Source organism: Cygnus atratus, chromosome 10 (genome assembly GCF_013377495.2).
Source record: "Cygnus atratus isolate AKBS03 ecotype Queensland, Australia chromosome 10, CAtr_DNAZoo_HiC_assembly, whole genome shotgun sequence".
NCBI classification, from domain to species: domain Eukaryota; kingdom Metazoa; phylum Chordata; class Aves; order Anseriformes; family Anatidae; genus Cygnus; species Cygnus atratus.
Genome location: NC_066371.1, coordinates 15,607,583 through 15,830,440, shown reverse-complemented (window position 1 = coordinate 15,830,440; position 222,858 = coordinate 15,607,583). Strand labels below are relative to the sequence as shown.

Genomic DNA, 222,858 nt, shown 5'->3' with positions numbered 1-222,858 from the left:
CCACCAGTGTGCCATGTCGTCACCACTCCTGCTTGCTGCAAACCTTCTACAGCCAATAGTGCTCCACGCCACGCCACTGTCCTCCTGCTTAGCAGAGCCTGCATTGCCTCAGTTACACTACCTGCACAAAGGCCTCCTTTTCCAGGTGCCTTTACCTGTCTCTGAGTTTCCCATTTCTTTATTCGGGGCTCACTCTGGATGATGACATTCAGAGTTTCCTTTGCCTGCTGCTACACGCCCCCCCCGCCCCCGCCAGCACTCCAGCTGTTCCCTCACTTATGGCAAGCACTTCCAGACTACAGGAAGGGAAACCCACAGGTGCTGCTAAGCCGTTCCCTTCCTGGGGAAAGGGCTCAAACAGCTACGCAGAGGGAAGCAAATGAAAGCTCACCACACTGGCAACATCACACTTGAAGTTACATGAAGCTTTGTGCTCAAGGACTTGGTCAAGAAGTTACAAGGGAGCCTCCCCTCACAGAGAAGTCAGTTGAAGTTGTGGTAGTTCTCATGGACATTTAGCAAGCATTGTAACATTCAGCTTGGATTTCCCTTGCACCTCAATGGTTAGTCTGCAGCCTTCTCCTTTCCCCACTAGAAGGGGCTAAGAACACTGCAGAACAGAAGCCAGGGAGTTTTGTTACGGACAAGTTAAACATAACCCCCATTACCTGAAACAACTTAAACTCCACATATGAGGCACTGAACTAGACCAGTCCAGGAAAGATTCAGTATCATTTCCAAGCAAGATCTCTTTGCCTGGAAAGACAGCATTTCTCTTAACCTATGAAGGGCTGCTTTGGGAAGGATTGCAGTATCAAAGCATTGTGACAGCTCAGCACAGCACAGCTTACTTGAAACGCTCTTCATCCTTCAACAACCTGTTTTCAAACAGGGCAAGACAGAACTGGGTGCAGGCACTTGGAGAAGGCAATAGGAAGGTAAAGCAAGGCACCACCTCTCCCAGAGAGAAGTAGAAGCTTACAGCTTCAGGTCAGGAAAAGGAATAGCAAAGCTACAACAATACACAGGGTAATAACAGGAGGGTGTGAGAGCAGGAGAGAGTGCTTTGCCTACAAGAAGGAGAGCAGTATATTTAAGGAAACAGAAGTAATGAATTAAAGAACTAATGGAAGGCAACACTCTATTAGGAAAGGTCACACAGCTACTCCTGGCAGTCCTTGCAGCAGGGTGCCTAGCTAAATCAGGGCTCGTGCTGCTTAGCCACCCACTACAAGGGCTATGAGATCATCAGTAAACATGCCTACAGAGCACACAAAGAACAGTCATCCCGTAGACACAGGCGAAGCTGACCCTTTGGCTCCAGCACAGGTAGCTACATCACTGAATTACCTGCAAAAAGCTTTAGCAAATTCCCAGCTAGTCCTACAGAAACCTGAAAGGCACATAGCTTTCTTCTTTCGCTGCTTTACTAGTATGATACATACATAGTACAGAAATTAAGTATTAAGCAAACAAAATACAGGCTAGTAAAATGGCATTACCATATTCTTGTTTGCATACTTCCAAGCCCAGCCTGAGAAACTAAACCCCTCCATGTTCCCAGCTCTCTTCTTTTGAGCCCTCCTTCCCAGCCAGCTGGTTGCAGCAGGTGTAACAAGGTGAGCCAAATGATGTCCACCTGCACCACAGCCCCAAAATGCACTGACCCTTTCATTAGCTGTGGGGCAGAGAAAATGACATGATCCATGACCAGGATGAATGGGTTTCCACCACCACTTTTCTGCCAAAACCTCCTTTCCATTGCTCCAGAGAGCTTTCTCCTGGGGAATCAATTCTGACGGTGCTCCATACCAGGGATCTTCCTGCCTGTGATAACCCTGTCCTTGCACTGGGCTGTGAATGTCAGGGCCCTAATGAGCCTCAGTGGCCCTGATGAGCCTCACCTGGGGCCTCCACTCAAGTTTGGTTCTCCTGCTTGGGACACTGCCCTGTCCAGGGTTTGTTCCTCTTCCTGGGGCTGAGGTTGTTGGCCTCTGCCCTCAGTTTGTCCATGGTTTTCAATGGGACATGTGTGCAGGACAGCTACAGACCAACCAGGACCAATGAACCCTGTTTGAGCTCAGTGAACCCTTTCTGTTTCACTTGCTTCATAACTTAATCAATTTGTTGTCACAGATGGGGATGGCAAAAGGTGTTTTGGAGGGGGAGGAAGGATATGTGCCATTGAATGGCTAGTAATAAATGATTTCTCTCTTTTGTGTGGTGATGAAACAGGCAGAAGAACTATTGGCAGGTTATCAAGGCTTGGATAGACAGATTAGTTCATTTGTCACATTACTGCTGATAAGACTTACACTTGCTTCTTCATCCTGTAGACTCAGTTAGGGTTTACTTATTAATCTACAGCCATAAAATAAGATGGCCAACTTTTTTCTTTGTTTTTAGTATGTTCTCCACTCTCTTCTTTTTTTTCTTCGTGTGGGAGAAATTTTATTCATTAAAGCACCTGCAACCACTGCAGATCCTTTGATTTAAACAGCCCACGTGTAAGGATTAGTGTTAATTTCACCCTTTATTAGCACATGGTATATCCTCTTTAGGTTCATAATTCTGGGACAATCAATGAACCCTATGAGACTTGCTATGGTCGTACACATGACTGCTTGCTCAGGCAATGAGTTTTAATGCCACCAAGAGCTGTTCCTTTCCAGATTCCCCGCTGGCATCCAGCCACATCCCATCTGGAGCCATGCAGCCATTGCACACCAGTCAGCATGCAGAGCCCGCTGGACTCGAGGGGTTTCCCCAAGCCCTGTGCACGCTGCATTTGGAGCCCCTTACAACTAAGTGCAAGCCATAAAATCTGATTTGCACATACACTTTGCTGCAGCTCTCATGTTCTTCCCTGTTTTATTACCGGCAGATGCTAGTCATATTTCTTGTGATGCCAAAACTTCTTTCTAAAACACTGGTAGAGTTGAAGATGAAAGTAATCATATTAAGGGCGGAGACTGTGCTTAAAAATTACGATTCATTATGCTCTACCATCCCTGCATGCCCTGTCTTTGGGAAGGGATCTTCACAACACAGTTATTCCTACTTTCTCACTCAGTGTTTAAGTAGGAAAATTATGGAATTGTACGTGTGAAGAAGATAATCTCAAGGCTGCCTGTGTGCATAACTGCCCTGATGCATAAAACGGGATGCAATATTAATATGTTATTCTTTCCTCTGCATGGCTGGAGCCCAAGCAGGTGAAAGACCTTCCATGCTGGAATGCAACACAGCCTGCACACACAGGCCATGGGCAGGACGAAGGGAAGGACGATGAATTCAATAAAATGGGCAATCAGCTTGGAAAGCTGCTGCTTACAGATCAGAAAAGCAGCTGAGGTGACAATATTCATCTTAGAAGAAGCCTGGAACCGTACAGTGTTCCCTTTCAGATACTACCAAAGGATTATGAAACAGCAGATGGTTGTTTTGTATTTAATAGTCCAGGGACTGGGACGTGTAGCATGTGGGAGAGCAGGACTCGATCCTTCCTATTCCCTGTGTTCTGGTCGAAGAAGTAGCCCCTGAGATTTCCCCTCCCTCACCCTGTGCAATGACAGAGTACCCACATTTAAGGTGCTCAAATAAACCCTCTCTGACTTGGGCTTGGTCTCCTGAGCCACTTCCTTGGTTCTCTCTGCGCACCTTCCTCCTCTACGTGACACTGGTGAGAACAAAAGCGTGGAGTAAACTGAGCTCCACGCTTCAATACAGCTTAAGTTGCCGTCTGCACCCAGGTCTAGACCATGCAAAGGATGATTTTGCAAAAGATCACTGAAGTTAATTGGCATGAGGAGGGGGGAAGGTATTAGTAAAATTTTTATTTCAGTTTATTTCCAAGCATCCAAAATGACTGTGAAAAATAAATAAATAAATAAAAGGCAAATTAATCAGCAAAGCACCTGTGCTGCAGCCAAACTGCATACAGCCATGGTGGAGGATTGTTACAGATGGCTGAGCCTGGAAACACTGTGTAGCAACAAGAATTATGTAAAGCATTAGGAGAAAACTGAAGAAGAACCACAAAAGAGACAGAAGAAGCCAGTGTATGACTGGAACTGGAGCCACAGAGATTTAGAAATCGTCAGCCAAATAATGGGAGAGGTTTACCTGGACAAGCTTGCAGGAACCTGCCAAGGCTTCCACGGACACAGCAAACCCAGTGTGGAGTCAGCCCCAGCCATGGAGTCATAAATGGACAGGAGGGTGACAGCCCAGGTGACTCCATTGTACAGCTGCTTCTTCCACAGGGTTAAAAAGCAGCAGGTGGGGAAGGTTTTTCCCATTTATATGACTCCTGGAAGACCACAGGACCAAGGAGGTATTTCCAAATGCAGGTGCTCTGCTCTCAGCTCTGCTGTGAGGTGAGCTGGAGGCAGGGACTCTGCCTGGCTCTTTTCCAGGATGCCCCAGTGCTATCAAGAGATCTGTGTACCTCTCAGGGCTTTGCAGGAGAATTGCAAAGCCCTTCAGCTGTTTCAGGCTGGAGATGTATTCTACAGCTTGCATAAACTTGCCTTACTCAGTCATCTTTCATTTTCTTAGTCGTATTTAACTAGTCCTCTAACTAGAAACCTGACCCAGCCTGGCTGCCTTTCCGTGGGCTGATGAGCAGCTCCTCCTGTCCTGCTTTGAGGTCGAAACCTTTGTTTTTGAGGACACAAACTCTTTCAGTCTCCAATTCATATTCTGCAGACCCAAAGCCTCCTTCTTAATGCTCTCTCCTTTGGATCCAAAGCCGTTTTTGGTGTTCAAAGAATCATTCTCAGAGTGTAAGTCCCCATTTGAGAGTTTGGAACCTCATTTTGAGAAATTTTCTTTAAAAACTCCAAAAGCTCTTTTTTTTTTTTTCAGCTGTAGAGCATACTAATAGAGCCCAAAGACTCATTTTTTATAGACAAAAGACTAACTAGAGGAAAAGAGGCAGAAAAAATCAAGAGTCATTATTCTTCCTCCAAGAAAAACACTGGCTGTTCCTGGAGAGAGGAAAACCTCCTTTCAGGGATCTGAGAGGAGTGCTGAGATGCCGGGCTGGGAACTGCTGTCCCCTCCTTTCACTGCTCCTCCAGGAGATGCTCTGCTGGGCCTGCCCCACCGCAGGGCCCTGGGCACGCTGCCCTGTCTCTGCTCTGGTGTGGCCCCTTCCTGGCAGTGATACTTCCATCCGAGCCTCCAGCTGCACCAGGGCTCAGCACGAGGGAGTCGGGATGTGCACCACGGCTCAGTGCAGGGCATGGGGACATGCACCGTGGCTTGGTGCAGGGCATGGGGATGTGCACCATGACTCAGTGCAGGGGTCGAGGCCATGTCTCCCAGCCCCACCGAGGCAGCCCTGGGGCACGGCAGCGACCGGCTACTGCCCAGCCCTCTCCAGGCCTGTGGGGCTCTGACCTTGGCTGGCTGCCGGGTGCCCGCCCACACGCTCCCTCGCTGCCCTCCTCAGCAAGACCGGGGCAGAAAATACGGTGAAACGCTCGTGGCTGAGAGAAGGCCGGGCAGACGGCAGGATGCTTGCTGCCATGGGCAAAAGAGACTCGGCTCAGTGAAAAGCAGTGGAATTTGTGGCCATGTGAGAACGGCACAGTGAGAACTACAAGCACAAACTGCAAGCACCTTGCCGCGTAAGCCCACACCAGGGGCCAGGGAGCGTCTCCGGAACCGGGAGCAGGGCCTCTGGGGCGGGTCCCGTCCCAACGGACACAACGGACCTGGTTCCGTGCAGCTGCGACTGCTTGGAGTGCTACCGGGTGCTCCAGGTGCGAAGCAAAGGCACAAACCGCGGGCACCTTGCCACAGAAACCCAGCGCAGGAGCCAGGGCTGAGGAGCAGGTGGGTCAGCGCTGCCAGGGCTGCGCAGCGGGGCCGGCCCCGAGGGGCCTGGTTCGGCAGTGGGGCTGGGGGCAGCCCCGGGCAGGGGGACCTCCCTCCAGTACAGAGGATGGCGTCTGCAGGCCCCTGGGGACAGGACCCCCGCGGGGCTCTGGGGCCGCCCGCCCGAGGGCAAGAGGAGGGGTCCTGGGTGGGGGCCTGGGGCTGGCGGCAGCGGTGGCACTTTGTGGCATCCCTACCCCGCGACAGGAGCAGGAGCCACATTCACTCCTGACCGCTCCCTGCAGGATGTCAGGGAGACCCCCTGCTCCCCGCGAGCGGCCTGGCTGGAGGAGGCTGGGGCCTCCCCGGCCTCCAGGCCCCGGCCGCAGCCCTATGAGGAGAGTGAGGTGCAGCCACTGCAGGCGCCCTCTGGCTCAGGCGTGGGCCCTTCTGCCTCGGCCGCGCTGTGGCAGGAGGAAGAGGACGCCCTGAGCTTCATCCGCGCTTGCTGCAGCCGCAGACCCAAGGTACCGCTCGCCCTTTGTGCTGCGGCTGCTGGCCTCCTCCGGGCAGCCCCTGCCCCGGCTGTGCCTGCAGGGAGACTGCTGGGCTCCCCTGACCCGCTCGCTTGTCTCCCCCCTCCGCGGCTCAGCGAGAGGCGCAGAAGCTGAGGTTTCTGGCCTCCGTCTGCGACGCCTGCAGAGCCGCCGTCACGGACCACACCACCTGGGACGCGGTGTATTTCTGCCAGCTGGAGGTGGCGCAGAGCATCGAGGTGAGGGGACGCCCTGCCCCGCGGGGAGCACCCTCTGGCTGGGTGCTGGGCACGGCCCTTCCCGCTGCAGGGCTGCGGGGGCCACCGGGGAGCCCCAGGAGCCGGGAGGTGGCTCTGGTGGGGGCGCTGGGATGGGGCAGCCCTGTAGGCCAGCCCCTGTAGCCGCTCGCTGGCCAGGGGACACTGCCCTGGGCCATCGCGCTGTGCCCTCCAGGCGCTGCTGCAGGAGGAGCCCACCGATCGCCTGGACACGGAGGTGCGGCAGAAAGCCATGCTCGCCATCGCCGCCATGAGGTACCTGGGCCAGCGCGGGCTTGGCCGCCACGGTGGCCCCGGTCCCGGCCAGGGGCCCCGAGTGGGGCACAGGGTGCCGCACAGGGGGCGTTCCACACCTCTCCCCTCCTCCCCTTGCAGCAGAGCGGGGCTGCTGCCGCAGGACAGGAAGAACGGCCTCCTGCGCGCCTGCCTCTGCAGCGTCTTCCACCTCCCTGGCCACGAGGACAGGAGAGACATGGACACGTCTCTCTACTTCAAGGTATGCATGGGCTGGGCTCTTGGGACACCACTGCTCCGTGTTCAGGCGCCCCAACCCCTGTCCTCCTTGCAGACCGTGGAAGCCCTGGACAGCCTGCTGCAGGTGCTGGTGGGCAGCGCCGGCGCCTCCGGCCTCCTGGAGCTGCAGAACATCTTGAAGGTCTGGCTTTGGCAAAGGCTGGGCTTCGTGGGGTCACTTCCCCGCCGCAAAGAGGGTCCCACAAGCGGCCACCTCAGTGCCTGGTGCAGGCAGGGGTTACCACAGGGGAGAGCTGGCCCAGGGCTGGCCCTTGCAGGGTTGGAGGAGTAGTTGGGAACCAACGGGAAGGGAGCGGGGCCTGCAGCAGGACAGGGGCACGGCCACCCGCCTGGCCACCGCAGCGGGGGGACAGCTGGAAGGACCAGTGTCCCGTGCTGCGGGCACGCCAGCAGCTTTTCTCCCCCCAGCTCCTGCTGCCCTTCACCCAGCAGCAGCCGGAGGCCGTGGAGGAGAGGGCCATGGCGCGGATCGCCAGGCTGGCCGCCTTCATCAACACCTGCTCCTTGCCCCAGGTAGGGAGCCCCTGGTGCAGGCAGCCCTGGCGCCCCCGTCCTCGCTCCACGGCCGCGGCTCTCCCCATCTCCAGGCTTGCGCAGAGCCGGGGCTGGGGCTGGGGCCCTGCCGCCCCGCTCAGACGTGGTCCCGCGCTGCCTCTCTCCCCAGGTCTGCTCCTGCTTTGCAGAAGCCCTGGCATTCAGGCATCACTGCCCCAAGAAGCACCGCTTCGCCTTGCTGGGGAGGCTGGTGGGGAGCCTCCTCCTGTGCTGCACTTCCAAGAACGAGGGGACCAGCCACGAGGCAGCGGAGGCTGTGCGCCACCTCTACGCCTTCCTCAGGCAGCAAAGAAGTGAGAAGAGCCGCGTCGGGCTGGGTCCCTCCAGACACGGGCACGCCGGCACAGCCAGGCCAGCACCAGGCCGCCTGGGCCCCTCTCCTCAGCAGGAGAGACGCGAACCGAGCGAGCCCGGCTGCCTTTCCGCGGGCTGACGAGCCGTTCCCCTGCCCTGAGCGCGAGAGCCCGGGCCCTCCCTGGGAGCGCTGCCCCCAGCTCTGCTCTGGCATGCCCCCTTCCTGCCAGGGAGGCTTGTGCCCGAGCCCCCCGGCTGCCACTGCCAGGTCCCCAGGCCCCCCCGCTGACACTGTGTCCGCTTTTCTCCAGGCACGTGGCCATGGCAGCAGGATGCCGAGCAGCCGCAGCTCTGGGAGAGCTGGCGAGCTTGGCTGTCCTTACGGCTCTCAGAAGACGGCAACGCCAGCAGAATCTTCATGGTGAGAAGCGCCAGCCCTGAGCCCCGGAGGAGACCCCGGCCCTGCGACGTCAGGAAGAGGACCGGCGCTGTCCCCGACAAAGCCCGGTCCCCACGGGGCCCGCACGCGGCCGCACCCCAGCCGTCGCCCGGCCCAGCCCCTGCTCCCAGCTCTCCTGGGGCGCTGGGAGCAGCAGGGCTGAGCGGGGCCATCGCAGCCCTCGGGGTGACTGACGTGTTGTCCTTCCTCCCACAGATGTTTGTGAAGTACCTCCAGCTCTGCGAAAGGGTGGACATCTTCCTCACCGCCGTCAAGAGCATGAGAGCCCCGTGTCCTCTACAGCACCAAGCTGGCTGCCCACATGGTGGACGTGCTGGCGGCAGAGACCGACTTCCATGCGGGACAGGTGGGTACCCGCCAGCGGCCCGGCCACGGCTCCAGCCCTCGGGGCTCTGTTCCTGCTCTGGTGCCGGCCCCGTCTCACCCGTGTCCCACCTCCAGGTGCTGAACATCGTGTGGGCCATCTACAGAACCCTGCCGTCCGTCAGAGCCGCGCTGGCCCTTCAGAGCCTGGACAGGGCCCTGCTGGTGCTGGCCAGCAAGCACCCCAGGGAGACGGTTGCCAGCCTGCTGCAGTGCTCGCTGACCTGCACCAGGTACGGGGCCCAGCGCGTCTCATCCACCCCCCCCCCCACCACCAGCGAGGACAGCAGCCGGGCCGGGGGAGGCCCTGCTGACAGCCCGGGGGTCCCGCAGCGTCGCCGTCACCATGTGGAAGGCAATGGTGTCTGAGCCCCCAGCCACAGAGAGGGTGCTGCGGGAGCTGCTCCGCATCCTCATGAACCAGTCTGGGTGCAAGACATCCACCTCCACCGAGGACCACCCGCGCATCCTGGCCCTGGCCGTGAGTTCCTCGCTTGCCCATCCCCGATGGGCAGGGGCCCCGCTCCCCTCCCCTGACCCCTCCCAGCCATATCCGCACCCTGGGGGCACCCGGGCGCGCCCACGGGGCCAGCCTGGGGGCCTCCATCCTCCTCTGTCCCTCCCTGCCCACGCCTCTGGGTGCTTTCTGCAGGCAGCAAGGCCCCTCCACGAGATCCTCCTGCTGCCTACCACCTGGAGGAGGCGAAGGCCGTTTTCCCCCAGCTCTTCCTGGCCCTCCTCGTCCAAGTGTCCTTCACCACGGAGCTGACGCTGCAGGAGGTGCAGGTCTTCCGGCAGAAGCACCGGCAGGACCTGCTCACTCCCATCAGGTGCCACATCCCCGTCCCCTGCTGCTCAGAGGAACCCGGGGCTGGGGCTCCCGGCGTGACCCGGGCCCTTCTCTGCCCGCAGGTCCACGGTGCAGTCCCTGAAAGCGCTGCTCCGCAGCGTGGGCCTGGGGAGCCAGGTGCTGGCCATCGAGGCGCAGGGCGGCTGGGCCGCGCTTCTCAGCGCCGAGAGCCACCTCTGGGGCGTGCAGGTGGTGGCCAGGTGAGAGCCCCTCGTCGGCACCATCCCCTTCCTGGGGGGGTCCCTGGGTCTTGGAGAAAGTGCTGCCACAGCATGGGTGCCCGTGGCCGCTGGGGGTGGTGGCGAGAGCGCTGCAAAGCCAGGAGAGCTGTGCCAGCCCGGCTCGGGGCTGACGGCGCCTGCTTGCCATTTTCCCTGCCAGGGAAATGAAGGAGTTGCCTGGAAGCCTGCGTGCCAACCATCATCCGCCACCTGGCTGAGCTGCTCAGCACGGAGGACTCCTCCTGGGAGATGGTGGCCATGGTCTTCCTCAGCAAGGTGAGGCAGGGGCAGCAGGAGCAGCGAGCGTGGGGGCTCTGCACAAGCCCTGCTGCCTCGGGGCCAGGCTTGGCCGTGCCCTGGCATTCTTGCCGCGAGCTGGTGACCCAGCACTGCGCCCCACGTACTTTTCAGATGCTGGAGTGCACAGACCTCGGCAACGAGCTGGACTGCGTCGTGAGCCTCTTTGCCACCTACCTGCGGAGCCAGTGCCTGGGCATGCAGAGCCTGGTGCTCAGGGCGATCCTGGGGCTCACCGAGAGGCCGGACACGGTGAGCGGGGGCAGCTGGGAACGCCGCGAGCGCTGTGGGCCACGGCATGGGCTGGGCCGGCCGCGGGGCTGTAGCAGGGCTGCTTGTAGCTCAGCACCTTTCCGGTGCTGGCCGTCCATCCCCTCGCCCCCTGCTGTCCCCGGGCTGTGCCGGCCAGCCCTGCCTGCCAGCACCACACTGTCCTGCGGCGAGCCAGAACGGGGCTGCTCTGGGAGACGGTTTTTCGCCCACATCGCAGCCCCTGCTTTAAACAAAAGGAACTTTTATTTTCCCCCAGGCACGGCAAATGCTCGTTCTGCTGCCGTGTGTCATGAAGCTGCTGCAGCACGCAGACAGCACTGCCCGCGCCATGGCCATAGCCCGTGCTCAGGCACCATGCTGCAGCTCCTGGAGGGGAGGACGCTCAGCCTCACGGCTCTGGAGCTGGCCGGCAAGCTCCCATCGCTCTTTGACGACGTAAGGCTGCGTCCCCATGTCTGCGTCCCTGTGACACCCCACCGTGGGCTCTCCCTGCCCGGTTCCCAGCCCTGGCGCTGCGTGCCCTTGGGCAGACTTTCGGCAGGCCACAGCTTGCTCATTTTGGATCACTTTTGGGGGCCGTCCTCAAGGTGTGCCCTCTGCCTCTTGGCTCGGAGACTTTGCCCCCCTTTGTCGGTCGTGCTGGCCCTGCTTGCGGAGGGCTTGGAGCCACCGGGACTGATGTCCCCCTCTCCTCCTCCCCAGGAGTCAAGCGCAGTGCGGGTTCTCTCTGTTCGCACTCTTCCTCGACACGCTGGGCTTTGTGGAGAGCAGTGAAAAGAAGAAGATGCGAGAAGGGAGGTGTGCAGGAGCCTTCTCCCGCTGTCCTTCCACCTGCACGACCAGGACGAGAGCGTGGCCGAGGTGGGCATTTTGCTCCTCTGGGGAGGGCGATGCTGACTGCCTTGGGGGCCCCCGAGCACCAGGGGTGCTGCAGCTGCTGGCAGCGTCAGTCTCCACTGAGGCACCCTCCCTGCGGAGGGGCTGCGGGGGGAGGGGAGCAGGGTCTTCTGCCCAGGCTCTGGTGCCATCTCAGCTGTTCTGCAGGCCTCCCGCGAAGCCCTCCTTGGTGTCGCGCGGTTCCTGCGCTGGAGGCAGCTGGCGCACCTGGCCGAAGACGGTGCAGACCTGTAAGATCGGCGAGTGCCTGGTACGCGCAGTTCTGCACCCGGGGACGGGGACGGGGACGGGGCCGCCCTGCGCTGACCCGCGCCCTTCCCTCTCCAGTTGGCCAGGAGGAGGAGCGGAGCAGAGGAGTACCTGGGCCAGAGCCGCCCTACCTGCAGAGCCTGCAGGAGCCCCTGCGGCGGGAGGCCGTGAGGTTCATTGGTGAGCCGCGAGCCTGGGGGTCCCCCGTCCCTGTGCCTTCGTGCTGCGCCCCGGGGAGCAGCCGGGGGTCGCTGACAGGCCGTGTGTCCCCAGGGCTCGTGGGGAGGCACCTGGTGGATCAGCGCAGAACAAGAGCCAGTACATCTGCGAAGAGGTGAGCCAGGGAGGGGGATCGCAGGGCAGCCGCCAGGTGACGCGCCCGTCCCCTGCTCCCTCCTGGCTGGGGCGGAGAGCTGGGGGCAACGTCTGCGGGGGGCCGGGCGCTCTGGCGGGTACAGGGCCGTCACCTCGCCTCTCCTCCTCTGTTCTCTCAGTCCCTTCAAGGCTTGAGGCAAACCCCTGCGAGTCGGTCTCTTCGCTGGCAGTTCAGACAGTGCTGATCCTGCAAGCAGCAAGGCCGCGCTCGCGGTTCAGCTTTCGGCAGCTGTGCTCCAGGCTGCAGAAGGCGTGGAGGAGGCGACGCTCTTCCCCGGCAGGCAGCTGAGCGTGCTGGAAAGCTCCCGGCATCTCCTCCTGCCTGCGGCGCAGCCCCGCTCCCCGGGCACACTCCCCTTTTTTTTTTTCTTTTCCTTTTCTTTTTTTTCCTTTCTTTTTCCTCTTCTTTCCTTTTTTTTCCCTCCCTTTTTCCTTCTCTTTCTCCTTCCTTTCCTTCCCTTTTTCCTTTTCTCCTCCCTTCTTCCTCCTCCTTCTTCCTCCTCTTCCCTTCTCTTTCTTTTTCTTCTTCTTTCCTCTTTCTTTTCTTCTTTCCTTTCTTTCTTCTTTCTTTCCTCTTTCTTTCCCCCTCCCTTCCTTTCTTTTTTTCCTCTCCTTTTTTTCTTTTTTTCTTTTTCTTTCCCTTTTTCTTTTTTTTTTTTTCTTTTTTTTTTTTTTCTTTTTCTTCCTTTTTCCTTTCTTTTCTTTTCCTTCCTTTCCTTTTTCTTTTCTTTTCCTTTCCTCCTCTTTCTTCCTTTTCTTCCTTTTTCCTCTTCCCCTTTCCTTTTCTTTTTTTTTTCTTCTTCTTCTTTTCTTTTCCTTTTCTTCTCCTTCTTCCTTTCTCTTCTCCTCTTTTTCTTTTCTTTTCTTCTTTTTCTTTCTTCTTTCTTTTCTCTTCCCTTTCCTTTTTCCTTTTCTTTTCCCTTTTCCTTCCTTCTTTTTCTCTTTCCTTTTCTCTTTCTTCTTTTTTCTTTTCTTTCCTTTTTCTTTTCCTTTTCCTTTCTTTTCCTTCTTTCCTTTCTTCTTCTTTTCTTTTCTTCTTCTTTTCTTTCTTTTCCTTTTCTTCTTTCTTTTCCTCTTTTCCTTTTTCTTTTTTTCTTCTTTCTTCTTTTTCTTCTTTTTTTCCTCTTTTTCTTTTCTTTCTTCTTTCTTTTCTTTTTCTTCTTTCCTTTTCCTTTCTTCCTTCTTCTTCTTCCTCTTCTTTTTCTTCCTCTTCTTTTTCTCTTCCTTCTTCTTTCTTCTCTTCTTCTTCTTCTTTTCTTCTCTTCTTCTTCTTTTTTCCTTTCTTCTTCTTTTTTTCCTTCTTTTCTCCTTCTCCTTCTCCTTCTCCTTCTTCTTCTTTTTCTTCTTCTTTTTTCACCGTTTGCCCGGAGGAAGGATCTGCCCCTCTGACTCTGGCCAGCAGTGAGCGTCCTTTTCGGATGCTGCCAGGCTGCACGACGACAGCCAGGCGCTGTAGCACTGGGGACAGAGTCTCGAAGTGGGTTCCCTCCAGAGGCCACCTCTTCTGAATCAGAGCGGCCGAGAGCAGTTTCCCCCAGCAGCTCTTCAGCCCCATGAGGCCCCTTTTGAGCCAGCAAACCTGTGACCAGCTGCCAGCAGGGCCTTTGGGATGCTCTGGGCACACAGAAAAGACCCTTTCTGAGGAATCAAAGCCTCGTTTTTAGGGTTAAATGTCTCATTTCACCCTAGAACCCCTTCGCTTCAGGGCTAAGAACGTCTTTTGTGGATCCAAAACCTTTTAATCACCTTTTCTTTGCAGCTGAAAAGCATACAGGTATGGCACCAAGGCTCCTCTTTATAGAGCACAGCCTTGTCCTTAAGCACCCAGCTTTCAGGACATTTTCAGGACAAGAGAGCCTAGACTTGGGATCCAAAGCCAACTTTTTATCACCTACACCCTCTGTTTTTGGACCCAGGCTCTCATTTTTAGGGCCCAAAGCATTCTTTTTAGGCCTCAGCGTCACATATTAGGGCAGAAAAGCCTCTTCCTTGGGCTCCAAAGCCTTGTTTGAAAGGATAAACCCTCCTTTTTACTGGCTTTTTCTTGCTTACAGCCACACTCTTACGGACCAGGCTGACATTTTTGGGAACAAATGCCCTATTTTTAGGATCCGCAATTCTATTGTAAGATGCAACGTGGCCTTCTTAGATGGCAAAGCCTTATTAGAGAGGAACACCTCTGCTTTCAAATTCCCAAATCCTCATGCTAGGAGACGAGGCCTGAATTTTAGGGTCCAAAGTGTTCTTTTTCGAGTCCAAACACCCATCTGGAAGGAATAAAACATCACTTTAGGATCCAGACCCTGAGCTGCAGAGTCCAAAGGCCCAGGTTTCAGCTCCAAAGCCTGACCCTGGAGATACAAGACGCCCTCTCCTCCTCTTCATTGCCCATTGCCTCCCAGTATTTTAAGAGTCCAAAACCTCATTACCCCCACAGCACTTTGCCCTCCTGCCACACACTGGAGGGTGTGGGAGGTGCACCAGGACTATTGAATTTATTTGATATTGAAACCCTAACAAATTGTCACTAGCGGGAGAAACTGGAGCTGATGCAGCCAGCATGACTGCAAAAGCTGGCTATCGACAGGTTTATAAACTTCAGTGCAGAAGTGGAAAGGTTCTTGGCTCTTTTGGGAACACACTTATGTGTTGGTATGGTCCCAAGTATCAACTACCACAACTACCAAAAATGTATCACTACAAGTTGTCTCTGCTTTGTCTCGACTTGTATTTCCATTAGCTGGTTTATATCAGGTCAGTCAGATCTGGGTAGCTGTCAAAAATAAGCAAGGACAAACCTTAGCATCAATGTTCCCTGATGTAGCAAAAGACAAATTCAAAGGATGATGGCTTAAGATCATTGGGATCCAGCCCAGCACTGCACATCCCTCAGCTGAAATGTGCAAACAAGCCTACAGCTGATCTGACAGCAGGCCAGCAAGAAGACCACCTTCAGGAAAAGGCTCGTGATCTTCTTACTCTTATTTTTCCTCCACCTTGAAGTGATGGGCAGGCTACAGTCCCCAAAAAGGGATTCCCTTTTTGTATTACGCTGCTCCAGGCTTTGGACAGAGTATCCTTTGCTTGTTCCTGACCAACTCTGCCACACTGCAGCGTACAGTGTTTTAAGTTGGGTTAAACATCAGATACGGTCTCCCCTTGAGATTTCCTGAGGCTTACACACTTTCTGTTCCTAAAGAGAGAACAGATGGGCCTCCTGCAAACAGCAGTGGAGGTGAGCTGTTGGCAGGATGTCAAACGTGGCCTATCCAATTCATCCCCAGGATATGATTTGCAGAAAGCTCTGCTGCAGGATGCACTCAGCAAGAACCTTCCCCTCTCCCAAAATCAGGGCTCTGTCAACTGCGGGCTTCACATCTGTGTCAGACAAAGTGAAAATGCACGTGGATGTGCCAGACTGCAGGGGAGAGGGACCACCCCGGAGCTTGTACGTGCACTGGGACCAAGTCCCAGTCCTGGTGTTTTGCAGACTTCAGAGAAATGTCAGCGGCAGCTTTTTGGAAATAACACAAAAACCTCGGTGAATGTGGAGACTTTCCCCTACCCTCAGGACACTCACAGCTCACTGACCCAGTACGACCAACAGGCAGGCAGGGCCGGCCTTCTTCGTGGGACTACTCCAGGCGACTTCCCCTGCTGCCAGGGCCCTGGCACCCAGAGACCAGCAGACACCACCTTCTCACACCTTGAAAGAGCCTTCCGAAGCTGGATGTTTATTAGGGACAAATGGCAGCTCTCCCTCAGCAACCCAGCTGTGTTGCTCCTCTTGTGAGATCACCTCAGGTCACTGAATTATTATCAGGTTCAATCATCCACAACATAGAGGGGACGGAGGTGAATTTGACTTCAAATCCCAACGTAACAAGATACAGGCAACTGCACCTTTTCCAGTAGCAGCAGAACTACTTCTACACACACAGCTTCCATACGCCAGGTTAAATAAAACAAACCACCACCACGGGACCCTCTGTGATCAATATTGTATAGAGCTAGTTCTCTTAGAGACCTTCAGCACCCATCTTTCATCAGAGTGTGTTGCTGTAACATCAAGGCTGTCAGCAACAGGTGCCTAGAGAGCCCCAAAGTTACTTACCAGTGTAGTGGGTTTCCGTGGCAAGGTTTTGGTAGGGCGGGCTGCAGGGGTGGCCCCTGTGAGAAGCGTCCAGCAGCTGCCCCACGTCAGACAAGGGCCAGTTTCAGCTGGCTCCAAAGGGACCCACTGCTGCCCAGAGCCGAGCCAGTGGCGATGTTGTTTGCGCCTCTGTGAGAGCAGATTTAGGAAAGGGGGGAAAAAAAAAACCTACTGTGCAGTAGATCTGGGGGGAGCTGCCACCCGTGGGGGACCCGTGCTGGAGCAGTTTGCTCCTGGGGGATGGACCCCGCGGTACGGAGCCGTGTGGGAGCAGGTCTTGAAGAGCTGCTGCCTGTGGGCAGCCCCCGCGGGCTCAGTTCGGGCAGGACGGCATCCCGTGGGAGGGACCCCACGGGGAGCAGGGGCAGAGAGGGACCGTGAAATAGCAGCGCAGACGCAGTGTCAGGGACTGACCGCAGCCCCCATTTCCCCTTCCCCTGTGCCGCTTCGGGGGAGGAGGTGGAAGAGGGTGGATGGGGGGAGGTATTTTTAGTTTGCTTGTAGTTTCTCACTGCTCTAGCTTGTTAGTAATAGGTAATAAATTACATTAATCTCCCTATGCTGAGCCTGTTTTGCCCATGACAATAATTGTTGAGTGATGTCCCCGTCCTTATCTCAACCCTTGAGCCCTTTTCATCATATTTTCTCCCCCTTTCCCTTTGAGGAGGGGGAGTGAGAGAGCAGCTGTGGTGGAGCTCAGCTGCCCGGCTGAGTAAAACCACAACTAGAAGCTACAATTATTTCAGAATAACGCATGTTAAAACGTGCTTTGAATCATCGACTGCAACTTCCATGGCATGGAGCCTGAATTTAAACTTTGCATTTTCTCACTTTTCCGCTGGCACCAGAAAAATGGTGAAAAATTCAGTACTATCTCTGATTCCCAGACCTGGAGATCTGGGAATTGTTGACCCAAATGAGGACTGCTGATCACTCCCTCTGTGAGGTCTGGCTGCCTGTGTGACAGGTAGTGCTCACTACAAGCAGGGGCACAGCTCTCGCTGTGCAGACATTTCTCAAGTTAGGGCTGTGGCTCTGGCTTTAATGAAACTGCTCCATTCTGACAGCTTCGTAAGAGGCTTTGGACAAGCTTGCTCTCTGGTTCAGCCTCTGAGGCAAGGTCCTGGACTGGTCAGCTGGCACCAAGCAGAGCTGCAGGGCTACCTGAGCACTCAGCTCTCCCAGTGCAAAAGGATGCATACACAGCATGCTTTAATCTCCTGCTACATTAAATGTGTGGTGGGGAAAATGCACAAAAGAAAAAAAAAATCAGTCTCCTGATTTAGAATACATGAATCCATGCCAAAAAAAATTTAATGTGGGTGCCTAGGGCCTCATATCCAGAGAGCCCAAGGAAGGGCCACAGAGATGCTGAAGGCACTGAACATCTCTCCAGGGAGGACAGGCCGGGAGAGCTGGGACTAAGCCTGAAGAGGAGGCTCAGGGGGATCTCATCTGTGTCCCAAATCACCCGAGGGGAGGGTACGGGGAGGATGGAGCCAGGCTCTTGGCAGTGATGCCCAGGGACAGGGCGAGCGGCAGCGGGCACAAACCGGACCACAGGAGGTTCTCTCTGAACATCAGCACATGCTGGTGTACCGTGTGGGGGACGGAGCAGCGGCCCAGGCTGCCCGCAGAGGCCGTGAGTCCCTCTTCTTGGAGCCAGACAGCAGCCTCCTGAACGTGGTCCTGGGCAGCGTGCGCTGGGTGGCCCTGCTGGAGCAGGGGGAGCACCAGGTGGCCCCCGGGGGTCCCTGTTGGGCTCAGCCACTGTGATTTTGAGACAGACCAGCAGAATTCTCCATTCTATACAATAATCCAAGTGCTTTGAACATATCAAAGTTCTATCTACTCCAAGGCTGCACACTGCAGCAGCAGCTGAAGTATCATCCTGAGGACCAGGCTTCTCCACCCAGAAAATCCTCTCTCCCATTTAATTTTAGGCTGAAGAATCTTACGATGATTTAGGCAGAAGGGACTAGCTCACCCCACCCCACTTCACACACACGCATTCAAAGTGGGGCTAACTTCAAGTCCAATCAAGCTGTTCAGGGCCTCATCCAGACAAGTATCAATTATCTCCACGGACTCCATGCCAGCCCACCCACGAGCACATCCAGAATAGGCAGCACGTGAGTCATGGGTGGACTTTTGATGTGTGTGGGTCACAGCGCAACTGTCTTCCAAGAAGAGCTAGGTGCTTTCCCTCTACCTACCTTGTATGACAGCACCCCTGAGCAAAAGCACAACATCCCCACTCCTTGCTGTAAGCTCTGCTGGGCTGGTACAAAGCAGTTCTTTCTGCTAGAACTACACAGCAGAAGCAGCCAAACCTCCTGGATGTGCAGCCTGACCTGACAGGAAAGCACATGCAACCGGCTATGCAACAGCAAGGAAGCTTGGAGTTTTCTTACTCAAATGGCAGATAAAACAGGACTTCCCATGGACAGCAAAACCACGACTTTGGGAGAAAACACATATTGGGGTACAGCCAGCTGATGTCAGACCTGCCAGCCTTGATGATAAAAAGGGGAACACAGAGTTACTCAGGTATTCAGTAAAAACTGCTGACATTACATTATCACCACAAAAAGGTGAGCTTTCAAACTGAATAATGTACGGAGACATTTAAAGCCTGCTGGGAAGCAAGAAGACTTTTACTGACCCCAACCCCATGGTCTCCACAATAAAAATAAGAGCAGTGAGATAGCAGCTTTAGATGCCCCCTGAAGAACTGAGAAAAATGGAAGAGTGGTACAAAGGGAGGAGAGATTGCTTTCTCCTTGACACTTGCCTCCCAGAGGAGGAGACATACTTCTTCCTTGATGCTATCAAAGGGTGCTCTCGGTGCTACGGGCACGACACGGGTGAGCCTGCTGCCCCCAGCTAGCCCTTACAGCGTGCACAGGCGCAGGCTGAGTCACCCCGCAAACCCTCAGGATCACCAGCTTTTCCTCCGGACCCCAGCAGGAGCACAAAGCACCTCGGAGGCTGAGGCACACTGGCCGGATGCCTCACGGAGTCACCAGCAGCCAGGCCTGAGGCGCCGGGAGCGTCTCCCCTCTGCAAAGGGGAGGACCGAGGGCCCGGAGCCCGCGGGGCCGGAGGGGTGGGCAGGCAGGAGGGCGGACTCCGGACATCCCTTAGGGTGGCAGGCAGCCGCGCAGCAGCCGGTCCCGGGCAGGCAGAGAGCAGGCAGGGCAGGAGCACAGCGGTTTATTGGCAACACGAGCGGAGGAGGCGGCGGCGGGCCCGGTGCAGGCCGTGGGACGGCGGTGCTCCAGCGGCGGGGGGCCCGGGGCCGCCCCCGGCCTATGTCAGCGTCTCGCCCTTGGTGACCTGCCGGGAGAGGGAGCGCCTCAGGCGGGGCCCGCCCCGCGCCCGGCCCCGCCGCCCCCGGGCCCACCGCAAGGCTCACCCGCGCCTCGATGTACTCGATCCTGCGCTCCAGCGCCGTCAGCTTCTCGTTCAGGGTGGCCAGGCGGGAGCGGCACGACATGTCTGCGGGAGCGGCAGTGAGACGCACCGCGGCCCCCGCCCCGGCCCCCCGCCCCGGCCCCGCTCAGCCCAGCCCAGCCCAGCCCCCTCACCGAAGGAGTTGAGGAAGTCGGCGATCTTCTTGATGGAGCTGGTGATCACCTCGATGTACTCGCGGTTGGCCCAGTCCTGGTGGATCTCCCGCTGCACCGGGTCCTCCTGCACCGACATGGCCGCCGCCGCGCTCCGCCCGCCTCGGCCGTCTTCCCCGCCCCCCCGGTCCCTCCCCTTCCCCCTCCCCTTCCCCTTCCCCTTCCCCGCCCCGGCCGCCGCCCGGGGGTTGCGGAGCTCAGGAGGCAGGGCCGCGGCCGGGCCCCGCCGCCCCCCGCCCTTGCTCCTCCTCTTCCTCCTCCTCCTCCTGGTCGCTGCCGTCCGAGGCGCTCTCGCCCGCCGCGCCGCTGGGCTCCTGCGGGAGAGGCCGGCCTCAGAACCGGGGGGCGCTGGCAGCACAGCCAGGGCAGGGGGCACGGAGGCTCGCCCGCCGCGATGCCTTCGTGTGGGCGTTAAGTGGGGCACAGAGGATGCAGCCGAGAGGAAAGCAGGGCTCCAGCATCCCGCCATCCCCACCCGTACACCTCTAAGCGGGGGCAGGCGGCGGTGCCCACACAGCCGTACCTCAGCGGGACTTTCTGCAGAGTCCTCCTCAGAGTCCCTGGCTTCAGAAGCTTGAGACAAAATCTCTTCTCCCTAAATTTAACACAGGAGACCTGTGTTGAGCGTATGTGAAGTAGCAAAAGCGTGCTGGGATGGAATGGAAGAAGGCGTTTTGTTACTGTCTCAAATAAATAGGTTCTGGGTAAAAAGCAGGCTTTGTTCTGGCTGGCCTGCCTCTAGAGTGCAAGATGAAGAAAATGGCCAGAACGGGTTTCTGTTAATGTGCGGACAGCCATGCAGACACAAACAGGTGTTCAAGAGGGGTTACCTCCTCCTTTTGCAAGTTCTTAGCCCTGAGGAGAGGAAGGGTCCCCACACCCACTTGTTGGGAACAGGAAGAGCTGAACCCTTCAGTGTGAGAGGCACACTGTGAGAAAGGCCCCAGAGATGCAGGACCTTGAAAACTTGACGTAAAACGCTTCCTGCTGCGCTAGATAGGGCTGTAGTATGGCCACATTGAATGCACCCTTTCAACGCTACCCACACACCAAGGCAGAGTTACAGCTGTCGGGGTAAGGTGAGCACCATCCTTTCCGAGCTTATAATTGCCCCAAACAATTCTCACCTGAAGATCCCGATTTTTGAGGATGCCCACCCAGAATGCCTCCTGGCAGTGGTTGAATGCCAGCATTGCCTTTACTCGGTATACAAATTGTTCCAGTGACTTCTTCAACAAAGGCACATGGTTAGTCAGTCCAATATCTTGACGAATCTAAATACAAAACAGTTGAACAACATGGTTACAATTGATTCTTGCCTACATTTTCTGCCTGTAAAAATTAGGCAGTACAGACTCAGGCTGGGAGGAGAATTTCACTGGCAAATTATGTTCTGATGTTACTGGAAACTGGGCTAGTCCAAGCCACGGTTATACAGGTGGGAGGGATGGGACACAGTTCCTGCAGAGGTTGCCCAGACTATGTAATTTCTTAGCCAAATTCTTTCACATATAAAAATAAAATTCAGACAAGCATTTTGTCTAAAACAGCAAATAAGTCATTTCCAATAATCCAAGCAGCTGCATCCTCTCAGGGTGAGAACAGGAGGAGCCTCAGCTTTTCTCATAAACCTTACAGGCAGACCACTAACATCTCTACCAAGTCAGATGAATTCTGCTGACCCTTGGGAAATCTTTTGAGAATCCGCTTTTCATTTGCTCCGTCCTCTCAGCAACAGGCTGGTGTCACTTGCTCTTTCCTCCAAGAACAACACACAGCTCCTGACGGACAGATCTCACACTGCTGCCACCTTGCTCATGGCAGCCACAGCTTGCTTGCACACAAGTGTCTGAAAGACGCACTGCTGCTGGTGGCATGTGCAACTGATAATGTTTGGGTAAACCTGCCTCTCACGTGCAAGTTATTGGTGAAATATCAATCATCTATGTAGGTCAGCAATGGACAATTGCACAGATCCAATCCACAGCAAAAAGCAACACTACAAACTGCAGACCACCACACTACCTGCCTAGGAAGGGAAATAGCTGCTTGCTGATAGCCACAAACTGCAAACTAATCCCAAGGGAGTTTCACGTCAGGAAATTGCCAGATTCCCAAGTACAGAGAAGACAGAATGAGAAAGGTGTTGAATAAACCACTGTAATGACAATCTTTTCCTGCTTAGTGCCTGACATAGTTCCTTTACCTTAGCTACATGGAATGTATTTGCACTATCAACTCCAAAGCCAGCTTATGCAGACCAAAGCAGCACTGGCTTTTGGAGGACTAGGACAGTTGGAGCTGATGTAAGCAAAAATCAGGTGAGGAAGGACAGCTATGCCAAGTATTGTGTGAGATTTAGCTCCAGGTGAGCGTGCTTGTCTGAGCAGTCCCTTCCTGCTAGGCTTGGATCTAGAGCCATTGCTAAACCAGAGAACCTGCCAAGAGTCATAAACAATTACTTTGTGCATAAGTGTTTTCTTCATTCACGAGAATACTTTGGAAGCTTCTTGCTCTCATTAGCTGTAGTCTGAAATCAGATTAACTTTATTTCTTGGACGAGTTCAACATGTATGGGAAGAGGGGCACTGCCTTCCTTCATGTTCTGCCAGCAGGGAATAAGCAACTGAGTACCAACAGCAATCTGTTCTCTGGTCTGCGTAAGAGGCAGGAGCTAGCAATCGTCAGCATTAATCAGAACTTAATCAGGGAAGACCTCGCCAGTGACACTACCAACACCACAGTGCTCCCTGGGTCTTGGAACCCATCCAACCGCCTGCAAGCAGTTTGGAGACTTGACAAAGCACCATGTCCTTTGGAAAAATCTGTCCCCTTATGTCCAGCATTAGATATGCAAGCTGATGCAGAAGAGCAAATGCTAAATACCTCAGGTGAAGCTGATCGCTGCTGTCTGGTACAAGAAGTTCTTTAAAGACATTCATATTGAGGGAGTAGCAAATGTTAGATAACATCACATGTAAGTCAGTGAGCATCTACTAGTGTTGTATGAAAATGATATCACGACCGTTTCAACAAATGTTGGCATTAACTCCACACAGGTAATTTTCAGGTAATCCTCTTCATTCATTGCATACATTTATTTATTTGCCTAGAATCAGTCGCTGCCTTCTCCCTCTTGCCAAAATGATTTGGCACAGAGACCTGATCAGATTGCAGTGGATACAAGAACAATTGTAAAACAAAGGTGTTCACTAATCGCAGTTATTTGCTAAGAGGGACTGTGGGACACCACGCTTAGACATCCAGGTCAAGCGCAAAAGCAACCATCACAAGCTGCAGTGGTGTTATGCTGCTTTTGAGGTGAACCGAGACTTTAAAGTGGGCACAAGGAATTAAGTTTCAAGTGTCAGACTGGCTTTTTATCATTTCCAGGGTTTATGCTAGGTTCTAGTTCACCAGGCTGATTAGACAGGTTCTCCTCTATGCTGAGAGCTGCAATGGCACGTTCTGTTTTTCAGCAAGGCTTTTCTGCTCCTGATGCCAGCTCTGGATTACATTGCTAGCAAATCTAGCTTGGGGAGCACTGCTTCAACTACTTTGGAAAAGCTTCTTTCTCAGACATGTTCTTGGAGCTCTGAGGAGTCTGACACAAGTGAAATTCCTTTTTACTGCATTTTTCCCCTGTGATTCTCTCTTGTGCTAAGTACTGGATCTCCACACTGCAAGCAGGGTGCTAGTCGTCGTCTTCCTTCTTTCCTCCAGTCTCCTATAGAGAGAACTGCAGACTGGTTGGGTGTCACCATCTTACTCCTCTCCCTTTGCCCTATTCTTTAATATAAATATATAAAGCCAAAAAGGCACCTCAAGAGGATTTTGAGTACGGTTTTGCCTTGTCCATTCTTCTGACTCACAAGGCTGTTGATCTTTGCCAAGGCTTCTCTCCCATATTATCAGTCTAGCACTTGTACTTTACTCCAGGTCTCTAGGGTCTTAGCTTGTGTCCTCAGAAACATCCTCTTGCAGATGCCAACAACCAAAGATATCAAGAACCTGTCCTAAAAAATAGGGTACGCTAACCTGATCTGATATCCACCTCAGCCACTTCCAAATCAAATACTTCAACTCTAGGGCCACTAACTAAGGCTATTTCTCCTCCTCCCAGAGCTTTTGCTATAACTGATACTGCTGTAAGCCTGCAAGTAGAGCCTATCTGTGCCCTAGAAAAACAGTGAGAGGAAAATAATCAATTCTTATGACAGGAGTTTGTGCTGCAATTGGAAGTTATCTTACCTTGGAGTGGCCACACATGTGATGAAGTTGCCTGGTACTCAGCTGCAAGGTTTTCAGCAAACCCTGCACATCATCCTGCAATTAAAAAAAAAAAAAGTAGATCAGCAAATCCTGGTCAAAGGATTTTTCCATAAGGAAAACAAGAATAATGCGAGAGTCCCAGTAATCCTTTTAAAGATATGATGCAGAGATCATCAGATGAACGGGATAAACCACAGGAGACTTGCACCGTGCACATCGTCAAGTAACTGGTAATAGAAGTAGGATCACACATTATAAGCACTATCAGGCCAAGCAATTTGAAAACTGATTTTGAGTCAGACTTTGGAACCTAACAGTGAAAGTGGAGCAATTAAGATCAAGACCATCTTGTCACATCTTTGCTCAAGTACAACCTTCTTTATCAGGGGAACTGGAAGGAAAATACGTAACATACTGCTAGATTGTGATATTTGAAACACTTCCAACGTGAACTCTGGGCATCAATTCTCGCTACTAAGCAAATTATGAGGCACTTTCTATTGTGCAGTAGTAATGACTAGATATCTTTTTGATAACCTCATTCCACCAAACAGCCATGAGAACAGATCTCATATTTGCAACGGAAATGGGTTATCTATTAAAGAATCAGACAAGTTGTGAGACGGAGCCAAAGAACGAGTCTCACCAGCAAAGGAAGTTCATCTTGCAACAAAGGAAAGGGAATAAATGGACTGTTCTTGCTTATCACAGAGCACTGAGGTTGCTCAGTCCATCTGCACTCATGCATATTGTACTGCTCAAAACTGCAAGAATTTTTGCAAAAACACCCCCCCACTAGATCCCTAGACCCTACCAACACCAACTGCTCAACGTGAGCTTCCTTCTTTGAGGGACACCTTTGTGGTGGTAACTTTTGAAGGAGAAGGAGGTCGAGAGGGCTTCCTTTGCTAACAGTGAATCCATTCAGCTTTTCCAAGAGTTGGTGGCAAAGAGCTCACAAATAGCAATCTGTTTGCTAAGAGAGCATTGCACAGGCATGTAAGCAGGGCACAGCACAGCTGGAAACATCAGACACATTTGTCATGAAGCATTGCAAGTGTTGTGCCAACATTTGACCACAGGCAGGAATCATCTTGGAGCAAGTATCAGTCATGCTTCTCAACCAGTTCTAGATAGTTCTATCTCCAAAGTATTTACCCTATGTTTTTTAAAGCTGTGATCCAGGAGAGGCATGGCAAGCTTCAGAAATGCTTCTACAAAAAGACGTCCATACTATAAAAGAACAATAAATACATTAGAAGGCAAATTTAAATTCCTTTTCAAAGAACCATCATGAAGTCAGATAAGAGAGTAATACATTCTTTAAAGCTATCCTGGAGAGACTGTTCTTGCTTAGTAAAAGATTATGTTCATGTAAAAGCTGTACTGGAATATACAAGCTCAGTAAAGGGTCCCACTCTAGTCACTGCAAAGGTGGGCTCATACATGGTCTTGTACATGGTCTCATAATTGTACGCATCCCTGGTTTTATTCACTAGCAAACTGGTGATAAATCTAAGTAAAGAAAATGACAGAGTCACTACGTAAATCCTAGCCAGAAAAGGAAGAGTTGCAGGAGGACACACTGTCTCTCTGGGCTCCAAAGGAAACCTGCCTGCTGTGATGTCTCCTCTGATTTGAAGTACCCCAGGGAAAGGAGAGACAGAAAAGGGCTGAAGTCAGTAATGTCATTAGCAGCAAAGTCTTCGTGACTGAGCCATTCGAGGAGGATAACTGGAAGACAGCTAAGTGTATGAGAATAAGTTATATCCGCTTCTTCCAGAGAAATAAGTAACTACTCTTCTCCACTGGAAGCAGTGATTCAAGAAAGCTGGTATTTTAATAGCTCTCTTCAAATATTTTGAGTTCTTGCTTACCTTCAGGCAGATGTTGAGCACAGGCCTGCTGTCAAATACCTACGTGGGTAAGAGGAGAGCTAGATCAGTCTGCAAGTCTAAAGGCAACAACACAAGCACAGCAGCCAATTGCAAATAGCCCTCAGTTACATGCCATTCATTCACAGTGTGTGAAACCTGTTCTAAGGCACCATCCATTCTCAAATTTCAACAGAGACCACCATGTAAGTGCATGAAATGTAGCGGTTGTCAGACAGAAGTACTTTGCAGGATGGCTATTCAGTCATCTAAAGGGAGCAGGGAGGTATACATTTTGCAGATGGCACAAAATCATCCCTGTGAGTCTGAAATTATTGATAGTCTGGGAACTGAGAGACCCAGTCCAGCTGGTGGGCAAGTAACCACCTAACAGACAAAGCAAAACTAAAGCGTTCAAAATAATGTATTTTGGAGGAAATAATGAAGCTGTTATATTAATGGTGTCAGCCATGAAAAGGCAGCAGGTGTCACTGCACAGGTCACGCAGCTGTGGTCTAACAACAAAGAAACCAAATAGATGGTCTCAGCTCTCTTGTGGGCTTTCTTCTGGCATATTTTTGCATACGTATTTTTTGCCAGTGACCAATTCTATAACCAAATAATGAGCATTTTAACTGGCATAGCACACAGATGTCAGTAAAGGTTGAGAAGGTATTCTGGTGCTGCTATGGACTGCAAAAAACACAACTAGTTGAGTCAGCTCTACCCTTTATGCTCTCAGATGGCAGGTGCTGTGAGAGAATCTGGAGTGCAGGTAGGGCCCCAGTGAATGCTGTTGTACAGAAGAATCCAGCTCAATTCACCAGAACTCATAAGCTGTACTTGAAAAAGCTGAACTTGCTGATCATCATTGCAAATATGACAAAAGCAAACAGTAATGATCGATCTAGGCATACAGCAAAGTGCAGCTGTACTTGCTACCTTCTGCCCAAAACATGGTCGCAATCGCTGACACTGATTGTGCCAACTCAAAAACTGATGGAAGGGATTATTTCATCCAGTGGGGCTGGCCTCTGGAATTTATCACCACAGGGTGACATGAAACGTTGGCAGGGTTCAAAGGAAGCACACACTGGGTGTGAGTGAGAAGCTGAGGGCTATCAGATAAACACTGAATGGAAATTCTAGACAGGAATCCAAGCCTTCTGAGTTCAGAGTATTAGCCTGCCTCTAACTGAGTACAGCAGGAGAATGCCTCCTTCTGTCAGATGTTATTCCAGATCTACCTGTAAGGCTTCTTCCATCTGCCTCTTCCACAGCCAGCAGTGAACTCTGTCATACACAAGATATTGTACTAGATGATAGGGGGGTCATTCTGTACTTTGCCTGCACCACTGTACATCATCCTTCCCTTTTACAGACTTCTTATTTGTGACAACTATATTAGTAAGATGTGCAGACTGTAGAATTAGAAAGTACTAAAGAGAAAGCTAAATGGAAAACCTTGTACACAAATTATAATTGCCCTTAATTACCACTTCCAGGTTATTTCAATAGTAAATCATCCTTCACATCTTTCCCTTGTGCTCACGAACCTGGGTACATTGCTAGGAATCTGAAGGTAAAACCAGAAAAATATCCCAAATCATCATCGATCCTCACCTTGACCAAGTTAACAAGGATATGGAAATTCCGCACAGCAATGTTCCACTGCAGCAGTTTCTCCAGTTGTGTCTAATGGGATGCAAGGGGACCATAATTAGAACCTCCTGGAAACAATGTTAAGGCACATGAAAGACAAGGAGGTGATCCGAGACAGCCAGCACGGCTTCACCAAGGGCAAATCGTGCCTGACCAATCTGGTGGCCTTCTATGATGGAGTGACTGCATCAGTTGACAAGGGAAAACCAACCAATGTCATCTACCTGGGCTTCTGTAAGGCCTTTGACATGGTCCCACATCACATCCTGATCTCCAAACTAGAGAGAGAAGGTATTTAAGGGTGGACCGTTCAATGGATAAGGAATTGGCTTGAAGAACTGTACCCAAAGCATGGTTGTTTTTGAGAACAGATGGACAAAGCTTCCCCACAGGCAGATTTATCAGAGCAAAACCACTCAATGGCAACGCCAGCCTGATCAGTTCCCACATGCCTTAAAAAAGCTCAGAGTTAACACACTTCCTCGATCTTAGAGAAACTCTTGGTTGGAAAATAATTTTGTGCTGCCACACAGGTGTGCAGGCCAACTGGAAAGCTTTTTATTTTGCTGATTACTATCTGATTTCCAGTTATAGCTTCTAATGAATTTACTGTTTTTTACATGGTGCAAACCAAGAAAAAAAGGATGCTACTCCTGTGTATCAGTTTTGTATGATCAATGAGCCTCTCTGACTGCTTTTCACAGACCATGTTCAGCAGTAGATTCCTTTAAAAGCTGTACAACTTTATTATACTGTATAGTTTAACTTATGCCCTTTTCCCCTCAAAGATTCCATTGCATTTGTTTTCCTACCTCACTTGAGTCTGATGGTTTCCCAGCTGGGATGCTTTTCACTGAACTCTCTAGCTGAGCTATCATTACTCTGAAGAAAACTGGGAATGTCTGCCTGTGGAGTAAGCAAGAGCAAAATTAAAAGCCATCCCTGAGCATCTAGACAGACTTCTTGTCCCCAGAACAATGTGGAATACTTAAAGATTGCCCAGCTGAGCATTCTCCTTAGTAGCAAATCCCAGAAGACTGAGCCTAGGACTCATCAGCATGTCTCTCCATCAAAGATCTAAGAAGATTTTAGTTGTTCTGAAGTGCAGGAAATTCGGCCATCCCTAGGTAAGCCATGCTTCTTAATTCCTGTGCTGGTAGCAGGAACACCCTGAGTCCATGTACAGAGCTTTTGCAAACCACATACCAGCCCAGGACTGCTTAGAGCTGCCCCAGGTCTATGAAGGTGACTTTTAGAGTGCTTTATATCACAACAGTAGCAGCACGTAAAGAGGCAGCATACTTGATGATGGATGGCAGTTCATTCTCCAACTGAAACAGCTCACAAATAATAAAGTTAATATTGCGGCAATGCACAATGACATTCCACATCCATTTAAAGCTAACTATGCACTAACCTATTTTGGACTGCCAAAAAAAAAGTTTAGAAGTGCCCAGAGGTGTCCACGGCAGTACTAGCATGAAACCATAATAGACTATAAAATAATTGAATATAAAAAGTCATTGTGCACCTTGTGATATACAAAGCCTCTACTGATATAATTACCTGCTCAGTGTAGGATATGTAGAAGAACATCCATCTTTGGCAGAGTTGATCAGTTCAGGAACACCAACACTGGAGATTTCTTCTATAGCTTTCAAGATGTTATCTGTGTGCTCTAGGTAGACACTAAATCCAAAACAAGCTTAGTTCACCAGTAAATATTACACAGAATAACCCAGAAAATTCTTGAACTACCTGCAACACGTGGCCTAAAATTGTCAAGCTCACTTTTATGCCACTCTTATGTAGGAAATCCAAAGCAATAGTGACTGGTAGAGGTGCCTGAGGACTAGAGGAAAAGCATCACTCCTGCCTTCAAAAAGGACCCAGGGAACTACAGGGCTATGTATGTAATGTTAACCAAAGCTGGCCCCAGTACTGAGCCCTGGGGAAGACCACTTGTGACTGGCTGCCAGACAGATTTAACTCCATTCATAGCGACCCTTGGGACCTGGCCATCCAGCCAGTTGTTTTTTACCTAGTGAACAGTACAGCCGTCCAAGCCACCAGCAGCCAGTTTCTCGAGGAGAAGGCTGTGGGAAACAGTATCAACTGCTTTACTAAAGTTCAAGTAAACAAAGTCTGCAGCCTTTCCCACATCCACTAAATAGGTCATGCTCTCACAGAAGTAGATCAGGTTAGTCAGGCAGGACCTGCCTTTCATAAACCCATGCTGACTGGCTCTGATCACCGGTTTGTCCTGCATGTGCTGCGTGAGGGCACTCAGGATGATCTGTTCCATCACCTTCTCTGGCACCAGGGTCAGATCGACAGGCCTGCAGTTCCCCAGAGCCTCCTTGCTGCCCTTCTTGTAGACAGGCATCACGTTTGCTAATCTCCAGTCAACTGAGACCTCCCTGGATAGCTAGGGCTGCTGATAAATCATTAGAAGTGGCTTGGTGAGCACTCCTTCAGTACTCTTGGGTGGATCCCATATGGCCGCATAGATCTCTATGTGTTCAGGTGGTGTAGTAGGTGGCTAACCATTCCCCTTGGAATAATAAGGGCTTCATTCTGCTCCCTGCCTCTGCGTCCCAGCTCAGCGGGTTGAGTACCCTGGGAACAACTAGTCTTACTAATAAAGTCTGAGTCAAAGAAGGCATTAAAGTACCTCAGCCGTTTCCTCATCTCTCATCACTTTTTCTCCCTGCATCCAATATAGGATGGAGATTCTCCTTAGCCCTCCTTTTCTTGTTTATGCACTTATAAAAATATGTTTATTGTCTTTTACTGTAGTGGCCAAATTGAACTCTAGTTGGGCTTTGGCTCTTCTGATTTCCTCCCTGTAATAACCTCACAACAGCTCTGTAGCCCTCCTGAGTTGCTTGTCCCTTCTTCCAAAAGTTACAAACCCTCTTTCAGTCCTTGGCAGCCTGCTCTAAGGGGTACCTGTCAGAGCAGGGGAGTTGGAACAAAGTGACCTCCAAAAGTTCCTTCCAACCTTCACCATCTTTTGATTTGGTGATTATATTTCACCTAAGACTCAGTCCTGCTCTCCTTGACTTCAGTGAGAGCAGATTTGTGTTCACTTTTGTGAAAACAAAACCAGACATTTTAGTCCACATCCATATTTATACATGTATGCACACATATCTGTAATGTGTTGATGTACACTGACAAGCTATCGTCTAGCAAACATGAGGTCCAAGCATGCTTCTATGGCCAATGACTAACAGAATTCTTCTTACCACTCATTGTATCCTTAAAATATGAGGGTAATGACTGAGAGGAGTCATCTCTCTGCAACAACAGTAACGACTAGAAAAATTTCTATCGAGTGTTTCAGCATGCTCTTACAACGGCTTGAGTCTTACCAGAGCAGAGTATGCAGCGCACTGTTGAACTGGCTGCCCTTCTCTTGGTCCCCACTGGGTTTCACCCAGGACCGGCAGAGGAACTGCTTTGCCAGCAAAGCTGTAAAAGATAAGGAATAACTTACAGAAGAAATTGGACGTGTTTTGGTTCCCAAGAATCTAAAACAATTTCCTTCTTCCATAAAAAGGCCGTGTGTCCAAATGGCTTGTCAAAAGATCACAGCATCGCTACTCTTCATCAGGCCTGAACTTTAGTAAATCAGAAAGCACTTTCCCTAAGTGCAGTAAGGTCACAAGTTAAAAAAGAGTAGGTTTAAATTAAACTTTCTAATTTGAAAGAAATTCTTCACTATGAGGGTGGTGAGGCACTGGAACAGTTGTGGATGCTGCCATCCCTAGAAGTGTTCAAGGCAAGGTTGGACAGGCTTTGAGCAATCTGGCCCATGATGAGGGGTTGGAACTAAATGATCTTTAAGGTCCCTTACAACCCAAACTGTTCTATGGCCTATCACGATAACAAAATATCCATAGATCCAGTGTGTTCCTGGTCCAGAATACCTGCTCTCATCATAAGGCATCCATCTCCAGCTAATGTTAAGTGTTAGATCTTTGGTAGCTCCTACAGTGAGCCAACTATTTAAATATGGTGATATGCAACCCTTAGGGCACCCATTTCTAGAAATGGAATTCCAATAGCAAGTGACTTTTCTTTTTGGCTACAGCTCTGCAATAGTGAATATTAAAAGGTAAGTTTGAAGTTTACAGGTTTCATAAATCAAAAGCACTAACAAACCTGTTTTTTTCTTGCAGAAATATTTTAAAACAGGAAATTATTAGTTAAAATTTATTATTGCTTGACATGGTCAGCAGGCAGTTCTCTCAATGTGGGCCTGTTTAAAGCAGTAAAATCCCAAAGATGGGATTTATCATATCTCTCAAAGATGAGAACTTATCATTCTGAGTGGCTATGAGCATCTGAGAAAGACAAATTCTAGAGATGTCTCAGTACGACAAGGTACAGCTGAGAGCGCTGACTGTCATACACTGAAATAAAGAATTTCAAGTCGAGAGCAAGTGTTTTTCTTGTATATTACCTGCAAGCATGCCTATGCCTCATCTGCTTGAATGTTGTCCCTCCTACAAAGCTGGTCCTAATCCCTAAGAAGGGCGGTTCTATTGACTGAGAACATTTGTTGTATGGGGTTAACAACAGATAAGCATTCCCCTCTCCACCCTGAAGTAACAGCTCTATACGGACAGTTTATTTTAAAGGAAGTTACATCTGATTATGTCTGTGGTTAGCTCCATCATCAACAGTTAAACTGATACCAAAATTAAACAGCAGAAACTCTTAAAACTCTTAAAAGTTGTGAGGCTCTGATTTTAAAAACACCAACCAAAGGAGCTGGAGTCTGCCTTTCTGCACGTGACTGAGGCACAGTAAAACAAATATAAAACAGCTTCTAATACATTTACTTCAGTTCCTTTTATTAGTGGCTAGGACTGTTCACCCCGGTGAGACTAGGACTGTTCACCCCGGCTAGAGAGAGGAAAACTCTCCCCAAAAACATGCACTCCTGAGACAGAACCCAAGATTTACTGGCAAAGGACAGCATGAAAACTAATCTGGGAGAAGAGGTTCTTCACACATTACCCATTTTCTCTTTCTTCCAGCCAGCCATTGGTTTCTCAGAGATGGCAATCAGGAGCTGAGTGAGGATGAATGCACACTGGAAGCTGGGAACGCTCTGCTGGAAATTCAGTAGGTACTGGAAACTCTCGCTGGGGAATGACAGGAAAGAAAAAAGGTAAAGACAGTGTAAATAGGGTAATCTCCCATAAGCACATAAATAAAAGAGGAGTATTAGACCAGCTTAGATTCACAGTCTCCCTAGTCTAGCCTGGCATTTGTCTCTAGCAATATTCTCTTTGAAGAAGGGGTAGTCAACCTCTAGTAGAACAAAAGTCAATCACTGAGAAACTTTTCTCAGGCTCCAGTCACTTCAAGTTTAGCAACATCTTTATACACTGCTTTTGCCTCATGTCCCTACAGACATTTTAACTACCCAGAACCTACTCATTCCTTCTGTGAATCCTACTGATCTCCTAGTCTCAAATAGCTCACTTACAAATGAGATGCATAGACTGATGCACATCTTACAATCCTGTAGCAACATTTTATTAGCTTTGACTGCACTATCGTTCAACTAAATGCTAAATCCCCTGTTTAAAGGTGGTATCATCTATAAGAGCTCCCAAACACACATTTACCCATAATGCCCACAAAAAAAAACCTGCTTGAAATTCATCACTTTCAAAGCTTGGGAAATATTGATCCTACCTTATCAGCTCCTCAAGAAGAAGAAATTCCGTCTCTCCTGGCTTTAGCCTGTCTGCAACTACCTGGAGAGCTGACCTTAGCAAGTCAGCATTCTCATGCTGAGAAAAACCATTCCTGAGGACAGAAAAAAAATTCCAGTTTATCATCAGACTATAAAGAGGAGAGATATCAGATACAAAAGCATATCTGGGCATATGTTTGCAACAAGAAAAATAAAGAAGCTGATATGCAAGAAGAGCCCAGCAATATGAAAGTTATAGGGCACACACACAAAAAAAACCCACAATTTTAACAGCAAGCTTGGTTCGAATACACCATCTTTTTCCCTGCGACTGCCAGGGCAATGGAAGAGAGAAAGGAAAGTAGAAAATTCTGCTAAATATTAAAGAGAATATAACTTTAATAACTGAGCATTTAAAGTGCCAAAGTCACAGTTATTTGCGTTCTGCTACTGCCTTTCATACTCTTTTTACAGTTACTGATGTTTTTGAAGTACAACAAAGGTAAAGTGCTTTCTACATACAGATCTAAATTAGGATTCAAAAAAAAACTTCTATGATGGTATTCAGAATTATATTAGCAGATGCAGAGGTTAAATCCATACTGCACATGCATTGAGTTTGGTATTTATGAATCCAGTTCAAGTACATGAGCAGCATAGGCTTTTCGTTAATGAAACACACATTCATCCTATTCATTGACAAAAGAAAGTCTTTTATTGCTCAGGATTCAGGCAATGACAAATTAGCCTGAGACAAGGGGACTTAGGGGTAAGAAATTCCAAGATCCTTAGGCAGAATGAGAGTTGCACAGCCAGGTGTGAGAGTATGCCTGTTATGTTGGTCTTAAGCCGAAACCACACAGATTAACACACTGAATTCTGGCCAGTTCTATGCTTCAGACTTAACACACTGAATTCTGGCCAGTTCTATGCTTCAGACTACCCTGCATTCACTGTTAATCACCTACTGGTTTAGTTCAGGGTTGACAACAAAGGTTGACATAACTACGAAGTGTTTAAATGTCTCCAGTGTGTTGTGTGCATGTGTGCAGTGTGTTGTTCTGCATGACTAACAGGCCATGTGCTGGGTACAAACGCTTTAAGGGAAGGGAAGAAGAAAAGGAAGCAGTAAAGAGACCTTGTTTATTTATGCAATTATATACTCTTTTGCTTGAACTCACCAAGCAAATAGCAAGCGAAAAGTTAGTAGCAGCTGTTGGTAACAAGAGGACATCATCTGGTGCTCCTGGATGTTCACTCCTGGTTCGTCTACCACACCCTGATTTTGTGTAACTGCCTTTAATACAGAACAAATCATTCATTACATGCCATTCCAAGGAAAGACAACGACACAACAATCCATTTCTATAAATTCCATGTTTAAAAAAAAACAACAAAAAAAAAACCGCTCAAGACACCAAAACCACTCTCTTTTCCCCCACAAACAAAACCAAAAATACTTCGAGAGGCAACGAAACCTGATGATTTTTTTGAGTCAAAATTGCTGCCCACTGACCTGGAAGTAATTGTGCATGTTCTCCATGTGATTACACAGTGGCTTTAGTAGCTTGACTACACACACAGCAACTTCCTTAGGGGATCTCTGACGCAGGTGGGTAAAGCCAATATCCTTGTAGCCTCTTTCCTGCAGCAAACCCAAAAGTTTAAAGTCACTTCATCAGTCTTACTTGAGAATAATTTTGTGTGAGGTACTTGAGAATAACTTAGATTACTTTAGAGCAGTGCAATTCCTGATGTCATATACTCTGCCAGGAAGGGGCACTGAATAAAAAAAATGGCTTCTGCCGAACAACCAGCACCAACTCAGACAAGTGGATAACATTTGATGGAGAGAACAAAACTGATGTGACATCTAGGTCATCATGTTTTACTCAAACACTAAGAGAAGGCAGTCTCTGTACATGGGAATTAAGATAGGTAGAAAGAGAAAGAAGAGGAACACTGGTGTAGTGAATTTCTAATAGTTTAATGCAATGGGCCACATGCATTTACTTTCTTCCTGAAGTCATCAGCCAGGAAACCAAGGAGTCGCTACACTCAAGGTGCTGTTCTAAAGACTAAAAACAAACAAACAAACAACAAAAACAAACAAAAAAACAACAGAAAACTGAGTCCAACAGCTTCTGTCTGCCTAACCTGAGCTACGTCTTGTCCCCTTAGACAGAGAAGTGGTACAGAAATCTCTTTTGAAAGGACAAATGCTGCTCTGACACACAGTTGGGACATTTAGCTGTTAAGTGAAAATAATTCTGAAAAGCATTTATCCATTCAGGATAAGCGTGGAAGTCACTGACATGCTCTGCTTGGCACAGGCCTTGCACCATTAGCTACTGCTGTACATGCCTTTAAGAAGGGCACTCTCCTTGTGGAGCCTGGAGTCAGCACATGTTCCAGCTTCCAGCACAGGTCCTCCAGGAGGAAGTAGAGTTCAGCAGGCCCCAGCTGCACAATTTCACTAGCCTGTAATTACAAGGAAGGACAGTCAATTCCTGGACTCAGGACCTAGTTGTAGGTGCCCTGAAGCTCAGCTTCACCTCCTCCATTTCCACTTACAACTCCTGGCTTAGTTAACCTCAGCCAGTGACCAGTTTGGTAGATGCCAGGGTTTTGTCTCCCTCTTGCAGTTACGGGACATTGGTTCTGCTTACTCAAAGCATGAAGTGAACCTGGTGCTCTGGTGGAACAGGCACCAGTAACACCCAAGTACTGACAGAGAACCAATTTATGCATTGAAGTTCAAAATACCACTGGCATCCTAGGGATAAAAAGAGGTTTGAGTCCAAAGAATCACAAAAATCACCAACTGAGTAATAGCCAAGACGTAATTTGAAATACTGCCACATATGCCAGGAGATTTGTCACACAGTCTTCCAACTGTCCTGCACTCAGTACACACAGAGATAGCTGTCCGTGGAGCAGGCCAGGCCACACTCCAGCCTACTGTGCCCTTCTCATAGTTTATTAATCCTACTGTTGTACAACAAAATTAGACTCCAGGTGGACTCAGCCTGCCTATAAAGAGCATAATAAAATTTAGCATTTCTGCTTTCCATATCCATAGTAATGCAGTTTTATAGAAGCTCCCAGATGGTAAACAGGACCCTGTCCAGGGAGGGCACATCCATGACACTAATCCCACATTTGAGCCCAGTTTTCCGTCTAGAATCATAGGATATCCTGAGCTGGAGGGGACCCACAAGGAACATCGAGTCCAACTTCTGGCTCGACAAAGGACTACTTACAAATCAAACCACGTGCCTGAGAGCATTGTCCAAACACTTCTTGGACTCCAACAAGCTTGGTGCCATAACCACTTCCTTGGGGAGCCTGTTCCAGTGCTCAACTACCCTCTCAGTGAAGAATCTTTTCCTAACACCCAACCTGAACCTCCCCTTACACAGATTCATCTGCTGATAACTTGAGACATTTGGCTTTTGCAACGTGGACTGTAATGCCATAGGTTCTCTGTAATAGATAGGCCACCACATCCTGCAGCTGAGCAGTGTTCAGTATTAAAGCCTCTTGCTTTCTGTTAAATGCACACGTTACACTGTATCTTTTTCCCTTATATGCAATATTAAAATTACCTTTTTTTTTTAAAAAAAAATATTGTTGCTGTACTTCATGTCTAATATAGAAGGAAAGTCCTTTTTATCTCAGTGCCCTGAGGTACTTCATTTTCTTTGCAGACAGATTCTCTCCTGGTACCTAGCTCACAGACCTGGATCAATCTTCCACCCATTTCAATGGATCAGAAGGAAACAAGGCCTCAGAGAGAGGCAATACATAACACAAAGTCATACCTGGATGTTTTTGTGCTGCTCCACTCACCTCTGTATGCATCTCTGTGTCCAGGATAGACTTTGTCAGCAGCCCGCAGTGGAGTACAGTGAACACCTCCAGGTCTAGTTCTCGGAAGTAGGGGCGATAACTCTGCAGCTGTGCCAGAGGGTTCCCTGCCTCTCTCTCAGCAGCAGTCTGAAAAGTAAATGGCAGAATTCAGCTTGCAACCTGTAAAACTGTAAGACTTACTAGCTCAAATAATGCTGTTTCTTTTACACAGTCTTTTATATTTCATGCCAGGCTGAAACAAGACTAAGAAGAATTCACAGTAGCTAATACACAGATGGGCACGCAGAATCAGAATCATTTCCATTTTGTACCGTACAAGTCACTAAAAGCTTTCTGGAAAAAAAAATATCTAGGAAACCAGAACAATCCTTGCTATCGTCTTTCCATGAATCAATGGCCATCATGAAACTCATTCTGGACTTGGTAAAAGACAGTGTCCCATAAGCACCATAAAAGGGGAAGGCAAATGTTTTTGTCTTTGATAACTACCAGGACGGTAAGCCATGAGATGCTATCTTGCTTTTAATCATATCTATACATTCTTAGAGTTTCATTCCATGCAGCCCTGTCGTGTGACCCAATGTATGTTATATGTGGCTCACACCAGGATTTCTGTATTCTGTTGTCCTGGATAAGGCATGGCATCTATGGATTAGTCTGGGACCTGTACTCTGTTTAGCTAAGAAAGTTTAGTTATATTAATTCCCCAAACTATCTGAGACTTTGTTTATTTGTTGTAACATAAGTGACATTATTCATAGAATGGCTTGTCTTGGAAGGGACCTTAAAGATCATCTAACTCCAACCCCTCTGCCATAGGCAGAGACGCCACCCACTAGATCAGGTTGACCAAGGCCCCATCCAGCTTGGCCTCGAACACCTCCAGGGATGGGGCATCCACAGCTTCTCTGGGCAGCCTGTGCCAGTGCCTCACTACCATTACAGTGAAGAATTTCCTCCTAATGTCTAATCTAAATCCATCCTCTTTTAGTTTAAGACTATTCCCTCTTATCCTATCATTATCTAATCGAGTAAGAGTCCTTCTCTATCCTTTTTATAAGACCCCTTTAAGCATTAAAAGACCACAACGAGGTCTCTCCGAAGCCTTCTCTTCTCCAGGCTGAATGTGCCCAGCTCCCCCAGCCCCCTCTCCAGGAGAGGTGCTCAAGTCCTCTAATCATCCTTGGATGCAGCAGGGGTGAGGCCGCACAGGGGCAGAGCAGAGGGGCACAATCCCCTCCCTTCACCTGGTCACACCTCTTTTGATGCAGCCCAGGACGAGCACACGCTGCTGGCTCATGCTGAGCCTTGTGTCCACCAGAAACCCCAAGTCTCTCTCTGCAGGGTTGCCCTCTATTGCTCTCTTTATTATCAGACTTGACTCAGTTATCATACCTGTACAGAACCAGGGAGGTAGGAAAAACGTATTTGCTGCACAGAAATGGATAAAATAGGCTCTGAATAACATTTGTTAGTAACAGAGGTAGAAGTGGTGCCTTGTGGAATTCTTATAAGATCTCAGCACCTGGGATGCTGAGCCCAAAACCAGGCACGCTCCTCTGGCTTTGCTCCTTCAGCCAGCACAGACCTTGCATTCTCAACATGATGACAATACTTTAAGACCTTGCTTCAAAGAACAAGAAACATAATCCAACAATTCATTAGCTGATAGGTTTGGGAACTAGCTCTTAACATGGGATGAAAATGGATAATTTTTAATATGCCTTATGATGAATACATTGATCAAACACCTCAAAGAAAATATGAAAAATGAGCACGTGACTGAAGCAGACTGGAGACAGTGGGAAATATGATCCTTACAAGGGTCTGTATTTTCCAGATTTATCTCACAATTTCTGATCAGTCTAGAAATGGTAGTTGCCTGATTATTTTAGTAATTCAAAAATTTTGTTTCTTTTTCTAAGTCATTTTCATTTGTCTCCCTTTCTTGCAAGTCCCCAGGGGTATATTCCTACCTTCTCCAGCTCAGAGAGCTCATTATCAGGCTGGTTTCCCTCGGAGCTTTCATCTGCTTGAGAACGGTCTGCAAAGCTGGCTTTGCTGCCATCAGACTTTTTCTTCCTTCCTTAAAGAGAAAAGCAACTTTAGAAATAAAAGCTGCACCGTGCTCAACACTGTTGAGGCTATAAGGCAGGGAAATAGCTCAGGCTGTACTTTAATCAGCCCTAAGAAAGCATGGAATATACACAGGTTGCATGTCACCTGCAGCCAGGATCATAGTCAGAAAGAGAGTCAAAAGCATTTGGGGCTCTCCCTCCAGCCAGCTTCTATTTTATAAAATCAAAGTAAGACATTAAAGTAACTCTCACTTTTCTTACTGTACTTTAAAAATGTTATGCTGTGACTGCAAAAAAATGGTGGGTCATTATCTTTAAAAAAAAAAACTTGAACCAAAATTAGTGTTGCTGTTTCACTGAGAAAAACAGAGGACATGGAAAATGACAGTAAGACAAACAACTCCAGAAGGGGCTGGCAGGGACGCTATGCCAATAGTAGAGTAACTCGATGAATTCCTTGCAATGGGCTTCACTGCTGACAAAGGTGGGGAGACTCTCAAACCTGACACACTGTGTAGCATCTCGTGAGACCAAAGAAACTCCATTTCAAGTAATCCTAAACAACGTACTAGATCAAACAGACATCCAGTAAGTCACCAGGGCCAGGTAACATTCACACAAGGTCCAAAAGCAATTCAAGCGGAACACTTCAGAACTGCTGGCCACTGTGCCAAAGGACTGACAGCTTGCCAACAGAATTTCCATCAATGAAAAGAGATCTAAAGGGGATCTGGGGAATTCATTTCAATGAATTTTCAATAGTTATATGCTAAGCATAGCTTCCCCAAAAAAACAGACTATCCAGCAGCTGTTTGGAGTAGGATATTTTTACACCTCCATCTGCACTAGGAGTTGATTGGGTTAGATTTCAAGCTAGATAGGCCATACCAGAAATTCTGTGCTTTATGCATCACCCAAGCGCTACTGACTGCAGTGCAACTTGCCAATCAAACCCAACATCACATCTGCTTCCTTAAATGTTATAAACTTGTTACCATTTTTTTTTCTCATGGGACCAACACCGTTAACGGATGGTACTCCCTCCATGGCTTCAGAATCAAAAGTAGCTGGTGGTGGGACATAGCCAGGGGTTGCTGAAAGAGTCAAAATGCAGAACTTTGGTTAGTTCAGCTCCTGAATGAGAAAACAGAGGCAAGATGCATGTCTAGAGGAAGTACCCCGTTTCCCCATCCCTGTGAACATCCCTCTGCTCTTATGCTCAGGCACATTTAGCTCCGGTCAACCTTTTTGTATTGCCATGCTGCACCAGAATAACAGCTCTTGGCACTCCTCCAGAAAGGGAGAATAACAAGAGCTTGGCTGTCTTTGGACCTTGATGAATGTAAGTGAAGCGGAAAAGGGCTGCTCTAGCACATCTGAGCCCTTTCCTTGCTGTCCCTGTAGTTCTCTTGGTTCAATAGAAAGGTGTTGAAGAGGCTCTTTATTTAGAATTGATGTTGATCCACTGGTTTAAAAACGAAGCTTGTAATGGATAGCTTGTGGAAGGGTAGGTGGAAGGTGATAAAGTATTCTTTATTAAGGTTATCTGATTGAGGACCTTTTCAATGCAAAAATGAGTATAAGTAATAGGGGAAGCCCATAAACAAGGACAAACACAAACCTGGTAGACAAAGACCAGAAGTCTCCACTTCCCAATTGATGGTCAATAAGAAATTCCCATCAAAGCTATAAGGAGAGACAGCTGGACTTTGAAACTGATAAAACGGGATGAAAAAGAGGAACTCGAGGACTTGTGATATTCCAGGAGAGTAGGAGTGGTGGTGGAACTATGCAAACTGATGAAGGAATGTGCATGCAAGCAAAGGGGATGGGGAGGAATGAAGAGGGGAATAGATAGAAACAGGTATAAAAGGACTGGACATGAGTACAACATTGCCAATCAGTACATTTGCATGACTGAGCCCTTCACCTGACCCCCACAGTCTGTCCTATCTTCGTATTAAATCCTTTCTTAGCTTCATTTCAATGTAATCTCACTTCTCTTATCCTGTGAGTGCGTGCATGCAAAGGACAAAATGCAAACCACTGGCCAGACCTGTGTGAGTAAATGCTGGGCCGGCAACTAGAATCAGACTGGGCATTTAGGAGCCCTTGGCCTTTGGTGCCGGTATCTGGAGTGAGTGAAGGTCTCAACTTCAGTAGCTGCAGGGCCAATAGCTCTTGGAAGCATCTCGACAGGTCCCGTGGACTTTGTGGCCAGAGCACCAGCTACTGGGGTGAGCGGTGTGAGTGGATTTGGTGCCAGCAATTGCAGCAAGTGGGTCCTCACTGTCAGCTCCTGGTGTGGGTGGGGGTCTCGGCTACCAGCCACTGGGGCAGGAACAGCGTTTGTGTGTGCTGAGAACCAGATGTTAGAGGGCATCGGCATGAGTGGAGCAAGTGAGGGACTCAGCACCAGCAGCTGGAGCAGGACCACGGGTCACAGCCCACGTGCCTGGTGCTGGCTGCTGGGACAGAGCAGGGGCGAGCATTTGCATCTTCCCCCAAATTGGCATGCATTGGGGTGTGCGTCTGCAATTTCTTGTCCAACTTCAAAGACAGACTAGCCAGCAAGTAGGAGGCCCTGGGTCCAGGAAGGGCTATCAGCTGGGTGGATGGTCCATGCTGGGATTTGGCAGACCTACAAGCGTGAAGTGCTTGTGGGATGAGTATGTATCTGAGTGTGTGTGTCTGCCGGGTAGTAAGGAGCAGCAAGCTGGACTGGGTGGTTAGTAGGAGACCTGTGGAGCAGTTTATAGGGCCCAGAATCTGGGCAGGAGTATTAGACAGACAGAGGGGCTGTGCCAGTACTTGGGGATCCGCAAATGCATCTGTGCTTGTGACTCAAAAGTGTCTCAAGCAGCTGAAGAGCAAGAAGGGGACTCGGCTGTCTTTACTTATGTTTTATGTGAGTCCTATGCATAGGTGCTGTCTTAACTGTTGTCATCTGTCAGTTTCTGTGACTGTGCTCATTGGCCTGGGACAGGGACCACCAGGTTCCTGCACTGGGTTCCAGCTGCCAGACAGCAGGAATTCATGGGCCAGGTCAGCTGATGCTCGTAACAGGCCTCAACGGCTTGGTACAACCTGAATGCTGGAGAATCACACTGTATCTTTTGGAGAGAAGCTGGCTTCCTCCTCTATACTCAGGCAGATTCTTAGGTCACTGTAATAATGCAGCATATATTACCATACAATTCCTTCTTTGATGTTTAAACCAATACCTTTCACTTCACAGCTGGTGCAGGCCCAGAACATGCAAATGTTTTCATACGCACCTGCCAAGCATTTTCCTAGCACATTCTGCAGCTCTGTGATGTTCTGTATTCGAGTCAAAACCTTCCCCTTCATCTCAGCGTCCTGTTGCTGGCAGAAAGCATTTACAACCTAGAGACACAAAACAAACTCACTGTGAATTAGGGAGATCTGCATCCATTTTTACTTTTTCTTTTCTGAATAACATCCACAAGTCCCAAATAAGCACACAACAGTGAGCACAAGTGGCCTGAATGACCAAATCCAGACTGCATGAACAAAGCTCTTCAGAAGCCCATAAGAAAATGCAATCTGAAAAGCAACAGCACAGCAGCTACAGGTCGAGTTCTTAGCCAAGAAAGCAGAGTTGTTACTAGAATCAGGATAAAGCATAAATGGTAATGAAGAGAAGAAACGGAGAGATCACCAACACCTTGCTGGAGAACATTTCCAAGAGGCAAGACTCTTCCTCAACAATTGCACCCCTGAAGCCTGGGGTTTGTGTTTTTAAGTGCCGCTCCTCAGTTCCACTCCAAAACATGCAGACAAGGCTCTACTCACCTCACGAAACCAGTTGAGCGCATAGAAGAGAAGTGAGCACAGAAATTCCCGTTCCTGCTTGGAAAGAGAGTCTATCTTCCCTTCAACTTCCAGATCAGTCAGGTACAGGGGGCAACCTGAGACAGGGTAGGTAGAGAACACCTTGGACTGTGTTTGCTACCTATGCTTTGCTTTTTGCATGGACAATGACTCTTCTGAAAGCCTGTATTCTCGATTCCAATGACTATTTGGAGTAAACACCATCAGTCACTTCCCAGAGAAAGTGACTGTCTCCCCTGCCTCCCTTCCACTTGTGGGCAACAGAGCATCTCAGCCTCCATCATAAACTACACAACTCTTCCCACAGCTGCAGGAAGGCTTTGCAGATCTGGGACAGGAACAAGTCAGCCAGAGGGGCTCTGTAAAAGATTTACTTTCCATACCTAATAAGGCATCAATCTCCTCCAGGCTTCCATTGTTTTGCTCTCCAGTGTAGAGCCTGAGCAGTCGGAAAGAGGGTGATAGACATATTGGTGACACTACCCTGGGGAAAAGAAAAAAGAGAGAGAGAAATTAAGTGGGTCCTATGTTTTATATACCTCCAGAATGCTCATCACTTTCCTCTTGTGTCCTATGTCCTCCCCACGCCACCTTGCCTCTACCTTCTTCTATTTTGCTTCTCGAGAGTCATAGCAACACAAAGCAGAAATGCATCATATGGTTAATAAATACATCGGTGATCATCAATTTTCTGGGAAAACTTAAGGGCAGAAAACCTGCTGTACTGAACAAAAATGGGGTCAGATTTATTTCAGGCAGAAATCAAAGTCGAATAGTTCAGGAGGAACTACAAGAATTTGTGCAAAAGACAGCTGTGAGCACTAGAGAAACCTCCCTGAATGTTTTCTAGCATGCTACTGCTCACATTGTAAGTGAGGAAAATTAACACATTTTTTTCCCATCAATGCATATAAGGTAGCTATATTTCTTTTTATTTGGTATAAAGTAATCATGTATTTTTTAAGCACAAATACAATCTCAACAAAATCTTCTGACCCTAAATTATGCAAGACATAAAGCTGATCGTTAGAAAAAAAAAAAAAACAACTTTTATTATTTTTAACTTTGATGTCCCATTGTTTAATAAGATGTTTTATTTCCTGCATGCTTCCTGTTTTATTCTCTAAGGACAAAGCCTTTGTTTCTCATACAAATTTTACTTGTGGTGGCATGTTTGTGGTTTTGCTGTGAAGCAGAAGTCCATGTTGTCAAAGTGCAACTGAAGGGTGAGAACCAATTGTGTACTCTTGACACACACTAACTACTTGCTGACTCCCTTTGAGACTCAACGCTCAAAATATGAATTTTGCCCAAATGGATGGAGTTGCCTATCCATCTTGGTACGGCCTTCAATATCACAATGATGCTGGAATAAAGAGCTATGATTCTCAGATGATAGATGGGAAACAAGGTAGATGCAATATGACTTACTCAACATCACCTAAACAGTCTGAGCCAGAACAGACTGCCAGTTCCCCAGCACGTGCTTATGCCTCTAGACCTATCTGACCCATGTCTACCAGCAAGGGAAGGAAACGAACACTGGAAACTGGTAAATCTGATGTCCAGCTCCTAATCAAGCACTTGGGCAGGCAGGGCTGGACACGAAATGAAAATACAATTCCTTTAAATGTAGAATGATTGCAAAGGTAAGCGCCACAGTACCTCTTACTTGGGTTATTCATTCCATCAGTGACCCTGCCAAGCTCACTCTGTGACACCAAAGGTAAGAGGTTAATAGCAATTGCTCCCTGACTTTCATCTTCATCGAGATTATACAAGGACTTCACCGGGAACAAGAACGAACTGCAAGGAAAGGCAGACAAACTCAGTTAAAAGGATCACCACACTGACAAAGTTGTCAGTGACAGAAACGTTACAAATACTTAGCCTGTGCTCAGCATACCCGGTCACTGTGGGGCTGAGATCCACCACAAAGTCACTGGGAAAGTCCTCCACCAGACTCTTCCCAAACTCCTCCTGTTAAGAAAGGAAAAAGCTGCTCAACAAATGGGCTCAGCAAAGAAAGCTGAGACAGCAGCAGTGGAAAATGCAAAAGATAAGGCCAAGCAAAAACACCCTGGAACAATCACCGCAGTGAAACTACCGCCTGCAAGGAGAGCTAAAGCCTAACTTTAGAGAGACAGCCAGGAAACATTACCAAGCATGCACAATCAATTTCTTCCCTGCTCTTTCGATGTGGGCTCGTCTAACAGCTCCCCACTGCTGCAGAGAGGCAGAGCAGCTGGCTGGAAGGGCCATGGGAAGTTGCCTGTCCTGAGAACCCAAGGTCAGGATGAAATGGCTATAAAGAGCTGGCAACATTTTATTTCACATAATGTATCCCACATACTTCAGGTGCTTACATGGGTAGCAACAGTTAAGGGAGAAATAAGGCAACAGGTGTGACAGAGACCGGACAGACAATGAAAAGACCAAAAAATGTCTGCACAAATGTTGGAAGAACTGAGTCATCACCCTTGCTAGGAAAAGGGAGAAACTCTCCATCCTTTGCTTTTCCTCTGTGGAACCCTCAGCTGGATCTCATGAGAGTGGCTTTTCCAGCTCTAGGTGCAAGGCTGTTTAGGGTGACTGTCAGCAGCTCACAGTCCCCTGATCATCTTCCCCTGTTCTAAAACACAGTTCTGCTTCTCCACAAGAGCAAAGGTCTCTTTATGGCACCACGAACGATCAATTCCACAACAGCTTTCATGCTCTCCTGGGCCCCAGAATGATTTCCTAGTCCCCTGGCTGGCACAGCACACATGTAAAAACATCTCCAGCAAGAAGAAAGAGCATTGGCCTTCACAAACCTCTTCCTATTACCATAAATCTTCACTGTGGCTCCTACAAGTTCTTAGATATCAGACAGCCTTAGCTTTTTGACTAGAAGCCAATTTCAATACAAAGTTTAAGGTTCTTTCAAGTTCTACCTTTATCTAGGGATTTCAAAAGCCTACTCCAAAATGTCATTTCATTTCCTTTAAAAGGCTTCCCCTCCTCCTGCTGTTACATGAAAGTTCACATAAAGGAAGCTGTTAAAGCATAACGAGGAATTTACCACAATCAAAACAACAACAAAAAAAAACACAAGAAAACAAAAACAAACAAACAAAACCAGAAAGAGGTGAAAGGATTTTGTATCTCTTACAGGAACCTTAGGCATGCCTCAGACAAAAACAGTTCTCAGACTGGAGTGAAATCCTCAAAATGATTTTGTCCTGCTCATGTTTGAAAAACATCCTGCTTTTGAAGAATACATTTAAGTGATTAAATTCAAAAAACTCTGCAACATACCAGGAGCTGCAGGTCCAAATTTCCCTTCTGCTTCTCAATCAAATTGGCAAGTTCATCGTAGTAGAGTGCCAAGACTTCCGGTGTTTGCTCACAGCAGAAGCCTACAAGGTCCAGCAATGTAGAAAGCTGAAAGGAGAGAACAGTCTTCAGAATGTTTTTTTGTTGTTTGTTTTTTTTTAAAGGACAACTCAAACTTTTACCTTAACTCCTTCTTGTTTTTACATTAATTTACTCTGAGGTATATCCAAAGATTCAGCTCTAGGTTAACAGCCCGTGGTGACTGGTCTTACAGACATGCAGTTTTAAGAAGAAGCATGGGTCTTTCACGGAGCTGGGACTGTTCCACCACGGAATAACACAAAAGAGATTGTCCTGTTTCTTTCTTTTTTGTCTGAAATAATGTCTGGACAGAAGACTTTCACTAGATGGCTGTAGTACTGCTTGAATGCTTCTTAATACAGCCCTTCATTTCTCCAAAACCAATTTCAATAGATTTTGGCTCTGTAGTTGATACACAAGCCTCCCACGCCCAGTAAAGCTGACTGTCAGACACACATCCTGCTTTACCTAAGACTGCGTCTCCAGTCACATCTTCTTGCTGACCGTGTCCTCCCTCTCGCCCATACTGCCCCAGTATGCACCCATTCTTGGCACCCACCTGTCCATCACGCTCGAAGTTCGGCTCAGGTCTCTCCAATAAACCAGCATCTCCTTCATTTCTGAAAGCAATTGATAACCTTGCATTTGTTGCACAACATTTAAGAGATGGCAAAATCCATCACACACGTTAACTCTCTCCAGAAAATGAAGAATTATGCATGGAAAGAAGACATGCTTTGGACATCATTAGGAAAAAACCTGCTGCTGTTTGGCACCTTTGGGACAAGACTCAACGTCTTCTTCAAGGAAATGCTTTCTCTAACCTGAGACCTCTAGCCATCTCCTCTTCTGAAGGCCATGGAGCCTCTCCTTACATGAGCCTAATATCTGCAGCTGGACATTATGCCAGCTACTCAAATTCCTGCTGCTTATTTGCAGGGCTCAGAAGGGCAGTTTTTTCTCTGATAGAGGCTTTAGAGTCTGTCTTCTTCAATCAGTTTCTTAAGAAATCAGACAGGAAGTCAGTAAGGTACACAAAGATCCAATTACAAGGGTATTTCTCAAGTGGCAGCAGACAGATTTTCTCCAGGATCTTGGGTCAGAGTTGGAGAGGGAAGGAATTTCTCTGTAAGTCAAACAAACAACTTCCCTGGGGATTTAATCCTTTTTCTGAGGCACAAACCACGGTCCACCTGCTGGGGTCACCTGTGTGCATTTTACCCGGCAAATTCACTGCTACTGCAGGTTCCTTGATGCACTGTTGACTTTTTGCCTGCAGTCTGTATTTGAGGATTTTCTAAGCCTGTTCTTGAAATAACCATTTCAGCATCTCCTGCTTAGACTTAAACCAGTGCCTCTAAATTAGCAAGTCTGATGTCAGTGCTATGGGAGCAACCATAAGAAAGTCTGGTAACTCAGGGCCCAGAGCTAAGACAGGCTTTTCATGCAATAATCAGCAAAAGCATTCCATTAAGAAGTCATGCTTCCCAACACCACTCAAATATCTGTTTTCCAAGCCCTTTAATCTTTGTCACAGCTCTTACTGGGAGTTTGTCTTGTTTATCAATGCTAATTATAAATTATTTATATAGTACATTAGAGATTGTCACACCAATGCCCAGCACAGCAGTAATTTTTCTTCTTCCTTCTCCTTTAGATTTCCCTGTATTCAAACAGTGCACATTAAGCTATTCAACCTTAGCGCCAGATGCTGATCTGCAGTCAGTACACCACAGCGTTTTCTTTTTTCCAAGCACTAGATCTTGCTGGTGCTAGTCAAGGCCTCCATGAATACGCACTAACAAGAAATTCAGGATGCCTTCAAGATTTGCAGCGGAGATTTAAACAGGTTGCAACACCAAATGCCGCAATTTGCAGAAAAGATTTCTAAGTTATTGGATTTGACCAAGATGTGCATGAGCTAGAAGACAATTGCTCTCCCTCACCTTCTTTGTCCCACTCCAGGTTGTCTTAAAGCATGGTAAATTCACCTTTGTACATTTCTTCTCACCTTTTCAATGCCACACTGCCTATCATGGTAACGGCACCAATAATCCCCATTTGTTTGTGGTTGGGAACAGTGCTGGAGAGCCATTTCCTGATCACCATGTGCATATCATCCTAAAAAGACAGACACAGCCTATGTCACCACAGAGATACTTATGTGCATCATTCAGATCTATCAGCATCTTCACCTAATGTCATCTCCAAAGGCTGCACAGAAATGGTTTACTGGGATTGCAGTGTCGTAGGAGGAACGTACAGCCTGTAATTTCCTTTATTATGAGCATACTGGTCAAAACTCCAGGTAAGGCTGCAAAAAGGATTAATAGTGATTTGCTTTGGGTTTGCTCTAGTTACTATACTGAACGTGTCCAGATTTCATCTATAATTAATCGAAGAATATATATTGAAAAAAGAAAAAATAGATGGTCTTCACACACGTTGCAGCTGCATAGCTGCCCTCTGAAACACTGCCAGCTGCAGGAGGCTCAGGGATAGAGCAGTTCTTGGGGGAAGGTCCACAGAGAGTTCGAGGAAACAGCACACCAGACACCTGGGATTGAGGCATTCGTCCAGCCGCCTCCCTTGTCCCCTGGGAAAGCACGCCTGCACAGCTGTAAAGGCTTCTCTGCAGCAGCTCCATGACCACACAGCAGGTCTCAACACAGCATGCTCTATTTTAACAGTTGTGTCAAAGCAGCTGATCAACTGCACTTTCCCAAAACAGGCACGAACACCTTGGAAGAATTCTGGACTACTAATGATAGACTTAAGAGGTCTCCTGACAATGAAAGCACACAGAATCCCTGTTCTGACGAGGAGCACTCTCAGACTGGAACTGAGTATGGGAGACAACTCAGAAGCAGTTTCATAAAACCAGCAAAGATCTCACAGGCCACCAAAAAATTTTGTGCAATCAGAACAGCCCTGGTTGTCTTGATGCTTATTAACTGCCCCTGCTGGTTCTGCAAAGGAGGGGTTCGGCCCATACAGAGATGCTCAGTATGCAAAAGCTGTAGTCTTGAGACAGAGGAGATGAAGACTTAAGGTGCAACTTATGCAAAGAACCAGTGCCAACAAGATCAAACTGGTAGCAGAGAAACGGGGAGTCCATGGCTATGCCATCTTTTCTTGACCTTCACTTGGCAAGATGCCTCTGGAATGACCTGTGCAGCGCTGGTGCAAATGGGTCCAAATTCAGACAGAGGTACCTGACATCACCACTGTTATGCTGCAAGGGAGTCATACAAGGTATCCTCTGTAAAACGAATACGAACTTAGACAGAAGAGGGTTCACAGAATTGCAGAGTTGTAGGGGTTGGAAGGGACCTCGAGAGATCATCGAGTCCAACCCCCCCGCCAAAGCAGGTTCTTAAAAGGTTTGATAGCTTCTTTTGTGCCTCTTGTATAAACACATGAGGTATGAACATTAACCACCTGAATTAAGATGAGTGCCTTGGGGAAAGAAGCTGAACTGTGCTTTCTGAATGCTTCCAAATGAACGAGAAACAAAGCTTGAGAAAGAGGCTCCAAATTTACACTTCTGCACATCTTCAAGGTTCAGCTAGATAAAGCCACAGGCAACCTGATCTCATGCTGGCGACAGTCCCACTGGGAAGTTAGATCAGAGACTGACATCAGTCCCCTTCCACCAACATTTCTACCAACTCTACCTTTCTTAGATATGAGAGAAGAGGGCATTTCCAGGAAAGATACAGCCTCTGTATTTCCTTGCTATCATTGCTATACAGGATAGGAAAGACTGGAGCCGCGACCTAGTCTGCAACAGGTTGTGGAGAACACAGTCTTAAGCTGAAGGACATCTTGACACCAACTGCTGTTTATAAACGAGGCCACTATTTGTGCAATATAACCACTAGAATTTAGCCTAGCCAAAGGACCAAAGCACAGCTGAACTCCTTTTCGTTGTGTCCCTCCTTACCTGAATATAGCTTCCCTCCTGCCTCTGGCTGAATGCTAATGTGCTGAGAATGTAGAAAAGCTTCCGGATCTGGCACGGATTCAGTTTCTGTGTAGAGTCTAAAATGGTCTGTAAGAGAGAAGCCACAAACCAGCTCAGATATATCAAGAAGGCCTTTCCAGATTCCAGTCGCAGGGAAGCAGATTAACTTTGCCATTTTTGTACAGGTATGAAAAATCTACATTCAAATGAACTAAACATAAATGCAGAGCTATTGCTCTGGCCTTAAATATTACAGTCCACTCTATCAGAAGCTGCATGGGAAGAACAAGCTGGCTACTACAAGCATTTTGGGAGTGCTCCAATCCCATTAGCGACAGCTGTTTTAGCTTCTATTACATATTTCTTCACAGCGTTCAAAGTATTTGACACAATGAACATGATTTTTTTTTTGCTAATATTTCCAACACAAGCACTGTAATAGCCAAACCTTTAACAATTTAGGGGTAAGTCTTCTGTGCTGATTGGCATCCTCACCTATTTCTTCTTCTAGTGCTTCGGTGAAAATAGTCAAGCCATTTTCCAGAGCAATGCTGGCTTTTTTCTAACACTGACAAGACATTTTGCTAACATTATTTTTCTCCTAGAACTAGTCAACCTCGAGCAGGATTTAGAACCAGGTGTTGAATTTGACAAGGATGACAGCAGGATTATATAACTGCTTTTTGCCACCCCCAAGAAAATTCACCCAGTTTCAACATTAAAAAATAGCAATTAGGAGAGAAAATTTGTGCTAGGATCTGTACGTTCTCTCTGTGCAGGAGAGGCTCCAGCTCTGTGTGAAACATGCCAGGCATCTGCTGCTCTACAGATCTTTTTACAGGTAAATGGCTACTGTCTCAACCACCTAGGTGGTGCATGTCAAACGTGGCACGCTGCAGGTCCTTAGGGTCTAGCTAGAGCATTTATTAATGCCTTTCACATACAAGCTTTGGTAATGCATTGAAGATTGGCCCACAGAAACCATAATCTGTCACTAATCTGCCAGGACAAGAACATGCAAACAAGGTCAGGTGTGAGCAAGTGCTCCCCACCAGGTCAGGTGTGAGCAAGTGCTCCCCACCACACTTGGACACTTTCATCTGTGGTGATGTTAAGTTTAGGAACCCTGTAGTTTAGAGTACCTGAAAGGTACGGGGTATGTGCATTCCCCCACTACTTGTCCAAGGAAAGTATTGCTATGTGCTTGTCTTGCTGTTTTGCTCTCCACTCAATCTCCCCTTTTACTACCTCTGGAATTAGGCAACGGGGCAGGTCTGACCCCGCTTGTCATTCTTCTGAGTCAAGAACCCATCTTGTTTCCTCCCCATTGAATCCTTTCTTCTTTTCAGTTTTAGGACATAAATCTTTTCCCATCCTTGCCAGGAGTTTTGTTTGTTCAAACTAATTCTGTCAGTCCTTCAATGTGGCAGAAGAAGCAGTCCACAAATGAAACAGGTTTTTGCCAGGTATTTGGAAGAGCTGATGTTAACAAAGACAGACCCCCATATCATTTTTCACCTGCAATGTATGTGTTCTCCATTTACAGGTAACTTTTCTTCTTCTTCTTCTATCCCAACACAGATGTTCAAAGAAAAACAGTCCAATCTTTCAGCTCACCCTTCCATAACAGATTCCTTTTCATTCTGACCACTGCATTTCTCAGAACAGATAGCTTTACAAATATGGGTTGTTCCATTAAGGCTATTTCTGAGAAGTACTGACCCATTCTGGATTTGGGGCGAAGTACCGTAAGGGTCTTGAAATGTAGGATGCCCGCAGAAATAAACATACCTTCACAAAGGTGGCATAGCGCATCAGCAGGGATGTGTGCACAATCACCAAATCAGTGAGAACATCCAGAGCAATATCCAATTCTGCTTCGTTTCCACTGCACACGTGAGTCACCAAAGCACTCACAACCTCCTGTGGAAACACCCACCAGAGAAACCGCAATGAAATATCAGCAGAAAAATGTCTGTCCTGTTCTGCTCATATGAAATATATTGATCAAGTACAGATAGTAACCTTGAAACTCAACCATATTATTCCAACTCCCCTCTCAGTTTGCTTTTTAATTCCCACTATCCACAATACAGGCTCTTTCAGCCTGAGTTTTATTCAGTTCTAAAAGCTTCCATGACTTCATAAAGCTTTTCTTCACCAATCTTTTCCTGCCTGCTTGCTAACATTCCTGCAGCTTCTTCTGTTTGCTACTATCACATAAGATTAAGAAAAACCCATACAATTTTCATAGGCACACAGAATGTTGCACCTTACCCAGGAAGACATCACCTCTAACTACAGCATTTCCAGTGGCTCAACCCTCGTTACCAACAGCAGCTCAAAACAGATGTTTTTGTTTCAAAAATCTTTTTATTTGCCTTACTTCAACTGGCTTCTAGACATTGGTCTCTCTCCAACCCAATCTGCTGTCTGGGGCTCTGGGTCTTTCCTATGTCACTAATTGTCAATACAGCCATCCTCTTTTGAAATTTGTAATATCTCAAAATATTACTAAACTCCCTAACTTGCTGCAAACAGCACTGCATGTCTTCACATTTCAAGTTTTTCTCAGTAGCTTATTTTTTAAATTTGCAATACCGAGTAATACAGGTGCAATGTTGGAAACAGCCCTAATTATAAATAAACTGTGCCAAAAAAGTGCAAATACATTCAAAAGCTCGTGCAGAGCTGTTTTCAGACCCCAAACTTTCTGATGTAAGCACGGGTGTCGGAACTCATAAACGAAGTCTGGCCTGCAATTATTTCCGAATATGCAGGAGTCCAAGTTGGTCAGAGCTCTGAGGGGAAGCTGTGTAAACTTTTTCATCACAGTAAGTTCTCCAAGGAAAGTGTTTCAATACAAACTACAACAATGGCTTTTTTAAATAGAAGAGGCTCAAAGTGATTAAATAAGACAGAAGAGAAATAAGGATTTATGAACAAATCTCTTCTGTGACTCTGAGGTCCAGCCTTGGCTTTCAGGCTACAGCTCAGTCAACTTGTGTGCTTTCTGAATTGAAAAACAAACAAACAAACAAACAAACAACAACAAAAAACAACCAAAAGCACAGTCCCCTCTGCTCCACAAGTATTTTTCATTCTGTCACCTCTGAAGCCTGCCAGTTTGCTCCTGGCTCCTCTTAGGGCTTTCTGCGCTCAAGTCACTTGAGTAAGGCTCTGGTAGCTCCAAGACCATCACAGTGATCTTTTACTGCAATGGTTTTCCATCTTCTGCTTGGCTTACTCTACAGCCTAGACCTCTCTCAAAGGCTTCAAACTGCCTCAAATCCCCTCCCCTCTGAAGGACCAGGACATACGTTCCAGAACAAAGTGTGAACAAGCACAAATAAAACAAATGCTATCCATCACACTGTACCTGCTGGCAGTAAGAGTCAAAGACTGCAAAAGCTTGTTTGTACATGCAGCTGCCAAAGGAGACTATGGCTGGGTGTGCAGCATGCAGAAATGTCTGAGCAAGTACTAGGATTGAAGGGAAGAAGTCTCTGATAACCTGAAAAACAGAAATACAGACATCGTTAGACAGCAGATTGCTGCTGCATTTTCAACTCTCAGGTCTCTAAAGAGATGCTATAGCTCATCCCGAAAGCTTTGTCTAGTTTAGTAAGTGCTTTCCTGCCTTCTCTTGTTGTCCTGTCTAGCACAAATGAGCAACAAGAGCAGATGAGGCACACCAAAATGGGTTTCTCCAACCTTCTCCACACAAAGAATTTACGGATTGGTTAAGCCAATCTGCAAAGCTGCAGAGTTCTCAGCGGTATATCCCTTATCAGTGACAGCACAGAAGTCACTTTATACACCACTAAATAAAAGCCCCAGGACAGAAACGATACTGGCACCACTTTAACAGAAGGACTCTGCCACAGCAAGATTTTCAGAAAACTCTAAGTTACCTTTTAAACTTAGATAAATCATTCAAAGCCCCTCTAAACAAGCTCTTATTTACAAATGAAGGGGAAGGATGTTAAACGAAAATTGAATTCAAGTCACTTATATTCAGAATAGATGTTTTCACTTAAGGCATTAATAGTTTAATTTATTTTAAATTCACAACAGTGTTTTTCACCTGCTCCCCCACATCTACAAGAAGCACTGTATCAGTTTTTAGTTTTCTCTTCACTTTTGCAGATCTGTTCTCAGTTTTTCAGATCTTTCAGATCTGAAAACTCTTCTCAATTTTTCAGATATTTTCAGTTTTCTCATAGCATTATCCAAACATATGCCTATATATATATACACATATCTAGACCTAGAAAATACTGCACTCAAAAAACTGTGTATGTAAAGATAGGAACTTATAAAAGTACTGTGGGAGACAACAGCATGTCAGGAACATGCAGTAGAGATCTTGGGCTTAGACCACATAAAGGCTGAGAGGTTTTGCACCAAAATAAAGGAACTCTGATCTCTAAAATAACAAACAAAACCAGACCATTACAACAAAGGACATGTGCCTTGGAAGACTGATCGGTGACCAAAAGAAACCTCAGGAGTAAGCATACATAATGCAGTCCAGGGTTAAATCATCATCTGACAAGATATTTGACGGATAAAGGAGTAAAGGTGTCCCGGTGCAGAATCAGCACTGACCATTGAATGATTCTGGAAGGCATTCTGCATCAGCTGCTCTGGCATGCAGCCCAGCCGAATTTTGCTCCTCAGTACCCTCTCAGCTTGCTTCCTGTTCTTGGTGTTGGTAGAATGGATTAGCAGCAAAACTATCAGATCCAGAACCTTTTTGAGGAAATAAGCACCGATCATTATGCTGAAAAGATATGAAACAGTCCAGACAACTATGAAGTCAAAACTAAGAAGAAAATCAAGAGCTCAAAAAACTCCCAAGAGCCACAGCTATAGAAAACTCATCAGCCCCACAAGACAAATTCAAAGCAGGTTAATTCTGTTCCCTGACATTTAGAAGGGATGAACTAAGAGTTACAATGAAAATGGATGTCTGTTATAGTAGCAACAGGTCAAATACCAATAGAACCTCCCATGCAACATCATTTGCAGTTTCTGCTTCAGTTAGAAAAATCTCCCAGAATTTACTCAGAAGTATTACCTTATGGTCAGACACAGATGTGGTGTTCTCAATAGCCTAAGAGCAAAACACAAGAATGCTGTTACATTAAAGTACAATACTGTATTTCAAAACCATGAATGTTACTTGGAGTCAAATCAAAAAAGGCAGACACCAAAAGAAATACTGCTCACAGATTTCTCTTCTCTACAACAGGACAGCTATCAAAGCCAGCAAACTGGATCTTGCAAACAGCACAGAATCCAGAAGGCACTCAAAAAATGGGCATGAAAATTCAGCACGGACATTGTCAAAAGACGACAAACACACACACACAAACCTAAGGTACCGAGCAATCAAAGGCTGAGAACAAGTTTCATGGTTTACAACGAGCCACAATGCCAGCCAATACAGATATCCTGATAGATATTTTCAAGCACCTTAAAGCTTCATAAAATTCATTCTCAGCAGATGGGTAAACATTTTTGCTCTCTAGCTGACTGAAAAAAAGCTAAGACTTTTTCTTCAAAATTCTCTTGTGAACACGTAGAATCAGGTTTACTATGCACTTCAAGGTCTGGGGTCTATACAGTGGAGCCTAGTGGCCAGCTTGCAAGCACTGGGAAATCAGTAACTGAAGAAGGAAGCAGACTCCTAAAAAAGCACTCCTGATTTGGAACAAAATTAAATCTGTGTCGGTAAAATGATGGGCTAACATTTGTCTTTTGATGTCACATTTTTTTGATGTCACATTTGATTAGAAGAAAGCTCAGGCTCAACCTACAGGTTGAATTTTATCAGGAAACAAGGGCCAAAGCACACAACTTACCTTAATCCAAGCTTCAGAGACATCTTTCTGAAATCTTACAGCTAGCTTTATCACATCAAAAAGTAGCTTCACACAATTCTGGCTGGTGGTTACTTGGCTCGTGGAAGAACTGTAAATGATCAGAAAGACTCAGCCTCTGTAAATACTGTAGTAAAAGGAACAAGGCAGCTACCAGCAATGGCAGTTATGTAAAATTATGTTATGTAAAGTTATGTTATTCTCTGGAGGGAATGTTCTGGCGAGGACAGGGAGTTTCAGGAGAGGGTAGAAGTGGAGATCGCAGGACCAGTCTAAGACATACTGGAAGGAAGTTAAAACAGGTGAACTGGCAGCAATATCATCACTAACGGAGCCATGTACCCCATGTACGTGCCATGGATGCCACGACAGTCATTTCTCAAAAGGTACTATAAAAATGGCAGGGGAAGCTGGCTGGGCAAGGACTGACAAGTGTGTTGCACTAATACCAAGCAGGAAGGAATACGGGTGTCAGCACCTTTACTTAAGATAAATTAGGCTCATGCATGCCTCAGAGACCAGATAAAGAAGAGCTGAAGTCACCTTGTCCCATCTCACCTCTGCAGAATCACGTAAATATGCTCAAGTACCTGGTTTGAACTTGGCTTTTAAGCTTCTTCTGGGACCCTAGGATCTGAAGTGGCAGAACACATGATGACAGATCCAAGCTCTGACGAAGATCAGAAATCACCTGTAGAACACAAATCACTCTAATACATGAGGGAGAAACAGAAAAGGCTAAGGGAAAGAAAAAATCTCACAGAATAACCCTAGAATTACAAATCAAAACTCATATATTTGTTAAGATTCCTAAGCTTTTAGTTATGCTCAACTTTTCTTTTTAAACACTTAAAAAGTGAAAGCACTTCATTCTTCATCATCATGTTACAATGTAACGCATGCATGCATGCATGCAGAAAGCAGGAGAGGATTTCTTAACAGCTACTACATGAAATTCCCATCTATTTATGCTATAAGCTGCTGTGAATTAATTTTATCCTGTTTAGCAGCAGAGCAAGATATGAGACAGCCATAGAAATGCTGGGGCATGTGAATTCACCAGTTTGACTGTTGTCAAATAGTCAGTGCTGTGCTGTGGGTCAGCACAGACTCGGTTGCACGTTATAGGTATAACTGTTTTCAGTGCTTTCGCTGAAAGATTAGGGCAGATCACAATCCACATCTGCCTTAAGCTGAGGCTTCCTCAAAGGATGAAAAAAAAAAAAAGCATTGTTCAATAGTTCAGCAAGGCTGGCTTAACAAAACAAATGGTTTGTTTCAAAAAATATCCTGAGCATGTTTCCTTTGATAAAGTGACTCTCAAAACCAAAAGATTCTTACATGTGAAAATGAAAACAGCCCTCTAAACAGGAGAATCACTACTTTGGGAATGTTTCTAGAACAGTCTTTAGAGCAGAACTCAGTGGAGGAAACAAGAAAATTACCAAGTTGCAATCCCAGGTCTGTTGGATACTTCAGGATTTTAGAACCCTTAAAAGGTCTGTACAATGAAAATTCTTAGATAAAATTCAAAGGCTTAAAGTTGCCACAAACAGCTCTTCAGTTTAGGAGCTTAACTCAGCATAATTTCACTACTTTCAGTTCTTTAAAGTGTTCAACACTGAAAAATAAATAAATGCAAATTCTAAAACCAAATGAGAAAAATCTGCAACGGCCAGCAAAAAGGAGGAGGTTTCAATTCTCATGCCTGAAAGCATAACCAAATCCACGTCAAAGGACAGATAGTTTCTACATGTGCTTTCATCCTTGGCAATTTTAAAAATTGTACTTGAAAATATATTATAAAGCTTATAATATATTATAAAACTTATCGGTCTTTAGTACAGAGAAAATGCTGTACCTCTACTGCATTAGCAGCCTTGACGTTATGGAGGATGAATTTTACCACCACAGGCAAATCTTCCAGTTTTACAGAAGGTACAATGGTCATGGCAGACTGCTGCACCTGAGGGGAGAGCAATGCTGGATCACAGCTCTTAGACTCTGGTTCACAGATACACAGATTAAGTCGGTGGGAAGGGATCGTTTGAGGTTTCTCCTGCGGCCTTCTGCTCAGAGCAGGAATATTGCCAGTACTAGATCAGGCTGACCTTGACTTTGCTAGCTGAGTTTTGAAGATCTCCAGGGTTGGAGGACAACCTCCACCAGCTGCCCCTCACTGCCATCTCTTTACGTAGTTGCTGCAGACCCCAAACCATTTTCCAGACGTCCAACCTGAACCTCCCAGACTGTAATTTGTTGCCTCTGCCACTTAACGTATCACCTGGCACTGCCAAGCAGAGATTGGCTCCATCATTTTTAAATGGCTTTCAAAAGAAGAAAGCATGGAAGAATCTAGCACGTTACACAGCACTAGCCTTTGGGGACTACGAAAAGTAGTATTTAATGCACTCAAATGAACCAGTGTTATTCTATTCATTAGAATCCTGACTGAAAGCATAACAATCCAGCATATCCAGAAGACTCAAGGCACATGATCTCTTTTGCTTTGGCCAAGAAAAACTATGGTCATATGATGATGCAGTCACCAGCCTGCCTTTACTTAGAATACAGCAGTCTAGTCTGGTCACTGTACCTCAAAAAAAGAAATAGTGACAATAAGTGGGTTTAAGATGGGTGGTAAATGTTCACTGCAGCAAGGCAAAGTGCTTTTGCATTTTCTAAAACAGACTTGTCTGAAACTTTTGAATGGATACTGTAACAGCCAGAGTATGCTTGTCAACGAATCCCTCATGAATGTTTCCAAAGATATTTTTAGTTTCCAAGACTCCTTTCCAATTCCAGCTAGCTCAGAACTTTTGAAGGCCTACAGAAGTCATATATAGCAAAATATTTTGAATGACCAAACAGCTCTTGCTGTTATATCGCTCTGCAGGGGCTAGATTCTGTTTGACCATTCAGTAGAAGCACCTACCTCAGCAAGGAGTTCCGCATCAAGATCCAAACGAGAAAGAGCATCCAGAATCGGAACCGTCAGCCGTCTGCCCTCTTTTAGTAAGCAGCTGATATGCAAGAAAAAAGAAAATAAATTATCTTAAGAGAACCATGTAATGGGAACACAAAGTACAAGGAATAGGATGTAGCAGGGGTACAACCAGGGGTAGGCTGAAATAACAAACACCAGAGTGAAAAGATAATTAGCACTGGCATGAATGTAAGTGAACTGTGTAATGACCAGAACTAGAAACATGGATGTGTACAATTAAATATAGGCTAAGGCTACCAAAAAAAGAAATTATTGTGTAAAATGAATACACCATAAAAAAGACAGATATAAGGGCTAGCTTAATGCGATGCTCCCTGGGCGGATATCTACTGGTCTAAGGTCATCCTGTTCTTCGGGTCAGGAAAAATGCTTGAGAAAAGTATATAAAAGAGCTAGAAGGTTCTGCTTCACGAACAGGTTTATTTTGTTGTGTGTTGTGGTTTTTTAATTAATAAAAGCAATGCTGACCCTTATCGTGGCAGAATCCAAAACAAATCCAAAGATGCCGATAGTAATAACCAAGTGACTAATCACAGCAGAAGTAATGAGCGCTTAACTGGAATCTACCTGCGCTGTACCCATGTACTCAAGAATTTAATAATTATTTTTTTTTAGATAAAGACACTTCTGGAGCATTTAGACATCTCTTTAAGAGCATAACAGCACACATCCTAAGCCAGTGCTGGTTGTCCTTGAATGTTACCATTAAGAGAAACAACTATTGTGCTGCTTTAGTCACTCCTGATACAAACTACATTCACACATGATTTTTTTCTTCTGTTAAGAGCAAGAAAAAGGGAGGAGAGGGAAGAGGGGGGGGGGTGTGGAATCAGCTGTACCCAAGCTCTCTAGCAACTTCACTTTGCTGGGAATCCTCCAGGATCTCAGGTAAACTGGTGATAATATCATGCTGAATTGGTACAGGAGACACACTAAGCATCTGCATTAACTTCTTGACGAGATCCTACAGGAAAAGGAACACTCGTAAAGTGCATGTTCATTAGAATGGCAACAATACTACGCATGAAAGATCACTCAGGAAGTTATTTGCCTGGATTTATGCTAACTGTCCCTTAACTCATTGTCCCGTTGAAGCAGGGAATCATTGCATAGACTTTTAGGAAAAACAGCATTTTACAGGTAGGATATGACTATCTTGCTGAGCAAAGCAAACTGGGAAACCCAACAGCAAGCTTCCCAGAGTCAGGTCTTGATTCAGGTCATTCTGCAACTCTCCTTAGGAACAGCCCTCCAGGACAAAGTAACTCACAGAGACTGCTGACTTAGAAAGGGAAAGAAGGAAAGAACCATCAAAGCCAGAACAGAGAATTCATCCCCAGATGCTCGCAAGTATCCAGTACCTCATGTTAAAAGTAAACAGGAGGGGACTGTAACTTCTGTAACTTCCTGTTAGGGACTGCTTTAAAATGGAGTCACCCATGTGGATACATATGTACAGATACAAATTTATGAAAAAGGACACTTAGAACAAGACAAGAAGAAAATAAAATGGGATGTCCAAAAGTCACCGAATAAAAGAACACAAACAAGAATTAAATCCCATCTCCCCTTCAGGATGTGAATAAGGAAACATCTGTTCTCATTAGCATCAAAACTGATCTCATCCCACCTGAGAGGTGTTACAGAAGTTGACTGGAGAAACACGCAGGTGTTTGTGCCATCAGTACCCACCTGGCTGTCACGAAGACTATCAAGCCACTTAAACTGGTTGACAATGAGCCGGGGAAAATTTGTTCCAAATGTACCCACACTAAAAGAGCAGAAGTGAAACACGGGTTAGTCAGATCCACAGACAGACTCAAAGGTTTTGCTGCTGGTCAGCAAGACCATGAGATGCAATTCGTATTAGCCAGCTATCAAAACCACAGTGTGAAAATATCATTAACACCTCTGGAGCTTTTAGCACCATGAAGGAAGAACCCCACTTCTTACTTGCTGGACACACAAATCAGGGATACTGTCAGCATGTTTTAATACACTATCAGCAACACCCTAATTACAGCACAAAAACCAAAACATGCCATATGACCTCACTTCAGGTCTCCTGTTCTGCCATACGTGTGGCTACGCTACCTTAGCCTAAACCTCCTTTTGAGCCTGGTATCCTCATCCCCAGCTGCTGTTGGTATTAGATGCATTTGGACAAGTTTTGAGCACCAGAGGATGCACAGGGCCATCTTTTCTCAGAGTTTCCACTCAGCCTCCAACAATACACAGCTTAGTAAATTCCCAAGGCAGAAGGCTCTACACTCTGCAACACCGAAACTGCAAGGTAATTATACATTCAGGTATATAACTTAAGGTAATTAGGTATATTACCTAAGTTAATTATCTGAAAAAGTACTTCTGCTTAAGTTTGCTGCCTTGCATAGTTAGAAACATGGGTTAAACTTTCCTCAGCTACCTTTTCTAAATCCTTCTTGCTTTCACAGATTTTTATTATTTATTTATTTTTTTAAATCTTTCTTGCTTTCACTTGCTTTTCTGTCCTCTCTCTGCTTGTCAGGCAGGTAGAACTCTATTTTACTTACAATATTTTTCCCTACTTATATGGAAATTATTCTACTATATTTTCCTTTCTGGCACTTCTGAAAGGCTGCCACATTCAAAATGTGATTGTGCCATGCATTTACAGTGATGCGCCACTTTCCATTTTGTTCCCAATTCCTTTTCTAATATTGCTGTTCTGACTAATGCTGAGCATTAAACGTATACTCAAAATGAAAAAAAAAGAACTACCTATACAGGATGTCTTTCCCCAATGACAATACTGAGTTAGCCACTGTATTTACACAATCAGGATTATTTTCAGTCTGATTTTCTAAGAAAACAAGGCTCATAGAGATGCACTGAGGCATCCTCCCTCACCTGTAACTTCTGGTCACACTGGTCTATGTATTAATGAATTGGCTGTTCCAAACAGCACGGACAAACCCAAGTTGCCCCCACCCTTCCTACAGTAGGCTAATAAATTACATTTGCTCTGTCCAGGCATCAGTTGACATTAAACCTGTAGAGGTCTACGCTTTTATGTCAGATTTGGGTGAAATTGGCCGGCCAGTCCACGTGTGGGTACAGTTCAGCTTTAACGAATGCTCTTTCTTGTCCCATACTTGAACAAAAAACTTCTATTGCTCTTCACAATCAGTTTTAGATTAGATTATCTTGAAAATTTGTTACCATAGGCTGTTACTTCACTCTTCCCTTTTTCATTTACAAACATGCTGAACAACCCAGATCTCCAAGGGACTGTCCTAAAAACCTTCTTGTACTGCAAAATGGATTTCTTTCTACTTTTTTGTTTCCATTTTTAACTGGTCGTTAACGCATGGAAAAAAACTTCACTCTTCATACAGCTCGATAAGAAACAAGTGTAACAACATCCCTTCTGAAGTCAGTAAGAGTTTTTTAATAAAAAGGGTTCACAGCACAATTAACAGCTTATCATTTTTACAACCAAGATTCTTTAGAGCTCTTGAGTGAAAACAATTCAGTCCTTGTCACTGTTTGTGTTAAACCCTCCTCTAACAAGATTTCATTGAGGGACAGCTTCTCAGGCTCTGTACAGCATTTGTATCCTGCTCGATACTCAACGCTGAACAAATACCGTACAAGGAATAGCATCAGCTTCTTATCCCCTGACCTGCTCCACTAACTCTGCAGCAAGCTTTCTGCCTCCAGAGCAACTGAAAAAGAACTTAATTGTTCAAATCTCTCCTGTGCTGTGCCTCAAGATCTCCCAGTCTGCTGTGATGTTCTACATTCAAAAAAAAAAAAAAAAACAGCAAATACTTTTTCTGTTTTCCTTGTTTAAACAAGGACTGCATTTTTAAGAGGGTCTATTTGCATCTAACAGCCACTTAAAACACTGTCAGTCACTTTCATCCTTTTTAAATACTGGGACACTCTACTGAAATACTTCCAGAGTTTGCACCAGTAGCTAAAAAAACCATAATGAATCGTGAGGTATGCCTGTATTTAAGCTTCTATTAGCTTGTTTTCTGCTATGTGCATCTGCAATATAAAAGGCATGGTACCTCACAAATAATTTTACACATGTATGAATAAACAAACAAACAAACAACAACAAAGCAGTGCGGACATCCATTTATATATTTTTTAAAGTGTTTTTTTTTTTTTAGGTAGATCCTTTTAGGTAAGTTTGAAATTACGGTCGAAGTCAAACAGCTGGTAATCGTTCAAAAGAAGAAATTTCATTTCAAGTTAGAGGGAAAAGTCTATACTCACACATCAAAAAAGAATTCAGGGATCTTTTCCAACAACAGCGTTGTGACAGCAGGCTAGAAGGAAGGCAAAAAGACAACATTAGGATGATGATTTACTGCTTGTGCTGTGGCACTGCCATCAAAACTAACTTTTCACAAAAGCTGAAATACACAGGGAATAGAAGACTCAAAAGAACAAAGAAAAGCATTTCCTGTAAAAGAAATCTCTTCCCTGTTGCCAGAGAGGAGATGCACAGCCTGCAAGGTGAAAAGCACAGGGCAAGCTATACACGTAATTTAACAGAAGCAAACCATGTGGGCAGAACTTGCAGTTCCTCTGGGCCAAACTCTGTCAGACCCATCTGAGTTGTTTTTCACCACACAAGAATCTAAAGCATCAACTTTATTCAGATTTGAAAACTACCTACATGATCTCACCATTTCCCTTGCAAGTCTGATTCTTTTTTCCCCCCTTTAATCCTGGCCCAAATGCAATTCTAAAAAAAAAAAAAAGTATTTAAAATAAGAACTTTGAAAAAACATTTAATTATAAGAGGATTTAAATCCACAGCTGTTCTCAGGTTTCTCATGCCTTCGTGAGATATGTCACCTTCAGCTCCATATACGTGTTGATGCAACTTGTATCCAACTTAATAGAACTTGTTATCACCAGCAATGCTTTGCAAAAACAACTATTCACTATTTAACAACAACTACTAAGTACTATTTAAGTACCACCGCAGCACATTTTGCTTCACGTGTGTGGTTCTTTTATGGGAGACGAGTACCAGCTCCCAGGAAGGCAGGAGAACAGGAGCTTTGATTGCACTGTAGGGCGAAAGGAGTTGTCTTTGGAGCCACATATGGGAAAGGAAAAGACAGAAGGGGATGAAAAGAGAACCATGTCTTATTGCCTGGACATTTCTTGCACAAGGACAGTCTGTATGTTCACTTTCCCCTTCCTTGCCCCAGGACAAGGCAGAGGAAGAGAAGACGAGCAAATACCCGTTGTCCTTTTCCTCTTCCACAACTGCCATTAGCAGCTGCAGGAAGGGGAGATGACTGATACAAGAGGTGAGTGAACTGAGCTCAAGGAACAAGGAAATATTGGGAGGGCCTCTGTCCTTTCACATGGGTTGGTTCCTTGTAAGGCTTGTTCAGGGCTGCAATTTAATTATCGAAAAATTTGGGTTAGAAGGGAAATTTGGAGTTCTCTGGTCCGAATCTCTGCTTAAAACTCCATCATCATTAGATCACATTGCTCAGTGTCTCGTCCATTTTTAAACACCTCCAAGATTTAAGTACATTCTCCACAGTGGAAGTGGTTAAATTCTCTCAGAATGTCCCATCTTTAACTTGACTGTCATCTCTCATCCTGCCCCAGCCCACCTTTGAGAAGACTCTCTCTGTTTTCTCTACACCATGCAACTGGATAGCTGCAGATAGCCAAGACCTCCCCTAACTTTCTCAAGACTGAACAAGGAAAGTTCCCGCTGTCTCTTCTGACATGCCGTGTGCTGCAGGCCCTAAGCATCTTTGTGTCCCTCAAGAAACAAGAAATTATAAAATCGTTTAGGTTAGACAAGACCTCTAAGATCATCAATCTAACCATTAACCTAGCACCGCCAAGTCTACCACTAAAGCACGTCCCTGAGCACCACATCTACATGTCTTAAATAGGTGCCTCAACCGCTTCCCTGGGCAGCCTGTTCCCATGCCACACAACCCCTTCTGTGAAGAATTTTTTCCTAATATCCAACTTAAACCTCCCCTTGTGCAACTTGAGGCCATTTCTTCTTGTCCCACTGCTTCTTGCAAAGAGACTGACCCCCACCCTGCTACAACCTCCTCTGAGGTAGCTGGAGAGAGCAGTAAGGTCTCCCCGAGCCTCCTTTTCCCTGTGCTCCATAACTTCAGTTCCCTCAGTCGCTCCTCATAAGACTTGCTTTCTAGACCCTTCACCAGCTTTATTGCCCTTCTCTGGACATGTTCCAGCACTTCAATGTCTTTCTTGTAGTGAGGGGCCCGAAGCTGAACACAGCATTTGAGGTGCAGCCTCACCAGAGCAGAGCACAGGGGGATGATCACATCCCTGGCTCTGCTGGCTGCACTATTCCTGACCCAAGCCAGGGTGCCGTTGGCCTTCTTGGCCACTTGGGCACACTGCTGGCTCGTGTCCAGCAGGCTCTCAACCAATACCCACAGGGCCCTTTCCTCCAGGCAGCTTTCCAGCCACTCTGCCCCCAGCCTGGAGCATTGCACGGGGTTGTCGTGGCCCAAGCGCAGGACCCGGCCCTTGGCCTTGTGGAGGCTCATACAGTTGGCCTCGGCCCGTTGATAACAGATGTTCTTCCAGATGCAGCCTCCTCTGCCTCACCACCAGTTCTGCTCATCCTCTACTTACATAAACAAAAGGATCCCGAAATAAATCAACACCACTGTAAAGAGAAAACTAAGGTGTACATACCTGTAAGATATTAATTCCAAGAAGCAGTTTTATGAGGCTTTCACAATACGAGTGCACCAAAGTCCTGCAAGATGAGATTCCACAGTTGTAGTAAAAACAGGAGGAGAGCAAAGTAACTCTTTCCAGTACTTTTAAAAAACAAACAAAAAAAACAACACATACAATGACTTCCTTTATATACCAAAGGCAGCCCCCAAAACAGTACATAATACAGCAGGAGTGTTAGTAAATAGTCATGAGTAGACAACTGCAAGGAAATTACACTTCCAAGACTTCTAAGAGAATTCTTTTAGAAGTGAAATATGAAAATTAATGGCTAGGTTTTAACATCTTTCAATCCTAATTGTCTGTACTGGGTTTCCGTGGCAAGGTTTTGGTAGGGCGGGCTGCAGGGGTGGCCCCTGTGAGAAGCGTCCAGCAGCTGCCCCACGTCAGACAAGGGCCAGTTTCAGCTGGCTCCAAAGGGACCCACTGCTGCCCAGAGCCGAGCCAGCGGCGATGTTGTTTGCGCCTCTGTGAGAGCAGATTTAGGAAAGGGGGGAAAAAAAAAACCTACTGTGCAGTAGATCTGGGGGGAGCTGCCGCCCGTGGGGGACCCGTGCTGGAGCAGTTTGCTCCTGGGGGATGGACCCCGCGGTACGGAGCCGTGTGGGAGCAGGTCTTGAAGAGCTGCTGCCTGTGGGCAGCCCCCGCGGGCTCAGTTCGGGCAGGACGGCATCCCGTGGGAGGGACCCCACGGGGAGCAGGGGCAGAGAGGGACCGTGAAATAGCAGCGCAGACGCAGTGTCAGGGACTGACCGCAGCCCCCATTTCCCCTTCCCCTGTGCCGCTTCGGGGGAGGAGGTGGAAGAGGGTGGATGGGGGGAGGTATTTTTAGTTTGCTTGTAGTTTCTCACTGCTCTAGCTTGTTAGTAATAGGTAATAAATTACATTAATCTCCCTATGCTGAGCCTGTTTTGCCCATGACAATAATTGTTGAGTGATGTCCCCGTCCTTATCTCAACCCTTGAGCCCTTTTCATCATATTTTCTCCCCCTTTCCCTTTGAGGAGGGGGAGTGAGAGAGCAGCTGTGGTGGAGCTCAGCTGCCCGGCTGAGTAAAACCACCACACCATCTCGTATTTATATTTTCTGAGTGAGAACATAAAATATTTTAAAATATAGGAAAGCCTACGTGTTAAAAGAATTAAATAAATAAATAAATGACATTATATGCTGGTTGGAGATTCCCAGTGTCAAACCAAACTGGAGGTTTCAGCCACCTTTGCCCTGAAATCAGCAGCTGTGTAAGAGAGAAGACATTTTTCCATAGGTGTCCGAAAGGGGAAAACATTCAAACCAAAGAATGACAGGGTCTTTTGCATAAGACACAGGTCTTGTTACGTATCAGCTGGAGCTACAGCTTTTCCCTCCACTCCGCTCACTGTTGCACAACATTTAAGTAGAGACCGGCTCTGACTGAAAGGGAGAACAAAAAATGTATTTTCCCTGACCTTGACCCCTCGGTCCGTACAGGAGCACACGGCAAAAGGCAGTTCTTGAACTGGTTTCTGTCCCTGATGTGAGATTCCAATCCACTGATAAACTGCTTCACAACCTGCAAAGCAGAGAGAGATTATTCACTTCCTGAGAAGATGCCCTCATCAGCTGCTGGCTTTCAGGATGCATTTTGTGAGCAGACGATGAAAGCAGGAAAGAGGTTTCCTATCCAGCTGGCCAGGGAGCTAGAATTTGTCATAGAAGGAATGCTGGATAATCTATAGCCTCAACCAAAAGCAAACACTGGTTGGTTTACAGAATAATTCTAAAGCAACAGTCTCTCACTTCACCTTGATTTAACCTGGCTTTCCCCACCTCCCTGTTCAGCTGAGACAGCAACATTTAATGCGACGAGAACTGCATCCAAAAACATTTGCAGGATTCAAATCACTGGCCTCAGGACATTCATGCTGGGTTTGTTGCTGGAGAGGAGCACCAAATCTTGACAGTTTTAACACTGCCAGCTCCCACCTAACACAAGACCAAGCTTCCACTGGAAAAGTTAAGCAAGATACTGTGCTCTCTTAAGAGTCTTTGTTTATTGAATAACGTTGCCAGTGAATTACTTTGACAAGGCACGGGGCTGGAAATGCAGCAGTTGTGCTTTGAATTACGAAAAAACAATCTCAGAGCAAACACATCAAGGTTGGTAACAGAGGTACGTGCTGGTCATTACCTTGTACCTACCTGTTCAGAAGAACAATGAGACCAAAAGGCTGGGATGGTGACATTGAGAGAAATAGCAAGTTTTGCATGCTTCTGTACAAGACCAGCAGAGAAAGGCAGCTGCATCTGTGCCTTTTGCTACACAGTAAACAGTTTTAAATCTGGCTCCTGCCAAAACATTGTCAGCTACTTACACCTGGGTAAGACGGGTGCTTCTCTAGGGTCAGGCGGAGCTTCTTCTGGAAAGCCATCTGATCTACAGCTAAGGAGAAAGTTTAAAGAGAATAAAGAATCAGACGTATTTTAGCCATACAACACTGCACTAACAGCTACACTAGGTACAAGCTCTCAGGATCATCCACCGTCAGTTCTGCATTTGCTCTGTTGAGAATTCCAGCTAGCAAAAGCCCGAGTGGTATTACCTGCTGCGTGTGCTCTCTCCACTCTGGGCTGAGGGTGGCTAGTAGCACTAACAAGGCCTGATACACAAACTCCTACATTTTTTGGCAGTTCAAGACAAATCCATTCCAGACAGAATGAGGGGTCAAGAAGTGGAGGAAGAATCCCTAGGCTTTATTCTTCTGTCCTTAGGAGGCAACACGATCCTTGCCAAACGTGCAACCCAAAAATCCCCTTGCCTAACATAACACAGTAGCCATCTTCCAGCAAAATCAGTCCTGTAACCACAAAGTTCATTCATGTGACACAGCGTGTAATGTCACACAATACGGCAGGGTAGCGGCCCTGCCATCCTAAAGAAGCCTTCCTCTGCTCAAACCCACTGCAACAATGGAGGCAGTACAGCTTCACTGTCTCATAGAGGTGAAACATGGAAAACCCCATGAAGCAATTCAACTTTCTGCTTAGACCATGACTAGGGTGAAGCAGCTCCATCCAAACAGATGTTTCCTGCAGTGCCTCGTCTGAGCTAAAAGGTGTTCATGTTCCTGTTCCATCCATCTTGGTCTAACTAGCAAAAAAAGGTAAGACTGTAAACACAGATGCAGTCTCATCTTAGTCCATATACCTCCAATAATCTCTCAGAAGTCTTTTGACTTGACATGTATCCACTCAAAAAGCAGGCGTAATGAGTTTAAGAGATGTGCTCAGTTAGGCAGGAGCTGTGCAATTCAAGAAGCATGTAACAAACAAGAGCCCAGATGAAAGTTTCCTTGAACTTTCAAACAAGCTCGCCCAAGCATTTCTTACTCTGCAAGTAACAAGTGTCTTTACTTTGTAACAGTCATCTTTGCAGGCTTTAAGACACAAACAGAAAGAACAAGTGTTAAATCCATACCTATTTCATTCTGCCCTTCCCCAGCTTTCAGTGTAATTCCTGATGTTCTAAGGAGCTCTTCAAATACACCCTCACTCTCCAGTCCACCTTGGGCAGAGGCCTTTTCCTTATCAGAAGCCCGTGACTTCTTTGTTTCTGAGAAAACAAGACGAGCTACATCAAAGTATTGTGCAAAAGAGTAGCAGAGAACTTCCAGAAAAAGAACTAATTCAAAATTAACCTTCTAGTAAGAAATTACAGGAACACAGGAATACATTTATGGGACCAGACCAACAAAACAACACTGTGAGGCTCTATCTGACAGCAGGCGTCAGCTAACCCAAACACCAACGCAGAGATCCTATCAAACAGTTACCCCTGCAGCACGACACCACACGGGAACGTTTCCTAACCGCCACTTTTGGCAGTCCACAACCAAAGGCAGGAAGACATACTTTTGGTGCCATACTCCCAGGCGAGACATATTTGTTAACAAATTACAAACTGCACAATACTAGAATCATACTTCCCTCTGGCCTGGAAAGCGCAAATCTAATTTAGGTTCTTTCACTAAACTTGTCACTCAGGGATCCACCCACGTGCTAATGCAAAAAAGTATCTTCCCTCTAGCTATGTGGAGAGGTTATTTTGGTTTCAGAGGTATCATTTTTGATCAAATGTGATTAGTTTGCAAAAAGCCAAGGTGCTGAAGCTTCAGATGATTGACGTTGATCAAAGGTACAAGAACAGAGGGACTAATAAAAGATATGGCACTGCTTTTAGTGTTATTTTACTGCGATTCTGTTGGGAGGAAGGAGTTAAAAGTGGAAGATGATCAAGGGGGCTGGGATCAGAACTGAAGACCGGCAAGGAGGATTGTAAATACCTACAAATGACCTTGCAGCTGGGAATGTGTAAAGTCTGGGAGTAGTAATGTAGGAAAGCACATAAATTGTACCCGCTACTGTTTGTGCCCTGGGTATTTGGCAAGTAGCACATCTGTGTATAAGTAATAGAGGCGTTTGGTAGGCTTGGAGGCATCCTATCGGATGCGCTTGAGTTCCCAGCCTCGGTACAGAGAAGATCAAACAAGCACCGTGAGGATCGCAGCATGGTGGTAAAAACTGCGCCTGCGTGCACCCTTGATAAACAGGTGCCAGCTGGAGGCAGTGATCTAGCACGGCCTGAGCTCGGCGATGCCTGCATCCCTGCTCGTGTGCAGCTGCTGGATGTCGCTCCAGGAATCCCCTGGTTGGCGAGGTGATGGGAATTAATCTACCCTTTGCATTTTAGCCGTGTGCCTGTGGTTGTTCCTGCTGCCTGCCTGTACTGCGTCACACAGCTTCGTAAAACAATAGCACTTAAGATCAATAGTATAATTAACAATTAGCTACTGAGATTATCGAACTGCCATTATGGCCTGTCCTCTCTCCCTTGGAGCTGCTGCCACTACCAACGGGTTTCCAGTTCTTGTAAGATTATGCCTGAGCACCTACTTAGCAAGTCTGGTTTTGAGTTCTCTCCAGAAACATCAGGTTTTGACAATTTCCGTTTCGAAACCATGGTAACAAATCGTTTGTTGCCGCCTATAAGAAAGCGGGAAAAAAAGACAAGTGAGTAAAGGAGATATAGCTTTAATTCAGAAGAAAATGTGACTTTAATTCAATTTTTTTTTTTTATGCAACTCTGGAATGGATTAGCGGCTAGCGAAGCAAAATGCTCCGGAAATATGACTTTTCCAAAGGAAGGCAGATCCCCTGGCTGACCAGTCCCACGCCACGCTCTTCTGCTGTACAGGTTGGGATTTTAGAGCTTGCCATATTTAAATAGCAGGACACGGCGCTTTTTCCAAAATTCCTGAAAGAGGGTCCGCGTTTCCTCCAGACGCCGTACAAATTAAGCAGCTAGTTAAACCGAGGTCCCAAATTTAACGCAGCGATCTCAGCGCGCACCCAAAGGGCTGCGAGCTTAGCGTGCGCGAGCCCGGCCAGGTGAGGTGACCGCCGGCGGGCTTCCAGCCGCGCACAGCCGGGCGAGCAGCTCTGGGAGCGCCGCGCAGGCCGCCGGCGGGGCTTGGGAGGAACCACACAAAGCCCGGGTCACCTGCAAAAGGCTACGAAGGGGGGGAAATAGTTGGAAGCGAGGGCCCGCGCGGTGAGGAACCTGTCCCTCACTCACGGCAATTACGCAAAGTGCCTCGCGACACAGGGCGCCTCGCGACTCACGGGTACCTCGCGACACACGCGTACCTCGCGACACAGGGCACCTCGCGATTCACGGGACCTCACGACACACGGGACCTCGCGACACACGGGTACCTCGCGACACACGCGTACCTCGCGACACAGGGCACCTCGCGATTCACGGGACCTCGCGACACACGGGTACCTCGCGATTCACAGGACCTCGCGACACACGGGACCTCGCGACACAGGGCACCTCGCGATTCACGGGACCTCGCGACACACGGGTACCTCGCGATTCACAGGACCTCGCGACACACGCGTACCTCGCGACACAGGGCACCTCGCGATTCACGGGACCTCGCGACACACGGGTACCTCGCGATTCACAGGACCTCGCGACACACGCGTACCTCGCGACACAGGGCACCTCGCGATTCACGGGACCTCGCGACACACGGGTACCTCGCGACACACGGGACCTCGCGACACAGGGCACCTCGCGACACACGGGTACCTCGCGACACACGGGACCTCGCGACACAGGGCACCTCGCGATTCACGGGACCTCGCGACACACGGGTACCTCGCGATTCACAGGACCTCGCGACACACGGGTACCTCGCGACACACGGGACCTCGCGGTACCTCAGAGCAGCGCCGAGAGCTGGGGGGAGCGAGCGGCGGCCGCGGGCCCTGAGGCGCCTCACGGCTCGAGCTTCCCGCCAGCGGCGCGCGGCGACGTCCTTCCGGCGGGAGGCGGAAGCGGAAGCTGGGAGCGGAGCGGCGGCGGCCGGAGGCCGAGCGGGAGCCGGGAGGAGGCCGGGGCCGGGCCCGGTGCCGGGGCCGGGCCGCGATGAGCGAGCCCGAGCTGCTGCTGGACTCCAACATCCGGCTGTGGGTGGTGCTGCCCATCGTCTTCATCACCTTCTTCGTGGGGATGATCCGGCACTACGTCTCCATCCTGCTGCAGAGCGACAAGCGGCTCACGCAGGAGCAGGTGTCCGACAGGTCAGGGTCAGGGTCAGGGTCAGGGTCAGGGTCAGGGCCCGGCCCGGCCCGCCCCTCCCCTCCCTCACCACAGCTCTCTTTTGCAGCCAAGTCCTGATCCGGAGCAGGGTCCTGCGGGAAAACGGGAAGTACATCCCCAAGCAGGTACGGGGGCCAGGGGCAGCCTCGCGTCTCGCAGCGGGGCTCGGCCGCTCGTGTGCGCTCGGTTGCCGACAGATGGCTCGTACAGCGAAACCTGGGAGTCAGGCTGCGGGAACAGCAATGGCGGACGTGCCGGGATTGGTACTGAGCTAGCAGAGACTCTGCACAAAGTGCCAAAAGGTCTTTATTTGACGTAGATTCTTTTTAAGAGAATTCTTTCTTGGAAATATTTTGAGGCTGTCAGAGAGACAGAGCGAGTACTCAGAGCTGGTACTTCAGGGAGACATTAAAGAAGTAAAGAGCTTTAGGGCATCATTTAGTAAAATACCTGGGAAAAAAATTAATCAAATAGCTCATAATGTGTCTAAAGGAGCAAGAAATAACCTTGTCCTCCTTTCGTTTCTTACGGTGCTACTGGTGTCGGCTTTTTTTTTCTCCAGTCTTTCCTGACTCGGAAATACTACTTTAATAACCCAGAGGATGGATTCTTTAAGAAAACAAAAAGAAAGGTAGTGCCTCCTTCACCGATGACAGGTATGTTAAGGTACAAGGAATATAGCTGGGCAGAAAACGTGTAACTTGCTGCCAAGGTAGCAAGGTGAGCCTCCTTGGCAAAGAGCTCAGCGAATGTGAGGGTCGTGGTGGGAATGGGGGGCCGTGGGGGAGGGAGATCGCTCCCTTCAGCAGCAGTGCGTCGGGTCACTTCATGTCGTTTAACGGCACTACGCGCCTGCCTGCAGCATCTCACGGGACCACGACTGTCACAGCGCTGCTGGAAACGGGAAGTCCTGCATGTTCTCCTGTCTCCTGTTTGTTGGTTTTTTTTTGCACCAGCTCCAGCAGGACCTTCTCTGAACTGATATAGCTCATTAACATGGCCAAAAATGTAAAGAGCAAACCAGCCGCCTTGTTCATCGTCACTCTTCTAGCTAAATAGCCTTGCAGAGGGATCCATTAATTTCAGAGATACGGAGCAAGGGATGGGGTCACACACAGCAGGGAACACAAGACGCTTTCATCAGCAGCCACTGCTACACTGTGTGCTACTCTTGGTTGCCTTTAATGGGATACACTCCCACATTATGTTAAATCTCTTAATTACAGATCCTACCATGTTGACAGATATGATGAAAGGGAATGTAACCAACGTTCTGCCTATGATCCTCATTGGTGGTTGGATCAATATGACATTTTCAGGATTTGTCACAAGTAAGTGTGCGGTGCAGCACAGCCCGTGGGTCACAGCCCGTGGGTCTGGCCGCGGTGGGTGATGACCTCTTGGGTCCAGGCTCCATCAAAAACTTCCTCTGGGGTGGGAGCAGCTGGGTTTGTCTTTGCGGCACTGCTGCTGTTTGCTCTATGGAGTGCGTTGACTTGCTGGCCCCACAGTAAAGGACAGAAGGTTGTTTTCAGGGTGCCGGACGTGATTGCAAAGAAAACAGTCTGGCCTTCCAGTTGCTGTAAGGGATTTTCCTCTGAACATGGGCAGGCAGTCCGTTACTGTGTAATGCAGAGTATACAAAACAGAAATACTCCCTCAAATTCATAGTTCTGGTTTTTTATTTTTTCCTTACTATTTACGTGGTAGCTGTTCCCTTCAGAAAAGATATTCCCCTTAACAGCCACTGAAACAGCTGTGGGAGTTTGGCTGCCTGATCACGTTTTGAAAGACTCCATATTAAAGTCAATATTTGAATTACAGCCTGTCTGAAAGTATTTGTTATTGTATGCATTACCTTCAGACTCCATTAGATTCAATGAATGAAACATCTGTTGGCTTTGCAATTTGCTCTGCAATTACCTAGTGTTGCTTTGTGAAACTGGGCTTTTTTTTTTGTCCTGCAGCAAAGGTTCCGTTTCCTCTGACGCTGCGTTTTAAACCAATGTTACAGCAGGGAATTGAACTGCTCACTTTAGATGCATCCTGGTAAGCGTGTGTCCTCCACGGGCAAGGCTGAATGTTTATTTGGAGCACTGGGTGCATTACTAACCCCTGAGTAGCCTGTGCATGCTTCTGAAATAAGGTCACGAGCCACACGTCCCATGCACAGGCACCACTGAACTGAAATCAGACATCCTTATTCTGATTTCTCAGGGTGAGCTCTGCTTCCTGGTACTTCCTGAATGTGTTTGGACTCAGAAGCATTTATACGCTCATCCTGGGCCAAGATAATGGTAAGACAGTGTCATTTCTGTGAAAGAGCTGGCTTCTCCTTCCACTGGATGACTTGTGGGGGAGGTTGGGGAAGGATTTCAACATTTCCAACCAAAAAGCTCTTCAAAGCCTCTCTCACCTGTTTGAGATTACGCTCCACTGGCTAGGTCTGATACCACCTGCAGCAGTTACCCAGATCTTTTTGCACCAGCCCTTGGCTAACTGCTTGTAAACTTCCATGGTAATTAACTTATGCTTTTCTTCTCATCAACTTGGTGCGTGGAAACTTTGATGTTGTGTTTGTTTTTGTTTCTAGCAAGGATCGATTTTAAGGGAAGCTGCAATGATTGTTTCTTGTTAGATGCAAGGCAAGATGGTTATGGAGAATATAGAAGACCACATTTTCCTCTGTCTGTCTGCCTATTTTAAATAAATTTAGCTAAGATGTAAGCAATGGGGACAAAATATCTTGTGAGAAGCTGCACTAGCAAGTTAATGTTGGATTCCGGGGATTTGTGCAACCTTGTAGTCTTTAGGAAGAAGCCAGCCTGGTGGCACTATACCCCAAGCAGTTCTGTTTAAGTCAAATAAGAATGAACCTCTCACTTCTTTTTATAGCTGCAGATCAGTCTAGGGTGATGCAAGAACAAATGACAGGCGCAGCAATGGCCATGCCAGCAGATACCAACAAAGCATTTAAGGTACAGTATTTCCACCTGCATCTCTCTTTGCTGTGAATTTACAAGATTGCAGGCTATGCATAACTCCTCCTCTCCCCCTGTCAAGCAAGGGAATTGTTCTGGATTCCTGTTCCTAAAATTAGAGGTGACAACTGATGAGGTATATGGAAGTCTGACAGGGCTATAGTACCCTGAAGTAAACCTGATTAGACAATCATACCTGATGAGGCAGTCATTCCTGATTTAAAAAAACTCACGTGCCATCTTCTGCCTTTGCAGAAGATGACTTTTTCTTAGTTATTGTCTAATGTGTACAGAAAGTGCTGTCAACTACTTTAATACTAAGTGGCTTTTCTTCCTCTGCCTGTGTTTAATGTCAATGAAGACGGAATGGGAAGCTTTGGAATTGACTGATCATCAGTGGGCCTTAGAAGATGTAGAAGAAGAGCTCATGGCAAAAGACCTCCATTTTGAAGGCATGTTTAAGGAAGAACTACAGACCTCCATCTTCTGAATTTGAGAATATGCTGTTGGATCTTCTTGTAAAAGGCATTTGAAAAGAAACGTTATGTAAAACTGTATAACGTATTTTAGCAAAGCTGAGAATAAAAGAAACACACCACGTTCAGTACTGTGGTTACGTAACTGTCATTTGAGCCTCAGGCCCAAGTATGATATATTGGAGCCAAAATGTCGCAGGGTGGGTTTCTAGCTGTTGTCTTACTCTTCCTGGGCTACATATGCTTTAGGAAAAAAGCGAAATTTCTAATTCTAGTACAAAAACAACCAACTTAATTAAGGTATTGAAAATTTCTTGAGACTGAAAAAAACCTAGTACCTGTACTTCTGGATGTATCTGTTTAAATAGCTTTGTAGCCAGTTGTCTTTTGAACAAGACATCACATTAACAACTCAAACCTGACTGGTGTGTTATCTAACATCTTCAGTAGCAGCTTGAGGTTTCAGTTTTTTGAAGTGTTGGTTGTCCTTCCTATTTATAAAGAGGATACCTCTTTTCCTCTTACATCTCTTTTCCTCTTGCAATAATTGTGGTTTGATGCTTTCTCAGAAGAAAACAAAAGCATGAATAAGAATTTTTCAGAAAGAGGGCTTTTTTTTTTTCCCCCCTGCAGAGAGAGGGCAATAAAACAACTTCTAGATTATTGCTCTGACAATTAAGAGCTAACCTACAATTTATGAGCAGTAACTGTGACAGAGAAAGCTCTGGTCTTTGTACCTTGTATGACTGGCAGGCTAAGCATTACTTCTCTTTTGGTAAGAGCGAGTTCTGTACAACAATGTAGAACTGAAAAGAGATGTCCCCTTTACCACTGCTGGCTCTCACAGGGGCTTTTCTAGCACCTGTTGGTGGCTGCGCTACCCCCTCCACAGTGTGAGAGAAGAGGGAGTAGTCACTTTTGCCCCAAGATTTCCAGGTGCAATATAGGAAAACTGGTCAATTAATTAGGTTCATTTGCAGACATGTTAACTGTAATGGGCTAAATAGCCTACAAAGCACCTCTGAATCCAGCTGGCCTCTGAAAAAAAGCAGAGGCTTGGACTTTAAATTCAGGATGGAAAGCATACAACACACCGGCCTCCAAGCAAAACATCCCCTGGGTGTAGCAGGAGCCTGGCGAGCTGCTCACAGGGAGTCCCAGCAGCACCGTGTATGTCCCCCAAGCCCATGCTGAGCCCCTGGCACATCCCATAGCAGCCAGGAAGGGCTGCCTTGGGCAGGCGCTGCTGCCAGGACATTCACAGGGAAGAAGGCAGAAGAGAGCTGGGAAAAGGAATTGCAGATACCCACCCCTCACTCACCGTGCACCATGAGAGACACCTGGTCTCCACCGAAGCAGCTTCCTGGCTTTTTCACCGAGTACTGACCCACGCAGCCCCACGGGACAGCCAGGCCCTGCGACGAGCAGTGCCCCCTCAGGGACCCCAGGCTTCTCGCAGATCACACCAAGGTGGTGGTGGTGACCCCACGGCTGATGCCCACCAGGCAGGGGAAGCCAGTCTGCGATTACAGCCCACCCCTCTTACCTCTCTCCCTGAGCCGTCAGGACAAGAAGATCCTCCACACTTGCACGCAGCAAAGCATGGCACAGCCCACCTTCATCTCCGATCCAAGCCTGCACCAAGGTTCCCCAGTGCTGCAGAGTCCCATCAGCTTCCTTCTGCCCCGGTCAGCTTGCTGGTGGACACACTCGTGGTGGTCATACAGGCAACTTTTGGCTCCCCTTTCACTGCTTTTGTTCCTGGGCAGAATGGCTCCTCAGAGGGCTTTGAGGAGCAGAGACAGAGGAGGCACTTCTGTGCACACGTAGCAAACACACGGGCTGTTTTCCCATTTATTTCTTGTTTCCCAAGCACCTTTATAAGCACCTCACAACTGCCCACCGAGTCAGCCCCACAGTCCGCAGAGACCCTCGTGCCTGACACCAGCAGAAGGATGTACGAGCACACTGTGTGCCCTGTAGTCCCCGGTCCGGTTATTTACTGGGCTACGTGTGGAAAATAAACACGGATCTTGTTTTAAGTCTCCTACCTGATCACCTTTTTGAACTGGGAGGAACAAGGAGAAGCTGTTCCTGGCTCGTGTATTTCAGTGCCAGAATTGAGCACTGCAGGAGCTCCTCAGCTGTCTCTTCCCCAGGGTGAAGAGTACTGACCCGGGGAGATGTTTCTTAAGCAGAAGTTGCCATAACTCTGGCTGTTGTTTCTTCCCTTTTTATTTTGGCTTCTTTGATTTGGGATGAACAAAACAGGAGCTGAGCCAGGACTGAGACACATCCAATTTGCTGTTTTTAGCAAAATCATTTGCCCTCCTGTTAAGAGTCATAGCATTGAGACATTCTCTGCCTCAGAGATTTCTTTCCAGAACACTGCTGCTCCACTGGCAACACTAGTGTTTCAGGTCATTCCCCACTCCCCACCCCCGGTCTTTATTTTGTAACAGGGAATTTCATCTCATTTCATGCCTGCGGCATTCTCGCATGAGATTCCTGCAAGCCCATGCACTTATATAGAATACCTGAATACCTCCACATCAGAAAACTGCCAGTGTGCTCTCCCTTCTTCCCCAGTTCCTACTTAAATGTCAAAGGACACAGATCAGTACAGGGTTTTGCCACTGACCTCTGCTATTGCATAAAACTTAACCCTGTCCTCCACTTTCTGGTTTTGGACCATTTTTCTTCAAGGCGACCTCCCCATTGCATAGGAATTTGACCAGTCTATATTCCCTTTCTCACGGTTTTCCTTCCTCCCTCATTTCCCAAAACACTGCCCACCGCCCTGTTTCCCTGAAGAGAAACACGCAACCTCGCGTTCCTCTGGAGCCACAGATGGTCACAAGGAGTTTCATGCCGTGCTTTGACGGTCAGCATTTCACAGCGAAACTCAGGATCTGCTCTTCTACGTCAAGGTTCTTCTAACCCTCTCTGAGGCTCCAGGTAAGATCAAGCTCCTCAGCACCACACGAAGACTATAAACCTTCTTACTGGGGCTTTTGCTCTCACAATCACCCTCGATCCCCCAGACAATCCCCCAAGACTCCCTGAACGTGCACCCACACTAAAAAGAGTGCTAAACGCATACCAGCCTGTTGGGTTTAACTAGCTTCCTCAGTCTTTTCCAGCTGAACTTAGGGTACTTGCTCAGCATGCCTCCAAAGGAGGCTGCAGCGACTGCAGGACAACCATTCTAGCGATGCAGCCACAAGCCCGAAAGACAACACCCGCTACTGGAGAAAATGGTGATAAGGGCAGGGCACCCTGGTTCTGCAGAGGAAGAGGAATGATGATGAAGCCAGAACTGAGGCTGCCCAGTATCACAGAGAGGTCAGGACAGGCTTCGTTACGCCACCAGAGATGAGCGGCCCAGTGCTGCAGAGGGGAAAAGGCAACCTTTGAGTACCGACTCTTCGATGTACACAGCGGCGCGCTGTTCTCCTGAATCCCCCCTGGCAAAGCAGGGTGGGCTGCGCAGCCCCACACTACTTGCCATGGCCCAGCTGAAAGAGCTCCTGCGGCACCAGGCATCCCCACAAACCAGCAGCTGTTCAACCTGCGCTTCAGGTCACTTAACGAAAGCTGAAAAAACAACCAAACCCAGTTTCAGTGCAAACCACTCTTTAATTTTCCTCTTTGTACAATAGAGCCAGCCACTTACAAAGTGCTAGTCTAAAAAACAGGTCTGGTATTACAGAAGACACACACCAGCCTAAGCCCATCAGCTCAGAGTCAGAGAAGGTAAGAGCTGGGCCACTTTTTCTGCAGTACAACGGAGTCTGTTCAGCATCTGAGCATCAGATTTAGCCCCACTGACACATTTCTTAGTGTCAGCACAGGAAAGGAAGTAAAGAGGAGAACAAAGGCTATTTCAGATAGATCTTTCCGTTAAAAAGGTCTTTTAATCCCCTTTCCTCTCCCCCCCATTTTGGAATGCCCGCGTGACTTTCTTTCAGGGTAAAACTAACAAAAATGCTGATCAGAGTAATTCAGTGCAGTGCTACAGCTTAAAATTTGATTTTTGGATGCTCCCCTCAGTAACGAGGAAAGAACAGAAATAAAATATTAAGAGTTGTAAAAATCCCAAACAACCCAAAAAAACAGAACAGCAGAAGCAAATAAACAATTCTGAACTCTAAACTCAAATTTCAATGCTTTATAAGCAAAATTCTGCAGAACAGGATCATAATACTAATGTGACAGCTAGAGACAGGCCTCCCAGTCCTCCCTCCTCCTCTTACCAAGACATTCTCATGCCCTGGCTAAGGAGCCATAGGTGCTGCCCTCCCATCCCACTGCCTGGATCAGGACAAGACAGCAAGCAGCCAGCTGTGCTTTTGCACGGCTGCAGCGCAGAAGTCTAGGGACTGGCACATGACAACTTCCTATGGGGCTTGTTGCTGAGAGAAGCGGGAAGGGAGCTGAGCTGGTGTGCCCGGAGTTAAACGATGACTGCTGTTATGTTGACAGGACAGTTATGGCCAGCAGTGAAGCTGCAAGAACCGTGCGGAGAGGAGAGTGTGACTGCAGGAACACGTTTTGTTGGGGGGGGGTGGAGGGAACAAGCCCTTGCGAGGCAATAGTCTTTCTTAGCCTTTGGTTCTGCCAATGCACTTGGCTCCGAGAAGGAAAAAACCCTCCTGTGTGGTTCGCCACCTTGAGCTAGCACTTACCCTCAAAACCACAGATTCAGACTAGATTTTTCATGGGAAGATCAGTTCTCTGTTGAGGACTGACCCTATCTACGGTTCACCGGAGCCCTCACTCAAGAGCAAAACTGGACTCAATTCCTGCAAATAACAGAGACAGTTCGGGTAAAGGTGGAGCAGGAAGAGCATTTGCCAGTTATGTTGGAAGGATGGAGCAGAACAACTGAGCAGCTATGGCAAAGGGAAACTGTGGCCAGGACCTTTACACCTGCAGCCTCTCAGAAGATGTTAGGGTGGGTGACATCCAAGGGAAGAGGACAAATGCTGAAAGAACAATGCAAAAGAAAAGTCACGAGAAAAGGACAAAACCTCACACAATCCATTGCACTGGGCTAGCATCCTTACAGGCGACAGCTTTGGGACAGAGCTGAGCCTTACCAGAGTAAAAGCTCCAAGGAGACAAATGAGCTAAAAATAAAAAATAAAAGTGCTGCAACCACACAAACCATGGAGAAGTGGTGGAGGCAGAAAAGTCCTTAGAGCGGCCTAAAGGTGACATGAAGGATGTAGGAGATCGATTGAGAGGACAAGAAGTGGACAGCCTCACACGTGATATTTTCTCTAGTGAAGAATAGGAGCCAGAGGTCTAGGAGCCGTACCCTGCAGCCATTGTGCAGACAAGCCCACGCATGCACCAACCATGCGGCCAGGTACAACTTACTTCCAGTAAAATCACCCACATGGCAGGATTCGGTGTTCACATTTACAAGGCTGAGTCAAAACTGCCCAGAAGGTTCTGAAATGCATCAGCAGATGAAAGGATGCACGAAGGAGAAACTCTTGATGCTTGGCAAGGGAACCGAAGTACAACGGCAGAGATGGCAACAGGCAAGCCAGATGGATGTAGATTCGAACTGAGAGCTTCCAGAAAGGGTGCAAGCACCTCCTTGGCATGGGGCAGGGGGGCCTGGGGCATCAGCAACATCAGAGGATTTACAGGAAGCCCCCGTTACCAACTCAGAGAATCTTACCTGCCACTCCACGGGCCCCACAATATTCAGCTGTGACCTCCAATTCCTACTCTCCCCAACCCCAACTACAGCCCTCAGCCCGGCCCAACCCTGACCTCTGCCTCTAGCCACACAGCTCAGCCAGATTTTAAAAAAGAACTTTATCAAAGCTCCAATATATGTTATTTTTGGCCTCTAAATATACAAGTGTCAGCACCTATTCCTGACTCTCCAGTGCTATTCTGCAATCCCAAGCACTGAATCTTTCAGTGCTATGTTTTCTGCTCAAATCCTACAGAAGGAAGAAAAAATTTCAGATGCCTCAGACATAGCTTTAGAAGAGTGACCGCTAACACGGTGGGCGAGTGCTGGGCGGGGGGCGATTGCGACGCTTAGTTGGTATCCATGCCATCACACTCTTCTTGGGGAGGAGATGGAGCAATATGTTCTTCACTGTTTCGGCGCTGATAAAACAGCACATATGCAGCTTTTGTCTACCAAACAAAGAGGAAAAGAATCTGAAAGACTGAAGCAATCCATGTAGCTTAGCTAGAAATATAACACCCAAAGCAGGAACCACTTGCACTACAAACTCGGATTAGCCTCAGGCCAAGTACTCACCACTATTTGGTCTTCTGAAGCCACGGATACGCTGCTGTCATCAAAGTAGTACCACTTGTCATTCACTTTGTTCTTGGCATAGGCAGTGTCTGTTGGGAGGAGAGACTGCCACTCAGGTAGTGCCACCCAGCTGCACTGCGCCAGTGACATTCAAGACTCAAACCAGTCGTGCGAGACGGTCCAAGAACTAACTTTGGCAGTAGCTGCCCCACACCTCATTCACTAACACGGCTTCAAGAACATGCTAGGTCATCTAGTGAGTCTAGAGCTATGTCCTGCATGGGACTCAGCACTAGTAGTAAGCAATACCAGTAGTAAGCAGCACCATCTCTGTATGACTGTACTCCCTCCACCAGCTCTGAATGTAACTACGAAAATTCAAAGCCCAATCTTTTTTCTTTTGTGTGTGATGTGAGTTTTTACATGTACATATTTGGGACATTTAAAAGATGCAGGAGATAGAAAGTATGAGGTAGGCCCAGTCAGCATGGGTTCATGAAAGGCAAGTCCTGCCTGACCAACCTCATCTCGTTCTATGACCGGGTGACCCGCCTGGGGGACGAGGGAAAGGCTGTTGATGTAGTCTACCTAGACTTCAGCAAGGCCCTTGACATGGTCTCCCACAGCATTCTCCTGGAGAAGCTGGCAGCCCGTGGCTTGGACAGGTACACTTTGCTGGGTTAAAAAGTGGCTGGATGGCCAGGCCCAGAGAGTGGTGGTGAACAGAGTGAAATCCAGCTGGTGACCGGTCACCGGTGGTGTTCCCCAGGGGTCGGCGTTGGAGCCCGTCCTCTTTAATATCTTTACTGATGATTTGGATGAGGGAATTGAGTGCACTCTCAGTGAGTTTGCAGACAACACCAAATTGGGGGAAGTGTCGATCTGCCAGGGGGTAGGAAGGCCCCACAGAGGGACCTGGACAGGATGGGTTGATGGGCAGAGGGCAATGGGATGAGGTTCAACATGGCCTGGGGATGTTTAAGGAAAGGTCGTATGTGGTGCTTAAGGACATGGTTTAGTGGGTGACATTGGTGGTGAGGGATGTTTGGACCAGACAATCTTGGAGGTCTTGTCCAACCTTAATGATTCTGTGATTCTATAATTCTGTGAAGCACCGTGCATTTGTCTGTGGGCTTTTTTTTTTTTCTTTAAAGCCTGGAACAAAAGGGAAAAAATGTAAACCTGCTTTAAATTGCTATTGCAGCAAACAAGTCAGGAAAGCAAATGCAGAAAGGCACCAGACCCAGGTTCACGGCAAGGTATGTCCTCTGAACTGCATCCTTGGCCTACGTGCAACTATTCGTCATACCTTGTCTGACACCACTGAGGGAACCTGGCAAGCTCTTTCCTGGCTGGCTCAACTGCTCGCAACCTCTGCTCTGCAGCTGTAATGCTGTGCCCATGCTGGACGAGCAGCTACACTCTAGTTTGGTGCAGGGCAAGAAGCTGAGACTTGGAGTTGAACCGACAGCTTAAGCTGAAGACTCTGCCCCACCACTCTCCAGCAGGAAGCTCCTTTCCACAATGTTGTCATGTTCCAGCATTGAAAATAATGACGCCCCTCGTTAACTGGAAACACAGTTTGCACACTCTGTAACGACTACTAACCAGGGTCCTACAGTCATTAGATTCAGACCCAGGCAGCTGCAAACTACACAAACTAGCTGGCTGCTCAGCAAATCCTAACAGGAAGGAAGCTTCCTTTCAGTAAGATATTCATTTGCCTACAGAACACAAGTAAGTTTTGGACTAGACACCCTTGGGTGAGGGCTGCTGCAACTCTCCAGTGCACAGAGCCTCCCCTGGTCCCTCTGTCTCTATTTCCTTGTGTACAGAAAGTACAGAAAAGCAGTTACTTACAGTGGCCTACTCCCATGGCTCCATAGTGATTGGAAACTGCAATAAGGTCATAGACATACGAGCCTCTTCTTGGATCACAGACAAACTCAGACATGTTTAAACCCCTGGAAGGAAATCCAACAGTATCAGTATGCCGGTAACCCTGAAAACTTCCTGAAAACTAATGCCTGACACACCAGCGAAGCTCTGCTGGCAGTCAGCACTGGCTAGGGGTTGTGCTCTGCTGCTGACCAGCTAGATGTTACCAGTGTTACCAGAAACAGGAACCCTCTCACAAAGGGCAGGTCCTAGTGAATTCATCAGGTGCTGCCAAAAGACTGAGAGGGAAGTGCTGAACAAAAATCAGTTCAGAGCGTGTCCATGTGTAGGCATGAAAAGCGAGATGGAAGTAGTAAGGAGTATTGCCTCAGCATCTGGGCTGAGGCAATCCCAAGCACAAATACAGGCTGGGGCTTTGAGCAACCTACCTGGTGTTGCAGCAATCCCACGGTTTTAATCTTTTTTCAAAAGAAACAATACCTGGTAGTAACTGTAGTTCTCTGAGATGTGTGGAACTGACTAACGTTAAGATTAACGAAACCAAAAAAAGGTAATGCAGAGCTGATTCACATTCTGACTTTCTAGGAGTGTCTCTACCATGTAACATAACACACTTGCCCACCCTATCTGCCCAGGAGCAGAGCAACAGAAACAGGTAAACTGCTGATGTGTCCTGCACCTCGACTATTACCCGAGTTTCGCTCATGCCTGCTGCCTTGTATTTCAAACCCTAAGACAGAACTGTTCCAGTTACATTAGTAACAAGCCCACACAACAGTAATATCAGAAGTAGATTCCTCTTGACCAGCTTTTCACATGCAGACTAGCTCGAAGGAAGAATCCTACCTGATGGGGAATTCAACAACAGTGTCAAGTTTATCCCTCCAGTATCTGCTGTACGAGAAGCGTTTTAAATGAACTACCAAAATCTTGGGCAAAGACCACAAGTCAAACTTCTTTGTGGCCTGTTGGTGTTTCTTACAGTTAGGGCAGTACCTGAGGAAAGAGTACAAACAAGGAAATGAAAGGCTAAGGTAAACAAAAATCTTCTGTCCTTCTGTTAGAGGATACATCAATACTGCAGTTCAGCCTCTGACTTAGAGAAGACATTTTTGGCTTGTGGAATATGCAGGAGAATACAACTCCCTGGAGGTGTCAAAGCTACACATTGCTTTCACTTTGTAGGTAAAATGTCCAATTGCAAGCACATTAACTGAACATTGTTCAAAAACAAATAAAAGGTTTAAAGGTTCCGCTGCTGTTGTATTGTTTCCTGATGCAGCTCAAACAGGTAACAGGTACAAACGTCTAATAACCTGTAATTGGAAATTAGTAACAAACAAGAACCGACTACACTACAAGTTGTTTTCTTACACACCTAGCAAACAACTTCCAAAGATGTTCTGTATGCACATTAATCACATTTTGGTCACTTAGGGTGACCTAGGTACTGTACCTAATCCCTCAACTGGGGATTTTTCATAGAGTTAGGAGTGTTTCAGGACGAGTACAAGCTGAAAATAAAACAGTGAAGTAAAAAAACTAGCCACATGCTAGCTGTGAAGTAGCCACACACTTATACTGATATCACAACTGCTTCCTCTGATGCATCTGGAAGACAGATGTACGTTGGAGAATGAAAAATAGCCTAACCTCTATGTACCCAGTGTCTTTTTGTTTGTTTTAATACAGGCAGGAAACAAGTACTTTTCATTAACCCATGCTTGCAGCCTACTGAGTCAGTGACTGAACAAACACACAATAGACTTCTTCACACCAAGACAAAGAGACAGACCTAGGAAATTATCAGAATCCCGTGACAAATAACGTGAAATCAAGCAGTTACAGCATTTTATGGTAAATGTGACAGGCAGAAAGAGGGTCTTACCAAGGGTCATGTTCACCGAGCGTTTCCATAGTAGTAAAGAGCTCTATGCAGTCTCTGAGAGCTACCACAGCCTTCTTCTTCTGTGGTTGTAACAAACTTGAATGCTTTTCAAATGCCTAGTGAAAGAGATGCATGCTTTATTCAATTCCATGTAGGCTTTAATCCTTGACATCATGAAAATGAACACGACCACCTTCACTCTGCTGATGATTTCTGGACCTCTTCTCCACCTACACAATCAAGCTTCCAGCCACTCCTTTTCTGTGCTCTGAATAGTCCTTTTCACTTTTTCCACCTCGGGTATGATCCTCCCAGACTCCTCAACAAACTTAGAACTCCTCATACCTTAGCAGCAATAAAATAAGGCTGGCATTTACCAGAAGTAAATGTTTTCTCAGTAAAAAAATATGTTTACAAGGTATGAAAAGGACTGGAAACACCCAAAAGCAGATACAAGGAATGATGATGGTAGTTTTATGGACAGCTAGAACAAAAAGCAAATAAAATATCAATCTGCACAGCCTTATGACAATCAGACCATTAAACTTGTTCTCTGACAAAATTATGAAACCCCTAGTAAAGGATAGATAGCTCTGCAAACATATGGCATAGCTCAAGTATGCTGCAAGACATTCAGAATAATGAACAAATGTTAAAATCATTATGACATATGCTAAATGTATTCAAGTGATTGACAGAAACCAAATGATACTGGGGCAAAGAAGCTATCAAATCCTAGAGGAATAATCATGTTTGATACATACTTTCAAGTGAACCAGCTCTTGCTCTAAGCCATTCGATCGTTTAAGTATAGCCTCTTAACAAGAAGTTTAAACAAAATCTTTGCTGTTTTAAATGACAGAAAAACAAGTATTACCCTGATAATGCACCTGCATTTTTTTCCTGGCAATACCAGAGGGTGGTAAAACTCAGGCATTCTGGAATAAGTGAATGAAGTGCACTTCAACTTGCATTTGCATCCAGGTGATGATTTTAGGTATATGACATAAAACACTTGCAACGAACATACAGTTTCGCACACACAAGCAGAGTGTCTGGAATACAATCCTGGCTCTCTGCCCCTACCTTCTATGAAGACAGTGATACCAGATAAATGTACCTCTCAAGCTAACATGAGCATGGAATTGCATCTAAATGGAGTAACACCATTTCCTTTAATCCTGTCCCAAGAATTTATACTCCAATTTGGTATACCTATGAGCCCAAATATGACTTAGCTACTGCCTAGCACTGCACAATGCCTACACATGGAAGAGTTGCTTTGTGTGAGACACATTTAACAAACGGGGAGCTCTCTTCATAAGACAAAAACATATGTTCTTACTTCAAAGCTAAATTATTTTTGTTTTGGCAAGAGAGCAACAACAGATTGTTCTGTTACAAAGTGTGACTCAGCAGAACCAACAGAAAGAACACTGAGGTTTCTACCAGGCTCTATGCATTTGCTTTAGGTGTGGTTTTTTGTTGTTGTTGCTTTTTTGTTTTAATTTGAATGGATAATGAAATAAACTTGAAAAAAAATTAAAGTATCTACTTTTAGGAACACTAGTAGCAGATATCAGCAATAACAGATCTATAGGCCTTATCTCTGGAAGATTTTAAGCAAGCTTATCACATGCTGGTTACTCAATTTTTTTTATGAAGGGGACCACATCTACATTTCAGTGTTTACTGTAATCTATTTAAGCACCATGAAAGTTTACACACACAATATTTATGAAAAGAGCATACTACAACCTGTGCCTCCTGTTCATCAAAGAGTAGCCTCCGCGTATCAGAATCCCAGTCAATAGCAAGTGTAGAAAAAGCTACAAGAAATAAGAAAAATGTTTGTTGTAAATATGTTCACGAAAGGAGGAGGAAAAAGTATACCAAGTCAATAGTTACCATTCAATTTCAAAATCTTTCCCTCCACGATGGAGTTTATCTCAGAGGTCCCATACGAATTCACAAGGCTAAAAGTGAAATGCTGCTTCTTGCAAGGCTGCACGTCCCTTGTTGACTCAATCTGCATGCAACCATCAGAGTGGCATTCAATTTCTGTCAACTTTTCCTTGGCTTCCTGTCCGCCATCCTGATGGTCCATCTCTTCAATGTCACCTGGCAAAATTTAAAACAAACCAAATATTGAAGAGTTTCAGTGAAAAGTTTAGGTTGACACCTCACGTTGACAGCTGTTTACAGGAGCCTATCCACAATTGGCTTAAAATTTAATGAAAAAACACACACAAAAAGAAATCTGTGCTTCCTAACCACTGCATCTGAAGCTGTATTTTGTACTTTAGCAAACGTCAGGTAAAACACCGGGGTTTATATCCCAGTATCAGACATGACGAAGCCTGCTTCATTCACAGCAGGTTATCAAATCACACCATCTGATAGCACAACCTAATAAACATCACAAAAGACAACCAGCAAAGGTTGCAATTAGGTGTCTTCACAGAAGGGAAAGTGCAAGTCTCCAGGGAAGTTATTTCCATTCCTTGGTTAAAAATGGGCATGTTTTCTCCCCAAGTTAAATTTCCCATGTAACTTGTTCCGATTGTTATTCTCAGCATCACAAGCAAATACTTTCTAGAAGGGAAGGGAAGCATGTATTTCTCATCACCATTAAAAGTTTCCTTGTAAACATCTAACCTAGGCACAATATCCCATGATTCTAGGTCCAGGAATACAAAATACTGTTTTCATTGCATTTCTCCAAAACTTGTCTTCATAGGATCTAACAGGCCGGTTTTCATCACAAAGGGCACATTAAGAAAGGATTCTCCTCTAGAGGGAGGCACCCGAACACCTAATAGAGAACCAAGAACTTCACTAACACTGATCAGGACAGATGCACACCACCTTGTTCTCCACCTGTTGCTTGCTGACACCTGATCTCTCTAGGAAGGAAAATGGTCTACGGGAATCTTCACCACACCATGACGAAGTCCTATGCAACAGTGCAATTTCATCTTTGCGTAGAGCTAAAATCTATCTACTGGAGCTTAAGCCACTTACGCACAGCACAAACTAAATGCTGACAGAAGCTTTAAGCTGAAAAGCTTCCAACCAATTTTGAAAGACTTTACCTTCAGCCACACCACTGGAGCCATTGCAGGTTCCTTTGTCTGGACAGGGCGTAGAGTATTCTTCTGCCAAGGGGAGTTTCACGTAGCGACTGAACAGAGGTAATATTTTTATGACACAACCATAACGAAGCTGTACATCAGAACAACTGCACTCTCTCCACCACCAGTAATAACAGTCCCTGCCATCCAATTCCCCTCAGCAAACCAGCATCCACACACTGGGAGCTCTCAGAGTCAAACAAAAAATTCAGTAAGTTTATGTTTTCACTGCTTGTACCAAGTTTTACAGGTAGAAGTAACAAAAATAAGTCACAGTGACCCATCAAAGGGGATACAGGAGAGCCCTCAAAACATTTCCCAAGTTGTGCTCCTGATGTGTTTTGCAACACCAAGCAGGTAACTTCTGTTGGGACCACCACCGGTATCATCATCATCATCTCACAGCCCCCGCTTCTACAGAGCCCAGAAAACCAGGACCTTGAGATGCCCTCGTGGCCTCCAGACACTTACATAATCCAAGTGCTGGCTGGTATTCCACAAACAGATCAAGGAAGAAAAATTCCCACGAAAAAGGATTCAGTGATCTTATTGCAGTCTAACTCAATAAGGAAACCCTAGAATTCTGCACAGGTATAGACGTAGACGTGGCTTACCTGATCTGCTCCAAAACTACAACGTACAAGTGATCCACAGTGAGCTTGTGTTTCGGCACAGATATCAGCAGCGGCTGCCCAAACAGAACGGTGCCTGAAGTATTGCTGGATTGCCTCACTGTCTTTTCCCGAAAGTAAACGGAGAGAGTAACATACTCTGAGCCATCCTCACTTGGCTTGCAAACTTCGTATCTGTTTGAAAGACAGGTATTTCCACAAGTTATTTGTACTGCCGAGAAGCACTGCAGGTAGAACCAGTATTAACTCAGTCCAACAACAACTCTCTCCACCATGTTCTGCTGAGAAGGGCAAAAAGGGTTGTATTCCGTGCCTTCGTGCCAAAGATACGTTTCCTGAACACTTCCCACGGCCCACAATGGCACAGGATACGTACCTGCAATTTACTCTGCTGTCACCTTCCCTCTGCCTTTACCTCCTATATTTACATCCATATTGTCACTCGTGTCCCCAAACACTACTCTGACAACTAGATGTTGTTTCAACCAAACCACGGAATCGGTGAAAAATACTAACTGAACTTTTAAATCCCTGAAACAGTGTTTGTTCTGTCTAGAGACAGAAATCCTCTCAATACCTTGGGTCTTGCACTCCCCCAGCCTCTTGTACAGTTAATAGCCTGGGCTCACACCACCGACCAGCCAATGCTTCAGGAAACCAAGGGTTGGGAAACATTTGCTTTACAGAAAGATCCAAGGGCTGTAAACACAACAAAAACATTCTGGAAGAAACTGGTGGGGAACGTGAAACTTAAGGGCAGCCTTGGTTGCAGTGATCATGAAATGGGGGAGTTTTGTATTCAGAGGGCAGCAAAGAGGGAGCACAGCAAGCTCGCTACCCTGGACTTTGGGGGAACACTTTGGCCTCTTCAAGGGTCTGCTTGGCAGAATACCATGGGACAAAGCCCTGGAGGGAAGGGAAGCCCAAGAAAGCTGGTTGATATTCAAGGATCACCTCCTTCAAACTCAGGAGCAATGCATCCCAACAAAGAGGAAGCCAGGCAAAAACAGCAGGAGGCCTGCATGGATGAACAAGGAGCTCCTGGTGAAACTCCATCACAAAAAGAAAGCATGCAGACAGTGGAAGCAAGGACAGGCAATCTGGGAAGAATACAGAGACACTGTGTGAGCAGCCAGGGATCAGGTTAGGAAAGCTAAAGCCCAGACAGAATTGAATCTGGCCAGGGACATCAAGGGCAACAAGAGAGGCTTGTACAAGTACATCACTGATAAAGGAAGATTGATAAAGGGAAATTGTGGGCCCTCTCCGGAAGGGTTACCCAGGACTCAGAGAAGGCTGAGGTACTCAGTGACTTTTTGCCTCAGTCTTCATTGGCAAGTGCTCTAGCCACACAGCCCAGGGGGCAGAAGGCAAAGACAGGGGAACTGGAGAATGAAGAACCACTTCACCGTAGGAGAAGACCAGGTCTGAGACCATCTAAGGAACCTGAAAGTGCACAGGTCCATGGGACCCGATGAGACGCATCTGCAAGTCCTGAGGGAACTGGCGGATGTAGTTGCTAAGCCTCTCTCCGTCACATTTAAGAAGCTGTGGCAGTCCGGTGAAGTTCCCAGTGACTGGAAGAAGGGAAACAATCCCCATTTTAAAAAGGGAGAAAAGGAAGACCCAGGGAACTACAGGCCAGTCAGTCTCACCTCTGTGCCCGGCAAGATCATGGAGCAGATCCTCCTGGAAACTCTGCTAAGGTCCATGGAAAACAAGGAGGCGACTGGTGACAGCCAACAGGGCTTCACTAAGGGCAGATCGTGCCTGAAAAATCTGGTGGCCTTCTACCATGGGGTTACGGCATTCACAGATAAGGGAAGAGCAGCTGATGTGGCCGACCTGGTCTTGTACAAAGCATTTGACACTGTCCCCCATGACATCCTTGTCTCTGAACTGGAGAGATGTGGATTGGATGGATGGACCAGTCAGCAGATAAGGAACCGTCCGGATAGTTGCACTCAGAGAGTTGCAGTCAACAGCTCAATGTCCAAGTGGAAACCAGTGACAGAATTCCTCAGGGGCTGGAATTGGGAGCGGCAGTATTTAACACCTTGGCTGGGAGTATGTACGGTGAAATTGAGTGCGCCCTCAGCGAGTTTGCCAATGACACCAAGCTGTGAGGTGTGGTCAGCACACTGGAGGGAAGGGATGCCTTCCAGAGGGATCTGGATAGGCTCAAGAGGTGGGCCTGGGCGAAACTCATGAGGTTCAGCAAGGCCAAGTGCAAGAACCTGCATCTGGGCTGGGGCAGTGCCGAGCAGGAATACAGGCTGGGCAACAAGAGATAAAGAGCAGCCTTGCAGAGAAGAACTTGACAGTGCTGGTAGACAAAAACCTGAATACGAGCTAGCAATGTGCCCTTGCAGCTCAGAAAGCCAACCCTATCCTGAGCTGCACCAAAATCACCATGGCCAGCAGGGCAAGGGAGGGGATTGTCCCCCTCTGCTCTTGTGAGACCCCACCTGGAGCCCTGCGCTCAGCTCTGGGGCCCCCAGCACAAGGAGGACAGGGACATACTACAGTGAGTCCAGAGGAGGACCACAGAGACAGACAAGGGGCTGGAGCACCTCTCCTATGAAGACAGGCTGAGGGAGCTGGGGCTGTTCAGCCTGGAGAAGAGAAGGCCCCGGGGAGACCTCCCAGCAGCCTGCCCGTGCCTAACAGCAGCTACGGGAAAGCTGGGGAGGCACTCGTTGTCAGACGGTGTGGTGATAGGATAAGGAGTAATGGCTTTAAACTAAAAGAGGGTAGGTTTAGATGAGATACAAGGAAGAAATCCTTCACTCAGAGGGCGGTGAGGCCTTGGCCCAGGCTGCCCAGGGGAGCTGTGGGTGCCCCATCCCTGGCAGTGCCCAAGGCCAGGCTGGATGGGGCTGGGGGCAGCCTGGGCTAGAGGGAGGTGTCCCTGCCCATGGCAGGGTGGGTGGAATTAGATGATCTTTACAGTCCCTTCCAACCCAAATCATCCTGTGATTCTATGAAAACAAACGGTTCCAGAGAGCAGTGAGAAAACAGACACAGCTTGTGCTACTGGGTAAAACAGCACCATCAGATACTCGCTTTTATAAGTGTCAAAAAAACTACATGGCCCAACACTATTGCATTTTTCACCCCGATGTGTCTTCTGAGACTATTCATTAGAAAATATTTATGAGATCTCAGGAATGCCAAGTCATACTGCTCTTTAACTTGGTGAGTCACCTGTCCCAGGCTTATATTTCTTTTTTCATTAAAACTGAAAAGTTTTTTCAGAAAAGAAAAAAAATATTTCCTGAAAAGATGCCACTAAACATGACCACAATCACATATCTGGACATACCAACTCTCAACAGCTCTCTTACATCAGAGAAGCCACTTTCTTTCTCTCGAGAGCCAAGAAACAGATTTTTGCTCCTGTGTTCAGAAGACCCTTGCAGGGCAGGGAGTGGAACAATTTCAGAGTTGCAGTTCTACTTCATTCTATTAAGAAAAAAAGTCTTGATCCCAGCTTGAAGCCTGCCCTGAGTCTATGTATGTCAGTAGAAAGCATGAAGAAAAATACCCCTTCAGAGAGTTTCATCCCAGCCTCCAGGAGCACTAGCGATTAGCATAGCCCTCCAAGAGCAAGTGTGCATATGACAATCCAATGACAATGACTGCTGAGGTTTTCTACGCTATCGATGCTATTCAGTTAACCAACAGCACTGGATACAGTTTGCACCTTCTGAAGTTTCCTGAGAAACAGCACCACAAAGAGTTGAATTATTTTACTTAGTGCTGTTTAAATAACAGAAGACCATAATACTCAGAGTATCACCGATGATTAACTCCAGGTCCTATGAGACCCTTAGGCTGGTCTCCTACAAAACAGACCAGTACACAACATGCCCAAGATGTACACGTTCCTCAGCATTCTGGTGACTGCCTCTCACACCACCTACACTGCTGATTAAAGCAGCCCCCATTTACACTCCATCCTCACGCAGGTCCTGTACGAAATCCTGCCTCTGTGACGGAACAGATGGGAAACGATGAAAAGCTAAGTATTACCCACACACAGGCATCATCCACCACAAACAGCCAGCATGCTGTACCCTTACAACACTCCTCAAGAGAGCGTCTTGCAAACTTCTTACTAGAACATCCCAGCTTGGTTACTCGAGTGCCCCTCTACCTACTCCGCTGCAGAACGGCTGTTATTCTAGTATTAGAGGCAGATGTATCAGAATCAGGATCACTTTTTGAATCTCTTCGAGTACTTCAAAATCAATTAAAGAAATTAAGAAAATACTTTTTCCATATTTTAAGGAAGCCTACAGAGCTGATACAGGGAATTAGATGACAATGAACTGTACTTCTGTACCCTAGAACTCGATTGAAATAATAGAAGATAAAGATGACACTACACCAGATTACACAACATGGTTTTATAAACCAGCCATCTGCTCACCAGCTACCACACTGAACGTTCCCTTTATAACTCATGACAGCTGTTTACAGATGTTTTTCAGTGAAGCACCAGCAAACAGGGATGGCCTTGACCAGCCTTCAACCTTACAAAAGAGCACCAGGAAGCTTCAGGCTTGTGGTTACTATTCAGAAAGGAGGCACCGAGCAATGAAGTAGCTAACTTTTGATCCTTTGCAAATTAACATTAAGCAAGAGCACAGGAACATGAAAAACTACAGGAAAGACAAGGCAGGGCAATGTGAAAGGGCACTACAAGCAGAAGACAGTCTCAGCTAAATGCCAGGGTAATATATCTATCACAGATACCTATCTATCACATACCTACCCCCACACACTACAGTGTGTTATTCAAACATTCCCTCCAGAGCACTGGGATGTAACACTAAATACAGCTGGAAAACACTGCGTGGGTCACAGGTCAGTACATAGCAACAACCAAGAAAACAAGCATATTTTGTAAGTGAACAGAGAAGGGTAGAAAAAATGCTACTGAAGAAGCTGACAAACAGATCCACCCAAACAGGATTACCATTCCACATCAACCCGGACATGCTGCTGTGAAGTTACAGTATTTTCAGAAGTTGACAATAAGAATGAACAGAGGCCTAGAAAAAAAGACTGAGTGAAAACAGCACGTATTCTATCTCTTCTGGGAAATGGAGATACTCCCAATCTGTTTACTTTCTTTCATAACATGAGAATAAACACAATCGAGTGAACTAGGAGATATGAAACTGAAAGTAAAACATTTTTAGACAACAGGTAGATTGCCCTTTAGAAGTCTGTCACAGGATTTTACAAGTCGTGCAGAGGAGCAGGATTAAAAAGGATGAGGGTACTCTACCAGTAAGATTTTTCTAAAGGTTAAAGAACACAAACACATACTGGAAGGGATACAAACTCTTGTAAACAAGCAAACAACTGAGAACAAGCTTCCTAGATTAGCTTGCTACAGTCTCACGCATTTTAGATTTCACACAAAACTACTGGACTAGCTGGTTTGCTGACCTAACAGTGCAATAACTGTTCTAGCTCTTCACAGTAACAAACTCGACCTTTTCGCAGCCAATCATGGTTTTCAAGACCACCTGAACATAAAACACAGCCTATTGTAAGAGAAGGCAAAAAACACGGTACGTATGGCAAACCAAATATGTTTTATTAAACTATGCAGCTTTGATAGGTTAAAGGTGACCTGCAAATCAATTTGTGCAACTTTCATCCGTGTAAGCAATACATGTTGCATTATATGCTCCATTAGCCAGGCTAAGAGAACAGGGAGATCTGGTTTATCAATCGAAACATTTTTCTTCTTAGGTCTTAGGAACTAAGAAGAAATACTAAGAACTGTGCCCATAGAGCAGTGGGCCATGGAGTCTGCTTTCCAGTAGCACTTACCTGACCCCTTGTAGGCCGGCTCCGAGCTCCAGCGGGATCCCTGGGTGATGTGATATCACCAGCATGGTGCATGCGGGGTGTTACATTGGAGCGGGAGCCGGAGGTCCTAGTGGGGCTGCACTTCATGGAACCTAAGAAAAAGAAATAGTAAGCGTTTTGGTTATGTGCTGAATGCTGCTCTCTGCTTAGCCTGGAGAATGAGAGCATTCAGCACAAACACTGAAATGATTTTGTCAAATTGATTTGCAGACCACCTTTTCATGAGTGACTTTCTGGTCATTTGCCACAGAACTCCCTGTCCTCTCACAGTACCACCATGACTGCAGACAAACGTTTACAATGCTGCAATAAGTGGGCTAGTCCCACTGTTCTTTGGCTGCACAGCTCCATGTGTCATGCCAGCAACCTTCCTTATATCAAACCCCTCTATTTCAGCAAGTACCTTACCTCTTCTCTGATGCTAAATATTAATAACTCTGCCATCAGGACTATACTACGTTTCCAAGCCTATCACGAAGAGAAAGAGATGAGTACAAGGCCCTGTGATAGAATGGGCTTGGAGAATTCTAGTCCCAAATCCCTCTCCACTGGAGAACAAAAAAACCAACATTGTTGTCCTCTTGTGTAAATGGAGTCAGATTCATTTTGGAATGCTTATCACTTTGGAAGTCCAGTAGCAATTCATTTTTCTTTTTTTTTTTTTTTTTTTAGAGGTTTTACTATCAGAGAGCATAACAGGTAATATACCATGAGAATCAATAAAACAGAAACATCAGCTGAAAGGAAAAATACATCTTAGCCATCCAGTATCAATTAAAAAAAATTACTGTCCATTCAGCTTAAACTCCAAATGGAGTCCAAGGGCACTCTTCTTCCTCCTCCCAACACTTTAGCAGAACATGAAAATTCATAGTGCAAGTCTCAAAACAGCCCATGTGCACTGCAAAGTCACAGAAAGTTGACGACCTCCCTATCTTGAGTGAAAACAGGAAAAAATACAGCTTTGTGACCACTAAAATCACTTTTAAAAGGTGCAAGTTCAATATTCTGTACATCCCATGTACTGCATATTTCACAAATATTGTTTCAACAGTGCAGTCCAGACTAAAATGCCTGTGCCAACAGGCCTCTTCCTTTGTCAAGCCAACTTTAAGTAAAACAGAGTACATCCCAGCTACGACACTGTTCCTGCTCCATGCTCTGCAGGTTCCTGCTCAGTGATATTTTTAAGCAAAACATTTCAAGGAAAGACATTCTGCTCAGTAACCACCTAACAGAGGGACCTAAATTCAAAGGTAAGTCATAGCAGACGCTGGTGCCAAAAGCAAGACACCAAAAATTCTAACAGTAGTACTGTCATTTTTTATTTTTAAAAATGAAACTAGCAAACAAACAGTGTCGGGGCACAGACCTACGGTACTAGATGTTTGAACTAAGATTAGAGTGTTAGATTTGGAACTGAATTTTGAACTGAGATGTGTGTTGCCCGCTGGCTAGCGCACTATACTCAAGAATCAGAAGTCTGTCGAAGCAACAGGGATATCGTTTTCACATGCAAGCTCTGGTTTGCCTACTGCTTTCAGTGAAACAAACCTGGAGAAAATACTGCCAGAGACTGACCATTTACACTGAAACTTCACAGTCCTGAGTCAACTTAAGAGTGGTAGTTAACAGCCTCAATTTCTATACCAAGGTATTTGTAAGAAGTAATTCCATGAAATCATTCTCCAGCTAGGAAAGAACAGCCTTGCTCCTTCTGCTCAGCTGACGGCAGCTTGTCTTCTCCTGCACAAGCCCAGCAGGAACAGATGTAAAATACAAACCCAGCAAAATCAAAGTGAAAGACCTTCTGCTGGACTCTGTCTGGCAACCTCTTCAGATGGAGACAAGGAGAGGAAGGCACGAGACAAACCCACTTTGGATGCAGCTTCTTGTGAAATCGGAGCCTTGGGGCCCCACAGCTCCCAGTTACTGCATACTCGTCCTTTGCGTTCTTTGCTTACGTTCTAGCAAACAACCACAGACAGTTACTAACACCACCTTGTTTTGCTTTTTTCAGTGGAAGGGAGGAGTACTTTTCAAATGAGGAAAATATTACACAATTAAAAAAGATTATTCAAACTCTGGTGGGAGGCAGGGAAGGGTGCTGCCTTCAGTTTATCACAGCTTTTCTCATAATTCCCTTGGCATGGAGATAAGGAAGGAACAAATGAAGAGACCTGTGAGAACACCCAGCAAAATACTTAAGAAAAAAAATACACAAAGGACCCACTGATCAGTTTGCAATTTTTAAATATAAGTTTCTGAAATGTACATCTAAGAACCTATTTCTGAACATGCTGTACTGATTAAACTCTATTTTGAATTGCTTGGTTACTTGCACTTTGTTTTCTTGCCAGTGAAAGGAACTTTCCATCTAACTTCAATGACTTCAAACATAGTGATGAGATGTACACGTTACAATTTGCCAACAAGGAAGTCTTGCCACTGGACGTTAGTCGAAAACAAGAACAGATAGTCAGCACATAAAAGGGACAAGGAGGTGCAGGGATCAGTGAAACATCAATTCAGAAAGAGGTTGAGTATCTGTGACAGTGAATATCACAAATTTAAGTACAGTAGACTTTTTGATTCTAGAAAATATCCTTAATGTAAACCACAAACAAGTCCATGGTCCTCAACAGTCATATCCTGGATTGCATATACCACCCTAGGTTAACATTTAGTACCTAAAAACACACGATGTAAAAGATACCAGGATTATCAGATCTCTCTCTAGTTGATTTTTCCCCAAATGAAAGCTAATGTACTTCTCACTCAGGTTTGCTGAACTGCAGGCACAATGTCCTAAGATGGTGCAGATTTCCCATTTGATTTGTAACAGAAGTTATTAATGTTAAAAATCTCATATTTTCTGTTACTCTTGTTATTACATGAGGAACTTCAGTGATTCTTAGGAAACTCTTAGGAAAAATAGTGTTTTCAAAACATGGTAGACAAACAGCTTAACAGAGTTTTTCTTCCTTGCATATAAATCAATTGTTATCTCCTCAGGCCAGTTTGACACTACAGAACGCTTTCTTAGAAGTTTATTTTGTGGTAATATACTCTTGTAAATGTACTGCTAAAAAGCACTTGATGGGTTAGCATGATTGGTTGAATAGTGATCTTTTAATTGTGGATTTTAGGTGAAACTGCTGCAGTTGTAAAAACATTACACCTACTTTCTAATAGAAGGCAGCTGCTCCCCTTATTAATCAACGCAAAGATAGTTTTCTTTCAGGAACAGAAGAGATACATTATACAGTGTAGACAGGATATACACCCAACTACATCGCCACTCAGCCCAAGAGAATCTTTTCCAAGCTAAAGGTTTTGTGGACTACGAAGATGCACAGAGCCATGCTTCAAGTCCTAAGATGCAAAAGTCTTTGCATCACTTCTCTGAAGAGCTAGCCTTAATTTAAGCCCAAAGAACAAAATACTTTTACTGGGCACTCAAGTCTTCTTCACTGACTTGAGAGAAATAAACTATTTCTCAGCTATAGGTAATTTCAATTACATACTTCTGATTTCAAGTGTAAAAAGTTTGCTCTTTACAGGTGGAAGAACTGAAAGACTTGAGATATTTGGAAATATTTCTCATTCCCCCGTTTAATAAACAGCAAGATGTTTGCATATAATGAAAGCAGGTAAATAAATTGCTAGATATCAGAAAACCTTGAGGTTATCAGCAGCAATCTGAACATAGGCCACCTGATGTCTCACTCATTAGTGAAGCATCACGCAGCACCTTCAGGAAGGCTGTAAACACTTTGCAGTCCCTGTTGATAACTTCTACCAGAAGCGTATCACTAGGACTACAGACTGAGGAGCAGCTGGGAAGTATTTGTTTAATCACACCCTGTCCCACTCTCGGGCCATTTCCCCATCTGTACCAGCACAGCGATGCACAGAGCAACACAGCACACTGGACAGGGACCTGACCCGTATCCTGATCTAGCTCATCCTCTAGTTCCACAGTTCTGCCAGCACAACTAAGGCAAATGAATGCTGAGTGCTACCCAACCAGCACATGGGGTACAAGCTATTTTCTTGCTTAGAACATAACATGCAGGAAATTTTAGGAACGCTAAACCAACGAGCCTAGAAGGAACAAAGTAACCCAACAACACAAGAGGAATAAATGGGGCCGCTTGTGTGCTGGTTTTGGAGAAGAGGCCCACAAAGAAAATTCACATTTCAGTGCCAGAGTCCAACCCCAAGAAGAACAGTAGTGACAGGTACAAGTCAGCTGCATGTGCTTCTGATCTAAAAAAAGCAAGCAGGTAACCCATGGAAGTCCCAGAAGTGAAGGAAAATGCCAAAGGGTCGCCAGTATGTCAGCTGGAAGTGCCAGGGCAGGTTCTACAAAAGAGTCCTCTAGCTGGTATTAAATCATCCTTTCTGCAAGAAGCAGGAGGAAGAAATGCAACTCCATGGCTATGAGTAAATTTCTCAATGGAAAATATGTTTTGAAGCCAGTAGGATAAAAATATTCACATTACTTTGGAAGCGATTCACATTTTGGTAACAATGTACCAAGTCCAAGCAGAGAAGATTAGCTCTCCAAAAGCAACTCAGATCATACTCATAGCCCTTAAGTTTACGATTTAGAAAGCTTCAACTTATACATGACAGTTTCAACTTGCTGAAGAGCTCTTATTCAGAGATTTTCAGGGATTCCTCAGGACACGAGCTACATGTAAAGAAAAAATAAAAACGTTTCCTAAAGAAAAACTAAAGAAGATCTTAGTTTCTTAACACAAAAGATATTAAAAATACACAGCACATACATTAAAAAGGTCACCTTCAGCATGTTCTTAGTGTCATCACTTTGGAAGAGCTCAATGAAAAAAATAAATGTATCTATTCTTAATTTCAACTGAATCCTTTCTGTGACAATTTTCAAAGATTCAAAGTTCCTGCCAGTGCCACTACATTCCCACCACCTTCACACCTCAAGTTCTACAAGGCAGTAATAGCAGAAGGGTAAAAATCACTAAAGAATCACTTGGAACTGCAGATCAGAAATCGCACGTTGAAGACCTACTTTGATTGTTCCCCATCACCACCCTGTAAGGATCTTACCACAGAACTGATGTACCGTCACTCTCTCATGTATCCTTAATTAAGTGATTATATGAAGAGTTTTGCATGTTATGAACAAGTGCTTCTCTGTCATGTTTTGGTACTTCCTTTCAGTAAAAAGGCTGGGTTTTAGTACACAATTTTACATTACTTTTTCTTGGTGGTATCATCCCTTCAAGTAGTTCTGCTGCACAACTTTCTCCTAATTCCCACTCCGGTGCCTGCCTGGCTGCTTGTTTTGCCCCATAGTGCAGCAGACATCTTAAGAGGGTTACGTGGAAAAATAGGATTAGCAAAGTTTCCTCCTGCTGCCTCTCCCCTTTCTTGTAGTGTTATTTTTAGCCCAGGTCAGTTCACTGCTGTGACTCACACGCAGCATGACCTCATTTACTGTTACGCCTGCACAGAAGGAAACGGTCACTGCAAAGAACGGGGCTGCAGTTGAGCTCGTGCTTCCTCAGCAACCCAGGAGCAGAGCTAATGAAGACATTAGTTTTCTGTGGGGGACTATGCAACAGATTACTCACATAAGAAAATTCTTTTGTTGCAATTACCAAGTTCCTCAAAGTTACAGAAACAATCCCAAGGGGCAGCTGGGAGATTCTCCGTGCTGGACTTCGGAAAGAGCACTGTAACATTACATTTGTGTTTTCTACATTGTATGAGCTTTGGAGAAAGGCTCGATTGCAACCTAATGCCTTACAGTATCGTAACAAAATGGATTTCACAGACACCAAATGTCCTTCCAAGGCACCCTAACCAGCCTCACCTTCAGCTGTCATTGCAGAAACCAACCGGTACGACAAGGACTTCCAGAAACAATCAGCCACTCCTTCTCAGCAGCGGTCACAGCGGATGGCACAACAGAACAGCACCGAGCAGAATGTCACCGCACTCCACTCGGTGCAAGGTACACGTTGTGCCAGAGTATGTTAGTGCAGGGCTTCAGACCAGCAGAATTTTTTAGAAACAGCATTGTTGCTCTGGAATACTCTCAAGTGAGAAAGACAGGACTTCTTATGAAGGTCTGAATTGGACCTCACAAGCTCCAGGTTCAGCTACTAGCCCCCAGAGTCTGTTTTACATTTCTCATGCACTATTTTCCATTGCTCAGCTGCAGCAGAGGAACACTACTTTTGCTCTCCTCCCAGATAGCTAAGTCATCTCATTCACCACATGTATACCAAACAACAAGCACAACCAAATCCTCAGCTTCACTGGAGTCACTTGTAACCCCTGAGGGGAGTCTACACGGTCCTCTGCAGTCAGACACAAAAAACTGAGTAAGCACCAGTCAGGAGTCTATCAAAAACTCCAGTCACAGTTAGCTGGGTGCTGTAACAACTGCATCGGTGTTATGAGAGGCACAGTGCAACAGCTTAGACTTGATGCTATTCTAACATCACTTCCAAGGCTTTGAACTGATTTGGAGCATGAAGTTAGAAGCTTGAGGCACAAAAGTAGGAGCCATGTGGAAAGGGTCTACACGAAGGCTTAGGTTTTGAGAAAAACGAAAGGTTCAGGTCTTATATTCTGAAACTGAAGCAAATGTTCTGTAACATTCTTTGCATCATGGCATCTTCCCACTTTACTCACACAAAGATGTCGTCTTTTGGCATGATATGATTTAAACCTTCATCCATTTGGAAGATTTTGTGGAATCGATGATTATACACGTCTGTCACCACCATCTAGAACAGCAAGTGATATTTGCAAAGAGATTATAATAAATATTTACATAAACTTAGGCAAACTAAATTCAAGCAACAGTTTATTCATTCTTGTTGTGATTTTTCAGCATATCTATTATCAGTACTCTGCTTTCTATAAAAGCACCAGCAGCTAATCAGCTGTATTCATTAAGATGGATCAGAAAAACAAAGCAAGCAACAGATTGATTTTACAGAGGTATCAGGGAGATGCAGTTCCTACAGCTGCTAATCAGGCTGGTAGAAACAACAGCACAAATCTCAACATCAGAGTGACAACAGGCTATGATTTTAAGCAGAGATCACTCACATCTGTAATTAACTGACATAAAATGAAGTGCTACGCTAGCATCCTGAAAACATTCCCCATCACCTATGAAATCATTCACTTTATGAAAACCTCACCTGATCCCTTTGTTACCAAAAGGATGTCCAACAGGAGGTGGACCCAAAACAGACTGAGCATCTCACATTACTAAGAAACTACACTGTCAGAAATGCTGGAGTGAATAGAATACACAGACATTTAATGATTTATTTTATTTTACAGTTAAAAACTGCATTCAAACTTCTAATGGAATAATGACAGAAACATATGACTACGCTTATTAGCCATTTAAAAGCTAACTAAGACACCAAAATGCTTCGAGGAAAAAAAAAAACGTTTATCAAAATCACTATGTTAGAATTTTTCCTTACATTTTCTGCAGGAACCCCAGAAATTTTGGAGAGTGATTCACACAGATCTGAGATGGCCCCCATCATTGGCACCACGACCCGGTACTAGAAACAAAGATAACATCATGCTTACACAACGCAAAATAAACCCATGTAAGGCAGAGGGCAAGACAATGGATACAAAACTTCAAATTTGTAGGAGTTCTGCTGAAGTTAAGGTCACAGACACACACATTAAGGTTTTCTGGATTTCAGCTCTACCTTACAAAGCCAGGATTTGGAGGCAACAAAAGAGCCTTAAACAGCTGGCCTCCTGCTTTGGTAAGGCTTAATTGTAGCATAACACACACACACAAAAATACAAAAAAAGCACACATGACAACCTGCTGAGTAGATAACCCTGCTGGGTTATTTTATGTATTTAGAAAAAAAAATCCTATAGCCATTCTTCCCTGATCTTGAAAAGCAGGATGGCAAACTCGTGTGTACTGCATATGAGAATGGATCTCCCTGAGCAGATCAGATGACTCAAGCTTGCAGTTGACTGGAAACATCATCTGCACCAAGTGTAGCTTACTTCTTTTAAAAGCTCTGTTCTGGACAAACTCAGAGCTCACCCAGCATAGGACACACGGGGCGCTACACCGCACTGGGTCTGGCGAGGATGTAGTTAATCTTCCTCATAGCAGCCTACGTGATGCCATGCTTTGAATTGGTGGCTAAAACAATGCTGATATCACACTAACGTTTTAGCCACTGCTGAGCAGTGTCAAGGCTGTCTCTTTCTCCCCGCTCTGCCCTCGCAGCAGATAGGCTGGGAGTGGGCAAGAAGCCAGGAGGGGACGCAGCCAGGACAGTTGTCCCAAACCGGCCAAAGGGCTATTCCACACTTACAACCTGATGCTCAGCAAAAATAATTGCGTTAGAGACAGAAGGGGTGATTTGGGCAATGGCTCGCTTGTGGGAGGTGGTGAGTGATCTCCTTTGTGTTATTTGTGTCATCATCCCCACTTCCCCTTCATCTATTAAACTGTGCTTTTGTTCTTCCTGTTCTTCTCCCTTCCCATTCAGGGGAGGGTGTGGGGAGTGAGGTGCTGTGTGGGTGCTTGGCTGCTGGCCAGGGTCTGTACACCACATGCATGGAGCTACAAAAAGTAAGAGTGGCACAATTCAAGAAACCCTTCACCCTGTACAGCAGAAATATCTCGCCAGTCTGTAGGGAAGTGCCCTACCTCAGATGCTAAACTTTGGATAATCCACTGAGTCTGCTTTCAGTGCTCTGAACACTTCTCCGAAGACAGATACATGACCTTCTATAATGGCTAGCTGATGTTGTGCAAGCAGAAACGTGCATGAATGCCAAGATTTGGGTGCACCAGAATGCAGACACCTACAGCTTGATTTAGCAGGGCATCTTTTCTTCATCAAGGAACCGGTACTGTATGTTTTAGAGAAGGACTCAAAGGCACGGTAGTAGTTATAGACAGGCACACATTTAGAGAATCACGTGGAATACACTTGCCTTGACTAAAAGGAACTATGTATCATTATTATTCACTGGGATCTTCTCAGTTGTACTGTGTGCATATTCAACTGTGGCCGTAACAGGCTCTCAGTTCACTTTCTCCTAGCACAACCCATACGGTGTCACACACCAGAGGTGAGAGGTAGTGGTGCGTACCTCTGGCTTCTCAACTGGGAGATCACAAAACGCAAATAACTGCTTACAGGGAGACTGCAGGTGGGATGTGGAACAGGCACACGGCCAATTCGTCTAGAAGAGCTCCAATTACTGAAAGTTCAGTTTATCTTGATTCAAAGTAGAATTTATCCTTTCAACCTCTATGCCACCAGTAATCTTGCTCAGCTTCTCAATGAATCCCCCCTCTGTTCTTTCCCTTTATAAAGCCTTGGTGACAAGTGCAGCCGTCCTTGATTTCACAGTCGTACAAAAAGCAGGACGAAAATTCGTTGCTAATTCAGCCTACTGCATCTACCAACCCCCTCCCTGCCAGAATAACAGTGTATATACAAATCACAAATTTTAATGCACAACACATGCAAATATTGAAGGTTACTTCAGGTATGTGTGCGCTCACCAATAGGCCTATTTGAAAAAAAGGAGAAAAAACTTTAGTCTGGAAATGAGCAGGCTTTAAAAGCAATCAAGTCATTCTCCTCTCTTTTTTTGCAAAAGGGATTGGTTTTTTTTTTTTCAATTGTTTGAAACTGCAAGGCCTTACTCATTTAGAGTCAGAGAAGTTTCACCTGTACATTTTCCCAGGTACATTTTATATGAGGTAAACATGACGATGTAAACATATAACTGCCTTCAAAGAACAGCTTATCACACAGATGACCTCATCACAAGAAAAATTAAGCCACTTTCAGCTGACCCATGACCTTGGTCTCATGAATCGAGTTTTTAGAAAGCCTTTTGATTTCACACATTTAAATCCCGGTTTTCACAATTAAAAAAGGCCATCCCTCCTGACTCGAAGGCAGGCAGTGTCTTTTAGCTTACTTGAAATGTCTCAACTTTAAAGCTTAAGAGAAAGAGACTAAGATTAAAAAGAAATGCACGTTACTCATGCCTCACCTGGACAGGTCTGCGCTGTGGGTCTGCGTATACCAGGGTAACTTCCATGAGACGATCTCTCCTCAAAGGCAGTGGAAGGGTTAGGTAACAGAAGGGATCAAAGGTCACAGAAACTTTAGAGCACTTGGGACAAACAAGTGTAGATTTGAAGAGACCATGAAAAATATCCACAATGATAGAATCATTCCTCAGCCTATGGTTCTCCCAGGCCTCTTTTGCTACCACCTGTAAAAATAAAATCTTTCTCAACGACACTTCCAAGGCTCTGCAAGCACAGGGATCAAAGAAAATTCAGAAAGTTAATGCTGACAGATATACAGAGAAATTTCACAGACAGGGGGGTGGGGGGGCCTACCCTCTTTCCAGCCTAACGCACACGGATTTTTCTCAGTGAAACTAAGGCCTTGTGTTAAATCAAGTGTAATTCATCTGTTATAGCCAACTCACTTGGCCAGGTTTGCTTTGACGCAAGCAAAGCCAGAAGCATGAATGGAAGCAAGTGGACAGCGACAGGGTTACACGCTGCTCCTCAGAACAGAAAGCTGCTAGCTCTACTTTACCCCAGGAGGAATGGATTGATGTCCCCTGCTTTTAAAGGCAGCTGTGGTTACAGCTTCCAAGAAAATAGAGTTTTTCTTCGTGGAAGGGTCTATTACTTGACAATAGAGTATAAAAGACGACAAATTAAAACCCCTTGAAGACTTTCACAATACAACTTAAAAATTCCTCATGTAAGGACAACAAGTAACTAGCGTTTGTCTATTCGATGTGATTAGAGGCTCATCTTAATATAAGATTTTTAGGTTCCGGTACAATACTGTATTTTTTTATAGCGCATCTTCACTTTATCAAATGAAGTAAGTGCCACACACACCCCCTCCACAGTTACTGCCAGTAACCAGGATGCTGAGATGAGAACAGAGGAATTAGCTCCAGTAATTGCAGCAATACGGAAACACGGCAGAAACATTTGTGCACCTCCTACACCAAGAGAAATGGAAGTACCTAAATAAAATGAAGGCATGCTGGGCATCCTCTTCATCCCAAAACTATCACCATTTCTTGGAGGGAAAAAAAAGACTAAATATACTTCTTGTGTTGTTGCTACATGCACTGCATTACGCATGAAAAGGCAAAAAACATTATACTATTGCCAGTTAAGAGGAAAAAAACAAATATTTACAGACTTCCCAAAAATAATTGCTTTACCTGGCTTTTAACAGCTCCTAAAGCCTTACCCCACCCTAACAATACATTTACTCTGGACTCTGCATTTCTCAGTATGCTGCAGCCGTTTGTACCAGGGCAAGAGTTAAAAGCCTGATCAGGAGAATGTAATTTCACTTAAGGAAAGACATGGCACTACTGTGTGCCTCATTTTAATGTGAGCACGGTGTTTGGCAACTTCAGAGAAACAAAGAGGTGTTTGCGGAATGCTCGTGTACCTGTGTTGACAGAAGATAGAGAAAAAGGCAGATAGAAAAAATGAACATGAGATTTTTCAGGACTTTGTCAGGAAAATGGCATAAGAGACTAGTTTTCTGTATTTATGTAGCGTGGGTAACTGGAGCCCAACAGTGTAAAGTTGCTTTTACATCAGCGGACCCACTTCCACAACACCAGAAAGGAGGAAAAATCAAGTCAAGCCTCTGCAGGAGAGGCAGGTAGCTCACCAAATGTTACGTGATCAAGATCCACAGCAGTACCAAGTTACAGTGAATCAACTGCGCATAAAACTAAGTTCTCTCTTTGCTTTGCCTGGTGATTTCAAACACCCTGTTCAACCCAGGTTGACAGCTGATGGCTTACATTCACCTAGAGGCTGCAAGGGAGCACACCTGAGAAGTACGGCCTCTAAGTTCATTTTGCCTGGCATGCTGCTGTCTACCAGAACACCGCTTACAACCCGGTGCCCAGGACACTTATCCAGACACTTTCTTGAGAACCACCTGGGCAACTCCACTTAAGAAAATCCTCAGTTCCACCCAACGCCACATGCAAATAGGACCACTTGCACAGTAAGCATTTCCCTTAAATCGATGCAAAAGCTGCCGCCCAAACTACCTGGAGGAAACTACAGGGAGGAAGACAGTGGGCCTGAGTAGTCAAGAGACAACATTATGGTAATAACTGCAATCTTACATTTAGCTAACTGTTATGTCACAAGATCAATTTCCTTCCTTTTCACTGCAGAACTGTATCCGAATGGTACGGTGAGCACATCTTCCTGTCTGTCAGGAAGGACACTGATGTTCTGCTATAACACAGAGCAACAGCTATGTGCTGCAAGGTGTCATGAAGAACCGTATGGGCCACAAAGCATGGCATTCTCCCCTCCCAGCCACACTAGTAGGGAAGGTGTTTGTGCAGTCTGCGGACAGGAAGGCCAGCAAGCGTCACAAAACCCAGTTACGCTCCCTCAGAAGCACTGGATGCCCTATGCTCAAGTAAAGGGCACCATACCGAATCAGGTCTGCCATTAGCATCCTTCAGCTCCAAGTAGGGCTTCTTCTTCACTCTATTCAAATCCTCATGCAAACCATCCAGAAGAAAAGCCAACAGCTCCTGGGAATCTTGTTGCTGGTATCCTGAAAACTGAGGAGCAAACCGGCCAACCTGTGTCTGAAACATGACGCAAGAGTTAGAGGGGGGGGAATATAAGCTGTGTGTAAAACAAAGTGGAATAAAAACACGTCCTAGCTTTTGCAGAAATCAACCCTATGCTACCTTACATTAGTAGCAGACCCCAGTGAGCTGGATGCTAACAGAACAGAGGGTGCCAAGATAATATTCCAAACTATTTTCTACTTTATCCCCCAATGCTTGAGAGAGAAGAATGCATTTAGTGCTGTAACACTGGAAATCTAGACCATAGATGTTAATTTAGAACCTGCAAACAACCAGCACACAAAACTTACCTGCCTGATGCATTTTTTACTTTTAATTTCTTACAGAAGCCTACAGCTCCCACAATGCAGACTTGCTATACGACAGTAGCTTGAAGAAGCTGGACTTCAAGATTGGAAATACTTGCAGAAGATGCTTGTGAGCTAACACAATTGGCTTAGAATTAAGATTGAAATCAGTAGTCACCAGTAGACTATAGCTATTCTTTAAAAATTAAAAAAAGAGCTATGAAGCTCTAAGACATAACAGCCTGGGCAGCAAAAGCCAGGAACAGCACACCCAAATACATCCTCTGCTTCTTCACGCAGCACAACACTGCCCTTTAGTGTTCCTGCTTCCAAAAACAACAGCTTTTCCTGTGGCATCCCTTTCAACAACTAGCTGAAGGAGCGGTCTGTCCAAGTGCCCATCAGAAGTTTTCTCATGAACACACGGCATCCAACGTGCTTCCAGAGTTACGCTTAGAGCATTTTAACCACTCAAGATGACAACTGCAACAGAGCCCAGACTGAAGGGCTGAGACAAACACTGTCATTTATCTGCAACAATATTAGAAAGTCACAAGCAATACTGCTCTATGAAGTAAAAAGTAATGCTTATTCCAGTCTTAAATAAGAACAACCTACATTAAGACACTTTTACTGATGTCCGCTACTGTTCAGAGGATATATGCAGAATCAGAAGTTTACAGAACAACTTTAATAGCGGTAGATGTTGTGCGACTACCTCCAAGTCACGGATATTAAGGAACATCTTGTTGATGCATAACGACCTACAGCCCTACAGAGGACAATTTCTGTAGTCCATAAGACTTTTGCTCAAGGTCACAAAAGCATTTACCCTCAACTTCGAGACAGTACTACGCAAAACCTGAACAGCAACAGGGTGTACATTTACATTAAGATCAGCTCATTGTTTATTTTGTGCATTCAGGACATTATTCTTTCTCAGATTACTAAAATTGCACTTACAAACTCTTAATGTAGCTTGGATGCTTTCATTACGTCGTCGTGCAGTGCAGCATCTTCACATTATATTTAGAACAAAAGACTTTTTTTTCTTATGGGGGGAGTGTATACAACTGCTACATTCCAGTATTTTAGCTGAAAGCAGCTCTTTATGATGAAACATTAGGAACACTGAACCAATAAATAACGTGGCAGACACGGAAATGTATTTTACTTTCTACTTTATAAATTCCAGTTTTTAGATTTATAACTTGTACACCTCTTCTCACTACTTAAAATCACAGCTGGCAATTCACATTACCTTGCCTTGGTTTGTAGCAAAGATCATGTTGATACATCCAAAAACAACTCTCAGGTTAGAAGGTCATTTACTAAGTAAGGCACTTAACATTAAAAACAGTAGCCAATTCCAGGTTATGACATTACTCACTGACTTAAGTTCCTTCCCTCTATCCTGAAAAGCAGTTAATTAAAACATGAAATAACACTGAAGCAGTTCTGTTGTTACTGCTTTCAGGACACCAGAATTTGTGGAAGGCATGTGACCTTGTCTCTTCTGTCAAAGACTTATGCTACAAGAACACATAGTACTTACTTTAAACATACGTGGGGCCACGTGAGACTGTCTCCCAGACCAAATCTGTTTAATGAGCTCTGCATAGGCTTCTGCAATTTCTCCTCTCATCCCCAGGGGATTGTTCTGATTTATTTCAGCTTCGTATTTATCTTCCAGGAAATAGTCAGTCAGAGGAGGGGTATTGCTCAGACACTGAAGAAGTATTAAGGAAATGAATTTACTGCACAGGACAATAAATCTGCATGACAATGAAATAACAAACCCAACTTTCACATCTGAACATGTACTAAGTTATTAACAGATCAGTGAAACAGAGTTTGAGTACATACTTAGAAAAAAAAATCCAAAATCTATGAGGAGGGTGGGATACTGTAATCATTGCAACTCAGAACATTGCTGAAATAAGGAAGTAACCACACAACAGACCACGGCATTCAAAAGACTCATTTCTGAAATGCAGTTTCTCTTTGCAGATGCCTCACTGACTTCTCCGCTATACAGTGTTTGCCCACAAGTATAAGCCTTCTTTTTGGAAGAGTTTCTCCCAGTTCATCTAGCATAAGGCATATAAGGCTCAAGGCTCACTGGCCTGTAGCTCCCTGGTTCATCTTCAGAAATTTCTTCAAAACTAACATCATATTTGTCACCTTCTGCTCCTTTGGTGTGGAGTAATTTTATGCATGTATATAATACTACTGTAATTAATAGTTCAGCAAAGCAAATAGCTAGCAATCTTCTGGAAAAACAAACAAAAAAAATTTTCAGAAGAAAGCTATCTGCTCTTGCTGTTACATTCCTCCACATTTTGTTAATTTGTTCAGTAACTTCCACTGACGCTTCAATTTGAGAACATCTCAGTGTAACGCTGAAGTCCGACGCAACACTCACCACATCTGCAACAGACCCCAGAACTGTGTGCAATGGCCAGCATACTCATCTCACTAATGCTGCACACATTAAAACATTTTCCATGTCAGACCCTTTTTGCCTAAGCACTTTTTTTCTCATTCTAGTAGTGGTCTCTTCACTGAACCCTGTCAGAACAATTTCTTTCCACAGATTGTGACTCACAATTTCTGTGGGACTGTTCTTGTATTTAATTCTGAAGAGTGCTTCTCTCGTTTTTTACCTGTAATGCAGAATTCATGAAGCAGGTATTCCCAAGGTTACTGAGTCCACAAAGTCCAGGTTGTGACAGGGAAGCAGAGTCCTCGCAGTTGTAAGAGTTGCAGACAAATCCAGAACCTCTGAAAGAAAGAAAACACAATGAGTTACCCGGTCTCAATAATGTTGAAGACTCACACCAAATATGAGATAAAAATTGTTTAATGAAAGGCAGCAGCCTGCATGTTTCTGCTGCTTCAACACTGGATAACATTGGATATCAGGATCATGAGCTATACATGCTACCTTTGGAAACATTAATCACTACAGTCTATTATTAATTTATGCTTCATAAAACCTTAATTTCCTCTGTCTGCAAGTACACAGCACGCTATCCTAATGCGGCAAATCTAGTGTAAGAATCCATACGATGTATTGTAACAGCTAGCAACAAAATTTCAGTCTTTACCTGGAAAGGCTGCTAACACACTGGCAGGTGGAGAGAAGAATATAATCCTTTCCCTCGTATCCTCAATCCCCTCAAAATGGGGCTAAACCCTAGCAGTCAGTAACTATAAAACACGTACTGCTTTACCAAGTGAGCAGGGAACTGCAGAACCTAGTTGCCTCAAAAGCAAGGTTTGGTGACAGGTACACAAGAGAAGCAGAACTCCTCACAGGGCACCATTACACTCCTTTTCTATACAAGCAAGGATGCACAAGAGAATTCACACAAGGGACGAAGAAACAAAAGAACATTCCTGCTCTTACCCCCTGCCCAGGTGGGAGCTGTTCAGTCCATAGGAGTTACTGCTATCACCATTAGTAATGACAGAAGTGGCAGACACTGAGGAATAAGAACTTGCTGATGATTTTGAAGAGGTAGTAAAGTTTCTGCTAGTTGCAGTGCTTGATCTGGGAGAAAGGAAAAAGAAGTAGAAACAGTGCTACTACTTTTGTCTCCCCCCACACCACCTCCCACAAAACTCCAAGGACTTGCCACTTTACAGTTAGTCCCTCCACACAGACTTTACTGCTTTGATCTGTGTGATCACGTTTCCAAACACTTGTCTGGAACAGAAACATCAGAGAAAAGTATCAGAAGCAGGAGTAGCAATTCTTGCTTAAACCAAAATCTGGGTCCCTGACTGAAACAAGAATGTAATTCAGATGGCACAAGCGACAGGACAGCAAGATTTACGTTTACTCATAAACCACCATGAAACAAACAAAAATCCCAGTCTTAAGGCCACAAAACACTCGCCCCACATTAAACACCACAAAATAAGTCCTCCTCTACTTAAAACCCAGACCACCCACTCAAACAGAACAGTAATTAGCAAGAACTAGGGTGCTAGGGTGAGCATAAAGCATTTTGTTACTGAACCTAGTTGATACAAGCTCACCCCCTGGGTGCAAGGCACACCACCAGAGCAACATGCAGAGCACAGAGCAACCCTCAGCACACCGAAGGCTGGAGATACTGGAAGGGATGCACGAAACAAAGCTGTTTAGGAAGGCCTCAAAAAGGACCTCTGCTGTACAGGCCTACCTCAGAAATGAGAGGCAGTCCTCTCTCAGGAGACTGTCTGAACACCAGGAGCCTTTTTATCTGGGGAACAAACTCCCCCGGGGCCTCCAGACGCTGGATTCAGGCACTCTCTTATGCAGAGGTCAATGTATAAAACCAGAGGGAGGCAGTGGAATGATGACAACTATGAGGAACGTAGAGGTTTCTAGATGTGGCCACCATAAAAACCACCCAGGAATCTTCTGGTAGTTGCAGTTAGCAAATACTACAAGATGTCTAAACTAAACTTAGGAAATGACAGAGGGAATCTGGGCTGTGGCAATTTGGGCTGACAGAGAGGAGTTTTGGATTCCCTGAGCTGCTGAATATAAAAACGGAGGCATTGGTCAGCCTCACTTACCTGGTAGAAAACTGTTGGACTTTGGAAATGGGGGTAGAGGGAGGCTAAACAATGCTAAACAACAAAATCCCAGAGAGAAAACAGAAAAAGCTTAGATAGAAAAGTTCATAACTTTCAATCTATCCAGTTGAGTCCCAGACTAATCCACACAACTCCTCTCCCTGTCCAGAAAAGGACGGGAACACCATGTTAATAGAGACCTACAAGGCTCTAAAAATCAACAATGTTCTGTCACAGACAGCTTCAGCTCCACAAAAAGCAAAACCACAAGGATCAGAATAGTTTCTTTAAGCCTGAGTAATTTCTCTGTAGCAAGAGCTAACTGGGAAACCTTCATCCTCCCCATTTTTACCTAACCAAACACACGGAATTGACTGCAGAAAGGCCCAGGACACAACACCCCACACAGCAGTGCTAATTTAGGCACCCAAAACACAACAAGAAATGATGCCCTCGAGGTCTGACTCGTTCTTAAGGTGGCTCTGAGTCTCAAAGGATACAGACTAAACTCACATCTTCATACTCAGATGCTACTAAGAAAAAAGGACTGTGAAACCTTGGCAGAGCAAAAACAGAAAGACAACAAGCTGCAAGGGCCAAGAGGAGACAGAACAGCTGGAGGCCTTGCAAGTTTGGAAATAAAACATCAGCAAAAGAAATACAGACGGGCATAAGTTAAAACAGAAGCTTCCTGCTGAAAACGCTTGATGTGAGCCAGCAACGTGCTCTTGCAGCCCAGAAGGCCAACTGTACCCTGGGCTGCACCAGCAGCAGCGTGGCCAGCAGCATGAGGGAGGGGATTGTGCCCCTCTGCTCTGCTCTTGGGAGACCCCACCTGGAGCCCCGCATTCAGCTCTGGGGCCCCCAGTATAAGGAGGACAGTTAGAGCAAGTCCAGAAGAGGGTCACGAGGATGATCAGAGGGCCACAGCATGTCTCGTATGAGGAGAGACTGAGAATAAAACAGCTGAGCTGGCAAGGACCTCCAAAGATCATCTAGTCCAACTGCTTGGCCTCTTCAAGGCTAACCAAAAGGCAGAACACGTCAATGAGGGCATTAACCAAATGTCTCCTAACACCGACAGGCATGAGGCATCAACACCCTCACAGTAAATACATTTTTCCCAATGCGTGAACCCTCCCCGGGTACGGCTTTGTACTGGGGTTGTTTAGCCTAGAGAAGAGGAGGCTCCAGGGAGACCTTCCAGCAGCCTTCCAGTATCTAAAGAGAAAGCTGGAGAGGGTCTCTATCAGGGCAAGGGGTAACGGCTTTCAACTAAAAGAGGGTAGGTTTAGATTAGACACCAGGAAGAAATTCTTTACTGTGAAGGTGACGAGGCCTCGGCCCAGGCTGCCCAGAGGAGCTGGGGCTGCCCCAGCCCTGGCAGTGCCCCAGGCCAGGCTGGATGAGGCTGGGGGCAGCCTGGGCTGGTGGGAGGTGTTGTGCCTGTGGCAGAGGGTTGGAGTTCGACAGTCTTTGAGGTCCCTTCCAACCCAAACCATTCTGTAATTCTTTGATCTCACATCATGGTTTTAAAGTGGTTTTATTCAACCCAACAGATTACAGATAAACCGTTCAGATCATCAGTAACCTCTGAAGTCACAACAAACTTGCATTTCATTTTGCAGCATTGAGTATCCGGCTTCAGCTTCTTCTAGACATTGGTTTGTGCTCATCTCCATCTGCTACCTGTAGAGTTCCTCATTTAATTTCCATTTCTCGTACACCGCAGAAGCTTTTAAGCGTTCAAATAACCTTTTAATTTTCTCACTGGTATAATACTAACTTTTAAGTAGGCCAGTACAAATACCATCTACTATTCTTCAGCAGTTCACTCGACTACTTCTGAAACCTCATTAAGCTACTTCTCAGATTTCTCAACCTAAAGGCACACAATCATTCCACATGCCCTTTATCAGTGTGCCGGTGTGTTATGAAAAGAAAATCTGATTCACACTCAGAATTTCCCTACTGGACCACCGAGGTTGTTTTCTTTTGGCCTCAGGGCTGCTACAGGAGCTTACTTCCCAGAGGCTGACCCAGGACTGGAATCATGTTCCCACAGAGTCCAGCAAGTACTCAGGGCTCCCATTCTTGATCCCCAAACACACAACTTCACATCTCGCAGTAGTGATGCACACTGCCCCTACTCTACCAATTAGAGACAGACATTCCGAGACTTAGCACACAACCTTTCAAAAATGCATAGAAACGGCAAGGGAAGAGAAATCTGGAGACCAGCAGTATAAATCTGCCATCTTTATCTAGTATAGAAACTGCGAGGCCTTGTGGTTGATCAGCACAAAAGCTGCTAAGATGAATTATTGGAAAAAAAAAAGCTGTAGAAGACTTTCAAGTGGTTGGAAGACATAAGAAAAGTATTCTAACTGAGCTAAGGTTACCTTCAGAGCACACAGTAAAATGAGTCCTTTTTCTATAAACTAGGAATAGGAAAAAAAAAAACAAAAATACTTTGACAAAATAAACGTCAAAGGAAGAAAAGATGGAACTTGTATTTAATTGGAAAAGCAGGGACCAGAATGAATTTCCATTTAGACAGCTCTTATATGCAAAAGCTTCTTCAACAGATCTCACATTCTCAGTGCTGCTCACAGCACAGCATTTGCGGCAAGCACTCACATAGCAAGAAGTAGAGACCTGCCCACAACATCTTTAGCCCAGTTGCTGAAGGGTTATCCTGAAGTCACCAGCACACAAGGGAATAGGATCAGTTTCAAATCTGAAAGTACATTTAACAAGGCATTAGGTACCTACAAAATGCCTATCAGAGGTCTTCAATTGTACAAGAACTTCGGGGGTGTATTATCACTGACTGGTGCATCACGTTGAACAGATGCCTAAATCAAGACAGAGCAACTGAAGAAAAAACGCCACGTGTTCTACGAAGAGCGAACTAAGAGACATCTCCTCGACGTTTTTACTGGAGAGCGTCCTAGAAAGACAGAAGTGCCCTGAGTGCACAGTGCTATCAGTAAACGGAAGAACAGGAGAATTCATTCCCTCTTCTGAAAAGCAATTTCAAACTACGGCAAGGAGAAATCACTCTGGTCCTTCAGGAACAGCACATTAACAAACAGCAGTAGCCAGGCGCACTCCGAATATAACCCCCATGGAATGCTACGGAGTTGAAAAGCCTTTTTTTCCTGTTAAAGGCCAGTCCACTTGATGGCCGGGGATATCAAACACGTGGAAAAGAGACAGAGTCTCTGACAAGAAACAAGTGGTGTGGAAAAAGCCTTGTGGCAGGAAACCCCCCCCACCTCACAGCCCCCTTCTGAACGTGTGCTCGGCAAGCAGTGAGTGATGGACCCCCCAGCTCCCCAAGGCCTCCTCGGGCACACGGGCAACAGAGGAGACGTTTGCAACTCCTCCACTGGCACCTGAGAGCTCTACAGCCCACGTGGCTTATGGCATCAGAGTTCTAAACGCTGAAGAGCTTTCTCATAAGCTTTTAATATTAGTGATGCGGCCCAAGGAAAAAAGCAGGGCAAAAGAGTGACTGTGAAGGAACGTCAGACACAAAGCGCTGGGGACGGCACCCGTTCCCCCACAGAGCCTGGGGCAGGTGGTAGAAGAGGCTGGGGGAGGAGAGAAGGTGGCTGCAGCTTACTTTTAGTTTCCTCACTGCTCTAGGCTATTAGTTTATTACTAATACCTGCTGTTAATCTCCTCACGCTGAATCTGTTTTGCCCGCGATGGTAATTGGTGAGCCATCTCCCCGACCTTATCTCAACCCTTGAGCCCTTTTCCATCATATTTTCTCCCCCAGTTCCTTAGAGAAGGTTTGAGACCACCATACCTACCACAAACTGCCTCTCCAGTGGGCAGGATTAGACACAACTCCTTGGGGCTACAAGCTCTGTACCGTCCCTGTGGCTACTCTCCTTCCCTTCCTCTCACCAGCTCTGTTTGGTTCCATTGCTCAGGATCACCCACAAATCTTGTATGTGTAAGTAGCCTGTTATTTTGTGACAAACTGAAGTCTTAAATACACAACATTGATTTAATGTAACATGTATATGCACACACAAGCCTCAAAGAGGAAGACAAACCACATCCCAGCCCTGTGCTCCAGGTTAGCCACTCTTGCCAGCCGGTAAGAACAGTTAAAAATGCTGGCAATGTTTCGTTGTAGCTTCATAAGCTACTCTTAAGAACATAATGAAAAAAATTAAAAATTCTCAATAAAATATGAAAAGTAGCCAGAGAATATTCAAACATCAAATAAATTACAGATCAGAGTAATAACTATTTATACACTTATATCAAGACATGCCAAAAAAGGGAAGGAAAACAAATAAACTTCAGAAATGATTATGACTGATGTCAAGAGAAAGCACAGAGCAATTATAAATGGATTAATAAGGAGTAACACAAATGATTCAGGAAAGGCATTAAATCTAGCTTACTTGCTAAGAATATATTAAATAACAAAAATACAGCTTCAATATTTCTTTTTAAATATCTGAGAAAATAGGCTAAAAGTTGTGTGAAGTAACTTCTGTGAAGAACAGCAGGAAAAAAAAAAAGTAACTTATACACATGACCCAGCCTAGCCTACCACCCAGCCCCAACACCTGCGGGGAGTGAAGGCATGTAACAGGGGAACCATCAAAATGCAGGAGAAAAACTCCCCAGACCAACAACACCTGTTCAACACAAAGATCTAGCAAGACGACTGCCGTACAGTATTAGTAGTTTAAAGATATAAAACGACATGGAAGGCATTAAGGAAAATACTTCGTGTCCATCAACACCTTTGTTATCTGTCTATGCAAGAGCAAGAAGTTCTCAACTTCTTCCTCCTTCTGTTTCAAACGGAGAAAAAAATTTAAAGCCCAGACTTTGTCCCAAGTTGTCTTACACAGCACAGCCACCTTTGGCGTAGGACTGCACAGTATTAGTCCTGTAGGGCTTGTCATAACAGACATTAAGACATACTGTTCTCTTCAGAGACTGCCCGTGCCCTGGCCACATGGAAATCTTTGATTAGCGCTGCGTGCACCGAGCAGCACACACCAGCCTCAGTCCCACAGAGAAGGGGCAGGCCAGCTGCTTCTTTCTCTCTGTCTTTCCAAGAGGGTTTCTGAGCAAACTGTTAATATACATTTAACCCACAAGACTAAATAAGAGCACAAAAGCCGGAGAGCAGAACCTACTAAACCAACTCACCCAAGTGTATAAGGAAGACATCATGTGGAACATACACGCATGGTTAAACAGAGATGAGGGGAAAGTAAATAGTTAGCCCAGACAAAGGAACAGATAATCCTGTACGTAGGAATGATGTAATTCTTTCAGCTATCATTATCAGCATCACGTCCAACAACGTCACAAGTTCAATGTTATAATAAGCACTTCTTTATTCCTGCATCATTAGAAAATATTAATCTACATCCTGCTAGCCATTTTTATTTAAATACCACTAGACGTAAGTTAAAAGTCTTTACAGCTAGATGTAAGTTAAAAGTCTTTACGGCTAGCTACTAAAATAAACCCTGAGGCCTGGGAGCACTACTGGGCTGAAGCTTTGCTTCAAGTGGAAACAAAAACTTATGATCTGGTCTGTGCACAGCCGCCTCTCTAATACCAGCTGTCAGCCAGTACTCGATTATGCATGTGACGTGACTATTTACATGCCTTTCACATCGTATTCCTATAGGAAGGTCATAGTGATCCTGTGGACATTCTCCTAATCCATTTCTCCAGCACTGCATTTCAAAGGAACGGAATCATTTCAAAACTGGTTTTATTGTGACAGTCCCGTCTTGACCCCAGTCTTTAAATTGAACTCCAGGAAGATCTTAATAAGATCCATTGGCAGCAGGTTCCATAAGGTAACTGCATTGTATAGAAAAGCATCTCCTTTATCGAGTCTGATGGCCTCATCTTCATTGGATTTTACCTTCTGTAGTGTAACAGTGGATAACAGCAGTTCCTCACCATTGCATAGAACTTACTACGTACATACAATATTTCAATCACACTCGCATCTTACTCATCTCTTCTCTAGAGATTAGATAGAAGATCTGTGTCAATACTTACAGGTTTCTAATTGTTGGTGGTTTTTTTTGGCTGAGGGGAAGCTGCATGTTTGTCACACTGTTTCTATGCGCTCTTTAAGGGGGAACTACCAGAACTCAGAGCATTCACACTACTGGCAGCTTTGGAAATATATGCCAAGATCCTTTTTTTCTTCTACAGCAGTAAAATATAGATTTTTCACTATGCAGTCTGCAGAGTTAGCTTTTTAAGTAGACTAGCTCAACATAAATAGCACTTCTGTCTCCTAAACAGTGCAGAAACCTAAGCTATTTAATCCTTACATAACCTATTTGAAATGGGCTTTCGGATAGAAGACTGCTGCTAAAACAAGAAACCAGCTGTAGAACAACTGAAGGATGCTTATATTCAAGATTTTACATCCTCCAAAATATCCAAAACAAAGAAATCCACAATAACCAGTGATAACTAGGCTTTCATGTGACATGAAGACACAGTGACTAAAACCAAGTAAACAAGCTGGACAAAATAGTGGAAGTCATCAGAATATGCTTACTTTGCCAGGAAATGCTGTCTAGGCCAGGTGTCATCTTCATTTTTCACTTCTATTAGAACAATCTGAAAGAGAGTTCAGGTAATAAAAAAAACCAAACAACTGAAAATCTGCTATGCATTTTGCAAAATCACTAACAAATCACATTCTCAGTATTTCTTCAATGTACGTGACAGGGAAAGAAAATAGCACATGAGAATCTAAGAAACTGTAAACTCAGAGATAAAGCATTGCTCAGGAAAACATACTGCAAACTGCAGAGCACTTTTAGTGTACACTGCCATCCTTTACTGTGAGCATGGGGGGGGGAAATGCTCCTTACCTGCCCATGATACAGGCCCGCATCTTGCACAGTGCTATCCAGCTTGCTGAGCTGCTCAAAAGTGTTACTCATATACCTGTTCCATAACCTAGTTTCCTTCTCAGCTGGGATGTTAAATAGTTTTCTCATTTCTTTCTCAATAGTGGCTGTTCAGGAAGAAAAAACACCAAAATTCCTAAAACATGAGTACTTTTGGGGAAAAAAAAAGCCAGCCTTCTAGCAAGGACGTACAGCATCGATTGGTCAAGATCTTTTGAGTAGGAAATGCACCATGGAAGTTACAATTGCTCATGTAACTTCTCCAGTATTTAGTCTGAAAGAAAGAAATGCAGTTATTTCAGTCGTGCATTTGCATATCAGGCCCTCCATTCGATAATGTGCAGAAAACCCACTGAGAAGCTTCTGCCCAAAGGCCAACTTTTGTGGAACAGTCATGATTTGAAAACATGGGCTCAAGAAGTAATTGTTTTCAGTTACCACCAGCAAATTGGAAGAAGCATCTTTACAGACACATATGATAGCTGACATTCAGCATTTTTACAGGTGAAAGTACAGGAATGATACACAGAGGCCACACTTCAGGAAGAACAGAAGCATAGGATACGCCATTAAGAAAACATCTAAATATTCACATACAAAGAAGGAGTCATGTAAGAACCAAAGAGAGAACTGCTTTACACAAGTGACGTGGATGTTTCTCAAGAACACAGACCAGTAAGCAACGCATTCCTCAAAGCTTTTAACAACACATCTCTGCACTGCATGCAGTCACTGTGGCTAAAAGAAACTTCAGGGTGTTTCTAGTCCAACCACTCAAAGCTGAGTTAACACTGCATTCAGACCAGGCTGCTTGGGACTTATCCAACCAGGTCTTCCAAGCTGGTAGGGAAGGAGGTTCCCCCTCTGGGCCCTGTTCAAATGTCCAGCTGTCCTGACAGGGAAAACTTTTTCATTATATCCAACTGCAGTCTCTCACGTTTCAAATGATGACTGTCTGCCGTTTTCTTGCTTTGTGTATCAGTAACAAGCCTGACTCCATATCCTCAGTGACCTCCTCACAGGTACTGCGAGGCTGCTAAGAGGTCCCCCAAAGCCTTCTCTTCTCCAGGCTAAACACAGCTCCTTCAGCCTCTTCTCACACGTCACATGCTCCAACCACAACCATCTTTTTGGTACCCACTAGACTTGTTCTAATTTATCAACACCTTTCTTGCTCTGAAGGGTACAAAACGTCTCTTGATGGAGTATCAGAACGCAGCTTAGTGCATCAGAGAGCTACTTACCGACGGTATCCGCTTTGCTGAAGTGGCAGCTGATTACGTTGTCAGGATCACTGCTCTCACACAGCTTCAGTTCAAGAAGATAAACTTCAACTTTACAGTGCTTCACAAACAGACCGTATTCTACTACCTCCAAACAGAAGGAAGATGCGACAGACAAAGCACAAACAAGAAAGTGAGAATCGTAACGCTCTGTAAACTACACTTCTTTAAGTGTTTTTAAAAAGTTAAAAAGTTTTTAAAAGTACTTCTTACCCTGAGACCCGTTTTCAGCTAACTGATGCACTAAGCCATTAAGTCTACAAAATTGATGCACTTACTTCATTTCCTGCCTCTACACTAAGGACAACTCCACCAGTACTATTATTTAACTTTACATGCTTATATACAAGTGATTTGCTTTTAAGCTTGCTATTAATTTAAATACTATACTCACTTCCTCATATTCTCTTATTGATGAGGAAAACTACATACAGCACAATCCTGAAGTCTCTTCCAACACTCCATGCAAGAGTAATATTTCATTTATAAAATGAATAAAAGCCAAGTTTTAGTCTATTTAAGACTGTACAGGAAAAACACATGGTTTCCCAAGCCTTAAACTACTAATTCCATATCGATTTGAAAAGAGACACTGAAAAGTTTGCCCTATTAAAAAAAAAGGGTAATTTTTTTTTTTTTTATTTGCACAGAGCTTTGCAGTTGTAAAGCCTATGAAACTGAGATCATATTTCATTTAACCAGCAGGTATAAAAAGTAAGGTTTTTCATGTGACATCAGACTAGCTACAATCTACATCCATGATCCATATCTTTCTCATTTTACAGAAGGTAAAAAAAGAAATAAACAACACTTGGTCAGGTTTTGGAAAGAAAGGAAGAATCAAGACTAAGACTTATTGTAAGAATTTGGCAAAACTATGCTTCCCTTTTCTGAGCTTTTATCGGGTAACGTAAGATATGAAAGGCTGTTTTTTTACAAAAAGATCTTCAGTATTTTACTGTTACAACAGGAACAGAAAGTAAAAGTCAGGAAACTAGGCTGTTTAAAAAAAAATGCAAAGGAACCCATTCACAAGTTCTCAGTTTCTTTTTAGAAGAAATTTTAGTATACGGGACTTCTTGGTCTCCAGGATTCTTGACTTAGAAACAAGTGAGAACTGCATTCAGAAATGGAGGAACTCTTTCCAAGGGAAAGTTTCTGACCAGATTACTGTGTCTATTCATAGAATCACAAAATGGTTTGGGTTGGAAGGAACAAAGACCATACAGTTCCAACCCCCTGCCATGGGCAGGGACACCTCCCTCCAAGCCCAGGCTGCCCCCAGCCCCATCCAGCCTGGCCTTGGGCACTGCCAGGGATGGGGCAGCCACAGCTCCTCTGGGCAGCCTGGGCCAGGGCCTCACCGCCCTCAGTGAAGAATTTCTTCATGACATCTAATCTAAATCCACACTCTTTTAGTTGAAAGCCATTACCCCTCCTGGTTCTATCACTACACTCCATGAGGGCCCCTTTGGATACTGGAAGGACAGATGAAAGTCTCTAATCACCTGCAGATGTCTTTTAAAAAGTCTCTCATCAGCTAGCTTGCTCTCTCTGCAAAGTTTGCCAAAGTAAAATTTGAGTCATCCCATTAGACACCGTTGTTCTCAGAGTGCTGTCCAAGTGCTGAGGAAGCACGCTGGTACAGACATTCAAGCTCGCTGCTCTACGTTTTGTACATCAATACACTCTGCATTGGATCTTTTATGGAAACTGTCCCAAAAACACGGTTTGGAATTCTGAAATGAAATGAACCACAAACAAATCTAATCTTCCCGTACTTGTCATCAGACACACAGCAATGGAAGAAATCCCAATTTGCAAAATTAGGAAGATGCTTGAAAAATAATTACTTTCAAAATCTTACTCTTACAGATACTCTGACGCATAAATTATAGTTGACCTAGTTTTAGGAAAAGGATTAGAGCACTCAAGGGTCACAAGTGCTTTACTTCCAATGCCATCTAGAAAACTCTCACCAGATACCAGCCAGGTTACGCTCAGGTGCGGTACTGTGGCTTGCATGCTCCACTGACGTTTCAATTTTTATTTTCTGTAATCTGTAGAATTTGATATCCCTCAAAATTATTATTCCGCTATATTTTAAGGTGGTTTCTTTTAGACTGCAAAATCTACTTCAACTAGCAAATTAATGACATAGCCCGAAACTCTCGCAACAATTCAAGACTTTAAAATGCACGTATTTTTAACTGGACCATGATAACTCAGCATCACTTGTCTGTAAAACAACACCATCTCTAAGCTCTAGCAGTCAATAATTATAGTGTTGAAAACTTGCATCCGATACCCCATGAAAAGGAGATTCATACGCTTAAACCTGTCACCTAATCATTTCCCCAATAGATTCCAAACTTGCTGCTCAAATTTTTCAGAAAAAAAATAAAACATCTAACAATACGCCAGGTTTTGTAAAAGTGATAGGTCTGTCAATGAAAGAAAATCTTCCTTACTCATGAAGGCAGCGATCATTTATAGTATTAGTTTTTTCTCTGTATATATTTTTGAATCCAAAATTAAGTATTTCTATTTAAAAATACATCTTCATACGGTATAATTCATTTCCACCTGCCTCCTCCTGCTTCTAGGGAGTTTACACTGTTCTACCACAGCAGAGCAAACGTGGGGTTACCTGGTAAACCTCGGAAAGGAGGAGCTGAGATCATTTACACTTTTTGAAGAAGTCAGAATTTCCTACTACGTAGAATTTCTGACCCACACGGAATGACAACATGCCAGCATCACTGATCAGCACTGTGTGTGTCTGCAAGAGAGGGATCTTATTTCCTTTTTCCATTCTGGTGCCACCCTTTCCTATACCTTGCTTACCTTCAAGCAGGCCTTACTGTAGCACAACGCTACTTAAACACATGCAATACTGATTTTGCACATTATATCAACACCACTTGCTTGGTGTAGCAATTAGTCTTTATGAACCCCACAAAATGGCACTGCCAGTTACTTAAGCCAGTACAAAAGGCTCAGACTAAAATAAGAACAAAACTCCTTTTACCTGTAATCAACTGTCTGAAAGATTTCAAGAGAACAATTAGTGAATTGGACTTTTCAGGACAGCTTACATACTTATGATTGCATTCATGACTACTTGCAAAACAAAAACAAGAGCACGTTGCAAGCTTATAGAAAACCACAAGTATGTCTCTTTTCTTCCCATTTTAGAGTATCAAAGTTTCTGAAAACAAGAACCACCTTAAACTCCAGAGGAAGTCCCCAAGCCACCTGCATTAAAAGGAAGTTTATTCCAATGCCTCGCTCTGTCCCAAAAACCTGACAAGCTTGACTAGAAACTTGCACTCTTCAGTAAACTCATGTTCTTCAGTAAAGAAAACTACTCCATGCAACTACACCGCTCCAATCATTAATGTAAAAAGGTAACTAGAACAAGGTTAATGGCTCTCACCCCACATAACCCATCAACAGTGCATATTCAGGTGTTTTAATAGTAATGCTGTAGAGTCATGTTTTTCAGACAAGAAAGACTTGATGTTATTCTCTCCAGAGTGGTTGAGCATCCTCTTAACTCATGTCGAGCAAAATGACCACCACCTAAGCTTTGTAAAGATACAAAAAGCGTGATGAATAGAACACGTCCCACCCATGCTTACTTTTCTCACAATAGGCTGCTGTCCATCTATGCAGCCATACCACGCTACCAATTTATTCCAGGCTTCAGTGGGAACCAGCACGTAGTCTAGCTCGTCGATGAGGTGTTCCTTTAAGCTCTGCGTCTCTGCATCTGAAAGGGAAACGTAAGAAAGCCGGGAGTAAAACAGAATTCTTGTCTCTCTAGAGAGAGAAACAGAATCCTTCCCTCTCAGCAGCTGCCGCAATCCTGAGAACCACCCGTGAGCGTGCAGAGGCCCCGGCAGCCTCCTTGCCCAGCGGGGCAGGCCGGCTGCTCGTGCCCGCTCGGCCACCGGCGGAGCGCCCCGGCCCGGCCCGGCCGGAGCAGCCCCGGGCCCCGCGGCGCCACTCACCGCTGAAGAGCCCCGAGTTGTCCACGGGCCCGGGGAAAAGGCTCGGGTCGCCCACGCCGAACATGTCCCAGCTGTCGAAGCCCACGAACTTCTTCCACTGCTTAAACCAGCAGATGTCCACCAGGTACCTGCAACGCACGGCGCAACCCCCTCAGCGGCGGCCCGGCCCGGCCCTGCCCTGCCCTGCCCTGCCCGCTCCCGCAGGCCGCGCGGCCCCGGGGGGACGGGAGAGCAGGGGAGGACGCAGGCGGCCCGGCCGCACTCACCAGGCCTCCCCCGGCCGCAGCGCCGTGGCCAGCAGCGCCCGCAGCTCTGCCCGCTGCACCGCCGTGTCCGGCCGCGCCCCGCCGCCCTCGGCCGCCGCCATCTTGGTGCGCTCGCCCCGCCGCTGCCGGTCGGCGGCCCGCGTGCGCATGCGCGCTGGGGGGAGGCCGCAACGCTCAGCCCCGCCTCCGCGCGACCTCCGCGGGGGTGGGGCGGGGCGGGGCGGGGGGTCCGCCATCTTGTCCCGCTGCTTTGTTGGGGTGGGGGGGGTGGCTGTGGCGTTACCGGCCCTGCTGGCAGGGCTGTGTCTGAGGTGTCACAGGCTGTGTGCGGCTTTTCTGTCCGTGCTGTAGTGCCCGGTGACCCTACGGGGCGCTGGCAGTTGGCAGGTGCACGGAGCTCTTGGGCTGGGTTGCAGGAGAGTCTCTGCTGGCTGCCTGGAGGCAGGGAGTGTCCTGACAGGGCTGGGGCAGGAAGCTTAATTTCATATTTCATAGAATTGCAGAATATCCCGAGTTGGAAGGGACCCATAAGGGTCATCGAGTCCGACTCCTGGCACCGCACAGGTCTACCCCAAAATTCAGACCATGTGTCTAAGTGCACAGTCCAAATGCCTCCTGAACTCAGACAGGCTTGGTGCAGTGACTACATCCCTGGGGAGCCTGTTCCAGTGTGCGACCACCCTCTCAGTGAAGAACCTCGTCCTGATGTCCAGCCATATTTAATGAGGGACAGATATCCTCAATGCTGTTTTCACCTGTCGTGCTTGTTTTCTCCTTGAGCTGTCTTTTTCGAGCCCTCTACTCAGGGTGCTGGCTAGTGAAGGGGATTTCACATTGGAAGGGGAAGAAAAGAGAGAACAGATCTGAGTAATGGGCTGTGGAGCTCTCAGGAGCTGTGAAAGTGTCTCTGGAAACAACCTCTTGGGAAGAGATTTGGGCATTTGTCGTTATTGTAGCGTGTCCCAGTGGGGAAGCTTTGTGTTGTTTATGGAGCATGGACTTGAGGAGTGGGAAAAGCGGGGAGGATTCAGGTGATGATTCAGAAGCTTAAAAACCTGCCTTAAAATGAAATGCTAAGGAAATCCTTTCTCCTCGCAGAGAAGGCAGCAGGGTCGATGTGAATATCCGCACGGAGGAGTGTGCTTCTGGCACGGTGCCTCCCGCAGCACAGTGGTGTGGGCAGCTCTGCAGGTGGGCTCTGCCTCTCCTCAGCCAGGTCTGGCCATGCTGCACCCACCAGGGGGAAGCTGTTGGTTTTGTGACAGCTGTGAAAGCCTGTTCAGTTAATATTGAAAAAGATGACAATTTCCTCCTTCCAGCAAGAGCAGATTTCTGTTACTTCTGTTTTTCTCAAAGGGCAGTGCCCCTTTGGTTTTTCAAGAACCCGATACACCCTGTTAGGACAAGGTTGGGCGTGTTTTTAAAATGAGTCAGCTATTCTGAGGTAATGCTTACATGGCTGACCTCACTCTGCTAATGAATTACCTACTCCTAATACAAAGCCTGGTAAAGAAAACAATCTCATTCATAGCTTTCTGATTCAGAACTAGAAATGACATTATTGCAGTTTCACAGTAGATATGGGGGCTATGTCTTCTCTTGTCTCTTTTGAGTGCTTTCTTTTCATCCATTTAGCTTCCTGTCCTTACTTGTCTCCAGCTGAAAGCTAAACGGCTGTTCAACTGCCAGAGAGGTACCAACAGGAACAAAAACTGTTCTTTTCAAGCACCACCCAGTTTGAGCTCAGCATTTCCTACCTGCCTTGCTATGGCAGTGATCACAACCAGTCTGTCTTAAAGTTCCTGTATGCTCATCCGGAGGAGAAAGGAATTATAAATAACTGGGAACTTTTAACAGGCAGAGAAAGGTCTTATGCTCCACTTGATGGCATTTCTGTTGTATAAACATTTCAGACCACCACAGTTCCTCAATCATGGCTTCAGCACATGCCTTCGGGCTCGGTGTGCAGAGCATTAGGAAACCCCAGAGAGGGAGATAGGAGCAGGAAGGGAAAATTTTCTTTGCAGCTAGTTAACACTTCTGACAGGCTTATATCCAAACCTGTTAAAAGGTTTAAATAAGTTGATGGCAGCTATCAACAGCTTAGAAAGGGGGCGAGGGGGATCATGAGGTGTGTGGGGAGGAGGGCAAAATACATTCTCTAGAAAGGTGGGAAGGATGGCACTGATACATAGAGGAATGAAAAACCTGGGTGAATGCTAACAGAAGAAGTAGCTGTTTGCAGATAAGTGTTGAAGTAGAAAGGTGTAGGAGTGTAGATATCAGACAGATACGGAAAGGGCAATGTCTTCAGGCCATGGAAAGTATGCTACAGTAGTATTTATTCTAAGGTGTCCTACTGAGTCAGTCTGTTTCTCTCTTAAATTACAGAAATAGAACTGGACTGAGAGCTCCCTTTTGGCAGGGCTGCCCTGGGACCAGCAGCAGGTGTTACAGTCTGTTCTGCTGTGAGGCTCAGCATGGGCCACAGGCTGGTACGGAGATGGCAGAGCACATGAGGTGTCCCTGCAAAGGCTCCTGTTCAAACGTCTTGAATCTGGTGAGCCAAGATGAAGGAAATGCCACAGTTCATGTTGAATACGATTTTAAAATACAGTGCAATGAGTAGCAGTTCCTGCTGCCTGTGAGCTGCTGTACTCTCAGCGTATTTCAACATCCTGTGTTAATTAGGGAAGTAGATTTACTGCAAAATTAATACACCAAATCAAGCAGCTTCAGCCCCAAAGCTGAAATAGTTACTGAAAACATCCTGTTTTTCCACAAAGCTGTACTGGAAGTTAAGAAATAGCCCAGTGAGGATTGTGCAATCTGAGTTCAAATCTTGATTACTCACAGGCAGAAGTAAGCAGGGTGGAGCTGGCTATAGGTTTTGCTGTAATGCGTCAAGCCCAGCACTAGTCAACCCAGCAAGGGCCTTGAATGTACTTGCACTAACAATGTAGGCAGTAAATTAAGGAGGTAAGAAGCTATGGACAGGAGAATAATTTAAAAAAAAAAAAAAAAAAAGCAAAGTTTATTTATTTAAACAGTGTGTAAATGATAAAGCTTAAAAGTGTTGTGCCTTCCCTTCAAAAGCTTGAGTTTCTAGTTTGGGTTTGTACCTCTCAGTTCAGCACTGGGTTTATACCCAGTGCTACAAGGCCTTGTGAGGAGTAACTTGTACTGAAAATGTGCTCACAGAGATGTTTAAGGAGTGAAAATTTACCTGCAGAAGGACCTGTCTGACTGCCCAATACGATGGCAGATAGAATTTGACACAGGTTCATAGTTTCCAGGAGAAAACCAATGCTAATTTCAGCCATTCAGCAGCAAACTGTTGTAAACCCTACATCACTGCTCATGAACAACACATCAGGATTGTCACAACTACGTGAAATATGTCAGCTTGGTGCCCATCATGAGTCAAAAACACGTCAGGAAAGGAATAAAAACAAGAAGAAAACATTGCCTGAACCCTGGCTCACCCATACTTTGCATGTTGCATTCAATTCTTTGCCCAAAGGTCAGCAATGACAATCTGAGGTAAAACACAGTTTCTGCAGGAGAAGCAGTCTGATATTCTCCACTGGAAATGAAAGAACCAGTCCTCTGCGTAATTCCCAGCATTGCAAGGTGATGTGGGCCGAATGCCGGACTGGGCAAATGTGCAGAAAGCCCAACACGTGTTGGACTACCTCCAGGACAAAATGTGACAGCCACAAGAGATAGCTGGGCCGAAAGGAGGCAGAGGTGCTGTGGATGCTGCTGTGGTTCTGACTCTCCCCAGGGCTTCTGCTGGTGCAGGACAAATAATAAGACAGGCCTTGGGCAAAGGCTGCTCCTCCCCATGCCCCTTGCCAGTGTGGGCACAGCAAGCAGTACAAACCACTCGGTTGCTCATCTGCCTTAACATTTATTAACCTGTCACGGACTGTTACTGGTATCTGTGCTGAGGGTCAGCCAATCTAAATTCATTCCTTGGCTGCCTGCCTCCATGCCTCTCCTAAGCAAGCCTCAAGGTCCACTAAGCTGTTTTGCAAGGTATCTGTTCTGTGCCAGGCTCCTGTTCTGCCACCCTTGTTTTGCACAGGGTGAGATACGACACTGATTCAGTTTGCAAAAATTGCAAACTGTTTCCCCATCCTGCTGGGCTCTGTTTGTGTTCAAATTGTGCCTGCATGGTTTGAGTCAGGCCTGCAAGCACCAACAGGACCTGACAAGTGTGTAACGCAGCAGCCATGTTTAGCCCAACTCATCCAGATTTACCAAGCAGTAGCCTTAAAGAAAGCACTTTTTTTTTTTGTTCGTTTTATTTTGTTTTTAATCAGAGAATCACAGTAAGCCACTGAGACTCACAGGCTGCTTTCCCTAGCATACTTTTCCAAACATTCACATGCAACTTTTAAAACATCAGGTACACTTCAAGGATTTGGAAGATGCACCATCACAAGCAAAACTTGCAAGGACATTGGAATTTCTGTCAGGGTAACAGCCCCTTCCTAGCAAAGCAGGCACGAGCTGAGGGAGCTGAACAGGCAGCAGGGCTGGCAGGGCAGCAGATCCTGAAGAGCTCCGCTTTATTCATGAGCATCCTTCGGGACTTTCTGAAGCAGCAGCTCGATGTCATCCTGGATCTTGATGGTTTCGAAGTGCCGGCTGTAGCGCTTGAAGGGCACGCCGTCGGGAGCGATGAGGAACTTCTCAAAGTTCCAGGAGACGTCGTTGCGGCACACGGGGGACCAGATGATGTACTGCGGGTTGGTCATCAGCGCGGAGGGGTCGTCGTGCGGGAAGGGCAGTGCCTCCTTCAGGAAGGTGAAGAGCGGGTGCGCGTCCTTCCCGTTCACCTCGCACTTCTCGAACATGGTGAAGTTGGGCTTGTACCCGTTGCCGGGACGCACGTGCTCCAGCGAGCGCAGGATCTCCTCGTTGGTGGCATTCTCCTAAGGAGACGGAGCCCCCCCCGCACCCGCACCGTCAGGCCCCATCCAGGCCCCGCGGCCCCAGCTCCCTGACCCCCGCCCCGCTCCCGGGCCCCCCCGCCCCGGTACCTGGTGCCCGAACTGGTTGCAGGGGAAGCCGAGGACGAGCAGCCCGCGGGGCCCGAAGCGCCGCTGCAGCTCGCTGAGCTGCAGGAAGTCGCGGGTGGTGGTGCCTCAGAGCGACGCCACGTTCACCACCAGCAGCACCTTGCCCCGCAGCGAGCCGAGCGACAGCGGCTCCGCCGCGCCCAGCGGCCGCGCCGAGATCCCCGCCAGCCCCTCAGCCGCCATGGCTCCTCACCGACCGACAGCCCGACCGACGGCCCCACGGCCCGCCCCGGCCCGCCCCGGCCCGCCCCGCCCCGCCGGGCGGCCCCGGCCCTCCCGGAGCCCGGCGGGGCGCGGTCCGCGGCCTCGTGGCGTCCGGAGCCCCGCGGGGCGCTGCGGAGCCCTCCGGGCAGCCCTGCCGCGGAGCTGCCGCCTTCGGGGCCCCGAGGTGCCGGGCGGAGGCCGAGAGGGCCCGCAGGTCCAGGCCTCGGGCCCCTTTTGCAATTTTTCTGCGTCTTTAAGGCGAGCGATTCCTCCGCTCGCTTCAGCCGTTGCTTTTTCTCGTCCCTGTCTTTTCCATGCATTTTCTCGGCCTGGTTTAGGCAGATGTGAACCACGCAGCAGCAGCTGTGCTTTTCAAGGATTTGTGCTGGCCCTGGGTGGGCTCCGTGGCTGTGGCCTGTACCCACTGCAGGCTGTGTGGCCCGACTGCTCCTCTGTGGGTGTTAGTGCTGAAATCTTGCCCTCACGCAGATTAATGTTTATAGTGTAGGCCCTTGTTCCACGTAAGGGGTTCAAACATGGTGTCAGGGACACAGAGAGGGTGGGCCCGGTGGCTCGGTCCCTGTGATGAGCTGCCCCTGGAGTCCCTGAGATGGATTACCAGGGACCACGGGGCCGCACAGCTCGGCAAGGACCAGAAGCAGGGATGTTGGCTTCCACAGCGCTCCCGAGAGAAAGATGGGAACCCCTGCCCAGGATGGGCATCTCCCTCCCATGGTGGGAGCTCCGCTCGGTGCTCCCATCCTGAGCTCTTCATTCACAGGAGCTTCAAGGGCAGACGGCTGCTTATCGGCATGGCCCTGAGCCAGGGCAGCCTGGGCCCCGAGCACCGGGGGGCTTGCTATTTTCTCACTGCCTTTCATGCTGGGTTATTAGGGACTCATCCCAAAATGCCAGCTGTCACTAGCTGCCACCACATGACATTGCATCTCCGATCCAGGTTCCTCAGGGTCTTGCTTTCGGCTACTCTTGGCATCTGTCCCAGCGGCTGGGAACTGAAGTAGTTCCCGGCTGTAGGGAGTTTTAGGGACTTGCATGATTATCCTGCACCTTCAGGGACTTGTGGTCTTTGCAATGTGTTGCAGCACTGATAGCAGAAGCCATGACAACTGTTCTGAGATCAGGAAGTCCTGAGATCAGATCAGCCAGCAAATGTCTGATGGGGTGAGCAGAGACACATGACCCATGTTTCTGAGCAAATGACAGTTACAGCCTATGCAAGATTCATTGTCCTCCTCTTGGACACAGCAAGCCACCGTGGCTTGAAGAGGAATTTCTCTTCAGGGTTTGTTGCTTGCTCAGACTGGCACCTTCACTCCTTAGTCTGGACTTGGGGATTTCATCTGGAGTAGGGAGTTTATTTCTGGGGCCCCGCTTTTCTAAAGGGCTTTCCCTTCCTTCGTGGGCAAATTTTAAGGAAACTAACCAGGTAATTTGAACTTCCTTTTTGGCCCTGAGCTAAGCCCTGTGCCTAGGCACATGCTGTGGAGCCAGCTGAACTTGGATCCAGAGAAGTGACAGGAGCTCTCTGGGGACAGGATGGGCTCCAGAGACCCCTTTTGAGATGTCTGACAAGTTATAACTCTCCTATCAAATCAGAAAGCAGATTAGTGCTGCTTAACAGCAACAACAGTGAGTAATCACGTAGGCCACGAAAAACCTTCCTGCCTCCCACTTCTGCCTTCGCCTTGCTCTTGGTATGGGACTCTCTCCCCATGCCGGGAACTCCTCGCTCAGGCAGGGGCTGGCACTTCACCCTCAGCTTTTCCCCCACGGCTACGCTGCCCCTTTCAGACCTCCTTGCCTGGCTCAGAGCAGCAAGCTTTCCTTCTCTAATTCTGTTTTGGCCATCCATGTCCTCGGTTCACCTGGAGCAAAGGCAGCTGACAGAGGTGACAGATTTGATTTGAACCCAAAGGCCAGGATGCCAGCCCTCAAAAGCAGGAAGGTTGAGGGCTGATAAATTCACACCCTGCAGCCGTGAGCACGTTTCTGCTTCAATGCCAGTGGTCCAGGGAACAAGGAAAGGAGCTAGAAGTTCAGGCCACGAATGGGAGGCACTGACTGACCAACACATCTGAACTCGGAGAAAGGCAGACAAGGCCTGGCAACCTAAGAGCAGCTGGCAGACAAGACAGAAGCAAGATGAGGGGACAGTTCTGGAGGCGGGAGCTTAGATTAAGATCAGGATAACAAATTAATCACTTCTGGGTGGAAGTGCATCAGCAAATGCATAACTCATGAGCTGAAGGGCATGCAGATCTTACTCAAAACCCCTGTGGCTAAAGAGCTGCTTCGTAACCGTGACCATTGTGTACTGCAACCCATCGACTCTGCAGGACTGGAAAAAAAAACCACATTTTTTTCTCAACTGACTTTAAAAACAAAACAAACAAAAAACAATTACAACAACAACAACAACAACAACAACAAATAAAAAGAAACACCCCCAAAAAAGGAACTGCACAGGAATGAGTAAGCTTAACAGCAGAGAATGAAATCCCCTCAGACGACCCAGCCGCTGGGGACTTCCTGCTTTGTTCAGCTGCGCCACCCCAGAGCAGGCGAGGAAGGGGCACCACAGGAGGAAGAGGGGAAGGGTGGGGCAGGTGCCACCGCTGGGGTGTCCGTGCCTGCAGAGGGACAAGGACTGCAGACACAGGGCACTCCCAAGACCCCAGGTTAGGTCCACTTTTTGCTGCAGGAAAACGAATCAGGAACATTGTCCAAAATAGTGTTATCATGGATTCCCCCCCGCCTTCCCCCAGCAGTCCCCGCACTGTCGCAGCGTGTAAAGGCACCGCTCACAGAAATGGCAGGTTACATGGCACACGCAGTGCCACGCACATCACACGCCTGCCACAGCGCAGCACTTGGGCTCTGAGTGCAGATCAGCACTCAGCATACCATCATCACCTGCCTCTACAGCAACAGTTGCCTTCGTGTCCCTTGTTCCTACGTGCCCCCCCCCCCCAGTCTATTCCGGTGCTCAAGACCAAATTCAACTCAACTGATGGAGACCTTCATCTGGTTTGAACATCTCAAGAAGCTTCCAGGCAGCATTTGGCTAGACTCCTGGGGAAGCTTTGCCACACACCAAAGGAGCCAGGCAGGGTGAGGGTTTGCACCTCTGGTCTCCGCTGTGCTTGGAACCACTGTAGGCAGCACATGGCCATCACTTACCAACAAAAAAATATTAAAGCACTTGCAACTGCTCAGTGAATCCTATCACAGCTGCATCAAAAATGGTATTTCTGGTTCAAGTTGTCAGACACTGGGCCAAAAACACAGTGAGGAATACAGACACCAGGATACAGGGAGCTTAGAAAACTGCCTTTATTCTATTAGTTGTTGGAAAAATGAAAATACAGAAAGAGTTTAGTTGGCTGCAGAACAGCAAGAAGTTCACAGGTTAGGAGTCTGATCACTACATGGTAACCAAACTTACACAAAAAGTTTCATTTTTTTAGTTTTGAAACTGGGTCCAGCAATGAACTTAAGGCAACTGAACAGTTCAGAAGCTTTGAGTGTGAGCAGGCTGTCTTTTCTCTATGGTATGTCACGGAAAAAACTCCTCCTGGGTATGCAGACCACTCAAATGGGTCAGACTCTTACAAATGAACAGGGGAAGAGGATCAGCTGCTTTCCATCTTACTTTATTTTTTCAAATACAGTTTCTTAAAAAACCCAGAACACCTTAATGCAGAGGTTACAAGTAACAGTATTAGGAAATCCAATTATACAAAAAATACTACATCTAAGCTGGGGTAAATAGATTTATTTTTGGTAACATACATTTAAACTGGCACTAATTACACAGTAACTAAAAGGTAACTAACATGAAACCACAGAACCCTCACTTGTCCTTAGCTGAATGGGACTTGGTCATTTCAGAGTGATCACATTTTTAAACTAATGTTTTAAATCACTGAGCCATGAAAATCAGATCTTCCTAAATGTGATAGCACTGAAGCTACACTTGATTCCACATACAGCCATGTAACTGTTGTACTCAATTAGAATAGGACGTTAGTTATAAAGTAGTTACAGACCAATCCTCTGTGTTGACAGCTTTTTCTCTTTCTAGAGAGAAGACAGAAGATAGAGAATTGTCTTCAGTTAGCGCCTGACATATCCTGTGAGTGCAGAAAAGGTTGGTTAGAGGAATGTTGAGGTTAACCTTGGGTGCACAGATGAATTTGATGCAGATTGTTATAAAAATCATGGTTGGCTTCTAAATACTGGTAGCAAGATGACTCGATTTTTAAATCTCTTAAGTAAATTATAGATAATGAAAAAGGCCAGTAATCATACACTAAGATTAATAAACAGCACTTCAAAATTACTCAAGTGCAGGGTGCTGCTTTGGCCATCTTCCTCTGGCCACACTTTATAAGAGAAGGCACCCAGACTTTTTCTTGCCACGCCGGGCTTGCAAAGCAGCTCTAGTGGCCATTTCAAAAACCTCCCTCACACCGTCTTTGGTCTTTGCCGAACACTCCATATACCCAAATGCACCAATGCGGTTTGCCATATCTCTTCCTTCTTCAGGTTTGACAGGCTCCTGGAACAACACAGAAGCAATTGGTGAAAAGTCCAAAGCCACACCGAACGTCCCCAGTCTATTCTTTCCCGCCCAGCTTCCCAACAAACACGAAGATATTTCTAGATTAAATACACACAATTAGTTGGTCAATTAATAGCTAGTCGCCCCTCTGAGATTAATACTTTAAAAATAATACAGGCAGATTTAAAATAATATTTGCTTATATTCTCAAGATGCTGCATATAATTCTCAGCCTGGATTACAGACTGCGTGCATACTAGCACATCACACCAGTGCTTGAGGACGTGATAGATTTTCTAATGCTTCTGAGCTTAAAGAGCACAAGTCTGCTTATTTAAAACTAAACGTTTATGCATCTTTTTGCCATAATTGTAACAAAAGCCTATGAAGAAATCCTAAAATTGATGCCTCAGTCTGTCTAAAAAGAAATATGATGCAACAGGAGCAAAAATTCCGGGGCTGAGCAGAGTACCTGTAGGCCTACACCCAACCTGGGAGCTTCAGACACTATCTGAAAATAAAACCAAGTGATATGCTCGAGTGAGCTACAGCATCTGTGATTAATTCCTTCAAAACAGGTACCAATTAAACTGTTTCCTTATACAACCTGAAAAATAAAGATTAATTGAAGCACGCGTGCATCTGATGTACTGACTCTCTGAATCAAGTCATTTCTACCTCACAAATCCAGCTCTCCAGAATGGAGCAGCTGACTGTTAGTAACCCAACAGCTCCTAAGAAGGCAGTTTGCATTGCTTGGAATGAAAAAATAATCTTTTTTTTTTTTTTTTTTTAAATCACCCATATGAAAAACAAACACTCAGTTACAGGTAATGAATACTTTCTGGTTCCTGTCACAAATATGCGTTCATTGTGCAGCCCATAGGAAGCTGGCAGCAAGCTGCTGATGCCCATTTACTGTTCTGGGTACAAATGACACACACTTCATTTCCTGTTAAGACACTCAGAAAGGAACCTGCCTGCTTCATTTTGGCCAGCTCTCGTCTTGTGTGCTCGTCATTCCTCAGGTCCTTCTTGTTTCCTACCAAGATGATAGGCACGTTGGGGCAGAAATGCTTCACCTCTGGGGTCCACTTTTCTGGGATGTTTTCTGAAAAAATGAATACAAGTGTGACTGTAACTAAAACCCAGTTCTGGGGCTAGTTTTCCTTTAAAGCTTCTATCTGCTGATTGATTTTAACTTACTAACACACAGCGATACAGTTTTCTATTCTTAATGTAGGGTGCAAATAGACTTGTTCTAGTATCACCAGAAAGTCAAGCCTATCTATGGTTCATTTTAAGGCTGAAGGATACCTAACATTTTGGTTTCTCTATCTGTCTCAGTAACTACCTTACAAGGGTGAGCATAAGGTATTTCAAAGAACATACTGTAGAATTCTGAACTAAGGAGTTATGGAATATTGTGCTTCAAGAGAAACATTTTATTTTATCTCCAGAAGCTAAAGATGGGCACAACCCCGAAGCATAATTTTTTACAGCAATTCTTCCTTTCAAAAAGCAAGATCAAACCATCGCTCCAAACTCTCCCATTCGCTGTACCAGAAACACCACTCTACAGACTAATTACAGATGCACAGAAACAAAGACTGTGCGCAAGTCATTTGTAGATTTACCATTTCTCCTTATCTGCAGCAAATGAATTTATGCTCACATACAAGCAACTTTTGTCTCCTACAACTTTCCTTCATGACTTTTATTTTAACAGACCTGCAAATGGAAGACTGGAGGGTGGTTTGCAAAGGAAAACCTTGACAAATTCTGTAATAGCAGGAAGAGTTGAGCAGTCCAAAACATTAGACTTTGCTTTCAGAAGCTCTCAGACACCTCAGATTCAGCAGTGGATATATTATACCTGCAGGTTACACAACTCCCTTTTAACTTCATGAAATGCCATTCAGCTTTTGAAGAGACTAAACTATTATGGCATCATTTTCTTGCCCGAAAGAACAACTTAGACAAGCATTTTGAAGCTAGTTTTTGCACTTCAGCCAAAACAGCAAGCAGTTGTGCACCTGGAGTGCTCACCTCTAGGTGTTTCACAGCTCAAGTGCTGCCTGGCAGTTCACTGCTCCCAGTGCACAGGCACTCTGCTACTGGTGAGCAGGGAGGACAGGAAAGGAAGAGTAGCTGAGATCAGACTTGGCTTAACGAAACCACTCACTAGAGCTCAGCAAGCCACCCTGTTTTCACGGCAGGCAGGCAGCTCTCCAGCTGCTGGGGGTAGCACATGCAATGGGAGCGAACACGGACCAAACCTTGGCCTTAACAGCCACACCAAGCACGACTACAGCTCCACTGTCAACCCAGCCTTGAGTTGTTTTAGAGAGAGACCAAGACCATGAAAGATGTCTTTAAACATGGAATCAGGTGGAAGCGATCAAGAGAGCAATCAGGACTTTCCAGATGTCAAGCTGGCATTGATTTTCCTAAAAAGGCACTCTTTCACACCTACCTGTTCAGTGGCTGCTACCTTTCAGAGGCAAGGCAACAAATCAGACTGAACAGCCATCAGGCATTATCCCAGTCAGACTGTAATGCCACTGGGACATCTTAAGGAATATTTTGTTTGCTTATGTGCTCAAGCCTTCTGTAAATTGTGGCAGGAGCGGTATTTTTCAGCCATAATACACTGAGGGTGTTCAGGACTAATCCTTCCATTAACTGCACTGTGTTTCATGCCTCCTTTCTGTCTCATTCTTGCTTCTTCCCAAGACAACTCTGGGAGGAAGGGTTTATCCATAAGATAGATCAGAAGTGTAGGAAAGATGCACCTCTAAGGACAGCTTGCAGTGATCAGGATTGCCCTGGGAGTAGAAAACTCTGAAGGATTCAACGGTTTAATACATTTGGGAGAGAATCTGTATGCCATTTATGAGCGCCGTTTGAAATAATTTGCCACCTTTCATTAATACACAAAGCAGACAGGTTTCTCAGTTTTACTGCTTTGGAACTGCCTCCTCACCCAATGTACGGGCATAATTTTGACCAGTGACAAACAAGTGAAAGTCAGTTGCTGTACAAAAGGGTCTTGCCAAAGCACATCTGGTCAGTCTTTCTCTGAAGATCAACCTTACCATTATCAGCATTCTAGCAAGATACCTCACAAACAGACACTAACGAACAAATCCCACTGGTGAGTGAATTTTTACAGAAATTCACTTATTTAAGAAAGTGCTACCACAAAGCACGTGGTTAGGAGACTACACTGGATGGAGTAATTACCATTTTAATGGGACAGAAATCAAAGTTCCAGAGGTTTTTTTTTTTTGAACCTTAGAAATAGAAGCATCTCTACTTCCTTCTCCTTACCCTCTTCAAAAACATCTTTTTAAGATCAAACACATAGATTCCCATGCATCAGTTTTATAAACCAATCAGTGAGCATTTTAGTCGTGGACTCCACACAGAAGAAGTGCCCACCTAATAAACAAACAGAGGTCTGAAATGTGTTTCTGGAGCTCAGAAATCTTATATCAAGCAGCTCTTTTCTCCATCACAAGCAGATGCCAGCCAAGGGAAAGCAGACTAGAGTGTAAATCTTAAGCCTCTGTGATCATTTCCACTAGTGAGACAGCCACTCCCTTAGGTGCCAACCCCTCTCCAGGATGGTTCTAGTCCACGTTTCTTCCCCACCAAGCCAAGAAAGAAAATCTAGTATATTTGGAACCTAATAATTTGCAGTGTTTGAAACCGATCTCTCTTTTGAATATAAATGAAAAAAAAAAAAAAGAAAAGACGGGTAAGGAATGAAAACACAAGCATTCTCATTTATGTACAAAGTTACTCCATTTTCCTGGATATAGTGTGATCTCGAGTGTTTAAGAACCTGTAATTTTCAAGGAGAAATAAAAAAAAATTTAAAAAATCAAAATGCCACTCAGTGTTGTTGAAGAATACAGGTTCCTTTAAGGCCTTAATTTCTGAAAACCATACATTGAAACCAGTATGAATTTTGAAGTTAGTGATGTTCTCAATCATTACAGCATGTGAAAATATATTTTACAGAATGATTTCCCAGGGCAATACAGCAACAGAGCAACAATTCTCACTCAATTATTGATATACTTACCTAAACTATCAGGACTATCAATTGAAAAACACATAAGTATAACATCGGTATCTGGATAAGAAAGTGGTCTAAGTCGATCATAGTCTTCTTGTCCTGCTGTATCCCACAAAGCCAACTCAACCTGCAGAAGAAAGACAAAGGCAGTTAGCCAGATCACCAGGGAAGGTTTGATTCATAAGCTAGTAATCCAAGCAAAGTGGATAAAGTATTTCAGTCAACACCACTCAAAAGGAGGGGAACATAAGACAAAATGCTTTGACAAGAGAACTATGAGAAACTTCCCATTTTGTAGCTCCAAAAATCAACTTATTGTAGCCTTTTTCCTTTTTTTTTTTTTTAATATTCATGCCTACTGTCAGTTCTCTGAAAGGATGTAAAAGCTACCAACAGAACACCAAGACAGAGGAATTAAAGGGAATCAGCTGCAAAGGGCTGAGAATCTGTTTGATAAGCATTCCAGAAACAGCAGTTTTCAATGAAAGAGGACTAAGCATATGCTATTGAGGATTATTCATGTTTTCAATTGGTTTACAGCTGGAACCTGTAGTGACTAAGAAATGTCAAGGTAATACTTATTTGTGCACAAATTCATTAAAACTCCATCACAGCAGAAATTTAAACATGTAATTTGCTTCAAAATAAAAGTGATTTCTATGTAAAGTTTCTTGTTACTAAGAACTGAAGTTGGCTAACACTCTCAATATTTATACTTGTGTTAGAACTAGAGGAGAACACCCCAACAGGATTGTTTAAAAAGTTTAGAAGATATAGCCAATATTTAAACAAGGAAATTTACTCTTGCTTGAGATTCTCTGATCTGTCTGTAACAGAGTGGGTCCCTTCTTGTTTAAGCTCTTATGTTAGAAAAACTCCAGAAAAAAGTCCACAGCAGCTCAGACAAAGGCAGACGGACAGAACTGGAACTGAAATGGGAACGTGAATGGGCAATGTAAATGTCTGGTTGTATTTTGAAGATACAAAGCCTTATTTGCATACTTGTAAGGAAATTTCTGACTGAAATATAGAAGAATTACTCCTTAGAGTAATCTCTGCATTCACATCTGTCAACGTGAATTTTGTAGCAAATGTTCATACTTTTTACAGAGACATCTGCTGTGGGTTCTCTCACACAACATTTGTATCAGCCCCTTTGTACCATCCAAAGAAACACATCCTGCAGCACCACTACGAGTCTTCACGTGGCTTCTGAATGTTTCTGGTAGTGCTCTTCTAAGAAGACAGTAGGCAAGCTACTCTCAAACAGGACAGTCCTAAGCGGTACTCTCTTACAAACTTTTGTAATCAAGTTTTCAGACAAAGTGCTTGGATAAAATATGTCATCTAGTTATGAAAAATTCAGCTGACATTTCCACAACAGAAAATGCACTGCTCAAGCAGCTCATGCAATTTTTATCTAGGTACTGGCTGCACAGAGCCAACAGGGCATGGCTCTCTGTTCAAACCATTTAGAGATGCAGAGATTCAGGCAGAAGGGAATGAGGCAATTTAACTAGGTGAAAAGAGATAGAAATGGATATCATACATATTTTAAACAACAGTCCTCAGAGTCCAACAAACTGTAGAAATTGTAATTCTGCAGGAAAACATGTTCTTATGTTAGCTTAAAAGGATTTTTTTTTTAACCTGTTCATATCATGAGAGAGAAAAGCTCTTTTCAGACTTGGATAGCATAAACTGTAATGCCACGATTAACTGGACTGTGACAGTAGGAAATCAATTTTAAAATAAAGCACAAAAATGGCTCAAAAAGTTTTTGCTCAAATCAGAATCGAAAATGAGCATATGAATCTGTCACTGCATCTGAACTAGAACTGACTGAAAGATTTTCTGACTGTGCCTGAACCTACAGCAAAAAAACATGTCAGAGTGAGACGAGGAAGCTCGGCACCACCAGCACCACGACCTGCCACATGCTCGACATGAGGACCCGGGGCATGGAGGTGAGCTGCATGGTAACAAAACAAGACTAATGCCATGCCTGCCTAAGTGGTTTTGAAAATAGTTGGGCTTTCAAGGTACAAAGTTGCTGCTTCACATGCTTCCAGAGTACCCTTGAAAGTGACAGTTTTACATATCACACACTCCCCTTGTGTGACACAAATGCAAAGGCAAGCTATTTGGCTTTCAGACAGCAACTTTCAGATGGCTGATTCTTGGATCAGGGATTTGGCACGTTTGTTTGTTTGGCAAACAGAAGGACTCAGAGGTCACATAGATTAAAAACCAATTTTCAAAATATTTAAAATGAGATGTTATAACATTTCATTTACAAAAGAACAAACTGAAAATGAAGCTCAGTGAGCTGCATGCTTGGTACACTTGGCTGCTAAGAAGTGCATTCCTTCAGACAAGCGGAACAAACGATGAAGATGTACAACTACAAAAATGAAATCCCTTTGAAGCGTGCCAGTCATCTGTTCTAAAGAGGATTCTGCATGTTGCCAGGAGCAGGTATGAAAAAAGACTTACTCCAGGGACTTGTTTTTGTCATCACGATACCAGGTCCCAATCAAAACAGGGACTCTGCTACGCAATTCCAAAGGCCCAGTGTCCTCAGCATGTAGGCACATCTTTGGAATATCCACTCCCATATACTGCAATGTTTTCCTTGGTAGAACTGTATGGTTTTTAGAGTCTCTAATTGTAAAAGGTTAGAAATACGTTGTTAAACAGACATTGGATACGTGCAGGTTCTAGACAGGTCAGTATTTTTGTCCACAGGAACATGCTAAATATTTAAAAATAAATTTACATCTTGAGTACTAAGCATGCATACTGACCACTTATTAAAGAATTGTGGCGATCTCCATGCCATTCTGAATAAATGCGAGTTCATTTTGACTATTACAAGAGAGTACACATACCTGTTTTCCATCCACTTCGATATCTGCTACATAATTTTCAAAGACGGTGGGAACATACACTTCAGGGAACTGGTCTTTGCTAAATACAATCAGCAGACAGGTCTTTCCACAGGCACCATCACCCACTATAACCAGCTTTTTTCGAATGGCTGCCATGGCTGAAAAACAAGACAACAACTTATTAATTCTTCCATTACAGCTTTTAACTGAGATGCTAATAATTAACAATCATTAAGTTTCTAATCAATAGGAGCTTTTAAATTGCATCTATCTGCCCAGTAGAGAGAAACATATCTGGAATCATGCGAGTTCAAATTTCCATCCTTTTAAGAAAAATATTCTCCAGGATGTGTCAACACACTGGTAAGCCACTAGGCTTAAAAGCAATAGAAGGGAGGGAGATCAGTATGTTTTAGCATTTCTTTGCCTATTCTGTCTTTTAAGACAGGAACCTCCACTGAAAGTAAGTGAGCGAGCAATACTGCCCGCGAACACATTCTGAAAAGTGTCTTTTAGATGATCCAGTAAGAGACGCTTCAGCTCAAGGGAAGTAACATTTTCTCATCACGCTGAGTTGTCCTAACTGTAAAGTGCCAGCAGCTTTCTGTGAGTCACTTGGACTGGGGAGCTCTCTGCTGCCACGTCAGAGCACTCGCGGAAGGACCTCGAGGTAACCAGCTTGTTCCTCAAATTACAACCACCACGCTGCAAAGCGTTTTGGAAGTACACAGCTCAGTCCTCAACCCGCTTTGCTGGGCATCGCCATTACTGGGTCACTGGAGCCTGCCACCAGCAAGGGCTGCGGTGGCTAACGGCTCGGGGGACGCAGGGGGAGACGTGCCAGCAGTGCTCCTCGCAGCTCTCGGCGGCAGTACCAGACCGCGCTGGTGTTGGTGACACAGAAGGCAGCCCGAACAGTGAGCTGGCAAAGTTTGTTAATGATACAACATCAGTCCAGGCAGTTCACTATAAAGACACTTCTAATGATGCACACAAAGAGAAGAATTGTCCCAACTTCGAGAGCACAAAACAAGGGGCTCTGAGCTGCCTATGACGTTGCATAGGCAAGATCTTGGGTCAAGTATCAAGTTCCTGGAAACATCAGGAACTGCTCTGGTAGCACTCAAAAGAACTAAATGAAATTTAGTTGGGGCTGCCCCATCCCTGGCAGTGCCCAAGGCCAGGCTGGATGGGGCTTTGGGTAGCCCGGGCTGGCAGGAGGGGTCCCTGCCTGTGGCAGAGGGCTGGAATTAGATGATCCTTAAAGGTCCCTTCCAACCCAAACTACTCTATTGCTCTGTGAAATGGCAGGAACTGCTAGGAAAGCAACAGAGTAACTTTCGTCTTCGGTCTCAAAAGCTGGAAAAAGTTCAAACAAAAGCTAGAGTCAGGGTGAGACTGAATATGATGGTATTGGATTTGCCAAACATCTACAAAGGCACAGGTGGCCCAAGCAGCACGGAGAGGGATTCACTGTTCATCCCCACTTCCCATAAATGCAGAGGGGGACACAAAGACAGTAAAAAAGGGTTCAAGCCCACTGGAAGGCAGCAGTTGAGTGACCAGGGGAACTCCAGCAAGAAGATGCTGTGGACATAAGAAATTTACGCAGACCTAAAGGAGACCAGACAGGTATGTGGGAGAAACTTCCTGTACAGGTTAAAGAATGCAGAAACCACACCTGGCTTAGAAAATCCCCACAGTAGAAAGTATTTTGAGGCTGAGAGAGTACTTCATAGCACTATATATGTACTTGCTCTTTTTTTTTTCTCTCTGGACACTCTCCAACAGTTTCACGTCCTTTTTGTACTGTGGTGCCCAGAACTGCACACAGTGCTCGAGGTGAGGCCGCACAGCGCAGAGCAGAGCGGGACAATCACTTCCCTCGACCGACTGGCGGTGCCGTGCTTGGTGCGCCCCAGGATGCGGTTGGCCCTCCTGGCTGCCAGGGCACACTGCTGGCTCATATTCAGCTTGCTGTCAACCACAACCCCCAGATCCCTCTCTGCGGGGCTGCTCTCCAGCGTCTCGTCGCCCAGTCTGTACGTATAGCCGGGGTTGCCCCGTCCCAGGTGCAGGACCCGGCACTTGCTCTTGTTAAACTTCATGTGGCTGGTGATCACCCAGATCTCTCTGCAAGGCCTTTCCACCCTCAGCTGAGTCCACAACTCCTCCAAGTTTGGTGTCGTCGGCAAATTTGCTCAAAACACCTTCTAGTCCTACGTCCAAATCGTTTATAAAAACATTGAAGAGGACTGGCCCTAAAATGGAGCCTTGGGGGATCCCACCGGCGATGGTCCACCAGCCTGATGTGGCCCCATTTACCACAACCCTTTGAGCCCGTCAGCCAATTGCTCACCCGTCGTGTGATGTTTTTGTTTAGCTGTATGCTGGACATTTTGTCCAGCAGGATCCTATGGGAAACCGTGTCAAAAGCTTTACTGAAGCTTCATGAGTGAATTCATTTAACGAAGCTTCACGACAATGGAGCAAACAGCAAAGCCATCGTAAAATTGACCACCACCCCAGAGGGAACACCCTTGTGAGTTAACTTTTGCCATGACAATCCCAGTACGAAGCTCTGAAGGTGACTTGGTGCTGCTGGCGAGGGAGAAGGGCTTGAGGAAGCACATGAGAGAAGAGCACAGCAAAAACGTTCTCTCCTTTCCACCTCTTCTCTTGCTTTAAGAAATTAAGGCAGTGAAAAGGTAAAACTAACCACCTAAAAGCAACCTTTAGTACGATGTGGCTAAGAAGCAGTGGCTATTACAGAGATCTGTATTTCTCTGCGTGCAAGCTGAGAAGGACCATTTCAGCCATCAAGCAGCAAGGGCTCAAGGACTTCTAAAGCACAGCTTCATCGGACACATAACTGCTCAAGTAATCCAAATCTCTCTCTAAAATGGGCTTCATTCACCTTGTGAATACATATGTACACACATCTACCTTAGGGGCTTGGGGTTATTTTTTTACATTTGTGGAAGGTTTAAAATGATGCACACTTCAAAAAAAAATACCTTTCAGTGGTTTTAAATGTTTTTGAATACTTTTTAGCAATGGTAATATTTGATTTTACAGAACTGGAGATCATCTGTTCTCTCTACCAAGTCACAACTGACTACTTAAAAGTCCTATCTGCTGTCGGCTGTGCAATATGCCCTTCAAAACTGTAAGGCTGAGTCCTACAAAACCTCTGAAGCTACCTGCTCCACTACATTCACTATGAGAAAACTTCCCCTAATGCCTATCCTCAGCCTTCGTAGTGTAATATAAGCCCATTACTGTTTATCCTATTTGACATGGGCATGGCCTTTATGAGGAAAGGCTGAGGGAGCTGGGTCTCTTTAGCTTGGAGGAGACTGAGGGGTGACCTTATTAATGTTTATAAATGTGTAAAGGTGAGTGTCAGGAGGATGGAGCCAGGCTCTTCTCGGTGACACCCAATGACAGGACAAGGGGCAGTGGGTGCAAGCTGGAACATAGGACGTTCCGCTTAAATGAGACAAAACTTTTTTACAGTGAGGGTGACAGAGCACTGGAACAGGCTGCCCAGGGGGTTGTGGAGTCTCCATCCCTGGAGACATTCAAAGCCTGCATGGATGCCATCCTGTGTGATGTGATTTAGGCGTTCCTGCTCCGGCAGGGGGATTGGACTAGATGATTTTTCAAGGTCCCTTCCAATCCCTCACATTCTGTGACTCTGTGTGACAGTACAACAGCCCATTCCCTTTCCCTAGTGTATTTGAGAATATGCAACTTTATTTAATCTTCTCTTCAGGCAAAATCATTTCAGTTAATTCAAGACTCCTTTGAAGCCATACTTTCTAAACTTTTGTGTGGATCCCTCCTGGACACAGTCCATTGACACACATTTACCAGAGCATGAAGGCCAAAAAACAGTACTTCACCTAGGGCTCTACCAACGTTAACTAGAGCTGAGGGATTACTTTGGTGATCTTCCAGACTATACTGTTGTTTACACATCACAATGGATGTCTGCGTCTTTCCCCCCTTCCCAAAGACAACACCGCTGATACATGCAGCTTCCAATTCTCGCTAAGTCCCAGATCTTTTCCATTAGCACTGCTACGTAGTAAGTCACCCTGCAGTCACAGCTCAGTAGTCTCATGTCATGCTTTTATTTATCCTTCTTGATTAATGGTTTATTCCATCTCCGAGTTCTAGCCCCATCTTCCATCTGAATTACAGACTTTCTCAGACGCAAGTTTCATCATCACGATCCCCAGATAAGCATCCAGACCACTGAAGAAACCGTAACAAAGCCAAAGTTGGTGGGTGGCAGAACAGGATAACCTGCTCCTCGTCAGTGATTTCTGCTTCTCCCTTCTGTACTCATGTCTGGGGTCCTGCCCCCTTCTCACTGGCATTACCTGCAATAGGCAGCTGACCTTCTTGGCCTCGTCTATGGACAGCCTTCTTTTTCTGTGGGGTATCACATCAGCTCTTAACTTCCTCTAAATACTTATGTCACTCTGGATTTTTTCTAAACGTTCCTTGTCACTTGAATCTCACTTTACATTTTGGCCTTCTGGGTTTTTTCTTCACATACATATGCCTAAGGTCTACAAGAAAACTGCAATTCAGTAAAAAAAAAAAATTCAATACAAAACCAAAGCAAACAAAAACCACTTTGAAATTTGCAGATTCTTAGGAGCATCTTTTTCATCAGAAAAGCTCATCATGAAAACTCTTCCTGCCAGAGCCTTTCCTGAGGTCTGTGGGCATTATTTGCACGCAGTGTGGAAGACCACCCTCCCACACGAGCTGCCATTCAGCTACTTCCTTCCAGCTGCTCAGGATCCACCCCAGGAGGACCCCCCCTGCTCACAGACTCTCTGTGCAGGACTGTCACCAGCGTATCTCACACTCACTGAGCAGTCTCACTCATTTAATCCACTGGATATTTGGGTAATTACGACCCCCTAATCGCCAACTTCTGGAGGGTCCTGCTACATGCTCAGAAGGAGCCTCAAGCGCCTTATTGTATTTTGGTGGCCTACGGTGTCCTCATCTTTTTTACTTTAGCTTCACCTTCCAGAGACTTACAACAGAAGAATTTCCTCAGCGTAATGTCCTGGGAACAAAAGTGTTGTGTAAAATTAAATTAAGGGATGTAAAGATCACCATTTATATCCTTGCCTCCAAAGCCCTAGGAGTTGCCTCTGGTTTGCTTAGCCCGCTCCTGGCATTCTCTCTCATGTTCCTGCACACGCTGCACAGGCTGAGGCGAGTTTGTGTACGGACCTCAACAAATTTTCAGAAGCGCTGGGTGGATAAATACGCCCCAGGACGTCACATCTGATCACCAAACAGACACCACCATCAGCCTCGGAAGGAAGTCACCAAACATCACAACCACTTGTTTCTTCCCAACATTACAGCTTTGCGGTACTTGAAGTTTCTGCTCTACTGGGGAGGTTGAACTGCTGCTGCCAGAGCAATATACTTCACTTATATTCAACACACGGACGTTCAAAGGTGGAAGGAACACTGTTCTTGAGCCTGCACCAACTTTCTTCCTGTGAGAGATTCATCATCGTGTCTGTATTACTGAAAGTCTCTACGTGTCTGACAGTTGTTCTAGGGATGCTGCATGTCCAGAAAAAAACATTTTTGCTCTCCAATGTCAGTAGATATCTGGCCGTGACAACAGTATACCGCAATTCATGAAAAATTGAGACAGCTGTTTTCTACTTCATCACTCCTTTATTTGCATTAGCATATTCACAGTAATAATTTCTTAATTTGGAGGAATAGCTTCTTTGAGTTTATTATTTTAAGTTAAAATAAATACATTACCGTTCAGTGGGTAGCTAAACGGGACTGTCAGCTCTGGCAAATACTCAGAAGAACATCCTTATAGCATAACTGAGAAAAACCTGATTGCTTACAGCGTGGCTACATCTTAGTGGTACGTGTCACAAGGACAACACTAACAGCGTTCACTGCAGCTGGGTCTTTCTGCTACATTTTGACATTCTCTAGTTTTTGTAGTCAAGTATTCCGAAGCCTGAAAACACATCAGTTTGAACCAGCAGTATGGTTTGACAGAAATCAACAGGTATTTTTCTAGCCTAAAATGTTTTAAGATGTACTCAAGTTACATGCAAGTTAATTTTTGCTGCAGTACAGCCTGTGACCAGCACGCACTTAGATTCAGAGGTAAAAAGCCGTGTCTAAAGTTCAGAAGAGGACCCTACACATAGCCCAAGCCACCAGAATCTCACTATAACTGAACACAAGTATTACACATTCATCCTTTTACACAATGCATAGAGCAGGGAGAGAGCAGTAAATCCAGAAAGCCGCAGGAACAACATTGCTGGAGATGCTCACAGAGCAATCAGCAAGAAATATTCAATCCCAAGCAGTGCAATAGAACAGCTGCAGTCATCTTCTAGGGGCATCCGTGCCATCTTCTGTAGCAAGACACCAGATCTGCAATTTTTCCACCTGGTAAATGAAGCAGTCCTCCCACCCCTGCATTTATAGGGTTCTTAAAACCAGCTGGTCCGCTAGACTCAAAGTGGAAACTCTCACAACATGACACAAGTGACTCATTTGAATGGAAGAGATGCAGTGATGACATTTCCTCAAACCTAGGCCAGTGCCTTCCACAGGTATTACAAGAGCTTCAGACGGTTTGCTCAATCCCCCTACCATCACAGGAGGTTACAACACAAGGAGCTCCTGTTTGTTGAGAGCTGCCACACTAATGCCCTTGTTGCATGAGGCTATTTCTAAGTGCAGCACCGCTCGGGGAGAGGCGCGCGGCATAAAGCCCTGCTTGTTAGGAGGATCCAGGGAGTGCTCCAGAAGGATGAGAAACGGGGAAAGTCATTTTTTTCCAGGTTTTAAATGTGCTCCCCCCAAAGCATTATTGTTTACTACAGGGGAATTTGCCTTTTTCTTCAGCACGCTAGTTATTTCTCCAAGGGCCAACATTTCCAGAGCCTCCTCTCCTGCGTACCCCAAGGCCACAAAAGGGTGTGTGAGGACTGTGCACGCTGTTGACATTCTGCGGATGGATAAGCTGGTAACAAACACGCTAGGTTTGCCTCTCTAGCTCTGGCCCTCAACCTTGCAGAAAGTAACACGGTGCAAGAAACAGCCCTTTACCACTGTGTACGTGTCCCGACTAGACAATTTCAATGATCGATCAACTGCTGCCAACTTTATATTGCCCGTTACGTGATATAGGCAGACCCACGGTGGTGTGCAGTTTTGTCAAGAAGCTGGTCTGTTACTGCTTATGTTACCAAGAGCCCAGCAGAAGCAGCTCAACAGTACCACTCACTATGTTTCTGATGCCAGGAGGGCAAACACCCTTTAAATTCTTTTATACCTAATCTTGCTGAAGTCCTAAAAAACAAAGGTGTTGGAAAGCATGGGTCTTAAAATCTCGTAACCAGCTTTTTTTGCTGCACTTAAGTTTTTTTTTTTTTTTTAAAGTGCTTTTGCAAGCACTTATCCAGTTCACTACCAAGAGAATTACAGGCCCCAACTCTTCCCACTGACTTCATTCCCCCTTCACTCGATCAGCACTGACCTGGGCCAGGAGGAGGAACAGGCCCAAGGCTGGGGGACTGGGGTCCGACCCTACACAAGCTTCCCCACCCCGAGCAGCCAAGCCCTGCCCTCTACCTATCCCAGGGGAGGACTGCCTCTGGGCCAGAGTGTGGATTTACCTTCACAGTACACTCACTTCTGCTCAAATACGAGGGGAGGGAGGAAGGAGTTTCTGCAAGGACTCCGGAGAGGAAGAGGACGTGGATGAGCAAGCTTTTCCCACAGTTTTCTTCTGGCCATTTAGCAATGTCTGGCACCGAAACTGAGAACGACCTGCGTCTCAGAGCAGCTACGAACAGGAAGGAGGTCAGGCCAAAAGCAGACAGGTCTGCCTGTAGGGCAGCTGTACACTGACAGTTAAAGAACGAGAACTGAACGTGGAGCATCTGGGTGGGGGAAACGGTATGATCAGAGAACGAGGAGGAAGAAGGGAAAAAGGCCAGGATGAGGATGGCAACCAAATTCACCCTCCTTTAGCAGAAGCCAGGATCCGCAAATCCCTGTCCTTTTAACTGCCACCAGAAGGCAAGCATCTCACCTTCCTCCTCCTTTCAAGTCCCAATGGAAAATGTCAGTGACTACATGCTTTGTAGTGTTCTTCCCCACTATGTTTTTCATCAATGAAAGCACATATAAACACGTTGTTAGAAACATTGTGGAGGTTACTACTGAAATGCTGTTCGTGCTAACTTAAATCAGGTCCTCTGGGCACACACAAGCCTGTGTGTACTCCCTGTGCTATGTTTTCACACAACCCAGACAGGACGGGCCATGTGTTTAACTGGCGATAGCCGTGAAGCAAAGGAAACAGTGACCTCAATTCACCTCTTCCAGAAGTTGCAAAATGGGTAGCAAATGGCCTTAGGACTGCATTAAGAGTATGGGGAAAAAAAAAAAGAGCGATTCAATCGCAGAGAGGACTTAGATCCAACCCCTGCTTCTGCTGCAGGCTTCCTAAGGGATCCCAAAGAACTACATACACCAAAACGTGCTGCCAGCGACCACTTATTTATTGCCTTTATTTCCAAAGGCATTCAGAATGGAACTCATCTGTCCTACACTGAAAGCAAAAACCAAAAAACTCCATGCTTAAATCGATCACACCCGTTTGACACCACATACAACCTGAAATGAAGACTTGCTGGGGTACCAGTAGCTCTTCTGTTCCGTGACACTGGAATGCAACCACTAAATCCATGAATGCAGCTGCTGCTGTAAAGTGATAGGCAACACAGCTTACTGCTGTCATTAAAGGATGCTTAATTCTGTGCAAATTTGCCCGTGGACATCGACATTCATAAAATAAGCCATGCTATTTCCTGTATGGCTAACAAGGCTTTTGGGAAACAACCCTATTCTTTAGAGCACCTAGAACAAAGTGCTTTGTTTGACAGCACTGCGAAACAGACCTATTTCTAACTACTGTGCTACACAGGAACAGTTGGTAAGAAAAGATATCTACTGGTGGTGTTCTTCTTATGGGTTTTTTTGAGGGTTACATTTCAAATTTAACACTCAAAAAAGTCCCAAAGCTGGCAAAGCACGAGGCAGGCTACTGACACTGCACGTTACAAATAACCCATGGTGGAAGAGAATTTTTCTATTATATGAATGTAGTACAATTGAAAAAGTGACACAGGTCAGCGTAGCACCCAACAGGGTGAAAATACTGGGCACAGGCCCTTGGACAGGCGGTGCAGAGCGCTCGGCTTTCTGCTAGCGGTTTATTCAGACTGGGTATTAACCATGCTCAAGCCTGGTAAGTTGAAAGTGCTTTGCAAACACAGCTGGACGCTTCTGCAGCCACCTTTACACTGGGAGCCATATAGCCGTGCTACAAGCCCAGCTAGTAAACCTCACCAGCCCTCAGCTAGCTGCAAACCACCAGCTCAAGCCTCCTCGCACCACGGCGCCAGAACTGGGAGCAGGGTCAGCTCAGCTGCAGGTGGTCTTAAATGTATTGGTTTCGTGCCAGCCCCAGGGAACCCTTAATGACCAGTGTGTTTTATACAGAGTAATGAAGAGCTATCCAGAAGTACAGAACTGGAATTTGATAGGCACGGGCGCACAACGCATTTCAGCTGAGCACAAGGCAAATTGTTTATGCTGCCTTTATGGTGGCCGTGACAGGACAGGAGGTGACTCGTCCAGCACCAAGCTGCCCGTACAAAGTTTTTGTGGAAATCCAAATCGGCAGTCACTACTAGATCAGTGTCGTGTATCACATGGACATGGTACGCCTAACCTGAGGTATCACGTGAAGTCTCAAAGCTGGATTCATCATATCAAATGACAGTCTTTGCCCTTGCTTTCCTCTTCAGGATAAATCTTGTATGACAACATGCAGCTCATCTGACTCCTAGATGAGAAAATTGCTTTTGATTCTGGTAAGTTTTCTCGATTTCTGGCCACCACAGGAAAGAGCAAAACATTTTTTGCTTTGCTCTCCTTCCCCGAGCAGCCCACCCACCTGCTGGCGCTTTACAGGAGCAAAGCTTCAGCACGATCACACACACACCTTTCACTAAGAAGCCTGAGCCACGACCTGTGTGACCCTCTGTGCTCCAGCTCTGCATCCAGCACCAGCCAGGGACCAGAGCACAGCAAAACTTACACTTCCCACACCTGGGGACTCGCAGGCCACCCTTTACTACAGGGCTTTGCACACAGAATTGAGCACATTAGCTTGGGCCTCGTCTGCCCAGCGGGGACAATAAATTAGCAGTGGATGTCTACAGAAAAGCAGCAGAGGAAAAGGAACAAGAAGCTTCCTCACACAGGCTCCCCAGACTCCAGACATTTTCAGCTCAGGAGCTTCCTGGACCAGACGCAGTTCCCGTGGGTTTGGTAACCTCCAACTGATTTCTCTTCATCGGCTTGTCCAGACTGCCTTTGAACCTGTGTAAACTTTCAGTGCTCACAACATCCTGTCAGAGGGAGTTCCCGCAGCTTAATTACACATTGTGTGTAAAGCCACTTCCTTCGAAGTCAAAGCTGTCCCTATCAGTTTCTTTCACTGTCCCCTAGCTCCTAACCAGAAGAGCCAGCAGCTTACCTAACTCACCCTTTCTGCAGGTCACGCAGCAGGCCTTCCAGAACAGAGCCTTGTAGCACAGGTTGTTTTAACCCCCCCGCGCCCCGCCATGCCTTGGCCAGCAGCAACCAACCCTGCAGCTGCCCCTTGTGCAAGGAGCGCCGGCATGGCCGAGGCGTCACGGCTGAGCGCAGGGGCTGGGGGGGCTCCTGCACAGCTGGCACACAGCTGGCAGCCCGAGACGTACCTGAGGGCTGCAGCACGCGGAGCACAGACAAGCTGCAGCGTGGTCATTCCCCAGCACGCGTTTCACTCCTTGAATCAACTCGAGGTCAGACTATCTGGATTTTAGCACAGGGGTAACAAATGCACCGCTGCGATTCTTGCTCCAGCAGTGAGTTGTTTTCTGCACTAGGGGTAAGGCTTTACTTGTGACTTCCTCATTTACCTGTCCTCTGCTGATTTCTTCATGCTGTTATTTTGCGTTTCTTCCAGGTGGCCGGCAAGAAATCCAGCCCACGAGCTCACCCGACACAGGTACACTGCATTTTAAAGCTGCCCTCCTTCTCCTAAATTTAATACGAAGCACATTGATTTTGTAGCAGTTTCTTACTGAAAGTGATGTGCAATTACTGTCAAGTGCTAACCAGAAGGCTGAGATAGACACTTAGGAACCAAACCGAAACAATTAACACTAATTGTTTCTATTACCCCCAGCCTAGGCTGAGTGACATTGCCTTAATTCTTTCCTGAACACTTTGTTACTTATTCCATCATTGTACCTGGGATTGATGTCTTAGTCTGATGGGATTACAATCATTAAGGCTGTCCTACTTCTCCTTATTATTACATACTAGCATTCTTCCAAGCTCCTTCCACTGCTGCAGCATTTAAAGAGTTTTCTGGAAAAAAACACATCTAAATAAACCACACTGTTCTCAGGCCAAAGAGCTTCAGATTTGAGGTGTATCCAAAACAGAGGCGTAGGTCACCAATTCCAGCCGGTTTCAGCGTGCAGTGATGTTCAAACTTTTTTTATTTACAGAGATTACGAAGACACCTGGCTACAGGGAATTTCCCTGTGTATTGATCAGTAACTGGTGAAGGACAGGACAAAGAAAAGCACCTCTCGCACCGCTGACCACCAGCGGATCCTGTACAGCTCAATGTTCCTAAATGACCTGAAAAAAGCAGGAAAAAGACAACATTTACTGATAATGCCAAGATGCTCAGGCAATAAAGGCAAGGGCTTACAGTGATGAATTGCAGGACCTTAAAAGACTCTGCCTGAGCAATAAAACGCTGGATGAAACTTGAACACTGCAAAACCAGTTCCTACTTCCTATAGGATTTGAGGGACTCTGAGTTGACCACTGCTATTCCGGGTACATAGGTAATTCCTTTAAAATATAAGCCCAACACTCTGAAGAGTTAAAAATAATAACAATAAATAAAAAGCCAGTATCCAGAAATAGGAAAGAGTGAACAAAGCAGCAATAACTAAGCCAACATGTGAACCCAGGAGGGCACCTTCTGCCCGTGTGCAGCTCTGATCTGCCCCACACCACGGCTGCCCAGAACTGGGAGCGCTTTGGAGCACGGCAGCACCGGCAGTTACACCACTGAACAGCTTCCACGTGAACAAAGGAGACAGAACTGGAAAAGGGACAATCTGGAAGAGGCTCACAACGAGGAAGAGAACGACTTGCAGGTGTTTCTCAAAGATAAGTGACGGTGAGGACAGCCAGAGCCCAGGTCTTCGGTCTCCAGGAAGTGCAGAAGGTAACGCCGGGTAAGCCAGCTTCAAAGCAAAGGACAGCAGACCTTCCAGCAAGACTTTGCTATTTCTAACACTTTTTAAATCTGTAACTTTTCAGATCCGTAATTTCTTAGTCATAGGTTTCTCCTCGAGCTCCAATTTCCCCCCAGCTAGGCATTTTCCGTGTCTTTGAGCTTGTTTTTTATTTTTTACTTTCGGTTTCTACATTTCTCCTGTCCCAGCAGTATGGCTGTCCTGCATTGCTTTTTAAATGCAAACAAAACAAGATGCTTTCATTTCCTTTCCAAGCCAGGATATTTATTTCTCTTTCAGCATGTGACTGGGGAAAAATATCACAAAAGGAGTTTCCCAAAACATATTTTTTAGCCCGCTTAAGCCAAAAAACGTTAAAAGCTGGAAGTGCAATACATGCAGGCAGAACTCTCCACTGGCACTGTGCATCCTGTTTTCCAAGCGCCAAACTCAGCGAGGTCCTTCTGGACCTGTTTGCTCCACTCTTGACTACCTGCAAAGCTCTCCTCCCTTTTTCTACAGGGTTATGGGATTAACACCACCACTTCAGAACCCAGGGAAGAAAGCTAACTCCATCATTTCGCCTCTGCCACGAGTCGATGACGTGACACCCTTCCTCCCACACCCGAGGCAGGAGGTAAAGCAGAGACTACTGGGGCAGAAAGCAGAACTTTTTCTTCAAGATCTGTGCCTCCATTGCTGTCCTTCCAACTCTCGTTTAATATTCTTGTTACTTTGCCCCCACGGACTTGTTCTTCGTTATACGCAGGCACGACAACTTACGAGAGCACTTCTCTTATGCAATACCAAGTCCCAAGATTACTTTGCACAAAATGAGATTAGGGCTTAATATTGAGGTAATTATAGCAGGTCCATGGATTTCCAGTCATGTGTGCGATCTGCAAAACGCTCTGCATTTGTGCCAGCTTTTTTTCTTGGTGTCCCCCCTGCCCAGATACCTCCCTTGTGTCCAGCGGGAAGCAGGATGGCCCAAAAGCAGCCCAGCAGGTCCTGCTCAGGTCAGATCGCTGCCTTCAGGCACCTGCCGCTGCCCCGCACCACGGCAGAAGCACAAACAGACAAGGAAACCAACTCCCCCTCTCCCAAACGACCACCTTTTCGCACTCACGGTTGATGCCCTCACCTGTCCTCTTCCTCCTCCTCTGCTCCTACCACAAGCTGACTGCTGAGACTGCACTGGTTCAGGCCAAACGCCCACCTCCTCCAGCACCCTGCCTGACACCCACCTGCCTCTGAGGTGACACCGAGGGAGAAGAACAAGCAAATGCATTGACACCTCCCTGGGTTTATTTTCCCAGTTTCCAGCTTGGGTATTCTTAGTCAGCTTGTTAATCTTTGTGCGCGGCAGCCCATTTGATAGCTTTTTCTTCTGTGATTTCATCTGTTTGATTTTGAAGTCACATAAATCATCGCCATTCAGGGCGCTTTGTAGTGCTGAGTTCTGTGGTCTCTGTGCAGACTGCAAGAGGCACCGTGGGTTTTGATCTAGACCAGAACGCACTCAGTCACGTCTTTCCAAGCTGAAGAGTCCAAATCTCCTTAAGCATCCCCTGTATGGAATCCATGCATTATCCCTGATCATCCTCGTCAGCCTCTTCTTTGCTTTTCCTGTTGTACGGAATCCCCAAGTCCATTTTCCTTCGCAGTAATCAGGGTATCTGTGGGCTATGACCCGAGAGCCATGATGCTATCCTGCTTTCTTCTTTACTCCTTTTCCCAGGGCTCCTCACATGCACTCACCTGATCACTGCTGAACATTCAACCTGCAGCATTTCCAAAGAATTATGATAAGCTCTGCCTCCTAAATGGCAATAATTAACTCTCCCCCCATGAAATCAAGGTTTTTTTCCCAACTTTGCATCTGTCTGGAATGAATTTAATTTGACATTTTACTACCTTTACTTGAGCATCAGAAGGGCTACAAGCAGTTCTTCCTAGTCAGCTTTCGTCTTTCCTCCCCTTACTACCCAACACCCGTCTCACCTTCAGATCTCACCAGGAGAGCACGCTGAACAAAACAGGCGTAACTCCACAGATCCCTGTTCTTCTCTTGCCCCACGCTTCCCTTCTCTGTGCTTGCCAAGTCATTCCAAAACTTTGGGAGGCTTAAGCAGCACCATTTCCTTTGCAAAAGCCACACTGATTTTATCCACTCTTAAGTTGTTAGCCCAACTCTTTACTTTTTTTTTAATTTTAAAAATAGGCCTTGAACTCTATGATATCCTGCTGAACTATTTTTAAGAACTGATACCACGTAGGCCATCTCCTATTTCTCTGACTTCAAGGTATGAAGTGAGAAGTCAAACAGCGTAATTAACAATATAGACGTTTCACCCCCAAGTTCCTTCGGAACCCCTTGGGTAAGCACCATCTGCTCTTGGCATTTTGTAACTACACTTATGATTTTTCTGAAATACTCTTTGCTGATTGATCTTCCAGTGAGTCCTTATCCCCATAAAGAGAATTTCTGGCATAGGAACCTCTTTGGACTCCTCCACAGTAAACAGGAATGCACATAAATCATGTAACTTTCTTCTGATGGCTTCATCATCAAATAGTTCTTTCACTTCATCATCATCTACTGACCCTCCGGACTCCGGCAACCTTCTTACATGCTTGGAAAATAATTTATCATTTAATTTTGGTAGCAGTTTGATGTTACTGAAAGTCTCTTATATTTTTCATTTCACTTGAATGTGACAGTTCGTGTTCTTATTTACTTTCTGGGTCAACTTCAGAACTTGAACTTTCTGAGGGCTGTATTCTTTTTTCGAACAGTTTCTTTATCCCAAACTGCATTCTCATCTGTCGACATTCCACACTGTAATTTAAAATCTTCCCAGCAACATTTTCAATTTCAAGTGCAGAAGCCTAGTTCTGCTGTGGTTTACATGGAAGCCAGTCTTTCCAACAGCTTTTGGACTGAAGTTCAAAAAATGAACCGATTCTCTTTGTCAGTACCAAGCTGTTGAGATCCTACCTCACGACAGCCTTCCCATCTCACACAGCTTCAACAGTGCAGATGGAAGATGGAGAACAAAGAGCCCTCATGTGTAAAATGTAAGAAAAATGAAACGTTAGCAAAGAATGCAAACAGAGATAACTGGTACTTGGGAGAGCTGCTGGTTCTTCCAAACCACTGACACATGCAAAGGCAACCTTCCTTAAAAGCTGAGGAGGAGGAATCTCTCTGGTTGTACAGACCCACGCGAGGACCTGCTCCACATTGTGACAGTTCCATCAGCCAGTACACTGTCAGGTAAGAGACTTATGGCCACAAAGCACTGCTAGTTTACTGAGCAAGGAGGCTGAATTCGCTGTTTCTAATTAAAAAACAACAAAAAATAATCAATCAAAAACCAACTGTTGGAGTTTGACGGAAGAAAGGCCTCGCATTTGTTGTAGGTGCACAGCCCAATTTTATTAGAGGCACCAGGTACGCTAGTGACACTATCCACTCACTCCTTCTTCACGAAGGCTGGTCAGAGGAAGAGAGCAAACCCCGCTCCGACTGGTTTAATTAGGAGATCCGCTTAGGAAGGACTGGCTACTAGTAGTGCACGTGCAAGAGTAGACAGCAAACACCTTAATCAAAAGTTGCTTTATGGATATTTCAGTTATTTCACTCTCTCAAATGCCCTTTTCAAGTGAAAATGTGGATAGGAAAAGGAGAGAAGAGCAGATGGACGGATCTACCAACTCCACTTACGCTTTTGGCATCTTTCACCCACAGCTCAGAACGAGGTGAAAACAGAGATCAAGGTCAGAAGGCACCTGGACACCTGGCAGTGGTGTACATGGCTCACACAGCAAAGCAACAGTAACTTAATCAGCGACTGGAAGCGGTTCTGGGATACTCGGGCTTCTTGAGACGATCACAGAGGTAATACACAGCTTACTGTGTTTGGCTACCTCGCGCTCTGTACTGTGCTCAGCGCTGCAGGAGGGCAGCCACGCCACCACCCGAGGATTTCCATTCCGCGTTAAGGCGTGTGCATTTGCATAGCCACATCCCTGGAACCTAAGTCAAGCTGTCATTACGTGCATTTACTTCGCACAGCAATGCTCTCTGTTACGAGTTTTTACCAATATTACCTCTGTAGCAGCACAGACTCACCGCACAGAACAACTTAAGATTAGAAGGGCATGCTGACTAGCCTTTCCTGACAAGGTAACTTCCTCGAGCTCACCGGTTTAACTTTTCCTCCACATTAGTTAAACTTGAAGGCAAGTCCTGAGAGAACAGAGTGACACACAGCAGTTTAAGTGGACACGTAATAACACACAAATCAGTCCAGGCATTAGCGTAAGGCATTAGCGTAAAACATAAGGGGTAGGGTCTGAGGGGAGACTTGGAAAGAACCTCGATAATATCACAGCAGCAGGGACTGAAATACTACAGATACTACACAGAGACCGACAAGACCAGGAAGGTACAATGGCCTGGTGAGAGCGCGGTGGTCGAGGCAGGAACTTGTAGAGCCGAGCAGACCACGCAAGCTGTGTAAAGAAGAGCCACGGGGCTTGGGGCAACGTAAATATGTTGAAAAGTAAAAAAATAAGAAGAGGATCAAGATAAGATGTAAGTAAAAAGCAGTGAAAACAAGAGTTACCACAAAAAAGTGAGGGAAGAAGCTGGTAATTCCTAACCAACCCCCCCCCCCCCCCCCCCCCCCCCAAAATCAAACTGTTTCTACTTGGAATTTGCTTATCTGAAGAACCATCTCTAGTCCCACATCCTGGTGGCAATTAAGACCATTTAGGATGTTTTTGCTGTCGATCCCTGGCTCGGAGACCCGCCTGCCTCTGGCGCTCAGGCCCCGTGGCACCCAGCCAGGGCGCGCGCCTGGAGAACCGTGAGGGCGGCGTGCGCGAGGGCTGCGCGGCTCCACGGCCGCTTCCCCTCGCACGCTGGTTACGTCTTCAGGAATCACGTCCTGAAAAAAGCGTTCCAGCATCGAACGACGCAAATCACCTGTTAAAACTTAGTCACGTTGAGCGTTTATGCCGGACGCGCTTTTGAGCGTCCTGTTGAAGTAATTACAACGAAACACGACCGATGGCAGGTTTTGCCTTTCGGAGCGCGCGGCCTCGCCTCACGGCACCGGGTGGAACAGGAACGGCAGCGCCGTGGGGCTGGGGACCCCGGCGAGACCCCGACAGGGCGGGAGGAGGGCGCCGGGGGACCAGGAGGGCAGCAGGAGGGGGGTGCTTTCACAGACGGCAATTTCAGGCAGGGATAAAGTTCAGCTTTCGCTCTTAAAAACTCCACCAGCAGAACAACAACAACAACGAAATAAAGTAAAAAAAAAAAAAAGCGCGTGCAGCAGCCGATACTTTGCGCCGCGGATCGTTTTGGAGACAACTCGGCTAATTCTTCGGGCTTCTCAGATACAAAGGGGGGCGTAACTCGGCTCCTCGGGCGGCGGCCGCGCTGAGGAGAGGCCCCCGCGGCCCGGGCGCTTCCGAGCGGCCGCCGCCCGCGCTCCGCTCCCCTCCCCCCCCCCCCCCCCCCCGGCTCCTCCCGCGCTCCGCCGCCCGCCCCGCCCTCCCCGCGCTGCCGGTGACGTCACCACAACAGGCTGCCACTCAGCCGCGCCGCCCCCACGCCCCGCCGCCCGCTCGCGTCGCGCCCCGGCCCCGCGGCTCCCCCGTTCCCCCCCACCCCCCCCCCTCCAAAAAACCGGCACCCGCCCCGCGGACAGGCCCCCCCCCCCCCCCTCCCCGAGGCGCGGCCGGGCCCGGCAGGCTGCCCCGGGAAAGCCCGGCGCCGCTCCCCCCCGCCCTGCCCTGCCCTGCCCTCCCCTCCGCTCCCCTCCCCCGCCGCCCGGACCGGCCCCGTTACCGACCCCGGAAACTTGGCGGCGCTCCGCCGGGCGGCCTCCCCCGCCTCGGCGGGCGCGGCGACGCGAAACCCGGCCGGGCCGGGTCGGCGGGGGGGAGGTGGGCCGGCTACCCCCCGCCCGCCGCCGGCCTCGCGGAGCTCCCGGCCGGGCCCCACCCGGGAGCCGCGGCCGCGCCGCCGAAGGGGAGAACCGGCCGGGAGCCCCCCTCCCCCCCTCGCGCGGCCGTGAGGCCCGTGCCGGTACCTGCGGCCTTCCCCTGGGTCCGGCTCCCGCCGCTTCCTGCTCCACAGGCCCGAGCTCGAGCGGCGGCGAACGGAAACGGGCGGGGCGGGGGCGTGCGCGCTCACCGGCCCGGCGCGACGCGGCGCGGCGCTGCGCTCCTCGCTCGGCCCCGCCCGGCCCGGCCCGGCTCGCGCGCGCCCGTGCGCGCCCCCGCCTGCGCGGCAGCCAATGGCAGCGGCCGGCCGCGGGGGCCGCCGGGAAGGGGCGCTATAAAAGCCCGGGTGCTATTTACGCCGTACAGGGCGGGCGGTGGTGGTGGGTAGCGTGTCGGGAGTCGCGTCGCTGATCCTCTGAGGGGGCCCGGAGCCCCAACCCTCTTCCTCCGCTGTTATTGGGCCGCTGGAGGATGGAGGAGTTCGGCCGCCCCGAGGGTGGCTCTGTGACAGCTGCTGCTGGGCCAGGCAGGGGTGCCGTGGCCTCCGTAGGAAGCTTGGGCGGGTAGGGGCGCTCTGCTCCCCTTGGGGTCTCACCGTGCGACGTGAAGCGAGCGATGGATCCGTGCCCCCTTTGTGTTCGGGGGGAGGCTGCTCTCAGTCCTGCTCTGTCCGTCCGGGCTTCTTCAGCTGGGCGAGGTCCCGCTGAGGGGACCCATGCCCCAGCTGGCAGGCGGGTGGGGGCGGCTGGTGGCAGCCATCAGCCCCCGACACCTCCGAGCTCCCCGCGTTGGTGGCAGGGCGGTCTCCTGCTGGCGTTTGGGGAGAGCGTCCTGCATCCAGGCTCCCCCAAGGGCACGTGGGTGCTGTGATCCTCTTACTTTGTGCCTAATTCTCATTCCTTCTTCCTCTGGCTGAGTTTCCCCTGTCAGCTAACTTTGACTGGCCTTTCTGTGGACCGCTGCCTGGTGTCTGTCGGTGAAGGAACTGCTCGAACCTCCTCCAATAGGTGAGGCTCTGGGACTAGTGCTTTCTGGGAATTGAAAGCTGATTTTTTTTTTTTTTAACAAGTTGAGTAGTAGTTAACATTTGATACAGTGACAACTTGTTTTAAGGCATACAGCTTGTTGCTGGTGCTTGACTGACAGTGACTGTGTGGGGCCCTGGGATGGTTTGTTCACTAGGGTGCCTGGTACACAGCTACCTCTGGCAGCACAGGTATAGTGAGACTGAAATCCATTTGTCTGAAGTCTGTAGGGAAATTATGTATGTGGTTTGGACACTACCTTAGTGGGACTCAAACAGCAACCCCTATGTCATGTCCTTTCTGTCATTTCTTTTATTCTTTCTCTCTGATCGAGGACCTTGTGGTGTACTGCTTTTTTCCTGGTCCAGCAGGAAGTTTGGCCTTTGTTCTGGGCCTGGTTTACAAAATGCTGCCAGGTGCTTTGACTGCAGTACGTGTGTTCTCCTTTGTGTACAGCTGTATCACTTTGCCCAAGGCAGAGCTCTTTGGATTTGGTTGGGTCTGTGGCTCCAGGTTAGGCTTTCACTGTTAAAGTGGGCTTGTGCTAATCAAAGTGCTCTTCAGGAGCTTGATAAGGGCAGAGCTGCCTCCTCCCTCAGAATGGTGAATAGGTTTTAATGGATTGAGAGCTCTGCTTTTAATGGAGATGATAGCCAACAAGCCCTGCTACTAGCTATGAGGATCCTTAGTCTAACTCCCTCTCTGTAAACCACGCCTTTTCAATGCGTCCATAGTGCTGTCTTGCTATGTTCTCCTTTGTGTTTTGCACATCCATGTCATGACAGGCATGGTTTAAAACAAACGTCTGCATTCTGACTTTTACATTATGGGCAGGACACTGCTAGTTGTCAGCTTCAAGGATGAGAAGGTAGCAGAGAGCTGCTGCTCTTTCCACGTGACATGTGCAGACTTCCTGTGCAGACTTTGCTCATAAGTCCAAACTTTTTTTTCCTTTTCCAACTTATTTTTGCCAATATAAGAGTTCATACGGGGGAAAAAGGTTTCTTCACTGACATCCAGGAACAGCTGATACATCTCAGAATATCTTTTGCAGAACATTTTTGCAATCAATTCCACTTATTGTAGTCAGGCAATCTCGCAAGTGTGTTTACAGCTGCCAGAAACAACAGCAACAAAAATTGAGTGGAAGTAACAGAAAGCAGTAGCTGATCAGGGTTTTTCTTTGAGAACACAGTAGGGATTATGTTTTCAATCAAGTTAGTCACCTGGTTGGAGAGCAAACAATTTTTGTGCTGGGAAAGTGAGGACTTGTAAAATCGCGTTCGTAGAAACACAGAATGGCTTGGGTTGGAAGGGACCTTAAAGATCAACCAGTTTTGACCCCCCAGCCATGGGCAGGGATGCCACCCACTAGATCAGGTTGCTCAGGGCCCCTTCCAGCCTGGCCTCAAACACCTCCAGGGATGGGGCATCCACAGCTTCTCTGGGCAGCCTGTTCCAGTGCCTCATCACCCTCTGAGTGAAGAATTTCCTGCTAACCTCTAATCTAAATCTCCCCTCTTCTAGTTTAAAGCCATTCCCCCTCATCCTGTCATCTGAATGAGAAAAAAGTCTCTTTCCATCTCTTTTATAAGCCCCCCTGAAGTACCAAAAAGGTGCAATGAGGTCACCCTCTTCAACCTTCTCTTCAGGCTGAACAGCCCCAGCTCTCTCAGCCTTTCTTCACAGGAGAGCTGATCCAGCCTCTGATCAACTTTGTGGCCCTTCTCTGGACCTGCTCTAACAGCCCCACATCCTTCTTGTGCTGGGGGCCCCAGACCTGGATGCAGGACTCCCAAGTGGGGCCTCCCGAGGGCTGAGCAGAGGGGGACAATCACCTCCCTCCCCTGCTGGCCCCTCCTTTTGATGCAGCCCAGGCTGTAGCTGGCCTTCTGGGCTCCACTTGGGCACAGAGCCATTGACCACCGCTCACTGGGTGCAGCCTTCGAGCCAATTCCTCACCTACTGAATGGTCCGTCCATTAAGTCCTTATGTCTCCAGTTTGGAGATCAGGATGCCGTGTGGGAGCATGTCAAAGGCCTTTACAGAAGTCCAAGTAGATATTGTTTAGCAAAAGTCCTTTCATAATGTACCCTGCTCAAATATTTTCTGTTGGCTAATTGTATTGTAGTTTGCTTTTGTAGGTTGCTTTTAGATATCCTTCCCAGCTCCCAAACATGCTAACCAATATAACACTGTCATAGCATATTATTGCTTTAGAACTACTTAAACTTAGAAGTGTGAAGGTCGTGTATGGTTTTATATATATATAAACATATAAATGCAACAACTTTTCCACGCTGTTCTGGATGTTCAGCTCATCTGAAAGTCAGAAACTCATCTGAACCCAGGCTGCTCAGATTCATAAAGAATGAAAGTTAGCAGGTCAAGCCACTCCAAACGTTTTAAGTGCCCTCCCAGTTTCCTCATATGTGGCCTAGTTAAGCAAATGAGAACTCTCCCAGTGGTGCCAATATAAAAAAAAAAAGGGGGGTGATCTATTTCTTCCATGTAAGACCTTCTTCTTCCTCTGTCCCAATACATGCAGCATTTAGGCCAAGTGCAGGCTTTAACAAATTTGGTTTGTGTACCTGTCCCACAGATACAGAAGCCAGAAGGCCAAGTCACTTGTCTGAAGTCCTAAAAGAAGCAGCCACTTCAAAGACCAGTCCTTTAGCATCCTCCTTCCTGGTGACTGACTGCAGCAATTAACCCGCTTGTGCCTCTCTGCAGGTGTGCAGCTCGCAATGGATCTGCAGCATGGTGTGGGGCAGTACTGCTGTCACAGCAGCCCTAGCGATAGGGAGGGCTCCAGTGCAGGGGATTTTCAGAGAACAGGGAACTGCCCTTCCCTAGGGAGAGGAGCATCGAAACCCTCTGGTTTGCAGGGGAGGAGGTGGCAGAAGCTCCAAAAGGTTGCTAGCTCCTGGTCAAACATAGGGCTTTCAGACAGGTGCAGAGAAATGAAACCCATGAGCTCGGCGCAGTTGGTGTGACACGGACAGGTTTGTGTGGGGCATTGGTGCCTCACTATTTCCTGGCCCAGGGAGCAGTCAGCTCCATGGCAGGAGTGCAGAAGGAGGAAGCAGCTCTGTATTCCCACCGTGAGAAGCCCTGGTGCAGAAACCATCAAGGTGCTGAGGAAGGCAGGCTGCCCAAGAACAGCAGACCCAGCAAGACTCCTGCATACCCAGATGCAGCAAGTCCTCTTGCAAATCCTACAGTGAAGCAACCAGAAAGAAATCTTGGTGTTCTGTATTCCCTGTCCAACTTTAGGTGGGATCCTCCTGGCTTCTTCACGTGAAGGTGATTTATTACTTGAACCTGAAGGTTTGTCTTGCATCTGTACCAGGGAATGTTTATCCAGAAGTCCATACTTCCTGGAGACCCCTGACTGGTGCTTGGGCATGACAGTTTCTAACAGCAGTGAGTTTTACAAGCTTGATCCTTGTTCTTAGCATGATCCACCTTCCTTTCTCCGGCAAGCAGGGCACAAGCAGCTCCAGATGCAGCGCGGAAGCCCTTTCCTATATTTCCCTATCATATTTTTTTGTTGCAAGTCATTTATTTTTCCACACAATCCTTTTAGCTCATGCCTCACTTGAAAGCTGCTTTGAATTTCAATTCACAATTATTCAGCTTTTTTCACACCTACATAGCACCTTTGCTTTAAGCTCGTACATGATGTTCTGCTGTCTTTAAGTGCACAGTAGCTGCTAGGGCAAGAAAATGCAGTAGAAGTGAGCAAGTTTACCTTGTGGTATGTGTGAAGGGAATTAATTGAATTAAAAACTCTATCAGAAAAAATATACAGTTTGACTAGCAGGCAACAAGTAAGACCAGTGAAATTCAGTTTATGCTCAAAGACCAAATTTATACAGAACTTTGAGTTTTTAAGTGGAGCAGGACAGACAAAAAGCAGGTAGAGGTGTTTAATGGGATCCAGCAATAATGCCACTGTACAGAAATTTATAGTGCTTTGCAAAGCATCAGAATATAGAATATAAAGAGAATAGAAGATTTCCATGTTACAGAAAGGTATTTAATATCAACTTCTTGTGCAATTTAGACAAAGGTAATCTGACTGTTCTCTTCCTTTTTTTTTTTTTCTTTTAGAAACATTTGAAAGAGCTCTAATGAGCTATACCGTGAGAAAGTGCACCCTGCAAAAGCCACATCCCTGAAGGACCAGAGCAGGGTGCCTGGCATGTGCTGGGACATCAGGAAGGGAAAGGGCATGCTGACCATGCCCTGCTGCTGGCTGTGTGGCTCGCACAAATTAAACGGGTGAGAACTGAAGCCTCAGCTGCACTCAGTGCACCAGGCTGGGGGTTCCTGGGTGTCTGTGTACCCCAGGGAAACTGTCCTGGAGACCTTCCTGTGTGCAGAAATGAGAGAGAATGCATAATAATCTCTGCTCCAAGTGATGCTAGGACAGATTCTAGGCTGCTTTTGGTGCTGTCTGACAGAGGAGGGAGCTGTTAGCTCACCAGTGACCTGGCTGAGCGAGCAGATGCCCTCCTGGCCACTGGCTTAGCTCCTGGGCAGCCCACAGAGGAAAGATGTCAAATCAGACCTTCAGGAGGTGGACGCTGGCCTGGATGCACCTAAATGTCTTGCTTCAAGTGCCTGTCCGGTGTGGTTTGTGCGTCTGTACAGGGAAAATCCCCAATAACTGGTCTGCAGGGTCAATGGGAGCAGGGGGCCTGTGAAGCTGGTTGGAAGAGGAACGTTTTGGCAGCAGGGTCTTGAACTCTGTTGTGAGAGAAAAGCTGGGCTAGACTGGCCTGAGGTTGACTCAGGCCAACACAGACTGGTTTGAAGTGGGATCCCGATCTGACTTGATCTGCCTTTTCTCCTAGTACAACTCATCGGCAGCCTTCCTGCGCCAGCCAGCAGCAGTGGTACAAAGCATGGCTTAATTATAACCCTGAAAGAAAAAGGATTTCTTTATGAGATGTTGCTCCATGGCTGCTGGTGGCAGAGCTCCACACGAGCCGAGTCGTGCTGGTTTGGCAGGTAGGTGTGGTGGTGATGTGCGCGCGTGGCTGGGCAGTGGGGCTCTGAGTCAGAAGCTCCTGGTGACGTTGCTAAATTCAGTTTACCACAGAGGTCTTTTTCTACTTTACACTGGAGCTGCTTTGATGCAGCCTTTCTACATTCAGAAATATGGCTCAGACCCAGTGCTTGTGAGTCACAGGTATTCATTTGTTAGGCCTTGGCAAAAGGCAAGTAAGAAAAAGTGCTGTCCATGTTACGTGTCTGTGGTCTGGTTTCCACCATGCCCATCTTCTGGTAGCAGTTAGGTGACAACAATTAAACATCAAGGCAACCTGTCTTCCTATCCATGATATAGTGCTTTATTTCTCCCCCTGTGGGGATAGTCTGGATGTCAGGTGACTTCTAGCTACGTAACCTGGGCCCCAGAAGGCAAAGGCAGGGACTGAGAGAATGAAGAACTGCCCACCGTAGGAGAAGACCAGGTCTGAGACCATCTAAGGAACCTGAAAGTGCACAGGTCCATGGGACCCGATGAGACGCATCTGCAAGTCCTGAGGGAACTGGCGGATGTAGTTGCTAAGCCTCTCTCCGTCACATTTAAGAAGCTGTGGCAGTCCGGTGAAGTTCCCAGTGACTGGAAGAAGGGAAACAATCCCCATTTTAAAAAGGGAGAAAAGGAAGACCCAGGGAACTACAGGCCAGTCAGTCTCACCTCTGTGCCCGGCAAGATCATGGAGCAGATCCTCCTGGAAACTCTGCTAAGGTCCATGGAAAACAAGGAGGCGACTGGTTACAGCCAACAGGGCTTCACTAAGGGCAGATCGTGCCTGAAAAATCTGGTGGCCTTCTACCATGGGGTTACGGCATTCACAGATAAGGGAAGAGCAGCTGATGTGGCCGACCTGGTCTCGTATGAAGCATTTGACACTGTCCCCCATGATATCCTTGTCTCTGAACTGGAGAGACGTGGATTGGATGGATGGATCAGTCAGTGGGTAAGGAGTTGGCTGGATGGTTGCACTCAGAGTTGCGGTCAACGGCTCAATGTCCAGGTGGAGATCAGTAACAAGTGGTGTTCCTCAGGGGTCAGTACTGGGACCGGCACTGGTTAACATCTTTGTCAGTGGCATGGGCAGTGGGATCAAGTGCAGCCTCAGCGAGTTTGCCAATGACACCAAGCTGTGAGGTGTGGTCAGCACACTGGAGGGAAGGGATGCCTTCCAGAGGGATCTGGATAGGCTCAAGAGGTGGGCCTGGGCGAAACTCATGAGGTTCAGCAAGGCCAAGTGCAAGTTCCTGCACCTGGGCTGGGGCAGTGCCGAGCACAAACACAGGCTGGGAGACAAGATAGAGAGCAGCATGGAGAGAAGGACCTGGGGGTGCTGGTTGATGAGAAGCTCAACATGAGCCAGCAAGGTACGCTTGCAGCCCAGAAAGCCAGCCTTATCCTGGGCTGCACCAAAATCACCATGGCCAGCAGGGCGAGGAAGGGGATTGTCCCCCTCTGCTCTTGTGAGACCCCACCTGGAGCCCTGCACTCAGCTCTGGGGCCCCCAGCATAAGAAGGACAGGGATGTATTAGAGCGAGTCCAGAGGAGAGCCACAAGGATTATCAGAGGGCTGGAGCACCTCTCCTATGAATAAAGGCTGAGAGAGCTGGGGCTGTTCAGCCTGGAGAATGGAAAGCCCTGGCGAGACCTGACAGTGGCCTTCCAGTGCCTAAAGGGGGCTACAGGAAAGCTGGGGAGGCACTCTTTGTCAGGGAGTGTAGTGACAGGATAAGGGGTAATGGCTTCCAACTAAAAGAGGGGAGATTTAGATGAGACATTAGAAATACCTTCTTTACTGTGAAGGTGGTGAGGCACTGGCATGGGCTGCCCAGAGGAGCTGTGGCTGCCCCATCCCTGGCAGTGCCCAAAGCCAGGCTGGATGGGGCTGGGGGCAGCCTGGGCTGGTGGGAGGGGTCCCTCCCTGCCCATGGTCCCTTCCAACCCAAGCCATTCTACGACTTCATCTGAAATCCTAGTGAGACCCTGAACAGAAAATCTGGGAGCACGCGCTGTCTTTGTTGTGGTTCTGATTCTGGTTTGTTGCTTTGCACCCTATGAAGACAGATTATTACTTGGCTAAGGCTAAGTGAGGAAGTAATACCAAATGCCATATGAACCAATCTCTTTTCTCAGCTCCTCTCAGTGTTCCAAGTCCTGTTCAACTTTCCCCAGGGTACTGGTTCCAGAAATCAGCAGTCTTGCCTTCACCTTTGTAGGTGCACCAGCACCAGGTTCTGAGGTGGTTTGAGTTAATGATAAATCTTGTATGCCTTGTACAGCAGTGACTGATTCACATCAGCTCACTTGATCACTTATTCCAGGGAAATACCACTTCAATTTGCCAGCACTCTGTCCCTGACACAATAAAATGCTTGTGAATTCAAAGCTTTTGGAACTCAGAATGGAATTTTCCTCTAAAATTGTGCACATTGAAATATGGGAATCATACAGAGAGAATTGCTAGACTATTCGATATGAGAAGAGTTTAAAATTAGTCACTCAGACCAAACAGAAAACTTTACTTCGGGCAACTCAGTTCAGACTAATGTGTAGTTGCATAAAAAGTTCCCAGAGAAAAATCAAGGCATAAATTTGGCATTTTATCACTCAATTCCATGCTGAGTTTCCTAGAAGAATATTTTAGTTTCAGTAACTAAGAAGAGGACTGTATCTATCTAGAAAAATACCTTTTTCAGTTAAAGACTTAATGCAATCCTTTTATGTTCTGTTTTTTAAAAAAATATATTTTTATGGACAAGAAGCAGAAGATGCAAGAGCAAATACTGCAAAGACATAAGACTTCCTCTCTTGTATAGGGGGAGAAAAGGTTTTGTAGCTAAATGGGAAAAAGCCTTGCTTCTAGCTTTCTGAGTTTTGGAACAAGTCTCTGTGGGATGCGTGTCACTGGGCCTCCCCAGCCTCTGCACAGTGTTGCATTTCTTCACAAAAATAGGTCTGGTACTGAAGTAAATGGATAAAAATGTGGGAGAAGTACTTGGGGCGGGGGGGTGCAAACTGGATGCCACCCTTCTGGTGAATGGCTCTTGGTTAACTGCTGCCACCAGGCACCTCTATCATTTCAGCATGTAGCAAGCCTGTGTTCCAGGGTTGAAGACCCTGTGCAGTAATACTCAGCAGTGTCCTCAAGGCTCACATCGGTCATTTGTAAGTACAGTGTCTCTAGAGTTGTCCCCAGAGGTGGACAGCCATCCTTTCACAGCCACTGAGTAATCTGCCATCTCCCCTCCGACCTCCTGGATGTGAGCACCTCTCTGCAGCCCCTGCCCAGGAGCAGCTCTGACCTGAGCAAGGCAGAGACCACCCAAATTTAACTCTGAGATTTTTCAGGAAAGCTTGAGAGAGTCCCTGGGGATTTTCAGTTTTCTGTTCTATGCCACAAATTCAGTGTTAGACCGACCCCTGAGGGGCAGCAAGGACCAGTGAAATCTCAGAATGGCCTCATAAAACTTCCAAAGTCTTGAGAAACTGTTTTACCTGTGAATGCCGAGGCAAAGCACTGTGCAACTTTGAGCCAAAATAAAACTATTTGGAAATTCACCTCGACTCAATTTCTGACTTTGCAGATGAGAGTGGCAGTTTCTGAATGATATCCTGGTTAGAAAATCTGACAACTGTCAGCAGAAAATGTGCATCAGCAGTTTATGTACTTTCTGCCAGATTGGTCCCTTATGCCTGGGCTTTTTTGCACTCAAGTGTCACAAAATACTCATGACAACGTTACACATTCGTCCTCCACTGCTTCTCTTGTCTTTTCTCTGGGCTGGATCTCAGTCCTTACCCTTTTCCAGCTTTCTCTATTGAGACTGCAACAAACCCCAGCAATTCTGAGCAATCATTTACACCGCAGGTATTTTTTTTTTCTCTAAGAGTCACGAAAATGGGTGGAATTCTTTCCATTTTCCTTAGATATTTGAGCCTGAGTTAGTTGTCCAGATTCCTAGTGTAGGAAAAACAGAGACAAAACTGAGGCATGGTTTACCTTAGCCTAAAAAATGTTTGTCTGGAGATGCCTCTGACTGAACAGGAATCAATACAGCAACACCGTAACCTACACCCATGTTCTACCTAAAACTCTGATTCCAGTCCCAGCTCACGTAGACCACGTTCAGGAGGCTGCTGTCTGGCTCCAAGAAGAGGGACTCACGGCCTCTGTGGGCAACCTGGGCCGCTGCTCCGTCCCCCACACGGTACACCAGCATGTGCTGATGTTCAGAGAGAACCTCCTGTGGTCCGGTTTGTGCCCGCTGCTGCTCGCCCTGTCCCTGTGGACCCTGAGTGGATCCTACCCTCTTCAGGTTCATGGGGATCTGAACACCGCAGCGGTTTGGTTGCAAATCTTGGAAGTTTGGGGGCAGCTGGGTCGTGTTAGGGACAGTGACACCGCGTCATTGGGTTGCGCAGCTTGCTCTGAGGAACATTGCTTTGGGGCTCAGAAAGAGCCTCGGGTTCAGCCTCTGCAGGCAGCCTTCCCCCTGCTGGGTGAGTGTTTTCCGTGCTTCTACACTGCCTTCCTTGCAGCCATTCTTGTCTGAAGGGACCAAGTGCTGGTCTCTGTTTATCAGTGCTAATGTGGAGCTGCTGTGTTGCAGGAGGCCAGGAAGGAGTTCAGATGGAGTCCTGCTGGTTTCGTAGCGGTGGAAATTCCCTGGAGCTGCAACTTGTCCTGACCTCTTGCCTGACCCTCCAGGGTGGGTTTTTCCATGCTGTTAGTTAGAGCTGTTTTTCACCACGTTCCCAAGGCAGTAAGCATCCTTTCCATGTATGTTTGCTTACATTGCGTCCCAAGTGCACTCCACCAGGCTCAGCTCACCTTCCCCAGCAGAAAAAGAAACAACAGAGGGGCGGGACAGCCGCTCATCTATGCTTGAACTTGATCCAACCACACAAGGGCTTGATGATCCTGAAGGCCTTTTCCAGCCTAAACGATTCTGTGACCCTGATGGGATACAGATGGGAGGATGGGAGCAGGGGATGGGGCGTCCTGCAGGGAGGGCAGGGTGGGAAAGCCAGGGTCTGGGCCACAGGCAGGTGGGGCAGGAGTCCTCCAGCAGCTGTAAGGGCTGTGCTAAGGCTGTGTGGGGTGTTTGGGGCACGGTGACTGCCCTGTAGGGCGTCGTGGCTGGCTGCTGCTGCTGGGGTGGAGCCAGGGCCCCTCCATGCGATGGTGAAGGTGAATCACAGGTTCACAGAACATCCTGCACTGGAAGGGAGCCACCAGGTCACCGAGGCCAGCTCCTGGCTCCACACAGGACCACCAAAACTCAGACCCGACGGCTGAGAGCGCTGTCTGAACGCTCCTTGAACTCTGGCAGCTCGGGGCCGTGCCCACTGCCCTGGGCAGCCTGTCCCGGGGCCCGAGCACCTCTGGGCGCAGAACCTTTCCCTCAGCCCCACGCCACCCCCCGGCTCCGGGCTCCCGTCCCCTCAGCGCGGCGCTCAGCGCCTGCCCCTTGCCGGAAGCCCCTCCCCGGGCGCGGGGCGGGGCCGGGCGGGCCGCAGCGGGGTGCTCGCCCGGCCGAGGTGGGTGCCGGGGGGGCGGCGGCTGCCCGGGGCCCCCCGGCGCCGGCGGCGAGCTCCGCTGCGGCGCTTCCCGGTGCGGGGCGGGGGCCGGCTCGGGGAGGCCGGGCCCGTGGCGGCGGGCTGGGCCGGGCCGGGCCGGGCCGAGCCGAGCCGAGCCGAGCGGAACCGGCCCCGCTCCGCTCCCTCCGGGGCGGCGGCGCGGAGCTGCCCGCGGGCGGCGGAGGCGCGGCGGCCTCGCGGCCGGGGGGGTCGCCGGGCGGCCCGGGCGATCGCGGAGCTGGGCCGGGGCCGGGCCGTGCCCCCTCGGAGCTGCCCCGTGCCCGGCCCCCGGCCCCTGGCCCCGGGGGAAAAGGCGCTCGCCGGGGCTCCCCTCGCCCTGCCCGGGCCCGGAGCACCGTGGCCCCGGTGTGAGGGGACTTTGTGCCGGCAAAGATGGTTGCTGGGGCTCTCCCGAGCGTGGAGGAAGTGCTGACATTTATTTTTTCCTGTTTTGCAGAGGCGTGGGTCCTGCAGCCGCGGGGGGACGAGGCCGTGCGCTGCCGCTGGGCTCAGCACCCCCGTACCCCAGGTGAGCGGGGTCGGGGCGTGAGCCCCATTTCCCTGGGGCCGTGTGTGCCCCTTACCAGGATGTGGCTTTTCGTGCCTGGTAAAGCTGAGCCCACGGTGACAGAGGTGAAAAACTTGTTTTGGACCGAGCGTGTTTATCGGGCAGAGCTCAAGGTGAATTGTTTGTTTGCGGTCTAGGTTTCAAACGTAGCTCCTGTTAGCAGTCCCCGAGGACCGTCGCGCACGGCCCTTGTCACCAGCGCTGGGTTTCGAGGGAGAACAAAGCACAAACAGCTCCCGCTTCCTGGGCCCGATCGCAGCTCCCAGTTGTGCTGTGGGTAGGACCTAGCGGGAGCTGCTCCCCCAGCTGCTGTGCCACGCAGGCAGCGCAAGGAAAAAAAGATGCCAAACAAAATGGGAAGCCTTGGCTAGGGTTTTAAAAACTTTTAGATTGGAAAAAAGCCATCCCAAGTGTTGGGGATGCTTCTCTAGCTGGGTCTTGCTCTCCTCCTGAGCCTCCCTGTGCACTTGGATCCCAGCACACAGGGCCGAGCTCTGAACCAGCTCCTTGCTCAGCCCCTCGAAGGCCTGGGCTCGAGGTTTTTTGTCAGTGGGGCTGCCTTGGCCAAGATGTAGGGTCCGGTGTGTGTAAGTAATAAATTACTTGATTAAGGACCCATAATCTTTAGCACAGCGTTGTACGTCTGCTTGTGGTCTGTGCAGTGACAGGGGCTCGCTGGATTGCTTGCGATCTCCTTGGGTGCGAGGCTGGAGGCGAGCAGCTTCGCTGGTTCCTGGGCAATGGGGCCGGCGCCTCTCTGTCCCCACCCCTATGAACGCAGAAATCCCAGGAGGCACCAAGGCAATATAATTGGTGTCTGGTGACCAAGCTGGAGCAGGTGAGCACAACGTGGGATCTTTCTGCTGAATGCTTTGTCCAAGCGCAAGCTTAACTCCTGCGCTCTTTCCTCTCTTGTCGCCGCTGTCGTGCAGGACCTATGAAGCACCAAGTGTCCATCATGTCCGACTGGGTGCTCCTCGGGCTGATCGGGGTGCTGGTCGTGCTGCTGCTGCTGACCATCTTCGGCTTCGCTGTCTACTCGGGGCTCTTCACAGAGGTGGTGGTGAGTGCCGGCTCGCCGCCCATCGGCAGCATCACGCTGGCCTACAAGTTCAGAGTGGGTCCCTATGGCGAATCGGGGCAGCTCTTCACGGACGGCTGCAGCATCTCATCGAAGCTCTGCTCCATCGGCGTCTACTACGACAACCCGCACACGGTAAGGTCTGCCTGCCCGGGTCTGCAACTCGGGCACGTCCGTGGTGCCACCTTGGGCACTTGCAGCTCACCCTCCTTCGGTGAGCACTGGGGCTCGTGAGGTCTCCAGGTCTGCGAGGGGCGATCTGTGCATAAACGCATCTGAAGGCGGGTGGTGTCTTGGATACCCCTCGCTGGAAGGCATTGGGCGAGCAAAGCAAAGCTCTGGTGGCTCCTGCTGAACAAGTTGTACCCCTGCTTTGGTTACGGAGCAGAGCCCAGTGCCCGTGGTCCCATGGCGATGTGTTCCCCAATGGACCTGCCAGCAGGCAGTACAGCCAAGGCTCCTTCTGCTCTGTGGCTCCGTGGCTCCAGGCAGGTGGTCTCTTTGGCTTGCTGTGTCCCCATCCATGCTCCTCCTCCTGTTTCTGCCGTTCCCTGGTGTTTCCAAGCTCCCCGTAGTCATTTCATCCCTCGACAGTTGTTACTGAAACCTCAGCAGGCGAGTGCTGAGGGCTCCTGGCTGATGAAACAGGGGCTCCACGGCCTGCCTCAGGTGGGGAGGCGAGCAGCAGGCGTGTGCTGACTGATGGCTACTGGCCAGAGCTCAGTGCTCTGGAGACAGAGAGAGCGACAGTGGCAAATGCAAGTGCGTCGTAACTTGCTGGGGGACGAGTGGTGTGGCTGCTGGCTCTGGGTGGCACCGGGGCCTCCAGATAGCAGCGTGCAGGCACCTGCCTCTGTGGACAGCCCGGCTCTCCAGTAATTCTGCAGTAGCTGGTGTGACCCTAGAAGAATGCTGCAAGGGAGGAGTGCCAGGAGGGGCCTGTGGCCCTGCACATGCATTTGGGCGCGTGCGCTGGGGCTCGGAGGGGGCACAGTGGTTGGGCCAAGAGCTCTGGCTCCGTGCTGCTGCACTACGGGGTGTTGGAGCGCCTGGCCCTGCTTTAGGAGCCTTCCTGGGCTGGGTAATGCCTGCCTCTGCTTTCTTGCAAAGTGGTGCTCCCAAAGGTTGGACCTGCTTAGAAGGAGTTTGTCCATGAAAACATAGCTTGGAGGGGCCTTGTCTTGGCAGGTGGAGCAGCTGCAGCTGTTGGAAGGGTGCAGAGCTGTGCTCAGCACTGTCCCACTCCAGGGGCGTGGTGTAGATGCATCTGTTCCTGCCCTGCAGATGGTGTCTCCTCCCAGGAGAGATGCTCCGGTGCCTTCAGCATCTTTGTGGCCCTTCCTTGGGCTCTCTCCCGTCTGTCCGTGGTGTTCTCACCCTCAGGAACCCAGAACTGGACCCAGCTCTCCAGGTGTGGCCTCACCAGTGCTGAGCAGAGGGGCAGGATCACCTTGATGTGCTGGCAACGCTCCTAACGCAGCCCAGGACACCGCTGGCCACCTTTGCCATCAGGGCACAAGGCTGGCTCATGCTCGCATTGGTGTCCACCAGGCCCCCCCAGGGTCCTTTCCTGCTGGGTCGCCTCCCAGCTGGCTGCTCCCCAGCATGTGCTGGGGCTTGGGGTTGCTCCTCCAGCCTGCCCAGGTCCCCCTGGATGGCAGCAGCACCCTCCTGGCCTTGCTGGTGGTGACCTGGCACCAAAAGCAGCCCCGAGGGCGGGAGGCAGCAGAGGTGCCCTGTGTGTCCCACAGCATCCCTGGCTGTGCGCAGGCCAGTGCCCCGCTGGGTGTCCACGTGGTGTCTTCGAGTGCTGCAGAACCCCTGCCAGCACTGTTTTATGCGTCTTAATGGACGAGATTAATATTAATATCCCTATTTTTTTCCCTTTTTATTCAATATTTAGCAGCCCAAAGGGCTTCTCCCACCTCTGGCAGGGACAAAAATAGCTCCTCAGCAGGGCATGGATGTGGCGGGCAGGCAGGCAGGCGGCTGCTCCGCTCCAGCCACGCACTTCTGAAGCTCGGGGTGCGTGCTGAGGCCTCTCGCCTGCCGGGGCTTGATGCCCTGCCCTGCCCAAACGCTTGATGGACAAGGCTGAAATGCTCCCTGGTGCAGGAGGGGCTTTGCTCCCACCATTCAGTGTCTGCAGGGTGAGGCAGCTGAACATTTGCCATTGACCACGTTCCTATCTCTTTATGGGTACCACCCCTAGCCTCGTCTCGTGTCCAGCTCAGCAGAGCAAAAGTTGCTGTTCTGTGGGGTTGACTCTCCTTGATTCGGCTGGGTCTTCCCCTGGGGATCCTTTTCCCTGGGCTTCCACTCCCTTTGGGGCAAATCGCACCCTCTCCTGCCCCAGCACCGCGGTGCTCAGCAGAGCCCGTCTGCAGCTCTCTCTTGCAGCACACGAGGGCAAGAGCGAGCTGTCTCGCCCGGAGATGGATGCTGCTGCTCCTGGCGGGCTGTTCTCTTCCTTCATCTTTGCCTCTGCTCACATTTCCTCTCTGGAGCTTCAGCGCGGGTGGAGCTGGAGGCACGACGGGGGAGCCTCCTCTGGGAACTGAGACCCTTGTGGGGACGGAGCGGGGACATGGTGACGCTCTGCCCTCGCTGTTACCCTCCCTCTGCCTCTGTCGCCCCGCGAGAGCCTCGCGATGCAGGTTCCCAAAGCGGGTCTGTCTGTCTTGCTGCTGCTTTCAGGCGTCCTGGTGGGTCCCGGTGAGTTCTGCCACCTTACACAGCGTGAGTTTGGAGGCTTTAGTCCTCCAGCCCTCCCTGGCCGAAGGCAGCCAGGCATCGGCCACTCCTGGTTGCTGGCCACCACGCCTGCTGTCCATCCAGCCGGCTGGAGAGCTTCAGGGGGCAATTGCCAGGCTCCCCCAGTTCCCAGCACGTTCCTGCAGCGTGCCACAGCTAAACGTGCACCTGAGCGATGGGACTTTAAGAGCTAGAAATGGAAGCCCCTACCTGGGTGAGCTTTGCCGTGGAGGTGGCAGGAGCTCCCTGCCCTGGTTTCCCTGCCCCTAAAGCAGGGCACTGTACGGAGGGGGCACCGTGGGGGCGGTCAGGAGAGACTCGTTCTGCGCGGAGCAGCCAGCACGTGGCCATGCTCCTGTCCTGGAGAGCACAGACGGTGTGGGGCGGCATCGGTCGTGGTTAGGGGTGGGCACCTGCTTGCTGGGCAGCCTGGCTGCTGGGAGGCTCGGCCAGCGTTCAGCCGCTCTCTGCTCCTGATGCCCCCGCCTGTCCCCCTTGACCAGGTCTCTCCGGAGAAGTGTCGCTTTGCTATCGGCCGAATCCTGAGCGAGGGAGATGCGAAGCCGACGGAGGAGCAGATCCGGCAGTTCCAGAAGTACGGCTTCAAGATCTTCTCCTTCCCCACTCCCAGCCACGTGGTCATGGCGAGCTTCCCGTTCACCACGCCGCTGTCCATTCATCTCGCGGTCAACCGCGTCCACCCAGCCCTCGACACCTACATCAAGGTAAGCAGCGGCGGCGTGAAGAGCATCGCAGGCGTGCGGTGGACGCTCAGAAGCTTCTCCTGCCAGCAGCTGATGGGGCTGCTCTGAACTGTCATCTGCTGCTGGCCTTCCCTTGGGCAATGCCATTAAGATCTCCTCCTCTTGCCACCTGGCAGGTTGTTCCCCGGTGGGGATGTCCTCCTGGTCACTCCTTGTCTGTTCTGCCGTCGTGTGTTTAGGAGAAGCAAATTCTCCTCTGCTGACTTGCTGCTCTTCTCCGGAGCACGGAGATAAGTCTGGTTTCCTGAGTGAAGTTCTGGCTCGTTGCTAGGACCTGGCAGTCCGTGCCCCTTCAGTGCCGTGTGTTATGCCGTGAAACTTCTCTCTTTAAGCTGCCAGCCTTGCCTGTATGGTGGCTGTCTTCTGGGGGGAGAAGTTAACAGCTCTCCGGCCCGTGGACTCACAAGACGTGTTTCCGAGCAGACCGCTGAAATTGGAGGCCGTTGGCCCTGAGGGCAGGTGGCTGCCCTGGGTGCCGCCACCTCTGGCACCTCGCCGTGCCGCAGAGCCCATCTCTGCGGGAACCCTCCCAGCTCCCGGAGCAGGCAGCTGGCCTCCTGCTTTGGGTCCTTCCGAAGCCACCTCTGCTGGCTTGCTCGTGCTGCCAGAGCGGCCGCAGCAATCCGGAGCACATCGTCGGAGCGCGGGTCGGACGCCTGCGGGTCGAGGCTCCCTAGGGAGCGGGGAGGGTCCTGGCTGGCCAGCTGGGGGGGAGATGGGCCCCATCCTTCCTCGCGGGGCAGGGTGCTGGGGAGGGGACGGTGTTCAGCCCGCGGCTTATCTGGCTGCCGAGTTCCGCCGCTTGCGTTGGTTCGTGTCGAAGCGCACTATTTATAAACTTGCTTTTCCTGGCGAAACTCCCAGCCCTGTGGGGGAACCGTGCGAATCTCCCAGCCTGTGCCGTGCTGCGGGAGCGCTGCCTGGGTGCCGGCCCCCGGGCTGCAGCGGACCGGGGTCTGCCCAGGAGGTGCCCGAACCCCGGCCGTGGGTGCAACCGCTGCTGGCCCTGCCCCAGAAGGTGCGTGCCGTTGGAGGTGGGGTTGTTATGGCCGAACAGGGTCCTTCTGGGAGCGCCTGGCAGCTTCTAAGGAGAACACCCGCTTTTGAAATAAAATAATCGCTTGGAATCCTATGCAGCATCCAGAGCAGTGCTCAAAAAGGAGGGGACGCGTCCTGATCTCTGTCTTTCCCTTCGTACAGGGCAGGCAAAGTGCTCTGATCTTGGGCGAGCGTACCTCTGTCACTGACGCTGACCCATGCTGGGTTTGCAGGAGATGTTCAGCCGTGCAGGGAGCAGAGCTTTGGTCAGCCCTGGCGAGTTTTGGGGTGCGCCCGGAGGAACCCAAAACCCGGCACTGTGGTGCTGGCGTTGTACCACGCTGCCTGGCCAGGACCTGTTTCTCCTGTAAAATCCTGCTCCCGCACCTCCCCGTCTGGGGACGGGGAAGGAGAAGAAGGGGGGGGGGGGGGGAACTTTCATGGAAACGGGCGACCTGTGCCCAATTTGTGGTGGGAATGGGGGTTGCCACGGAGACGGCTGCTCCAAATAGCATCCTCCATCCCACCCCCGGCTGCCCGCTTCCCTCGAGCAACCCCAGACGGCAGCGAGACGGAGCTGCCTTTATTTATTTTATTTATTTAGTGCTGTGCCTGCTTGCTTCTGTTGCTGAGAGATGGGGGTCGGGCGTGTGGCGTGGGGTCCCCCCGTCCCTGGCAGGGGAGGGGGTGTGAAGGGGGACAGGGTGACGGGGCTGGGGCACGGCGGGAGCGGGAGCTGGTTCAAGGGGAGTCAGCGGGAGGGGGGGCGGAGGGAGGAGGTGTGGGACAGCAGGGGAAGGGTGCAAAGAGGGCTCTGGGGTGGCTGAGAAAGGGGGAAGGGGTTGGAAAGGGATTTGTGGTGCTCTGCCGGGGTAAAGGTGCCGGGTTTTGCCAGGCCAGGGCCTGGGGATCTCGGGAGAGGGCAGGCGAGCGGCGTTCCTGCCCGGGGGGCTGGCTGGCAGCGCCTCGCTGCCAGGAGCTGCGTTCGGAGAAGCCCCAGAGACCTCGCTGGCTTGTTTTGCAAGTGCAGGTTATTTAAGGGGTAGGCTGGGCTTGTTTAGCGGCCCTCCCGAGTGCTGTTTTCCAAACAGCTCCTGCCAAAGCCTCTCCCTGCTGCCAGCAGGTCTGCGCGGCGCTGTGCAGGGCGGTGTGCCTGCACCGCCTGGCTGGGGGGCAGAGCTGGCGCCTGGCTCCCTGCTTGGCTTCGCCACGTCGCTGCCTCCCCCCCCTGCTTTCCAGCAGCCTACAGCTGGCCCAGCCTGGCTGCCTGCGTGTGCCCCGTGCCAGCCTCGGCCCCCCCAGCGCAGCAGCAGCACGCCGGGGTCCCTGCCCTGTCCTGGGGCAGGTGGCAGTGGCTGCTCCTAGGTACCCCGGCAGCTTGGGGACAGCGCCAGGGAGCCCCTGCGGAGTCGTTCCCCAGGGTGACCGTCCTTAGTGGCTCAGAGAGCTGGTTATTAAACTGTGACATCCTGCCATTTCCAGCAGCGGTTATTCTGGCTCGGGTTTAATTAGCTCTCTGCGGCAGGCTGCGGGCACGTGCGCCGCTCCGGCGAGCCCTGCGCGGTGGGCGGGCTGGCGTCGCCCGTCCCCAGAGCTCCGCAGGCAGCCGGAGAGGCAGTGCATCGCATCCCCGGGTGTCCTCTGGGGCTTGCAGCCCGCAGGGCAGCCCCCCCCCCCCCCCAGACAGCTGGGACCCCCTGCAGGGTGGGAGCTGGCCTCTTCTCATGGGATTTTTGGGTGGGAGACTTGGGCTCGTGGCTGGTGGAGGTTGTGCGCTCTCCAGCAGAGGAGGAGAGCGTGCGGGTGGGGAGTAGTGAAGAAGTGCCGTCACCATCCCGGCTGTTCCCTGGGTGCTAGCAGCGCCGCAGCACAAGCTGGCAGAGACCCTGTAGGACCACAGAGCTCCTGCCTCATCCACAGGGCACCACAGGGTGCTTTCCGAGGCAGGGTGCTCCCTAGTCCCCATGCCACGTATTGCTCTTGCTGTTGGAAAGCTTCGGCTCTTCTTTCTGGTATAAATGTGCCTTGCTCCTGCTCCTGGTCAGGGAAAATCATCACTCCTTTACCCGCCAGCTTGAAGCACCTATTAGCTGAGCTTTGTTCCCCATGTCGGCTGTGATAGTTCAGGATGAAGTCACTTCTTGCCTTCCACTTTGATAAAGTGACTGCAGAGAGCTTGTAAAGTCCATCACTGACATATTTTCCAATCTCTTCGTAATTCCCAAGTCCCTTTTTTGACATGTTTCCAGCTTAGGAACCTCTCTGAAATGTCGCTAGCAGAAGTGGATGCTTTGTTTCAGCCACGGTCTCGTTGCTGTAGGATGCTGCTCCATGCTGGTGGCTTGCATGGCACATCCCCTGCTTGCTGCCCGTGCCTGCTGTCCCTCCCCAGCGAGCTGCATCACGTCCCAGCCAGAGCGGTGCCATTTCTGGACCTCCTGGGCACAGCGCTGTTTGCTGCTGGATCCTGGTGGAAACCTCTCCTCTGTCACTCCTCGTTGGCCCCAGGCTCGCTCTGAGCCAGCTGATAATATCATAGAATATCCCGAGGGACCCGCAAGGATCATCGAGTCCAACTCCAGGCTCCACACAGGACCACCCAAAAATCAAACCCTATGTGTGACAGCGTTGTCTAAACGTTTCTTGAACTTCAGCGGGCTCAGGGCCGTGCCCGCTTCCCTAGGCAGCCTGCTCCGGTGCACGCCCATCCTCTTGGTGGTCCTTTTCCTAACAGGCCGCCTGACCCTCCCCTGGCACAGCTCCGTGCCGTTACCTTCAGAGGTGTGCCGTGGTCGTTCCGTGCAGCTGTAGCTGCTTGTTGAGAATGGGAAATGGCAGCAAGTCTCCGAGTGCAAGCGACCAGCACCGGTGCTAGTTCACCCATCAGCCAGGTTCGTGGTCCCCACCAAAAATAGGTCGTGGTTGCCAACAGGATCCGTCAGTAGTAGCCGTATGTTGTCTGTGCCGCTCCCAGGTGCCTTCTGGTGACCCGGTCCCTTCCTTCGTCCTGGCTGGATCCTTGCCTCTCAGACTGCAGTTGCCCAGGCTGGCTCCTTTGCCCCGGGAGCGCTAGCACCACGCTGCCTTCTGTCCCCGCCGACCAGGGATCACCCTGCGCGTGCAGGGCGCTTGTCCACCAGGAATATTATCTGGGCTTATGCGGGCCCTACGTTATATCTTCCCGTGGAGTAGAAGACACTTCATCAGCATCCTCTGGCTGCACTGCCCAGCTTTGTCCCTGCTCCCTCCATTGCAGAAATGCTCACCGAGCGCTGCTGGTGGCTCAGCAGCGCCACCGAGGGCTCCTCTCACGGGTGACTGCAGGGTCCCTCTCCCAGTACGACTGGCCCCAGCACCCCGAACGGTCCCTGAAGGCATCTCTCTGTCTGCAGGGGACCAGGAGCCTTCGTGGGGTCCTTTCTGCAGACAGGTCCTGGTGCTAGGAGGTCGCGTGGCTACGTGCGCACCTCGTGCTTCTCCTTTTGCTTCCCTTACCCCCATTGCTACAGCTTCTGTCGTTGTTCAGGTCTGTCAGAGTCACGTTTCTCCTGGCTGTTATTATAAATGATTGTCTTTAGAGATGCGTTCCCATCCCAGACCTCAGCCAGAGCCTTGCTGCTTTTTGGCAGCGCCTTTGGTCTCCTTTGAGCTTGGGCAGCCCCAAGCTGGAGGCGAAGCCCTTTGCTGAGCCGAGACCACTCGGAGTTGCATGTCTGTCTCTCCAGGGAGGATGAGGAGCAGGCCTGGTTTCACGAGAGAGTGGTTTCTTTTTTTATTTTTTTTTAATTCTGTGTTTTGACCTCGTCACCGTGATCCAGCCCTGGGTGGAGAATCGAAGGTGAGCTGTGTCCTTACATCCCAGTCTTCGCCCTGCTGGTGGCAGCCAGCAGCAGGGCTGGCAAAGGTGGGGAAGAGACAGGACCCTCTTCTCCTGCATCCTGCCCACATTTCCCTCTTGGAAATAAAACCCATCTGAGATGCTGCTGTCGCAGAGAAGGCGGCGATGTAAGCGGATGAGATTTTGGCTTATTTTAGGGGAAGGCGATTTAAGGACAGGTCGAGGGTAAGGGACAAGCTGCAGGTCTTCCCACCCATCCTCTCCCCCCCGGCCCGCTCTCAACGGCAGGCACTGGGGGTGCCTTGTGTGGGTGTAGCTCATCCTGGGGTTTTGCTCCCGTGTGCTGCTGGCAGCCGGGGCTGGGCACGGCGCTGCTGCAGCCCCAAACCCTGTGTGGGCTCCCGCTGCCCTGCCCGCGGGTCCCAGTGCCCATTTCCTCGCCTGCTGACAGCTGGCTTCTCGTGGCTGCTCGCCGAGGCTCGCTGATAGCTGGCACCCCCCAGCTGCGTGTCAGATCGCATCACTTCACGCGTTTGCAGCGGCTTCTATTTATTAAATATTTTTAGCAACGCAGCCTCCCCGAGAAGTTTTCATCCTGCGAGCACGAGCGGCGCTGAGGTGGGCAGCAGGGAGAAGGAAGCCCGAGCTGCGGCGCACACTGGGAGCTAAGCTGAGGGAGAGGGCTTCTCTGGGGGGCAGCTCACCACGCTGCCTCCCTAATCCTTACCCTCCGTGTCCTCCCCTGGCACCCGAGAGCTCTGTGCTGGTGTGCCTGCAGCCTCCCATGCCTGAGCCGTGCTGCCCGCCGCAGGAGAGCCTGAGGACCTGGCTCTGGTCTTTCTGCGGGTGGAGAACTGAGGGGGTGTCCTGTGTCGGCTCAGGTAGAGAGCCCTGGGCACCTCTCGACCCATCTCGGGGTCAGCTCCGCACGCGGAGAGGTTCTGCATTTAACCTGTTTCTGCAGAGCGCTGTGCTCCTTCTGCGTGCCTAATGGAACATATGGGAAGCTGGGGCTCTGCGTCACGTCTCCTGCCATTCACAGCGGGCTTCCCAACTTTCCCACTCGTCTGGGAGAAATTTGGCGGCCCCAGGCCACCATTCATCTGCTGGCAGTTTGCCTGTCGTCCTGACGGGCGGGTGGCTGACCTGTGGCCGAGCGCTGGATGCAGTCCTCCTCAGAGGCTGGGGCAGGCCTTGTGCAGGCACCTCTGCCTCGCCGGTGTCTGCTCGCCAGTCCTCTGCTTCACTCCTGCCGCCTGGGGGCAGATACAAAACCACAGCTCTGATGGCATCTCTGCTTTGAGCACGAAAGAGGTTTTGTGGCCAGCTTCAAAGTCCCTGCCTCCGTGGTTTGTCTCGTGTGAAATCACCATTTTTTTTCCTGACTTCTTGTTGACTCAGAGCAAGCATCGACCCTAGACACAGCTTCATTCACATCCCGGCTGGGGAAGCAGCTTGTGTGGGGCATGTGCTGCCAGCAGCCAGGGCCGTCCCTGTCCTGCCTCGTCCTGTGCTGTGGAAGAGCAGCCACCACCCCTGGGGCTGATGCCACAGCATTGGGATGAGGATGCTGATGGCCTGGGCTTGGTGCTCTGGGGGCCTTGACGGCATGAAATTCCCTTTCCTGGGAGGTGCCAGGCTGTTCCTGGCTGAGAAGGAACTGGTCTCTCCAACCTTGGAGAGACCGTGGCCAGGGAGGAAGAAGGGAGCTTCGTGGCCACTGGTGCGTAGGAGCACCACGGGTGCTTTCCCATGGCATCCACCCTTTTGATCCGATTGCCATCCCTGTTCCTTTCCGAGGAGCCTTTCCAAAGGCAGCTCCTGGAAGGAGAGCAACCTGCAAGGGCCTGCCCTCCCATGCACACAAAGCACGTGGACGTCACCGATGCCCTACAGCCTGAAGTCTGCCGCGGTGCTGCTCGGCAGCTGGTGGTACTCTGAGTGGGCATTTTCATCCCCCAGCATCTTCCCAGAAGGGAGCAGAAGTTGCCTTGCTCTCCCAGCAGCTTCGCAAACCTCAGACCTGCAGCCTCGTAAAGGCTTACCCAGCCTTGCAAAACTGTCACAGAGATGTATCTGCTCAGGCACAAAGATCTGCTCCCCCATTGCCTTTGCAGCAAGGATTAATGATCATGGAGAAAGGCAGGGATGTCTCACATGGCTGTCCAAGGGAGAGAGAGAGCGGAAATGGCTTGCCTTGGGCAAAGAGGGAAAGTAAAATACTACAGTGCTTTTCTGTCAGATCTCTTTATCGACTCTATCCGTATGCATGTTCTCCCCTGAATGTATTTATAGAGCATCCCAGAGGATGCAGTCAGCTCAAAAGACTTCCTTGTCAGGCGTTTGAGGTGGCTCCAGCTCTCTTGGGCAGCAACACAGTCCCAAACCTTTGGGCCTTACCTCCTTGCCAGCTCGTCAATTAATTCAGAGGTGAGATCGCTCTGCCTCGCTGCAATTATTTTAGCAGAGGCCTAATGAGTTTTTCCTGGGCTGGTTCTTCTCCGTACCCCTCTGAGCCAGTCTTTGCCAGATGTGCCGGCCTCGAGAAACAGTGAAATGAACCTGAACAAACGTGAAACCGCTTCTTAGAAATCCTGCTCCTTCCCAGCGAGGCAGGCTGGCCCACTTTCCATGGCTGTGAAGCTCCCGCTTTGAAACCTGCAGAGCCGCGAGATAACAGGCTTGAAAGCAACGGCATTTTTGTGGCCAGAAAAGGTACGGCTGCACTATGACTAACTTGCGCTTTTTGGATTCCGGTTAGGTATAAAACGGTAGGAGAAAGCCAGCAGCGTGCCTTTGCAGTGAACTGAAGCGCAGGCGGCTCTCGAGGCTGAGGGGCTGCAGGGCCGGGGGGTGGCCGGGTCGGGAGGAAACCACAGCAGGGGTCCTTGCTCCTTGGGTCCTGCTGCCATGCCCTAGGTGATGCTGTCTCTGGGCTTGGGGCTGCATCGTCGCCCCCTCCTCGTGGTGGTGCCTGGCGGTGGGGTCACGGGTAGGCACCTGGAGGCTCGCTCCCTCATGCGATGCAGGGTTGCTGGCAGCCGCTGCAGGTGCTTGCTTCTGCAGGGGGTCCCACCACCAAATGTCCCTCGGGGTTGCTTCTTTCGGCAGGGCTGTGTCCAGCCCTGGGGCAGGACAAGGGCTTTTCCACGGGCTTCCCCTGCCTGCTGCCGTGGGGCTGCAGTGCTGCTTGCAGCCTGCCTGAGAAGGAAGGTCGGGGATCACAGGCTTTTGGAGCGTGCTAGGCAGCCCCCAGCACCAGGACGCCTTTTGTCCTGTCGCTTTTCCAGCACGTGGCAGCTCGTTACAGCCCCTGCTGGAGCCCAACCAGGAGAGCCTGGGGTCTTTGACAGAACCGAGTGTCCGGCGTCTCTCCTCTTTGCCCATGCATGGGAACAGGATGGCTTTCTCCTGCTGCCAGGCTGCAGCGGGCAGAAGAGGTGGCAGCACCCCACAGACTGGCTCAGGGCACTGTCGCCCTCCCTGTGTTGTCCTCTCACCACCTCTTCTGACACATCCGACTTTGGTGAGCAGTATGGGGAGCCTGTTAGCAGGCAAGCACCTTACAAGTGTCACCTTGGGGAGTGCCATGGCAGTGTCCTGCCTTTGCACCCCAACCCATCCAGCGTTTGCATTTCCTGGGCTCTTTGATGCGTTGGTGAGCATGGGGAGGTGGAGGTTCGTGCCAGCCTCGATCAGGTGCGTTTCTGCTGGGTTCGTTGGAGTTGTGCGCTTCCTTAGGGGGATGCCCTAGGTACAGCTTTTGGGACAGAGGAGACCATGGATTGGGCTCCTGTGGCCACTTTCTCCAAAACTTATCTCTGAGAAAGTAGCAAAAACGTGAGCTCAGTCTCTTGGGCTGTGAGCAGAGGGGGAGCAGAGGAGGGTCTCACAGGCTCCCAGGACAGTGATTTTTCGGCAGATTATACGCTTGTTGTCAGGCACTCGCTCCGTCCTGTGTTACCACCTTGTCTTCTGCTAGGATGAGGAATGACAGTGACCACCGGGGGACAAAGGAGGGGACAGAGCCGAGTGCAGCAGGGAGAGCAGTGGGGCAACCGTGCTCATCCCTGAGCTGGCTGCTCATTGCTGCGGTCACTTGTGGACGGGGCACGTGTCTGCGTCACCGGCCTCCTGAAAACTGCTGCCCCCTCCTTTCTGTGCACCATCAGCCAGAGGATCTCCTAGCGTACTCAGAGGTGGTACTGTCCATTCCCGCAGTCTCTGGAGTGGATCCCGAGGCAGAAGTGGTGCTTGGTGTTGCCGGAAGGCCAGGGGGAGACATTTAAGGCGGCTGGGTGGGAGGTCAGATGTGGTGCACAGGCCATGGGCTTCCAGGTCAAACCCACCCAGTGGGTGCCAAGGCTTCCAGGTGAAACCCAAACCGAGGTCCCTGTGCAGTTGGGGAGCACGTGAGAGTGGTCCTGCCCGCAGCCATGTGCAGGCTCGGCGTGTTTGCCCGCGGGCTCTGTTCCAGCTGTGCTGAGCAGGGAGGCACCGCAGGAGCTGCGGGCTCACTCCCGTGGCGGACGCTTGTCGCTTTCTCCCTGGCTGGGTACTCTCAGCTGAGATTTATTTCTGCCAGGAGCTGATGGCAGCTTCTTCACACGCTGAAAGGTGGATATCCATCATCTGCCCTGGCCAGCTGCTCTGCTGCTCGTGCCACACAGATTCACAGTTTGGGGTGAGATCCGTCTGGTGGTATGATAGCCAGGCTGTGAGCTAGGAAAAGCTTAGTGAGAGGTCAGTGTTGGAGACGGATTTTGCTCTGGTATTTCTCTGCTGGCCAGCTCGGGAGGTGAGCCTGCGTGGCTGCAGGAACTGCCCGCTGCATCCCTGCTGGTTTGTATCGTGCTCGTAGGAGCGCTGGAGAGCTGCAGGAAGGGAGCAGGCTCTTGGAAGGGCAAAGTCAGACTGGGCTCTGTCCTTGCCTCATTGCTCCTGTTTCGTCTGATTGATCTGCACAGTCAAAGCCGTGATCCTGAGCTGGCAGAGGAGAAGCATCCAGACTGCAGGGGCCGCCAAAGCAGCTGCTGCCCTCCCTCCCTGCTGCCTGTGGCTGCTGAAAAACCTGGCTTTGGGGACATGGGGCATGTGAGCCTGCTCCCCCCTGCCTGCTCACAGGCCCCAGCACCACAGTGCTCCAGACCACGGTTATGGACCCGGCTGGCCGAGGAGGAGGAGGTAGAGGAGGAAAAGCAGGGCTGCAGTGGGGAGGCAGGCACCCACCCTACCTCCCCTCCCCTCTGACTCCCTGCCCTAGGCAGTGGGGTGGAAGGGCTGTCAGCTCACCCAGATGCCAAAATAGTGCTGTATCTGTGGTTATTTATTTTATTATCACCTCTGGGCGTGGCAGAGGCAAGAGACTGGGGTCACCATCCTGTCCCAGATCAGAGTTTCCCCCTGGTGGCTGCCAGATGAGCTGTCCAGGCTGGGGTGCCCGTGTTCCGCACCCGCCCTAGGCTGTGCGGAGCAGACCCAGCCCATCAGCATGGCTGCTGCTGCTTTGCCTCCCCTGGTGTCTCCTGCACTCTGCCTCTGCCTGGGCTTCCAGCACCTGCCTCCCCTGTCTCTGTGCCTTTTGCTCTCGGCCAGCGGCACTGCCTGCATTGGGGATGTCCTGGGGGGAACCATGAACACGGTCGGCAGCTCTGGGGCTGTTAGCCAAGCTCTCCAGCACGAGTCCTTGCCGCACTGGAGCTTGTCAGGGTCACCAGCTCTTTGCTGTTGGCCTCTCTGGACTGTCAGCTTTTTGGGAAGAGGTGCGAGATCTTGGACGCAGCTTCTGGCTCTGAACACAGCTCTCCTGGAGCCTTGCAGGGAAATGTCTCTCTCGTTTGTTTACAGAGGCTGATAAAAATCCAGAAAGGAGCTTGTCCTGAGTGCTGGCTTGCTGTTAAAACACCAGTCCTAAAAAAGGAGACGTCTGTTGCTGGGGCAAGGGCAGGAGCAGTTGGAGCAGTGGCCATGGGTGAACGTCCTGCTGCCGACAGCCTGCGGGCGGTTCCTGGCACCCACGTGCAGCTCGTGCACGGAGCAGGAGCTGGAGCAGCCTTTCTCCACTGCTGTCTGCACCCGCCTGATAACACGGGGGAGCCTCCAGCCTGGGAGATGCACTTTCCACCATCCGATTTGCCACGACGCTGTGCTGGGGATGGGTTGATGGACATCGTGATCACCTTCCTGCTCAGCAAGCCAGGCCAGAAACTGCTCGATCTTCTTCTTTGGTGGCATCCCTTGCCTTCTAAATGAGGCGGCTGGGAAGGCCCCATCGGTGGGGAGGGAAGGACTTGTTTCACTCACCGTGGCATGTCTGGGAGGCAGGCAGCCTGCCTTCGGGCTCTGCTCTGCACTGCCAGTGTCTGGGCTTCTGCAGGTTCAGCAAGGTGAAGTCCCTAACCTCCTAAACTTTCTCTTTCTTGACTTTCTCCTCTGTGAAGGGGTGTCGTGAGGCTGACTTCAGCTCGTCGGGGAATATCTTACATAAAGCCTCGGAGCGGGGGGTGTTGCAGAAGGTGAAGGTTGTTCCAGGAGGTGGGAGAGGACAGGAGGTTATTTATTGCATTGTGCCGCTTCCTTCATGGGGGCATGAACATGGCACGTGTCCTGAGTGTGACCAACAAGCTGTGGAAAAGCAGCTGGAGATGCTCGCCTCTTCCAGAGAGCTTGTGGAGCTGAGGAGGAAGGGGCTGAGGTTCTGAGGGGACGGCGCAGGCCTCGGCTCCAGAGATGGAGCCCTCCCGTGGCTGGGGGCACCAGCCAGGCATGGCCAGGAGCTTGTGCTTCTGTAACATCTCTGGGGCCTTGGTTTTTTTCCCCACAACAGTTTCACCAGAGGACCTGTCAGCATATGGACATGAGCAAGAGGGATGGAAATGGCAGACTGGGACTGTTCCTGCTGTGGAAGGAAGGGCAAACACGCAAGGGAGTGGTGGCCCAGGAGATGGAGTCAGGAATCCATAGGGGTCGGGGCCACGACAGGAATATCCACGTGAGTTGGGAGCCCTCAAGGCTCTCAGCTGTGAGTTGGCTGGGGCCGATCTCTCACCACAAGAAACAAGCTGCTGTTAGGTGTCTCGCGGCCGGTGTGTCGCTGTGCCCTGGGGTCTGTTCTCCCCGGGAGCGGTCTAACGAAGACCCGTGGTTCAGAGAGGCTCTTTGCACTGCGTGGTGCCCCCTGTAGCGGACTCCCTGGCTGAGGGATGTGTGTGAGACGTGTTAGGTGGTGAGTCCTTTCCTGACGAGGCAGTGGAACGCCCTGCCTTGACAAGAGGCAGATAAATTGCCACAGCTGCTGCTCCTGGCCGCCTCGCCAAGGCAACAGAGCGGGCAAAGCGATTTAGCACTGCTCCAGTCATCCGTGATGGCAGAGATCATTGCGTCGACCTCTCCTTCGGCTTTGTGGTTAATGCTGAAAAAGCATCCTCTGAGGGCTGGGAGGCGAGTGCTGGCCCCTGGGGAGCCGCGCTCCGAAGCAGAGGCACCCCTCCAGCTGTGGTCCTCGCCTCCCGTGGTCTCACCCCCCTCACACAGGGCTGGCGGGCTGCACAGAGCCATGAAGGTATTGGGAAGAGGAATCCAGGACGGGTTCCTCAAGTGAGGAGAGGTTATGTGGGCTTACACAGATTTCTTGTCATATAATGAAAACGCAGAATTTGATCTTTCAAGTGGTTAAAGCCAAAGTCCCACGTGAAAGTGATGGGGGAGAAGGGGCAGGTAGGAAGGGATGCGGGCCAGGCAGCTGGGGTTGTGGTTAGAGGAGTGTGAGAGCAGGAAAGAGAGCTCCAAGGAGAGACGGTTCCTAAGGGCTTCACTCACCCATCACGAGTACAACAGCAAGACAGAATTTGGTGGCATTGAGTTTTAAGGAGTCGTTGAAAAAAAATTTGTTTCTAATGCAAAGTTTGCTTCACTTCTGAAACTCTCTGCTCAGGGCTAATTGCTACCAAATAACCGTGACACTAGGATGACCCAAACCTCATGAATTATGTGTGTCATAATCCTTCTCCTCCTTCTGTGGGTGAGGTTCCCATGGTTGGGGGCACAGAAATATGTCCCTGGAAGCACAGGGACGAGCACACGGAGCGTGCCAGGGTAGGCTGCAGCCGTGTCTCTGCAAGTGGAGGGTGCTGCTGGCTGTGCTGCGGGGTTTCTCCCGCAGGTGCTGCAGGAGCTGTGAGGAGGAGTCTGCAGATCTGGAGGAGAGAAGGGTCACGATCACTGCTCCCATCCTGCAGAGGAGTGCTCGTGGCTCCGTGGCAGCTTCCAGCAGTGACCGGCATCCTTGGGAGGCCCTGTGCGCTGGCTCCGTACCCACAAATCCACACGGGATCAATTCCGTGCCTCGCAGCTTGGCCACGCTGACAGCAGCCACTTCCCAGTTCCTCGGGCCAGGAGCCGCCAGTGTTTGGGCCCCAGGAGGCGCCGGGCGGGCGAGGTGTAAATTACATGGCGGGCTGCCTCTGCCGAGGTGAAAATGAAAAATTCTCCCATTGCTCGAGCCGGGAGTTTCGCAGCTCCCACGGTCCAAATGCTCTTCCCATCACCGCTGCGGAGAGGCGCGGGGGCTGGTTGTTGCCTGCCTGTCCCGGAACCGGGAGGGCATCATTTTTCCTGCTGATGGAAGTGGCTTTTCTTGGTTGCAATGTCACCTGTTTCTGCAACACCTCACAGCCTGAAGAACTTGGAAGGGGAGAGAGGAAAACAGAGCCGTACCCACGCTGGGGCCGGGCTGGCGATAACCCAGCAAGGAGCAATGTTCTGGTGAGGAGCAACGTCACAGGATCACAGAGTGGTTAAGGTTGGAAGGGACCCCTGGAGGCCACCTGGTGCTCCCCCTGCTCCAGCAGGGCCACCCAGCGCACGCTGCCCAGGACCACGTTCAGGAGGCTGCTGTCTGGCTCCAAGAAGAGGGACTCACGGCCTCTGCGGGCAACCTGGGCCGCTGCTCCGTCCCCCACACGGTACACCAGCATGTGCTGATGTTCAGAGAGAACCTCCTGTGGTCCGGTTTGTGCCCGCTGCCGCTCGCCCTGTCCCTGGGCATCACTGCCAAGAGCCTGGCTCCATCCTCCCCGCACCCTTCCCTCCGGTGACTCCAGACACGGACGAGATCCCCCAGGAGATGTCCTGTTGAGGAGCGCTGCCCACGGCCCCTGCGCTGCGGGCCGGACCCCGTGGTGCTGGGAGCTGCGCGGGCCCGGTGGCAAAGCCCGCCGGCACTTTCTAGCACTCGCGGTCTAAGATAAGCCGGGATGACACACCGCGCGTGGAGCGTGTGAGGAGAGGAGGAGGATGTGGCACACAGCACGCCGTCCCTGCCGCGCTAGCTGGTGGCTCGGTTTCAGCGTGCTGAGCTCGAGGTCTAATTTTAGTGGCTGATTTTAGGGCCCTTCAGCTCCAGGCGGTTTTGCTGTTTCTGTACATCCCTGGGCCCCGGCCCAGCGGGGCAGGTACCCCAGGGGGCAGAGGCGAGCGGGATGGTGCTGGAGCAGCTCAGGCGAGCACTGCGGCTCCCCCACCAGCCTGGTGCCCAGCCTGGGGATTTGTCGTCCCTGTCCCCAGCCCGTGGCCTGTCTGTTGAGCTGACAGCCCTCTTGTCCGCTCTGCTTGTCTCACTGGCTGCCTTTTGCATCAGCTGCAAGAGGAATATCAGCTGGCAGAGCCGATGCCTTCACGGCTGCTGGGGAGAGGCAGGTTTGTGCCACAAACAAACCCGCAGTGCCCAGCGTCCTCCCCTGGGGGTTCCTTGGCCCAGGGGCTGGTGAGCAGCTCCTCACCACGGCCCGGGATGGGACAGGAACCCGTCCCACCCTGGGCGCTGCAGTGGGAAGGGTGAGTTTACAGACAGCGCTGCGTGACCTTGAGGAGAGGCCAGTCCCCTGCTCTGCCCTACTTGCTCCGGTCCTGCTGTCCTCACCAGAAGCCTGCCCCGATGCTGTGAGTGTCTCGCTGTTCGCATCTTGCTGAGCTCCTCCACCCATGCAAGAATGGATTTGATCTGGCTCGAGGGCTCTGCCGTGCAGATTCCACATCCACCTTGCTGCTCCATCTGTTGGCTTTGCTGCAGTCAGCTGAGGGGCTTCCTTCTCGCCTCCAAAGTGTGTTATTGCCTGTTGAGCTTCTGTGTTTTTTTGCCATGTAGTTGAGTCTTTCCTAACTCGCTGCCTGCTCACGCCTTCACCTTTGGACTCGGAGTGCTGGCTGCTGCCTTGCTTCTCCTCTGGGACATTTGTTGAGGGCAGCCGTGCACCCCCAGGCCCTGCGAGGGGCTGGGATGCTCTGGGAAGCAGTGCAGCAGCAGGGGCTGGCAACGCTACTCTGGATCACAACTTGATTTGCAAAGGCATAAATTAGGCAGCTGGGAAAGCAGTGAGCTCATCCCCACCCGCGCACGGTGGCGGGGGCAGAGTGCTGGCGATGTCCCCTGGCTGGTGGCTGGCCCCACATCTCCGCAGCGTGATGTAGCTGCCAGGGCCTGGCCCTAGGAGATGGGAAGCTGACTGTCCCCGTGGCACCCTCGTTCTCACTCCATCCTGAAAGCCTGGGCTGCCGCAGGTCATGCAGAGTGGATGGCTCTGTGGATGTCCCCGCAGGTCACGCAGGACGGATGGCTCTGTGGATGTCCCTGCAGGTCACGCAAGACGGATGGCTCTGTGGATGTCCCCGCTGCTCGGTGTGTTGCTCTCCTCATTTCCACCCCATGCGGTGCTGGCGCAGGCGTCGTGCAGCCCCCGTGCTGGTGCTGCCGTCCCTCCGAGGCACTGCACCGATGGCCTCCGGGTCCTGCTCCGCTGCCACCCGACACAGGCGGTGATTTCCATTCGCTTCAGCATTGTCCCACTGATGTGGTTCCCTGCCATTGCTTTTGGCTGCAGGGCACCGGCGTCCTCCTCTCCTCAGGCAGACGTTTCTGGCAGCCCTGCCCTAGCACTGCAGAGCATCCTCACCTCTCTCCCGGACCTCTCACAAGCAGCTGTGCGCCAGGATTCCTGCGCTTCAAGTGCGTGGCAGGGACAGTGGTCGTGCTTGAAGGGCGTCCCTGCTCTTGCTGTACAACTGGGAGGGCAGTGACAGCAGCCTAGGTGAACTGTAGGGAAAGGCTGTGCATCAGATCCCAAAGCGTGCTTTGGGAAGTCAGCTTGGGATGTCCTGATGCCTGCCCACTGCCCTGAGGTTTTAGGTCTGTTGGAAAATGAATTCAGGGAAAGTCTCCTTGCTCTGAGTTCTTTTGAATTGTTCCCGTCTGCATTAAGGGGAGCGGGGGGGCAGCTGGATGCATCCAAAAAACCTGTGAATCTTGGAGATATCCGTCTCGGGTATGTGTTGCAGTTACCTAAAATAGCACAACAAGCTGAAGTGGGGCTTGTGGTTGGTGGAGCAAGGGGCAGAGCGGCAGGGAGGATTCTTGCCTGGCTTGTTGCTTAAAAAGCAGGAGTGAGATGAGCCGCCCCTGCTCCGCTGCTAAAAACAGCCTGGCTTGCTTTTATTTAACCCGGTGTTGGTCTGCGTGTGTTTGCGTTTCACCTGCCTGCAAGTGGGAGCTCTGGGCTCGGGGGGTGGGATGCCAGCCCACGCTGCTGGCGTCGGTAGCGCAGCATCCTCCTGGGGGCACAGTGAAATGGGGGTTCCACGGCACTCCGCAGGGCCCCTGGCTCCCAAAATAAAGGTCCTGGGTGTCCTGAGGAGGGGAAAGGCAGAGAAAAAGAGCAAATATGAAAGGGATGCTCTCGCTTCTCACCCAGCATGAGGCAGCCTGCCCTCTGCCACAGGGCAGCATGGAGCCTGGCAGGAGGCTGGGTTGCAGGGAGGGTGAGGCAGAGGAGGAGGGAGGCTGAAATGCCACGGCTTTGTCTCCAACTCCCCCTGCCCTCATGCTCCTGAAAGGAGCTGCTTGAGCTGACGGTTCTGGATTATATTAATTAGCAGAGAAGCGCTCCGCCTGCTGTAGGTCCGTGCCGAGAGGCGGGGACGGGATGTGGCAGGGGATGGGATGTGGCAGGGTCTGCCCGAGGCAGCTGCGGGCGCCCCAAAACCCCCCGATACGCTTGCCCCCTGGGCCTGTGCCCTGGCCCCACTTCAGCCTGCGGCAGTGGGTCTGGGGCAAGCCAGATTGCCGCCGCTGCCAAAACCACCTCGAAGCCCTGGGGGGGCCGTGGGGGGCAGCGAGAGCCCTGGCTCCTGCCCGTTGTGGAGGTCGGGCCCAAAGGGAGTTCACTGAGACTGGGGCTGGGCTGGGTGAGCCGAGGCTGATGCCCAGGCTGCCTCTGTCTTTCAGGAGAGGAAGCTGTGCGCCCACCCCCGGCTCGAGATCTACAAGGAAGACCGCATCTATTTTGTGTGTCCCCTTGCCCGCCAAGGAGACTTCTACGTGCCCGAGATGAAGGAGCTGGAGAGGAAGAGCAGGGCAGTGGCAGCTGAGGCCGAAGACGCGCAGACAGACATCACAGGTACCGTGGCTCGTGTCTTCCTGCGGCTGGCAGCAGCCCACCTGAGGCGGGGGTCCCAGCGCCCCGATGCTCTTGTGGAGCAGGAGGAAGCAGGGGCCGCGCCGCGTCCTCCCAGTGCCTGCCCAGGGCTCGGCAAACCTCTTCCCGTCACCTGGACTGATGTGGCAGAGCTTGACCTAACCCTGGGGGGGGCACGCCGTGCCTTGGGGAGCACGCGGTCCCGCCCGTGGCAGGGGTCAGAGCTGCTCTCAGCGCGGCCGCAGGGCCGGCGCCAGTCCGCAGTTGTGAAAGCAGAGCTGGGTACCGAAGCTTTTGGTTGCAGCTGGGCTTGTTTTTCTCCTTGTCACATACATCTTTCTTGAGCTCATCTTCATCTGTTACATGTTGGGATTGTGAAGAACTTAAATACCAGGTTTCTGTAGCTGGTGGCGGAGTTGCCCGCTAGCATCTGCTTGGAGAGATCTGTTGGAGCCTGAGTGTATTTATACAGGAAGGGACCACAATCGCTGTAGGCGCGGAACAGCAGTGCTATAGTAACCCAAAATGCTAGCTGCCGCGGTCAGCCCACGTGCTCACATGGCTGCGAGATGCGGAGCCGTGCGATGGCTGCGGCAGGCGGGTGGGGAGGGCTCCTGCCCTCGGCGGGCTCCGCTGGGCCCCCACGCGTGCCTAACGGGCATGAAAAAAACATGACCGCGTGCGGTGGCCGGAGCACGCCTCGCTACCTCGGGGGCGGTTTGGTAATTTTTTTTACACGTCTTCGGTTTTGGATCACTTTAATTCTTAATCGCATTTGCCGTAAAAGCAAGCCTGGGAATTGCTTTCCGAGAGCTCTGTCCATTTAGCACTGAAATTAAGAGCCTAATTGGAGCGGCTTCCCAGCGCTTCGAGTCCTGGTATTTTCAGGGCACTCGCCCTGCTCTCCGCCGTTCTATCTGCGCTGTGGCTGCAGTGACTGCTCTGCGTGACAGCCCGGCTTTGCCACGTCCCCAAACGTGCCACGTCCTCCCGGCACCTGCCCGCAGCCCTGTGCCAGGCTGGCTGTATGGTGGGGTCACGGCTGCACGTGTGACGACGTGTCCCGGTGCACAGCGCAGTGCTGAGCCCTTGGCTTGCTCCCTAGCCAGCACTGAGCCCACAGGTGCTCCTCGGGGTTTGCAGCCCCCTTGCCGCACGCCCTCGGCAGAACCGATGCATCCAAAAGCTCCTTGAGGTGTGCGGCTCCTGCGATCGTCCCTTTCTGCAGGGCTAGCCTCTGAGATGGGGGCCTGGAGCAACCCTGCTCATGGGTTTGGGGGTACTGGGAAAATCCTGGGGGTTTTTGGTGCCTCCTGGTGCTGCCTGTCACTGCTGGATCCGCTTTGCTCCTCTGGGGCTGGAGCGGTCCTGCAGCACTGCAGAGCCAGGACAGAGGTGCGGCAGGCTCTGCTGTTTGTCCTCGCCTTTCGGCCGGTGCCATACCGAAGTGAGCGCCTTGCACGTGCAAGAAAAGCTTCGGTTTGTTTTCTTGGATGTGCACGGCCTGGCCTTGGAGTGGGGGAAGGTGAATCTCTGACACCTCGCCTTTCTTCACGTTTGGGCTCATCCTGCAAAGTGCTGGGTGCCTCTGGCTTGGGGCAAAAGCAGTGACTGTTAACACACGTGGGGAATGAGCCGGGCAGCGTGGCCGCCTCTGCAGCAGCTCTGTCCCTTCTTTGCCATCATCAGGGTCATCGGAAAGACGGGAAGCATTTTTTGATGGCAGCTGATGGCTCTCCAGGGGCCAGTGTCAATCACGATTAGTTGTTTTCTACTTAATTATTTTCTGAGGCTTTAGCGCCAGGGTTGTGCTCAATGGCGTGCTCTCCAGCACGGCCCTGCCACGGTGTGTGGACGGGAAGGCAAACAAGAGCAGCCTCTTGCCAGGGGCCTCCTGGCACAGGCACCGGCAGTTTCGAAGCACGTGGCCTTGGCTGGGGTCTCAGGGCTGCTTCTCCTGGCCCGAGCCCGGCCAGCAGCCCGCTCTGGAGAGGAATTCCTCCAGCCTGGGCCGTGCGTGCTGGTCCCAAAGCGGAGGTAGCCTCACCTGCGCGATGCCCCGCACCCCAGGGGATGCTGTCCCTGCCGGGGACCATGCTCACCCCCAGAGATCCGTCCGAGGAAGCCGTGGACTGAGGTCGCCTGCCCCTTCCCTACCAGTGACGGTTCCTGTTCTTGCCCCACGTGCCAGGGCTGGCCCCATCCTGTGCAGAGGAGAACAGGGCTGCGGAAACGGGCGGGTGTGCCAGCTGAGGCAACTCAAACATGATCAGAAGTGACAGAGCGGGGAAAAAAGTGCCTGGCTGAAGGGAAGCGTGGCTATTTATTGTAGCCCTCAGAGCGGGGCTGGGACGAGGCTGCTGGGGGCAAGGGCAGATGTCTTCTGCAGTGCCGGCTCGTAGCAGAGTGCCGGCAGCTGTAGGTCGCCTTTATCCATCTTCAGCATCCCGAGCCAGTGCCTGTCTCCTCCGGTACGGTGTGGTGTCTGCGTGTACACAACAGCTCCCGGCCAAAGCTGCCCCCCTTGGTGCAGGGTGGGCGTTGTGCAGCCAGGGGAGGATGTGGCAGGACTGGGTGCCCCCTGCTTTATGAGGGATGTGGGGTGGACACAAACAATGCAGCTGGAGCCCTGGTGCCGCGGTGCCACTGTGCCTTGCCATGGGCCATGATGGGAGTGTGTCTGGGCGACCTCAGGTCACTGATGTTATGCCAGGTCTTTAGCCAGATTTGATTTTTTTTTTTTTTTTGAGGTAGAGACCTGCAGAAGCCTTGGTTGGCCCCAGGAGCTCTCAGGCTTCACACAGAAAGAGAAGGGAGCTGCTGCTGTGCTGTATCCTGTGAGGATGGGAGCCCAGCCACCGGGCTGCACATCCCACCTGGCCCCATGGCTTCACCCGTTTCCTTCACATCTAATCCCTAGCCCCAAGAGCCTGTGGTGGGCCCTGCACGCCTTCCTCTTGGTCAACCCCAGTGTGTCCCAGCTGCCAGTGATGCCAACGGGAGCCCCTGCTGCAACGAGGTCCCCGGCCTCCCTCAACGGCCGCCCCTTGCTGTCGGTGCTCAGCGCCCCCCTCCCCAGCCGCCGTGGCTGCTCGTCGCATCCCAGAGCGTGGCAGGATCTGGGGAGCAGGTTTGTCCCGTGGGAGCTGGGGCTGCCGCTGCCTTCTTTCTCCCGCACCCTTTTCCTTCCCAGAGGCTCCCCGCTGACCCCGTGCCTGGCCAGGGGTGTTCCGGTGAGCACCTCCCCAGGATCCTGCCGAACACCTCTTGTAACTCGAAGGAAATGCAGTTCTTGTGCTGAGACACTCCAGGAGGTGTTGGCATAGGCACTGCATGGGGACGACGCTCCTTCCACCTCTCGGGCAGGCATCACCGTGCTGGGCTGTTAATAATCACCAGTAAATATTGCGTATAACTGATGTAAAACAGGAGGCCAGGCGTTCCACGTTTTAGGCCTCAATTATCCCCAGTTTTCACTGAAAAGGATCATTTCTCCGCATAAAGCAGGCACCCGCATGGCTCCTCTGCGGGGTGGCACCGCGCAATGTCCCTATGCAGTCCCCGCTGCTCCCCGTCCTGCTGCTGGCACCGGGCACCCTGGCGGCTCGGGAAGATGGGGACAGGTCCTGCCCTGGGCTGGGTGACCTCTGTGCCGAGTGGCGAGGTCCCCGTGCCCTCACTGGTGCCGTTCTGCTGCCCGCTGCTGAGAGGCAGGAGGGTGAAGATGGAGAGGGGAAGCAGGGGGCAGCGGAGGCAGCACCAGCCGCTGGAGGGATGGGCTGCTGCTGCTGGCCGGCGCTCGCCGCTGTTGTCATAATTAACAACGTGAATCCGTGATGTCATAATTAACAATGATTAATGTTTTACAGGACGGCTTTGTCTCCCAGCTGGTTGCTCTGGCAACAGCACTCAGCTGCCGGTCTCAATCTGACACCCTTGTCTCGTTGTCAACTCTTTAATTGTGTTGTTGGCCGAGCTAATGAGATGGTGACATGGGGAGAGCTGGTGGAACGGGGCGCGTGGGTGCCTGTTCCCAGTCTCCAGGCTCCCCCATCCTGCTCGTGGCCACCCCAGGCCACCCCCTGAGGTGAAGGCTCCGGGTGCCCAGGGCACAGCACCTCCACCCCTCTGCTTCCATGGGGCATGCAGGGCAGGCTGGCTCGCCCAGTGGCAAGAAGGACCTGGGGCAAGAAGGACGGACACGTACTACAGTGCCTGGGGCAGGCAGCAGGGAGGCACGTGGCCACCTCCTCCCAGCCCTGCCCCTGCTGCACTGTCCCCTTGCGACCAGGTGGCCTCCCTGGGTTTGCCAGGTCTGGGGGTGCATGTGGGGCTGGCACACAGCTGGGCTTGTTTTCACAAGCTGGTTTGTGCTTTGCTGTCAGGGAGCTGCTCGAGTCCGGCCGTAAGGAAGCGGCCGCCACCGACCCATCGCGGGCTGTGTGCGCTTGCCTGGGCCCTGTGGCTTTTTGGCAAACCGCAAGACCACAAGCTGTGGCCTGGCACTGTGCTGGGGACTCCGAGTTCCTGGTGGCTTCGGAGGCTGTGGCACCCAACCGTCCTCTGCTCCCCGGAGCATTCACGCCTTCTCCTTCTCTCTCCGTTCCAGGGGCTGACACCATGAGCGAGGCCAGCTCCATCAGCATCGAGGCCACAACTGACAGCAGAGACACCTCGGTGGCCACCTCGATCCTGCTGCCCTTCCCAGCTGGCCGGGGCCGGGAGGAGGCCGACAACCGCAGTGAGCACAGCTACAGCGAGTCCGGAGCCAGCGGCTCCTCCTTCGAGGAGCTGGACCTGGAGGGCGCTGGGGACGGGGAGGGTGCTCTGGGGCTGCTGCCCGTCACGGCCTACACAGAAAGCCAGGAGGTCTCAGACAAGTGGACCAAGGAGCCCATTGCTGCCGAGCGAGGAGAAGAGTAAAGCAGAGGCCTGGGCCCCCCCCGCCTTTGTGGGGGGACCCGAGCCAGCTGGCTGCCTCTCCCGCCTCCTTCCTCTCCAGCCACGAGATTCGAGTCGCTGAGCCCTCCTGGGACCGTAGCCCTCGTGGGACGGGGGTGTGAGTGGGTCAGGGGCTGCTGGCTTGGTGGTTCCCCTGCGGCGCTTGGGTGCGCGGGGTAGGTGCGGGCCGGGGCAGCGAAATGTGTTTGCTGTTCGTGTGTCTCTAGGTGCATTGCAAGTTCTTCGCAGGCATCTCCAGGGGGGGATTGCGCAGGTCCCTCCCCTTCTCTCCTGGTGCCCCTCTCACCCACGGCTTCTCTCTGCCACGCAGATGTGTGTTCTCTAGCACGAAAGAGCAATGAGTAGGGTTGGTTGGTTTTGTTCCCCTCTTCTCTTTCCCTTGCTGAAAATGGAAATGTCCGGTATAAAACTGTCCTGGACCTGCCACGGGTGCTTCTGGGGTCTATAATAAAGTGGATGCTTTTCCTCTGCGCTGGCCGGTGGCTTTCCTGACTGCCTTGCACCGCCGTGCTGTCCCTGCCGGGCAGGGGGCTGCCCCCAGCTGTCCTACACCCCTGCGCGAGGCAGCGTGGGGATGCTCCGAGCTCTGGCAATACCCCACGGCCCCACTGATCACCTGCACTCCCTGTCCTGGCTGCGGGGACCGTCCCTGCTGCTGCCAGCTGCGCCCCGAGCAGGGAAGCCCAGAGGCCACGTGGAGCTGGGCCGGGTCCATGGGGAGGGAAGTGGTGGCCGGGAGGGCTGGGGCATGGCCAAGCTGTGTCTCCTCCTGGCTCCATCGTCCCTTCACGCCGCTCTTTAGCCACACGCTCTCACCTGCATCGTGCCCCTTCCTGTCCAGCGGGACCCGGGTGCACGCAGCACCCCCAGGCACGCCGGTGCCAGCCATGGGGTGCCCCTGGGCATGCAGCCCGGCGCCAGGGGTACAGGGCAAGGGGCAGGGGGCCTGGCTGTCCCCCTGTGCAGAGACGTGTCCTCCCTGGCTTCAAAAGGTCACGATTAGTCCTCAGCCAGTGATTGACATGAGATTGTTCATAAATATTTTGTGCTCTGAGTGATAAAATATTAAACTCCTCCAGCCCACATGGAAAAATATTGCTCTTCCCGGTGTTTATCTTTGTTGCCGGTTATTACAAAACAGCCAAGCCCCCTGAAATATTTATGCCTGGCTGAGTCTCCGTGGGGGCTGGAGCCAGACAGCAGAGCCTAACACCACTTGCCCCCTAACCCCAATGAAGATGGGGGCCGGGGAGGCTGAGCCATCTCCCCCTGCTGCCAGAAATGCCAGAGCAGCAGCAGCTGGGAGGCGCCAGAGGGGACGTACCCCTGGCTGGGACGTGGCTGGTGCTGGGTGCTGGCACTGCATGAGCCTCGTGCCAGGCCCCGTGTGCCAAGGCTGGGATGTGGAAGCTCTGCTGAGGGGCAGCACCCCTTGGCATATCTCCACACCCCTGTCTCTCTGCCCCGCCACGGCCGCTGGTGTCGGGGGTCCTCCTGGCCGAGGCACCGTCCTGCCGCTGGTGCCCTGCTCCATCCGTGCATCTGGTGCTGGAAGGAGCCAGGTCTTGATGTCGCAGGAGACCTGAGGGAGGGCCTTGCTGTGGAGGTGCCAGGTTATGCCCTCCCGTTCCTGGTTATCCTCCTGGATCAGGACTGCTGGGGCTGGGGGACGGCATGGGGGCTGACCTTGCTGCAATGCAGCACAGCAGCGGGCAGTGGGGGAGCTGAGGCATGGGGCGGTGACCGGGTGGCTTGAGGCAGTGCGGGGACTGTCAGCGCCCCAGCAGCCACCCCAAGCCTGTTCCTGTGTCACCCCCATCACCCTCATCCTGTCCCTGGGTCTCGGCTCTCGGGGACAGCGGGGTTCCCAGCGCGGGACTGATGGGGACGCGGCACAGCAGGACGCTGGGTGGCTGAACAGGTCCGGGAAGAATTTGGGCAAATGGTGGAGGCCGGCGGGGAGCTGAAACCCTACATGAAGACCCCGGAGCTCTCTGCATCCCGGCTCGGAGGAGGCCGCCCGGGGAGCATCTCCCAGAGCTGAGGGGTGGGGAGCACGGGGCCACAACGGGGCAACGGCGGGGCCTCCCCAGGGCACCCGGCGGTGGCTGCGGGGCCGAGGCAGGGGTCGGGACCCCCTGCTCGGGCCGGGGGCGGGCGGGGGGCGCAGGGGCCGAGCTGCGGTGCTGCCCGCTCTGCCCGCCTCTGTGCCCCGCGGGGCGCCGCTGCCCGGGGCCGGGCCGGGGCGGGGGCCGGGGGCGGAGCGGCTCCGCTGGGATGGGGCTGGCGGAGTGTCAGAGGCGGCGGCGGGAGGCGGGCGGCAGCCGCGGCTCCGGAGACAGCAGCGGCACCGGCACCGGCTCCTCCCGGCTCAGCCCGCCGGGCCCAGGTAAGAGCCGCGGACCCCGCGCCCGCTCCCAGCCCATCCCCGTGGCCTCGGGCCGCGCCGTGACCCGGCGGAGCCCCCTGCCCTCTCCCCCCCCGAAAAGCGATGCCCGGACACCCCCAGAGCCGTCGGGGCCGCGGCACCGCGGTCGGTGCCCGCAGCCGGCAGCGCCGTGCCGGTGCCGGGGCTCCCGGGGCGGCGGGAGGGGAGCAGAGCCGGGGCACCGGCACCGCGCCGGGGGGCTCCGGGAGCTTCCCTGAGAGCCCGGGGAAAGCTCCGGGGGCGCCGTGCCCAGCCGGGGCATGCCCGCGGCCCCCAGCGGAGGGACAGCTCCGGCAGGTGCGGGGTCAGCCCCTGCTCGCCCCCCGCTCGCCCCACACCGCTGTGGGACCCTGCGCGCCCCTCGGGCCCTGCTCTGGCTCTGCCAGGTGGAGGCGGCCAGCCTCCGGCACGCTTTGGGACGCCCGGCTGCATGGGGAAAGCTGGGGACGCCACGTCCTCGCCCGAGCACGGGGCGTGGGGCAGGGGCGCCCTCACCTCCTGAAGCTGTGCCCCTCTTCTTGCAAGCCCTCCCCACGCTCCCAGCTCCCCACCGCTCCCCCCGGCTGGACAAGGGGAGCCAAGTGGCTGCGGTGGTGGGGAGTAAGCACCTGGGCCCCGTGGGGCCAGCGGGGGACCCCGAGGGCGGCGGGGATGCAGGTGCTTCCAGGCCACATCAGCCAGCTCCCAGTGGGGCACACACACGTGTGCACTCATACATACGCCTTCCGAAGCGGCCACACAGCACGCGTGTGCTGCAGCGTCTGACCTTTGCACGCGCACACGCGGCGTGCTCACCCCTATGGACGTGCGCACTGCACGGGCCTGTTACCAGCACGATGCTGGCATGAGCACGCTCACAGCACTGTGAGGCAAATGCACGGCACCCCTGCACGGGTGTGCATGCATCGTGCCCCACACGGGTGTGCAAGCCTGTGTGCAGCGTGTGCCCGTGCAGCTGCGCGCGCCTTGCTGCAGCGTGTCCCCTGGCCTGCACACCCACAATTGCACACCTGCCCGCAGGAGAGCCCCATGCAGTGGCCGTGCCACTGGGTGCAGGGCTGCAAAGCTGCGCACACACGTGCACGCCATCGTGGGCCGGACATGCATCCTCTCCGGGAGGTGAGGCAGGGGCAGGGGTCCCCCCTCGCTGTCCTGAGGGGCCTGTGTGCCGGACCAGCCACCCCATGCCCCCGTTACCCCTGTCCCTGCGTGTGTGGGTGTCAGGGAGCTCTTGGGGGGGTGGGGGGCAAGAGCTCTGTGGGGGGGCACAGGACAGACTGCACGTCGTAAACACTGCTAATTGCTGATGATTTCGGGAGGGTAGGCTGCGAGCAGCTGGGAGCTGGCAGGAGCCTTCCCACTGCACTACGGCCGTCGGGATGGACGTGGCTCTGCCCTGCCAGGTGCTTCACAGCACCCAGATGTGAAGCATCCGGGTGTTCCCAAGGGGCTGTCCCTCCCCCAGCACAATGTCAGCCCAACAGAGCAGCTCCAGGGAGGGCCACGGGTATCACCAGCTCCCTGACGGAGCTCACTGTGCTTGGGGAGCATCTTTTCAGGAGAGCTGAAGGTGCCCTTCCTCTGATGGCTCTCACCAGGTGCCCCAGAAGAGCCGGAGCCACCTGGGGTCCAGGGCTGCTGGGGTGGGGGTGTCCCCTTCTTTCACAGCCCCCAAAAGCCCGGCCCTGCGGGATTCCAGCAGCCGACTTTAAATAGGAAACGAATCCCTTGCATGGTTTGGGAAGAGACAACTCATCTCTGAGGGGACCTCATTTACTGCCAAAAAAAGGCCTGTCTGTTGCAAAAGACTTTGATTCCCCAGCTCCTCCGTGGTTTATGCAGAAGGAGCCAGCAAACCTGCCTCTTACTTTTACTGAAATCTCTGAATTTAGTGTACGGGGAAGGAAGGGGCGGTGGTGAGAGAACAGCCTTGAGCTCCGCAGACTGGAGCCAGCCCCGTGCCTCCGCCCTGCGCTTTGTGCTTGGTGCCCAGTGGGGACGGGGCTCAGGGGGCTCAGGGGGGCTGGATGTCCCCCAGGTCCCTCGCATGTGGGACAGAGCAGCCGTCCCCAGCCAGGCAGGTGGCGCTGGGGTCTGGGGGCTCTGCTCAGAGCCAGCGTCGGGTCTGCCTCTGTCCCTGCCCTGGAAGATGCCCCTGCCCCTGGGCAACGTCCCTGGATCCTTTCCCAAAGCTCTCCCCTGCCGGGCTGTGCTGCTTGGAGCTGCTGCAGGAGCTGGCTCCCTGCCTCCCTGCACGTGCCAACTCATCCTGGGGAGCTGGGCAGCCGGATCGGCCCCTGCGTGTCTGCCTGCATCTGTGTCACTCGCTGGTGTCCTGCAAGTCCTGGGTCACTGCTGGAGCTGTCACATCTGCTCAGCTCTCCCTTCCATGGGCTGCGAGGGGCTCCCTCCTGGGGGGAACCTGGGCTGGTGGGGCATCTTGGGGCCAGGGACACGAGATGATACTGCCCAAGTGTCCGGCTCAGCTGCCTCAAGTGTCCCCTCTCAGCTTGAGTGCTGCGTGGGGGGACGATCTCGGCTCACCCCATGGCACCCCTTTGCTTTTCCAGGCACCAAGGGCTCTGCCAGGGCAGCACAACCCCCTGCCATCACCACGCTGTGTCATCCCTGCACCCGATGGCTGGGGCCCGGCTGCCCCCCCCTTGACGCCTGGCACCGTGTGACATGGGGCACATGGGTCCCCAGCTGGTGCCATCACACCCCATGGAGGTCCCCTTTGCTGCCTGGTTCTGGCTGATGCATCTGGCCTCCTGCCTGGCTGCCGTGCATGGCCCCACCAGCAAGAAGGAGATCAGCACCGAGGGGGACCTGGTCATAGGGGGGCTCTTCCCCATCCACGAGAAAGGAGTGGGCAGTGAAGACTGTGGCAAAATCAACGAGCACCGGGGCATCCAGCGCCTCGAGGCCATGCTCTTTGCACTGGACGAGATCAACAAGGACCCGAGCATCCTGCCAGGAGTGAGGCTGGGCGCCCACATCCTCGACACCTGCTCCAAGGACACCTACGCCCTCGAGCAGTCACTCGACTTTGTCCGTGCGTCGCTGACCAGGGTGGATGGCTCCGAGCACATCTGTCCTGACGGCTCCTACGCTGTGCATGATGATGTGCCCATGGCCATCACCGGCGTCATTGGGGGCTCCTACAGCGACGTTTCCATCCAGGTACCCCGCACAAGATGGGTCTGGGCTGTGGGTAGGAGTGGCAGGAGGGCACGACCTGGCTGCAGAGCTGCCCAGCCTCACTGGCCAGAGACCTCCTGGAGCCAGGGAGCCCAGAGCCCATCCCACCCCTGGGCTTGGTGCCTGTTTCCCTGCCGGGCTCTGCCAGGGGGGCCCATATCTGCTAAGGAAAGCCTCCATCTCCACCTGCATGGGGCTAGGGTGGGTGCAGGCACTCCCTCGTACGCCAGCCCTGTCACATCCCTGGCAGCGGCAGGGGAGCTTCAGCTCTTCAGGTGGGAGCCCCTTCTCTGTGGTGGTCCCAGCCCGGCCCGGCCATCATGCAGGGGTCTGCATCCATGTTGGTGGCTGTCCCTCCACGGGGACAGTGCTTTATTTGCCCCAGGCTCCGCAGCAGCATGCGGGGGCTTCTCAGCCCAGGATGACCTCGATGAGCAGGTCCACATCCTTGGCACAGCCGCTGGCCACCATCCCTTGCGCCCGGCGGCGCGCGTGCTCCCGCCAGCGGGCCTGGATAGTGCGGGCGGCCTCCTGGCAGCGCTTGTACTTGGCCCGGGCTGCCCACGCTCGCACCTGAGCCTGCAGCAGGACGCTGGCCCGCTCCATCCTGATGTAGTCCACCAGCACCTGCAGGCGCTGCTGCTCCTGCTGCTGGCTGGCCGCCTTCTGCCACCAGGCCTGGATGCGCCGGGCGCTGGTGTCTGCCACCAGCAGTGCCCGCCGCACCAGCTGCCCACGCCACCAGGCCTGGATGGCCATAGCTGCGGCGGTGTGAGGCTCCACCTGCAGGGACAGGGCACGGGTGGCCTCAGTGACAGCACTCGGGATGGGCGAGGATGTGGCTCCGTGGCCCAGGATGGGCAATCAGGACTGAATGGGACTTGGGGCATGTCTCTCCAGCTGACGCTTGGGAGGGGAACGTGTGGGTAATTGGAAAAGGCCCCCAGAGCCATGGGGTTGGTCTTGGGAAAGCCGCAAGGTCCTGGGAGGGGGTGTCCCTGAGTCCCTGCTGCTGGGGATGGGGACCTGGGCAGAGATGGGTCACTCCCGGGGGGGAGGGCGGCACAGGATCAGGCAATGTCTGGATGTCCCAGCCCCTCTTCACAAGCACAGCCTGGGGTGGGGGTGTTTGGGCACCCTGTCCCCGCACGGGGCTGCCCTGAAGCCAGCTCACCTGTAGCGCCATGGGTCCTGGCCCCAGCAGGGTGGGCACGCAGTTGGGTGCAGGATGCCTGTGGGGGGGGGGCCTCCTGATGTCAGAATGGCCACGGTGTCCCTGGGCAGGGGGCAGGGGGACTCCATTCTGGTGCACGGGGGGTGCTGGACGGTGCCAGGCCCCCTGTGTCCCTGCGGCCATGGCACAGCACTGCCACGCTCTGGGGCCTTCTTGCCATTAGGGCGATTTGCCACTAAAAACGTTTGTCCACATTAATTAAGCAGCATCTCCTGCAAGGGAAGCAGAGCCGTGTGTGGCTCCCCCCCCCCCCCCCCCCCCCCCCCGCTGCTGCAGGAGAGCTGGGGCTTTTAACGGCCTCATTAGCAGGACTCTTGCTCCTTTGAAGATAAGGAGGGGAAGGAAGCGGCTGCAGCAGCGGCAGGCAATTGTGGGTGCCGGTCCCTTGGGGCTTGGGGGCAATGGCACCCCCCCGTCCCCTCTCCCACCCCCCTGGCCCCCCTCCCCTGTGGATGCCGTCCTTGTGCTGCAGGCGCCAACTTTGTCCTGCCGGACGAGCAGCGCTCAGGTCGCCCGCGGTGGAGTTTCTGCTTTTGTCATGAATCCATTTCCTCCCTGCCCTGAACCTCAGAGGGGAGCACATGAAATATTAAAATAATAATAACAAAAAATAATAATAAGTGAGCGGAGGCTGCAAGCAGTGGGAACACACAGGGATTTCTGAGGGAGAAACCTCTGCGAGAAAACGACCCCAGGTCCCTGTGCCAGGCACCAAGAGCTGGCCACAGCTAGGCTCATCCACCCCGCAGCCCATGGAGACCCTGGCCATGCCTGGGACCTCCCTGCCACCTTCTCCATCCTGCCCTCAGCAGGGCCAGGCTGTGCTGGGCAGTGGGCACAAGTTGCAGCCCAGGGAATAGCAGAGGAGAACGTGTGCATTACGCCCCAGCCCTGGGGTGGCCATGCTTCCCTGTGCTCCAGCGCAAGGCTGGGGGTCTGGGTGACCCGTGGTATGGGCACGTCTGTCCTGCCTGCTGCCAGCTGATTGCCTCCTTCCCACTCCTTCCCAGCCTCCAGGGGTTGCCTGTCAACCGCTTGCTTTTGTCTAGGAGCTGTGGGTACAGCCGGCTGTGGCCACCCACCACCCACGGTGCCAGGTCAGGGGCTCCCAGGGGCAGTCCTTTGTGGGACCACGTCCCCACTTGCCACACTCCCCTCTCTCCTCCATGCAGGTCGCCAACCTGCTGCGGCTCTTCCAGATCCCGCAGATCAGCTATGCCTCCACCAGTGCCAAGCTGAGTGACAAGTCCCGCTACGACTACTTTGCCCGCACCGTTCCACCTGACTTCTACCAAGCCAAAGCCATGTCAGAGATCCTCCGCTTTTTCAACTGGACCTACGTCTCCACCGTCGCCTCAGAGGGTGACTACGGTGAGACGGGCATTGAGGCCTTCGAGCAAGAAGCTCGCATGCGCAACATCTGCATCGCCACCTCGGAGAAGGTGGGACGCTCCATGAACAAGAAGACCTATGACGGTGTGGTCCGGGCACTGCTGCAGAAGCCCAATGCCAGAGTGGTTGTGCTCTTCACCCGGAGCGAGGACGCTCGGGAGCTGCTGGCAGCTGCCCACAGAGCCAACGTCTCCTTCATGTGGGTGGCCAGCGATGGGTGGGGAGCCCTGGAGAGTGTGGTGGCAGGGAGCGAAGCGGTGGCAGAGGGAGCGATCACCATCGAGCTGGCAGCATACCCCATCCAGGAGTTTGCTGCCTACTTCCTCAACCTCCACCCCTACAACAACAGCCGAAATCCCTGGTTTCGGGAGTTTTGGGAGCAAAAGTTCAAGTGCAGCTTCCACACTCCGGACTGTAGCCGGTACTCCCTAAAGACGGGCAAGTTTGAGCCGGAGTCCAAGATCACCTTTGTGGTCAACGCGGTCTATGCTATGGCTCACTCGCTTCACAACATGCACCAGGCACTGTGCCCCAACACCACCAAGCTCTGCGACTCCATGAAGCCCGTCAACGGCAAGAGGTTCTACAAGGACTTTATGCTCAATGTTAACTTTGATGGTGAGTCCAGAGGTGGAGATGGGGCTTGGCTGCACAGCTGGATAGGTGGAGGGGCAGGGAAGAGCAAGCAATCGCAATCGTACACTAACCCTCCAACTTCTGTGGCCTGCCTGCACCTGGGAGTCCCCGTGCCGTGGGCTGTGGTTGTCCAGGATGCTAACAGCTCCACTGCTGCCCTTTGTAGGCAACCCAGGCCTTCTGTCCCCATGTGCAGCAGAGCTGGCAACCAACTCCATTCTGCTAGGGCTGTGTGGGACCAGCTACAGCAGGGCCCACCAAGTACGTGTCCTTGGAGACCTCAGTCGAGCTCTGTGCTTTTTCACATCTCAGAGACTAAACTGGAGGGAGGGAGGCCCTTGATCAGGAGCCCACAGATCAGGGGTGGATCAGAAACATCTCCTCCGTGGTGGGCTGAGCCCGGCTACCCATGTACCATTCAGAGCCATGGAGGTTTAGGAGTGCAGCAACCTTGCACTGCAGTGCAGAGCCCTCTCCCCTCCCTGCCGCCTACCCTCGCTTTGCCCTGCAGCACTGGCCAGAGGCTGCCAAGTGTGGAGAGATCGTTCTCCACCATTGCTTTCAGGATCCCAAAGCGTGCACAGGCAGCAGTTACTGCTGCATTATGGGCATGAAGGCATGGGGCGGGTTGGAAATTGGCTCTTGGCTGTGGTTGGGCTGCGCCTCTTCAATACACCCCTACCTACACGCCGGGATTGAGCATGCTCCTGCCCCATGGAGTGACCAAGCAGTGGTCTCCAAGCAGTGACCATCTCCCTTTCTTCTCCCAGCTCCGTTCAGGCCAACAGACACAGAAAGTGTTGTTCGATTTGACCGCTACGGCGACGGGATCGGACGCTACAATATCTTCAACTACCACCACAGAGACGGGCGGTATCGGTACCAGAAGGTGGGCTACTGGGCAGAGGGGCTCATCCTCAACACCAGCCTCATCCCCTGGGCAGAGACAGCCGTCCCCGTGTCCCAGTGCAGTGACCCCTGCAAGAAGAATGAGATAAAGAGCATGCAGCCCGGGGACATATGCTGCTGGATCTGCATCCCCTGCCAGCCCTACGAGTACCTGCTGGATGAGTTCACCTGCATGGACTGCGGTCTCGGTTACTGGCCCAACGAGACCCTGAACGGCTGCTATGAGTTGCCCCAAGAGTATATCCGCTGGAGAGATGTCTGGGCCATTGGTCCCGTCACTATCTCTTGCTTGGGTTTTATCTCCACTCTGTTTGTTTTTGGAGTCTTCATAAAGAACAACGACACCCCTATTGTGAAGGCCTCTGGGCGGGAACTTTGCTATATTCTCCTGACCGGCGTCCTCATGTGCTACAGCATGACTTTCATCTTCATCGCCAAGCCTTCCACCGAGGTGTGCACGCTGCGGCGCCTGGGGCTGGGCACATCCTTTGCTGTCTGTTATTCGGCCCTCTTGACCAAGACGAATCGCATTGCCAGGATCTTCAGCGGGGTGAAGGAAGGGGTCCAGCGCCCCCGGTTCATAAGCCCTACGTCACAGGTGGTCATCTGCATGGCCCTCATCTCCTGCCAGCTGATCATTGTCATCATCTGGCTGCTGGTGGAGAGACCCGGCACAGGCAAGGAGACCGAGCCTGACAAGAGGTACATTGTCACCCTCAAGTGCAACAACCGTGACTCTAACATGCTCATTTCGCTCACCTACAACGTCCTCTTGATTGTTCTGTGCACGGTCTATGCTTTCAAGACCAGGAAATGCCCTGAAAACTTCAATGAGGCCAAGTTCATCGGGTTCACCATGTACACGACCTGCATCATCTGGCTGGCCTTCCTGCCCATCTTTTACGTGACCTCTAGTGATTATCGAGTAAGAGCCTGAGTTTTGGGGGCTCCAGCAGGGCCCATCTGGAGCAGTCCTCATGATTTGGGCCCCACAGGGCTGGGAGAGTCTGCAGAAGGGCTGATGAGGGCCCCCCCCGTGCATGCTGCTTCCTGGGCCCAGAGGTCGCAGTGAGGTTGGCTGCACACAGGGTCTTCTGGAGAGGGTCAGCATCCCTGGGGGAGTGGGTGCTGTAGCGAGGGGTGCCTGAAGCAACTCGCTTTGCAGGGTGGTGCGTCCCCACGGGGGCAGGAGCCCCTCAGCAGGACGCTGCTACACCCCTGACACCCACCCCTCCGCTACCGCCTCCAGGTGCAGACCACAACCATGTGCGTCTCAGTGAGCCTCAGTGGCACCGTGGTCCTTGGCTGCCTCTTCACGCCCAAGCTTCACATCATCCTCTTCCAGCCGCAGAAGAACGTGGCCAGCCACCGCGTGGGCACCGCACGGTTCAGCGTCGTGGCTGCCGGCTCCAGCCAGTCCCACGGTGAGCACAGCCGGGCCACAGGGGGGCAGGGGGGCACTCCGGGGAACCTGGGCCGGGGGAGGTAGGGGTGCTGCAGTGCCCACGGATCACCTGCCCTGTCACCAGCCCTCCTCTCCCTCACCGCAAGTGGCTGTGAGCCCCAGAGCTGCCCCCTGGGGGCACAGCACCATCCCATGGGAACACGGCCACCCCAAGGTGGGTGGGGGGCAGCTCCCAGGCACCTGTCATTGCCACACTGGGATGCTCTTAGGTGGGTACTACCTCTGGACCCCACCACACACCTGACCCCTGCCTTCCCGGCCAGGCTCGGCCTCGCAGTACGTGCCCACAGTGTGCAACGGCCGCGAGACGGCGGACTCCACGACATCGTCCTTGTGAAGGTGGGGGGAAGCCGAGTCCCCATCTGTCTGCACCTCGTCCTGGGGGAGCAGTAGCAGCCCCGGTGCTGAGGGCTGGCAGCAGCCAGGAGAGCAAAGCCCCTGCCCCGGCACAAGGCTGCGCTGCGCCACGCTACGCGGTGCCCGTCCCTCACGCCCGTCCCCTGTGCCGAGCCCTGGTGTGAGCCCCAGCTCCCTCGTGCCGAGCCCTGCCACAAGTCACGCTTTGTCTGCCTCCAGCTGTGCTGCACCTTGCCCTTCCTCCACACACAGCCACATCCCAGAGCACGCTGCCCTCACCCACCCTGCTTTCCCCTTTGCACTCTCCCCTTTCATGTCCCCCTCACCCCGAGCCATGCCCCTCGCCAGGCAGAACCCACCCTGAGCAGAGGGGACTGCGCCCTTGGCACAGTTTTACGTTTCCTCCTTGTTTTCACCCTGGGGTTTGCAGGAATCTGGCTGCTGGCACCTGCCCTGGGGTTACCCACCCAAGCAGAGCCAGAGCCCCCCTCCACGCTCCAGTTGCAGGCAGGGGTTGGAGCCCCACAGCAGACGGACAGGAGCACCCCCCAGATGTCCGCTTCATGCCTCGGGGCTGCTGCAGAGCCCAGGAGCAAGTGGGGTGGGGCTCAGACCGAGGGTGGTGAAGGGGGCCCCGGTACTCGAGTCCAACCCCTTTTTAAGAGTAGATTCTTTTCTGTGACCAAGATCGTGTTTTTTTTTTTTTTTTGGTAATTTATGTAAATAAAGTGGGTTTTTGTTGTTTGTTTTAAACGCACTCTTACAGCGCCCAGGTCTGGCTGTGCCAGGCAGAGGGGCACGGGGGCACCTGCACCAGCCAGAGGCAGGGCACAGCCTTGGGGGCTCCCACTGCAGCCCCAGCAGCCCAACCACCCCAGGGAGCAGCACTACAAACAAAGGCTTTAATGAGCAGCACTATCAACAAAGGCTTTAATGAGCAAGATCCTGCAGCTCCCGGGGCCAGGCCCTGTCAGCTGCCACAGAGCTGGGGGCTCCAGCCCTACGCTTCAGGGGGATGATGCAGATGCTGTTCTTGGCTTCTTTGACTCTCCACCACCGGCCCAACCTGCAGATGACACAGGCATCACCCTGCACCTCTCCTGCTCCAGCTGGGGGCTGGGAGGGGGGAGCAGGGTCCAAGTTCTGGAAAATGGTGCATGGTGATAGTACCGGTGCTCCTGCCCAACGCCAGCCACCAGGAAGTCTCCCGTTGCTGAAAACTTCAGGCTGTTGATGAAACCAACCTAGAAATAACAGCATAGGCATCAGCACCATGGTACTGCAGTCAGCCCACACCTCCTACCACTGGGGGACTTGTCACCCCCATACCAGGGGAATGTCACAGAGAGGCTCCAGCTTCCGAAATCCCTCACCACACTTCCACAGCTTCACACTGCCACTGTGTGAACCTGGAACAGAGATGAAATACGTGCATCCTGACACCAGGAAGGGTGCAGGGACCCCCCCCCCCCCAGACCCGCATCCCTCCTGAAGCAAGCCCGGGGCTCCCAGCACCAGGCACCTGTAGCCACAAGGTCACTGTTGCGAAGAGCAGCCACTGCCGACACCCAGTAGGGCTGCTTCAGGTCATGGTCGCCCTGCGTCCCATGCGACTGCCTCACCAGCGCCAGAGGCTTCTTCTTTGCCAGCCCCCACACGGCGACAGAGCTGCGGGGAGCAGGAATGAGGCATGTGGGGGCACAGCCCTGCCTGCCCCTGCACATGCTCCCAGCCCTCTATTCACCCATCATCGGCGCCTGACACCATGTGCTCCTCATTGATGAGCTGGATGCAGTCAATAGAGCCCCTACAAAAAACAAAAACAAACCAGTGACCATGAGCATGCTTTGAGGTTTTATGTATGAAAGAGAGACCCAGGCACACACAGCTCAACAATGTCCCCAGACCACTTGCAGGCTCCCAGTGATGCTGAGCACATCCAGAGGAGTTGCTGGAGCCACCAGCACAAGGCCCCCGCCTCCTACCCCAGACCTACTGATGCCCATAGAAGATGAGTTGTGACTCCTCTGGGATCTTCCAGACCCGCACAGTGCCATCCCGTCCCCCTGAGGTCACACAGCACTCCCGGCTCAGGCTGTCCAGCCCTGTGATGACATCCTGGTGCCCAAAGCTGGTGGGGAACATGATGAGCTGTAGGGGGCACAGCCCTACATCCCTACCCTTCCTCGCTCACATGGGGACAACAGGGTGACATCCATGTCCCAGAGGGGCCTTACAGGGTCTCCACATAAGCATTCTCCGCTGCGTTCCAAACCTTGACAGAGCGGTCATGGGAGGCACTGTACAGCTGGTGCGTGCCCTTCTGGAAGGACAGGCCCTGCGGAGGGACAGATGGACACACAGACACACTGCTGGGTACCTACCACCTGCCCAGCTGTCCCCAAGGGTGCTGGCAGAACTGGCTGTGCCTCACAGGGGACACCCCATGGGTTCCAGGCCCCCACATCCCTAGGCTCAGCATGAGGAAGCAGCACCCCTTGCCTGCCCAGTGGCAGGAGCCTTCCTCCCCATCCTACCGCAGCCAACAGCCCCACTCACCGACACGGCATCACGATGGCCAGTGAACGTATGAAGGCGCTTGCAGGTGGCTGCCTCCCAGACCAGGATCAGCTTGTTCCTGTCTCCTGTAGCCTGGCAGAAAGCAAGGGATGCCCCAAAACCTGCCCAACCATACCCACAGCTCCCACCCCGTGTACTTGGGTGGGCCCAGGGCCCTGCTCTTGATACCAGTGGGGAAAAAGACTGATTCAACCCTGCAACATTCAGCTCAGTAGAAGGAACTGCCCTCCAGCACCCTGAGAAGGGATGTCCCCCAACCCAGAGGCTCAGGAGCACACAAGGACAGGGCCAAGCAGCACTGGGGACAGCATGTGGCAGCACCATCCTCCCATCACCGTACCAGGTACTTGCCGTCCGACGAGATGGCCATGCAGAGAACATGGGCTGTGTGCCCCATGTGCTGCCCTTCTGTGCCTTTCTTCCCCCCGGGCATCACGTATAGCCTCTTCCCGCTCTCCACCTCCCCTGTGGGAACAGGCAGTGCCATCCATCACCCCCAGGAGTGGGAACAAGACACAAAAAGCCCAGAGCAACACAACCAGCTCAGCAGCTGAGCCCTGAAACCAGCAGCCTTGTGCTTTGCAGAGTTCTCTGTCCTCCAGGGAAGGCGCCTCCAGGCAGGGCAGAGCCGAGCCACCTCTACCCGTGGCCCTGCCGCTGCAGGGTGGCAGCCAGCCACAGCCCCCAAGGACAAGCAGAACCACTTGCATTTGATGATGGAGCCATCCTTGGCAGCTGAAAAGATGAACTTGTCATCTGGAGAGATGACCAGGCAGGTGATGGGCTGCTGGTGCCCCCGCAACACTCGGATGCTCAGCGGGTCTGGAGGCTGCACCTGGTGGGAGCACAGCCGTGAGCGAGGCCAGCCCCAGCCGAGGCCCGGGGACACCCGCCGCCACCCACAGCACACTCACCTCCTTGGCAACCAGGCGCTGCAGCCGGCCCTTCTGCTCGAGCTAGGGGGGAACCGCAGGGGGCTCAGGGACCGCTCCCTGGCCGTCCCCTCGCCCCCCGGGGACGGACCCGGAGCCGGGCCGGCGCCCCCCCGGCTCACCACGTCCTCCTTCAGGCGCTCGCCGACAGGGTCCCCGAGGAAGGCGGCGTCCTCCTCTTCCTCCTCCTCCGCCCGCTCCTCCTCTGCACCGGGTGCGCAGCGTCAGCCCCGGGCTGCGCCCGCCCGGCCCCGCTGCCTCCCGGCCACGCCGCCCGCGCTCACCGTGCCGCCGGAGCTGCTCCAGGTACAGCTTGGCCAAGCGCAGCTTCTTCTCCTGCGGCGTCTCCTCCACCTCCTCCTCCTCCTCCTCTTCCTCCTCCCGCCGCCGCCGCCGCTGCTGCTGCCGCCCCGCCGCCGGGCTGCGGGACACGCGTCAGCGCCGGCCCGGCCGGCCCGGCAGCCCCGGGAGCCCCGGGCCCTCACCTCTCCGCCTCCGAGTCGCTGGACACCTCCTCGTCGCGGGGACGGGCGGGCGCCGGACGCGGCTTCCCCCCGGTGCCTGGGCCCTGCGGGACGCAACGGCACCAGCACCGTCAGCGGCGCTAGGGACCGGGATCGGGGCCCGGGCCCGGGCCCGGGCTCGGGCTCCGGGGCTGGGGCTCGGGGCTCGGGGCCGGGGCCGGGCCTGGGCACCGGGGCCGAGACTCGGGCCGGGGACCGCGCTCACCGCCGCCCGCCGCCGCCGCCCCGCCGCGGCCCCGCGCGCCCTCCTGCCCGCCGCCGCCATGCTGCCGCTGCACGTGCGCTCCGCCCCGCCCCAGCCCCAGCCCCGCCCCGCCCGGCAGGGGGCGGTGGCGCCGGGCGAGGAAATGGCGGCGGGGCCGTGCTGCGCGGCAGCCGGGCGGGGCGAGGTCTTCCGTGAGGATTAAAGGGGTAGCTGGACATCAGCTGCCTCACGGGGAAGCGCCGGGTGGTGGCCGTCCTGGCCGCGGTGAGCGCGAAGTGGCTGAGTTTAAAGCCCGTGGGGACGGGGAAGAAGGCGGGCAGCAGGGCTGTAGCCCCGGACCTGAGGGTGCTCAGGGAGCTGGGTGGCGAGCTGCCCTGGGAACCTCCTCCTGAAGACGCAGCTCAGAGCTACCAGTGCCGGTCGCTTCCAAGCGCCACATCCTAAGAGCACAGAAAAGGCAGTTCCCAAAGCCCGCGGCTCAAGCAAGCAGGGCAGGAGGGTGCCTTGGCTGAGCAGGTGAAGCCAGGGATAGAAGGATGGGGGCTTGCTTAATCGCATTAATGATTTCTAAATAAAACAATCGCTATTATTAAAGCCGGGAGTGGAAGAATGGAGGCTTGCTTAATCGCATTAAAAATAGATGTTGCTGAGTGTCTTTGCTTACTACTGTGCAAATTAACCGAAACAAGGAGTCTCGGGGCCCCTCACAGAGGATGTTTCCTGACAAAAATGGGGAACCTGTCTCAAAAACCAGCTGAGACCGACCTTGTGGTTTGGATAAGAGCCAAGGAGCAGCCGAGTCTGTGCAAAGGCAGGGGGTCAACTACTGGTGATGAAGAAGAGTTATCAGCCTTCATCCCCACGACCCCTCGACGACCACCACCAGAAGGCACTGTGCAGGCACAGATGGGAGGAGTTTATGGAAATGACTTCTTGGAGCTAATTTTAATACAAAGTGGGAATAGGTTGTGCATATGTATGGCCGTATTGGGAAACATCACACATATGTAACTCCTTACTGCATATAACCAAGGCAAGTTGCCGCATTAGGGCATGCATGCCTTTGGGAGCTATCCCACATGCGCCCAGCGCTGAAATAAACCACATACCTACTTTATAACTCATTTGCTTTGAGTTGTAGAGTTCTGCCATGAATCACAGGGATCTTCTTCTAGTGCCTAGGTGGCAAAAGAAATTGTATGGCCACAGAAAGTGAGGTTGGGTGACATGGGAGGACTACACAGGTGCTGCTTCCCTTTGTAGGGAAAAAGTCATGCAGAGAAAGCTCAGTTAGAGTTGAAGCTGGCCACTACTGTGGGGAACAATAGAAGAGGCTTCCTAAATATGTTAACATCAAAAGGAGGAGCAGAAATAACATTGGTCCATCACTTGGTGAGGATGATCAGCTTTTGTAGACAAAGCAGAGACGTTTAGTGCCTTCTTTGTCGCTGTCTTCAGCACCAATGAGCACCAACAATGGCTTTGGGACCCCAGCTGCCCTGAGCTGGAGGACCATGGCTGCCTGTCCTCACCTCGACTGCTGTATGTGGTTTTGGGCACCACAACACAAGAAAGACATAAAACTCTTAGAGAACATCCAAAGGAGGACAGTGAAGATGGTGAAGGGTCTGGAGAGCAAAATGCATGAGGAATGATTGAGGTCCCTGGGTTTGCTCAGCTCGGAGTAGAGCAGGCCAAGGGGAGGCCTCATGGCGGCCTGCAGCTCCCTCACGAGGGGAGCGGAGGGGCAGGCACTGAGCTCTGCTCTCTGGGGACAGCGACAGGACCCGAGGGAACGGCATGGAGCTGGGACAGAGGAGGGTCAGGCTGGGTGTTAGGGAAAGGTTCTGCACCCAGAGGGTGGTTGACACTGGGACAGGCTGCCCAGGAAAGCAGACACAGCACCGAGCCTGTCGGAGCTCACAAAGTGTTTGGACAGTGCTCTCAGCCACCGTGTCTGGTGTTCTGGGTGGTCCTGGCAGGAGACAGGAGCTGGACTCGACTCGATGCTGCTCTGACTCCACTCTGGCGTGCCCCCTTCCTGACAGTGAAACTTCCACCCAAGCCTCCAGCTGCACCAGGGCTCAGCACGAGGGAGTCGGGATGTGCACCACGGCTCAGTGCAGGGCATGGGGACATGCACCGTGGCTTGGTGCAGGGCATGGGGATGTGCACCATGACTCAGTGCAGGGGTCGAGGCCATGTCTCCCAGCCCCACCGAGGCAGCCCTGGGGCACGGCAGTGACCGGCTACTGCCCAGCCCTCTCCAGGCCTGTGGGGCTCTGACCTTGGCTGGCTGCCGGGTGCCCGCCCACACGCTCCCTCGCTGCCCTCCTCAGCAAGACCGGGGCAGAAAATACGGTGAAACGCTCGTGGCTGAGAGAAGGCCGGGCAGACGGCAGGATGCTTGCTGCCATGGGCAAAAGAGACTCGGCTCGGTGAAAAGCGGTGGAATTTGTGGCCATGTGAGAACGGCACAGTGAGAACTACAAGCACAAACTGCAAGCACCTTGCCGCGTAAGCCCACACCAGGGGCCAGGGAGCGTCTCCGGAACCGGGAGCAGGGCCTCTGGGGCGGGTCCCATCCCAACGGACACAACGGACCTGGTTCCGTGCAGCTGCGACTGCTTGGAGTGCTACCGGGTGCTCCAGGTGCGAAGCAAAGGCACAAACCGCGGGCACCTTGCCACAGAAACCCAGCGCAGGAGCCAGGGCTGAGGAGCAGGTGGGTCAGCGCTGCCAGGGCTGCGCAGCGGGGCCGGCCCCAAGGGGCCTGGTTCGGCAGTGGGGCTGGGGGCAGCCCCGGGCAGGGGGACCTCCCTCCAGTACAGGGGATGGCGTCTGCAGGCCCCTGGGGACAGGACCCCCGCGGGGCTCTGGGGCCGCCCGCCCGAGGGCAAGAGGAGGGGTCCTGGGTGGGGGCCTGGGGCTGGCGGCAGCGGTGGCACTTTGTGGCATCCCTACCCCGCGACAGGAGCAGGAGCCACATTCACTCCTGACCGCTCCCTGCAGGATGTCAGGGAGACCCCCCTGCTCCCCGCGAGCGGCCTGGCTGGAGGAGGCTGGGGCCTCCCCGGCCTCCAGGCCCCGGCCGCAGCCCTATGAGGAGAGTGAGGTGCAGCCACTGCAGGCGCCCTCTGGCTCAGGCGTGGGCCCTTCTGCCTCGGCCGCGCTGTGGCAGGAGGAAGAGGACGCCCTGAGCTTCATCCGCGCTTGCTGCAGCCGCAGACCCAAGGTACCGCTCGCCCTTTGTGCTGCGGCTGCTGGCCTCCTCCGGGCAGCCCCTGCCCCGGCTGTGCCCGCAGGGAGACTGCTGGGCTCCCCTGACCCGCTCGCTTGTCTCCCCCCTCCGCGGCTCAGCGAGAGGCGCAGAAGCTGAGGTTTCTGGCCTCCGTCTGCGACGCCTGCAGAGCCGCCGTCACGGACCACACCACCTGGGACGCGGTGTATTTCTGCCAGCTGGAGGTGGCGCAGAGCATCGAGGTGAGGGGACGCCCTGCCCCGCGGGGAGCACCCTCTGGCTGGGTGCTGGGCACGGCCCTTCCCGCTGCAGGGCTGCGGGGGCCACCGGGGAGCCCCAGGAGCCGGGAGGTGGCTCTGGTGGGGGCGCTGGGATGGGGCAGCCCTGTAGGCCAGCCCCTGTAGCCGCTCGCTGGCCAGGGGACACTGCCCTGGGCCATCGCGCTGTGCCCTCCAGGCGCTGCTGCAGGAGGAGCCCACCGATCGCCTGGACACGGAGGTGCGGCAGAAAGCCATGCTCGCCATCGCCGCCATGAGGTACCTGGGCCAGTGCGGGCTTGGCCGCCACGGTGGCCCCGGTCCCGGCCAGGGGCCCCGAGTGGGGCACAGGGTGCCGCACAGGGGGCGTTCCACACCTCTCCCCTCCTCCCCTTGCAGCAGAGCGGGGCTGCTGCCGCAGGACAGGAAGAACGGCCTCCTGCGCGCCTGCCTCTGCAGCGTCTTCCACCTCCCTGGCCACGAGGACAGGAGAGACATGGACACGTCTCTCTACTTCAAGGTATGCATGGGCTGGGCTCTTGGGACACCACTGCTCCGTGTTCAGGCGCCCCAACCCCTGTCCTCCTTGCAGACCGTGGAAGCCCTGGACAGCCTGCTGCAGGTGCTGGTGGGCAGCGCCGGCGCCTCCGGCCTCCTGGAGCTGCAGAACATCTTGAAGGTCTGGCTTTGGCAAAGGCTGGGCTTCGTGGGGTCACTTCCCCGCCGCAAAGAGGGTCCCACAAGCGGCCACCTCAGTGCCTGGTGCAGGCAGGGGTGACCACAGGGGAGAGCTGGCCCAGGGCTGGCCCTTGCAGGGTTGGAGGAGTAGTTGGGAACCAACGGGAGGGGAGCGGGGCCTGCAGCAGGACAGGGGCACGGCCACCCGCCTGGCCACCGCAGCGGGGGGACAGCTGGAAGGACCAGTGTCCCGTGCTGCGGGCACGCCAGCAGCTTTTCTCCCCCCAGCTCCTGCTGCCCTTCACCCAGCAGCAGCCGGAGGCCGTGGAGGAGAGGGCCATGGCGCGGATCGCCAGGCTGGCCGCCTTCATCAACACCTGCTCCTTGCCCCAGGTAGGGAGCCCCTGGTGCAGGCAGCCCTGGCGCCCCCGTCCTCGCTCCACGGCCGCGGCTCTCCCCATCTCCAGGCTTGCGCAGAGCCGGGGCTGGGGCTGGGGCCCTGCCGCCCCGCTCAGACGTGGTCCCGCGCTGCCTCTCTCCCCAGGTCTGCTCCTGCTTTGCAGAAGCCCTGGCATTCAGGCATCACTGCCCCAAGAAGCACCGCTTCGCCTTGCTGGGGAGGCTGGTGGGGAGCCTCCTCCTGTGCTGCACTTCCAAGAACGAGGGGACCAGCCACGAGGCAGCGGAGGCTGTGCGCCACCTCTACGCCTTCCTCAGGCAGCAAAGAAGTGAGAAGAGCCGCGTCGGGCTGGGTCCCTCCAGACACGGGCACGCCGGCACAGCCAGGCCAGCACCAGGCCGCCTGGGCCCCTCTCCTCAGCAGGAGAGATGCGACCGAGCGAGCCCGGCTGCCTTTCCACGGGCTGACGAGCCGTTCCCCCTGCCCTGAGCGCGAGAGCCCGGGCCCTCCCTGGGAGCGCTGCCCCCAGCTCTGCTCTGGCATGCCCCCTTCCTGCCAGGGAGGCTTGTGCCCGAGCCCCCGGCTGCCACTGCCAGGTCCCCAGGCCCCCCCGCTGACACTGTGTCCGCTTTTCTCCAGGCACGTGGCCATGGCAGCAGGATGCCGAGCAGCCGCAGCTCTGGGAGAGCTGGCGAGCTTGGCTGTCCTTACAGCTCTCAGAAGACGGCAACGCCAGCAGAATCTTCATGGTGAGAAGCGCCAGCCCTGAGCCCCGGAGGAGACCCCGGCCCTGCGACGTCAGGAAGAGGACCGGCGCTGTCCCCGACAAAGCCCGGTCCCCACGGGGCCCGCACGCGGCCGCACCCCAGCCGTCGCCCGGCCCAGCCCCTGCTCCCAGCTCTCCTGGGGCGCTGGGAGCAGCAGGGCTGAGCGGGGCCATCGCAGCCCTCGGGGTGACTGATGTGTTGTCCTTCCTCCCACAGATGTTTGTGAAGTACCTCCAGCTCTGCGAAAGGGTGGACATCTTCCTCACCGCCGTCAAGAGCATGAGAGCCCCGTGTCTCTACAGCACCAAGCTGGCTGCCCACATGGTGGACGTGCTGGCGGCAGAGACCGACTTCCATGCGGGACAGGTGGGTACCTGCCAGCGGCCCGGCCACGGCTCCAGCCCTCGGGGCTCTGTTCCTGCTCTGGTGCCGGCCCCGTCTCACCCGTGTCCCACCTCCAGGTGCTGAACATCGTGTGGGCCATCTACAGAACCCTGCCGTCCGTCAGAGCCGCGCTGGCCCTTCAGAGCCTGGACAGGGCCCTGCTGGTGCTGGCCAGCAAGCACCCCAGGGAGACGGTTGCCAGCCTGCTGCAGTGCTCGCTGACCTGCACCAGGTACGGGGCCCAGCGCGTCTCATCCACCCCCCCCCCACCACCACCAGCGAGGACAGCAGCCGGGCCGGGGGAGGCCCTGCTGACAGCCCGGGGTCCCGCAGCGTCGCCGTCACCATGTGGAAGGCAATGGTGTCTGAGCCCCCAGCCACAGAGAGGGTGCTGCGGGAGCTGCTCCGCATCCTCATGAACCAGTCTGGGTGCAAGACATCCACCTCCACCGAGGACCACCCGCGCATCCTGGCCCTGGCCGTGAGTTCCTCGCTTGCCCATCCCCGATGGGCAGGGGCCCCGCTCCCCTCCCCTGACCCCTCCCAGCCATATCCGCACCCCAAGGATCCTAGGCAAGGATGTTTTGGATCTGACTGCCTGTATGTTCTCTCTATCTGTGTGTAGCCTTTGCAAGAAACTGGCAGAACGCGCACGCTGTGAAAAGACAGGAGAAGCTTCTGCTGATACTGCACAAGACACAGCAGTCCCCAGCAGATTCTGCTCTCCGAGGACTGAGCGCTTTGCACTGGCCACACTTGCTTTGGATGGAGAAGGTAGGATCCTGAAGTGT

At 50.0% G+C, this 222,858-nt stretch overlaps 9 protein-coding genes and 1 long non-coding RNA gene across 20 annotated transcripts; 4 read left to right on the top strand and 6 right to left on the bottom strand.

Annotated features, from left to right (window-relative positions):
- Positions 1–18,797: 18,797 nt before the first annotated feature.
- On the bottom strand, positions 18,798–19,934 carry BRK1 (BRICK1 subunit of SCAR/WAVE actin nucleating complex). The gene is made up of 3 exons (XM_035571846.2): positions 19,752–19,934; positions 19,580–19,662; positions 18,798–19,500 (listed from the first exon to the last, which is right to left on the bottom strand). Exons 1-3 carry the CDS (start codon positions 19,867–19,869, stop codon positions 19,474–19,476), a joined length of 228 nt encoding a protein of 75 aa, XP_035427739.1. The 5' UTR covers positions 19,870–19,934; the 3' UTR covers positions 18,798–19,473.
- A 37-nt stretch (positions 19,935–19,971) lies between these two features.
- On the bottom strand, positions 19,972–71,138 carry FANCD2 (FA complementation group D2). The gene is made up of 43 exons (XM_050712777.1): positions 71,060–71,138; positions 69,597–69,731; positions 68,494–68,561; positions 67,588–67,691; positions 66,096–66,159; positions 63,651–63,703; positions 61,074–61,152; positions 60,221–60,345; positions 59,310–59,397; positions 58,236–58,340; positions 56,965–57,065; positions 56,357–56,465; positions 55,570–55,605; positions 55,098–55,241; positions 53,866–54,000; positions 52,278–52,409; positions 50,466–50,573; positions 48,531–48,640; positions 47,079–47,139; positions 46,421–46,546; positions 45,030–45,103; positions 44,789–44,929; positions 43,507–43,607; positions 43,085–43,200; positions 42,547–42,655; positions 40,264–40,362; positions 39,167–39,276; positions 37,170–37,316; positions 35,682–35,798; positions 34,834–34,962; positions 34,499–34,614; positions 33,317–33,430; positions 32,630–32,757; positions 30,976–31,075; positions 29,165–29,287; positions 28,411–28,504; positions 27,560–27,631; positions 25,940–25,978; positions 25,221–25,295; positions 24,042–24,116; positions 20,918–21,064; positions 20,314–20,385; positions 19,972–20,104 (listed from the first exon to the last, which is right to left on the bottom strand). The coding sequence occupies exons 1-43, from the start codon at positions 71,136–71,138 to the stop codon at positions 19,988–19,990; spliced, it is 4,377 nt and encodes a 1,458-aa protein (XP_050568734.1). The 3' UTR covers positions 19,972–19,987.
- Positions 71,139–72,498: 1,360 nt separating this feature from the next.
- Positions 72,499–76,373, top strand: EMC3 (ER membrane protein complex subunit 3). Its single transcript, XM_035571845.2, has 8 exons — positions 72,499–72,769; positions 72,856–72,913; positions 73,351–73,444; positions 74,015–74,119; positions 74,756–74,837; positions 75,006–75,085; positions 75,684–75,766; positions 76,131–76,373. The coding sequence occupies exons 1-8, from the start codon at positions 72,615–72,617 to the stop codon at positions 76,257–76,259; spliced, it is 786 nt and encodes a 261-aa protein (XP_035427738.1). The 5' UTR covers positions 72,499–72,614; the 3' UTR covers positions 76,260–76,373.
- Positions 76,374–79,513: 3,140 nt separating this feature from the next.
- USP4 (ubiquitin specific peptidase 4) lies at positions 79,514–126,209 on the bottom strand. Of its 7 annotated transcripts, XM_035571826.2 has the most exons (22): positions 126,053–126,189; positions 125,787–125,914; positions 125,415–125,545; positions 121,732–121,858; positions 120,449–120,594; positions 120,130–120,191; positions 112,390–112,533; positions 111,644–111,761; positions 110,533–110,706; positions 108,526–108,684; positions 106,063–106,287; positions 103,485–103,568; positions 102,673–102,767; positions 90,076–90,267; positions 89,423–89,511; positions 88,236–88,448; positions 88,086–88,156; positions 86,328–86,443; positions 85,286–85,435; positions 84,401–84,504; positions 82,541–82,629; positions 79,514–82,413 (listed from the first exon to the last, which is right to left on the bottom strand). In XM_035571826.2, exons 1-22 carry the CDS (start codon positions 126,151–126,153, stop codon positions 82,312–82,314), a joined length of 2,820 nt encoding a protein of 939 aa, XP_035427719.1. In that variant the 5' UTR covers positions 126,154–126,189; the 3' UTR covers positions 79,514–82,311. The 7 variants fall into 7 exon arrangements, with proteins under 7 accessions (XP_035427719.1, XP_035427720.1, XP_050568781.1 ...); XM_035571827.2 differs by lacking the exon at positions 112,390–112,533 and having other exon boundaries at positions 79,516–82,413; positions 126,053–126,209; XM_050712824.1 differs by lacking the exons at positions 79,514–82,413; positions 82,541–82,629; positions 84,401–84,504; ... (4 more) ...; positions 89,423–89,511; positions 90,076–90,267 and adding an exon at positions 95,985–96,077.
- Positions 126,210–130,343: 4,134 nt separating this feature from the next.
- GPX1 (glutathione peroxidase 1) lies at positions 130,344–131,383 on the bottom strand. The gene is made up of 2 exons (XM_035571833.2): positions 131,104–131,383; positions 130,344–130,995 (listed from the first exon to the last, which is right to left on the bottom strand). The coding sequence occupies exons 1-2, from the start codon at positions 131,323–131,325 to the stop codon at positions 130,630–130,632; spliced, it is 588 nt and encodes a 195-aa protein (XP_035427726.1). The 5' UTR covers positions 131,326–131,383; the 3' UTR covers positions 130,344–130,629.
- A 3,293-nt stretch (positions 131,384–134,676) lies between these two features.
- On the bottom strand, positions 134,677–161,616 carry RHOA (ras homolog family member A). Its single transcript, XM_035571843.1, has 5 exons — positions 161,436–161,616; positions 142,910–143,067; positions 140,025–140,145; positions 136,912–137,042; positions 134,677–135,928 (listed from the first exon to the last, which is right to left on the bottom strand). Exons 2-5 carry the CDS (start codon positions 143,063–143,065, stop codon positions 135,755–135,757), a joined length of 582 nt encoding a protein of 193 aa, XP_035427736.1. The 5' UTR covers positions 143,066–143,067; positions 161,436–161,616; the 3' UTR covers positions 134,677–135,754.
- A 49-nt stretch (positions 161,617–161,665) lies between these two features.
- LOC126913430 (uncharacterized) lies at positions 161,666–170,982 on the top strand. Of its 2 annotated transcripts, XR_007708710.1 has the most exons (4): positions 161,666–162,356; positions 166,491–166,661; positions 167,237–167,393; positions 167,759–170,982. It is a non-coding gene; the product is annotated as an uncharacterized LOC126913430 (long non-coding RNA). The 2 variants fall into 2 exon arrangements; XR_007708709.1 differs by having other exon boundaries at positions 167,237–170,982.
- Positions 170,983–172,910: 1,928 nt separating this feature from the next.
- On the top strand, positions 172,911–200,948 carry TEX264 (testis expressed 264, ER-phagy receptor). Of its 4 annotated transcripts, none has more exons than XM_035571838.2 (6): positions 172,911–172,966; positions 173,463–173,534; positions 174,506–174,789; positions 177,912–178,133; positions 195,326–195,497; positions 200,125–200,948. In XM_035571838.2, exons 3-6 carry the CDS (start codon positions 174,511–174,513, stop codon positions 200,436–200,438), a joined length of 987 nt encoding a protein of 328 aa, XP_035427731.1. In that variant the 5' UTR covers positions 172,911–172,966; positions 173,463–173,534; positions 174,506–174,510; the 3' UTR covers positions 200,439–200,948. The 4 variants fall into 4 exon arrangements, with proteins under 4 accessions (XP_035427731.1, XP_035427733.1, XP_050568780.1 ...); XM_035571840.2 differs by having other exon boundaries at positions 172,965–173,039; XM_050712823.1 differs by lacking the exon at positions 172,911–172,966 and having other exon boundaries at positions 173,384–173,534.
- A 4,642-nt stretch (positions 200,949–205,590) lies between these two features.
- Positions 205,591–212,150, top strand: GRM2 (glutamate metabotropic receptor 2). The gene is made up of 5 exons (XM_035571834.1): positions 205,591–206,088; positions 208,513–209,350; positions 210,139–211,202; positions 211,527–211,701; positions 212,006–212,150. The coding sequence occupies exons 1-5, from the start codon at positions 205,591–205,593 to the stop codon at positions 212,077–212,079; spliced, it is 2,649 nt and encodes an 882-aa protein (XP_035427727.1). The 3' UTR covers positions 212,080–212,150.
- Positions 212,151–212,987: 837 nt separating this feature from the next.
- RRP9 (ribosomal RNA processing 9, U3 small nucleolar RNA binding protein) lies at positions 212,988–216,426 on the bottom strand. Its single transcript, XM_050712822.1, has 15 exons — positions 216,341–216,426; positions 216,097–216,179; positions 215,896–216,032; positions 215,734–215,816; positions 215,594–215,635; positions 215,388–215,514; positions 215,020–215,144; positions 214,659–214,751; positions 214,337–214,437; positions 214,096–214,230; positions 213,844–213,906; positions 213,622–213,767; positions 213,429–213,508; positions 213,270–213,343; positions 212,988–213,165 (listed from the first exon to the last, which is right to left on the bottom strand). The coding sequence occupies exons 1-15, from the start codon at positions 216,398–216,400 to the stop codon at positions 213,030–213,032; spliced, it is 1,485 nt and encodes a 494-aa protein (XP_050568779.1). The 5' UTR covers positions 216,401–216,426; the 3' UTR covers positions 212,988–213,029.
- Between the last annotated feature and the right edge of the window lie 6,432 nt (positions 216,427–222,858).

Bases quoted from the DNA above. Each gene is read 5' to 3' on its own strand.
- USP4 (XM_035571826.2), bottom strand. From the start codon at position 126,153: ATGGCGGCGGCCGAGGGCGGCGGGGCGCGGCCGGACACGGCGGTGCAG. The intron at 90,268-102,672 runs GTGAGTAAAGTG...TCTTTCAAACAG, and splicing joins CCAAAAGACGACATCTTTGT to ATACGAAGTTTGCAAGCCAA. The intron at 86,444-88,085 runs GTTGTAGTATGC...CTCTTTCACTAG, and splicing joins TTGATGAACAGGAGGCACAG to GCATTTGAAAAGCATTCAAG.
- TEX264 (XM_050712823.1), top strand. From the start codon at position 173,399: ATGGTTGCTGGGGCTCTCCCGAGCGTGGAGGAAGTGCTGACATTTATT. The intron at 174,790-177,911 runs GTAAGGTCTGCC...CCCCTTGACCAG, and splicing joins ACTACGACAACCCGCACACG to GTCTCTCCGGAGAAGTGTCG. The intron at 195,498-200,124 runs GTACCGTGGCTC...TCTCCGTTCCAG, and splicing joins CGCGCAGACAGACATCACAG to GGGCTGACACCATGAGCGAG.
- RHOA (XM_035571843.1), bottom strand. From the start codon at position 143,065: ATGGCAGCCATTCGAAAAAAGCTGGTTATAGTGGGTGATGGTGCCTGT. The intron at 140,146-142,909 runs GTATGTGTACTC...TTTCTTCTGCAG, and splicing joins TCGAAGTGGATGGAAAACAG to GTTGAGTTGGCTTTGTGGGA. The intron at 137,043-140,024 runs GTAAGTATATCA...TCATTTTTTCAG, and splicing joins TGATAGTCCTGATAGTTTAG to AAAACATCCCAGAAAAGTGG.
- FANCD2 (XM_050712777.1), bottom strand. From the start codon at position 71,138: ATGGTTTCGAAACGGAAATTGTCAAAACCTGATGTTTCTGGAGAGAAC. The intron at 34,615-34,833 runs GTCAGTGGGCAG...TCTGTATTAAAG, and splicing joins ACATGCACAATTACTTCCAG to GCAGTTACACAAAATCAGGG. The intron at 21,065-24,041 runs GTAAGATAACTT...TTTTGTATTTAG, and splicing joins ACATGTGTGGCCACTCCAAG to ATTCGTCAAGATATTGGACT.
- BRK1 (XM_035571846.2), bottom strand. From the start codon at position 19,869: ATGTCGGTGCAGGAGGACCCGGTGCAGCGGGAGATCCACCAGGACTGG. The intron at 19,663-19,751 runs GTGAGGGGGCTG...CCGCTCCCGCAG, and splicing joins CGACTTCCTCAACTCCTTCG to ACATGTCGTGCCGCTCCCGC. The intron at 19,501-19,579 runs GTGAGCCTTGCG...CTCTCCCGGCAG, and splicing joins TCGAGTACATCGAGGCGCGG to GTCACCAAGGGCGAGACGCT.
- GRM2 (XM_035571834.1), top strand. From the start codon at position 205,591: ATGGGGCACATGGGTCCCCAGCTGGTGCCATCACACCCCATGGAGGTC. The intron at 206,089-208,512 runs GTACCCCGCACA...TCCTCCATGCAG, and splicing joins ACAGCGACGTTTCCATCCAG to GTCGCCAACCTGCTGCGGCT. The intron at 211,203-211,526 runs GTAAGAGCCTGA...TACCGCCTCCAG, and splicing joins TGACCTCTAGTGATTATCGA to GTGCAGACCACAACCATGTG.
- RRP9 (XM_050712822.1), bottom strand. From the start codon at position 216,400: ATGGCGGCGGCGGGCAGGAGGGCGCGCGGGGCCGCGGCGGGGCGGCGG. The intron at 216,033-216,096 runs GTGAGGGCCCGG...CGTGTCCCGCAG, and splicing joins AGCGACTCGGAGGCGGAGAG to CCCGGCGGCGGGGCGGCAGC. The intron at 215,817-215,895 runs GTGAGCGCGGGC...CACCCGGTGCAG, and splicing joins GGAGCAGCTCCGGCGGCACG to AGGAGGAGCGGGCGGAGGAG.
- EMC3 (XM_035571845.2), top strand. From the start codon at position 72,615: ATGAGCGAGCCCGAGCTGCTGCTGGACTCCAACATCCGGCTGTGGGTG. The intron at 72,914-73,350 runs GTACGGGGGCCA...TTTTTTCTCCAG, and splicing joins GGAAGTACATCCCCAAGCAG to TCTTTCCTGACTCGGAAATA. The intron at 74,120-74,755 runs GTAAGTGTGCGG...TTTGTCCTGCAG, and splicing joins ATTTTCAGGATTTGTCACAA to CAAAGGTTCCGTTTCCTCTG.